This window comes from Pteropus medius, unplaced genomic scaffold (assembly GCF_902729225.1).
Source record: "Pteropus medius unplaced genomic scaffold, Ma_sr-lr_union100, whole genome shotgun sequence".
Taxonomy (NCBI): domain Eukaryota; kingdom Metazoa; phylum Chordata; class Mammalia; order Chiroptera; family Pteropodidae; genus Pteropus; species Pteropus medius.
The window spans coordinates 6140312-6428669 of record NW_024346667.1 but is presented as its reverse complement, the minus strand read 5'-3'; the positions used below and the strand labels follow the sequence as shown (position 1 = coordinate 6428669).

The 288358-nt window shown below is 36.9% G+C and overlaps 1 protein-coding gene, 2 long non-coding RNA genes and 2 pseudogenes across 17 annotated transcripts; 3 read left to right on the top strand and 2 right to left on the bottom strand.

Annotated features, from left to right (window-relative positions):
* Nucleotides 1-65911: 65911 nt before the first annotated feature.
* On the bottom strand, nt 65912-68935 carry LOC120613289 (uncharacterized). Its single transcript, XR_005655654.1, has 2 exons — nt 68239-68935; nt 65912-67188 (listed from the first exon to the last, which is right to left on the bottom strand). It is a non-coding gene; the product is annotated as an uncharacterized LOC120613289 (long non-coding RNA).
* Nucleotides 68936-76437: 7502 nt separating this feature from the next.
* Nucleotides 76438-250038, bottom strand: FBXW7 (F-box and WD repeat domain containing 7). Of its 11 annotated transcripts, XM_039875953.1 has the most exons (14): nt 249460-250038; nt 209399-209446; nt 160332-160381; nt 159129-159704; nt 101639-101721; nt 98485-98626; nt 90113-90247; nt 86807-86930; nt 84873-85009; nt 83797-83910; nt 82372-82553; nt 80179-80404; nt 78343-78553; nt 76875-77271 (listed from the first exon to the last, which is right to left on the bottom strand). In XM_039875953.1, the coding sequence occupies exons 4-14, from the start codon at nt 159633-159635 to the stop codon at nt 77003-77005; spliced, it is 2130 nt and encodes a 709-aa protein (XP_039731887.1). In that variant the 5' UTR covers nt 159636-159704; nt 160332-160381; nt 209399-209446; nt 249460-250038; the 3' UTR covers nt 76875-77002. The 11 variants fall into 11 exon arrangements, 10 of the variants coding, with proteins under 10 accessions (XP_039731893.1, XP_039731887.1, XP_039731888.1 ...); XM_039875954.1 differs by lacking the exon at nt 160332-160381; XM_039875951.1 differs by lacking the exons at nt 160332-160381; nt 209399-209446; nt 249460-250038 and adding exons at nt 168432-168585; nt 168890-169260.
* LOC120613590 (uncharacterized) lies at nt 162131-162248 on the top strand (annotated as a pseudogene).
* LOC120613513 (uncharacterized) lies at nt 198261-198379 on the top strand (annotated as a pseudogene).
* A 651-nt stretch (nt 250039-250689) lies between the features above and the next one.
* LOC120613288 (uncharacterized) lies at nt 250690-285187 on the top strand. 5 transcript variants are annotated; one of them, XR_005655653.1, is made up of 3 exons: nt 250690-251020; nt 251495-254360; nt 257325-259465. It is a non-coding gene; the product is annotated as an uncharacterized LOC120613288 (long non-coding RNA). The 5 variants fall into 5 exon arrangements; XR_005655652.1 differs by having other exon boundaries at nt 250701-253167; nt 254197-254360; XR_005655649.1 differs by having other exon boundaries at nt 250690-254360.
* The last annotated feature ends 3171 nt before the right edge of the window (nt 285188-288358 follow it).

Sequence of the window (288358 nt, the reverse complement as noted above, 5' to 3'; positions counted from 1 at the left end):
GTCCAAGCCAAGGGAACTGCAGGACTTGGTTCCCAGGTGGGAGGAAAGGAGTCTTTCTGGCCCTGACTGGTACGTTATGCAGACGTGAGGCCTGAGGCGGCAGCAGAATTTTTGCTGCTGTGAGGCGAGCTGGTCTGTGGATGAAGCCAGTGCATGGAGGAAGCAGAATCTGGAGAATCACAGAGATGCAAGAAACCCTGAAAGAACTGCCCCTGAAATCTGCTCCATCTTGGGATTGACTGAGTTACCTCAGCCAATAAATTTCTTTTCTTATTTAAAACAGTCTGAGCTTGATTTGCTATTAATTTGCAACCAAAGGTATTCTCATCTCTACAGACTAGCATGTTAATTAAGTTTTCCAACTTCAATTTCTTCTTTTGTAAAAACAAGAGTTTTAAAAATTACCTTGCTTCACAGGATTTTTTAAACTACCTACACCTCACAGGGTTACATGAAACACCATATGTAAAGTGCCTGGCGCTATGTCTAATGCAATAAATACATAAGCATTTAGTAAATGGTTTTCTTTTCCATTCACCTTCTCCCCTAAAGGGCTGGAAATTAGTAGCGAGATAAGAGCACGACACATGCATTTCAACAGGTAAAGGGGAAAAACAGTGCTGTTGCAAGCCCAACTCAACGGCAGGAATTTGGGCTCTACAAGTCACAGTGCAAGGACCTGACTGACCCTCTCGACCTCCGCCGCCTGCAGAGAGCCCTGGCTCCTCTCCTGACCCACCTACGGGGGCTATTGGGTCAGTGGGCAGCTGTCCCCACTTAGTGCTGATGTGACTGGAACAGAAAACACAAAAAGGCCACAGCTACCACACAGAACGGGCATGGGACCCTCTCTCAGAAAAGAGAACGCACTCACTCTTCTACGTGGGGGAAAAGGTAGAGAATTCTTAAGTCAAAAATATAAAAACGCTTTTTTTTTAAAGAAAAGCTTTGTGTTATGTAAAATTTCAAACATATGCAAAACAGACTCTAATATCCCGAGCTCCTCCCACGACCCAGGACTGTCTTCAAGAGTCAGCATCCGCAGGTCTTTATTTCACCCAGGTCTCTCCCCACTTATCCATGTTCCACGTTCTTTTATAAGCAAATCCGTAACATCGCATCGTTTTATCAGGAAGTATTTCAATACATCTCTAAAAGACAAAGACTCTTTTTTTTCAAAGCACGACTATATTACTATTATCACACCTAAAAACTAACAAAATAAGAACAAATTTTCTATACTTCAATGTCCACATCTGGTCACTTTATGCTTTCAAAATGTCTTATCGTCACTTAATAAAGAAACAATAAATAAAAGACTGACAAAGAATTTCATTAGAAGAGGCTAAGGAATTCATCAATGAAAAAATATATTTTAGCAAATTTAGTACTCTTAGAACAAAGCCTGTAAGAAAATCTCATTATCAAGTTATAAAACATGGAAAAGTAGTATGTTAAAAATTTATCTGATTTAGGGGTAACGACAACTGTTTGATAAACTCTCAGTGAAAGATAATATTTCTCTCTAACCAATACATTAGAATTTCCCTCTTAAGGTATCCATCTAATATTACGTTTTCGAGGATTTTATAAGAGGATAAGACAGCAGCGAAGATGTTCCATCACTTGCTTCCCCTACAGCTCCCATCTGGGCGTGAGAAACAGTTGAGCTATGGATGTTTCTGCACTCAGTCTAGTGCAGCTGACTGATGTGGCGGAGCGTAATGCATATTCCTTTCATTTCCCCCAGCCCTGGGCATCTGTGTTTAAAGAGACTTCATATCGTGGTTGCATTACCATTCTCCCACATGGATCTTTAGAGAGAGAGAAAAAAATCCTTGCTTTCTTGTACCTTTTTAAAACGTAAAGTTGAAGAGCTTCTCATCTTTATTTCCTATTCCCAGGAAGCCTGCTTTATAAACTTATGGGAGCGGGGGCGGGGAAGGTTCACATTCTTTCCTATTAAAAAGAGTATTACTTCGCCTTGAAATAATTTTCTGAAAAACCATTTGGGATTTTTCTATAGCTACGATGTACTTCTCATTTCTTAATTTCCTTCTTGAACATGTACCTGTTTTGATCTTTGATTTCCTTTAAACTTACAGTGAGGCAATGCAGTCTCTAACCACCACCTTTGATGCATCCCAAATTATACCCCTTGGAATTGCTTCAGTATTATTCATTTCAAAATGGTTTCTCAACATTTCTTGAATTTCATTTATACAGGTAAAGTCATTAAGCAAAAGGTTATTTTGGGGCCAGTGCTCACAGAATCCTGAGCTTACTCTGCCTCCTGAGATGATTTCCTTTGGAACTGGCCCAGGAAAGAATTCAGGTTGAGAGCTACAAAGCACAGCAAAAATGGGCAGAGAATTAAATACATATATACATATGAATGCATTTGCACTTAATGAAAACTAGAGTGGAATGTCTGATTTTTTTTTCAAAGACCTCTTAGACTGATGTTTGCTTATTTTATAATTTAATCTTTCAATTGCAGATTTAATATCCAATTAAATCTCCCTTTTAAAACAATGCTCGCTTTCAGAGAATAATTTGCATGTTAAGAAAAGAAGCTTGTTCATTATTGGAGGTCTGTACAGAGCTCAAGCAACAGCAGTAGACCTCACTAAGAAGATGGTTTTCAGTAGCCAAGCAGATGATTGGTGAAGTAATTATGTTATTTCAGGCCCTTCTCTAGTGCTGAAAGACAATCATATTTGCATAGGTGAAAACGAAGTCTCAAATTGGAGAAAATAAACTCAAGTTGTTTTGCAGAAACAAAGAAAAATAATGCTTCAGTGGTTTCTCTTTCTGAAATATTTTCCTGTTACTGCCAATCTATGCAGGCTGGCAACCAGATCCTCACTGGTGCATTGTGTGTGACCCCGGGAATGTCCCTGAGGCGCCAGGTCCCCAGAGCAGCTACAGCATCGCTGCAGTCCTGTGTGAAGGTTCATTCCATGATAAAAGAACCAAGTGTTAAGAGATGATAAATTATACACCCATGTTCACAGCAACATGATGCACAGGACCTAAAATGTGGAAACAACCCAAGTGTCCATCAGTGGATGAATGGTTAAAAAAAGGTGGTACATACATACAGTGGAATATTATTCAGCCTCAAGGAAGAGAATTTTGACACATGCTACAATATGAATAAACCTGGAGGACATTATACTAAGTGAAATAAGCTGGTCATAAAAAGACAAATACGGTTTGATTTCCCTTATATGAGATACGCAGAGTAGTCAAACTCATAGAGACAGAAAACAGAATGATGGTTGCCAGGGGCTGCGGGGAGAAGAGAGTGGGAAGTTATCGTCTCATGGTATAGAGTTTCAGATTCACGAGATGAGAAAGTTCTGGAAATGGAGGTGGTGATAGTTGCACCATGTGAATGTACATAACATCATTGAATTCTACACTTAAAAATGGTTACGATGGTAAATTTTATATTACGTATAAAAAAATAATTTTAAAAATGCGCGTTAAAAGAAAGAGACAAAAATGTGTAGGATTTAAGCAGTTAGACAACCTCTCTAAAGTGTCGCTAAGAGACAGCACACGTCTACAGGGCTCCTCAAAATATCTGTACCCCCACCATTCCCTTCAAGCAGTGCTGTTGGTAGACACTGCCAGCATCACCACCGCAACTGGTGTCACTGGTGTGCAAGCAGTGAAGCTGCAGAGGGACCTGAACTTGGGATTTCATGCTCTGTGGTCATGACTTGATATCCTCGGTCATTTTATGTTTGAATTTCTGTTTTGTACGTGAAATCTAATGGGACCACGGAGCATGTGTTGGGGGCATGGAGCCTCAGCTGACATAGGGTCGGGTCTTCTTCGGGCCGCCCCCCACCCCCAACCTTGCTAGGACAGGTTCTCAGCACCGAATCCCCTGCCCCTGCCCAGCAACCACTGTTCCCCGACACCCCAGCAGGCTGGCAGCTCTGGGCTATTTTCCCACATCGGTGCAACAGCTGATGAGCAAGGGAATCGGGCAGACATCAAGCCCCATGTGCCCTGAAGTGTTCCCTGGGCCTTCCTTGGGGGTCCGCGCGTGCTCCCCTGGGCTTACGCTATGCCTAAAGGACCTTCGGCTCTTCCTCCCAATCTTTTTGAGTTGGGCTTGTGCTTATCTTCTCAGGCCAACTGAAGGCACCCTCCAGGGACCAGCCAGGAAATATGAATTGTTGTAATTTCAGTCATTCTGCATACAAGTTAAAAGCTCCTATATTTTCATTTAAAAGAGGTACTGCACAATGTAAAGATGAAAGGGGAAATTCATGCTAATTTGAATTTTTAATTTTTCTTTACTTCCAATGACATTAAATAGTATATAAACACACACACACACACACACACACACACACAACATGACTAATCGAGAAACCACAGAAGAAAAAAGCTTTATATTTTAGTGCCGTTAGGAGCACCTTTTTCCCTGCTTTTTGAACAGGGGTCTGAATTTTCATTTTACACTGGACCTAGCAAATTATGTATCGGGTCCTGTTTGGGACTTAGTATTATCTCTAGAAGACTTATTAAGATGCCAACGTGTTATCATAAGGCAAGGGTGAATTTTTCTGTGAAGGGCCAAATATGATAGTACTCTCATATTTTCAGCTTTGCTGGTCATACAGTCTTAATCACAACGACTAACTCACCGTGGAGCATGAAAGCAGCTATAAGCAATATACGCAGACTTCAACAAAATTTTATTTACAAATAAATCTGGCCTGCAGGCCATAGTTTGCCGATTCCTGTCTTAAGGGGCCCATCCATGCCTTCCCTCGGTCCCATTTACCAAATCACGGGTGCCATCTTAGAAAGCAGGCATGAGACCTGATAGGAGAGATAAAGATAGTATCTCATCCAAAAGTTTTCTTTTAGCAAGAATAGCCTGGAAAACCCTGAAAACGAACAGTGTATTGCAGAGCTTCCATAATTGAAACAATGTAGTATTGGCGCATGAATAAACAGAAAGATCAATGAAACAGAAACAGACCTCAGCACATACGGAAATTTAATGTAGGATAAAGGTGGCATCTCATATAAAGAAGAAAAAGATGGGCTTTTAAATAAGTAAAGTTGGGTTCAATGAAAAGTCATATGGAAAAAGATTAAATTGTATCTTTTCTTCATCCAGAAGCAATAACATAAGTTCAAATAGATCAGAAATTTAAATGTACATAAAAACAAAACTATATATCTATTAGAAAAAAAAAAGTAAATGAATTCTATCACATGGGAGTAAAGCAAACTTTCCTAACTATGACTTAAAATTCAGGTGCAATATGGAAAAGACTGATAAATCTGACTATTTAACAATTTAAGATAAAATAAAACACTTTTGTCTGGCAAAAAGCACCATAAGCAAAATGAAAAAGAAAGAAGAAAGGAAATAGCAAACTGAAAAAAAATTTTGCGATATGTTCACCAATAAAAATATAAGATTGATTAAATAAAAATCCTATAGTCCTGAATTTTAACTGGAAGTATCAGTATGAAGTCAAAGTATATTTTAACTTTAAAAAATACATATTTATCCTGAAAAGGCCCAGAAACGAAAACCAATTCTGTACCAAGGAACATCTTAGAGCCCAGACTGTGGTCTTTAAATGCGTTTTCACTGAAAGGAACCAGGAGAAAAAGCTTTCTCCTGAAGGAAAAGCTGACTTCAGGTCTAAAGTAGAAAATATACAAGATGAACTGGAACATCCTGTTACATAGACAACAAGGAAGACATCAAAAACCACTGGAGCCAGGTCAAAACACTCTGGAGCCAACTTGAAGAAGTTCTCAGGAGCCAAAGGTAGAACATTATGATCATCAATAAGAATTATAACTGCAATAGACTGAAACATCTCAAATACATTTCAATCCATGAGCTCAGAATAACACTTGACAAAAAAAAAATCATGAGTCCCATTTCATGGATGCTAAGGAACAAACAAGTAATTTTGAATCAAACATGTATCCTGCCTTTCCTATATGAACTGTATCTCAGGGTAACCAAATAGTGGATGAGAAGTTAGTAGTCTTGTTAATATATGAAGGAAGAGTGACAGAATTAGGACATCATCATTTGGCAGTCCCTGATGACCTAAATGGATCTGAGCGATGATCATCAGCGACTGCTGACATCACAGAAAGGGAGACAAAAAGACATTATGTGCCTCTTGATGGACCCACACAATATAGCCTTTAAAGTATTACCTAAAAGTTAACCTGAATTTATTTGAGTGAGACTCTAGTTTAGATCTAAAATCCAATTTAGGAAAACAGAGTGGATAAAGGAACGTTTTAAATAACAACGCAAAAATGTGGTCAGCAAAATCCACACTGTGAAAAACTACGAGGGCACTGACCCTCTTTCTTCAACAAACAAATTGCAGGAAAAGAGAGAGGGAGGGAAGGAAAGAGAGAGGGAGGGAAGGAAAGAGGGAGTGAGGAAAAAAAAAAGGAGGAGGATGAGGAGGAGAAACCTATAAATTAAAAGAGTCTTAAGAGACATATCGACCATCATAAGGTGTTAAGCTTATCTGAAATATGATTCGCATAAAGGAACTATAAGACGTTGATAAGACAATTAGAAAAATCTGAACACTGACTGGATAATTGAAAATATGAAATAATTATTATTTTAAGTTAGCTGTGATGATGGTATTTTGGTTACAAACTTTTCTTTTACAAATACGCACAGAAATATCTATGAAGGAAATAATATAATATCTTAGATTTGCTTCAAAATCAGCCTGAGAAAAGAGGAGATGGGAGAATATGTGAATATAGAGACGAAGCACAACTGGTTCTGAGATGGATATATGGAAGTTCACTGTATGATTCTCTAGTTCTTTAAAGGTTTGGAATTTTTCATAATAAAATATTTTATTTATTTACTTTTAAGATTTTTGTTTCCTTATGTGAGGAAAGGACATTGAGGAGTTCTGGGTAGCTCAAGTGCAGCAGAAACGTCCCATAAAGCATTTGATGAGCACTTGCTGTATACATAGCATAGTGAGACCACCTAGGAAGATCCTGCAACAGTTTAGGTGAAAGGCAAAGTAGAATTATAGTGGTGGGGGTGGAAATATGAAAAAGGAAAAATAGCAAGTTGTTTCTTTATTAGGCAAAATGTTAGCCACTGCGAAATCTATGCATAGTCCAACAAAGGAACATTCATATGTGTTTTATTTAACGTCCTTGGAAGAACCGATGAATAAGCCAATTGTCTAAAAAGATAATAGATTTCTCTATTTGAATGGAAGCTGAAGTTCTTTGAATTTCATTAGAATTAAATACCTTGAGAATTTACATCTTTTTATTCATTGACGTTCCGAAACCAAACATTCTATTACAATTTACAAGGTCTGCACTGTTATCTATAAAAAAAAATAGATAACAAGATTCCTTGTGAATAATTAACAATGCTCCATATTGTCGCTGCTACTTATCAATCCTGACCTTTATTTTACCTATTTATTCCAACCTCTACTTTCTTCTAGCAGCCCCCAGTGGGCTTGAGGTGTTCTCTTATGAGTGCCTATGAAAGGTCTGTCCTCAAGTTGCCTCAAGGAATTGGGTGTCTGCTGACTGGGTAAAGACTGTGTCTGAAACTATAAAAGGACCTGGAAGCAGAGCAGCACCCAGAATGACCCAGACTCTGTCTCTCTCTCACACGGACCCTCCTTCCCCATGCAGAAGCTCTCTTCTCTACTCCTCACAGCCTCCTCTCCTTTCTCTTGGTTTCTGTACAGCTTTAACTTCAGTTTGTACAGGCCCATTAGAGCCCCAGCCTTTGCAGATTCCTTAGTTTTTTTAGTTTCAATTCCTGAATGACGAAGCATGACTGGCCTTGCCTAGCTTCCCCTGGTCATCGGGCAACCTAAGGAATGTCCCTGAGCCATGGACCGATGCTCCGCCAGTCGGTTGTGACCTCGGCAGAGGGTGGGCTGAGTCTCAGAGCATAAAACAAGGCTGCCTGTAATTGCTCCTGGGACAGAGCCTGTGGATAGGACAGAGTTCCTTAGAAGGGGCCTTGGGACGACTGGTACTATACAGATTTCTAATATAGTCTGCAAACCTGGGTCTCTTGCTGATAATTTTGATATGAGTCTCAAAACTAATCTGGACCTCCATTTACCACAACCCAGATCCTAACACATCTCAAATGAAAGAGGATTCATTTAGGGTTTGACAACCTACTCAATCAACCCATCAGGAAATGACTTTGGGTCCTAGGAACAAAACCATTATCAACCCCTGCCCCTTTCTCAGCTCCTTAGAAGATGCGAATGGAAAAGACTATCATCTTGGCCACTAAGGAAAATGCTTGGGGGCGGAGGGATGTGGGGAGATCAGTTTTGCTTCTTCTAATATTTATCAATGTTCAAGGCCAGAAATGATTATTTGACCAGCTGCAGTTTGTTGTACATTTGTTATATGCTGGGCAGTGCGCCCAGAGTGTCTGCATATGCCACCTCATTTAACTCTCTCAACGACAATAGGCATAGTCTCTATTTGACAGATAAGTAAACTGAGGCTTAGAGAGGCTAAGTAGTTTGTCTAAGGCCAAACAGCTAATAAGGGGCACATCCAGAATCTGAATCCAGAAATCCAGAACTGACTCCTTAATCCATGTTATTTTGTCTCCTGTGCCGGTTAAGTGACCATTGATCATGTCACTTAACCCATCGGGACTCATCATTCCTTCAATGAACAGGAACCATATTTTGATCACTGAATGTTTTTACCAACTTGTTTGGACATTGCTAGTCAATGTCCAAGCTTCAGTGTCAGAGACTGACTGTCAGAGAGTGACCTAGCTCATTTCAGGGACAAATGTCCCTGATTTAACAAATTCATTCAATGGCTACATCATTTCTGATAAGGGGGTCTTGGCCTGCACAGCATGCAAATGCGTTTTAAAATGAACTCATTTATGATCGCATTAAAGAAAAACTCCAACATAACAAGTTTCTGTGGCTTTGTTTATGAAAAGGGAACTTCCAGACTCCGCAATTACCCAAAGCAGTAAAGCAGCAAAGAAAGCCCGCCTGTTAAATAATAACTGCAAATGTTATATAAATGAGAGCGGTTTGATTGAATTTATTAGATATGTGTTGCTGGTATTTTAAGATATAAAGCATTTATCACAAAACGATGATTTCCTCACTTAAGCTCATTAGGAAATCACACATCAATTCACACATAATTACAGAGGAATTTCTGCTGCTCCCCACAAATCATTACCATGTTAGTTGAAGGTGAACTGGTTTTTACGTGATGTGGAAAGGTGGGTTTTCAACGAGCACCTATGGAGAGAGGAGTGCACCTCACGAGAGGCCCCATCTCTTTGAATCAATTAGAGGAAAGAGTGGCCCAAGAATTCTGAGACAGGAGACTGGGGCTGGTCCTGAAGCAAGACCCGAGGCTTTCCTTCTTCCCATCGTAATCTCACATGCAGATTGTCCTGCTCCAGGTACTTAATGAAGAGTTAAGAGTCTAGAGATAACTATTTGCACCAAATGATGATCATTATTTGAGAATAAATTGGAAGAACAAGGGAGCTATAAGAAAAACAAAAAAATAAGGGGGTGTATATATAAGTGTAAGAAGTTGGTTGAATTTATAGTCAATGAACAAGATACAAGGCTACTGAATGTCCATCAATCAGCCAAGAGGAAGAACAATCTTTTGATATTGATATGGACGTCAGGTAAAGGGCATTTCTGGCTTCAGATTTTCTTCATATACATCTTGTAAAATATATACTCACTGGATATTTAAAAGTATACTTTCTTGCAAGCCCGATTCTCATCCTTACTTCCTGTTCACATAAACAAGATAAAATAAATATACAAGAAACTAGTAGCAGAAAGAGAGTATGGAAAAGTGAGGAAGGTGATATATAAGAGCAGTGACTGTTAGAAGTAAAAAATAGTGGGGGCTTTAGAAGGCATGAAACATTGATTTATTTCCTCAATATATAAAGGGCTTTTATGAATCAATAGGAAAATGATCAACAATTCAACAGAAAAATGGGCAAAGATCATAAACAGGTAGCCACAGAAAAAGAAATACGAATGGCTTTCCAACACAGAGAAGATGCCCAATCTCATTTAAACTTAAATAACTGTTAATTAAAATAAAAATGAGATACAACTTTTAACCTATCAGGTTGACAGATCAAAAAGTTCGATGTGTTACTAACAATGTGTTAGTAAGAACGCCAAGAAACACTTACATAACTGGTGAAGTTTAATGTGCTACAACTTCTTTGGGAAGCAAAACTTGTCAATGTGTATCAAATTTAAAAATGTACACACTCTTTGACCCAGCAACTCCACTCCTACAAATTTATTCCATAACTATGCTTATACACATGTTACAATTTATATAGGAATATTCATTGTAGCATTACAATAGAAAGATACTGTCCAACCATTAGGAACTAAAGAATGCCGTAAAACAGTTAAAGAAGAATGAGACAGATTTCTTCTTATGTATTAATACATAAACTTTTATGTAGTGATACAAATCAAAGAAACATCGCAAAATATTAAAAAGAGATGCAAATTATGTAATATGCTAACATTTGTATAAAAACAAAAAGATATATGCGTATGTGTATAGGACATACTCATACAGAGAATATATAAAAACAGAAAAACCCTTTTCTCATTGAGAATGAGTAATGGAGTTTGTTACCACAGCTCACGCCAAAGCAGCATTAAAACTTATAGAATTTATTCAATATAATTATGAAGGCTTTTTTTTCTCTACAGGAAAAGCAATCTTTGAAATGTAAACTCTTGTGTGTGTGCACACACACTAACACCTATATGCTTACAAATAGGATATTTCTGGAAGGACACTAAAGAGAGTGTGGTAGCCTCTGGAAAAGGAGGGGTCTGAGGGACTTGGAGTATTTTTTTACAGTAAATTCGTTCATAGCATTATATTTAAAAAAAAAAAAAGTCAAGTTCCTACATTACATTTTTAATTAAAAAGCAGACTTATGGGCAAGCTCCTTGTGGTATAAATAAAAATGGCATCTGTAAGAATAATTTAAAGCAAGGAAAATCACGTTAGGGTCTTGGGAGCATACGGTCCTCATCTTGAGAAGACAGACAAGGTCAGACGGAGGGGGCCGCCCTCAAGCTGGACACTGCAGGTCATCGCTGGACATGCATGGGTTTCGATTTTCCTGCTTCTACAATGGGGAAAGTAATGGAGGAAGAATACGCTCTCAGTCCCACCTTCAGAGAACTATCCAAGGGTGAAGGAACTATTATGCGAAGTGCTTCCTAACGGCTTTTCCACAACACGTCTTCTCAGAAAAGATGGGGGACATAAATGACAGATGCCAGTATTAAAATTCTCCTTCAGAGAGCAAACTACCCTTTGAGGGAGAAACTGCTTTGGAAAGCGAAGGAACTTCTTCAGGGAATTAATGAAAGTAAAAACTCTTCAAAGAAACTCACTCCACTGAAACCTCAAGACCTTGTCCTGTGGGTGGTTTGGGAAGCCGGAATGTCTCTTCACCTTGCCTTGGGCCTCATAAGGCATTTGGTGCTCCTGATGCCACACCTTCAACTGCAGGGCAGATGAAGGTTAAAGGGCATGGCCATTTGTCCTCAGTCCTGCTGAGAAGTCACAGATAAAACATTCCAGGTGCCCCAAACCCTTCAGTGTTCTGAAAGCATGCGCTGAATCAGAACACCCACTTCTTGGACCTTACCTAATTCCTAGACACCAGAACTGGAGTCTCTCTCAGATGTCCGTGAAACACTCAAGGTTTTGAATGATCTTACCTCAATTCTAATGAGACCAGATGCGGTACAGAGAACGCCATTTCAGAGCTGCAGGAGGCCAGTTTAAAAAAAAAAAAAAACAGAACCAAAACTTAAAAACAAAAACAAAAACAAACAAAAAAACCTCTCTGTGCTGAGACCCAAGCAGTGTTAGACATTTTCTCCTGTGAGTGAGCTTTGCATAATGAGCTCAGCATGCTGCTAGCCTAGGATCTAAGATGCTCAAATCCAAAATTTACTAGCCTATTAGCCAATAAAAACAAACAAAAAGAGAGAAAATAATAAAACCCAAAGTCTTCTTGAAGAATGAGCTGAAGAATTACACTCTGCTTTTTTTTTTTTTTAATGTCCCAATTGCCAGAGAGTGAGAGTAGGAAAGAGATTCTCTCGTTAAGAATGAAAGGGGGGTGGGGGAAGATTTCACCTGTCTTTTCAGGTGTTAAAGGAGAAAAGCAATGAATAGAAAAGTGAAATGGTTTTCTCCTTTTTGGGAAAGAATAGTTTTAACCTTCAAGTAACTGCAGAGGTTGTTGGAGCTTATACAAGAAAACTCTGTCTTCAGAAAGACAGAGGCATGAATCATGGGTCGTTTTATCTCCACTTTAAAGCACTCAAACATTCAAATTCCCCAAAGAAAAGAGAGCTGGTGGTGCAAACGATCCAATCTAATGGATTTATTAACATCCCCAGCACCAGCCCAGGAGGGGCCTTCGTTTTTGTCTATGACACCAGCCGTGTTTTTTCCTGAGTTTGAGTCACCGTTTACCGAGTCGTGGGGTTGAGGTCACTGGAGAGGGAAAGTATGAGCCACGCTGGGTGTGCTTTTCATTTCTAATGTATTAGTGAGAGGTCAGCAGGACCTGGTTACAGGAAGTCATGTGCTGGAACAGGGCTGCTTGATGCCAGGAGTTTGATGAATGCCTAAAGAATGTTCTGTTAGCAACATGAAGGCTCCAGATGGCAGCTGGGAAAGAGTAATCCAACTAAGTGCATTCCGAAGGGCCGTGTGCAGGTTGCCCTGTGCAGTACCAGTCCCCCTACCCCCACCCCCCAGGTCAGCGAAGAAAGAGGGATGGATGAGAAGTAGCTGGCTGGCCTTCCCCAGTGACAGATGAAGGATTACAGGGCAGAAGTTTTATGATAGGAATTATGTTCTCTGGGAAAGGACTGATGCATTTCCTTTTCCAGCAATATACATCAGGGCCTGATGTTTATTTGACATTCTCTCATCAGGTTTTCATGAGCACACACCTGAGCTGAGCATTGTACTTGGAATGGCACGGCGAAAGTGATGGACGAGACCCCTTCCCTCGGGAAGCTTGCGGGCTCCCGGTCGGGGCCTGTGGGAAGGGGGCAACTACATAGTGTGTGGCAATGAAGGTAAGCACAGAGGCCTAGGACACACGGGAGGCACATTTGGGGGTCAGAAAAGGTGTCTTGGAAGAAGAAGCAATTGGGGAGCACGGCAGAAGGAATGCAGTTAGCATTAATACGATGGCTAGGTGGAGGGCTAGGGGAGGGAAGGAGCAATTGGGGGATCGTTTGATGAACTAAATAGATGTCTAACCAATGTACTGCATACTCGAAACTAATTTAAATAATTTTTTTTTTTAAAAAGCAATTGGCTCTAGCAAAATGTGAAATAATAGAAAATAAATATATTGGTCTCTGCCCACAGTTCCCGGCACAGAGCTCCTAAAACTTCTGCAATTTCCTAAGTGGTAAAAGCACTAGAAGCATCTTTCGTTCTAATATCTGGTCTTTGACTCTGATTCCTGACATCCGTGGAGTTTCCCGGGTGAGAATATCTTTTGATTGATCTAAGGAGGTGACTCCTGGATAGGCGCTGGTCACCAGAAACATCAAGCCAGGCTTAGAGGCTTGGAATTTTCAGCCCCTCCCCTTCTTCAGGATGGGGAGGGGGGGGTCTGGAAATTGAGTTAATGATCAATCAAGCCTATGTGATGGAGCCTCCATAAAAACCCCAATGGTGTTGGGTTCAGATAGCTAATGGGCTGGTGAACTCATCTGAATGCCGGGAGGCTGATGCATCCCAGCTGCACTGGGACGGAAGCCCCTGCACTTGGAACCCTTCCCGGGTCCTGTGCATCTCTTCATGTGGCTGCTCATCTGTATCCTTTACTACACGATAAACTGGCATACCTAAGTAAGTGCTTCCCCAAGCTGTGAGCTGTTCTAGCCAATAATCGAATCCAAGGGAAAGGACACGGGAACCTCTGATTTGCAGCCAAGTCAGACAGAAGTTGTGGGTAACCTGAGAACCTGGGAACCTACCACTTACAATTGGCATCTGAAGTGGGGGGCAGTCTCATGGGATTGAGCCCTTAAACTGTGGGGTCCCTGCTAACTCTAGTTAGTCTTAGAATTGGGCCAAGTTGTAGGACGCTGAGCTGGTATTACAGAGAACTGCGTAGTGTGGGGAGAAACCTCCCCATTTGGTGTCACCGGTCGTGAGTGTGGCAGGAGTGTGAGAGTAGTGAAGGAGGAACAGCAGGAGGAGCGCGGTTTCCCTGTGCACAGAACAAAGAAGGAGGCGAGAAAGCGAGAAGGTGGAGAAAGCGAGAAAGCAGGGTGCGCCACCACCGGCAGCGACGAAGAGCGAGGCCCCTTCGCTCTCTGGCCAAGTCTTTATCTTTCTTTCGCATCTCGCTCCTACATTTTGGCCCCTGTGCCCTTCAGAACCAATGTAGCCCTGCCCTCCTCTGCCCATAACTCACTCCGTTTACCCTGCACGGGACTCCTGATCCAGCAGTTCCAGCCCAGAGCTGACCTGCTGCCCCCTCCCCGCCCCCCACGCCCCTACCCCTATGCCAGGGCCAGTTCAGTCCCCGGATGTGGTGCCGGCTTGTTGATCTCCAGCCTCGGCTACTATTCAAAGCTTTCTCTCTCTCCCTCCCCTCCCTTTCCCTCTCCTTCTCCTTCTCCTTCTCCTGCTCAATGAAAAAGATGGAGAAGAATGTGAGGGACAAGTAAGTAGAAAGAGAGAGAAGGTAAAATGGAATCCATGAATAATTTATACCAGGAACAAAACCCAAAACGAACAACAACAACAAAAAAACCCTTCAATTAAAATGAGTCCGTCGCCCCCAGAAAAACTGGAATTCAATTCCATCTTGCCTTACCCCAACTAGTGAGTGAGACCATGGAGCTGACAGAAAAAGAGAAAATTCAATCTGACAACTAATTTTTCACAATACCGTCAAATGTCCCTTTTGAATGACTTTTCATTAGATTGTCCAAATATTTTCATTTTCCATTATAGATCCTTGGACACGTGATATTTTCAACAGAACCCTAGTAGACCTTCCTAATGGTTTTATACCTTTATATCTTTTAATTCCTATAATGCCTAACCTACTCAATAAATTAATTTTGAGCGAATGAATGACTTAAATTGTCCCTGGGTTAAGTTTGAAGTTGCCCAAAAGAAAAGCTCTCATCCAGGTTAAGGCTAATTTACTTTGTAGAAACCCCAAACGGTTCCCATTACTCAGGAGACAGAAGCAGGGCGATTCTTGACTTTTCTAACTTGCAGCTAATCAGATCCATACCCAGCTGCTCACTAAGGACAGAATGCATCCAAACAGTATGGGGAAAGCAAGCTCTGCCCAAAGACATTTCATCTGTTTAACTTTCCAAGGTCTTGTTCATATGTCAAAAACAGAACTGTGGGAGAAGAGGAGAGACATACTTTCCGGAGCAAATGTCGGAGCTAACAACGTAGAACCGCGCCGAAGCTCACTCCTGGGACCTCGCCCTCTCTCTGCCTCCTGTCTGACAAGCCCATCGCTTTGCACAGATTTGTAAATCAATCCACTGGATCCCTCCCCACAGCCCAATTTGCCATAATGTGTACTTAACAGAATATGGATCTGGAACCCCATCCAAAATTAGTACCAGGAGAACCAGAGCAATCTCGCTGGGACATTTACACCCATGGTTCAAGCCCATGACAAGTGCTCCAAGACTTCCAGCATTTTATATTCAAGAACTCAGGGTCCCTTTGGTTTTGGCTGGGGGTAGAGATATACTTGTTTGCTCGCTCATTTTATCCTTCCGCACTTTCTGCACAAACTGAGAGACAATAGAGTAAATTTGTATGTGATGAGACTCTTAGGAATCCTTAAACGCATAATCTTTCCTCAGACACCCAGTAAGTAGACAGCAGCAAAGCAGGCTTGCCACGTGGATGCCGGGTGACAGGGTAGGCTCCTCACTTGGCCACACCGGCACCTCAGTGACATCCAGTTTCATACCTCAGCAAAATGGCATACTCTACACACACAGAAGCGAGCACCACACAGAGAACTTTGAACTGGAAAACAAACAAACCCTGAAAGTGAGAATGTTAATCTTCAGGTACCGACACTCTGCCATAAAGTAACCTCAAAGACTTAGGTGCTTCACAGTTTAAAACAGCTTCACATCACTCTTCCTGATAATAATCGGATGAAACTGAAAAAAATACCCTAACAAGTCTGAAGGGAGCAAAGGTCTTTCACTGCATGAGCTGTTACAGAAAAAGACCAAACCATCAGGGAGGGTAGACCAGGTACACGCTATCCTTTTCTGAATTTTCTGGGGAAAAGTAAAGATGCCTGCAGAAGGGAAGAATGCACAACAGAAGCAGCACCCACAGGAAGTGCCTCTCACCTTTGCTGGGAACAGGGCTGGGCTGCTGGCTCACGGCGGCTGCTCGCTGGACGCTTGGCAAGGGCTCCTGTGAACAGGGGGCAGGTAGGAGGTGCTTCCTGGCCAGAGGCGACAGCCGGATACAGAAGGTGAAGAGAGTGGCACCGGGGAGCAACTCTCCCATTTCGCCCTCGCATTTCCTTTTTCTCCAGGGAATGCTCACTGCTGACGTCGCCAAGAACCATCGGATCCTGTGAAATAGATGAGAATTAGGGAGTGTGGGAGGGAGGAAGAAAGGTGGCTCCTTTTGAGCTGGTCATCAGCAGCCCACCACACATGAGCATCAAGAAGGTCGTTTCCTCCTGGGTCTCAGGCAGCCTCACTAACACGGCTAGTCGGCATCTCAGCCGACGCTGCCTGCCACGAAGGGGCCCTGCGTCCCACCCAGGACAGAGCTCAGGAGGCAACATAGTGCGTGTCGCCATGGGCCTACACTCCAGGCCCCTGGGCCAAGGTGACCAGTGCAGTCAGGCCGACTTCCGGCAGCGGGTCGCCTGGCCCTCCTCCTCTGAGCCAGAGCCACCAGGAGAGGGCCACAGACGTGTCCTCTGCACTGCTTCCTCCTTATTTCATCGAGTGGCCCGTCTCCCAAATATCACCTGCGGCAAAGGCAGTGTCGCCTCCGCTTAGAACACGGGAACAAGCCATTCATCTGCCACCAAGGACCCAGCCGGCCAGTTTGTGAGCAGAAGTTACTCAGCCTGGCAGCGTCTCCCCTCACCACCCCATGCCTGGAGCCCGAGCCTGTCTGCAGAGGCAGCAAATGCGCCCCCGGGGCCGCAGCTGACCTCGGCCTAGAATCCTGCTCCCTCCGCCTCCACCCGCCACTGTCCCAGTTTCTGGGAGACCACGTTCTCCCTTTCTTTCTGAATGAGATAGCGCAATCTAATGGGCCTGACCACGTGAAAGTGGGCTTCCCACAGGCTGTCACCCCTCGAATGTGTCCAGAGCTGCTGGGAGTGCTTCTGAGAGAGGATTTTCTCCTCGCCCTCACGTGCCCGTGTCTGGGAGCTGGCTGTGCACAGCTCACAGCACAGAGAGCTGTGATCTAGCATGAGGACCAGCGTGTTCACGGGAAGGAGGATCGAGAGATAGGGAGGTAAAAGAAAACCAAGTGAAGAAAAAAGAAAACACTTAAATACGGAACTACATGTAAATGTATGTATATATGTACGTACATAAATGAATCGCTAAATGCAAAGGCAGAAAAGCAAGTGGTCTGTTAGGCAGATCCATTTGTTTTTTTAATCAGCGATATTTTTTAAGGCTTATAATGTGCCAGACCCTGCTCTGATTATCCCCATCACAAAGGGTGTCAGACTGTGGGAACCAGTGCTTTGCGGGCATCCCTGAGATACTCCTGTGATGGCAGCTCACACAGCAGCCACCTCCCTCTGCCCAAATGCCATAGGGGGAGAAAGTCCACTGGGATCCCCGTGTGGAGGTTCAGTGTCTCCTGCAGAGGCCACGGTGGTCAAGATTAGATGGTAGAGGAACCTGTACCAGGCCAGAGGCTGGGGACAAGACATGAGAGCTTCCTCAGTCCCCCTCCGGCTCTAGGTCACCTGCTCAGTTCAGTTTCCTGCATGAAATTCATCAAATTCCCTTGGGTCAAGAGGGCCAGGGACAAAGACTATGTTCTGAGCTGGCGCCTGTCCATAGAGGGTAGCTCATAGCGGTTCTGTAAAGACAGCTGAGATGTGGGCGATCCTATGTGGATGAACAATGAAAGGAACCAGAATTCAATAACATTTTCTGATACAGCAGGTATTTTTATAGGGCTGTCTGTGCTGTTAACCGTGAATTTTTGAAGAGTAAGTATACAATAACCATTAATCATTTTCTTTTACTAACAAAAATAAGGTTATGTGTGTACAGTATATTTATATTCAGCTTTCACAGATGTACCTGCCTGCTTTGACTCCAGACCTTCCCGCTACACAGACAGACCTCAGAGGCTCTCCCTGTGTGTGGCCTGGGTCCGAAGAAGACACCCTTAACAAAGAGGGATGAGGACGAGGATGATGACGGGGGTAGCGGTGGCAACGGCAGTGACGGTGGCGATGGAAGTGATGGTCTAACAGAAACACGGAAGTAAGGTAGATCGGTTATAACAATTGGCTGTTTCCATATTTTTAAACAATATATTATAGTTATAAGCACTCAAGGAAAAATTCCACTGGCTGGCCTCAGGTCTTCCAAGTTCTTCTGTTACACCTTGCCTCTAAAGATAACCCATCTCTCAAAGGTCAAATCATTAAGGTAAATTAGTTTATACCTCTAGGCGCTGGGGTCATTTCAGGATTTAAACTAAGACTCACTCAGTTCTGGAAACGGGAGACCGCCCCTCCCTCTTTGAGGCTTCCCCAAGGACTTCTAACTTATTTATAAGCCTCCTACACACTTGTTAAAGACACTCTCCTACTGGTGTTGGCATTTCTGCTTTTCCTTCTGGCCCTTAAGATCGAAGCCACCAAGACCCAAAGCAAACCAAGTAAACGCAAAAGGGAGAGGGGTGAACAAGCTGGAAGGAGAGCCTAGGAATTAATTATGCCTTTGTTCCTTTGCACCCTTGGTAAGAGAGCTTCCATAACACTCATTCGTTCAACAAGTCTTTACTCCTAGCACTGTGGGTTAGGCCCTGGGGGAAAATGGAAAGGCAAAGAGTCACATCTTTCCATGAAGGCTCTTAGACTCCAGAGATAGGGCAAAAAGAATATTCCAGTTGAGAAGAACAGCCAGGGCAGGGAGGGTTCTACACACCCCAGCAATATGGGAAGGAACGATGAACAGTTTTTGAAATGTGACTTTCAGAATGACCCACGGCAATCCTAAGATCTCCCTTAAGGGCTACAGGACTTCATAACAACTAGAATGCTAGAAGGGTGTTTCTCACCTCGGTCCATGGACTACTGACATTATAATCACCAAGTGCTGGTTAAAAAGGCGGATTCTAGGATCCCACTACAGGCCTACTAAATTGGAATGGGGGGGAGGAGGGGTATGGGACCTGGAAACCCGCTTTATAAAAATGTCCCATAGTGAATCTGATGCACACAAAATCACTAGGCAAAATATGAGGGACTGAAAAATAGAGATTAGGATGCGTGTTTTATGACCAACGTATAAAAATTATATCTAGGAACAATTAAAGGGAGATTGTGTTTGAACAGCAGAACGTTTGAGAAACTCTTGAGAGTGGAAGCCAGGAGACCTGGCTCCAGTATTCGCGAGCTAAATAGTCTACACCATTTCACGTCTTTCCCTCAGACTCAGCCCCTTCCTCCATAAACCAAAGGGCCTAGTCTAGATCCGCACCATCCAACAGAGTAGCCACTAGCCGTATGAGAATATTGGGCCCATCTGAATTGGGATGTGCTTGCTGCAAGGGTGAAATCCACACGGGGTCTGAAAAACTTAGTGTTAAATAAGCGATGTAAGATGTTCTAATATGTCGAAATGATACTTTAGATATAAAATTAAGTTAAAATTAATTCTAATGTGGCTACTAAAAAATTTAAGTTATATATGTGACTTGTGTGTATGGCGTGTTGGATATTTCGACACGATATATGACGTGATGTTGGGCAGCACTGGTCTTATTCGGCATGGACATTCTGTGCAATTTTTAGATGCATTAATGGAGAACTGACAGGAAGTGCCACTTGAACCGGTCCTGGGTCAAGGTTTTGGTCACTGGCCAGAAGTCAGCCAAGTTCTAACACGAAGTTCTGCCCACTCAGAGCAGGAGGAAGCTGCAGAGTGAGGAGATAAACTCTGAAGAGCTGGCCACAGCACAACCTCAAACACTTTCCCTAACACATTTGGGCGTTGTTTAGCCGTTTTTTAATCTTCATTGTCATTTACCATCATCCCTGAGGCTTTTGTTAGATTTCCTCTGATCTCTGGCCAGCACACCCGAACTGAAGGTTCTCTGAGCAATTTGACATTCCTGGAATGATACTTTTGAAGTGCATTTTCTTTTTTTTCCTCTGCGCAAACTTTGTCTTGGAGATCGTATTTGACTATATTGAAAATTAGAGACCTTCTTTTGACTTGCCAATAAGGAAAATAAATTTTATTTTCCTCTCTTCCACAGTAATGAACAAAAACAGACTTTTTAAAAAAATTTCAACTCTATCCTTGCTAATTATACTGTGTTAAGTATGCCTAAAACAGATCAGCTCCCTAGAAAGTTCTCATACACTCCTAAGTCCCCATGAGTTTGCGTTTCATTTCCAATGCTTCTTGTCAGGCCCCCCTCATTCATCTTGGCATTTCTGCCCCTCCTTCGAGCTCCTCAGTCTCCTTTGCTGGTTCCTGTTTCCCAAATGTCCTGTTGGAATGCCCTAAGCCTCCAGACAGGCCTCTCCACTTCTGGGTCAATCTTTGATCCCGAGGTGGTCTCATGCAGTCTTACAGTACACCTGTGTATAAGCGACACCAAACTCCCATCTCCGGCTTGCACCTCTCCCCGCTCAGCTTCACGCTGGTATCTCCCATGGCCGACTCACCAGCATCACTTGCGTACCAAACGAACACCTCAAAGTGAACAGTCCAAGCTGAACTCCTGGGCTTCCTCACTGATCTGCTCACTTCATCCTTCCCGTTGTTCAGGCCAGAATGCCTGAACTGGAGTTACCTTTGAGTCTTTTCTCTCACATATCCTCTGGTCCTATGAATTAGCAAAGCCTATTGGCTGTCCCTCCAAATATATCAAGAATCTCACCGTTTTCCCCTGCCTCCACTGCTACACCCTGGTGCAAGACGCCATCATCTCTTATCTGGAGGCATAAGCCTCCTGACTGGTCTCCTGCTTCCATCCTTGCCCGTTACAAACACTACAGCCAGAGTGAGCCTTTTTTTTTTTTTATAATCCACTGGCTTTATTCAGATTTTACAAGTTTTACATGCACTCATTATGTAGAATGAGCCTTTTAAAATTTAAATGAGATCAAGCCACTCTTCTGCTCATTCAGTAACACCCTACAGTGCCTCAGATGCCCCACATCATCTGGCCTTTGGCCTTGCTCTTTTTCCCTTCCCAAAGCATGTAGCAAAATTTGACGCAGTAAATATTTCCTTAATTGCCTGTTTCTTTCCACTAGAATATAAGAGGCTTGAAGGCAGGGCCTTTGTTGTGTTTAGGCTGAATTCTCAACAGATATGACAGTGCAAATAGTTTTGAATAAATTAATGAATGAGTAGAAGGTGTTCCATAAGTCAAAAGATGAGTGAATGATGAAATTAATTGCTGCATGCATGCTTAGAGTTGCATTTACAGACCTGGGAACCCAGAACCCTCTTTGCTTGGGCTAACGTGGAGGAAAGGGGGCATTTATGGAAGTACCGCATGATGGCTCCCTGCTTCCTTTTCTCTCATCTAGATGGTACTCATTAAACTGGCATGCACCGATGTGGGCTTATGCTGTGCTACACGTGGGGCATATACTCATGTTCTTCCACGAGCTATTGTTTACCCAGAAGATATGCAAACATATGGCCTTAGAAGTGGGGTAGACAGAGCTGTGGAGCTCTGTCTGAGGAGCAGTGCGGTCCGCGCAGGAAAGCCCCTGGGAGGCTGGGAAAGGCTCCAGGGAAGGCGACTGAACTGAGTCTTGGAGGATAAGGAGGAATTCTTCATACGGACAAGGACAGAAGCATTCCAGAAAACAGCATTCTGAGAAACAGGAACAAAAGACAGGAGACAGTATGGCACTTAGAGGGACTTCAAGTTGTTGGGCGTGCCCACGGCCCGGACCAAATACCAGGGTTACGAGGCATAAAGCAAGACAGGTCAGCAAATATCGTGAAGGGCTTGTTGGCACATCGGCACTTCATTCTTCAAACAACGTGAAGGCTTGTTAAGCGGTAGGTTAACACGGTGAGGCAGGAAATCAGTAATACAAAAAAGCCCAGTGAGTGCAAAATTTGAGCTATGCATTGAGTGCTATGGACATACAGGGTGGTGGTAGCGGGGTGAGTAGGGCAAAGTCAACGATTTAGAAAATTGAGGCAGGAAGGAAGAAGGAAGTGACGAACTATCCCCTAGGAGGGGACACTAAGACAGCTCTTAAAGAACAAGGAGTTAGGCAGGCAGGCAGGAAGGGCAAGGACATTCCCGGGAAGGGAACAGGAAAGTTTCAAAGCCAGAGCGTGACAGAGTGTGGGGCACAGCTGAACGCCCACATTAATGCTCACTCCTTCTTTTAAAACCTAAAAGGGTTACCTAAATCCTTTTATAGTCCACATATCATTTAATCCTCCTTCTCCTTGATCTTCATCATAAAACTAAAGAACATAATACTAAAGGGCTGGAGGGCATCTTAGAGCGCATCTAATCCCATGCTTCTCAACATCCCCTATCGCCAGTACCCTGGACAATAAAAAAAGAATATGAACCAATTTTTTTGAAATGCCTATTATATCTTTTTTAAGTGTAAATTTTGCATTCTGAGACAAAATGTCTATTTGTTTTCATATAAAAATAACGACTTTTCCTCAAAAATCTCCTAGCAAGTTTGATGCTCCACGGGAAGTTGCATCATCTTTATTCACAGACACCTTCCTAAACACAACTCCAGATGTGTGGACACCCTTGGGAAATCCCTCATTTACAGATGAGGACACTGAGCCCAACAGACAGATTATGCCATCTGCCTAAGGTCACACAGGAGGTTAGGTGCAGAGTGAAGTCTGGCACCAGCACTAGAGCTCTCCTTGGACCCTCTTTTCTCACAGGTTCTGCATTTGACACTATGACCCCCTCTTCCTTCCCACTACCCTCCTTCCTCTTGCCCTGTTTCACCAACTGACTTCTCCTTTACTCCAGCTTGTTCTCCATCCGCTCCGGGCTCCTCCAGAGAAAGCCCCGCAAGGAGAGGAGGCCACAGAAGCCAGTGGACTGGGCAGCCCGGGCCTGCTCCTTAACTGCTACAGCTTCTCATCCCTCCAGGATTGAAGGTTTATGGGGCTTTTTTTGCCGGTCTTGATTAATTACACCTTTGCTTCCTGGAGGCGCTAAGAACATATTTTTGAGAGCTGGCTTAGAGCTCTGAGGGGAAACCGACAATTCCCATGCCTGTCCCAGAAAGCTCACGCCGAGCATTTTCAGTCGTGTTAAGGGTTTTATGAGCATCTCCGGCAGAATTCCCTGAGTGGACAGTGCCCAGGTTTCCCTCCCACAAAGGTAAAGAGTTGCCATTTTGAAAAAGCCAGAGTCACTCTGCAGTCCCCAGAGCCAGCCAGAGCACGAGAAAAAGCTAGGAAGCTTGTATGGTTTCCCTTCAAAACACGAATCTGATTTGGTCACTCCCTCTGCTTAAGTCATGTCGGCAGCTCTCATTGTTCCCTGGATAAGGACACCTCCCTGATGTGGCCTGTCAGGACCCGAGTCTGTCCCCTTCTTATTGTTCCAGGCTCCAGCTGCACCCCGCCCTTCCCTCCGCTCTCCCCTCTCCCTGCCACAGAGCTTTGTACCTGCCCTGTCCTCAGCCTGGAAAGCTCCTTCACGCACACACTCTGCCTAGTCTAGTCATCAACCTTCAGCTCTCAGCTCCAATCTTCCTCCCTCAGAGAAGCCTACTCTGACCTCCCAGCAGTCAAACCTCCCATTATGGGTTCTCAGAGCTCCAAGAGCCTTTTTTCACAGCACTTATCACAATCACAGATTTACATTTACAATTATATCAGCAAAGGTAAAATAAATCAAGAACAGCCAGATGTGACTGATTACTCGATTAGTATTAGTTCTCCCATAGACTGTATGATCCATGAGGGCAAAGTCCACGTAAGGATTTGCTCATTTTCATATCCTCATCTAACATTATGCCCATCACATAGAAGATACTTTAAAAATCTGTTTAAATGACAAATTAAATAACGAACAAATAAATAAATAGTAGATTTGTTAAGTTCGAAAAATGAACTGGAGAATGAATGAAAGCCTGGAACTGCTTATAAAGGCCTTGGGGACTCAGAATTGAATCCTTAGACCTCCATGTCTATTAAGGAGCATTGATTGTAGTTAGCAACGCTACCCCTCCTTGTTTCCCACTGGACCATATGTAAGTGTCTCTTACGTGCCTATTACAAGGAGTGCTCTGCTAAAAACTCTCTTGGCGACCCTCTTTCCCCCACGATCACCCTCTATTCTAGTCACCAGCAGATCCTGCCAACTCCACTCCAAGGTATATCGAATTCCATCAGATATACAAAAACTGAACAACTTTATTACCGATTAACTGTTATGAAAGAAACTTTAAATGATACAGTTTTAGAAGGAAGAAAATTATCTCAAAGGGAAAATCTAAGATGCAAGAAGAAATGTAAGCCAAGAATAGGCAAACATGCAAGTAAATCTAAATGAACGGTTACTGTATAGAGCTATAATAATAATGCACAATTTAGGAATGTTAAAAAAGCATTCGATAATAACGTGTAAGATGTGAGGGAGTGGTTAGACTTAAATATGCTAAAAGTTTAAGAGTAAGAGATACTAAGTAAATTTAGGCTTTGTTAAGTACAATTAAACTTTTAAGGGTAACCAACAAAATAATGAAAATAGAGCTTAAAATTTCCAAAAAGTAACGTGGAAAATGTTTCATAAAAAAAAATCCTCAGACGAATTAAAAAAAAAAAAAAGATACAGAGTAAAGAAAAATGTATTCAAAAAATTCAAATAAATAGCCCAGAATAGTAAAAATAAATTTAAATATATAAACAATTCAATAAATGTAAATGGGCTCAAGTTGCTAATTACAGACAGTCAAATTACTTTTTAATATCAGCTATATGCTCTTCACAAGAGACATACTAAAATATAAAGAACTGAAAGATTGAAAGTAATGAATTAAAAGAGATTATATAAATATTAACCAAAAGATATCATATGTAGTTATAATATAGATAAAAGAGACTGTAAGCTTTTTAAATATTAGGGAGCTACTTCATAATAATAAAATGTTATATTTGCTAGGAAAAAAACAAAAATAACAACTTTAATCTTGTATTAACTAATAATATAGCATCAAATATACAAATCATATGATAGGATTATAAGCAGTAATTGACAAAGCCACAAATACCGTGGGAGATTTTAACATACCTCTCTCTGAGAGTGATATATCAAGCAGACAATGAATTAATAAAAGAATAGAAGATTTGACAACACAATTAACAGCTTGATTTAATAGATATACAGAGATCTTTGGATTAAAAACCAGAAAACATACGCACAAAATTTATTTTAGAACATGTGTTAAATGGTACGTGTTTTATAAACTTGATCTTATAATAGAGATTAATAAACAAGTCGACATATTTCAAAGAATCTGCATATTTGCAGACCATATTTTATAGCGAAATGCAATTAGCTCAGAAATAAAATAACAAAAAGATAAACTTTAAAACATTCATTTTAAAATTAAAAACTTATCTCAATTATTAGTGTGTCAAAATGAAATAATCATGAAACCACAATAAAATCATTATGAACTGTGATAATACTACATGTTCAAACTTATAGAATGTGGATAGTGGTACTTAGAGGGAATTTTGTAGCCCAGGGCTCAGCGAAGCTTTCCTTCGTTTCTCCAATTACGCAGCTCATTGATTTATATATTCATTCCATAAATTCTTAATCTGGCACTGTGGAAGTCACACAGATGGAGGCTGCAGAGCCCTCAGCTCCTGTTAACAGGGGTAAGTTGCTAATAGCTCCAAAATGAAAATCCTGAGCTGCCTGGTCCGTTCTCCAACTGCTAATCTTCGAGAGCTGCCCCAAACTTAGATTCTCTCGCAATCATGACATCACAGGCTGTAAGTGTCTCATGACTATTCTGCTAATGGTCAGAGGCACTGACGATAGTCTCATGCTCAGACGGATGACAGGTTGTGGAATCCTTCAAACCGAAAAGTGATAGAGAGCATCCCTGGATAGTTTTGTCTTCTTGACTTTCTACCTCATATACTGTATTTACCATTCTCTCTTTTGACAGAAAAGGTTTCCTCCACATACTCTCCACCCCAAAGTGAAAAGCCTCATGGGACTAAAAGATAGATATTTCTTCTTGTCTAGAAACTATTTCAAAAGATCACGTAGGAGACATAAGAGAAAAGAAAACACATCTGTGGGTTTCCCAGGAGCAAATTTCAAATGGAAACGAAAGGACAATAGTCACCCAGGTTACCTCGCATTTGCGGTGACAGAACGAAGCAATACAATTAGCAATGGTAACGAAGTTGATTTTAACAAGCTAAACAGAGTATATTTGTTTTTGTTATAAATCATTATTTTTTAAAAAGCACTATCAGCTTCTAGAAGGATAAGGATCCATCTCTGGTCCATTTCTTTTTATCTTTCCAGGTCGTCCCAGGTTGCCAGTTCTTGTCCAGTCAATTGTGTTCTGTATTTCTCACCATCAGCTGTCTAAATCCCATGCTGGAAAAGTTGTCCCTAATCTTGTTTTCTCTGATATCAAAGGCTGTTACTCATTTCTCAATTGTGGGGACACGTTTTGAGGCTACACAGTAGTAGCTGAATTTTAAAGCAACCTAATCCCCAGCATTTGTTTGTTCTGAAACACAGTACTCGCTGTACTTTATTTATTAGAGTTCCCCATTATGCAGGACATTTTAATTACAGTGCTATCATAGATTACCTTAGACATGGCTCCTCTTCTTGGAGTTAAAAATAGTGTGCACGATGCAGCTGACTATAGATGCTGTATCTGGGTGGATAGCATCGAGTGTGTCACTGCAAATGCAAACTAGGAAAGATAAATACTGCTGCTGATCATTGAAGCCTGCTGTGTAGCTATTACAGTTTGACTGTTCAAGTTAAAACAGTGGCTATGAGTCAGACTGTTCCTCCCTCAGGCTTCAGAAAACTCACATCTTTAACCAAGATGGGTTTACTCATGAGGTTGTGCATGACGAGGTTGCTCCAAGTTCCAAGACAGCGCACTGGAAAGCAGGAGAATGTAAGTCAAAGCAGGGTGCACAGCTTTGGTCCTTGATAACCTCCTCTCCCCAAAGATTTTTCTGCTGTCTATTTAAAGCTGAGATTCCACAGGTTGATCTTCATTCCAGGACAAACTTGATAGATGTCTGGCCTCAAGCAATGTACAATTCACGGACATGGAAGATGCATACACTGCCTACCCATACTGCTTCTTTATAGATGGGCTCTAGACCAAGTTCAAGATGCTTGGATAATGTACAAATCAGAATTAACAGATCTCTGCAGAGAAGATGCCACCTACCTCTTCCATTTGAGATTAAATTAAAGGCAATCTTTTAAACGCCTACTTTAAAGACGATGACTGAACATGTTCCCTTTGGTGGTCTCTAATAGCATATGCCCTGAGCTAGTCTTTAATATAAACTTCAGATACAAAGCCCCAACTGGAAAAAACCAAAGGGACTATTCTTCAAAATAGCATTCACAGCATTTTCTACACTACAAAAGTAATAAATGTTCACTGTAGAAATATTGTTAAAAACAGAAAAGCAGAAAGAGAAAATAAAAGTCACCCATGATCTTCCCACTGAGAAATTACTCATTGTACCCTTTCGGTCTTTTTTTCCAGGCATAAATAGTGTTATAAGACTAGACCACAGACATGTGTATGTATGTGTATAATACAATCTTAATATATCATAACCACTTTCTCGTATTTCTATCTTGGAATATACTTTTTGATAGTATTACATCATATAAAGGAACCACAATTTTCTAGACAAGCCCTCTATCGTTGAACAAATAGATTATTTTCAAGTATTCACTATTAAAAGTCCTAAAATGGTGAACGTCTTTGTACATAAGAACCATCTTTGCATTCTTGGCTATGTGCATTAATTATCTAATATACTACTAAATTTCCCAGCTTTGCATTTTTTTTTTTAGAAGTTTTGCATCTATTAATGGGTTATTTCTAAAACCTGTGAGAAATGCATGCAAACAAAATCATATGCCCCGTGTTTCAGAGAGAGCTGTCTTGGGGAAGGGAGTTGAAATTGGGAACAGTCTTGGTCCCACAGCTATTTAACACTGTGTTTGCTACAGGTCCTCTGAAGAATGCAAAGCCAGAGTAATTCAATTGGCATTGGAATTAGAGCAACTGTTCTATTATTGTGTGCAAACTCCTGCTATAAATAACCTGGCAGTATCCATCTGCATGGGGATGCAGAAAAACAAGAAACATGCAAAGTAAAGACCAAAATAGACTTTGAGTCCATCTGGTGCACCCTTTCCATGGGGCCCCAAACAGATGGCACAAATTCCCAAGATATACCTGCCTAATGGCACTGTCCTATCTAGGGGAGGAGGGGGATTCCTTCCACCAACTGGTACAGCCAGAAAGGAAAGGGAAATGAGCCAGTGAGAGTCATCCTCTAATTTCACAAATAATGCTGTGAACACCTCACATGTTCCAGGCATTGTTCTAGACCCTAGGAATACAACAATGAATAAGAGAGACAAGTTCCCTCAGCTCATGGTCTTGCAGTGGTTACTATCCGCCAACCCCATTTTGCCAGCTTTTCCCCCTCTCTCTCCACCTGGTCTTCTGTTCTCCCAGTTGGATTACACAGGCTGAATTTTTTCTCTAGACCAGTTTGCAACAGCTGGTAAAAGTTCATTAATTTACAATGTTTTCAGCTTGATTCCTCATCCGTTAGACTTATTGGCCAGTTCTGGAGCTCAGAAGCAATGAACTGTCCATCTTTGAATGTCTAGCCTAGCACAGAAGCCAGCACCTAAAAAGTACTCAATAAATAATGAACTTAAGATATTAGACTTTCAAAAGGAGAGACCCACCATCTCTGAAGAAGCTCTCCAGAAACTGGCCTTGTCTTCTCTCTCTGATCTCTTCTCAGAGTACTAGAAAAGGTAATTATATTCTCTTGAGCAGGTGTGGGGGAGAAAACGATGTGTGTCATTTTAGGGATATACTGAGGTATATTGACTGGAAGGGCTCTTTCGTTATGGGTCTCACTAGCATTTGTCAACTCTGAGCATAGAGACAGAGGTATATATATAAAGAGAGAGACAGACAGGTAGATATATATAGATAGGCCGGTAGAGAGAGATAGATGGATGACAGAGGAAGTGGAAACTAGCAGGGAACACCACGTGTCTGCAGGCAGGAAAGGGGTGGAAGATGAAAAGTAAGACTGATTACAGCCCAAAGCACCAAAGCTCTGAGTGATCCACAAAGAGGTGAGAATTATCAGGAGACAGGAATTAGCACTTGCCAGCAGACAGTGGCAGGGCTTTAAAGGTTTTTTTTTTTTTTTTTTTAAAGCAAGGGCTCCTCACTTTTACTGTTTGCAGCTAGAGGGGAAAAAAGAAAAGAGGGCAGTCTGCGAATGCCTTCAGCAAAGGGAAATGGAGACACACACCCATATGCACAGGGATTCGAGTCATGTGTACTTAAAAGTAACGGGATGGCTTCAGGTCATCCATTTCCGACCAAATCCAAGCCCTGGATATGTCTCAGGATATGTTCCTTATAGCAAAGTTGCCTAAATTCCTGAGAGAGAAAGAGAACAGATCTGAGATCCTTGCAGAGGCTGAGTCCTGGAGTTCTTCAAGGACGGTATGAAGAATGATGACTCTGAAAACAGGGGACTCGGGCCTTCCTTATCCACTGCCTGGGCCCCACATGGTGTTTTCTCCTAAGGGCCCCGCAGTGAGGGGGTGCTGCCGGTAGAGATAAAGCTCCTACGTGGCCTCTGAAAAGGTAAGCTGATGAGAAAGAACGGCAGACCCAACGGTCCACGTGCTTGGCGCAGCATCTCTGAGCTTCCTGGCAAGCCATGACTCATGAGATAAGTTAGGCCAAGTAACTGAGAATGAACTCAAGTCTGGATGTGGTCTTTAATCCAATTCAACCATCTGGGCCAAGAGGGATAAAATCAAGTAGAAAAACTTCCCACTTGCCAGAAAAAAAAAGAACCAAACAAACCACTGCAAGAAATGTCTGGCTAAGTTCGCCCTCCTAAAGGGCGAACTTAGCCAGACATTTCTTGCAGTGGTTTGTTTGGTAAGACGGCTTGGTGTGGGCTCTCAGCTGGGCCAATGTCCTCCTTTGATAAAGTCCACTTCCGAATACTTGGTGCCACAGGCAGTGGGATTAAGAGTCATCGGGATGTGGAGTTGAATCTGTTTCAAATGCCCACCTAATAATTTTTCTTCTTAGGAAACTCTCTGGTCAACTACTGGATCCACGGACATCTCAAGGAAAGCCCCCCTTTTGGAGGCCAAGCTCCCTCTAAATCCCCCTTTCTTTCCCTGAGTTCAATAGGAGCCACGTCCTGAATTCAAGAGAAGGATAAACCACTAAACAAGCCCAGAGAGACGGGCACAAAATGGTTATTAAACGTGATCTATCATCACCACCTAGAGAAGCCGTCAGAACCCATTTCTGTTCGCCCCCTTCACGAACACTTATTTCTAGGGCCTTATTGTGGGGAATCGCCGCAAGTGTCAGTCCTGCTAGCTCACCTCCGAAATTAACAAGGCTTTGTGGAGGCTGCCTCCCTGACCCTTGTCCAAACCATAACTCCGCTGAGCACAGAACCCACAGGTGCTGTGGAGGACAAGCCCTTCACAGGTGAGAAAGCTAGGATGTAGACCCAGGCCCCTTCTCTCAACGAACTCTGGGATTTGCTGTGAGTCTAAATATATTCTTTTAAGAAAATGGCTTAGTCCTTTCCTTGGCAAGTACATGTTGGCCTATATTTTTAACCCATGTGGGGGTGTATATAGATCATATTTATGCAGTCGTTTTCTCGCTCAGGGATGAACCTGCTGGCAGTGTGACTCTGTGTGCACAAGTGTGAACGCAGAATCTGCTATATACCTTCATCTGTTCCATATGGGTATCTGAGTGGGCTCTCACGGATTATGAGGCCTCAGACTAGGCACTCTGAGATAGACTTTGTGGGTTTAAATCAATTTCCGCCTGCAAGTTGCTCATCTATTCAAAAGGAATGGGGAAGACAGAATACAGTCCCTACCCAGAGGGTTAAACCAGGATGACTTTTCTGGAGGGAATGATAAATTGTACTCTGTCCTACAAGATCCGTGAATGCAATTAAAGATTCATCGATCAAGCGCGAGGTGTATTCATGTACAGCATCTCATTTATTCCTCACACGGCAACCCCAGGAGGTAGGTATTACTAGTTCCATCTCAAGCTCAGAGAGGCTGCATGCCTTGCTCAAAGGCACCTGGAGAGCAGATGGCATGGCTGGATTCAAACCTGGTATTCTAGGGATCCTAATCCCATTCTTTCTTCTGCTGGTCATTGATTTACGCACAGCGCCAGCCAGGCAGTGTTCTGAGAGCGTCGGTGGGTGAGAAGGAAGCAAGCTGAGGTCCAGCATGGGGCTAGTGTGTGGCAATGGCTGGAGGAAACTGATAGGAGCCGCTGGTAAATCCCTTTTCCTCAGGCGGGAACCAGCAGAAGCCTACACTGAGAAGAGTTCAGGTCCCCATCGTGCCCCAGGCAGTTGGCACGGAGCCGCTGTGAGGACCTTCAGACAGGGTGGTTCTCCACAAACAGTGGGATCCTGGGTTGTCTGCAAAAAGGGTCTATTTAGGCTGAACATAAAGGAAAGCAGAGGTCAGGACAAGCTCTGGGGAAAGCAGTATGTAGGACAAGGTAAGGGGCCGGGGCGCACACTGGCTCAATGCCCCCAGGAGAAGGTGGAGGGAAAACAAGGTTCCATGAAATGAAGCCTTCCCAGGCCTTCCCCGAACCATGTGTGACCAGCACCCAAGGTAGCACCCGACGACAGCACCGGCTCCAGGCAATGGCTCCTGGCCGCTCCCCAGGCACTTCCCTGCATCTTCCTCCTCCATCCCACACTCCAGTGGCTTCCTTGGGCCCCTCTGACTCAGGACCCACTGCCCCTCCACTTCGGCTTCCTGGACCTTAGATCCCCCACCTGGATTCTTGCTCTTCTGTAAAAATGGGAGAGAGAAATTATTTTCCTGGACTGGTCCAAAAATATCAATAGAACTGCAGCCTGTGGGGTATCTGTGGTTGCACATCCAGTAGGAAATTCACTGGAATTGTCTGATAGAACTTTATAATACTTATGAGTTCTTCTAATGGGTTTAAATGCTTGAGAGGAAAAAGTTAGATACTGTAACGTATAATGTATATTCCAACTCCAGGGACAAAATAAAATGGCATGGTGGTTCTATCTGGGAGTTAAATCTAATTTGATTTAATAAAGTTTGAGGTGAGAGAGCATGGTGTTTAAATTGCTTGATTGTTGGATTCAAGAATGAGATATTTAAATGCTTGATTGACTAATATCTCACATTGTTCTTTGTGATTCTTTGTATTAAGTACTAAAGCTAAGTCAACAGAGCCAGATATATCAGTGGAAGATGGGGACATCCCCAACCAGAACAAGATGGTCTTGACTTACAGACACGCCTGGGTAAGAAGCCTACATGAGCTGCAGAAGTCAGCAAGTCTCCCGTGGAGACATCCCAGAGAACAAAGGCTCAGAATCTCCCTTTACCGGGAGATGCTGCGCGGGCATGTTCTGTAAGAAGGCAATGATCAGAGAAACAACAGGCAGAGGCAGGACAATAAGGGGACCGATACAGCCAAAGGAGCCAGTGGAAAGGGGCCTTTTCAGGGGAGGGCCACGGAAGGGTACGCAGTTGCTCGCACAGAACTTTATAAGCTCCAGTTGCATCCTGTCCAGGTCCTAGACTCTAAATGTCCTATCACGACAGCCGTGTAAGTGCCAAACTCTGAAAGAGCACTCACAAACCTACCTTGTCCCTGTCCACACTCAGCTGTCACTGCTTTCTGGAATGAAAGATTAGGCAGAGATTCATTTGCCCCAGGACTTCCGGCTTGGTCTTGCCGCTGTCTCTGAGGGCTTGCCCCCCACAACCGACCCAGAAGGCAGGGAAGGGGGGGTTTCTGCACCGTGCTGTGTTTAAGAGACCACATGGAGATAAAGGGGACAGATACAGGAAGCTACCCACAGGAAACTCATAGTTTTAGTTTTCCAGAATTTTCTTTTACGGTCTTTTCCTTCCAGAATCATTTTATAATATTTTCCCTAATAATCAGGAGAGGACTTTAGTCGACGTTACATTAAGTCTATACATTATTTGGGGCAGAAGGGACAACTGTACAATACCTAGTTGTCCCCTCTAAGACCACGCTGCATGCCCACTCCTTCTCAAGTTTTCTTTGATCTTTTATACCAAGTTCATCATTTTTCTTCAGATGGGGCACACACATTTTTCTAAAGATAGATTTTTCTAAGTAATGTTCTGTTTTGTTAATTCTTTAATTCACCCAACGATATTGTGCAAGGTACTAGGAATTAGCAGTAGGCAAGACGCCCGCTAGCCCACCTTCAGGATACAAACCAGGAGAGAAGCTTACAGTCTAGTAAGAAAGACAGAAATGTGAGCGATGACTGGTGATTCCAGTGAGCAAGATAAGCATGGGGTGCTCTGAAAACACAACAGGAGGAACCTCACCAGTCTAAGGGAGCTGAGGAGCCCTTTCCGAGGGCATAAGGTCTGCAGAGACATCTGACCAAGAGGCAGGAGGCAGCCCCATGGAGAAGGTAGGCAGTTCTAGGACAAACTCTTTTTTGTTCTCCTCTTGTAGTTTTCTGACTGGATATTTTAAGTATGTAGGAATATAACTGAATATTAATGATTTTTATGTCTTCTTCTTTTATATGAATTTGCTGTATTAGTTCTAATAGCTTTTTAGTTAATGTCTTTGGGTGTTCCTGGTAAACAATTATATTATATGCAAATGTAATCTTTTTAAAGCTGTTGAAAACTTTAATTTTTTTCTACCTCTTAGGGTGAGAAGTTTGAAGAGTCTATTTTCTGCTGGATAATACGGTATTTCTTTCTATTTTTCTAAATGTACAAACCTCACAAGTTGCCCACTAGTTTTGGTATTCCATAATGTGGTGGACAGGCATATGTTCACCCTACTTCTACCTTTCATAAAATAAACAATTCATTCGCAGACTAAAAGCAAAGATACATAGAGTGAAATAAATCAGAAACCCTCTCCCTTCTTCTTTCATCAAGAAAATCCAAAAGAACACAATGCAAGCAGGTGCCATCCCCCCTGGGTACCACAGAGAGCCACTTTATTGTCAATGTGTGGCTCTTGTAATGCAATACAATAGCAGATTCAAGAAAAAGCCAAATGCTTTTTAGTGTAATAATGGCAGGGACTAAGGTTATGGAAAGGGCAGGAACAAAGCTGTCCTGATAGGAGCAATACTATTTCTTTTATAAAAGTTAAGATTGTACAGTCTCCTGTACTATGCAAGTTAAACCTCGCATGGGTGACATGTGCCTGCACAGGTGAACCAGTGAGAACGCAGCCACTGCAGAATGAGCGAGTGACGCAGCCTCCACGAGTCTCACCTGCGCTGCTGGAATCTATTCTCTTTGCTGGTGCGGCCAGGAAGACATGAGAAGGGAACGCTGTGGGACCTCTTGCTCCTATGAGGAGGCATGGGGACTCTCCGGGGGAGAGGGTGAAGACGGAGGACCCAGAGACTTGAAAGCGAGAGAGGTTGGATGGGAAGGAATATGCACGGAGGAAAACCCTTTTCCAAGATTCAGGTCTGGAAGGACCTCCTCTCATGTTGGGCAAGGGTGTTGACAAAGGTTCCGCCTCTGGCCCCCCCACACTGTTTACTAATCTGAGAACTTCCTAACAGTTCAGGAAAGAACTTCTTTACCTCCCTGGTGTTCCTGCCTGTCTTGTCTGGGGAGATGATGAGGCAGGGTGGCTCCAAGATGACACAGGATCCACCTGCATCACTCTTCCTAAGGATCATAAGAGAGACTCAACACTGGAATCAGAAACGAGCCCAGACTGCACCATTCATTGGCTGGAGATACCCCTGGAGACAGGAAATAATTCCCACCATATCCCAGTTAATGAGTCATGAACATAATAGAAAAAGTAAAAAGCAAACCACAGGAGGCAAGCTACCAGGCCACCTGGAGGACTGGCCACGGCCAATCACATGTTTGGTGGGAGCACTCCAGCACAAAATTCCATCATTAGCAGAAGTCCGATTCTCTGGCTCTCCAGACTAAAAGGGAAGTATCTCCATGCCTACCAATCAGCCTCTTCTGAACAAGCTGGCCAACCCCAAATCAGCTCTCTTATCCTGCTAAAGCTGTGTCCATAACAGAAATAGTTAGATTCATCTCTTTGAATCCTCACAGCGGGATAATTAAGGTAGATATTTATGATCCCAGTTTTACAATGCTAAATAAACAGAATCAAAGAGCTTGTAGCAGATACTATCGGTTGCCAACCCAACAACAACCCACCCCTTGATCTCCTTTCTAATAGAAGCCTGTTTTACTTAGGTGTCCAGACTTCTCTGCATGGCCATGAACTTCAGGGGTCTCATCACAAGGAGGGAGGAGGAGGAAGCTGATTTATCTGGGCCAACCATGATCATTCTATTCCCTTCGCCAGTGATTGGTTAGGAGGTGGGCATAAGACATACTTCTGGCCAATAGGATATGATACTGTGTCTCCTAGAGAGCTTCCAGGAACTGCTTTCTTTCTGATAAAAGAGACAAGCCCTCTTCTGCTGCTGCACATGTCGAGTCTGTGTGGGGTTCCTGGAACTGAGGCAGCAGGCATCTTGCCATCACAGAGCTAAGGCCAGGAGCCAGGCCAGTCCACTGCGGATGGCAGAGGAAAACGTGAGAAAGAGTGTGGGCTTTTCAATTACACTGATGAGCTGCTGCATTCAACATCCCTTGAGTTGCCTTAAATCAGAACATCTTATTATGGGATAGAAAACATTTTCTTTAATAATTCAGTTACTCTGGGTTGAGATTTTTCTTATTTGTAGACAAAAGCACCTTGACAGATACAGAAGGTGAGCGACTTGCCTGAGGTCACACAGCTAGAAAGCCGTAGAGCTTAGACAGAATTCCAGGTCTGCGAGATTACAAATAGTATACACCTGCTACTCTGCTGGGGTGTACAACAAAGTGAAGAGTAATTTCACGGGATTCATTAGAATCCTTCCCCACACAAAGATCTCTCTCTGTTAGTCAGGCATCTGTTAACTCACCAGCACTAAAAAAAAAAAAAGACTGTGAAGATGATTTTTTTAAAATACAAAACAAATCTTCTCTCTCCTCAGTGTTTTTCTTCTCTGAAGCATCACGACTGCTTTTTATTCTGCCCATAGCGTCAAGATAACAGGATTTAATTACCAAATTTAAACACCACCAGCATGGCATAAATGCATTGGCCTGGACTAAAATGAATGCGGTTATTAAAAAAAAAAAGAAAAGAAATGCTGCATCGATACAGTGACAGCAGACACGGAGACGACAGTTTTATTTACTTTATCTCCTCTCAGGAAGCAGTTAAGCCATTTCAAAGAGATTATTGGGTTTTAACGACCCAGGACATTAAAAGACATTTCTCCCACCAACATTGACACTGTACCTCAGGTAAAGGAAGCGATAAATTCAAGAAGTAATGGCCTGTGTGTAGCAACCCCTCCCCACTCTCCCGTGATAGACCCTGCCACAGCCGTTCTCCAGTTAGTGTGGGCCGTTGGCTGGGGATGTCACTGAAGAATGCTGTTTAGTCTTCTCAGTAAGCCTAGAATATCTTTCCAGATTAAGACTTAGTAGTAGCTTTTAGGCTCCACAGTGGAAACCACAACTGGTGCTGCGTCCTGCCTGCAGGTACCACAAACTTCTATCAACGGTGCGCTCCAGCTGCCTCGCTCATCCAGGGCCAAGTCCGAGTTCTCTGGACTAAGTCCAAGTTCCAAGAATGGGAGTCTCCTTTGGTTCCCCTGGAGCTGATGGGCATCTAGAGGTCAAGTAGGGAGCGGTTCCCAAATAGACCTGTCGGCTCTCTTAAGGCTCTGAGAGAACCAGCCCCAGAGAACTCAGCCAAAGCAACTTCCTTTTCATCTGTTTTACACTTTGGACTTTCCCAAGAGATTTTTTTTTTTTTTTTTTTTTGAGGAAACCACAATTTTAAAAGTATGGAAACTGAGGATCTAGGCCAACCTCTTTATTTTGCAGAGACCAAGGACCAGAGAGGAGATGTTCAGGTCTAGAGGCAGTCGAAGAGAGAGGTGGAGCTACAGCCAGGTCTCCATCGCCCCAGGCTGCTCCTGGATGCTTCCGGATGGGACATGAGTGGCACCTGAAAGGGTGATTTTTGAACTTCTGACCTCCCCACCAGCAACCACACTAGCCGGTCTCTGTGCCCTGTCCAGGTAAATAAGAAAGTGGATAAGAGTTCTCCTCTTTCCAGGTGCCCTCTCTCGGACTTACAAAGATTTGGTCATTTACTGGGTATCACCAATACGGTCAGAACTGGCAGGGTTTCCTAGTACTTCACAGGCTCCTCAAGTTTCTACAAGAAACCTACTCTAGAGCTGTTTCCTTGGAGATGTGAAGACAATAACAACTTCGTTCGCTGTTCTCCTAGTGATATCCCTCCTCCCTAAGCATCCTGGTGCAGGGCTAAATTTTGCAGAGATTTCTCGACTTTTCTGCTGAGCTGAACAAGAATACAGCATTTAGATGCAGCTTCAATAAGGTCATGGTCATCAGAGGTGATCTTACTGGTTTAGGCGGCACCCTAGTTCTTTCTCCTGGGGGAGACTCTTGAACCACCTAGCCCAGAGAGCCCTCCAGAAATTGCATTTTTCTGGGAGGTCAGGGCCCCGGCATCTGGGCAGCTGAAGGCACTCAGCCCAGGTGGGCCTGAGGCGGAGCATCTGTGAGCAGGTTTCATGGTGATGATGTGGAGGGTGGAGGATAAGTGTGGGTTGGAGCTTGTGAGTGGGGAGAAATTGGTGCCCTTGTCAGAGAGGGACTGAGGTACCTAGGGGTGAGGGGCGTCAGGGGAATCTTCACAGAAAAGAGAGACCGACTTGGCATTCCTGTGGGTAAGGGAGCCCCAAGGACAATTCAAGCCTCGGATCTACATGGGAAGCCAAAAGAAATAAAGACCATTGCTGGCTACACACTCAAACAGTGCTTACAACACAGATAAGGAGACAGGCAGACTTTAGAAGGATTCATATGTTAAGCCACTCACCTCCTACAGAAGAAAAAGTAGAGAAAACCCAGTATGAGGAAAATACCTTTAGAGAGATGGTCCAGTAGCAGAGAATAGCCAGTGGCTGGAGCCAGCCTACTTGGGTCACATCTAGTCTCCCCAGCATAAAAACTGAGCCATTTTATAGCTTCTCTAAGCCTCAGTTCCCACGGCCGTGAAATGGGAATAATAATAACACTCACCTCTTAAGAGGGTTGGGAGGTAGAAAAGAGAGCACACATTTAAAGCACTTAGCAGGGTGCTTGGGGCACTTAACAATGATAGCTATTGTCAGCTTTAGGGGGCTGACTTCCCCCACTTCCCAGGGGGCCTCTATGAACCCAATCAAATTAGAAAACCCCAAAGGGCAATCCTTCCACCTCATCAGTGGCTGGCAGAGACCTACCTGGTGGCCTCACCATGTTTTGGGGCAAGAGCGAGGTGTTTGATCTAAGCAGCACAGAAAGAGGAGGTGCAGGAGGGGAGGACACCCCAAAATCTTTCGCGGGCTCTCAGGGAGAAGAGGAGTGACAGACCGCTCCACCCCAGAGGACAGACTGGAGTCCGCCTGTAGGGTGGAGCTGGGAGGCAGCCCACACAAGTCCTGTCTCCTAATGAGAGTCCACCAAGAACAGAAGATGCTGCCTGGAAAAGCACTCAGTGCCCTTCTTGAAAGCCCTGTAATGTGGTCTTAATGTGTGTGCCATAAACAACTCTCATGAGAGCAGAACGAGTGAGTCTTTGCCTCAAGAAATGTTTGAGCAGAAGCTGGATGATCCAAGGCTGGCAGTGGGTGCCCTGCACTGCACAAGGCTGGGACCAGGTGACCCACTCCTGGGATATAATAACCTAGAGCGAAATGATATGGAGCACAGTCTACATGCCTGGCAGGCCCAAGGCTAAGTGCTTACGCACAGTTACTGGCTTCATTCCCACAACATCAACATGAGGCAGGCACTATGGGTAACCCCGCTGTACAGAAGAGGACACTAAGGCACACAGGTGGTAAGTCACTTGCCCAAAGTTGCACCGTTACTAGAATGCAGAGCCAGGATCCAAATCCAAGCACATTCAGCTTCAGACCCTATGAGTTAATCAGCTTCAGAGCCAATGCACTGCTCTGACCAAGGCAGGGTTCACCAGCATTACCCTGTCTTTATGCTGCTTACGACCAGGGCCTCTGGTGACAAAGGATGGGAGCACGCAGATCTGGGAAGCAAGCAGGGGCCAGGGCAGGGGCCAAGGCAGGAGGCGGCAGGCCATTGCTGGCACTGACCCTCCGGCCTGGGCTGAGGCCCTGGACCACAGTTCTCTTTATCACCTGAGAGAGGTGACCCTGACTGGGGCCAGGAAGGTTTGAGGAAGTTTCTCCAGCCTCACAGGTGGAGTGGTTGCTTCACATGCCCATTGTTTCTGTATGTAATAGATATCCGATCCCCCACACCTGCCAACTCCCCATCTGTCTTCTCTTCCCTGTATAACCAGCCCCCGAAAGCCACCTCTCACCTGACAGAGGTTTGGCAATCCCCTTGCTTGAGACTGTTCTCCTTCCCCTCAAAGCTCCCACTCTCCTGACTTTGGTGCTCCCTTCCCTCGTCCCAACACTGAGAACACTGAGAGCGAAGTCATTGACAGCCGGTGGGTGAAAAGAAATGGAGAAAGTAGAATCATGAAATAAAAACCCTGAGGGCAGCAACAATTAATATTTAACTTGAAAATTGCCTGGGAACAGAAAGTGCAGGCTATTCATGTGCAAATCATATGCAAATCACATGCAAACAACTCCCTACCAGGCCCCTGTAATTATTCTGTAAACCTGCCTGGCCAGCTCTAAGGGGCAGTTTGAGGAACTCCCCCTTCCCTCCCACCTCCAACCCTGCTCCAGCTGCACAGCAATCCATGTCAGGACTGACTGAAGGACTCTGGGTGATAAGGCCCAGGTGACATCAGCTTGCCCCGGACCTCCTCAGATCAAAGCTCCTTCCAATTCTGAGGTCATGCTCCTCCTGCCAGGGCGAGTTCCTAGCCATGCAGCCTAGCTGCCCTCACCACTCCCCAGAAGTGCCTTCTTTAAGGTCGCCTCAGACGGACTGATACCAAATTCCTGATACTAACACCTCTGCTCCATCCTCCACGTCCAGACAAGGCCTGGCAATGCTGATGCCTGAGGTGCTCCTCGGTGACAATGCCCATCCCGGCTCCTCCTCCCTTCTCTGGCCCTGCTCAGACAGGGACTACTGGGATGAGTCTCTCCTGAGAATGTGGGTGGGGCCCTGCCTAAGCTTCTGAATTTTTCTGCAGGTAGCAGAAAACAGTTCCGTGCCCCAAATGGGGGTAACGGGAGCCCAGAGTTTACCTGCAGGGTTGGGTGAGGAGGCCTTCCAGGCCTGAGACCACAGGCTGAAGACAGACTTGGGGTGACATGCCTTTCCCTTTCTGCACGCAGTGGGGAGCTCCTCCAGCTAGAAAGAGCCCCTCAGGCCTGCTCCACCACTTACCTGAGCTCCTAATGGCTTCCTTCTCAAACTGCAGCCAAAATGGGTAAGAAGTCTCACGCCAAGGACAGGAAGCGGGTCCCTGCCCAGCCCAGCCGCGGCAGTTGAGCCTTCAACACAGGCACTTTGCTTTCACCTCTACCTGCGTCCCTGACTGACGTTTCAAATTCTAAGAAAGCAAGAACCAGGTCTTACTTATTCTGCATCCCCAGGATCCAGGATGGGAGCCTACTTCAAACACAGCTGACCCTTGAATAAGGCGCGTTTGAACTGCGCAAGTCCACCTGTTTCCGGGGGCCGGGGGGCGCGGTTTCCAACCAATGCTGTGCGTCTTTGCATCCTTGGGTTTCGCATCCTTGGGTTTCACATCCTTAGGTTTCGCATCCGCAGATTCAACCAACTTGCGTATCAATATTTTGCCATCCCCATTGGCGGGTTCCCAACCATGGATGGAAAACTATTTTCGCATCCCCAACCGCAGATTCCCATCCCGTAAATTCCTAACTGAAATAGAAAATAGTTTTTGAGCTGCAGTTGGTTGAATCTGCCGATGCAAGGAGCTGACTGCATACAGTTAAGTTTTGGGGAGTGAAAAGTTATAATGGTGCTTTCAACGGCGCCATGTCTGTGCGCCTAACTCGGCGATATTCAAAGGTCAGACACTGTAAGTGGAAAGAAGGGTTTGTAAAGAGGTCAGTATATTGGCAGTCCACGTTTGGCACCCAGTCAGTGGCAACTGTCCTTGACGATAAATGTGAAAGTGTTTTGTAGCAGTGCTTTGGGAGGCAGAGACCCTCTGGGCCAGCATCACCGCCATCACTATACCCAGAGCTGGATGCAAAAGATGGACAGTGAGGGAACGAGCCCGCGACCTGTGTGCCCTGCTGGACCACCAAGCAAAGTTCTCATGCTGCCGCCCCGCAAAGAAACTGATAGTTCTGTTGGTGAGTTACACAGTGACTGACCTTTCCTGGGGGGGATACGGTGACGGTGATGGCAGGGTGAGGGGACTGTGGCAGCGGTGATGTTAATGCATTGAAGGGTAGGTTTCTCTAAGAAAGCTCTGAGGAAAGGGAGCTGGGGCAGAGACTTAGAAGTTGGAGTGGGAGTTTAAAGTAAAGGAAGCGAGAAGAGAATGTGCTCAGGATTTGCAAACAGATTGAGCCATGCAAAGTGTGGGTTGAGTTCTGGAGGGGAATAAGCTGGGTCTTGGGAGTTGTTTCTGGGGCTGCTCCTTCTTTTTGCCCCTATATGATAATTGCTTGATTCGATGTACCCCGTGACTGACGACTGAGTCACTCATTCCGCTGAATATTTGGTGAGCATCTGTGTGCCCAGCCCCATCCTGACGCTAAATAAAGCCCTTCCCTTAGAGAGCTACCATATCAAGGAAGAAGGCGTTCCTAAGACAAAGCCCTGATGGACCAACACCTTTGAGAACGGAAAAAAAAAAAAAATTACCACATTAAACATAGATAATGAGGTAAAAAATGAGATAAAAGTGCATCTCATTTTCAGAAATATTAAATTGTGAGGGAAAATATACATGTGAGCTTTGAAGAACTACCATAATATAATTTATAGTAATGTAATAGTAGTAATATTGGCTGTTACTTTGGAGACCCCAAAATAACAGTTGGCTTAAATAAGAGAGTTTGTTTCTCCCTTGTGAAAGTCTGTGCTGCCGCAGCAGCTCTCCTCTGCACAGCTGTCCGAGACCTAGGCTGCTTCCATCTTGTTGCTGCCATTCCTAGAGTCACCAACCAAACCCACATCACAGGAGAATGGAGGGAAGACGTGGCCCTGAAGTGGCAAGCATCGCTTCCACTCCCATGGCCAGAACTTACCCTAGCTTTAGAGTTGCTTAAGAAATGGAGCACCTTTACTAGGCAGTCAACTGAGGGGCAACCAGCCATCTCTAGCACGTGCGGGTCAGTTAGTTGTAGTGGTGGAGGGAAGGAAGACCGAGAGGGGGCCACATGGTGGAAACATGGCAGCCCCTGCACATCCTGCAGCAGAATCCAGGAAAGGGAGCTGGGAACCAGCACTGAGAACGCCATATAAGTCCACCTGAGGCTGAATCCACACTCAGCCCGAAACCACCCGCTGTGCAAACAATAATGCCTCTGGACCTCTCACTTATAAAAGTATCAAGGGTAAACAAGAATGGACTAGGAGAGAGGACACTGTAGGAGGGTCTTGGGAGTTTCATCTCAGAGAAAACCACTTTATCTATTTGAGCCAAGGAAAATATGTTGGGTTTAAGGTTTGGGACAAAGAGCAGAGGAAACCACACAGGAGGACAGGGATGATTTACAGTTCACATTCGAGTATTCGTATGTGAATTTCTAGGAAACTCTTTCACTGTTTCCTCATTTAGATAAAAAGCTCCTAGGAGTGTGGTAGAAAAGATTATTTGAGATAATGGGTATAAAGCACCAGGGGTGTGCCTAGCACACAGTAGGCACTCAATAAATGGTAAAGTTTTTTTTAGATTTGAGGGCACAAAAGTGGAGTGCCCAGTTCAGTGAAGTGTCCCTCTGTATACTGCTTAGTCCAGATACTTAGACACTCTTTCTTCTCCTTTTACAGTTTTTAGGGAAAGTGGTTCTCCACCTCTAGGGTGCATAGAATTACCTCCCACTTCCAGAGACTCTGATCTTGGTAGGCCATTTTCTTGCCAGGAAATTTGGGGCTGGTGGTTAAAAGGCTGAACTTTGAGAAGTATTGCAGGAAGGGACCGTCCACCCCTCGTGTTGACTTTTCTCATCAACACAGCCATATTCTTACACAGTGGTCAGTATTATGCTCCGAGGAATACAGCTTCCCTCGTCACTTTTTATGGGTGTTCATGGGGCATGGGAGATGGCCTGGGAGTCGTGGGAGAGAGGGGGCGAGGAACGGTGGGGGCTCATTTGGTCATACAAGCTTATGTGGAGCAGCCACAACCCCAATAATGACTTCTCCCCTCCAGTGACAAGTTCACCGTGTGGGTGGTCTGTGTGGTCATCTCTGGGACCAGAATGTGCAGACCAGTCGGAGACACTGAAACACTATTAATAGTGGGGGTGGTGAGGCCAAGCTTAGAAAGTGCACATGCTCCTGCAGCGAGCTGACAAATCCTCTGAGAGCCCAGGTCATCTCAGACTTGAACTTAGTCATCTTGGCTGCCACTCCAAATGTGACCTCAGGTGCCCTGGCTGAGGCAAGGGCCTGGCCACAGTTGACCCGATTGCAGCCCTCCCTGCAGCCTTGCCTTCTCATGCACTAGACACAGAGTAGGCCCTCATTTCTCTGTGCATTTTATTTATTGGATTTTTTTTTCCTGATTACAGAAGAAAAATATTCAATCATAAAAAGTGGTTTTTTTTGAAGACATAGAAAGGCACACGAGAAAAATAAAGCCACCTGTAATGTTATCATCCAGAAATAACCATTCACATTTACAGTCACATGCTACTAGTTTTCCTATGCATGTATTTGTATAAACTTGGCATATATCAAATCTGGATTTTACCTACTCTTCTGCTACGTAATCTGCTTGCTCCAGTTAATATATATTTATTTCCCATATCATCAAATGGTCTACGTCCATCACATTTTTAATAACTCATCATATTCATGCATATGGATGCACAACAATTTAATTTGGACATCTAAGTTACTTCTATTTTTGTTTTTATTTATTTTATTTTGCTATTATACATCTTACTGCATGTCAGTTAGGGTTTGTTTTTTTAGGATTGATTATGAGAAGCTAAATTCTTAGATCAAAGCTTTTTTTTTTTTCCAGTTGTATATACATAGCACCAAATTGTAGGTATTTAAGTACCTTGGAGAAGGAGAGTGAAGGCCAGGCATCCACAGCAGGCCTCGGGGCATGGAGAAGGCGCTGTAAACTGAGGACCCTCTAGCCCTAGTTCAAGTTCTGATACCACAAAGGTGCATTTGGTCACTCTCAAATGTTAGGAGGGTCTCCTCCCCTGGTCCCCCCTGAAAAAAACCCTAAGGGTCTGTTAATGATCCCTGGAAGATTTCTCTTCTGATTATGCTCAACCCATTTTAGGGATTCTATGCAAATCTTTATCTGGCCCATAGCAGTTATTTCTGAAAACCAGACTTTTGGCAGAAGTTCGTTTAACTTTTTTAAAAATAGCATTTTTCGTGCATGCTTTTATCATTGTTACTTATTCAAATGTGTTGATGGGGGAGTAGGTGGAAGGGTGATATTTACATTGGCATGGCAACCAGTCACTAATTGAATTCCCCTCACAGCCCATGATGGCTTTTTTGACTCACATAGGGCCAGAAATGGATTTTTCTGCCTGTGTAAAAATTGGCTTATGGTAGAGAAAAGGTTCCCCACTCATGATCTAACCCTTCTCTATTTATATTTTCAGTTCGTGCCACTTTGGGGGCTGATCAGTTTAGTGCGTTTACTTCCCGCCCCACGATGTCGGCTTTCTTTTCATCTACGCTTACTTCTTTTTGGCTGCATGACATGCTCCCTGATTATTATAATGGCTAGTATTTATCGAATCCTTACTATGGTACCAGGCACTCTTCAAGGTGCTTTGTACGTTATCGCTTTTAATCCTTAAGGAAATCCTGTGATATGGGAACTATCATTGCCATCTTTTCGTAAACAAAGGAGGAAGCCGAGGCAGTGGTCAGATGGCTTAGTCAAGGATACTGAGTTCACAAGATGAGGATTTGAACCTCAGCTGAGGGTTTAACCACTGCCCCACCTCGGCCATCAAGGGCATACGGGGTCTGCTTCTGTTGCGGGGACCTGGAATTGGATTCATATCCTCTTGAATATACCCTCTTTCTAGGCTGGAAAGTGTGAGCACATCAGTCTGTCCTTGTGTAAAAGTTAATTCCTTTATTCACCTATTTGAACAAACCTTAGGAATTATTTAGAATTGTCTTCTTCTTTTTTTTAGTCACACAGATAGTACCTGAACTCTCAGTTCGTTCATCTCTATGAAATCTAAAAGCTAAAAGCTAGCTCACATAGGGATTGTGACGACGACACGGGAAGCATCCATAAAACCCCTTCGCATAGGGCCTGTTGCACAGCATGTGCTCAGTAAAGCTGACTTCCTTCCGTCTCTTTCAGGACTTCCCGACAGTAGTATGTCTCCATTGTTGGGCGACTAGACTACAGTTGCCTCTGGCATCTCCTCACTTCTCCTGAGGGCAGAAGGGAAATACAACACTCCTCTTTTGAAGGCTTCTACGCAGGCTCCGTCAGGACCCATGGGGGTTTGGATCCTGGCCTGGTTCTCTGGCGAGTCATGGTGCCAGAGGGTGTGTGTTTAGTTCTATGCAGTTTTATCACACAGCAAATATTGTTGAATAGTAATCCAGTCGACTACTCCAGGTAAAGGGCTAGGACAGTTTAACCGATGACCTCTCCTCTTAATAGGATTCCTGTGTTTGAAAAATCAGTTTATGGAGAATGGTGCGATTAAAGCAGAGAAAACGAGTTTTTAAATCTACCCGGAAGAGTCTGTAAATGTAGTGAACATTTGTATCCATACCTGCTTCTGGCGACAGAACTTGCATTTTGCTTTGGGAAACCATCCTTCCCCCGCTCTCAGACCACTTGTGCAGGTGGGTGGACCTCATCCTGAGGGTGAGCACCTGGCTCAGGCCTGGCCTTGCCACACGTTCTGTCCCCCTGGCTATAATCATTGGTCAGTGATGGACACACAGACCAAGCAGGTCCCAGGACTTTTTACTCAGTCTGTTGATAGAGGCATTCTATTTTCAGTGGCGTGGCTAAGCTGGTAAGTTATAAGCTTGGATCTTATGGGGGTTACCAGATAAAGAACGTCGGGCTGAGAAAGAAATCAACACTAAAAGATGGAGAAAGGAGACCAAGCCTCGGTGACGTTACATGAGCTCCTAGATCTAGCCAGGCCTGAAGTGTCACTACTTTTGGACTCTCCAGCCAAATGAACTAAAGAATTCTAACTTTTTCTTTTCATTGTTGTTTGAACTGGTTTGGACTGGGTTTCCCGACACTTGTTCCCAAGAGTCTTTGAGTCCTGATTTATCTTAGTTCTCGATGCTAGACAGGGTGACCAAAGGAGGATGGCGGTCGTTCTCCTCTTCCCAAAATTTAAATGAAAATAAGCACTTAGAGAGGGCCACAGCACACACATACCACACACATGCATGTGTGTGTGTGATATACACATATGCATCTTTTCTCATCTACTTAAGCCCTGTTCAGAAACTGTCTACTTAAAACAATTCAGGCAAAAAGCCCAAGAAAATGAAATAAATTATCTTCTTGCCCTTTCCTTTGGTCGGGTTTTCCCATACTTGTGAGAAAACTTTAAGATCTGAAAAAAAAATCGTTAAGAGGACTCTTCATTGCCGACAGCGTCTGACTGTAAGACTGTCTTACTGGGCAAATGGGGAGCCCAGTGCCTAGGAAGGCTGTAGAGAAAGCTGTAACGTGAACACAGTTCTCAGGCTTTCGCAATGTTATTTTGCCTCCCGGGGGTTTCCAAACTAGCCTCAGAGTTTACATGGTTATGCAGGTAAATGCCAGACAGATTGATGCATTTTCCTTCTTGAAAGGAAACCAGTGTGTGTGGGATCAATAAAATATGCAAATGAAACCTTATACTTCACAGCATCAAAATTCTTGTATCTTAATTTCCCTTGACACCAACAGATACAGCCCTGAGAAGTTTCTGTAAGGGTTTTGTCATCAGCCATTTATAGGGAGTGGGGAGTTAGGCGGCAGTTAGCCAAGTAGAGGGAAGCCATAAGGTACTGGAACGTGTTAGCTCCAGCCACCCCCAAAGTGCACGAAGACTCCTAGGAAGCTCCTTGAAAAACGTAAAAAGAGAGGCCTAAATTTCAAAATTACACTTTGTTCTTCTACTTGCTCTTAAGAGCAGCCACTCGGCTGCGATCGCGTTTTTAGACATTTACTATAAGGAACATTTATGCTGCGGGAAACTTAATTGCGGCCTGTTATGAAGACGTATCCGTTTGTGGGAAATTACAGTTGAGCTTTCCGAGCCCTGTTTTCCGTGGTCTGTCACCGGAGCAGGGTCTTTGCCTCATCAGTCACTGTCTTAGCGGCAGGGCAGGGCCCAAGGTCAGGACAGCTGTGCCCAGCACAAGCCCTGAAAGCTGTGTGATCGTGACATGTCACTTATCCTCTCTGAGCCTTGTTTTTCTTATGTGTAAAATATCATACTAATACCTATTTCATAGCTTTGTGGTAAAAATTAAAAATAGATAATAGATTCATGATGTCTTTGTAAACAAAAAAAAACACCATAAACACACAAGATATTATTTTGCAGACTCATAAGGTCATGTTCTAGAAGCCACACAGTAGGTATTCACACACACACACACACACACACACACACACACACACACACACACCTCACTCACTCCATAAGACCAGCCATATGTGAGAAGAATGTGATTTTCTATTGTAGAATAAGTTTAGTAAAAATGTAATGGATAGATAGACTTTTACACTTTGGAGCTTAGCCATTAAAAATAATCAGAAGGGATTCGATTTTGAAGTACGATAAGGATGCAAAAGGTTCGAGTCCCTCAAAATGCCTTAAAGGACAAGAAGAAGTCTCTGGAATTACCCTTAGGCTCCTTGGTATTGGACAGCTATAGACTAATAGTGAGTGCACAATTTTGGGAGCCAGAAAGCACAGTTTGGCCTTGTCTGTATGGCCTGCACACATGTCCTTCCCCACCGCCCCTGAGCAGTAATGTTGGAATTATAATATATACCAGAGAGGGTTAGTGTGAGGACTACATGAGATAATGCAGGGAAAGCATTTAGCCGAGTGCCCGGCAAGAAGTAAATGCCAAGAATGCTATTATTTGAGGAAATTTGGGATTCCAGGAGAGTTAAAGAAAAGTATTTTTTACAAGGCAACGGAGAAAATAGAGGCACGTAAAAACTACCCACGGTTCGTCAGCAGATTAGGCTATATCTTTTCTGCCTTCAAGTTACTATTTTCTCTCTCCCTCATTGTCACCTCGACTGCACGTTGCTCTGGTTTTCTATAAGCCCTGTGTCCCAACAAGGAAACCCTGTGGAAATGAAACACTTAATGATATTTCCAACCTACAGAAAGCTTTCAGTAAGGGCAGCTCTGCTCTGGCTGATGCTTTGCATTAATCCAATGGATGAAGAGTCTATTCCCAGCACTGAGACTGTTAGAGGAAAGCTCTGAGCAGAGGGGCAGGCTAGGGAGACTGGGTGGTTTCCCGGATCTAACCGTGTCAAGTCTTTCCAGCTCTTCTTTATCATGTTGTTAGAAATAAATTCCCAGAACGTAAGATTCTGCCATTTTCAAAAAAAGTTCCCAAGCCCCATAGAAATGTTATTTGGCTGATTAGCATCTTTAAGATGGTCAAAGCTGTTTTCCTCACCATCACTGCACATAAGCAAGAGTTGCCACTGGCTAAATGGTGAATATTTTAGAGATACCATCAACAGTATTTTTAGCATTTGATCATACTTCATCTTGGGATGGCCAAATGCCATCTCACTTGCTTTCTTTCTCCCTCCAAGTATGGCCTTCAAATCATATTTATATAATGAAATGATAAATCTTCTATTGGTTTGAGGAAGCAATGAGGACTGTATCTTACTCCACTCTACATGCTCAGTGAGTGCCTGGCACCGTTGCCGAAATGGATAATAATCTGTGTGAGCAGATACATGTAAGATTTCTCAGAACAGTTTTGCCTTCAACAAAAATGCTAATGAGTTAGGAAGAGTTGTACACTGGAAAGCAAATATAGAAGACTAAAGCACTAATCCCTATCTTTCATAAACATTTAGTGAGAACTTACTACATGCGACACATTGTGCTAAGTGCTAGAGATACAGACAAACATGGCATGGCTGCTGCCTTCGTGAGGTTTAGCCTGACAGGAAAGAGGCAGGTATTGGTCAGGGTTCTTGGTTGCAGACAATATGATCCACTCTGGCTGGTTTAAACTGAAAGAGATTTATTAAGACATAAATACCTCACAAAATCATTGGGAAGAAATAGGCTCTAGGCTGAGCTTCCAGAACTCTACTAAAATAGCTGGCCAAAAGACTGGCGGCCATGGCCACAGGCAGGAACCTCTGAATCAGGAAGCCGTCACCATCACCGTCGGCTCCACGCCCATACCACATCTGCCATTATCAAGCCGGCAGAAGGAATGGCCCATGTTCTGCTTCTTTTCCCATGAAACTTAGATCTGAATCCAAGTCTTCCATGAGAGAACTGCCCAACTAGCTGAATGTAAATCAATATCCACACTCCAGCACAAGGGGCTGAGAAAGGTAGGCATTTCCTTGATGGGAACTGGAGATTTACACCATGGGGAACGATCAGAATATGGAGGAGCTATTCAAAAGATTTGGAGCCACGATGAATAACAGTTGTTCACCCAATGATTAAATAATCAGCTACAGTATAAAGTGAGAATGATGTGACAGAGAAGGTTTAAATAACCTAGCATGGTGGAGGCATCATGGAAGCTAACTTCCTTCTTTGGGCCTTGACTGCGAAGATTTTGCCAGGCAAAGGAAACATTCCAGTGACATTCATTATTACAAAAAATATCCAAATAAATGTGAACCAACTGGCTTTGTGCTACATACTGAGCAGACAGTTGTGAGCAAAAAGACCCTGTCCCTTGCCCTGGTGGAACTCATGGTCCAGGGCAGCGGGAGAAAAGCCGCAGACATTTTGCTAGAAGGTTGTGCTTAGGGAGATGCCAAAGGTGGCCTTATTGTCTCCTATCCTCGCCGTAGCTGTTGAGTGGACACCAGCCTGAGGACAGCTAATCCATACGTCAGCCAGTGACCTCTGAGTTGGGATGGAACAATACTTTTCCCCCAAAGAGACAACGGTGGTTCAGCTGGTGAAATCTGATCCTTTTTCTAAGGATTAACTGGAGGGAGAGTGAGATAATTCATCAGCTGATGAATGGAACTGGAAGGAGAAAAGACTCATGTGCATTAAGATAGCAGGAGCTAAGAGGGGCCAAGGGAGAACTCGAGTTACGTGTAAACTGAAGACACAGAATCTACCAGGCACAGGAATGACGCCTTGGCCAGAGGATGTGGGAGTTCGTTAGAAAGGCGGGAATGGTGGAAGCCCAGGCAGCGTGCGGCTGAGTCTCAGCGATGGCAGGGGACCAATAACCTCCCGCTAAGGAGGGCAGTGAGAGAACCCAGCCCCAGGCGCTGTGCTGCATCCTCCCATTTCCTAGGCTCGGCTCCTGTCTCTGCAGGGCCTGGCCGTGCTCCTGGGGGTCCTGTCTTTTTAATTCTCACCTACCACCTTTCCTGGCCATCCCGGGAGTAGCTTCTTAGCATTACTGTTCCGTGCATCATCGAACACAGTGGATGTTGAAAGATCTGGAACTTGGCCCAACCAACATGGAAGGGTGAAAATATTTTTCTTAAAATGACAAGGTTATTTTAACCATTAATTGATAACAATTTAAAGTTAAGATTTAACTATATTTGATTTGTATCTATGCTTAGTTCTTACCAAAAGGCTATATTGTGCTTATCACAATATTGCTATAAAAACATTACTAACCATGAGTAAAATAACATGTGCCCTGATCACCCCCTCCCACTCCAATATCCTCTGACCCCCCGGCTCCCTTCCCGGAGATGAAGTTTGGTGCATGAAGGAGCTGGGGTCACCAGGACAGCAGAGAGCAGGGGCGCTTGTTTATTTGATAATTGTAAAGGAAACCAACCTACTTGACATTCAGGACGGTAGATCCCTTTCCTAGCCTCCGCATGTCGGAGAACACCAAACACATGTCTGGTGCTCTTAAATGCACATCGATAATATTTAAAATCAAAGGACATTCAAATAAAAGTTTTTTGCTTCTTTGTGTCGTTAGATTGGAGAAAGAAAAGCTCTAGATTGCTGTCCTAAATGGTGCAGCCTTATCCTATTACTGGAACTTTTTCCTTAGCAGAGGGAGTTTATCGACCCTCTGCCATCACTGAGCTTCGGCCCCAGCTGCCTTGGCTCCCCCTGTTCCTGAGAGGGTGGAAGGGTAAGACGTGCTGATGGGCAACCAGGAGAGGAGAGAGGAGGGGCCAGAGCCCCAGGGACAGGGGAGGCCCAGACCAAGTGGTGACCCAGAGGGAGCAGAGCAGATGTGGAGATACAGCTGGAGCTGGGGCGGGTCATTTTTGCATTCATTCATTCATTCGTCAAAGATTTACGAGAGTGAAGATATAGAAGACTTAGTCTCTGTTCTCAAGTTGTTCAAGTTCAGGAGTCTGGCCATCCAGGTGATCTGATGACACATGCACATGCTATAGCGGAAAAGCCTAGTCTTGTGAAGTGGTCCGGGAAAAGCGTGACAGGATGACTGTGTTTCGGTGTCATCACACAGGAGCAGGGTAGAAAGAGGTGACTGGAAAACAATAACAAAAAAATCAGTACCAAGGATAGCAGGCAGAATGCCAGTTAGCGAGTCTGCTCTCGCCATGGTAATTATTAGCTAAGAGCTATCTTTATTGAGCACTTACTATGTGCTTGACCCTGTACCGAGAACTCTCTTTGTTTTTCTCCTTTAATTCTCAAACCATCCTATGAGGTCGGGGTTTCCAGGGGAGGGACGCTGAACTGAGGGAGGTTAAGCTTCGAGTCACTGTCACACAGATAGCAAATGCTAGGGCAGGAATCCAATCCAGGTTGGCCCCCGACTACTGTTCTCGGAGACCCCTAGGGCTCGCTTCACACCTACGTACATGGGCATCTAGAAACAGCCGGTTCTCAACCCCACTTGCTCCGCTGGAAATGACTAGAACTTGAATGCTGTTTTCACAGAGCCTCAGAACCACAGCACCTTGGGCTGGGACGGGGGACTGGACAGTTCCTGCAGCTGTAGAATGCGAGGTGATTAGCTCTCTGAGGTCTCACCTCCAACCAACAGTCTGTGCAAGATATTTCAGATGCTCAACTAAGCTCAGTAGATCACAAGGCAGGGTGAGGCAGAGGCTAGAACAGTGACGGTGGTTCCAGATGCGAGAGATGCAGAGGTTGCCTTTCAGCAGTTACATTTCTGAAATGAAACATGAAATTGTCAGAGAAGCTGGGGAAATACGGATGAACCTTGCTGAGCAGAGCACGGTCAAGTGGGAGGAAATTGAGCTCATTGTTAATCGCACAAAGGAGCAACCCATACTGGGAGAAAAAAAAAAAAGGGATGAATGTCTCTGAGACGAGAAAAATAAGTCTTAAAAAGTTATTTTTTTTTTTTATGGATGGAATTGGTTTTACCTTTAGGATTCCAATCTTCATTGAGCCTTGTTCTTTTGTCCTAATATTCTGTTTCATAGGAGGATTTTATGGAGCAGCCGCTGTGAAGACATAGGCTCATTTACATAAAATTTAACATTAATACAGTAATCGATCTTTAAACTAGAAACTAGGGGGCCAATTTGTCTTGATCGATCATGCCACCATTTAGAGGCTGATGTATTTCCTTGGCTTTTCTGTCTCCTTCCCTCACAGTCCTCCCTAGTACATTTCACTGTCATTTCTTACTTACTGCTCCTGTATCCAGTCCCTCCTGAGCAGGCACAGCTGTGGGGGTGACAAAGGTGACTCCAGCCCAGATCTTGCTTTCCTTGTGCCCCGAGAGTTTCGGACCTGATTCGGACAGAATGCTGTGGTAATTCGACAAAGGGAGCGAGCTTTCCGGCTGAGGAGAATCAGGGCTGGCCTCTGGAGAGGGCATATCCAGGGGCAAGAAAAGGAAACGGAAGGGCAGGAAGCGAGGGATGGGAGCAAGGGCGAGCGCTGAGAGAGAGAGAGGGAGGGAGAGAGGGAGAGCCAGAGGATGGATGAGTTAGTTTTCCATAGTCGAACCTATTAAAGTTGCCACTTACGCTGGCCATCTGCCAGGAGGACGGAGGGACATTCCAAGATTCCCAGTGGATGTCAGAAACGGTGCACAGGACCCAACCCTATATATCCTATGTTTTGTCCTATATATACATAGCATGATAGCGTTTAATTTATAAATCAGGCACAGTAAGGGATTAATAACAATAATAATAAAACAACAATTATAACAACATATGTAATAAAAGTTATGTAAATGGCTTTGGGGCCACTATTAAGTAAAATAAGGGCGACTTGAACGCCAGCCCTGTGATACGGTGACAGCCGATCTGATAACCAAGACAGCTACTAAGTGACTCGCGGGCAGGGAATGTGCGGAAGGTGGAGACTCTGGACGAGGGGAAGACTCACATCCCAGGAGGGATGCAATGGGGCGGCTCGAGATTTCATCACACTACTCAGAACACCAGTCAGTTTAAAAGTGAGAAGTTGTTTATTTCTGGAATTTTCCATTTAATAGTGTCTGTCATACAGCAGTCGATGGAGGGTAACTGAAACCTCAGAAAGCGAAGCCAAGGCTAAGAGGGGGAACTGCCGTATTCCCATGGTGCCCCCGGGGGCGGAGGTGTTACTTAGCAGGGTCTTTCTCTCAGGTCTTCCCAAAATAAAGCTCCATAAGAATGCTTTTCGCTTCCGGAGTCACTCTCTGTCACATCCACATGTCTGTGTTTTCGGCAGTGGCTTTCGAACCTTAGCATACCTCCGAATCTCAGCCAGTTGGGCCCGCCCAGCATGTTCGGATTTTCAGACTCAGTAGGTCTAAGGAGAAGCCATAATTTGCGCTTCTGACAAGTTGATGCCACCAGTCTGGCACCACACTTTGAGATCCACTGCTCTAAAGCATTCTTAGGACTGAAGGACCAGTAAAGCACCTGAGTAAAAGCTACCTTTGTTTTTGTCAGGATAACAATTTTATTATCTCGATTAAAGAAATCCTATCAAAAAGATGAGCCAGCTGCAGCTCCAAGACTCTCCTCATACAATTCTTGGGCTTCAAACGACCAAGTTAGACCCAGAGCGTGTCCTACTAGGTAGGAAATAGCTGTTGGCAGGCTCTGAGCCACGAGGGGTCAGGAAGTGGGGTGCCCTGTCTGTAGTGGCTCTTTAGCAATTCCTAAACCTGGGACTCCCCCATCTGTCCTGAGGGGCGTTATCAGTAAACTTGCACTTAAGTACCTCCTGAGCCCAGGTGGCCAGGGCAGGTGGCACCAGAGAAGTTACCAAGAGCAAGTGGGATCCAAGGCTTTGCTGGGTCCTCAGAGAGAGGCCTTGTGAGCCTGTCTGGAAACCTCCCACAGAGGGGAGACCCACGTCTGGTCGCATCCTGTCTGCTCCTGTTTGCCTCTCGTTCTCCCAGCCATTGCTCAGCCTCTGGGACCACCCAGGTCGGATATTATTTTCCATTTGTGACTGTTAAATAAAAGAAAGGGAGAATGTCTTTCACAATAACCTCCCGGAAGGTTTGGAAGCAGGGGCCATCTGACAGGTCATTTTTGTACAAAAGGAAATCTTTGAAAGGTACGTTAAGGTAGTAATTTCCTTCATGTTGATCACGGAGAATTTCTAAAGCAGTAACGTCGCTGTCTCTTTCTCCAATAAGCTCATAACTCTGCGGCGCGCATTTTACTCGGAACAAGCGGATAAAGGGTGGGGAGGGAGAACCTGGGAAGAAGAAATCTTTACAAATCACATTTTGAAAAGGTTACATATTTGTTTATTCCAAGAAAAGCTACCAGATATGTAGAATATCATGTTAATAGTCATTATCTTTGCTGATAGAATTATGTGCAGTTTATATTTTGCTATTATAAGTATTTTGTAGTCAGGAAAAAAAAAGCATGGTTTTTTTTTTTTTTAAATCAACCTTAGGCTCCATTGCCTTTGGGGTGCAGTGTATGTGCAGGAGGCTAAACCCGCGGACAAATGGTGATGAGAGGAAGGTTCAAACAGGAAAAGGCTCTGCAGGTCAGGGCAGAGAAGTCCAGGCGAGGCCCTCAGCAGTCTCCTGTGGAATTTGTTCCTTAGACAAAAGATGAAAAAATACATGATTTTGTTTCTGAAATGAGAATGAGTGTTTAATCCAAGAGAGAAAACAAGAGGAAGACACAGAGTGTTATGTTTAGGAAGGGCGGGGGCGGCCGTGTTGAATTGGAGGCACGTTCTGTCGCCCAGGCCGCCCTGGCACCCTCAGTCCTGGGCCACCAGGCCTGCGCCTTCCTCGAGGAACACCTCCGATACGGAGCGAAGGGCCTCGACGACCGGCTTTTCATGGCTTTGCTGGACCGAGCCCGGACCGGCCTCTTCTCGGGAAAGGACCCGAGTTCTTCTCCTTCTCTTTCTCTCTCTTCCTTCCCTCTGTCTTCTCCAAGCCTCTCCGTAAGGAGGAATTATCCGTTGGTGGATCCCGTGCTGCTTCCCTTCCTTCGTGCCCTGCCCTTTTCACCTGAGCCGCTCAGCTGTCTCCCTTCACGGCCCCAGAGCTCTGGGAGACGAAACTTACCCGAGTCGCGCCCGCCTCAGCTCGCTGGGTACCTCGCGCTGCACTGCAGGCCTCACCGCTCGGGCTCGCCGTCCCCTTGTGTTTGTCGTCAGCGTGCTCCGTGGATCTTCCTTAGATTCTTGAACTAGGACTAACCTATACATGTCAATGGTAGACAATTCGCAATAAAACGAAGGCATATTAGAACAGCGAGAGCTCATTCCTACGTTCAGTCGTGGAAGATTTTTAAATGGTCGCGTGGAGTCGCAGCATACACTCTCTCACCTGAGGGTATCGGGGTACAAATTGATGGGTTGGTCCTAGAGGGCAGTTGGGTGACGAATGTACAAACCTTGAAGATCGTGTCCTGCCACTTGACCCAGCAATTCCACTTCTCGCAATTAGTCATAAGGAACTGATCAGAGCTGGCCATGAACAATTATGCACAAGATACTCATCGAAGGATTATTTATATTATTTTTGAAAGAAAGAAAAATAGGGATTAAGTAAATAGATAATAACTGCATACAACGGAATACAACACAGCGATGTTCGTGCTAAATGGCCGGATAGATACCGAATTACACACTCAGCCTGCCATCACCACAGCTCTCTCCCGAGTGGGCGTTCCTCAGTAGCCGCTTACATTTGTGACATGTGACGCCTCCTTCTGCTCCCACCGCCCTGGTCCAGAGGTCCGTGGTCTAGAAAATTAAGACAAAATCGGCTTTTTCCTAAGCAGTTTTTAAAATTGTAAGTGAAAGAGAACCCAGACCAAGCCAGTTTGGGAACAAAAGTTGCATAACTGGCTAATAACCCACGGCAGGGCGGCATGCAGCTGAGAAACGGTCCGGTAGTTCGACGGTGTCGCCGAGGACCTTGTTTCTTTCTGGGGAATTTATTTATCTCTACCCCCATTTTTTCTTATGAATTGCCTCTGAGTTGGTCATTGGTAGGGATAATTGCCAATTTTTAATCTCTGTAAGGAAGCTGCCGGAGCGGTCCCTCATTTTATCATCCCCTTAGATGGAGCGGGATGCAGAGGCTTTCTTCACTGCCCTCCAGGGAGCCGGTGGCATATTTAGGCTTGTTTTCACTTTATGACTGCAGTCATTTCATCTTGATCTTATTTATTCCGGAGGAGGAAAGAGAAAATGGTAGCTTTTGTGCAAGTTCTGGGATCAGTGCTCCCGTTTGCCCAGATTCTTTCATGTGACTCCTGACCCCGTCACTGAATTTGAGGGGCTGGGATGGGATGGGATGGGATGCCCTATTTGGCTGATCTTGAGAGGTGAAAACAGGAATGCATTCTGAAAAGGAACCCACCAAACACAAATTATGTAAAGAAAAGACAGCCAAATAAATATGGAAAATGTTAAATTAAGTGACTCCGATTTCTTCTTAGCCTTTAATATGCTAATGTGCACTATAAACCACCAGAAAAGAGGTGGGAAGAGGGAGGATGTAATATGTAGTGCTTCGCACAGAGCCCAATTTGGAAAATGCTAGAGCAAACTTGAGGCAGATCAGTGCTTATACGTAGGGCGAGCATACATCCGAGTCTTTCTGAGACGGTCTCAGTTTATGCCGGTTTCTCCAGGTATAAATGATGGTGTAATTATGATCAGCCCTCACGTTCACTCTCAAATGGATCCCAGTTTTAATGACAAATTACAGGGTCACCTCCAGTGACCTGTACTGGGGACTCTATGTTGAATTTCAAATCGCTGACCCAATCAGCTCTTCTCTTAAGAGTTGTCAATTTGAGACTTAGAAAAAGACACTAGGAAGAAATCCAAACGGAGAAGCAGAAGCAGCAGTGGCACAGACAGAGGGAGGCTGGATCCGGGGGCCGGCGGGTCACCAGAGCAGGAGCAGCTTGAACGTGCTACTCCAAGAATGGCAGCAGTGGGAGGGGCGGGGATGTGCGGGTGGGAGATCGGACACCCCATGTGCCCTGGTGCCCCTGACAGTCGGGCTGCTGGAATGTTGCCCTGCGTCAGCTTACTCCCCAGGATGCTGGCACAACCCTCATGCCCACAGCTCATTTGAGCACGTCTGCATGTCCCAAAGACGGCCTTTCTCAGTGTGGTTCTCAACTCTGGCTACATGCACATCAGAATCGCCCAGCAGCTTTTAGGATATACAGATCATCTCCACCCCTGGCTCCAGGTTTTTGATTTACGAGAAAAACTATTTCAAAAATGTCGTGAAACCAGGTTTTAAAAACTCAGTTTGCTCTAAATGATGAGATTACAGTATGTTTTAATATATCCTCTCTTGTTCTTTGTCATATTTCCCAAAACTTCTACAACGAACAAATATTTCTTTTGTAACAAGAATATAATAGTTATTTAAAAAGCAAGTAAGTAGAAATACACCCTTGCATTTGTGGTCAATTGATCAATAAGTGCGAAGAGATAGTTGAATAAGGGAAGGTAATAATCCTATCAACAAAGATGCTGGAGCAATTGTATATCCACATGCAAAAGAATGAAGTTGGACCCTTATCTAACACCATACACAAAAATTAAGACGGATCATAGACCCAAATGTAAGAACTAAAACTATAAAACTCTTAGTAGAACACATGCATAAATCTTTATGACCTTGGATTAAGCGATGGTTTCTTAGATACAATACAGATATCACAGAGAAGGAAAAAAAGATAAATTGGACCTCATCAAAATTTAAAACTTTTGTGCTTCAAAGGACACCATTCGAAAAGTAAAAATACAACCCATGGAACTGGAGAAAGTATTTGCAAATTGCGTATCTGTTAAAGGACTTGTATCCAGAATATAAAGAACTCTCATAACAATAAAGAGACAAATGGTACAATTTAAAAATGGCAAATGATTTCTATAAAGAAGATAGACAAATAGCCATAAGCGCAAGAAAAGGTGCTCAACATCTAGTAAAATGGATATGTTCATTAACTTGATTGTGGTGCTTATTTTGCAGTGTATACATATATCAAAATCTCAAGTCGTACACGTTAAGTATATGCAGTTTTTATTTGTCAATTAACCACAGTAAAGCTGGAAAAAAAGAAGAGAGAAAAGGTACACAAATTAATAGTCATTAAAGAAACCAAAATCACAACGATACCTCATTTATACCCATTAGCGTGGCTAAAATAAAAAGACAACAAGAGATGTTGCTGAGAAAAAATTGGAACTCTAATACATTCTTGGTGGGATTACAAAATGGTGCAGCCACTCTGGAAAAACAGTTTGGCAGTTCCTCAAAAAGTTCAATGGTTACCACATGACCCAAAAACTTCATTCCTAGATATATACCCAGAAGAAATGGAAATATATGCCCTTACAAAACTCATACATGAATGTATAAATGCTTGTAGTAGCTTTATTCATAATAGCCCCAAAGTGGGAACAACTCAAATGTCCATCACCTGATAAATGGATACACAAAATATGGTATATCCATCCGTACAGTGGGATATTATTCAGCTATTAAAAAAAAAGAAAAAAAAAGGAATGGAGTATTGATACATACTACAACACGAACAGAGCTTGAAATTTTTATGCTAAGTGAAAGAAGCCAGTCACAGAAGAGCACATATTCTATGGGTCCTTGTATAGGAAATGTTCAGAATCATCAAATCCGTAGGGGCGGAGGGGATGACCCCTAGTGGGCATGGTATGTCTTTTTGGAGCAATGAACATGTGGTGATAGTTGTGCAACTCTGCGTAACTCCGTGACTGCGGGAAAAGCAAACGGATCGTACATTTTAAAGGATGGACATTTCAGTGTGGAATTTCATCACAATAAAGCTGTTATCAGAAACCAGTACTCAGGGAAGTCGGTGGTAAAAGACGGTGGGAGTGAACTGCGGGCATTTTCAGAGGTGCCGAGGCTGGGAGTGGGTGTGGGGGCAGGGCTGAGATGAGGGGCGGGGCTCCCTGAGTTCCACCCCATCCCACTTCGTCTGGTCCACTGGTCTGAATTCTTTCCACCGTCACAGCGCTTGATTGAGGGGCCAAGTATATCTTTCTAATTCATCTGCTCCTGTTGTTTGAGATAAACTTTGTACTTCAGAACAGTTTTAGATTTACAGAAAAATTGTGAGGATAGTACAGAGTTCTCACGTACCCCACACTGTTTCCTCTACTGGTCACCTCTTACATCAGGAAGGTACGTTTGTCACAATTAATGAACCGACACTGATACGTGACTGTTAACTGAAGTCTATACTGTATTCTGTTTTCCTTTCTCTGTTCCAGGATCCATCCCATCCAGGATACCACCTTTCATTTAGTCGTCAAGTCCCCTAAGGCTCCTCTCAGCTGTGACGGTCGCTCAGACTTTCCTTGCCTTTGATGACTTTGGCAGTTTTGAAAAGTACTGGTCAGGTATTTTGTAGAACGTTCCTCCATGGGGATTTGTCTGGTGTTTTTCTTGTAATTAGCCTGGTTATAAGATTTTTGAGGAAGATCACTAAGGTAAAGAAAGTGCCATTTTCTATCAACATGACTTATCACTGTGGATGTTGACCTTGATCACCACCCGGCTGAGGTACTATTTGTTAAGTTTCTCCACTTGCAAAGTTACTTCTTTCCCCTCCTTTTCCGTACTCTTCCTTTGGGAAGAAGGTCATTCTGCACAGCCCCCACTAGGGAGTAATGCCCCACTTCCTTGAGGGCAGAGTACACAGAAACCTATAAATTATTTGGAATTCTTCTGCACAGATTTGTCTTTTCTCCCCCATTATTTATTCAATCATTTTTTGAATATCAATATGAACTTATTAATATTCACTTTATACTTTCGGTTATAGTCTAAAGTACTATTTTTTTATTTATTTGTTTTCTTTTTGCTCAACTTGTTCCAGCTTTGGCCATTGGGAGCTCTTTCAGTTGGCCTGCTCACCATAATTGTGGGTGTTTTGTTTTGTTTTGTTTTGTTTTGTTTTGTTTTCTATTGTTTTGTTGAGCCCTTCCTTACTTTCTGGCAGTATAAGATGAGATCCTACTTTTTTTTTTTTATTACAAAAAATCTTTAAACAGAAGAATAAATAGTACCAAGAAACCTCACATACTCATTTCTTAGGTTTAACAACTGTCAACATTTTTTGACATATCGACCTCACCTGTATCTGTTTTTATGTCTAACAGATAAAGATATATTTAAAACAGATAAAGATATATTTAAAAATACAACCATAGTATCACTATCATGCCCAACAAAATTAATATTAATCCCTGAATATCATCTATTACAAGTCATGCTTAATTTTCCCTGTTTTAAAAAAATAATAATTTTTACAGTTGGTTCATTCCAGTTGGGTTTACGATGGATTTGGCTAATTGTATAATCACGATGCTATTTAAGATGTTTGTCGATATTTAGTATTTCTCGTAGAGTTAGATCTAGGAGCTTGATTATATTTCCACCGAAATGAAAAACACTAAAAAGAAAGCCTTGACCCTGAATTCGACTTTTCATTTTGATGGAACTTACCTCTAGTAGAAGTGAAGGCCCTCCAGGACCCACACTTGGGAGGAGGAAGTGGGGTCTCCAGTGGGGGAGGAGGTGGGAGGTCGTCTCTGAGGTGTTGAAGAGTACACAGCGGGTGATGCCCAGTGCAAATGCCAGGGTAACCGGGCTCATATTCTGTTAGCGTTATGATTGTTATTGCTAGTGCTCTAGTTACCAAGTTCCACAGATTTTTTTTTAGGACTGCCCTAACTCCATTTTTCCCATAAGCCCTATTACTTTTTAGCATGCCATTTTGTAGAACTCAGGCTTCTTAGCAATGTACATAGGATGTTAGATCAGAAATGCTGGGATATCTTTATTGGAAAGAATCAGGGCAGTGCTGGAAATCTGAATGTTTGGTCTCTCCATGTCCAGGGCCCCTCCTATCCCATTTCCATCTCTGCAGCTCCTGACAGTTGTCTTGAGGTGACTCCTGCGTCAGTGGCTTCCCTGGCGGTCCCCCATAGGGGTCCAGGCTGGAGACTTACCTCGGGTCCTCAGCCTCCCTGCCAGGCAGGGCCCGGCCTATGTTTCTAGCCTCTCTTGAGTCTCCCGGTCGGCTTCGTTTACTCCTGCAGGCCCCCTCCCTCGCCCACTTTCTTCTACAAAACATCATGGATCAGCTGCCAGACTGAGCCCCGGGACAGTGATATGGGCGCCCTCATCTGCCGCACTAGAAGGGTCTTTCCGAAATGTTCGTTGATGACGATGAGGCCAGTACTGACAGACCGAGCCCAGGAAACAGTTCATGCGCGCTGGGTGCTGGGTGCTGGGTGCTGCCGTTCTCGGGCAAAACAGTGGACAGATGGCTGCCTGGGGAGGTTTTCTCATGATTCCCTTACAGTGCTAGGGGAAAGGACTTTTCTTTTAGTTTCCTCTATATCTCTGTTCTACTCCCTCCCCCCACATTCCCCATCAATGTTTCAACAAGTGATTCCAAAGTCTTGGTGCAAATATCTTAAGAGCCATTGAAAATATTAAATTTAAAATATATACTTTATAAAACAATCAAAAACCACTTTATGTTGCTTTTAAGAAGAGCATGGCTGGAGGACAGGCGTGAAATCAAACCACTATGCACCGACAGAGCTCCAGGAGTAATTGCTTTGTGTGGTCCGGCCCTGGCACCCCACTTTTCCACTGGGGGCCCCATGTCCTCCCTATTCCAAAGGCCAGGGTGGCACCACCAGCGGCCTCCTTTGACACATAGAGTCAAGTAACCAGACCGGTGTTGGGACTGCTCCCTACTGCTCTGGGAGAGTGTCCCCAGGGAGTGTCCTAGCTCCGCCCTGGGCAGGGGAAATACGGGAGAAGGAATCTCGGGCTCCAGCTGTGGTTTTGTCACCAGGTCAGGGGCCGCCCCGCCGCCCCACATTCCATGATGGAGGAATTTCCGGCGTGGTTGTGCCATGTGCCTCCAGATCTCATCCTGGCTTTGGTCTCCATACTCGAGGCTTCAGAAAGTCGCTGAGGGTCTTGACTCAGACAAGGTGGAGAGGAGAGGAGAGCCTCACTCCTCGCCGCCCAGGACCTGGGGCGATCACGTCCTTCCTCCCGCTCCCAGCGCCCCTCTCTCCTTCTCAGGATCCTTCTTTCTGGTAATTCCTTTCCTGCTTTCCTGAAACTCCATTTCCTCCATTTCCTCCATTTCTCCTGACATTCTACTCCTCCCCCCCCCTCAGAAATCACGTCTCAAGTTTCTCCTTCTGTCTGACACATTCCCAGCTTCCAGAACTTCCTGGGACTGGGCGGAGACGGGGAGCACTTTAGTTTCCTAAGTGGAAAATCTCCAGTCTCCACTACCTGAGGCAAACGGCAGACATGCACTTAGCTTCTGTTTGCTCATTGGTAAAACACATAAAACTCACCCGTTTCTCAAACTCACTGTAAAAATGGCCTCGCCAAGAGGTGGATGTTATCGCTGCCATTATTTTAGTTTAAGGGCTGTGTTCCCAGCCCGCTGAGCCGCAGTAGGACCTCTCCTGCAAAGTCAGACCTCAGGGCAGGTCCGCCAGAATGGGATGCGCCAGCCGAGCCCCAGCTTCTTAGCCGGCTTCCAGCCTCCTCTCTTGGCCCCTCCAGGAAGCCACCATGCTGCCGCTCCGCTTTCAAGGATCAGTTTGGCCGCTTTTGGCCTCCACACCTTTCCCTTTTAGTCCAGGCCCTTGCCTGCCCTGCAGACTTGGGGAACTGGCGTCCCATTCCGCAGCCCGCCCGCAGGTCCTTGCTGGTCTACCACCGTCTTCCAGCTCCTTTCAAGTTCACCCTAACTTTCAACTCACAGTGCCCAGGGGTGGGGAGAATCCTCAGAGGGGTGTAGAGCAAGGCACGCGGCAGTTCTAGACCCAGGCATGGCTCCCTCGGGATTCTAGTTCAGCTATTGGAAAATAAAGTTGTACGGGGCGGGCCGAGGGAGGAGTGGGCGTTTCATTCCTCGCCGAGCTCCTCCGGGAGCTGCCAGGTCGGCGGTGCCTCGGTTGGTCTGATGAGACTAATCTTCCTCTGGGAGTTCGATTTCTTTGTTTCCCAAAAGTTCTGCCTGGAACTCAGGCTGATGAGACAGGCCACAGGGTGTATCAGAAGCCACTGAGAACCACCTTACCTGAGGGTGGCCAGATTTTTCTGCAAACGTTTTTTCTGCAAATCGGTTTTCCCGAAGGGCAGCGTGCCTGTTCTCTGAACTCCCAGGAAGCTTCTGCTGTTCACAGCAGCAATTCAGCGTCCACTTGGTAAAAAAATGGCTTTTTTACTTATTGACTGGCAAAATACTCTATTTATCAAACCATTTCAGTTTCCTCTAAAGATAAAATAGAGGAAAAACCCAAAAGGAAAATTAAAGCTTGAACTCAGTCTTGCAGACTTCTGCTTCATTTCATTGTAAATCGCGTGTGATAACCCAGCACCGGCAGCTTGCATAAAGCGATAGTATAATTTTCTTTTGTGCGAGGAACTAATTATGAAGTATAAGACTTCTCACCTAAGTCTAACAATGGTGGATGGCTCCCATATGCTAATTACGTCTTCCTTCCTATCTTTGGCTTGAACTCTAATTTGCGTACAGTTTAATGAACACCGGTTCTCACTGCGAAATATCGAAGTACCTGGGAGATTGAACACTTAGACTGTCAAATGCTCTCACTCCCAACGCTCATCTTCAAACCCTCTAAATTCTAAACAGACTTCTACAGGAGAGTGGCTCTTTAAAGGCCTGTGAGTCACTTTCGAGCAGTAACTGTACACTTAAATTAAAAGCCACAATCTGGCAGTAGACTTGGGTCGTGGTGAAAAAATACTAATAATAATAAAAAGGCTTTCCTAGTTTAGGTATCAGTAATGACTTGCCAGCTTCTGTCACTGCCCGTTACAAAAGCTACCCGTTTTATGGCTGTTTGTTTCCCTGACTTCGGTTTTTCCAACAGTTTCCCCAGAAAGGCTCCTTCACTTTCTTCGGGTATTCTCGCTTCATCTCTGAGAATTTAGAAAATGAGCAACAGTGGAGGTGGGGGAGGGGCTTCCAGCCTGGGCCAAGCACCTCATTTTCAGGGTCTCTTCCCCTTTTAACACTTCATTCCCACAAAGGTGATGCTGAGTGTTAATGTAAAAATAAAAGGCCTTTCTAAGTGAGAGGCAACAAGCATTTCTTTGAGATAAATAAGAGTAGCCACTGGGGACGCACTGATTCAGGCAGAATCCCAGATAGTGTTCCCATTAGGAAACAAAGGCAGTGGGCCCTCATGAGAAAGGGAAGGGGAGCAAACATTAACAGAAGGAAGGCGTTTCTATTGGTGCATATAAACCAACAGTGATGGCGAATTCTAAACAATGATTTTAATTTATAAATCATAGTGATACTTTAGAGTGATAATTATTTAAGTTATAAATTATAGTGACAATTTATAACTACTTTCTTGCTGTCTTTGCAAACAATTTCATTGGGGCACGATGTTACTTCAGTCTCAGGCCAAAGAATATTTTGCCCTGTTTTAATACTGCAGAGATTTAAGGCGTAAGATGTATAGGCAGTTCCTCTGGGATGGCAGCTCCAGCTCCATTTTAAAGTGGCGCCGTTTAATTTTGACAGGAGGTTAGTTACTTAGATGGCAGATGACCTCTATATAATTACAGCTAATAGTGGTCATGCGTTTCACTTTACCATGACTTCTCGAAGTGCAGTATTTGATATGAACCATTCAGGTGAATGGCCTGGAGGACTAAATACAGATTCTGATGTGGCAGTTCTGAGGCGGGATCTGAGATTGTGCATTTCTGAGGAGCTCGTAGGTGAGGCTGCGGCTGCTGGTTCAAGAGGCCCACTTTGAATCCCTTTACCTGGATCATCCGATTTCATCTTCACTACAAGCCATCGACGAAGGGAGTAAGTAGCAGACCTGAGGCCACCTGGCTATAAGCAGCAGAGCCCGGACTTGATGATTTCTTGCAGTCTGGTCTACAGCCTGAACACACAGCTGTACTTGCCGCCTCTCATTCTCGGTAGGCGCTCTTGTGAAGAGGAAGGTATGGGTTGACTTGTACGTGGATCTTAATCCACAGGATCCTGTGGCGAGTCCTTGTTAAAGCCAAGAAACCATCTCTTCATTTATCCACGTTGCCACTCGAGGTGTGCGTCGGCCCAGGCACGGCCGTGTGGCCACAAGGAGAACCCAGCCTCGACAAGCACTCGCCGGGCGCCTCCTGGCCAGCCTGCACCTCCCAGCAAGGCAGCGGGGAGTCAGCCTGCCGAGATCTCTGGTCGCTTCTCTACAACACCTTCAGCAGCCGCCAAGGAAACCAGTGTTCTTTCTGTTACTTTGGGTCAGAATACTCGGAAATGATTGTAGGCAGAAGAGGTAACTTTTACAGCTGACTTGAAGATTACAAATGGCACAATATACCTTCTGGGTGTGCTTCTCCTATTGGTTGGAATAACCCACTGTGCACCAAAGCGGGGGCCCGAAGGGAGAAGCAGCAGCACCCAGCGGATAAGTGTGTAGCCTTTGGAGCAAGACTGCCTGGGTCCACATCCTGCCTTGACTAGTTGTCATGGTCGTGGGCAACTTGCACCATCTCTCTATGCCTCAGTTTCCTCACCTATAAAGGAAAGATGATGATAATGATGGTATCTCCCTCATGGGCTCGTTGTACATGAACTATTTCACATGAGGTATCTGCCATGAGGTCACCCCTCAAAAATGTAAGTTGCCCTTATTAACAGGGAGCTGGAACAGCCTTTCTGAGCATGCCCCCTGAGAATGTGGGTGATGCTTCTTTTTTCTTTACATGTAATTTAAGGCTAAGTGGCTAATTTTACTGATTTTCCCAATAGGGAATAATGGAAAAAGACCTGTCCCTTGGCAGTCTCCAGTTCACAGCATCTGAAAAGAACTGACCATCGTCGAAAGCAGAGAGAGAGATGCATAGGTGGGTGTTAGCACTTGTGCGAATTACGCATCTGTTTACACACCTAGTCTTGAAGCTATTTAAATTAAGACCCTCTCTTTTGATGATAGCTGTGTGTAAGGCAATATTTGCTGAGCCCGGTTCCTGCTATCAATGCAGGACCGAAATGCAAACATACTTGTAAAGTGGAAACACACTTTTATTTCCTAAGGGCCCTGTAATCAAGGCAAAAGCTATTCCTTGATCGCATAATTAACCTTAGGAATAGAAGTGTAAACAGCACAATTCATGAATTTGTTAATTGGTCTTCCCTGCTACTGATATTAGCCCAAGTTGATCTGTGGTTTGCCTCTGCTGATTATCTTAAGTTTTCTAATTTGGATTTCTTCAGGGTAAGCAAGGGAAAAGAGTGAAGGAAGAGCTTTTTAACAATTTGAGAATATACTGTGGGTGAGTATTTTCTCACCCTGCGCCACTCCCCACCCCAGGCCGGGCAGCAGAGACATAAAACAACCAGGAATGCTCAGCGGCGGTCATGCTTCCGGGACTCTGAATCTCAGTCTAATTTAGTTCTAATTTATTTTTCCCATTGCAATGGCTCCTTAGCTGAGTAGAAGTAAAGAGAAAACACTGGGCGTGTGTCGGCTCAGGCCCTGCAGTTGGAGGGGCTGTGTAGGGAGAGGCCTTGGTGAGCATAGAGCCAGAATCCCTCTCCTAGGACTTGTAAAGAATTATACTCACCGAAGCAGGAGACTTGGATTCTGAGAGAAGACACAGTTCACAGCATTTCGCTCCTTGGTGTTTCTCTTCCAACATGGCACACCTATGTGGGGCCTTGGGCTGATTTCCAGAACCAGCAAATCAATACTTAAGAGATTCTTTCATTAGAGCCCTTCTCATGAAGCAGAGTTGCTTCATTAAATTAGACACCGGGCCTCTGAATGCTGTTTAACAACAACAAAATTCTCTGAGGGTACTGATACTAGGGCCTGATCTATTCACACGTACTTTAAAGTTGAGGATACATCTTCTGAATAGTCACTGATAACCTCAGAAAACTAAGAAGTTACCCACTTCAACAAACAACTGATTTTAGTTGACAAATGATGGTTAAGTGGCTCTTAAAAAAAGAAAAAATTTGCTAGTGGTCCCTTTAGTTATTTTGAAACCTCCAGGAATCTTTCTGAGAAAGTCAAGGTCACCAACCAGAAAGCCACAGTGATACATACATGAATGAATAAATAGCCCGTGGCTACTGGGCCTACATACCACTCACCACCAAATGCAGAAATGAATGTCTGTGGTTTGGGGGCTTTGTGTTCAGAGGATCAGCCTTGTCTGTCCGTCATTTAGACCTTAGGACTCAGCCGAAGAGCTGAGCTGACAGCAGCAAGCCCCACCCCGGCCCCCCAAGCCTATGGGCCTCTGAGGCTTATGCTGGTTCTAGAACCTTTAGAGAGAGCAGCCAGGGCAGATGAAGACTCCACATGCAATGCCAATGACCGTTTTAGGCAGGTTTGGGAGGTCAGGAATGACACACACCCTGTCACAGCTGGGCTGGGTACCACATACTTCCCAGGTATGAAAAAAGCCTGGCATCAAGAGAATTATGCACTCAAACCTTCAGCAGACCTAATACAGGCACAAAGGAAGTTCTGCCAGCTCATTGCTTCTTCTACTGGCCCCACTTTGGCCTCTTTGAAATTTTGATCTAGAATTTAAAGGGAAAAATAGAATTTTCTAAAGAGATACCCCTTAACTTCACTTTATGAAAAGTTCAGTCATTTTCATAATCCTGAGAAGTTTTTCCAAGTGGAGAAAATGCATAAGATACCCGGTGGGAGAATTTGTTAGTAGAACCCATGCTAGTTAGAAAGAGATGATGGGAAAAGGTCGAGGAGGAAAGAGGGGCTATGTCCTTGGGCCTCAGAAGTGGATAGTCCTCTTGATATAAGATACATAGGGCTGCAACTCAGTTTGTCCACCAGCACATGCTCAGATCAGAACCTGAAGTCTAAAACTCTAGGTCCTACTAGTTCCAATCTTAAGTTAATTTTCACCTTGAGACTATATTAAGAGCTCATGAGCTAGAGACTGTGCTAAGCATCATCTATTCAGTCCTCCTGCAGCCTAATGAGAGGCGACTATTATTGGGGCCCCTTTTGCAGGGGGGAAAAAAAAACCACAGAGACAAAGAGAACCGAGGTAATTTGCCCCCACACGGCCCCATCCTAAGCTCTCCTTTGCTGTGGAACTCCTCCGGAAGGATCACTTGTTTTGTGCTGAGACTACGTGACTCATGGTGACTAGCTAGGGCAATGCCTTGTTATGGATGCTCACTAGCATGGGTAAAGAAATGTCATTATTTCTGAAAAATGCCATACTGATTTTTTTTTTTTGGCCTCGCTTTAAGAAATATATGTTTTTAGCCAAGTAATGCGAAAGAGTGAACCATATCAAAATAAAGCTCCCATCTCCTTCCCCCAACCACAAAGGCAAACAGTAGTAACCCTTTTAGGTAATTCTTCTAATGTGCATCCCTTATCCTTTTCTGCTTATCCTCTTATTTTTTAGTTTTTTTTTCATTTTAGACATTAATAGCTTCTTAGTAGATGAGCATTTAACTCTCCCTCTACTCCATTTCCCTCCTCTCCCCTACAGAAATTTTAGCAACATCGTTAATCAGTATTTACATTTTTATGGCTACATAAATATGGCTTGGTGCAGGGCTAAACAGTGCACTATGCTTGTGTTTTTTCACATACTATTTTGAATTAATAACTGCTTCATTTTTATCTGTCGCATAGCTTTTCATATATTGAAACTTAAAAAACGTTTTTTAAATGCATCATCAGGTATCCTGAATACTCAGAAGCCTTTTCTCTAAATGCTCTGTCATGATAGTAAGATGATTTATCATCTTGGGGCCTTTCTTCTAAGGCCCTCCTGCTCACACCCCACCTTGTAGCTCCTGAGCACAAATGCCTGCCTAAAGTAAAACTGCCTGCACCTCTGGTAAGAAATAGGTCATTCTACAACTCCACCCTTCCGGAAGTCTCACAGAGCTCCTCTTCCATATTAAGCTTGAAATGATTGCCTGCAAGACAGTCACCAATTCCTTTATTGCTAGTGGCAGTGATTATACTCAAGATGGCTCCCATTCACTGAGCACATCTTTAGCCAAGCACTGTGCCAGGTGCTGCACGTTATCTCATGTAATATTCACAACAGTCATTTTCTCTTTTACAGATGATGAAAGGGGTTCAGATTTGAATAATCTTCCAGAGTCACACAAGTGGTGTCAGAGATGGAATTTGAACACAACTGTCTTTTTCATTAATAATAGTAATAATGATGATGATGATGATGATGATGATGATGATAATGACTGCTAACATTTACCGAGGATGTGCTATGTACCAATCTAACCTCTCATGACTACAAGCATGCAAAAGCTTGCTCCTCATTTGCCTAGTGATCTCAGAAAAAAAGAGATCTGCATTACCAAGGTGTCAGTAATTTGCTGTAATCTTTATCATTTTATATACTCATTTTTCGATCTATTTTTTTTCCTTTTCTTTAAGAGGGTTCTTAAGTTTATAAGCTTCTGGTCCCCCAAACCCAGACCTATTTCTTACCAGAGGTGCAGGCAGTTTTACTTTTTAACCTCTGTACCTTCTTGTGTCCTTGCTGGATTTATTTACGCCACTCATACTCACTCTATAGGAATAGAGACCATCCTCAGACTGAAAGGCTCACGGTGGTAGGCAACTACGCTGTCTTGCTGATTGCATTTAGTAAGGCGTAAGGGTTTGGTAAAGTCTTAACAGGCTTCATTAGTGTAAGAGTAAAAAGTCTTGCAAGTAACTTTCCTCTCGTGGTGAGCTGTGGTTTGATGTCTCCTTTATATAATCTATGACCCCTCTAGAAAAAGGGTGTACTGGCAGCATATTTTGGTCTGTAATATTTGAACTTTTGATGTGCAAGAGTGATTTCAACGTAATTTTTCTTTTGTAGAGCATGACTGCTGAAGGAAAACAAAGCCCAAAGATAAACAGCTTACTTAGGTTTTGCCACAATAGATTTTCTAAAGCAAAGAATGAAACATCAAAATGTCCACTCAGTGGTTCCTTGTCCATAAAAATTCTGAGGAAAATCAGACCATCCAAAATAGAAACTGCTATTTTTATACCCAGTTGCAAATTGCAAAGTTGCCAGCCTCTCTTCTCAGCAATGAGTCTTCCTAGAAACTGGATCTAGAATTCATTTAGACTTTTTACACTGGGGAAAGGTGCATTCTGAGTCCTTTCAGCTTTTGGTGCTTTCTCTTTCCCCGAAGAACCTTTGAAATAGCTTTCTGATCTTTTTGGTCTCCTCCATCTGCAAAGAGAAAGTGGCAGAGGGATAAAGTTGGCAGGAACCTCACTCATTTGGGCATCACTAGTATTAATCGAATGGATAATGAGACATGTTGGCTAGTGAACAATGCCATACTGTTTGTTTGCAGTTCAAATCAATGACTAGGCACTCTCAGTAAAGGGAGCTGGGTACAGCCACGTTGGATCTAACTTAGTCTATCTCCCGGGAAATAGAAAATGCCAAAATCACAAACTGTGCATCGACTTTTCAGATGCCATACGGTTGCTTTATGTAGGACTCCAAGAACACTGTGTGAACACACACGTGCCATCCTCTTCAGACCCAGAGGCCACTGATCCATCGTGGAAGACTTCAGACATCTTCTCTCGGCCACCAATGCCTTCCCTTGATATGGCCCATTCCTTTTTGTTTGTTTGTTTTCATGAAGCGTGGAAAGGCTTAAGGGAAATGATGTCAGGACTCCCTGAGAACAAGAAGCTTGTTCCCAGGTTCCAGTATATTCTTGTATCTGTGTACACACACACACGCACACCCTTTGGAATGCCGTAGGCAGGGAGCATTAGAATCTGCGTCAGAAGCATTTATTGAAATTCATCCATTGGCAACACTAAACCCATTTTTACTATCAGTAGAATTACAAATGGTGCTACAAAACAGGAGGTTCTCCTAGAATTGCTGTAAGAGACAAGGCTGAATCCTTTATTGACTGAAGAACCAGATGGAGTATAGGTTACAGTCCTGATCTCTGGGGGTGGGGGATGACTAACAGGAAAATGAAAAAAGCTGTGTCTGAGGGAAGGAATCAAAAAATGTAACGGGAATCTCTTCCTGCTATGCAAAGCTGCTTGTTTCTGATTTCGATATGGAATGGAAGGAGTCACAGGAGTGAGAATGGAGTCGGGCAGGCTCCTTTGAGGTGTCTTCTCCCCTCCATCTCTGTGGCTTTGTTTCACGACGTGCAATGAGTGCATCAGGGAATGGTGTGTGGAAAGCAAGGCACTGCCTGGGTCTGGGGAGACTGCCCTGGATCCTCGTTTCACTTCATGGAAGAGAAAAGCACAGAGGTCTTTTTGTTGTTGTTTGATGGTAGCCTCTAATCAGTTCAGAGAAATAGGAGAATTTATAACAGACTAGCTCAAAAGGTCTAAAAATTGCTTAGAAGTTAATACAAATCATTATTTAAATTTCAGTTATTTCTTGAAATTAAATAGGTAGGTAGGTTGAAACATTTATGTACCCAATAGCTGTGATGAGAGAGGTGGGGAGGGAGGGAGGGAGAGAGAAGAGCAGAGCGCATGCTCCCAAAGCATTTGCTTCGGGCTTTTATGGGTTACTTCGGTGTCCTAATTTTAGCATTAGTTTCAGGCAGTGTTTGATCTTTGGGAACTTGTGACATCTAAATGTGGGGACTGCCTATATTCTGATATGAAAAGTTAAAAATTCGCTGTTATATAAGGTGAATTTCTTCATTAAGCAGGCTTCCCTTCATGACCTTTCTTACTTTAATGACAATATCTTTAGACGGAGGTTAACATTTTCCCTTTCAAGAACAGATCCACTGTAATAAAGATTATTCATTTATTCATAAAGTAATATTCAATGGACAGCTAAGTATATATACAAAACCACCATTAGGTGCTCAATACCAGTCTATCTCACAAGGGTTCTGTTAAGACTCAAATGAGAAATTTATGTGACTCCGCGTTAAAAAATGCAAATTGCTATAGATAGAGAAATGTTATTTTTATTATATACTTGAATGAGCCGTGAGCACACTCAATTGTTCCCAGATATAGAAAGTTACCTGGGTCTACTTTCTTAGTTTTGATAGTAGCTGCTATTTATTGAACTCTAAGTGCCATCGGTGTGCTGTCCGCTTTATAGCCCCTACAGCATCCTCAGGAGGTGGGTATTGTCTACACTCTAGATGGGGAAACATGAGGTCAAAAAAATCTGATGAAGGTCCCATCACTAGAAAGTATTGGAACTAGAACTTGAATTCAGGCCTACTTGTCTACAAAGCCTGTGAACTCATTCTATTCTATAAATGTAGGTTTGTTTTTAAAGATGATGTTTTTCTTCAGTTATAATACAGTTAAGCCACATTTATATTATGAAAACTCAAGACTACCAAACGGAGACACAGCTTTTTCTTAATCATTGAGAGCCGTCAACGCGAACAGCAGTCATGGCTCCAGGCCCTGCCCTGGTCCCCGCTCTGTACTTCATGGCCTAACAGACGTTTGCCTGTGTTTATGTGGTTTTTCTGACTTTTCGTTTAACCTGTCACTTCCCCCTGATGTTCTAGTGCCTGGAATGTGCTGTGGACTAATACACCGAAGAACCCAACATGCTGGAACAGTATCTAAGTAAGCAGTCTCAAAGCTGTGTCCATAACTCGCCTGGAAAGCTAGTTTAAATGAAGGTTCTTGGGTCCCCCTTCTAGATGTTCTGATTTAGTAGTTTGGGGAGAGCAAGGCCCAAGAATTGCTGCCCTATGAGTAAAGAACACATTTTGTGTGAAATGTAGTCATTAAGTAGCATCCATTTTTATCCATGGCTTGAGTAGTTGAGATGCTGGATATTATATATATATTACTAATACACACATACATCCATACCTATGCATGTATAGAGGGGAAGGAGAGAGACCCTACTATTTGAGAGGCTATTGCATTTGAATAACCGACTTCATTTTTTTCACTTACATTAGATGCATTAAATAAAACAGTGACAGAAGAGCCTGAAAGTACCCCAAAAATGACTTATTTTTTCTAAAACCTTGCTTTAGTTTGTCAAAATTCTAGGTTTCTTTCTTCTTAAACTCTGGTGCTTGCGAGTTAACTTCCAGCAAATCACCTAACCAGTCTGAGCCACAGTCATGCCCTCATCTTTAAAATGGAGATAATAATACAGCAGGTCCTTGAATAATGTCATTTTGTTCAGTGTCGTTTCATTTTAACGTTGATGAGGTACCATAGGAACTTGACTCTTGTTTCTATCCATTAACCTGTGATAAAACTGGTTTCATTGTGTCATTTTGCTTCAATTTGCAGAACCGGTCGACACTGTTAAGTGAGGACTTACTGTACCTACCTCATAGGGATGGTGAGAATGGATAATGCATAGAAAGTTCCTGGTTAAGTATGCAATATGTGGTTCAACTTTCAAAAATGAACTTTTTGTAGGAATTCTAGTTGTAACTATCACAGAAATGTTGTAACTCTATGAGGGACCCAGATTTCATATTTGCACATCCCGGTATAAGACAGAGAGAAGCACAGTGGAGTGTCCTCTCAGAGTCTAAGGAGAGAGAGGAAATCTGCATTCGCAGCACATTATTCTGACGTTAGCTGTGTAAAACAGGCCGGGAAGGACACACTACAGGGAACGCAGAGAAGCCAAGACTTTGCTGTTTTAAATATTAGACAAAACTTAAATATTTATAATGAAGCATCATTACCTCGGTGGAAGAAACAGGCATACTAACATGAAAAAACACATTTTATTGCACTTAAGTTATAAGAAAATAAAATTTCTAAGTGAATCAAACCATAGACACAATCCCTTTAAAGGTTGTTTTCCTCCATCATGTCAGGTTGTTACATAACTAAAATTAACCAACTTGAATCTGATTGTTTTAAATCAGACTATAAATAAAACAAACAAAAAAAAATAAACAGGAGGAGGAAAAAAAGATCGCCTAGGATACAGTGTTAAACCACTTTCACAGTTCAGCTTGAGTTGTGGCTCTTGGAGAATGAGGCAAACCATTTGACTTTTTCATTCATTTCATTTGTTTGCATGTGACGCCTTTACTACAAAAACTGAATCGTTTCTGCTTTGTCAGTTACTCAGAGCAATAAAACTGTAACAGTTGTTTTCCCAAATACTGCAAAACACTAAGACTGACCAGCAACTTTATTTTAATTTTGTATTTTATATATTTTTAAAATCTTGTCAGTTTTATTATGTACGTTCATCCATTCACCACAGCCCTCAAAAAGAAAAGTTTCTCCACAGAACAGGCAGCGATAGCTCTGTTCCAAGGAATGTGTTTTAATTTTTGCCCAGATAAAAGAAAATAAGCTTTGCACACACTCTCAATTCTTTACTTGCAGGCAAACTTCACTCTTTATTATCTGAAACTCTCCCATTCTCAGCCTCTTAGAGGCACAGATGGTTCAAGTTTCAGTGGCAAAAAGTCTTTTTTCCGTAACCAAACTAGAGCAAATTTGGAATTCAGTCTGGGACTAAAACGTCACAGCAGAAAAAAAATAAAAAAAAATAATTTGCTTTTTTCTTTCATTTAGCAGCATAAATAAGTTTGGCCACTGGGAGTACAGTACAGGGGTGGGACAACAATCCCATATTTGAAGACCTACTTCTAGCACCAGCATCAAGAATTAAATCCATCTCAGGACTCACAGAACCCAGGACAACTTGCCACCTTTCAGCAATATATGCACTGAAGAGTGTATGTGGAAGCGACAGTAAGTAGATTAACAGAGGCTAATACTGTGATTGATTGACATTGGCAATGGTGTGGCAAGCTCATGATAACTGTACAAAAACAATTCACAGTAATATATTTTTTTTTTTTTTAGCTTTTCCACTCCAGAAAAATGACTTTTGTTGCAGATGCTCTCTAATTAAAGTCAACCAGTACTTGTTTTGATGTTATTGCAGCTCCTTTCTAGGTCTCAGTGGTAAAAGAACAGACTCACAGAATCTGGAACGATGTTTTAGCATTAACACAGCCCAATGACCACTGGAGAAGAAAATAAAGAAATAATTGCACCTGGTTTGATTTAGAAAGTCTTTGCAAAGCTGCCCTCAGTCAAAAGTGAAGCCTTTTATGTAATGAGACAGCAGACGCCTCTCTTGTCAGTTACGGTTTGTCATCTCTTCCTCTTTTCCTTCTTAGTCTGTAGGTCTTTTCATTCTGTTGCCCCAAGCCAACATCCTGCACCACTGAGAACAAGGGATTTTTTTTCTTTTTCGTTTTTTTCCTTTTTTTCTTTTTGCTTTTCTTTTTTCTTTTTCTTTTTTTTTCTTTTTTTGCAGGGGGGAGGGCGGGGAGTATATCGTCTACACATTTGGACAAACTCATCTTTTCTGCTCTTCACTTCATGTCCACATCAAAGTCCAGCACCAGCAGCTTGGTTTCTTCCGTCCCGTTCCGGCTCCCGACCGCACACACCAGCTTTGTGTTCGAGGCTCTGATCCGCCACACGACTCCCCCGCTCCCCCCACTCTCCAATGTGACTAGGTTGCGAATAAATTCACCCGTTTTCAAGTCCCATAGTTTTACAGTTCCATCATCTGAGCTGGTAATTACAAAGTTCTTGTTGAACTGTAAACAGGTCACAGCACTCTGATGCTTGTTGGGACCTAGGCAAAACCAAACGAATTCAATTACTGGTTAGAAATCATGGCTTTGAGTTAGTTACACTGTAATTTGTAGACTTCTACATTAGAAGATAAAATAAATGAAATATTTTAAATGCCGCATATTTAGAAACTGTATTCTGAGTATTTTAGGATCAGTGGGAATGTAAGAAAATCTGGTAGCTATTTGTAACTGAAGCATTAATTTTCAAGAGTTCTGTCTTCCAAGAAGCTTGGTTAGCTACCAGGCACACACATTTTGTTTTCTGGCTGTAGGAATGAGAGCTTTTCTTAGGGATGATGTAGACAGCCCAGCTTCATGCATTCTGCTGATGGACAAACGAGCGTAAGAGATCACCCTACCACTTTGAACTGACCATTCAAGGGCAAAGGCTGAATGGACACTGTTCCAAAACTCTGAGGAAGGGACAAAACCAATGAGTAAAATGCTGCAATACAGCCCACCTGATAGCCTCACTGAAAAAAGAAAAAAAAAAACACTTTCTGAGGGCTATGACCAATGAAAACAGTTAATCATGACCTAGGAAGTTAACACTGTTGTGCCTCATTTAATGATAGTGGCGTTCACATTTTTCTTCCTCTATTTGAGTGGGCACCATCATTCCTTCTTATCCTAGTTAAGCAGATGGTTAAGGGTCTAAGTTGAAGCCAAAGCAATTTTCTATCAAAGATGCTTTTTGTTTTTTGTTTTAGCAAGACAGCTCTTTAATTTAAAATGGCACTAAAAATTCAAAATAAAAAGATCACTCAAAAAAATAAAATGAGTATGTTGCTTCTATGATATAGCCAACATCTCTTCCACATTGTTTTTTAAGGTTAGAGTTAACTGTACATGTAGGAAGTGATTAAACAATTTTATATTAAAAACACAATTTAAAATACTTTGTCAAGAGTAGCCTAGTTTTGTTAAGTCAGAGTGGAAATAAATGCTCATAAACTTATCCAAAATAAGCATATTCATTTTGTATAAGGTTAATTCTTTTTGTGACATAAAAGCTCCATATTTCTCTAATTTTTAACAAACACAACTAAAAGTGGGTAGCCAATACTTACCTTGCAATGTTTGTAAACACTGTCCTGTTTTAATATCCCAGATTTTAACTGTAGAGTCTGCATTCCCAGAGACAAGAATATTGTCTTTGAGTTCCATTCCACTTGTTAACGACTGGTGTCCTGTCAACGTGTGAATGCAGTTCCCTGTCTCCACATCCCAAACTCGGATTGATGTATCAAGAGATCCACTCACTACATGGATGCCATCAAACTACAACAGACACAGTTTATTAAACTAGAAGTATAGACATTCTTGATATTATTTATTGACCTTAAACCTAATTGGGGAGAGGGAGTAGAGCATGGGAAACAGGTAATGCCAGGAGCAAAATGAGGTACTAGGATAAATTGTATGTAATGAAGCAACCCTACAGTGCATGTTCTCGGCTCCTATCCCAAATGCTCATTTTATATGGCCAGTGGCTTCAAACTAGATGCAAAAACAACTAAAAAAAAAAAACACCTAAAATGTACATATTTTCAGATCTTCTGGTCACACATAACAGCTCCATACTATGGAAAATTCAGTAAAGATTGCCATTTGAGTTTTATTTCTCAATAGGAAGCTGAAACAAGTGACACAGCTTGTGATAAAGGGTGTTCTTATCAACGTCTAAGGCATGAAAAGGGCTAAACAACATTCACGACATTTTAAAGTTCTGCTACAAGTCATACATAAAATTAAAATTTCATTTACAATAACCTAATGCTAATTAGGAAATATGCCAACGGATAAATATATTTGGAATTAGAAGAGGTGGCATTTTGATAACAAAAGATAACTATATAGCAACCTCTTTTCCTGCTTCCCAAGCTATATTGAAAGCCAATAAATATCTATTAATTCCCAGGTCTATAATTCCCAGGTCTATAATAATGTTGCTACCTCTTTTCTCAATCTAATGGTTTATTTAAATGAGAAGATTATATTCTTTACAATTCTGAGCATATCACAAAACATAAAAACAAGTGCAGCCAATTACCTCTCCTCCAAATTCATGACTTTTTCTAAGTTAACAAACATCTTTATTATGTGTCAGTATTTCATGACATAGACAGTATTCTGTCAATTAAGAAACAAATACCCCAAGAATGGAACTGTCAGAGACTGAGAACAGAACTGATTATCCTAATTTGCTGATCACTAATGAGCAATAATACCTGGTAAATAAACTGGGTAAGTAATAGGACACGTTTTTGAATTGGAATGCTATCTTTCAGAAAATAAAATAAAATCTATTTTCTAAACTTGCTATTAATCTAATTATTGATCTCAAAATATGACAATCTATTCAAGGATACCAGGTTTAAATGTAAAAAAAAAATTCAGTTTAGTCCAATGTACTTCCCTACGACTACCCATCAGCAGCCCTGCGAGAGCACGCGCGGCCTTATGCAGCAAAGCGCCACTTCCACTTTGCATGGGGACGAAATCACAATTACATGGCCCATCAACTCCACTATCAAGGCAAAGGGGCGGCTTTTGGTCAAATTAATCCTCTACTAAGGAGTTTATTAAAATCCAGGTTATTCTCCTCTGAGACTATCTACCCATTAATTAATATAGGAAAACTTAGGGCTCTAAAGCCTCAGGTTCCAAGACAAATATTTGTATTTTAGAGGGAAAATGGATGATAGAAAACTGAAACAAATCATAAAAATAATGTCAGAATGTATGCTTTCTTCATGCCAATTTTAAAGTATGTATAAAGAGAAGGATAATTCATCTTTTGGGGGCTGTATTGAATCAACAATTTGACAGTGGTTATCTGAGTAAAACTATCTTATGATTCATCAGTAAAGCATCTGAGGGACATGAGAGCTATAATCTCTTACCTGTAATGAATAGACTCTATTAGTATGCCCTTGCAGCGTGTGTAGACAGGTCTCAGTCTCTGGATCCCATACCTTCACCATAAAATCATACGCTCCACTAACAACCCTCCTGCCATCATACTGAACACAGCGGACCGCTGCTACATGACCCATCAGCACATGTAAACACTGGCCTGTCTCAATATCCCAAACCCTAAGAGTGGCATCTCGAGAACCGCTAACAACTCTGTTGGGGGAAAACAGAAAAAAATATATATATATTAGAATGTTTAATAATATGAGAAAACATGAAATATTAAAGTCAGTGGTTATTAAAATTTTTTTCTTAAGCGGGAACACCTGTTTTCAAAGAAATCCTATCTAAAGTCTTAAAATATAAATATTACAAAGTTGAGTCACTCTGATTGGGATGAGAAGTTGGGAGCCTAGAATTCTGCCTGTTTGGCTCTGCCAGCCGTGAGGGATCGAGTAGCACGGGGTTCTGTGGAACACTCTGAAAGCTACGGTACTGTACTTAACAAAGAAGAAAAAGAAGCAGCAACAGCTGCCAGCTCTAAATATATACAATAAGATCTTAATATGTCAAAAATAAAATGCTAATGTACAAAATATCTATGAAATGTAAATGAGAGAAGTCTAGGTAGTAATATTTTGAAAATTTTTAATTTTCTTTTTTATCCTTTATGCCACTTACTAAGATTTTGCTTATGAACACCTATTCCCTTTGTGAGTAAGGAATAAAATTCGATAAACGTTATTCAACAAAACAAATCAGAATTTAGAATTTAATAGCTAAAGATGTGTGCTTTACGCCATATATTCTGGTAAAATTAACCAGTTTTAGACATGTCCTCAAAGGCTGCGTATGCTTATCTTTACAAATATTCAGGCTATGGGGGCATCAAGACATACAGATTTTAGAAGATACTTATGTACAGGCAACAGAAATCCCTTAAGAAGTTGACCCAATATTATTAAATTAAACTCTTCTGAAGACCAGAGTGATACAAGTACTGCAGTCACTTTCGGATTACAAAGGAGAGCTGAAAAACTCAGGTATCTTTATGTCATTCCTAAGAGATAAAGAAAGGCCATAGTTTCCACACTTGGAAGAGTATAAAAGGGAAGCATTGAGGGATTTAAGTCCAAGAACATAATGGAAACTGAAATGCAACGTCTCTTAATACTAATCCCCCAAATTTTAATGGTATATACCACATTGTTCAAAATACAAACGAAATGGTACTTTTCTTCACATATTACCAATCTACTGCGAAATCTGCTTAATGTAATTAATGGTTCTTAATAAAGAAGATGCTATGGACAGAATTAAAGGTAAAGACTGGAATAGATTTACTGTAAGGACACGTCACAAAAATCTTTTTTTGACGAATGAAGTAGAAATCACATTTAACGGGTACCACAAAGACATGCCAACAGAAGATAGAAAGGACTTTAATAGGAGGGCTTTGTAGGAGGAGATAAAACCAAGAGCAAAGACACTGAGAAGAAAAAAGCAAGCAGTCTGGTTTGGCCGAAACTATTCTGAAAACTGGATAGAGGATTTTCTCCTTAATTCAGTAAGCAACAGAAGACTCCCAAAGGGCAGTGATACTATCATAATTAGAGAAGAGTTCTTTGTCGGCTGTGTAAAAGGTGAGAAGACCAGGTCTGAAAGCCATTTCAATAGTTTAGGTGACAGGTAATGAGAGAATAAATTAAAAACCACAGGCCTCAGCTTTTGCCTAGGATATGATGAAGTGGTGTAGGATGGGTCTGTAATCGAAAAGACTTGGAGACCTGAAGCCTGAATAACTGAATTTGTCCCCCTGGCAGAAAATGGATAGCAAAATATATATATATATATTTTTTCAAGATGAGTCATCAAAGATGTAGAACAATAAAGTAAGGCGTCATTCAAGATTAGAGACCAGGGAGTTTCAAGGAGGAAGCCAACAACACTAATAATTGAGGAAGGAAATTTAAAGACAAGCCTCGATTTTACGCCAATACACTCCTGCTTTCCTAGTACAGAAACATCTGAAATCTAATAATTAAAGTCTAATTTAAAAGCACATTATCACTAACTATGAGACACAGTAAGTATTATACAATCTGAACTCTACACAAAAGGCCCAAAATTCATAAGTGACAGAGGAAGAATTCCCAATCACTATGGGATTTTTCCCTCACCTCTTTTCATGGAGATGCATACAACGAACAGTGGAAGTATGCCCGTACAACGTGTGTATACACTCTCCAGTCTCTGCATTCCACACTTTGAGAGTCCGATCTGTAGATCCACTAATGATGATATTGTCTCTCATCTGCGATGACCAGACTCCACCTGTGTGTCCCACTAATGTCCTCAGACACTGCAAAAACACTTAAGATGAGTACTTTTGCATAGGAAGAAAAACGATTTAAATAACATTTCAGTAGCTCATTAAAATTTGGAGTAAAGATATTCACCCAATTTGATTGTTTAGCATATCAGAAAATATTTTTTCACATCAATATAACATGACCACATCATTATTTATTGCTTTATTTATTCAGTAGCATTATATTATACAAGCACACACACAATTGAGGAAAAAGTATGTAGAAAGTAAATACTTCTCATTAAGTTATGAAACTCCAGCCTGGCCTGTTTGATGAAATAAGACTAAAACTGCAACTTGGTTTCTTCCCTGGGAATGGATTCAATGAGAGAATGCCAAGAGTGTTGGGTGTGGCTACATACCACAGTTCATCTGAACCTACAGCGAGGCAGTAGTTGGGAGCCAGGCAAGGTACTTCCAGGCAAGTAAAGACAGACGTTAAAGCCCTGAAGCCAATCCAAAACTAACGTTAAATTGTGGAAATATGAAGCTGCTTTAAAAATTTTTAGCATTTGACTTGGAATATTAGAAAATTCTTGCCCAAGAATCAACATGCTATAGGACATTTTAAAAGACACAGATTTTTTTCCCCCACACTTTCTTCTGTTATTTTTTAAATGGTCAATTACTTAATTCCTGAAAATATTCTCCATTGGACAGACAAAAGTATTCACTAGAAAACCAGTAAAGTACAATGTCATATGCAGTGAAGGTGATTGCTTGGACTATTTTTTTCTTTCAGCTCCTATTTAAATACCTAGTCTGCTTAATTTCCACCTTAGAGGGTTTGAGATGAGTCTAAATTAGCATGATTTACTTAACTTTTAAACTGTAAGCAGGTTATCATATCAACAAAGCAGTTTACAAGGAAAAACAAATATCCCTCAATGACATTTTTGGAAAAGATTAAAAAGGAAGGAGATATAATTTAGGTTAAAAAGGTAGACAAAATTAAGACAAGAAAAAGATAAAGCACATCTGTAAGATCTTAAAATAGCTAAATCACAGAGGTATTCACACAAACTATTTAAATGAAGAAGAAACTAATGACAACCCTATCATGATAAGCATCACCTTCTTGCCAAGGAAGAAGCTAAATTAGAAGCTCTGATATTTACTATCAAAATAAGCTAGGGTCAAAAACGAATCCTTGTTTTCTATTTTCACCGGTTGATCTTTGCAAAGATATAGACAAAATAGTGACTTTGTGAAGCACAGAAAGAAATAAACTCACTTTGCCTGTGACTGCTGACCAAACTTTTAAAGTGTTGTCATCAGAACCACTAACTATTCGGTTACCACAAAATTGTAAGCATGTAATCACATGATCATCATGTCCTTTCAGCACCTACGAGACAGATGTACAGATTAGAAATATGTTATTAAATTATGTTTTTTAAAATACTGGTGAAAAGAAAAACGAAACCATAAATAGGAACAGTAATCTGTAGTCTATGTCTAGAATTAAAATTCATATAAAATATGAAGCATCATCATTCCCAACTGATGAATCAAGTATTAAACATTTTGTTGTTTCCATATCCTATTATTTATACTTGAGACATCGATTATTAAAATTTTACTGAGTCAAGATTTCATAAAGGTGGTTCAAACACAAATGTATTTTATAATCTATTTTATCTGCTCAAACCAAAATAGGCATCTAATTTTTGCAATTTTGACACACAAAAACAAAAGCACCAATTAACTAGGAAGACAAGAGTAACAATAATTATCAACTCTTTAAACTTACAAGAAAAGCCTGTTATAATATACACACAGTAATAGAACAGTGTCTCCTAAAATTGCTTTCCATCCAGTTGCAAAAATAATTCTAAGAATTTCAAACATTTTCAACCATTCTTTATATACTTGGAATGTTATAAGACAAAAGTCAGAATAATACTTAAATTTATAATAATCAAACACCCAAAAGCCACCAAAAAAACCCTCGAAACATGGGCACTTCTCACAAATCATGTTTGGATCATGTGGTCAGAGAGGGAGCAAATTAGTTGGCAGAAGAATGTATGTGACAAAATTCAACCAGATACACAGAAATTTTCTTCTACATAAGATAGAGCTACATGAAATGTAACTCATCTTTTATTCAAATACAATTAGTTTTTAGACTAGAAAAATTCACAACAGAGGAAATACTGTCAGTTGTACTTGCAGTTATTTTAAAATATACTGTGTTCTTTCTACAGGAGATAGGTGTCAAGTTATACCGCTTGCCAAGAAGTGAAGAAACACACTAGGTGCCGACACTGATTGACGGTTTCCGTTACACTGCACCAGTTCAGTTACCTTAGGAGATTTGAGTTCTCCTCGCCTCCAGTTGGTATCAATTCTGTGCTGTCTGATGTACGCACTTTTCCATGGACTGTGTATGAAACCTGGTTTTATAACTTTTCTTCTCTTGATGTGCAAAGGTTCATCTATACCTAGTTCAAAGAGTTAAAGAGTGTAATTGCCTTCATCAAAAATTACACATTTTATAATGTATCTCATTTTCCCTATGCTGAAAACCACCAAAATGCAGGACACTGTCCAATTTCTAACACTTGGTACAAAACAATGTTTGCATTCTGTATGTCGATCTTTTATATTGAATATTTCGTTTCTTTCTCAAAATGATCCTATGGAACGCTGGTGAGGATGTGCAGAAATCGGGACCCTTGTGCGATGCTTTGGGGAATATAAAATGGTATAGCTGCTATGGAAAATAGTATGGTGACTCCTCAAATATTAAACACAGAACTATCATATGATCCAGCAATTCCACTTCTGGATATACACCCAAAAGAACTGAAAACAGGGACATGAATAGATATTTGTACACCCTCATTCATAGCAGTATTATTCGTAATAGCTAAAAAGTGGAAGCAACTTGAGCATCCATCAATGGATAAATGGATAAACGAAATGTGGTATATACATACAATCGAATATTATTCAACCTTAAAAAAAAATTCTGACATGTGCTACCATGGATGAACTTGAAGACATTATGCTAAGTAGAATAAGCCAGTCACAAAAAGACAAATACCGTATGATTCCACTTATACAAGGTACCTAGAGTTGTCAAACTTATAGAGACAGAAAGTAGAATGGTGGTTGCCAGCAGCTCTAGGGAGGAGGCATAGAGAGTAATCGTTAACCAGGTATGACGTTTCAGCTGGGGAAGATGAAAAAGTTCTCGAGATGGATGGCAGTAACAGTTATACAACAATATGAATGTACTTAATGCCACTGAACTATACGCTTAAACATGGTTAAAATGATAAATCTTAATGTATATGTTATTTTTTTAAGTCATTAATAATGATTCTGTGAGAGAAGGTAAAGCAGACATGATTAATCCCACTTTATAAGCACTTGAGAAAGGGTTTCACTGCTTAGTTCGAGCCACAGACAGGGCAGAGGCAGGACTGGAAACCAAGTATCCAGGATCTTCACTTCCAAGCGTCACGAACTATCAGTGATCCCCACTCGGCTATTTCTTCCATGAAGGGGAGGACAAGCCATGGAGTACCTATCTCATGCACCAAGAGTCTTTCTCAAAAATTTTGCTTGTCAGAGGCAAGTAATATTTTTACATATTTATTTTTCTAGATACCTGCTGGGGGGCGGGGCGGGAAGCCCTTTCTTTAATTAATATGGATGTACCTAGTCCTCTACTAAGAAAGGGAATTTTTTTTTAAGGTTTCAAGAACATAAACTCCATGATAAGATGAAAATGGGAGTTCACTACTACATTCTCAGGATTTAAGAATGTCTAGTTCATCGGAGGTATTCAAATACACTTGTCAAAGGAATGAATAGACTATAGAATATTTGAGTATTTAACTGCTAATATAACTTTGGGTTTCCTTTAAATCATCCTCATCTTGACTTTTTCATTGTTTATTAATTCTACTAGAGACTGAGAAGCAAATCAGATATACTTGCTATTAGTTATAGTGTTCATTAAAGGGATTAGCTGCAAGACTTAGCTCATTTGAATGTGTGGAATAACACGTGGACTTTATATAAGTAGGTGAATGCAAATGAAGACTCATTCCTGATTCTCTGATAGGCTGCCAAAGTCTCTCTTTTCATTTATCCACCACTTTATTCTACTTGCACATAAAACTTATTTTATTTTACATAAAACTTATTTTTATGTTTTCTATTTATTTTCAGACTCACTTTGCTTTTTCAAAGTAAAAACATTCTCTCTATGTGATTTTGAACCTTACCCTCTTCTTTGCATTTCTCTCTCCAGAGAAGGTTGTCCTCAGCCAAAATTCTCCAGTAGCGACACGTCTGAGCCGCTTGTAGCAGGTCTTTGGGTTCCAGGAATGAAAGCACATAAAGTGCCAGCTATGAAAAGAAAAAAGCATAGTATACACTTATTTTTACAAAAAAATAAAAGTATAAAAATAAGCTAATTATTCTCTACAGGATGGAGTACTTATAGATAAATGTAATATAATTCTACATTCTAATTTCTAAAATTATGAAAGTCAGTACCCTCTGATTAATATTCAGTCTTAACAAATATATACCAGATTTAAGAAACTCACTCTTATTGGTTTTTAGGAACTTCACTAACTCCTCACCTCTTCAAGGAACACTTATTAAATCTCTCAGCCTCTGCTATTGCCTTTGCTGTTGAGTGGCAACTCAAGAATTCTGTCTGTCCGTCCATCCGTCCATTGGTCCATCTGTCCGTCCGTCCAGTACAGTCCACCCACCTACCTATCTAAATATCTATTTTATTTTACTTGTTTAAATTTTATCTTTTTATCTCCCTAGTACAATGTAAATTTATTGAAGGGTAAATTTATTAAATTTATTGAAGGACTTAAGAAATGAGAATTCTTTATATTCTGTGTGATATGATTTCAGATCACTTCTGATAGTTAGATGTAATTAATAGTTCTTTATCACATCAAAGTGTTTATTGCCATAATGATAAACTTTTAAAACGTTTACACCCTTAACTGTAAATGACAAAAGGGGACAATTACAAAATTGCTCCATAGACAAATATAAGAGTAAATGGGTTCTAATTACTTTACATTGCTTAAGAGAATTTCTTGATAGGCCAGATAGAGTTGTATATTTGAGCTAGCTCTCTGGTATATCGTTGGTTTTAAAATTTTGTTGCCAATACTTGCAAACCAACAATTTTTTTCATTGTGTAAAGTCAATTCAAATAAACGAAATGAAAAAAGAAGAAAAAGAGGACTGATGGCTTCCGAATATGCTTATTCAATTAGCCTCACGAATCACAGAAATTTAAATTATACTTTTAGGACAAAAATGTTCTAAACAGAGCAATAAAACAAATAAAAATACACGGAAGCAATAAAGTTTAGTTTTTATATAAACTGAATTACAAGGATTAAAACAAACTATCATTTAAAGGGCCAAGGATCAAGAAGGGAGTACAAGCACAATTTGAATTATTTTTTAATGCGAAATAAAAATTACATGGTATAAATTATGCTTTCCCAATGATTTTCTAAATATCAAGTTCATTCTTAATCACAAATTCATTGAGTACATTCTATGTAGAAAATACTTCAATTATTCGGTATTCAATTTAATACTACTACTGACAAATGACAGTAGAATATTTTTTGTGGAATATTTTTGGTCTGTCAGAGAAGATCATTCAGTATCATATATAGAAATAGTCATTTAAAATAAAAGGCATATTCAACAATCTACATATATGTGTGTATATATACATACACATATACAAATATACATATATATTTCAACATTGTCATTTTTTAATGGATACTCCATAAGCCACTTAATTTTGCAATTATCAATCAGTCAAAGCCTGGGCAAGTTTTCTTAGTGGCAGTATAGATAATATGCTAAGCCAGGACTCAAGTTTCATTCTCTTACGTAGCCTCACTTCGTTTTCCTCAGGCAATCTTTAAAAGAACACTTAATCCAAAAAATCTTCGTTGCATTTACCCTGGTTATCAATAATTTGTGCTTAATTCTTAGACTCTTAAAAAACTCTCATAGTCTTCCATTTTAAATCATATTTTCTGTGTGTTAAAAAGTGGAAATCCAAATAAAGAAAAAACAAAACAAAAACTCACCACTCTTAGAGATAAGGAGACAAATCAGACTAAGAGAAAGTCTATCTTTTACCAAAATACTACCTTCTAAAATAAGGAGGATATCAAAGGAAACTATGAAGAATATATCAAAGGTGAATAAATTCACTTTCAGTCAAATATTTACAAAAGTGTTTCCTATTATTAACATCCTTCTGGAAGCTAAAGGAGCTTATGTCACTTTCATAAGCCAAATCTATTCAAAGAACTCGGTTTTAGAATGAGCCAGCAAGAATAAAAGTTTATTTCTGGGACAATATCATTTAAAAAAAAAAAAAAAAAAAAAAAATCACTTCAAAGAAGAAACATTTCAGGAAAAAAAAATGTTTTTCTCATTTTGTTTTTTTTTCCTGGAGTTATTCTTAGTTTCATATATTAAATATGATGAAATTATTTTAGTCACAGCCAATGCGAAATTAAAACTGGAACTATCTTTAATTATCTTAGGCTATTTAGAATGGTTTTCTGAAAAAAAAAAATTGACTCCTTTTCTCTTCAAATTTGAAGTTTCAGGATCATTCGCAATTATATATTAGTATTTTACATTGTCTTCTTAGCTGACATGTATTAGTGGCACACCTGTAATTTATGAAACTATGGTGACATGACATTGATTATTTAATGTTATATTATTTGTTTGCTAACAAAAATGAAACTATGAAGCCTATAACATCAATAGAAACTACATCTAAACTGTGCCTCATTTACACAGTCAAGAATGCCCGTATGATCATAATCTATGATTTAAAAAGTGTCAGTTTACGTGAAGATATAAAAATAAATGGGCATAAATAATTCCACGAGAAATGTCATAAGAATGCAATTGGTAAGGAAAATCTGTACTTATGTGTGTGTTTCTGTGTGATAGAGGTGAGAAGCAGGATGATTAAAAGAAAAAGATATACATGCGAAATTCCATATATTTTAAAATAATTATACAATATAAGTAACAGAGAACTACAATTCAATAGAATCATAAAACTATTAGTCCCGAAGGGACTTGGGATAAACAAACAACAAAATAAGAAATAATTTTCTGTTTTAATAAATCAGATTAAAAAAAGAAAAAATCTACTGCTATAATGAACATGCCAAGACAACTAAAGGTTGGGTTTCAAATAACCTGGGGGAAAATCCTGGTAAAGAAACAATCAAATTAGTGAAACTAAATAGCTTACTCCCATATATGACTTATTCCAGTGGTAGAAAGAAGTCACTTAGTCTATACACATACTTTAATCTGAAAATGATATTATTAAGTAATGGCAGGTTATTATTTACAGCCCTCTGTAACACTTCTTAAAGGGTTAAACTGGTAATACTGAATACCATAATTAGCATGACAGTGTTTAAAGGTGGCAGCTGTTGAATTATATTCTCAAATAGCACCCCATGAAGAACGGAAGTGATCTTCCTTACCTCTTTAGGGAGCAACGAAATGAAGTCTCGTTGAAACTGGGGTTCTATCACTTGCATCATATGTTTTACTTGTGTTGGTTCGCAACTATCAATAAGTTCATCTAAAGCAAGCAATTTCTCTGGTCCACTCCAGCTCTATCAAAGAGAAATCAGAAACTTTTATTATTTTAAAATAGATGTCTCAAATTATGAAATCATAAAAAAAACTCATATTTTTATGCAAAATAAAAAGGGCTCCTTATAGTGACCTTTTTCTCCAGAAGGCATTAAAGTGATAATCATTTAGTCTCATCAAATTTACCAGATACCTTTATTTTATAAAAGCTTTTTAAAAAGTCATAGTTTTGACAGAAAACTATTTTTATTACATTATTATAATTGTTATATAGTCATCTACCACCAAGATACTGGTTGAGAAAACCAAACTTTTATTCAGAAACATCAATTTGGGTATAGGGAGTTTTGACAGATTTTCTTTATGTTCTTTCAGGTGGGCACCATAAAACTTAAGGGCTTTAATGAAGCACTCATCTGAGGAGACTGGCAGCATCATTCAGAGAAAAATTAATAACCGGGTATACTGAACATCTGACAAGTGTCTTCCACAAATTAAAAGGGCTTTGATTTGTTGTGTGAAAATAGTTTCAGATAAAGAACGGCAAAGAGCAGAAAACAGTAGCTGATTTAGTAGTAATATTAGAATATGAACACAGACTAAAAGAGGGCAAAAAAATAAAAGTTCTACATTACGGAAAAACAAAAACATACTTATACTTCAAAAATATAAGCTCCTTTCAACTATTCTAGGGAATTATTTTTTTTTTTTAAGCTTTTTTCCAGTTAGGAACACCTAAACAGAAAAGCCATAATTCTTAAAAGGAAAAACTGAAAAGCCATGTGGATAATCGAAAATGTTAGAATTTCCCCTCACAATAATCACGTAAAACATTTAAATAACCTTGTAGTTCTTAAGTAAAAGAACATTATTCTGCTATCAAGAAACTTGATTTCTTGAATTATTTGAATTATTATGTCCATTTTGGAAGTGGGTGAAGAGGGAAAAAATAGGTGAAGTTTAGAGCTAGAAAGATCTAGATTTTTGACTCCATTTCTTGCTCAAATTAGAAAGTTGGATTTTATAACATGTGGAATAGAAAGTAACTGAAAACTGAGATATGCTGAGGATACCGGAAGCCTTATTTAGAACATTTTAAAGTATTTTTTAAAGTATTTACCCCTTTAGAATCTATAATAAACTTCATCTCCTCTTTCCTATCATAAAGTGTAGATTATGGTAATGCTACCGAACATTTCAGTAGCACTTCCGTCCATAGTACCTATCACAAACATTATCTCATTTAATCGTCATAAAAACTCTGGGGAACATCCCCCTTTCACCACCGAATATGAGAAACACAGGCTCTGATCCGTTGTGTCCTTTCCTTTTACTTCCATACATACACACACATGGAACATTCTCCTTGAGTACTCGCCTTGTATCTTTTTTGGTTAGGCTGGAGATTTACACATAGAAATTAAAAATACTCATACACATTCATATGCATACACATGACCTATCAAAAGCAGTTAGTTTGAAGTTTGATTTTTTTTTGTTCAGTTTCCCTCACATAGCTTTAAATCCTGATTCAAAACTTACCTCTTTGACAAAATTTAAACTGATCAAATTCCACTCATCTCTGGTCCATTAGTATCAATATTACAAACTCTGATTTATTGATTTACATTCCTCACAAGATTTCAGGTGGCTTTTTATAATATTTTGTTCCTCTCTATCTACATTCTAAGGTTCATGGACACTAGTATAAGGAGCATATCCATTTTGTGTAAAAGACAACCATGCTGACTTGATTGAATTATAGCTTAATTAAGTTTCTTGATAGCAGAATAATTTTAATGTAAACTTCTTAATCTCCTTTGCATATGTTAATACCTGATTTAAAAGTGTTTAGAAGTGTTTATGGTTAAACTTTGTTACAAAAATAAAGATACCCTACGCAACCCAGAGTAAAAACAGTGAAAAGGTTTCAATGTATTATTACTCCATATACTTTATATAGTAACTATATTAATCGCTACTATAAGTACATCTGATTTAAGGTAATATAAATGTTTAATGTTTTCTTTTTTCAGTTAACGTAATATTACTGTTTTTTAAAAAATAAATAGAAAAACAATATCAATACATAGTAAATAACAGAATAGGTGGAAAAATACTTATTAGCAGTTGTATGAAAAAAGCCAGAATAGAACATAAATAATTAATTTGGATCTTAGGTAAATGCTAGAAACTGTGGCAGAAACCTATATATGTATACTTAAGGCAAAGTCCATGGCAAAAATTATGCCTGCATAGCAAAATGTTTCTAAGACTTTAAACAATGTTTTTACTTTGTTTTAGTTAATATTTAATAAGTCAAATAACGTTAAAATTATTTCATTTAAATTTACATTTAGCAGATATTACTTTGTGACATTTTACTTAAGAATATACCACTGATAAAGTATAGTAACATAAGCTGTAAACTACATGGTAAATGAGACTGTTTCCGCTGACCAGACATCCTCTACAGTCTAATTACTTAAACTCACATCTCTTACATGGTTCCAGCAAAGGTCTGAACCATATAGGTGGCTTTCCTCTCTCCAGCCTAGATTTCCAACCTGAACTCTAGACTTGTATATAAAATTGTTTACTCAACATGTATTCTTAGATATGTAATAGAAACCTACCACCTCCCTATTTCAGTAAAATGTAACTCTATTCTGTTAGTCGTTCAGGCCCAAAACTCTGGAGTCATTCCTGACCCCCTCACGCTCACTAGCAGATAGTTCTGATCCATCAATGAAATCTAAGGCCTTAAACTTGAATCAAAATATATCTAGAATGTAATAGAACTTAATAGAACGTAAATTCTGCGAAAATAGAGTTTTGTTAACTACTGTATTCCAGATCCAAAGGAAGGCCTAGCACCTAACAGTTGCCCAATTAATATTTGTTGAATAAATGAATCCCCAAGGAGTCAAGAAGTACTGCACCAGCACTATCTCAAAACTCTCTCTAGAGAGTGTTTCTATCCTTTATATTTGATGGTATCACTAGAACTTGTTTGCTTAGTCAGGTTCCAAGTCTGGATACAAACTTTGTATACATACATGGTTTAGAAGAAAGGGATGTATGCAGTAACTTGAAAACCCTGCAGTTAATGACTATGTTAAAACAAATAACAACAATCCACACCAACTTTTAATGACGAATAGTGGAAAGAGCACTGAATTGGGGATCAGAAAATCCAACTTTTAGAAGAGATATTGTCATTAACTAAGTTACTATTTAACCTCTGTGGCCTAAGTTTCTTTATCTGCAAAAGTGATGGATAATTCTGACAATAATTATATTTCTGTTCTGAAAAGCAGCTGTCCTGAAAAAGAAAAAGGCATCTGCCTTTGGTCTTGTATGATAAAGCTAAGTGAGAACATATTAAAAGGGATAGGAAAAACATTCCAAATTCAGAAAGGATCAAAAGAAACAAAATTTAATTTGTGGACAAAACTGCAAATGCAAACTTGAAAATTCCCCATAAAAGTGATATCTTATTTTAGGTAATTAGAGAATACAGATAGTAGTGAAGAATAGAAGGAGCACTGAACTATAATCAGGCGCCTGGGTTTCACCAGTAAACTCACCGTGGAACCACATGGAAGTTCCTTAATTAGTCTGAGTCTCAGAAACCCCACCTGTATAATGAAGGGCTTGGTCCAGACCAGTGATTCCCAAATGCTGGTTGAGGAATGCAAGAATCTTGGAGTCCTACAACCCACCATCAGAGTCTGATTCAGTAGGCAAGGTGATGTTGAGGCCATTTTATGTTTTAAATAAACAACTCATCCAGGATTAATGGAAGTGATTCTCAAAGCAGGAGTGAAACTGACCAACAACTCCTGGATGATCGATCCTTACTTAGTATCCCAATAAGACGAATATTGTGACTTTGGTCAGTACTGTGCCTGAATTTCATGTGGTAAAGAACTCACTTCTGTAACACCTCCAACGGATGGTTATCCAGTCTGTTTCAACAGTTTCAGGCGTAGAAAGTACTTACTATCTCCCTTTCTATTGGGGGTATGTTCTAATTAAGTTCAACTTATATTAAAATCTGACTCAAAGAATACGATCCAGGTTTTGTTTTCTAAAAAAAAAAAAACAAGAATCGGCCTGACTGTATTTTTATATAAAAGTCTTCAAAATGTTAGACAGACTTGGCATTTCTCTTGGTCTTCTCTAGCTAAATGCATGACTTTCTTTAACTCTTCCTCACACAAGGTTTCTTGATCTTACTGTTTTGAATATAATTGCAAAGTAATACTGAATTCATTTTCTTTTGGCACTATCCTGTTTTAATGTTTTATCAACTGTCAAATAAAAAAGATGTAAATAAAGTAAGTTAGAAAACATGTACGACTTCTAGGGGTTACCGTGAAACTTGATTAAATCCTTCAATAGAATAATTTTTACTCTGTTTTTAATTTAAAAACATAGTATTTTCTACTTTATCAATTTAAACAATATTTTTAGTATAGCAGGGTTTTTCAAAGTACATTTATCATTTTAATGCAATGTGAATATGCTTTGATTACAATAATGCTAATAACGTCAAGCTAATGGCATTAGTATGAAGCTAATGGTAACAGCCCTTTTTTAGACCTGAAAAAACTGAGACTCACAAAGGCCCTTTCCTGACCCACAGACAAAACTAACATTTACTGAGTCTACACTGTCTTTACAAATATAGTTTATGTACATTACATGTTTTCTCCTTTTTGACAACTTTTTAGTGTCATATCTATTTTAGAGGAAGAAAATAAAGGCAAGAGTGGTTACATAATATCTACAAAACTGCACAGTTAAGAGGCAAGGCCAGAATCTGTACTAAGAGCTTTTCTCCTAAGTCATATTATGCTTCTCATATATCAAGATGCCTCTGAATATAAATTTCAACATAAGACAATGTTGATAGTATTGATTTCTTTACCTAGTCCAAATCTTTCAAGTAAAAAGAAATATTAACACCCAAATGACATAAACAACAACAAAAAAGAACAATCCTCTCCCCCCAAATTATTAATCTGAAGCATCAATCTGGCTGCAAAAAACAAGCAAACAAAAAAAAAGGCAGAACCAATGAGTACTGAAAATCCAAACAGTACAAAATTTCTGAGGTTTTTTGCTTTGTTTTTAATTTGCACTTCTACTTTGCAGTGGCATTCAGTTTCAGTTTCCCTTTATTCAAAATGGTGTGTCATTTGTCCTCATTCAATTTATAAATTGAGTACTTTGTCAAAATAGATGGAGCTGGACCAAAACAATGCTGTATCGCTGCCTTAGGAGCAATAGCAGAACAGTAAGGGGACAAACTCTCCCATTTTGCTTGTTATGCAACAGAAAAGTCATCATTAAATGCCCCCACAGCACATCTGTAGAAATCATGCCAGTTTAATTATCCTTCAACTATACCACATAGGTCAACTCATGATTCCCCCACCTGACAATGAGATTACATCTCTCTACAAGTTAGGCATTAAAGTACTGTAAGCCTTTAGGCAAGCGATTCATTTCTAGTTACTTTGGCATCAGCCCTGAAAATAAAGGGCAGTGCACGACAATGAGGCCCTGGGCACGTCAGGGACAGGCATGATACTCAAAAGATTAAGGTCCTTATCTACCTATCTAGTTGACCTTTTATTGTCAGTAGATTTCTTTGCTATGGAATATTTATCTGAAAAAAAAAAAAGTAGTACTATACACACAGGGATAATTCTACATGTTATTCCTATTAACGTCTTAGTTTTCTTCACTCTGTCCACTTCTCATATATATATATAAAAAAAAAACAATCAAATGGGCCTTTTCACAGAACAAAAGTTAGTAATGATCTTTAGTTTACTGAATCTCATTAATTTTAAGAAATAAGCTTTTTTTAAAAAAAAATGGACATTTTTGAAGTTGGGATGCATCTAATAACCTTGGTATCTCAGATTTGATGACATACATTATGGCAACGTGGGCACTTCATTAAGAAAAGCCTGAGCTAGCTAAATGAGCAAACATCATAGAGAGGGCTCCCTAAAACACCCTCACTGCAAAATAATGTACAAATGCCCCCTCCTAGATAGATCAGTATTTGAGAGAGTTCCACTAAAACTGGGAAAAAACTTAAATGGCTAGTAAAGAACATTATGGAATATTGGGAAAAAATGGGCCCATACTGATTTTCAAGCTCACTCTAGACTACCTTCTGGTAATAAATAAAGCTGTTCGTATAAAATAAGTATTTTGGAGGCTGTCTGCGATGACGAAACTATTACTAATAGTGTAGTTTTTGATCATGTTAGTACATTCTCATAAAAATGACATGAAATCAGCTTCTGCAGTACTCTCAAGTAGTGTGCTGCTCACATTGCATACATGTGCAAAGATGGCAACACACTCATCTTCCCATTTCCTCAGCTAAAAGAAATCAGTATTTCTTTAAAGTATTTCTGAAAGACTGTATAAATGTCTGAGTTCTATCTTCACCTCTTATTAATGGATGTTGCTTTTTTTAAGGATGCAACAAAAAATTTAGAATTCTGAAGGCATGCGTAGGAAAAAAAATATTTTCAATTAAAAAAAATCATGATGAACCTGGAGGAATGGAGGAAATAATCCTTGGGGCACGGTAAGTTTAATAAATAAATGACTATGAAAACAAAACAAAGCCAAACAAAACCCAATTCTTTGTAATTGCAGTGGTTCACAACGCTGTAATAATAATAGTAAAATAGTTTTTTTTATTCTTCTAACCATAGATTCTCAACCTCAGTGCTACTGACATTTTGGGCCCGATAACTTTGCTGTGGGAGGCTGTCCCTTACATTGCCTCTACTCAGTCGATGCCAGCGATGTCCTGCCCCTACAGTTGTAACAACCAAAAATGTTTCAACCAAGGGAGCAATCTGCCCCCTGTCAAGAACCACTGCTCCAACCTTTCCGTTATCAACCACAAAGAAAAGTTTATCCTAGTTTTTCTGAAATCACCTGAAGGGTAGAAAACAATTTTTAAAATCCATTTAAAAACGGCATTGCTTCCAGTGAGTTTTCTAGCTACAGAAAAAAAAAAATTGGGATTTATTTAGTTTTTGCCCAGGTATATAAAATATTAAGATTTACATAAATGGACATCTTAAAAATCTGAAATGTCACATAAAGTATCCTCTTTTTCAACCCTTATTCCCTTATGCAGCCAGAAAATATCACCAATCAAGCAGCCAGAGGTAAGGAAATAAATTCATTTTGCATTAGAATAGTGGCTAATATCACAGATACCTTCACTTTACATAATTTGTATCATTTATTATTTATAAAAAACAATTGAGTGTTTAATCCATGCCAACTATTTTGCTAAATACTTGATTTATATGCATTACTTCACTGGAAGAAGAGATAAGTCAATTTAATATCACTATCGTGAGTTATAAAATTCATAATTTTCAAGGTTTGGTTATAGCTAATCATCGTAGTAAACTTTCAAAGAATTCAAATGCTACTAAAATATAGTAATCAGAATTTGAGCACAATAAGCCATACAAAAACATGGCATAATGCAAAAAAAGCTGCATCAAGCCTTTGGAGGATACTAAGGCAACGGTGATGGGCAAGCTACCACCAGGGACTAATGAGTGGAGTTCTTAACATTACTCCTCAGTGCTCAGCTTCCAAGCAATGCAGTTTAGAGCACGAGTACATTTAACAAGCCCAGAAACCAAATCGTAAAGGGGAGAAGGAAGAAAGGTCTTACTATCTAAAAAGCAATAAAAGAAATGCAAATGCACACCTCTATAAAATAAGCATTGGACTCCCCTGAGTAATAGTTAAAAATTAAAATGAACTCCCTTATTTTTAATAGCATTTTTAATTGAGATATACTTCATATAACATAAAATTCAGCATTTTAAATGGACATTTCGGAGGTTCCCAGCACACCCATCCTGCTGCGCAGCCATCGCCACTCTCCAACTCCAGAACACTTCCGTCACACCCCCCAAACCCTGTACCTGTTAGCAGTTAGTCTCAGCCTCCCCTCCCATCATAGCCTAGCAACCACGCAATCTACTTTCTCTCTCGATGGATCTGCCTGTTCTCGTATGTAATCATACAGTATGTGGCCTTTTTTATCTGGCTTCTTTCATTTAGCATAATGTTTTCAAGGTTCATCCATGGTATAGCACGTAATGGTTCCTTTTCATGGCTGAATAATTCCTTATTTTGTAGAAATCAAGGGAAACATTTCAAGTACTGTGTTTAGATATGTCACCTGAAACATTTTCAGCCACTCCTGGAGGCCTGTAGGTGGTTGGACAGATGTAATTCGGCGACGTTGTTGCCCTTGGCCATTGGCTGCTCTCAGGTCTCCAAAAGTTGTTGGTGTTGCTGAACATGGTACAAGCCCAGTGGTACTACAAAAAACACAAGAGTGGAAGCAAAGATAGATATTTATTAAGAACAACGGGCTCTAATTTAATAAGAGTGATGATCTGGCATATTTCGAACATTAATCAAATTATTATTTTTATTTGCTTATTCCCAGAGTACAAGGATACACAAAACCAATTCTGCTATTCTTAGAGTAAGTTTCCTCCCTCCTACATAACACCTGTTATTATCCCAGCAATGCTAATTGCAATCAAATGACAGAATCTCTATGGCAAAAGTGCAAGTTGTTGATACATACAAATAATGTTAAAATACTTTCTTATAAGATATAGGTTCCACTTCTCTTATGACTGGTCTCCAGTAACATAATTAAACAAAAGTTTAAATATCCTTTATAAAAAGGGGTGTGAGACTTATAAATGCTTTAAAAAATCCATATGTAGAAATTCTATGTCCAAATGTTTTGGACATTTTACTAGTTACATTATTCCTTTAGTTTGCCCAGATGCCTTCTAAATTATTTATAATATTTGTCTATTTCTCTCCAATTTTCTATTGTTATTTATAAAGCTTAGTCTAGATAATACTTGACAGAAGCAAGTATTATCTAGAAATGTTGATTAGAAATGTGTTTACTCAAAACAGGTAAGTATTGAAAACACATTATATGTAAAATTAAATGAGGTCACCTAACCACTATTATCCAAAAATTTAAACTTTAAGACAGTTTTAAAAAAAAACTTGAAATTCAGTTCTGCCACTAGTAAGATGAAGGATTAAGACTAGATGATCTATCTTTAAAATTGCCTAACTCTCCTAAAAATGACTAATTAATAGAAAAAAGTATAGTTATAACTGCTATTAATATATTATGATTTACTTTCTAATTTCAATACTTAATTAAATTATTTAAACTCAAGGTAAATACTGAACATCTTTACTTTAGAGACAGTTAAAAAAAGGAGCAGAAAGATTCAGTTAACAATTACATTTGTAAAATAATCTTCAATTTATTGAAGCTACGATAATAAAGTGTTTTAAATCCAAAAAACATACAAATTGTATCCTAATAATTAAATATCAAACTCTGATAAATTACTAATGAAACAACTCCAATTCTTTTCTATACACTGTATCATTAATTTGTTTAAAAATATGTATCTCAGTCACCAGATTTTACAGAAAAATCTTCATATCTTTCACCTTTAAATCTTGACATTATACATCTATGACAATCTCTACCATTCAATAATTAAGACTATTTTTTCATCTACCAAATTTCAAAGGTAAGTTCTATTTTCTTCTCTGAAATAAAGCAATTTTTAAACTGATTATAACTTAAATTTTCTAATAAAAATGATGGAAAATTATAGTTTCATCTTATTAGAAAATCTATCAAATAAATTTAAAAACATCAACTATATACTGACAACGTATCTAAAAAGACAAGGAAATCAATATGCTGTTTGCTCTGCTTTAGTAATATAGTATTTATTATATGTTAAGAGGCTAAAAATAAAACTTTCACCTTTTCCAGTGCTTTCTCAATATAAAAAGGGAGCTATTAAAGACAAATTTTTACTAAACTGTGTTCTGTAGTAAAAATTCAGCTTTCGTTTATAAGCTGCCTTAAAAATAACTGAGCAATTCAATACCTTTATCCTGGTATCAGCCATATTAAAAGAAGACCAAGAATATGGTTAACTGGAATCTATACATTAAAAAATAGCACATTTTAAACATTAAACTCAACTTTCTTACCAAGAAATACTTTATCAAGACTAGAAGGAAAAAGCAAAAATGAAGTAAACAGTGTCACCTGTCTATCACTCCACACTTCCTGGTGGAAGTGCCAAAACACAGTGAAATTGTCAAAAGGCAAAAAGTAGGTAAGAAGGAAGGGACAGTTCATATGAGAAAATAACACAAACAGCATTTCCTGAATAACTAAGAGATAGCTTTTTCTCTTCTGTATCATCTCTGCATTTTTTGTATATAAAACTATTCTAATTATTATGATTTCTAAATTTCATAGGAGCGTTTGAAAGAAATATTTTCAACAACTGAATGAATATATAGGTTTCCATGAAAAAAAGGATGCAATCTGTAACAATGCTCAATCACAAAAACTTATGTCTAAGCAATGTTCATTTTACTCCATCTTACAGAATAAAAATAACTCTAAATGAAAATATTTAGGAAAAAAAAAGAAATGTCACCATCATAAAAGTTCTTATGGTTTCTATAGCTAACTTTCAACCAGTTAATTGAAGAAGTGACAATTATTCACAAAAGACCAAAAAAAAGTTCTTAAGATACTTTTGTCATTTAAATTTTAAAATACCACAGTCCAAGTGACATCTAAAGACATTTTTAATTGGCTGGGTAGTAGATATTGTGCTTAAGTTAGCTTAATTAGCGTGAGAGTGGGAAAAGTTTTATACTGATGCAAAATCCAAAAATGATGGAATGGTGCAGGAAACAAGACTACAATTGTATTTAGTTGTTATGGAAACTATTCTACTGGCATAGAAATGTATGTGTTAAAAACATGAGAACTACAAATAAAAGCAGATTTCTAACAGTAACTTCAGGAAATATGATTTAGTTAGTAATTGCGAGGTTTATTTCACTGCTAATAAATGTATCTTCAATTTTCCATATATAAATATCCACCCTGGAACATCTGTTGCTATAGTAACAAGACACATTTCTTCATATTCATATTTTCAGACTTACTTTTTAGAATTCCTTATGAATTGCGATTTAAAAATTTTGTTAATTAGAGAACTTCTGCTGTGTCTTACTTCAACGTATTAGTAACAAAATATAAAGCTATAGTGGTAGACATTTTCTCCTTATTTAAAATGATGTATTTCCCAATTTTTCAGTCATCTCAAAATGTGTTAAACAGTCAACAGTACTAGTGACATATAATTCTATGAGAATAAACCGAAAGAAATGCTTTTAGAATCATCAACCCTTTAAAGAAACATGAGAATCATGAGAGAATCAATTATTATACTTAATATTACCTTGTATATTCTGAGACTTTGCATGGTTTCTTTCCCAAAGAAAAAGAGCGGACCTCAGAACCATGGTCCAACTTTCTTTTCATCTATAAGGTAAAACAAATAAGATATGTTTTTTAAAAAAATCACCTGCCCAACTATCAAATTTTAACTTTACCATTGGTAATATTGAAAAAATCTTAATTTTCATATGCCTACAAGGTTAATTAGGCATAGTTAATTAATATAGAAAATAAATGTTTCATAGTTTCTTCTATTAGTTCTACTTTGTTTTATTCTTTACAAGACTGGAAAGGTGAACTTTCCCCCCAAATATTTTGTCCAGCTTATAAATGAACAGTGTATGGCGATTGAAAAATTGATATCCGTCATATATATTCCTTGAGAGTAATATCCCTTTCACGTTTTCCAGTTTAAGAACCAACATAGGGGAAAATATCATTTTAATCTACACAGAAAAGAACCATATTTAACATGCCTTTCTTACTGATCTTCATTTTCCTTTAAAAACATATTTTAAGAAAGATAAACAGGAAATTTCAAAATTTCAGAATGGAAGTAAGAATAACTAAATTTAAAACACACATATTATTATAAAGAGTAAAGAGAACAATGTAAATAAAATGATCTTGAAACATAATTATAATAAGGCATAAAGCAATGAATATGGGCAATGAGGTCAGTAAAAAAAGTAACTGTAAAAAATCTGGAGATGGCAAACTAAAGATAGAAAAAAATGCCATCAATTGATAGTTACACAGAACATAGCTCTACTGACAGATACTCAGGACAAACATTCTAACTTGAAAAGTAACGACAACAAAAAGATTTAAAAAACATGAGTTACGCATCTTTGTAAGGTATAGCCAACATTTACAGCTTTAAAGTATTTCATTATGCTATATATATGTAATACTCTAAATATATTCAGAATTGTATTTTGTCAACATCAATACTAAAGTATTTTTTTATATTTTACTATTGGTTATTGAACTATACATATATTAATTATAAAGTCAGAAAATAAGATATGATAAGATTCAATTCTTTTATTCCAACAACCCCTCTCAGCTTTGTCTGCTAATGAATTACTGTATTACTGAAAATTACAGGGGCAAAATCCCCAGAGTGATAGATAGCTATTCTCATTTTTATAATAAGGTTCAAAACCCTTGTTTTGCATCAGCCTTATTTTCTTACCGACTGCCTCACATGGGAACATCATAACACAGCATGCTATACTGTAAATACTAAAGAGGACCAACCAGACTGTAAAATCTTTTTGAACCACATTCTGGATAATATAGACTATGTTTTTATCATCTTGATGAAAGTCTTCCAAAATACAGGGACAATCTTACAATTGTAGGGGCTAGAGGTGAGGATACGACACGCTCATCCACAATTTATACCTTATTTCATGAAATACCCACTAGAAATAAATGGAACTAGTCTTATTTCAACCCTTCAGAACTTTCTGTACTCATTACATGTTTTAAAGTGATTCCTCTCAAAAACCATTCCTTTCTTTCTCCAAATAATTTTAATAAAAAGCAAAATATAAAAGATTTAATACATAGGTAGCCACGTGCTTGCATGTATATAAATTATAGATCCACATATACACATACACGCAAATGTATCCATTAAAAGGTCAGTCAGTACAGATTACCTTAAAAATCTGTTTTTTTAATAACTTCCACAGATTCTTATTTTCGAAATTATTATGAGAAACTTTGATATTTACTCTAATTAAGTTTGGAATACTGGCTTTCAGAACTTCCCTGGATTTTGTAAATACATTGGTGCAAATGCCATTTGCCACTAAAAGCAAACTTTATTTCCATCTTAGAAAACCTTCAATGAATAAAAATGTCCAAAATGCATACCAAGGGAACCACTGAGAAAGAATTTTTGTCTTTAGAATACTTTATAAAATACTTTCTGCATGACTATAGAAGTCTTTTAATATTATATTGTTTACTGAAAATACTGAGTTTAGAACCAAAAATTAATTCTGCAATTTTTTAAGAGGTGCAGAAAGTAAATATGATCTCTTGAAATATAAATCCCAACGATTCTAGCAGTTCTACACTTTAATAGAGTCAACTAAAGAAAAAAGAAATAATATATCTAAGGTATAGAAAAATTAAAGGCAAAAGGTTCACTGAAAGCCAACTAAGGGTAGAGTATTTCCAGGTCAGCATTTATTGAAGCCACATTTCCAAAGTCTGAATATATTTTTAGTGAAAAATTCTCAGATTCAAATATACATTTTCTTTAAAATTTAAAGCATTTTACAGCTCATGTCTTTCCCTTATTTGCTTACATCCACAATATAAAACAGAACACCAGACATCTAGCCACCCACCAAAATTAGAGGATACTGCAGCCATCTCTGATGATACAGATTTTCCTTCTCAGGCAGGCACACACACACAATCATACAACACAGGAAGAAAATAGATTACTTACTTTGTAAAAAATCATTTTTAGTGTGCCGTAGAAACCCATATTTTCTGTATTTTTCCCCTTCAGTGATTCTGTGCCCCCGTGTGTCCTGCTGCTTGGCAGTCTCTGACAATATAAACCTTTTTCAGGTAGGTATGTCACAGATTCTAATGTGGACATGCTCAGGCACGTCAGAAAAGGAAGATTAGGGAGCAGAACCGGCAACAAAACTCCACAGTAAAGGCAAAGGCAGCTCAGTATCAAACCGCTTCTCGGGACACACATACATACATGCAGCTTGACTGAGGAGAACTCGAGGGAATAATGAGAGAGAACAGAGAAGATTATTGGAGGAGACTATGCCCTGTCAAAGCCTTGACTGAACAGATTCCTCCCTCAGCAGCAGAGGGATCAGATTACATCTTCCCTTGAACACAGAATGGTGCAGTCCAGGATTCAGCAATGCAGACTGCACATCAATTATATGGTGATCCGCTCCAGGGAACCCGTAAGCACACAACGCACTGAACAGAGGGAGGATGTGGGCAGCAAATGAGACCGCCCCCACATGACAGCCCCCTCTCCCCGCTCAAACTTTCAGGAGATTATTTTTGTATTTTGTAAAACCTGCCTTTTTGAAGAGTTTTAAATGGCAAGCATCATTTCCACAAATAAGTCCTTTCAGAAACATTTTGAAAATGGAATATATTTGCATCTGGTCCTCCCAACAGAAGCAAAACAGGCTATTTTCACTAACTTGTCCTATTGCAGTCCTGGCACAGGCTGATTGCATTTTTCAAGTAGCCTGGATGGTACTAAATGGGCAATCCTTAAGGGAGAAATTAAATATTCTTTGGGGGATTTACAATAAAGTAAACCCGTTTGGAGCATATGGCATTTTCAGAAATTATGTACTAAGTTATTTTTCAACCTGTGTATTTCTTAAGTTAATGAAAGTATTCCCTATGCTTTTCCATTTCATTCGTTTAAAACATAGTTTTCAAGAAAATTACCACACACTTCATCGATCTTTAGTAATCATTAGAATATCTTTTTAAGATTAACTAACTAGTAGTAAGTATATAAAGTTTGGCTAAACGGTTCTGTTTCTACAAAGGGAGCAAAAACTGTGCTCATTGGAGAGTTTTATCCTTATTGTTAATTTAATCTTAAGTAAACAGGAGGCACTGGACCCCCAAAATTATTTTGACAATATGTATTGCTTATCATTAAATGGTATTTTCCATAATAATAAAGGTACAAAAGTTTGCCTGAAGGCAACCTTTTTCTAAGAATGATTACTACACAAATCTAGATATTTCATCTTGCAACTTGCTACACAACTAGCTTCAGAGGCAATTATAAGATTGCTTGGACTAGAAAGGCCCATTATTAAAGGTCTAGTTAATTAACTCCTACCCTCCCCATTAATGTTCTTTATTACAAGTAAACTCTGTGCCTGTAGTTATTTAAGTACTCAGAAATTCTTCAGAAAAAAAGAAATATTATTTAGACTTATCACATTTTAATACTCTCTCCTATGGTAATAAATAACTTACTTTAGGAAATGATTCTAAATACTGCATAAAGTAGTAACTTAAAAAATAAATATGTTTACCCTTACAACTAAGACATTAAGTCAGTGTAATGTCTTTTACTTAAAAACATAAATGAAATAAGATCATCTAAAATTTTATGAAGATGTACATCTTGGATCTTCTCCTGGAAATTATATTCTATAGTCTATTATCTTTTTAAAAATCTTCCACCTGGATCTTAAATTAACCCTTACCCTCACAAACAATACACATATGTATGCAGCAGAAGTTAGTTTTCTAAATATAAAATTAGCTTACTTCAAAAGAAAGTTCCTTTTAAAAAAGAAATCTCTTACTCTCAGCACCAAAAAAAAAAAAAAAAAAAGCCAACCAAACAAAATCCAACTATTAGGAATGGACCCATAAACTCTTTTATTAGAGGCTTCGGAGAACTCAGGATTTAAAAAAATAAATTAAATAAGGAGTGATTCCCCCTACCCCCTAATACGACACCATTCTGGGCTATCTGAAGAAACTAATTGTAAAATAAATCCCTGAAATCTCTTCCCAAATTTGTCAGTGGCTTGACAGATATAAATGGACTCCCCACCAGTCATATAATGGTATACATTGACTTCAATTAAAATCATGTCCTATCTCTAGTTGAACTAACCTTTTCAAATTAAGTCTACTCAGTTGAAGACACAGATCAACTTTAATAAACCAGAAACACTGTCTCAAAACCTAGGATATTTAAAGAAGAAAATATCTTAATTTGTATATTCAAAGAATGCTCTTGTGGTTACATGGCTCCTATGTATGGCTATGAAGTTACAGGAAAACCCAATCCCCACAAATATGTTTATATGTAAGTATGTATATTCATGTTTTATTTTTGAATAGGCAAAATATTTACATGACTCAAAAAGCAAAAAGATATATAAAAAAGTATACATTAAGACTTTCCGCCACCCCACAACCTACATCTACCACGGTTCCCACTTGGTAATGACTTTTTACTAGTTTGCTTATCCTTTAAGTGAGAATGTATATAAGTATTCATGAAGACTTTATTTTTCCAAGTATGTAAATAATTTTCCATAATATCTTGTTTACAATGTTAATTTGAGAACTGTGAAGAAAAAAATTTGCCAAGCAAAGCTAGTCAACCAAGTCTCTAACTAGATTTCAAATTAGAATAAAAATGAATGATTTTCAATATTCTCTGAAGTACTATTAATGAAAATTATGATCTATTATATTACTTTCATCATAATCCATGTGAACAAAACAAATGAAATCATTCTGACATTCCTATTTCTGGAAGTCTTGGCTAAAATACAGATGTTTAAAACTTTACTCAGAGATTTAAGTGTTTTAGTAGTACAATTGAAAGAGCCTTTGTCTGTCTTTCTATCTGCCTGCCTGCCTGCCTGCAGATCGATCGATCTATCTATCTATCTATCTATCTATCTATCTATCTATCTATCTATCTATCTATCTATCTATCATCTGTTATCCCTGTGGTAGACAGAAACATTTTAAAACTGAGATCAGCCTATAATCTATCTTAAATAAATTCACCAGAAAAAAAGTATTTTATGCTTTATGCTAGAATGTTAACAAGTTTACTGAAAAGATTAGCTAGACAATCTTTACAGCTAAGAGCATACTTGTGTTTGTTTTCCAAATTTTTAGAATATCTCAATGTATGAAATATATTTTCACTATAATATACTAAATCTTCATGTAATTTCGTCTAAGCAATAAATGTCTCATTTTATAAAAAATTATTTCTTGTGGTGACTGACAACTTTTAAGCCTTATTGGAAATCTATTCACAAGGAGAGTGACTAATAGTGAGTTCCAGGAATATAGTCTATCAGACCGAGTGCTCATCTCATCACAACTCCGTTGAGCTAGGGGTGTGAGAAGAATGGATGAGAGCAGTGACTTAAAAAAACAAAAAAACAAAACAAAACAAAAAAAACAGCACAAAGATATGAAAATGTACTGCCCCATAGTCTAAGCCTCTGGGAAATAATGGCAGGAGAATGATTAACCTGTGAGCTAGTACAAGAGAAAGTGCTTTCTGAGCAATTAGTTGGGATGACTTAAGTTTTTAGAAGAGCAAATTGTGGTATGGGCAGAAACAAAACTAATCTACATATAACAGTGAGAAAAATAAAAACAGCAAAACAGTCTTCTCTGAATTTTATATCTTCAGAGAAGTATCTTCATATATAGTGTCAAGAGAGGAAAGAGTAAAAAAAAAAAAAATAGGAGTAATTAATAGAGTTCTTTTCCTCAGGTTGACTCTCAGAGTTCATTATTTTCATTTGAAATAAATTCTTCCATTATTTCATTTATTATACCTCATTGTCATTCTTTTTATACATCTTTTCTCCCTACTATCTACTCCTTAAAGGCTCACATCTTACTCTAAGACAGTAGAAGATGATACATAGATATAATTAATATTTTTTAATAATTAGTCATATGAGCAAATAGCAACCATGGCATCATTTTTCTAATGTATAATATATTTGTTTAGTATTAAAAAGTCTACCTACTATATTATAATTAGTTGATACTATGAATGTTGTTAGTTATTTTCATTACCTTGCTAACATTTAAAAATTTACTTCCATTTTATAAGAGTAAGAAAATGTGTTTATGGTCTTATGTCAGTGATTTTCTTTATTATTATCATGAAAACATTCTTTACTCTGATATTTCATTAGGAAAACCACCTACCACAGTTAGCTGTCTTGCCCTGAGCACAAAATTTAGATTAGAGACAGTTCAAAATTTCAACATCAAAGAAAGGAATGCCAAGCATGTTGAGGCTGAAAAACGTTTTGAAATCTCACTAAGCCACTGTCATTAACTTTCTGGGATGCAAGTTCTCATGAAAAGGTTCACAACTAAGACTGACGAGTTAATAAACCTGTCCTATCACATGTATTATCAAATAAAATAGTATATATGCCCAGCATCTACATTTTCTCTGATGGAAATAGGTGGCAGTATTGATCAATAAACTATATTTAGTCATTAAACATTTATTTAGCACCTACTATGTGTCAGGCACAGGAAAGTATATAATTGAGAAAATTTTTCTTCCTCTACTGAATTTATGGTCACACATCTGACTCTTAGAACTTACACTGAAATTAGTTCTACAAAATTTTTGAGAATATGCAAAATGAAACAAGCTGAGCCAGATTTAGTTTGAAATTACCATCCAAGTAAACAAATATTGAAATATTACTGTATTAGAAAAAAATCCCAAACACTAAATATTGCAAATAAATAACTTAACTTTGTTTAAAATAAACTTGTTTGGGACTGTGGGATGCTTATAATAATACAAGCAAATAATAACAAAATCTTAACCTCAGTAAATCAAAATGCAAAGCAAAATATCAAAGCTTAAAGTGGTTTTAAAAATATTTTCTAAGTGTAATTGCAGAAGTGGTACAAATTTTAATTTTTTCTTTAGGCTTAAGGTATTTATAACTTTCTTCATAAAAATGCAGCCCCTCTGGATTTGATACAAATAAATTGCAATATTAATTCAAGCGGTTTTTTACATCACTTCAGATTGGGCCAAATTTGTGCTCTAATAAACACATGCACAAATGTATGTATCTACCAATATATATTCACATACACAAAGTATGACACAATAATGGAAGTTAAGAATACTATTTATCACAGCCACAGAAGAAAACAATGAAAATGGGAGTTTTCCTTGTTTGTAATTCTAACATTTATTTTGTTATAGAGCTGTCACAGAGACTTAATACATGTATCAAAACACTCCTTACAATACTTTACAGACAAGAACACTTGCAATCCTGCAATAATTTGATAAAGGTCAAAAGCCATTATGGAGTTTACCCTGATTTATCTAGAAAGCAATTAATCTTTACATCTCATGCTTCAAATCCAAAATAAACTACTAGTAAGCATCTTGAATTCATATCCAAAAGTTTCCTCTCAAAATGTTATTATAAATTTTTTATAGTAATACCTTCAATAAAGTACAAAAGTATCATGGAAAACTATGAAAACTAAGATTGATTTAAAAAATAAATAAATAAAATAATAAATATGAACTAGGAAAGAATTTAATTAACATGTAGAAAAAATGAAATCAATGTTCCCTCAATGTAAAGCCTAGAATCCGATTTACTCTTCTACTTTGTTTATCCAATTCCATATTTACTGCTGTTCTTTGTATATTTACCTGAGTTTAGAACAATTTCTAAAGGTATGGTGTATCAGTCTTGTATTTTAGTACTAAAATAACCTTTCATTTCAAGGACTGTTTAAAATATTGTTGTATCTACTGAATCCACAGAAAAAAACAACACCAGAGAGCCACAGAGTTTAGAATAGATCTTGAAAATCATCTAATTCCTCTCTGTGAAATGAACATGAGCTTCAGAATCGGAGAAACCTGGGTTGAAACATCAGATTTGCTGTTATAGTGTAACCTAGCAGGGGTTTTTTTGACCTTTATGAGTTCCAGTTTTCTCTTATTTGTAAAAATGTAATTGTCATACCATCTACCTTTGTAAGGACACAGTAGATGCCCAGCACATAAAAGGTATCCTATCCTATAAAAACCTTACAAAGTAATAACTGTTATTAACAGCTAAGAAAGGCGAGGTAGTGAATTAAGTGTCTTACTCAGAGTTATGCAACTATATTAGAACCTTAGACTCTGTCCAAGTTCACTACTTTTAACTAATTTCCACTAGGTATGTGACGGTAAAAGTTGAGCTAAAAAAATCAGACATTGCTAAAGAAGGAGAAAGGTGTTATATTTTGCAAATAGCAATTAAATATATAAACTACAACTAAATTTTGATTATTTAGTTTATGGAATGATTATCTAAGTCCATATAACTATGCTTCTGCTACATTTGGGAAATCTGAGGCAAAGACACAGTGATTGGGGAAAAGATGACAGAAACGGAGAAAGATTTAGGTTAAAAGAAATCAATCAAGAAATAATCACCTACGACATCCCAATATCTGAGGACAAATGGAAACATTGCAATAACTCTACCCCTCCAAGATTCTGAAAATCCAACTGGCAAGACAAGAAACTAATGGAGAACAACATTTGATGAGATATCAAGTGCCAAACTGGGTAGTGTAAGAGGTCGGAAAATGGAGAAATCATTTGAATAGTCTGAGAGGATTTCATAAAAGATATGGTTTTGTTTCTTAAAGACAGAAGTTTGGAAGATGTTAAGGAGAAAGAAGAAAATTATCATCTGTGGACCTATGATACATGTGGACATGCCACTACCATTACCTTGAAGGACTAACACTTATAAAACTTCTACTAGTCACTGGTCTTATAAGGTTCATGACAACAGTGGTCCCCAACCTTTTGGCACCAGGGACCAGTGCTCCTACGAGAATCTAAAGCCTGAAGATCTGAGGTGGAGCTGAGGCGGTGATGCTAGCGCTGGGGAGCCCCTGCAAATATAGATGAAGCTTCGCTTGCTGGCCTGCCACTCACCTCCTGCTGTGCGGCCCGGTTCTTAACAGGCCACGGACCAGTACCAGTCCACAGACCGGGGGTTGGGGACCCCTGCATCAGGGGATAACCTATTTAGTGCTTTATCTCTGAATTCAAACATTTAATACTACAGTTAGAATATTCTTTAACTTACATGTAATGGTTTCTTCAAAAGTACTTCCTGCTATGACTCATTCTTCCATTTTAGGGCTAATATGTATCTTTCTGTACAAGAAGAACTTTCTGTGTGGGTGTGAAGACTTTTTATTTTAGTTACAAACACTGACTAATAAGGTCCTTCTGTTTCAAGAGGCATTCACACTATAAATCATACATACAAGCAGGTGGTACCTTTGAATATAGGGGGGAATGGTGCAGAAAGAAGAGATTTATCTCTTAAGTAAATATTCATTCAAATTTTATACTACCAAAAAACTTGATGAAAAGACAAAAAAATATAACTCAGGGCAGTAGATACGTACATGATTCACTGATTCTCACCAACATGTAGCCAAAAGGACCTCTGTGATTCAAACTGTATGCCTTGCTTGGAAAATTAAACTTTGTCTTGTTCTACTCCTCCTCATGAGTCCTTTCTCCTCATGCCCTGCACCTCCAGCCGCCAGACTCAAAACCTTCTTTTAAGGAATAGACTTCACTCTACAGCATTTTGAAGTCATAGAAACTATTCATCATGTACAGAACTAGGAGAAGGGCTGCTATAAAGTAGAAAGTATGTGAGATTCAAACACATGATATAAAGTATGGTCCTTCTGAAAAAAAAAAAATTATATATATATATATATTTAAGTGTGTGTGTGTGTGTGTGTGTGTGTGTGTGTATGTTGTGGTGTGTATAGAGAAAAGCCTACATAAATATATAAAGATGTTCACGGTGGTCATCTAAGTGGCTTATTAATAAGAGACTTCTCTTTTTTCTTGTCCATAAACAAGTATTATCTGCATAAACTTTTGAGAACCTACTATGTGGTAGGTACTAAGTATAAAGTGCCAAAAATGTGGATGAGCTCTCTCACATAGTTTACATTCTGGGGGAGAGGGAAGACACGTAATAAGTAAGCTAATAAATAAATAAGATAATTTCATATAATGCTAAGTTCTAAGAGAGAAAACAGAGTGCAACAAAAGAAGTAAATAGTTAGGGTAGTAGAGAAGTGTGGCTAATTACTTTTAAGTCGAAATGATAGGATAGAGCCTGGGATCAGCAAGAATAGGCCAGTCTGGCTAAGGTGAAGTGACTGGCAGAAGATGTAGTTAGAAAGGTAACTAAGAACTAGATCATGTAGGATTTTGTAGGCCATGGTCAAGAGCTTGGATTTAATTCTAAATACACCATGAAGTCATTAGAGGATTTCTAGAATGGGAATAATTTAGCACAACTTCTATACATATCTTTCCTTATTTATTTTCAAAAATGTATAAAAAAATTGAAGACCGCTCACAAAGTAATTCTCACTTGCTGAAATCAGAGATATAGAGAAAAGAATACATAACTGTATTTGAACTCTTTTCAACTCTTTCATGTAGCAATTACTCTTCCATTTCCTTCATCATACTAAGACTCAAACTCAGCACCTATCCCAACAAATTCCTAAACCTGGAGAAGGAAGAGAATTGAAATAGCAGGTAATAGTTAGTCTGTACCATATGCCAAGCTCTACTCTAAACTGTTTTTATCTAGTTACTCAATTTTAAAATTAAGGGGTATTTACCATATCATATCTCTACTTCTTCACTCTTTAATTATGTTCTGATTTTATCTTTATATTTGATAATTTACTCTTTTTGAGAAAGAGAGATTGGGGTCAGATCTCTATAGATTGTCAGCGCATCTGTCAGGCTTATTCTAGAAAATGTCTGGTTACCCTTAGTTATTGGAGGTGAAAGGATTTTACCTATGGTATACTTTTTTTGAACTGCTTCTCTGTGATCATAAAGGAATCCAGAACATAATCACAGAAACTCAGGTTGGAAAAAGCTTTCAATTAAAGTGTAATACAGTCTCAGGTACAACACTTAGGTTCACCCTTATTAGCATGTAGTCTTACGTGCTTAATCTAAAATACACATGTTAGTCTCAACTGTGTCATCTTCTATTAGTTCGCTTACTGATTTTCATAATTATGTCCAATTATAAATATTTGACTAGCAGATTCAAACTCATTGCACTTTTTAAAATATAGCGTCTCTTCTCCATTCAAGCATCTTACGAATGTACTAGAATTCAAAATGAGAAGGGATAACTTTAACCAATCTTTTTAAATTCTAGTTATCAAAGTCTGTGTACTTGAACTTCTTTCACTTATTTGAAAACATCTGTTAGTATCTGTTAGTATGGAAAACATCTGTTCCATATTGGTGCTAGGCCAGTAAGAACCATAAATCATACCAGGTTCTTGCTCTAGAAAGTGTACATCACAGTGATCTTCCACAGATTCTTTGCTCACTTTAGAGTCGCGTGCCTGCTCTTTAAGTATTCAGTGTTTGATGTGACTGTCAGGCGAGTAGAAAAGAACCTAGTAATCATGCCCCCACTACATTAAAAAAGGAAGATTCTAAATATTCATTTTAGAAACATCAATTTACATTTTAAAGCAATTACTGCATATATAATTTAACAAACTGTATTTCTTGTTTTGAAAGAATCAAGAATTATATGACAAACATAATGCTTACACAGCTCCCTTACCTCTTCAGGACATTGTAAAAACCTGTGAAGATTTAGTACATAAAACCTGAGTACAAAGAAATATGGAAATAGATGGGTCATGAGTAGGGTTTGACATAATTTTGACTGTCATGGAAACATTTTCAAAACATCTATTAATTTGAAAAGGTATCTGATCTAGAGTTGCCTTTTATATGCAGTCAACTGTAATACTAATGGTTAGGAGTATGTTGATATCTTGGCAAAACTAATAAAAATATTTTATTTATAAGTTCATTTTCTTTATTAAGTTTTTTTTAATATCTTAGCACATTAAAAGAAAATTTACCTATAAATATTCAAGCTGCTAAGTGTTCAGAAATTAACTTTGAAAGTTTGTCACACTTACTACGTGACTCTAAAAAGTTCTTTCTGTAGAATGGATATCATGAGTTTCCCATCAGTTGCATGAAGGCATGATAAGCAATGATGTCAAGATGCCTACTAAAACAATGTACATTTTAACTTAATTAAGAACTGCTCTGTGCATACAGCTGGCCTGTTTTGAAGTACAACACGGTGATTTGAGATACTTTTAAAATCTAATTCTAAAATGTTTTCTATTGAGTCATGCATATTCAAACTTCTACACCAACAAAAAAGCTTGTAAGGAATAGTTGAAATCTACCAAAGAATATAAAGACAAAGCTAGCAAAAAGATGTTTAACTTTAGAATATTCTTAAATTTGTAATATTTTGTTAGCCCTTAGGATAAAGACAGACAGACACAGACACAGACACACACATACACCCCTCTTCATTTTAAGTCTTTCCTTTAAAGTTACACTATCAAAGGACAAAATAGCACATTAAGAACTTAAATATTTTTCAAGAGACGTTAAATGAAGATGTTATCATAATCACAATGTAAATCACAAAGATTAAAATTAAATGGTATTTTTACTAACTAGCTTTTATTAAACAGTTGCAATAAACAAATTTTGTCAGACCAAGATGTAATTTACTTCCCGTCAATTCATTTATTTAAAATACTTTAACTTTGTAAAATTCACTGTATATTTTATATATATAGGTAACATAGGAAAAGGAAATTACTGTGAGAAAAAATTATGGTGAGCCTTTAACCCCGAATTCCATTATAATATTATCAGTCTCATCCAAATGAATCCTGAATTATAGAATGGTTCTCTATTTTCTAAACAATAAAACAAGAAGGAAGAAAAAAAACTAAAGAGTGCTTCAAACATTTTATTTTTATAGATCTAGAGCTACCACATTGAAGAAATATTTAGTTAGGGTTACTGAAAACCAAACACTAAGCAAAAAGAATATAAAATTGAGCAAGATGAAGTCTCTATCCTAGAAGAACTTCCAATTTAGGGAGAAGGACAGACAAGTCAATAAAAAAAAATGACAAATCAATATAATTGATAAATGAAATTGCTCAATTTATATGACAATGCATAGAACTAAAAGAGGAAGAGATGTTTTCGGGAAATGCACATGGCGATTTTAAACCAAAAGGATAAGTGAAAAATAAACACTAAATTTAAATCTGACTTGAGTGTTCTTTTAGTACTTACTATCAATGATACTGTAAACGATTTAAGTTTGAATAAGCAACTCTTTTCAAAAAGATGCTCTCCTAAGAAGATGAAGTATACAGGGAAAGGAACTTGCTATATGCCAGGCACTCTTCTAGGTGCTTTACTTATATTAACTCATTGAAACTGTACAGCAACCCTGTGAAGTAGGTACTATTATTATCCCATTTTACAGATGAGGAAACAGGCACAGAGAGTTTAAGTCCCCAAGATCACATAACTATTAAATAAGGGAGCTGAGATTTGAACACAAGCAGATCTTGATCTCTAGTTTATAGAAAATGATATAGGGTTTTCTACATATATAGCAAGAAGTATTGGTAGTTAAGAAATCTCTAGGATGTTTCCTGAGCTATTTCAATATGCAAATGTGTCATGTATGGATGAAATCTATATTAGAGATACAGCAGACACAGATAAAGAAGAGATAAATTAGGTAGCCAATTGTGTGTTCTGATATACTTCTGGGAATCTACCAAGAGCAGCTTGACAAAGAGTCAATACACCGCCAATACTTCCTTGGAGAAGAACTGAACCCATTATCCTTGACATTATATTGAAGATAGGCAGCAATCGGTAGGCATAGTGGAAGAAAGTCTGATAAAATGTGCTCATAATACATGGGTTTTGCTTTCTTTTCCTAAACGCCCTAGGAACTTCTAAATACTACCCTTATTCCTTCATGGTCTATGCTTTATTTCCCTAAAATATAAAATAATGAAAAAAAAAAAAAGCTAAGAACAGCATATATCTAAGTATCTCCATTGGAAGATCCCTTCAAAGGGACTATTAGGTCCTTCACCCTTACCAAAAGGATCTGAACACGACAGAAAACCGGCAAAAGTTATACATCATAACACTCAAATGTTCTTTATTGGTTATTCCGACCCCAATACACTTAACAGGAAATTATGACTTCTATTTGATTCTGAATATTTTAATTTAGGAGATAGCCAAAGAATACTTGATTTACTTCTCAAGTCATATGTGTGCACGTGTGTGTGCATGTATTGGCCCTGTTCCTTAAGTTCACCACATCTGACCTTTTTCAAAAGCCAACTCATCTTTAATACCATGTCAATTTGATCTAAGTGCGGTCATCATTTCATAGCAGTAAACACCACTATTAATACATGCATATCTATGTGATTCTATCCTACAATTTATTGCTTCAACTATCTCTAATTATGTTTATTCTACCCAGGATAAATAATTACAACAAATGTAGGTTTATATAGTGACTTAATCTCCCACAGACATTCACTCAACAACATTTATTTGGGTGCCTATTATACATAAGTTAAATTAAGTATGGACTCAGTTTCATGGTGGCTGGAGTTTACAGTGTAGTAGAAAGATAATGAAACAATTAAAACAAAGCAAAACTCAAACTGTGGTAAATTCTACCAAGTGTTAGAAAAATACATAATGTTAAAGTTTTGACCTAGTCTGCAGGTTCAGAGGAGGCTTCCCTTCTCTAAAGGAATGGCTAACTGTGTTGTGGTGGGGGAAGGGGCACCCCTATGGCTGCAGTGCACAGAATAAAAGTACTGTGGCAGGTACAAGATGAGGCTAGAGAAATAGGCAAGGGCCAGATTACGCAAGACCTCATAAAGGATTTTGGTCTTTACCATAAGAATAATGAATAGCTAACAATGGGTGTTAGTCAAGGGGAAGACATGATAGATATAATAACTCTTGAAAAGCTCATTCTGAATGTAAGGTTAAAAACAGAATGGAAGTGAGAGTGGATATGGAAAAACTGTATGAAGGACTATTCCACTAGACCAGGGAGGAGATAATGTTGGCTTGGGCTAGCAAGATGCACCGGAGATGGATAGAAAAGTACAGTTAAGAGATATTTAGAACATAAAACTGATAGGATTAGATTGGTCATGGGAAGTAAAGGAAAGCGTGTTTATCAAAGATGACACAGGATACTGGACAAGAGTCAGTGTTTGTGCTTGTTTTCTAGGGTAAGAAGGATCACAAAGTCCATTTTTGGTCATCTTTGGGTTGAGGTGTCTTTGAGACATAAGGTGAGGACATAAGTTGGAGCGTAATATACGCTCCAACTGGCTCTGGAGCTCAGAATAAAGGTCTCAGCTAGAGATGAAAGCATGAGACCATCGCGTATAGGCCATCTCCAATTTCCTTCATAGAGCCACCTCCTCCGAATTCTTAAGGTGTTAATCACAGCTCTTGAACCCAACACCTTGTCGTAGTGTGGGCACATTAATTATTTGTTTTCCCCATTAGACTGTAAGTTCCTTGAAAGCAGTGACCATTTCTATTTTGATTTTCGTTATATCTCAGCTCCTCACATAGTTCCTGAACACATTGGGGTATCAATAAATAATATTTATATGAGATAATCAACAACATAAGATATATTCTAATCAACAATGACAGAAATACAGAAATAAGTGAAAAATATTAATTTTCAGCATAATTTGAAAAACTCATAATTTTCAGGATAAGAAAAGGTAATGTAGTAGAAAATGTAGAATATATTTTATATATTTGTTATTTATTTAGTATTAGTATATTATATACAGTATTATTTATAATATTTTACATATTTACAAACATTTTTCTCTCAGGGAAAAACTTTTCTACATATTTATCAGTTACACAATTCAAGTATAAATTAAATTGGAAGGAAATACACAATTTGATACGCAATCAAAATGCAATTATCTTCGTTATTAAAAGCCAATCTGGTTTAGGACTTCTTGTATCTTTAAAAATGCCCAATAGAATATAAACTTTTCCAATTAAAAAGAATATATAGTTTTAACAACACTTAATATACACTATTTCCCACAGATCTCACTTAAAGTAGTATTTTATTTATTCACAGGTTATTAACCTAACAGCATTTTTGTACCTCCATTTTACTGACAAGAAAAATTTTGAGAGTTACCAAAAGCATTATAACTAATTTTAGCTAAACAGAAACACCTTTGGCATTATATATTTTAATCTCTATGAACAGAATAACAGATTGAGTTCCATTTCCATTAAAATTAAATTGAATACTGCATATCTTACATATAATTGCCTAGCTTTATTTTGTTTTAGCTGCCTTTTATCACTATCTCCCATTGAGAAAGAATATATCAAGAAACACTACACTTAATGAAAAGGGTCAAAGGACTCAAGATCCCACTGAAATACCTTTCTGTAAAAAAAGTATTGTTATTTCAATTACTACATTCATTTTGGTGTTGTGAATATAAAAATATGCAAGAAATAATTTTAACAATAGACACATTTTGAGGCATACCATTCACTTCTAACTTTGAATGCAGGTAGAACATACTTCATCTTAATCCTCAATGTAGTCAACACTATACACATGGATTTCAAAATCTTCTTTGCCTTTCATATTCTAATAAATATTATATATCAAAATTGCAGAATGTTATTGCTCAAAACATATATCTTTTTGTATATAAACACAGTCTGAGAATTTTAAGTAAATATATTGATGATTACAAAATACAGTGCAAAATGATGAGAGGCACCAGCTAACAGTATCAATGCTTTTAAAATTATATTTAAAATAAACAAAAGTTGCTAAAAAAGGAAAGAATGATAAAATTTTGTAAGAAGTTGTGGTTGGCCATTTATTACTTTCCTGTATTAGTTAATTAATATTCTAAAAAGGTCTACAAAAGGCTGAACAACCTCTCAAGCACTGAATTCATGGCACTGACCTTAGACTTCCTTAGAATGATTTTTAATGCACTCTGTTATTAGTAAAACCTGTTCAAACACATGCCCCATCTGCCAGCACCCCATCTGCAGGAGAGCTTCTTATTCTTGTAGACAGTACAACTCCTGCTTGCTTCCTTCTCTTCTCTACATACCAGCTGTATGGTAATGAGCATGAGCAGCTGAAAATACTGCACGATAACAAAGCTAATATGAAAACAGCAAAACACTTCCCCTCAACGAAGCAGTTGGAGCATGAACATAGCAAATAAGTTATTAAACAGAGGTGGGGGGTGAGAATTGTATTTGTGTGTATTGGGGTGGGGGGTGCTTGTGTGTACGCATACATATGTGTTAAATATGGGGTTTCGACATAATTAAAACATAAAAGGAACCAAGAGCAGCACAGGGTACTAAAGAAAGATCTAAATTTCTAAGTACTTTAGTTAAGACTTGTAAATCAATTCTTTAAATGTCTTAAGTCTCAATTCTTATATAGTGATGGTATATCAAGTGTCATTTTGACAAGCTAGTTTTCAAAGATGTTAACAAGTATGTTCCATTTTCTAACTTATTTGGGGTCTTTAGGGAAAGAAATGGAGTCAGAACTTACAATCATAATAGAAACTATTTACTAGATATTTTAGCAGCTAACATGTGAATCAATAAGTTATATCTTTTTAATTCTTATACTGCAATTTAAATTTTTTGTTTTAATGCTAGTAGAAGCCAACGCACTTATTCTGAACATCTGAGAAACTCCAAACAAAACACTAAGCTGGCGCATGTTACCCTCTTAAATTAGGAAGACATAATGGGATTAATTATTACATATGTGATAGCTGCACTGAATGCATCTACATAATGTAAGTAGAATCAAATCGCATTAATTTTTTATGTGCAGTATCTTTCCATTTAGAGAGTAAAGTCACTCAGGAAATAGTTTAAGAAAAATGACTATTTAAAACTGATTCTGTGCATCTGCTTTCATAATTTGAAGAAACTAAAAATAAAAAATCTTCAAAATATTAACTATAAGCAAAAGAAATAAATATTATCATACCAGGAAAATGAATTATAATTTTTACCAACACATTTTTAAAAATCTTATGTGGACTTTATAACAGTTATTAAGTTCTTATTACATACTCATACTTTCCATAGGTTATTTCACTTTACCCTTACAACTACCCTATGAAGTAGGCACTATTATTATCTCCATTTTTACAGATGAGGCTCAGTCAGTGAGGGAGCTAAAAACTTAACCCCAGATCCAACTGTCTCTATCACCTATGCTCCTAAGCACTCTGCTTCTGATATAAACTCCGCGAGGGCAAGGATGTGGGTTTGTTTCCTTCACTGTCTACTCCAAATGCCTAAAGCAGTCCTTGGCTCAAAGGAGTTGTTGAATAGACTGAATAAATAGATGGAATAGATGGAAGAAATAACTACTCAGTTGCTTTCTTTTAAGTGTAAATCATTTCAAGTAAAAAAAAAAAAAAGCTACTATAAATTTTGTAATAACCCTAATTGTTTTGATACTGAGAAAAAAATATTTACCAATTAAAGAATATAAAAATTAGACTGTTTAGCAATCTAAGTTTTGTTCCCTTGTCATGTTGAAAAAGTAAGACTTTATTTTTTAAAATTCTCATAATCAAACATTCATTTTGAAAGGTTGGTACAGAATGAATACGAGCAAAATTGCACTAATTTTAGTATTTTGCATATTTTCGTGAATCCACTTGTCCTCATTTTACTGTTTAAATATAAAATGCATTTTTCCTGTTAACTACCTTAACATATTCCTTGACTTCAAATATAAATCAAGGCCATGAGCTTCCACAATATAAAAGCTTTCATACTATATGTATGCGTATACATAAATACATATATATGTATAAATAAAACAACCTGAATTAAAATAGTTCCAACTTAAAGAAACAATACCAATTATCCTTTAAAAAGATATAGTTGCCTTTTCTCAGAGAAGAGCAAACTTTTAACAACACTTACAGATTAAAAGTCCACAAATTCAGACAAGATTTACAAAAACAGTACTATACTGCCCCTACATGTTCAAACTAGTAGTAACAATGACATCTTAAAATCTAAAGTGATTATGCAGAGATTTCTGTGGATTATTTAAAAGCTGTTTAAGCTTAAATTATTCCCAAGTGAACTATAAGAAATCATCCACATATAAAAATGTAGTTAAATAAAGGAATCACCCATGACTTTTATATTATTTTTAATTTTTTTTCTCTAAACAGATTTCCACATCATTACGTGAAGATATCATAAAATAACCTCATACAAATAGCTAACTAACCATGCACTTTTGGGGTCAATATTAATGTATTAACGTTTGAGAAATACTTACTGTTGTTTCCTCTCTACACCTAAATCAATGTCAATAAAGTTTATAAACATATACATAGACACATATATGGACACTATCAAAGTCACAAGAGAAGCCTCTATTAATCTAATATCAGATTTACTTAAAAAAATCTTTATTTCACACTGACATTTTAGGAATAGATAGCACTATATGTGCAAATAAAGAGATGTGCTAGACCACTAGGTGCCTGTAAAAGGAAACAACTGAATTGTTGTTTCTAGCGTTTGAAATGTCATTGGCTTTAGCCCAAATGGTAGTCCTTTCAGCTATTACTTCTACAGTAAAATTTACATGCAAACATTTTTAAATTATATCTGCCATTATTTAACTGGTTTATATGTGAGCCACATTAATGTACAAAACTTTCTCCAACAAGTCAAGGATAAGGCCAAGAACACTAATTCTGACCCAGGAACAATCCAGAAAGAAATAAATCACAGTGGGCCTGAATGGATATTATGATTGAAGTTTCCTTGCAAGAACATGAAAAATGAATTAAGATGAAATAATATTTAATCTTTCAGAGCCTCAAAATAATATTCTGTACTGATTTACTACCTAACAGTATTTGAAAGCCAGTAGATTATACATTTCAACAGAGTCAACGACATAACCCTATCAAGTCAGGGAGAGTATGTCTGCGTGTATATGTAGGTATCCACATACATATGGAGAGACTATAATACAAATTATCACCAGTTTACTTAGAAATGAAAAGTGTATAACTGAGTAAAGGAGTCTGGTGACACACCGTACACGGGAGCAGACTAAACATGCTGTCCATGCCTGTGGTGAATTCTTGGAGTCATTAAAATGTTAAATTATATAAATGATAGAATTGCTTTCTGCTTTGTCCACTAATGTATTTCATGGATCTAGAACTGTGCCTGGCAATTAATAGATACTTATTTGTTAATGAATTAATTAATCCATGTTCCTCTGATTTTCATATGTGACCATAGAATGGGACAATGAGATAAGTCTCTCAGAGACAGCAAAGTCTCCACAGGCTCCTTAAGGGAAGGTCTCTGCCTTGTTCATCTTTGTTACATTAGCAACACATACCGGGAATATGCTGATTACATAACAGCAGAATTAAAATATATTTAGTGGTGTTAATTTTCCATGGAAATACTGAGAGAAGTAAAAAAGTGGCCAGGATTCTCATCCCTCATTTAAAGTAAAAGTCTGCTAGCATGAGTTGCATTTAATCACTGGAAAAAAATACATAAGCTCCAAACTACCCTTATATTACACAGAGCTTCCTATAACTAGGTAAATAAAATTTAGTTATTCATTTATATAATGTATGTTTTAAAGCATTTAAATATGCATGTACTCAGAGACTTAATATAAGGCTTAGAAGACTCTGACATTTCAAACTGTATGTCCTTTTTTATATGTGGGTGATAGCTGTAAAACTCAAAGTTCTGTGAAGTTATTTCTATAATTTTAGAGAAAGCTGTGTTTTTGACTTCAGAATTCTTTGGAGTTTAGAAAAGTAATATGGTATATATATATAGTGTATTATAGAACATTTCCAGTACATTACATTATTACAAAATATGTGAATATACAGATAATAATAAAAGTGACTTATGTTAGTTAGGGTTAAGTTTGGCTAACTTAAAAAACTTTTTTAGTTTTCAGGGCCTGTTGGAATTCTGATCTGCAGACAAGAAACCGTAACTATATTATTTCATACTTGTCTACTTTGCCAGGAGCTTAGCACTAAGTTTATTTTTAACATATTTTTCATCTGTGTCCCATACTACAAGTCTTAATATTAAGTTAGTTTCCATAAAACACGACCTACAAATTTAAATAGCCTTGCCCTGTGATGTTAAAATTACTAAACTATTTGTACAGATTGCTATCTACCAACAAAAGGGATAACAAGTCAAGGCAGTTATTTGTATGATGTAGCTATAGATTTATAAATCACGTTATCATTTGTTTTACATTCATATCTGACAACTGAGGCACAACCTAATAATTATCTGATGACGAAAACATCTAGAAAGCCATGTTATCAGTAATTAGATATTGAGGCCATTATCAATTACAGGAGCAAAGTGGGAATTACATATTTAAAAGCGCAGGATTACATGGCAAAAGTTAACCCTTAAAACATTTGGGAACTAAGGATTCATTCACTCTGTAAACGCTTACTCAGGTCAGTATACTACAGTGTTCATGATGCTGGAGGCAGATGTCCACATTAGAACCTCAGCTCCATCACTTACTAGCTTTGGGAAAGTTATTTAACCTTTCTAGGCCTCAGAGTCCTCATCTGTAAAATAGAGATACTATAACAGAACCTACTTCATAAGGTTAAAGATTAAATGAGCTTATATGTATCAAGTACTTAGAATAGTGCCTTTCCTGTATCCCAAGTTAGACTCTATACTCTTACTCTATTTTACTGTCAGCAAAACATCAGCATTAACAGTTACTTTTCTGTTTCCTTTAATTAGAACCTAAACTCCATGAAGGCCTTTTAGTTTTGTTATATCTACAGGTTCTGGAAAAGTTTCTAACTCTGTTCTAACTGCTTAATACATATTTTTGGGCCAATAATATTAGTAAGTTTCATGTCAAGATATAAGCGAATAATTTGCTGCAGTATAATGAATCTGAATAAAACAAGATGTGAGCCCAAGCAATAATACAAGTTCCTTCTGTTCATCACTTCTCTAATCATCTGCTTAGCAAACATCCTTCATGTTTTAATTCAAAGTTACTGTGAGGCCTTTTCTAAGCCATTCGCATTGAGGCCTGGAGTCAATATTGCCACCAATACTTTGTACATGGGCCTATTTAACCAATTATCCTCTTTTACTATAAGCCAGTGGTTCCCAACCTTTTGGGCCAGGGACTGGTGCTCCTATGAGAATCTAATGCCTGATGATCTGAGGTGGAGCTGAGGCAGTGATGCTAGCACTGGGGAGCAGATGCAAATACAGGTGAAGCTTCGCTCATTGGCCTGCCGCTCACCTCCTACTGTGCGGCCCGGTTCCTAACAGGCCACGGACCAGTACTACTCCACAGCCCAGTGGTTAGGGATCCTTGCTATAAGAGTTTATTTATGGTTTTACCACTAGACTATAGGATGCTTAAAGGATTGTGATTTTTCATTTTGCATATCCACAGGAAGAAGGGATGAAAAATCATCACCTTTTAATTTACAGCCAATGCTTTACACAGTACAGAGAATAAGACCACAGGAAAATTAAAATTTATGTTGTTTACTCATGTTTATGCATGACGCATGAAACACTCTTAAGAAGAAAAAGACTGATAGGATCTAAAGCAGAATGGTCTGATATGTGGTAACTAAATAATTCCATTATTGATAAAATAAGTAGTGACAATACAGGATAACAGATGATCTGAAAATGCCAATTATCCCTCAAGTTCTGAGGAATATATACATGTGGAAAAGAGCTTAGGAAGTCACATTTTAGTTTATTCACTTCAAAAATAAAATCAAGTATCCTACTGAACTTCGTCCTCAAACTTGCTCATACTACCACCCTACTCTTTCTACTTTCCAAAATATTGTAATAATTCTTTATTTCAGCACTTTCTGACATTTTGGGGCTACCATTGACACTCAAAAGTACCATCTAAATGACTATATCCTATGTTTGTTTCTCCTTCATTTTCAAAATGCGTGAGTAGTAATTACTTTTTAAATTAAATGTCAAACCGTATCTGAGTTTAGTTAAATTTAGAAAATGAAATATTCAAAATCACAGCTGCACAGTCATTTAAAAACATTTAGTAAACAAAAACATGCTATAGTCTTACAGTACGAAAACTCCTTAAACAATTTTCCAAGTTTAACACATACTTCAACAAATTGGTCACTCAAATATTTATACTAACTTTCTCCTTCATATCACTGGGAACATAAAAAAAAAAAACATTAAACTCTAAAAGTTTACTGCCTAATTGAGGAGACAAGGTAACTATATGAAGCTGTCAAATAACACCACTGAGCAGTACTTGTATACCTAAGAGCCAAAGATAATGGCAAGAATGACCGTATGTTCGACTGATGCATGAGGACAATGGTGGGTACAATCGGTGCCAGGAGGAAGGTTCCAACCAGAGAGGTAAGCTAGACTGTGAGGTTATGGAAAAAATCTGGAGAGATGGAGGCACAAATTTAACTGGTAGATACCAAATAGACTAGTATGAAGAAGGAGAGCATGATGCTGGCTTTGTAAAGGTTTCATATTTCTCTGTGTGAAGGAAATATCCATCTCTTTCTACTTGGCTAAGAGATCCATGAAACGGATGTTGAGTTTCACAAAATGCCTTTCAGGCACCCAGACGTTTTAGAAAAGCAGACTTGCTACAAGTACTTTAAATGAGAATTAATCATGGTTAAACCATTAAAAAAAAAAAAAAGGCGAACCTGGATTGGAGCTAAAGGCAAAGCTATGTCAGAAATGTAAGACTAAGCAGTAGTGCTATAAGAAACAGGCAAGTATTTCTGGCAGCTGAGAGCTAGCATGAGAGGTACTCTTGTAGTAGAGATTATTAATAGCAATATACTTTGGGAGAGGCTGTCATTTATACTGTGCAAATATCACAGTAAAATCCAGACATGTAAAAGTATAAACTAAGGTGACAAATAAAATTTGAGCTAACCATAAGACATGCAATAAAAATGTTTACTCAATGCTAAATCACGAAAGTATACATGTGGATCATTTCTTCAGATAAAAAAACAGATGACAGTTTTTAAACTATGGACGAGCAGGAGAAAATTAAAGCTGAAAATATGGGTGACAGGACTATGGCAAATAATATTTTCTAGAAAGAAAAAAAAATCACCATGAGCAACAAATTATTTCTTCACCTATTTACATATTTTCCTTATGAAGCTTTAAGTATAAACATATACTATTATTTTCTCAAAATGAAAAAAAAAATTCCTCTGATAAAAAACCTAGAATAATAAACACGGAAATACAATGATATAGTATCATCTAAGTAAAATCCACAAAATGTTACCATGGTAAGAATAAATTTGTTTAGAATATTATTTATTTCTATTTAAGCAACATTAGAAGTACTTCATGCTGGTTTTTCACTGGTACAATCTTTCTGGAAAATAATTTAACAGTTTTAGAAAAATAAAAATCTTTATACTCCTTGACCCAATAATTCTACTTCTAGAAATCTGTGTATAGAAGTATTAAAGATTTATGTATAAAAAAGTTCAAAGCAGGTCACTGTCTAATTCAAGAATAGTAGGAAAATTATGATATATTCACTTGGCAGATTTAACACTTTTGAGTAACTCCAGCCATGAAGAACTACCAGCAACATACTAAAAATGGATTAAAGTATCAATTTTGTTAAAATTATTTATTTAAAAATTGTTATTATGGTTATTTCTGAGAAGTGGAATTACTGATGATTTAGAAAAATATTTTTTCTAAATTTTATATATTAAGCATGTTTTTCTTATTTTTATCAGAGAAGTAAAAGATATTCATTATTGGAAGAAAATAAATATTCTCTATTATCACCATTCAACTCAGAGAATTTGGGGGATTATTAAATTCAGGAGGGTAATTATTCACAAATTTGCTTTACCAACAGTTTATGATGCTACATATTTTTGTGCTACTTACAAAATCTTCATACAAATGAAAATTTTATTGTAGAATAAACAGAGATTTTGTTTTCTCAAACAAAGGCAATGCAACTGATAAAACTGGCAGACCTTTCTTGAAAAGGTGCTAATGGACTCATCGACAGTTTATTAAGGAGCATTATAGGTTAAAATTATATACAGCTTGAACTAATTGAAGATTATTCATGAGAACAAATTAGATTATGCTTGAATGAGATTAAAATTTTGAATATAGGTTTGTCTATTATCATCACTAACTCAATAATGAAGAAAAAAACTTGAACTCAAAAGAATACTGAAGCTGAGAGACATAATGCTGTTTTTACTTTTTCTTTGTCATCACTGTCAAAGGTACTGAGAAAATTGATGAGAATGATACCTCATGGCAGTACGAGGATAATCTCTCAGACACTCTGTCCTCAGTTGTTGCCTGCCAAGCACAGACCCTGAAGTATGACAAAGATTCTGTCCTTGACCAAACTCTAGTAAGGCTCCTCTGATCTCTTTTTCAACTAGGCCCTATCTTTGGGTATGTTCTCAAGAGCCAAATTTTAGCAAGCATCCTACTAAGTCATAAGTCAGTTTAACCAGAATCCCCTACGCTTGATATCTGATCACCCTCAGCATCAGATTGTCCTCCGTATCTGTTGGGGTCCTCATCCTCCATCATCCCCCACGTGAGGTCTGACCACCTTGGTTAAGTTGGTTTAACCAGAATCTCTCCTTTACCCCTGCTGTTTCCTCTGAGTAATTTTCTATCCACTCACTTCCGCCCCCCTCCTTAGCTATAAATTCTCAATTTTCTTTGTTATATTCAGAGGTGAGCCTGATCTCTCTCCTCTACCGCCAAAACCACTTTTGTAGTAATCTCAATATCTACTGTGATAGTCCCCCTAAATAAAGTTTGTCTTAACCATTTTTACAAGTGTCATGAATAATTTTTTCTTTAACAGGTATCACCCCTCAGCTCACAAAAAGACAACAAACAAGCATATTGTTCAAATATTTCCAGTTTTTTTCCTATAATTATTGCATAATCTGTGGAGAAACTTTATAAGTGAAACACCTTAAAAAGATGACACAAAAAAATCCCAAATTTCTAATGGACTATGATACCAAAAGTTATTTGTAAGTTAATTGTTTAAATCTTTGAATGTATTTTCTCATAGAAACAATGTCAACAGTGAGAGGTTCCCAGGTTTATCCTCCAAAATACTAATATAATAGTAGTTAAAAAGTTAAGTTCACAAGAAAAATGTATAAAAGTCACAAAACATGGTAGAAAGAAAATAGCTACTACCTGCCATATCAGAGAATCCTGGGGTTAAAAACTAGTTTTACTATTTACCAAGAAAACTGGAGGTAGTTAACTTGTTTGAGTCTCAGTTTTCTAATCTACCGAAGACAAATATTACCTAACTTACAGTACTTAAACAGTTAAGGATTAAGTGAGTTAAAATATATGGCATAGCTATGACAGTGCCTAGAATACATAGTAGGTTCTTTTTAAATGATAGCAATTATTAATAGCATTATTATACTATACTGTACATTAAGAAGGGAAATAATAAGCAATATGTTAAAATACTAGTGATTAGACACAAAAAGATTTTTCTCTACTTAACTACAAAAGAACTTGGAAAAAAGATGAGAGTTTTAAAGGAAATGAAAGGTTTATGGCTTTAACAATCTCGGTCTAAAAATGTGCCATGAGCTGAAACTTATGCAAGCCAAAAGATATATCCACAAGAAGATTTACTATTGTATTATTGTAATCATAAAAACCTTTATGTCACGGTTTTGTAAATAAAGTTTTATTAAAACACGGTCATGTCCATTTGCCCATTTCCTGAAGTATTGTTTACAGTGGCTTTCATGCTACAATGGCAGAGCTCAGTAGCAGTTTTAACAGCAAATATATGGTTCACAAAGCCTAAAATATTAAATGGCCCTTTGCAGAAAAAGTTTGTGGACCCTGATTTAAGCTAATCCTCAATGACAATAGTACACAGGAGTGAGATTAACATTTTTTCAAAGGACACAAATATTTAATTTTATTTCTATTTTCACCTTAAAATATTTTTTTTAAATATGGTATTTTGAATAGAACTTGATATTGAATACAGTCATTACGAAATTATTTTCAACTATCAAAATCTCAGTCATGTATTTCATTATTGCCTGAACTCTTGGGTTTCAGGTGAACAAGTCCTTGTCCCATATTGCCCCTACCTCACCTTCCTGCCACTCTACCAGCAGCTCTAACCCATTCTCTTAGCCCATCGTGCTGCTGACGCTTATGCTACACACAATCAGTACATGGTTCAAACCCAAGAATATATAAGGCACTCTAAAAACAATATTTGACTATAAACCAGCACAGTCAACCAGATATATTAAAAAGCTCTGTATAAACCAACAATTGCACGTCATTTGGAAATTTCTACCAAAATAGTAACATTAAAGAATAACCTTACGAGAATATTCTAAATGCTTAAAAGTTAAGAAATGAAATTTAAGCATTTTCTTTCAACATATTATTTTTAATAGTAAGACATCATTATTTCTCTTATCACCAGAAAGAAAAAAATGTTGCCAGGAAAGCTATGAAATTCCGTCAAGCTGTATCCTTATTTTACATGTTTAAAATGTAGAAATATAATGTATCTTAGGATTTAAGAAATGTACTGTTATCATAATTAGGCATTCCAATTTCAAATAAAATAATTTCCCAGATTAAATAAGTTTTTCCTATAAAATTTCAGATTAAATAAGTTTTTCCTATAAAGTTTCTCTTCCTTAAAGGACAATTGGTTCTTTTAGAATAAAAGATTATGTACTCAACTACCATTCTGAAATTTTCCTGATACCAAGAATTACCTATAGGACTTCTAAAAAAAAAAAAAAAGATAGATCCCTGAGCCTCAATCCCTATCTGTTACATAAGACTATCCAAAAGAGGGGAACCCTCGATTCTATGTTTTTAACAAGTATTCTAGGTGATACTTATAATCAAGAATGTCTGAGCAAATATAAAAAATTACGAGGATCTTAATGCTAAAAACATTTAATTTCAGGTAACCGATTAATAGCTAGATTGCTAATTCTTTACTATTATTAAGTCCTAAAAATCTCTGATGAGAGACTAGAGTAATTCATACAAATATAAGTTAGACTACCAGTAATAATATTATACTTAATAGTGAGGTAAATAAATTTTCTGAAAACATTCAAGAGATATAAATTGAAGTTGTAGTTTAAACAACTATTTCAAAGAATTTTTCACAATTTTCAAAGTTATTTTATTATGCAAACATTAAGCGGATCGACATCTTCGATGAACGGTCAATATCATGTTTTGCAAATTTTAATAGGTCAAGACTGCATACGGTCTTATAAGAGATCACTGTACTTTACATTAGCTCACTACTTGGGAGAAAAAAAAATGCCTACAAAATACAGAACTCTATCTGCTTTGTGTACTTTCTGTATAACAATCTGTTTGAAAGAACCTAGACATACCTAGTGTAAAAGTTAAACTGAATGCTAGACACAAAATATGATTAATTATATTATCACACCAAAAGTCTTTTTAATATTTGATAAAGAAAAATATATCTTAATGTTTATCATTAAAATTACCAAGGGAATGTTAGTTAATTAAATAACAAAGAGCATGTGAATCAATTTAAAGCTATTTAAGCAGTTGCAAAAAGGAGAGAGGGAGGATAAAATTACGCTATATCCCTCTAATATTTCTAGTAGTGAAGAGTCAATGAGTTATGCAATAGTAAATTATTGGCAGGCAAGTAGTCTAAAACCAAATGCGTTAATTTTGCTTTTTAACAAACTTCCAAAAAAATTTTCTAGTATAAATTTTATGTTTCAAATTTAGTCGTTCTACTATTATTACAAACCCAAGGCTATAATTTAATATAACATAGGAACCTAGAAAAGTCAAATAGTGACCCTGGTAAGCCTTCAAGGAAAGCCTTATATTACTCTATTAATTTTCCTTACAGAATCTGCTCCCAAGCCTTTTAAATTCCATGTACATGTTAGAAGATAAAGGTAGAAAATATATATTGTGACATAATGAAGTAATCATCATATATTATACTTAAGCTTATTAAGTATAATAAGAAATATTCAGTCACAAAGAACAAAATTATCTTGACTGCTAATATCTTAATCCTTTACTTTAAGAAACCCATACTTCTTTCCCTCATTTCAAACATTTATTTATATTGGTATTTTCCTTTACAGAAGTATTAAAATAATAAGTTAGATTATTAATGACTTTAAATCTACTAGAGGTCTCTGTGTATGTAAATGCTTAAATCAGAGCAGTGACCTCATTCAGAAGTTACAAAAGTGACAAAGAAGACAAATAAAAGGTACACTTTCTGAAAACATAGTAGAGAAGAAAATAAGGAGATGGAGAAATGTGTATTCCATTTTCAATGTTTTAATTGTATTACATTTAAACCTCACTAAAATGTTTTTCAATATGGCTATCACTTGTTTGGAGTCGAAGTTGAAACTACTCAAAAGGAACTAAGATAATAGAAAACATATTTTACAAAGGTCATTTAAGTTCCAGCAAATAGAAAATTCTCTTTACTAAGGAGAAAACTATTTTTTAGGTTTTATGAGTTAATCTACTTGTTTAATAAAATGTTTTCCTTTTAAATTAAAAAAAAAAAAGGTAAAAAAGGGTATTAAAACACTAATAGCGCTGATACACACAAACATTCATTTAATCCAGATAGATTTTGGGGGCGTTTTATGTATTCAGAATAATAAACATATTTTAGATCTATAATATATCACTCTAGTTAATTCAAAATGACAATACCAAGTAACTCAAAGAATACAACAAAACTGAAAATACCAACAGGGTCAAAATTTGGCAGGGAAGAGAGCAATGTCATCTTGAAAATCACCCGACAGAACATAACTTGATTATACATTAGCACAAATAATACAAGATGTTTGTTAGTTCAAGATTGTCTATATATAAACTGTTATCGTAACTGCCACACAATAGTATGTCATATTTATTTTACGTAACAGCAAAAAGTAATGTCTCATGTTAAGTTTAAGAAACAGTAATTTAAAAATAATACAGCTTAAAGTGTCAGATAAACCTGGGTAACTTAGAATACTCTTTGAAAGAGCTAAATGCTGTAATCCCCGTGGTATAAGGAGAATATCATCAGCTTTTTGCTTTTCCTAAAAAATAAAAACTACAAATTTTGGATTTTAGTATTTGCCAATGTATATCAAAACATGCTTTTTTATGTTTACCAATTATAAATAAGTTTCAAGGATTCTAATATTCTAAAATGAGCGAGGGGGGAGGGGGAAGGTGGATTGGGTAACCTTGCCCTCTAGGCTCTCATTCATATTATTAAACTATAAGTCATATAAGTTTTTGCTGGCCACACAGTTCACTGGTAGTTTTAGTTATAAGTATCAATTGATATTTGAAGAATCTCCTTACTAAAGGAGGCAGAAGTACTTCATTTAAATAAATATTCCTATTTTTCAAATATGTAAGACTTACCCGTCTTCGACAAAATGGGAGGCCTTGGGCAATGATGCTAATGCTAAATATCTTCATCACAGTCTGATGTGGCAGAGGCTCTTTTGTATTTTTAAGATCAACAGGAACCAAGCCATGGTTTAGAGTAGCTTTTCCCAGTTTTGACATTTTAGAACTCCTCTTGGTAGATGAATACTCTCTACATGTAATACAGGCACATTACTAAAAACTTTAACCACCAAATTAAAACATAGTTTTCTAATTTAAAAAAAAAAAAAAAAAAAAGGGCTGAGAACCCAAGGCCTGCTGCTTTTGTCTTTCAACCTTCTCCTACCAAATGTCCTGACCTGTCTGAGGCTTGGTGAAGTGCAAACTATCCTAGAATAGCCAGGAATTAAAAACTACTGAAGTGAAAGCTCCTGCTCCTGCCAGTCAAACAGCTGGTGAACCTCCCATACAAAGTCAGTAATGTGACTACAGCCAAAGCAGGGCGATGGTGCAGGGTCCCTATTAAAACGTCTCCAACTACGAATGCAGGTCCTCCCTAGAAAGTAAGCTTTTCTTTACAAAATTTCAAAAAAATAAACACTGCATTTTTCCTTGAATAGCTAAGCTTTTCTTACCCAAATATCAGCATTCATGTTTTAGAAATGTTTTGCACTGTGCCTCAAATTTAAGGACAATGCTTCTGCGTGCTCAAAAAAACATATATGCATTTATTCTACCTTAAGTATATTCTGAACGAACACTATATTGAGTGTTCATCTTAAGCACGCTCTTTTCCTATTCCATACACGCTGTTCTTTATCTCATACTCACTAAGACGTTAAATTGACTCTAGCTCCCTATAGTTATTAATATGCACTTCAGGTTAATCTTAACAGGAGATATCTTAGTTGACTGCAAATTTCAGTTTAATTTCTATAATTCTGAAAAACTCAGTGATTCCATTTGAAAGTGTTGCAGTCATGTGATTCATCCAAGATATTAAAAAAAAAAACAAGTATCTATCAATGTAACTGTGATGAGAAGTAATCACAGTAAAATAAATAACTAACCAGTTCATTGCCAATGCTTAGCGCTTAATTTCTCCAGCATACCACAGTTAGATAAACAAACCTCCCTAAAACATAGAGAGGGAGCATGGTGTACAATCCACTCAAGAATTTTCAATGGTTCCCCAACATCTAAGTTAAAGTTTAGAGATGAAGATTCTCCTCAAAGCGTTTCCAATAATCTTTCCAGCATTATTTCAAATATCTCCCCAAATTAGCCACTTGTGCCAGTGTTAATTAATCTTTATACTATATTTCATATTCAAACCCATGAGCTAGATTGTTAACAAAGGAAGAAAAAAAGGCTCAGTGTGGGACTTCACAGATAATAGTATTAACTGATGGAGACGATAGATGTGAATGATTTGTTTATAGTTAACTAGTTTGTTCTCTCCTTCCATTCTATGTTCTTTCAATAATAGACCGTCATCTCATTTATATCTCCTTCCATCAGCTTTTATGGATCTTTATAGTAGGCATTTAGAATGTGATATGGAGAGAATTAGAAAGGAGAGTGTCAGAAATGGGTAATTTCTTTTCTGACTTTGAAGAAGTCTGTCGTACTAAATATAAAGTGCACTGCTGAGAAGTCAATCCATACCCAAGAATACTCCCAATCCTACCAAGATACTACTTTCTCAAAGTATACTTTTCTCTTATACCACAATTTGAAATGTAGTTAAAAAATGCAAAACCATTAGCAGAGGTGACATTTTTAGTTATATGAAAGTCGGCAACTGAATTTCTCCAAAGAAGTTATACAAATGACAATAAACACAGGTAAAGACTCTCAATGTCACTACTCATTAGGGAAATTTAAAAGCAAAACCAGAATGGACCACCACTGCATACCCATTAGGATAGCTATTTCTTAAAAACAAACAAACACAGAGGGAAAGAAAAAGAGAGAGGAGAGGAGAAAATAACAAGCATTGACAAGGATGTAGAAGAACTGGAACCATTGTGTATTGATGGTGGGAATATAAAATGCACATAGCTACTATGAAAAATAGTATAGCAGTTCCTCCAAAAATGACCACATAATCCAGCAATTCCACTTTTGTGTACATACTCAAAAGAATAAAACCAGGGATTCAAACAGCTATTTGCACACCCATGCCCATAGCAGCATTGTTCACAATAAGCAAGCAGTAGAAGCAACCCAAGTAAGCACTGATGAATAAATGGGTAAGCAAAATGTGGAGTATACACACAATGGCATATTATTATTCAGGCTTCTGACATATGCTACAATATGGATGAACCTTGAAAACATAATGAGTGAAGGACATGATTTTAAAAAGGGCAAATACTGTATGATTCCAGGTTATATGAGGTACCTACAGTAGTTAAATTTATAAGAACAAAAAGTAAAATGGTGGTCACCAGGGGTAAGGGGCAGGAAGGGATGGGGAGTTAGTGTTTAATGGGCACAGTTTCAGTTGGAAAAGATGAAAAAGTTCTGGAGATGGATAGTGGTGATGGTCGCACACCACTGTGAATGTACTTCATGTCACTGAATTGTATACTTAAACACAGTTAAAATGGGAAAATTCGTGTTATAGATATTTAACCGTAAAAAATTGTTTTAATTAAAAAGTAAACAACTAAGGATAGAACCACAATTACCAAAATATCCCAACAGAGACCTAGAGATAGAAGAGAGGGTGCTAGAAATCTGTAAGTTGAAATGGTAGGAAAAAGGTGAGATGGCTAACACATGCCTACAGCGCGCTAGATCACGTCCTACTTTGTAGAACAACTGTCTCTGGCCTCATTCTAGTCTCAGCATCTCTACTGAAGCTTACTTTATTTTTTAACACAACACTAACCTTTTTTTTACTATAACATAACCTTCAATCATAGTGTCTTTTTCTCCTTACTAGAAAAATTCCTTTGTCGAAGTAGCTCCCATGGAATGCCCCCTCTCTAAGCTACTATCCGTGTCTACTTTAATATTTCATATAGTTTTATGTAGACTGACATTCTTTATTCTCCAAAAAATTCTGTCTCAGTGACATCTTTGAAATCAATTAGCTAATTAACCCCTCACAATTCCTTTCTCTGAACCACACAGAAGATATAAAATTTAAACTGTTATTTTAATGCAGAAAAATCAGAAGAGCATACTACATTCCACAAGTTTAACATATTCATTCTGCATAGAAAAACACATCAGAAAGATCAACTCCAAATTTACCTTTCAATTAATCCATTGGTTAACAAAGATAACATACTGATAATAATTTTTTATATTTAAAAGCCCTCAAAGAACTTTATAGTCACATGTATCTACATGCAGATAGTTTAAAGATAAGGAAGATAATGAAGCCCTCTAATATTTTTGGACTCTGATCCTAAGAGGGTAAAAAAAAGATTTGAAATTCAAAAGAATTTGAACTGGGAAAACTAAAATCAACAGTGTTCATTCTCCTGCTTTTAATAGGGCAGAAATTATTACAAAGTAAAACTAGTTCTTCATTTTCAAGAAATTGCTTATGATGATCATAGGAGTAAAATCTAAGGCTGTTTGTATATCAAATGTTGTGTTTTACACTAGATGCCAAGTTTTGGTAAACACAAAGTGGTGACATTCTAATTCAACTCATTTCGTTAATCAGTAAATAGCTGCCCTCAGCTGGATAGCACAGAGCACTGCAATCCAGCAAATGAAACACTAAATCAAACTATATGTCTACAACAATATATTTTTGTGAAAAAGAGACATTATTAGTGATTGCGCAAAGGAGTATTTATTTACTACCACATTTTACCTTTTTGGGAGCATTCAAGTTGATGGTGCTTCTAAAGCAATGTTCCCAATCAGCATGGAAACATTCAAAACGCCAAATGTTCAAATACCCAAGAAAACCCTAATCAATGAGAAAAATCATAGAGAATAGATAAGAGAACCCTAAATGTTAATACTTTTAAAATGTAGCTAGTTCCATGTGTTCAAAAAAAAAATAAAAAGTAATACTTTCAATTATACTTTAAAAACACTCAAGATACTCTTAATTATTAACCCCTTTACCAAACTGAGACTTCTTAAAACAGACAAGCACTTTTTAAGATGATACCAACAAATACTGAGGAAGTATAATGTAGTAGATAGGAGCCTCATTCAACGCCAAGGCCAAATTCTTTGTCAAAATCCTGGCTCTACCACCTATTAATAGTATGACCTTAAATTAATGCCTCAGTGCCTCAATTTCACCTATACAGAACCTACCTCACAGGATTGTTATGAGGATTAAACTGGTTAATGTAAGTGAAATATCTAGATTAATGCTTTGTGCATAGTGCTTCATAGACATTTCAATTTACAAGTCACTAGGAAAGCAGAGATTCTAAAATCCACCTATAATAACTTTGGAGTAGAATATTTTAAAACGTGATCATCTGCAACTTTTAGAAAGACTTCCATAATCCTGTCAAAAATTTTATCTAAAAATGAAGCTGTGGTATCTTAGCTATACTGTCCTGTCATTTTAAGATTCCAGATATCACTTAACTATCTACCTAAGAGCTCAACATTGGGGAACTTGTGGTAAAGAGATCTCTATACAAGGTATTTTGCCTACTTATCACTTTCTGATTTTCCTTCTAGAAATCTGCGCTGGTCAAGTTAATTATATATAAATGCTACATGTAACAAAATATCACCAAAATGGTATTTCTGAAATGTATACAGTCCCATACACTCCAATTCTCTTACACCAACAAGATTTATGTAACAGTTTATTCTGTATTTTGACCTTTTCTTTCATTCATTATTATACAGAAAGCTAAGATTTAACTGCTCTTGACCAAAGGCCACAGCATATGATCAGCATGAAGATTTTCCATTTTTCATAAACTTTACTCTTCAATCAGCTAAAACAAATAACTTAGAAGATACAAGTTTACCTACCAGTATGAATGATTTTAAATAGTTTCCAAAGTCTCACAGCAAAAACTTTTGACAGGCAGACTATCAGAGTATATGCCATTTAAACTCAGTATTATTTATGATGTCTCTGAGTGTAAGCAACAAGTGACTTACTTTTTCACTTAAAAAAAAAAAAATTCCAGATGCTAAAAATTATACCACTACTAAAATGAAATAAATTAGATCAATATCCTTTTTGAGATAAGAATATGGTATTATAAAGCATACTCATTTATTCAGGGATAAAGGGTGAGACAGATTATTCTCTATACCTGTCATTGTTTTCAGTCTTTCCAAACACCTTGATTACCAGAGTGTTAAAGTATCTCCCTAGTCTAAGCAATAAAGATAGAGCAATTTAAACACAAAGGAAAACGATGATAAATCAAGAAATTAAGGTCTTTGCTTAATGATAAATGAGCTGTCAAGCTTGTATTAGTAACAACTGCAAAAAAAAATTCAAAACAACATACTGTTACTTCAACTACAGAAACAATAACACAATTAGATTTAGTATGAAAGAAAAATTTAAATATATGACATTCGTTTTAAAGTTTTATTATTCATAAAAGTAATGTCAAATGAATAGAAATATAAAAATTAAAGACATTCAAAATGATTCCTTAAAAAATTCTAAAAGACATTTAATTGGTTAAAGTGTTCACTAAGAAAGGTTACAACTGCCAATTATATTTGAGATATTATATTCATATAAATATTTAAGAGGTTACACCATATTATTGTATTTTCTTGCTAATTTTCTTTATCCAGGCATCAAGGGCAGCCCCTAAGCACTTAAGAGAAACCAACTTGGGCTCTGAAACAGCACATATAGTTTATACAAGTGGTATAAAAATATGATCTGATAATTGGACATTTGAAAAATAAAAGTATTTCACATATACATATATATGTAGCATTTTCGAAATAAAAATGTTACAATACCAGGTTGCATAAAGTATTGCAATTTCTGTGATTATATAATCAAGGTCTGATTACTGGACATCAAAGTTGTTTCTGAATTCTGCTGGAAATGTCTAGTTCTTTCTAATTGGCTAAAAGATAAAGTTATAAGTTAAAAAGTAAAATATAGAAAAACCAACCAAATAAGTTCTTAAAAATGATGACAAAAACACCCAGTGGTACACTAGAAATTCTATGATTCAAAAAACCCGACTATATATTTACAATTAAATTTATTGACAACTAAATTATTCTTGACTAAACTGTTGCCTCAATCAACTTTTATCCAAATTATCTGGAGTATCAACTTCCCAGTATTTACAAAAAATACTGGGTGAATTTTAAGTTCTGGTTTCAGCTCTTCCGCTAACCAGTAACCTTAGGTAAGTCTCTTGACTTGTCTCAGATTCCTAGAATAAGGAGGCTGGACCAGATGACAGAATGAAGTCCCTTGCAGCTTTAAGAGTATATTACAGTTCTAGTAGTACCAAGAATAGAGCCTTGTTGTAATGTGTTGGACTGTCAATTTGGTGAGCCTTCCTTTATTATAGTTAATAGCATAGTTGCAATTTTACAGACTAAATAAAATTCATTGCAAAATTTGTTTGTAGATAACTTCCAAAAATAGACATCTATCCCTGTGTTGTGAATGTGTATTGTATAATAAGAAAACATTTTCATTTGGAAACAAGTTACAGACATAAATGATCTTTAAAAAACATGATTTAAAAAGATGAAATTAAAAAAAAAATCTCAAGATTTTCCTGATTCCGTCCTATACCATAATAATTTACATATAGTTTTCTTTTCTTAACATAATGGCTTAACCAGTAGCATACAGAGCATATTTGTTTTTTATTAAACCTTGGATTTTATTGCCATATTTTTGTCTAAGAACTTCAGTGTTAACATTAAAATGACATTCTTCCTCATTCTTTTAATAAACATTTAAAGAAACAAAACAAAAAGCTAAAACAAAAACCCAACTATTGGATTGAATTTTTTAAGTATTTCAGAAATGCCCAGTATGAAGTCCTTAATGACGATAACATAAGTTTAACTCTTACAGTCTGTGCTGGGTTACCCTAGCTGTTAATTGATCTTACACAGCTTCTCACCAAGAATTTAGCTGATGATGATTATAGTTATACCTTTAAGTCAACTATGACAAAAATGACATAGTAATTACAGGAGTTTCAGTCATGTAAAAGCTTTGTGTGATGACGCAGTGATTTAAAGCAACTTAATTTTCCACAATTCTCAAAATTTAACTTAAGATAGAAGGCAAAAATTTCTTTAATACTAGTTTTTTAAGGTTCCTCATTTAAGTTATTTTTATGAGCAAGTTTAAGCATACAACATTCATTAACATTCAGTTAAACTAAATATTACTTATCAATTATTTCTACTATAAAAATTCTGAAGAGTGTTGCAAGCCAGGGAATCATAAATAAGGACATAATACTGATAATTCTTTTAAAGTACAGTAAGTAACACAGGTGATATCCTACACAGCTTTAAAAAAGTTAAACTAAGCAATAATGCAGGAAGTTCACCAAACTGATGGTTCAGCATCTTATAGGAATTTATCCTATGAAAAATAGAAAGCTGATGCTATGGAAATATAATTGATAGTGTTGACAATTTAAGAAAATAAAATAGGAGAAGGTATTTCCTACACTGTTGAGTTTTTGATGCAAGTATAAATAAAAATCAATTATTTTGAATGAAATGAACATAATTCTGCAACTTCATTTATATAATTCTCAGTAACATACGATAAAAGTATCAGATATTTATCAATAATCACTAAATATTGATAAATTATTCATTGATAACTATTTACCGATATTCATGTCAGCATCAAATTTAAGCATAGAATTACTTTAAGCACAAAAAATACTTTAAGTGTAGAAGTAAGCTACAGAAAATATGTCTTTAGGGTCTCATTCTTAAATAGGCTAGCAGTATCATTGGCCTTTTATATTGTTAGAATTATACATTCAATAAAATGCATTGTCTGATAAACATTAATATTAATTTATAACTGAAGTTTAAGTTAAATTGACAGTCTAGGTTTTCACTAGTCCCAATAAATAAAACATTAACTGGTTATCATGAAAGATTAAAAGCAAAGAAAAAACAAAACTCAATCTTTGTAACTCTTGATTATGCCTGAAACAGAGATCAATAGTTTATATAAAGGCAGTTTGCGGCTACAGGACTTCGAAACACAAATGTATTAATTTCAGATTGGTACAATGTTACTGAGGAAGAATTAAACACCGACAGAATTCCTAGTAGATCATACTTTATTTCACTTAAATTTGCCCAAGGTAACACAGCTGCCAGGCAGTGGAGCTGAGATTTTTACCCTAGCAGGCCTAATTCCTAAACTCATGCTTTGTAATAGAACATATATTCTGTTCTATAGAATATTAAGCCTAATCTATTTGTGTTATTTTCTAATCTAGTTGTTTGAAGATTTACTTGTTATTATATCTGTTTCAGATATGTAAGTTTACCAGATAACTAAGTTCTATATAACTGTAATATTATATAAGACACACATTATGCATGCAATCTGTTTTAAAGAGCCTGATTTTTATGAAGTCCAAATGAAAAATAAAAGTTATAAGAGCAAAGATATTATGACCTCCAATAACAAATTGTGTTTCTCAAAGATGATCACGGCAATGTCCCCCATCTTGCATGCTCCTCTTACAATGTACTCTGACCCACCTTCTATTGGGAGGTAAAGTAAGTCTGTTTCGAACAAGAGAGTATATGGTAGTTACATAATTTGATTTCCTAGGCAAAGTTATAAAAAGGAGATTCAGCTTTTACCTTGCTCACTGAAATACTCACACAGTAGACGGGTTTTAAACGATCTCATCACCCTGAGGCCACAATGCTATAAAGAAGCCCCAACCAGCCCAGGTAACAAAAAACAAATGTGAAGACATCCTTGGACTATATGAAGAGAAAAAGATTCTTGCCCCTTCTAGTCTTGGCTGTTTCACCCCAGCCACTGACTGCAGCCCTTAACCAGCAGTGACCCAAGTGACCCCACCCAGATTCATAACCTGCAAGGACAATGAAAAATAATTAAGTGATTGTTGTTTGTTACAATCTATAAGGTTTTGGGGTGATTGGGTAGGTGGCCATAAATAATTGAAATGTCACACAAAATAAGGAGCTCCAAGAACACTGGTTTACTGTTGTAATATGATAATGTTAACTTCAAAATTTAACAACAATGGAAAGGCTAACAATTGATCCAAAATAAAAAGTTGAGTGGATGTTTGAAGAGAGGCGAAAGTTTTGGTGACAAACTCTCATCTTAATAATACCCATTGGAAATGAGGTATTGAACAAGTCCCTGTCTATTTTAATAATAAACAACAAAAAGTTATATATTACATTGATTTGGATTTACATCCAAACTAGTTTGATATGTGATAAATAAAGAAAACAAATCAACTTACTTTTAGATTTCCTAAAATCATACTTTTGTCTTTTTTCCAAGCTAATTCAAATGACTAGAGGAGCAGGAGGTAAAATAAAGGAGAGAAGCGGGTCAGATCTAACGCCTGGAAAGTCCATTTAAAGAGGCAATTGATTGTTGTCATGGAAGCACATGGCCCAGTAAGGCCAGACAGTCCACATTTGCAAAAAAAGGTGAAAAATCAGTATTTTTATATAAACTCTCCAGATTTTTAAATGTTGGCTACAAATTTAAATGTATTTTAAAAAATACTATATGATACCAGTTTGTAATCCCTGCTCTATTCTTTTCTGTAGTAAAGAAGCATAAATAGTCAAAAGTAAATGTAAGATTACCGATATCTAAATTATATAGAATAATGATTCTATCTTCAAGTTTTAATCTTCTTTTCTATAGCAGTTAACAGAGTGAAATGGTAATAAGAAATAAATCCCAAAACTGAAACTGTAAGTGGTTAACATTATAGACGCATCTCAGCATATTTAAAATGTTCACTCATTAGACCTAAAACAGATGGCAGCATATTGGTAAAGTACAAACAATTCATTCTAGAAAATGACATTTATAATGTAGACATATAAAACCAACATCTGTAGCTAAGGAAATGAATAACTCTTGGCACTTTCCAAATTCACTAGTACTTTCTTCATACTTCCATTCCTCATTTGCATTTGATGTCAACAACCAGAAATTGCCATTTAAAACCAACCAGAAATGCAGAAAATTAAAGTATTTTCACTTTGAAAGTATAGCATCTTCATTTTTAAAGCAGAGAAGCTATCTTTAATAACAGCATCAGCAAAGACCAACTGAACAGAAGGACATAGTACCTCTGAACAAAGTAAGTCTTTTTCTGGAAAAAAAAATTTTTTTTAACATTATTTTTAGCCCTAATGAGCTATGAAAACAATTATCATTCTTTACATTTCACATAATTATAGGTTAAAGTTTACATGTAAGATGCTACCCTGACAATTCTATTAGGAAGAATTAAATTAATATTCTACAGATAGAGCTAGTAGGTATACCAATATTTTTCAAAATGTGTTCTCTAAAAGAAGTACACCCTAAATAGATGATTTAAACCTGACTGAAACTATTCTTCCATTCCTAATGACTACTTTCACTTGTTTATAATGATATCTTAATTGTGAAAATTTTAGGAATTTTCTATAGTATCAAGCGGTAATTCTAAAATTTCTACAGAAGTACCAAAGAGAATCTTCCCTTGCATTTATTCTAGTTCTGGCTATTCAGTTCAAGAATACCCAGGTATCATTATAGAACTAGTATTTCCATCTCTTCTGAACATTTTTATGGAAGGACTCAAAGTCCCAAGACTACCAAAATTTACTTTTAGACTCTCTTTCAAATTCCTTCTAGCTTTAGTATTAACAACCAATTGAGGTGGGGGAGGAGGGAGTGGGGGGACCCCTGTCAGAGAGTAAAAGTGCTTCATAGTTAGCAATAACAAAACTTATAACATCAGACAACTGGACTCTATGCTAAAACTCACAATAACTTAGGCCAAAATAATCAGTGAAATAGTTTCAACCTACTTAAGAGAACAGGTATCTCTGGAACTAAAAATGTTTCATAGCATGCTATCTAGATTGGACTAGTTAAGTTAGTTTTAGTATAGTCTTGCAACATTACAATAATAAATTTTGTGAAATATGTAGCACTTATTAAGGAGTTATTTATCGACCAGTCGCTTTTCTAAGTACTTCACATATATTACCTCATGGAATTCTCTCAACAACACTATATCAATGGAGATACTACCACCATCCTTAAGATGACTCTACAAGAGAGGTTAACAGTCTACCCAAGATCAAGTGACAGAGCTGCGAGAATTTGAAAACTTCACAGTCTGACTTCAGAGATCACATTCTCTATTTACCACTAATTATAAGGATTGATGCATTTGTTATACATATTATGCTACTGAGCACATTCTCCTTAATCACTCATGAAACCCCATGTGAGAAATTCCATTTATATAATCTTAGAAAAGGGGGTTGTGTGTGTGCATGTGTGTCTGTGTGACTGATGTTTTCTCTTTCTGAGACGACTCAGTACACTCTCCTCTCAATTTTATCACAAGGAAGCAGAGAGACAAACTAATAGGCCAATGTTTTGCAATCTTTAACCTACCATAGGATCATGGGAGCTTGATATAAAAATGCACATCTAAACCCTAGAGATTTGGTTAAGTGTATCCCTGCAACTTGTGTTTTTAATAAGCCCTCCAGATGTTTCTGATGCATCTAGGGTCGCACTTTGAAAAATACTGGTATAGGCCCGAATGAGTGGCCAACCTGTATCCTATTAACAACACACTCCAATTCATCATAACTCACCCCTGCCTCTTCCCATGGCCTTGTCTTCATAGTCTACTCTGGTATTTTCCCTGGTTCTGATTTTCATGTACATGTGTTTATTTTATTATATTTGTTTCTCCTACATATAGACCATCTCAGATTCTTTGTGGAACTTACAATACACATTTCTTTTAAATGAGGCCAATTCGTGTGGCAGTTCAACACCTAAAACCAGTATATTAAATTCATAAAGAAAAAAGTCCTTTAGTCACTGACTAAGGCACTCAATGTGCTATGTATGCTGCACTTACACTCCAAACAATTCAATGCCCTTAATGGAGCTTCGCTGCATGCAAACTATTTTAATTTTGCAATGAATGATGAACAGCACTCTTCTTCCATATATGATGGCTAGTGAAAATGGATGGTCCCTAAGTCAAACAAGCCCACAGAAATGCCTTTGAAAAATTTATATGCCATCATATTAAAAAATGAGATATTATCATCTAAAAATCTGGAATCTCAATGACTTTAGAAAAATGGAAAATATGGCAATAACAGGATCGCAATTTTCACAGTTACCCCACTTTAGAGATGCTTTGGCTCCCTGGGTCTTGTGTTTAGTCCATTTCATTCATTTAAATTACCTTTCTGGCTTCTGTTGCCTTTTTAGTTTGTGTCTCATATAAACTGTGATATCAGAAAGGTGAGGTTAAGAAGCTTTTCTGGTTGAAAATCATTTCAGTGCGGTCAAAGAATCACTGATGGAAATTAGTTACAATACAGGTGGTATTCTAGAAATATCTTTAGTACTCATACTAACCTGACTTTCCCAAACCTTCTGACTTTTGAGGGAACCAAAGAGATCTTTTACCTTTGTAAAATACCACATACCCTCAATTCTGCACTGGGAACTTCCCCATTAACCTTTTGAAATGAAATGCTCTTAGAGTGGATGTACATGTTTAGCATAATAATGTGCTCCCCACCTTCCTCCTACCACTCCCATAAAAGCTAGTATTAAATCATGGTACATCTTAGAAGAGAAATGGCCATTCTTTTAATGCTCAATAGTATCGTTAAACTGAATCAAATTTTAACTAATAAGCTAATGTTTTCTCCAAATGCATGTTTAAAAGACAATACTTCAATGTCCTCAGTCTATCAATGGCGTCTAATAAATATCTCTCCTTCTCTAGGAAGGCGCAGATCCTGTGTTTTTCACCATATCCAGAGAATGAACTCTTCTTTTACTTGTTTTACACTCGACCATTTAACATTCACCAAATAGATTATGCTAGTAACAGCTAATTTCATTACCTGAACAAGAAGATGGAAATTCAGGCTCAATGTTTAATCATTTCAACTCATGTTAATCAGTCAAAATACAGCAATAAATATGATTTTCACAAAGTAGTAGTGATACAAAAAAACAGCAAACACACACAAAATATAACTTTATCAGTTTGAGAATACCATTTTTCATAGCAATGACTTTAAATTGAAACAAAGTTCACCAATAATCCAGAGGACTAACTCCTAAGTAAAATTTAGAATTAAACATTGAAACTTTGTTAATTCATTATAGTAACTAATCTGAAGAAAAACTGTAAGATGTTAAAATTAAAAAATCGTTTCTCAGCCTTTCGGCTAAGATCAAGTGTAATAAAATTAACAAATTTAAGCAAGAAAAACTCAAAAGATAAGATTCTTTTAAGTCTTTAAATGTATTATTGTCCCTTTTCTCTGCTACATGATCCTCCTTCACACCCTCCTCTAGGTGTAAGCAGTGTTTCCCCAGAATTCGTCCTAATCTTTCTTCATAAAAAAAAAAGTGTAAATAGTAGCTAAAGAGAAAATGTCCTTATTTCCTCCCCGAAACATAATATAGAAATTAATAATGTGAAGTGCTCTCTAAAGTATATCTAAGGGAGAAATAAAACTTTAACTCAAGATGCTACTTAGGATGTTGAATTCCTCTTTACGAGGTTTTAAACTCAACAGTTATCCACAGGTCAAATGTAGCTCAAGGAAAGGTTTTTTGGAGCCCGCACAATGTTGTTTTTTTTAAATGGAACACTATCACCTTTTAGGAAAGGCATACTGCCCTGTTGTTCATAAGAGCCTGAGCAATCTTACTGGGTCAATTATGACCTTCTATACTCATCCACACTATTTGAGTCCTGTAGGTGATATTTCTCATTTCTTCATTCTAAGCAACCAAAAGAAACTGAGGAAGAAGAATCATCTGTTCAAACATTCTTTAGTTCAGGATGATCGGGTGATTACATTCTGCAATATTACCTTCTATGCTAACACAAGAAAAAATTTAGACAAGATTTGAGGATCGTGCTTTTCTCACATATATGCTTAGGAATCCCAGAACAACTAACAGTGACAGGACTTTTTGTTTTTAATGCATTTATGTGCAGATACTTGAGAAATCTTCAAAAAGCATTCTCGTATTGCCAAAGCGCAGTAAGTCTGTGTACATTTATTCAAAAGCTCACTCTTCACTTTTTGTGGTCACTGTTGCTTCAAAATAGCAAAATGAAGATATGTTACTTGCTGGTTAAAAAAGGGGCAATCCTAGGTATCTCACATATTATATGACAATGCACATAATTATTCCAATTATTAATTTCAAATTCCAAGCAAGAAATAGTGTACTAGAACACAAAGTAGAAGAGATAAGCACTTATGAAATATATTTAAATACATTAAAAGCAGCTCTGTCAATAGCAATGAGGTACTATATGGCCCTCTAGTGTTCAATGAAGAAAGAGATGAATTCTGTAGTAATTAATTCTTATATATATGATATTTCATAGTGAAAAATAATACTTTCTCTGATTTACTAAGTATGCTAACCAGGTTCATGTACGACTTCTACAAAAATCTAAATATATTGTTATCTTCTGTGGCTTTATTTCCTCGTGCCTTCTTTTGAACTAATATCCAAATTTAGAGTGTCTACTGAAAGAATTCTAAAATGTTTTTAAAGTTTTCTAATTAAAAAAAAAAACAATCCTAAATGGGGAAGAAACAGCATTTCTCAATTAAAACTAAACAGTATTAAATTTAAGGCAATTTCAAAAAGAAACAAAAAAAAATAATATCAACTTGTTTTTTCTCTTTATCATAATTTATAGATAATAGAGATTTGTTACAGCAACCAAAGCAATGAAATACATAAAAGTTATGTTCCCCAGAAGAAAGATCGAAGATGGAATTGAGACTTTAGGAGAAGAGTCAAAGTAAAAAGTATACTCACAAGCAGAAAAGAATCCTGTTAATAAGACTCTTAAGATTGTAATCACTGGTGAAAAGGTTTAAAATTGGTATTATTGTCTAAATTAAAGTTGGTAAAACACTGCTTTCAGAATGGATCTAAGTTTTTAAAGTATTTTTTATATTTATTGTTTACATATTGCAGATTTAGAAGAGGATGGGGGATGCTATATGAGCGAGATCTAAATTACGCCCCCACCTGTCATTCACTTCCTTAAGCAAATAATATTTCTAAGTTAAAACTTTAGAAACTACAAAAATGTTTTGTGAGGTTCCTGTAATTAGCATCAAGATTAATCTTCCAAATGTCAAGGAAAGGTAAGTTGCCTATGGCATGGAAATGCTGCAAACAACCCTCCAAAGTACCACTTAGCCATCAGTAGCCATTAAAAAACAGGATATAAACAGAAAATTTAAACAAATTTCCTGACATAAACCCCTACAGATAATTCAAATGTATTCAAACACTCACCTAGAGAGGCTCTACACTTATCTAAAATTTCTGCCACTGTTCAAAAAAGTTATGACTACTTATTTTCATTTCTTTACAGCTTCCCCAAAACGGTCTGCTTCTACCTATCTTTTAGGTCTCAACCTAGCTTTCATTTCCTCACTGGATATCACTGATTGAATTATTTGAGTATGGATACATACGAACTGAGAACTACAAAGCTGGGAGGGACAATGAAAATGCTAGAAGACAGAATCTTAATACAAACTAATCTTAGTAAGGAGGAACTTGGTAAGGAAGGAGCCAAAATGGAAGCTGGGTGAGGATGGAGGCACAATGTTAAATAACAATAGAAAATCTAATAGGGACAAATTTAAAGTCTGGTACTTAGGTTCAAAGACATTCACATTAAGTAGAATATACTTAAACCAGACTATGTTTGTTTTCTGGAAGTTCAATTTTTTTAAGCATTTTCTGAATGCAAAGTACAAGGTCCTATAAGACACAGAATCAGGTCTGTCAATGATCTAAATTTTAAAAGGAAAAAAAAAAAAAAAAGCTGACCATAAATACCACAGTTCTGCCTAATATTACCTGCCTAACCTATATACCGGGGTTATGATTCAACAGAGAAAAGCTATCCCACAATGACTTCCACAGGTTACCCTGGGAGAAAAAATGTTGTGTGGACACACACACACACACACACACACACACACACAAAATGGAACTAAATAAAGAGCCCACAGGCCTACGTGAATGGAATTTATTGATCTTTGACAAAGGAACAAAGAAGCAGAGGCAATGCAATAGGGCAAAGAAAGTCTGTCCATTCAATAAGTGATAATGGAAAAACTGGACATGCACATTAAAAAATTAACTCAAAATGGATCATATACCTAAATGTAAAACACAAAACTATACAACTCCTAGAAGATAACATAGAAGAAAAGTTAGAATATCCTGGGGTATGGCGGTGACTTTTTAGATACCAAAGGTACAATCTATGAAAGAAATAATTAATAACTTAAACATTAAAATTAAAACTTCTGCTCTGTGAAAGACAATGTCAAGAGAATAAGACAAGGCACTGACTAGGAGAAAATATTTGCAAGAGACAATATGATAGAGGCCTGTTATCCAAAACATATGAAGAACTCTTAAAATTCAACAATTAGAAAAGATATAACCGAATTCAAAAAACAAAAAAAAACTGTACAGATACCTCACCACCACCCCCCCCCCCCACAAAACCCCATACAGATGGCAAGCAAGCATATGAAAAGATATTGGACGTCATGCGTCATTAAAGAATTTCAAATGAAAAGAGTGGGATACCACTACACAAAAAAACCCAAAGCCAAAACACACTGACATCATCAAATGGTGGAAAAAGGAACTCTCGCTCATTGTTGGTGGGAATACAAAATGGTTTAGGCTCTCTGGGAGACAGTTTGCCAGTTTCTTACAAAATTAAACATACTCTTAGCAACAATCATGATCCAACAATTGCACTCGCTGGTACTCACCAAAAGGAGCTGAAAACTTATGCCTACACAAAAATCTACACATAGATGTTGCAAGAAGCCGGAATGCAAAATAGTGCATACACTGACCCTAGCTATGCAAAATACATATCCATGTAGTCAAGGACTGGCAAGTAACATGTAAAAATGTATTCACTAATTATCTATTGACAAATTATTAGGTATCAGGGTGCCTTATACATGAATTACATTATTAGGAATAGGAGGGAGGTAGAAAAACAATTTTAATACAATGCTATATGAGTCATAATAAATACACCATGGGAACAGAGATGAAGTTGTGACAAGTTTGGGGGACATGAAAACAGATGTTAAGGTGCTGGCTTCATGAGTTATTCCACAACCCACCTCCTTCTAAAATTATTAATACTCTTTCATTAAGTTTTCAAATTTTAACAAAAGTACAACCTAGACTCAAAATGAGATCTGGGTTCAAATCCTAGCTCCATTACTGAACTAGCTGACTGACCATTGACAAATGACTTAATCTCTCGTCACTTGTTTCTCCTCTTTGATGTAGGGATTAAAATTAGAACCTACATACACAAGATTTTTCAGATTAAATGAAATTTTATATATATACATATAAAGTATTTAACAGTGTCCTGGTACATAGTAAATAGTGTTCAATAAATGACTTATTATCATTGTTACTGATATCATCATTATCAATGCTGTCCTACATTGTAATTGTGAAGATCAGAATAACAACAGGTGAGTGCCTGGCTCTACTATACCTCACTAGCACTACGCTGACTACAGGACACAACACTTCAAAAGCAATTTGTCCAGAGAAGGACAACCAGGATGGTGATCATGGAATATGTGTTGATGGCATTTGATCTGGAGAAAAGATTATGGATAAATATGACAGCAATCTTCTCCTATAAGAAGAGCTATGCATTAGATGGAAGAACAAGGACCAAAGAAGAATAACAGATCAACAAAAAGAAATGTCTAAAAAATACAATGTTACTTCACACTGTAGTATACTCTAGTGATGACTTCATTTTCAAGCCCAACTCTATTGATAAAGTAGCTGGGCACAGGTTTGGAACTGGTGATCTCGAAGGTCCCCTCCAATTCGGATTCTATCTCAGGAAACTTAAAATTAGGATGGAAAACCTAAGCAGTTTAAATATATTAATTAATTTGAAGAAATGGGAGGTTGGGAATGGGAGAGGGGATGAAAACACTGGTGGCTTCCTAGTAAAGTGCTTTAGAATTGTACTTTAAAAGACAGACTGAAACTGCTCACAGAAAGATTTTAAAATTAAAGATAGTCATGTTTCATGGAAAGCCAAAAGTGCTATCAAGGCCACTTCAGGGAAGTCTAAAGAAACCACATGGTAAATAAATGTCTTAAAAATAAGGAAAGATACCACCATGCTAACAATTATTCTTCTAATAGTGTGGTAAGTGACCTTAGAGAATTGCCACGTGGCACCTAAGTCCTAAAGGTGTGAAGAATTGGTTATGCAAAGAACTCTTAAAGAGTTCACTGCTTTCTCCACTATATTCTGCTGCATTTTCATGAAGCGATCATTATACGATGCTCTTCCCTGTGAGAGATGTCTTTTTATCCAATCTTCCATTAGAGCATTATACATTATGGAAGCTATCAAAAAAAAAACAAAAACCACAGACTAAGTAGAGTAAGAATTTGTTTATAGCAGGTATAGTGTTTTCCCCTAATAATAGTTAGCTTGGGAAATTCTGAAGAGTATATTTAAAAAGTAGAAATAATGCCACCACATTCAGAGATAACATTTGGTTTAATTTTTTCTGAACTTTTCTCATGCATATATATAGATTAATGTATGTTTGCTTCGTATTACATACATAGTTTTGAGTTCTACATATTTTGTAAACATTATGTTTGTAATCCCTTTCCTATTATTAAATTTTCTTTAAAACTATGGTTTTCAATGTCTGTACGAGTTACTTTCAATTGATTTCTGCATCTTAGGAACATGGTTCTTAAATTGGGATTTTAACTTCTCCTCAGGGGAGTCTTACTCTAGAACTGCTAACTGGATTATACTATTCCTCAATATAACTATCTTTATATTGAATATTTGACTTTTAAATTAAATTTAAATGGCATATCTATTCATAATTTATAGCCTAGCTTGGGTACATCTTAAGAGCTGAATTGTTCACATTACAATTTGCAAATCTTCAATTCTCAACCTGAACCAGCACTAGAAACAAATATATCAAATTTCCTCTGTTCAAAAATATAAAAGAATTAAATATAAATTCAAGATAAAACTCACAAAAGTCACAAGGTAATACCAAATGAACTGTGCAATGTAGAGAATGAACAATGGGTTCAAAAAATTGAATTTTGTAATTCTAAGAAGGTGTAAATATAGACATGGAATTTGGCCTTGGTTTAAAAGGCTCTGGCTAGCTGGAGGGGAGCAAAGTCATTAAAATCAAGTAGAGCATGGAGATGAAATCAGATTGAAAGAAACTATGGTAAGATAATGAAAGACTTCAATGTCCACTTATGAATCTGGCCTCATCAGTGGGAAATGGGGCACCAGATATTTAGATTGAGGTTACAGATCTATACAGAAGTAAAGATTCATTTAAAAACTCATCCTGTCATTCATACTGACAACTCATTGTCAAGGACATGACATTATAGCCTAGTGCAAATAGAAATCTAAGCAAAGATGCTCCTAACATTTTAAAACATTGACTCTCCAATTTTTATCTTACACATATCTGGGGGTAAGAAAATGGAAGTCCAAATGTTCAAGTCTGTTAAACTTTCAGTAGACCAATAGGCTTAGATGAAAAGAAAAAGTCAAACCATTTTCCACCAAATGACCAGAGGACCAGGATATTAGCAAAGATTGCAAATATGGGGAGGAGAATAAAAAATTGGTATGAAGAAAGAAACAGTAGTTTTAAGTGAACCACTTAAAGGTGATGATGCCCAATAGACAAAAAGGCAGACGTGAGACTAGGGAAATGACGAGAGCTTGAGATAATTCTGGAGCTGTCTACCAAGGTTAAAACAGAATCTATCATGATGTATTCCTTTATTCTCTTCACACTATCATCCTTATCATCAACAAAAACAACATTGATACAGATTAGGTCATTGCAATTACATACTTATCAAACAATTTGCCTCAGGAACATTTTGGGGATAACTATTTGTGGTATTTGTGGATATATCAGAGAAGTTTATCATCTGCATAAAGCACAAACCAATGAAACACTTAAATTTTTTTTTAATTCTCTATTCTGAGGGAAGACCATTTTTTTGGTCTAAAATGAAAACTGATAAATCAAAATAATCTTTAATTGCTTGCACTGAACCAGATTTAAACATGACCAACATTTTGAGCTATTATGATTTAAAATAATGTTAACAAACATTTGTAAAACTACACTAATAAGAATTAATTCAAAATTGACCATAAAATAAAATTCACTTTGGCATTCTATTGTAAGATTCACAAAGCATTTAAATATACAAACGTCTTACAAGAAGAAAGTTTAGAGAAATTGACTTAAATTCTAAAAAAAGGAAATGGTACATATCTATCAACTAGGAAGATCTGTAAATAGCACCCCTTTGGAAATTTATGTCCCATTTTTGTTTTTATTAAAGATTGGCCTAGCTTATTATTGTATGCTCCTAATCCACCTGTGTACCCTTTAAAAGTATATGTATTTTTCTCTATTTATATCTTTTTCCACTAGAGGGTGATATGATGAATGAAGTCTAAAGCTCGTAAAAAAAAAAAAAAATACATAGATAAATTGATGTCTGCTATGGAGAATGAAGTGTTCTGTGAGTTCAAGGGTAAGGGCTAGGAAACAGAGAGACAAAATGAGGTTGCAGGCCTACATCTGCAAACTACCTGAGTGTCCCAGGCACTACACTACTTGCTTTACGTGTTATTTCACTTAATTCTTACAAAAACTCTGAGAAGTAGGTATTATATAGTCTTATTTTACAAATAAGAAACAGTTCACTGAGATTACTTATCTAAAGGCAAATCAGAATTCAAGCTCAAATCTGAAAAGCTCTTATCACTCTGTCATGTTAGGGGGAAATCTATCTTCTCCAGTGTGGCCCATTTCCTCCACTTCTAGTTTCCTCTCTACTTGTTCAAAATTGAGTTAAACTGAGCTGGGTGAATGTTTCCAGTTTGTCCTCCTTCATGAGGGTAAGAGACATGACTGTCCGTTGGGCTGTTTATTAGTGGATGTTATAAGATGACTGCCTTACATAGCACTTTCTATTCTCTGGACATGTCTACACCTAACAAAATTTGAACTTAAGTCTTTTGTCTTGTGAGAACCAGACAAGACCTGGGCCCTTCCTGGAGCAGTCAACACTGTCTCGGTCTCTACTCGATGTCAGATGTTAGCCATATTGTCCTACAAAGTTTCCCAGTCGCTCTGTTTCAAGAGAGTGGCTGGAGGATGGTGGACTAGAAACAATAAACATTTACTTCTTAAAAGATTTTTTAAAACTGTTTAGTTTTAGGATGGGAAAAAAAGACTAATTTGAGGTAGAAATTAAGTTACGTGAGAACAGATGGAAAGCACTTAGACATGAAGGAAGTAGAAATCAGTGCTCAAACATGTTTATGTTTCTCTTCAGGAAAAGCTGAAGAGGATACAAGACCTGGTGTAAGGGTAACCTCATTTGATTTTCATTTTAATAGAAAATGAGTTGTTACTCTGCATTAAACATATAAAATGAGTCTTAAATATGAGTTGGGCATCCGTTCAGAAAATAAGTTTTGTTTTGTTGTTTTGTTTTAAATATGACACAGGAAGTTAAAATCAAAGAATGGGCATTCCTATCTGGGGAAGCAAATTGACTTTAGAATTTGCAGGCAAACTAATCAAATTGACAGAAATAGCCAGCACACAATCCCTGTTAAGAAGCATATCTGATGGACTCTAGAGAGGGTACTGTCTGCTATCAAGTCTCAAATTTCACTGTCATATCTTCCTGTTAGAACTTTAGCCTTGAGTCCTCATATCTTCAATACTGTTTGTTAAATACACAGAGAAAAGCACTTAACTGAGCTCTCTGTGCTTTCCAAAGGGTAGCTCTGGTGATTTCAAATGTGGCATGGCATTAGAAAGCCACCACACTCCACGTAGTCTAGAACCTAAACAGACTTGTAGTTCTGCTGAAAATCTTTAGTAATGTTTGCCAAATTCTACCAGAGGGGGCAGCATAGCACACAGAAAGAAAAGGGTTCTTTTGAAATTAGGTAGATCTAGATTACAATCTCTTGTCACAGTGTGATGTGACAAGTGAGGTGAATCATTTGGTCTCTCTGTAATCTCTGCTTACTTACTGCCATAGGAACTTGTAAACAGTATGGGCTTAATAATCACCAATTCTTGACTGATACTACTCTTGACTTTAAACATTAAGACAGTTTGTGATTTCTAATGTATATTATTTCCATAGGCTCCCAGAAGAACATATCTTTGGTGACTAGAGAAAAAAGAAAAACATTGTTCTAAGAGTTTTGATAGTTTTCAACATACTTTCAAAGAAAAGACCAAAGTAAGGAAGGACCAAAAATGATTTTTTTCATTAATATCATTTTTGCATATAGAGCATGTTCAGGAATGACAATTAAGTAAGTCTAGCTGCCCACAGGGGATGCTTAAGAAACTGCCAAAAAATAACACTGAAAGGTATGTTGGGTAAAACATTTAAAAATGGAATTTTTTAAATAATTATTATACCTCTACTCTTCTCAAAAGTCACAGTTTAAGAGGACTTGAAACTGTGGCCTAGGGTAGTGTTTGCAGAAGTGTCTTATGTGTATAATGATCAAGAACTTAAAACAGCTCCAAAATAAAGTATTTGAAATAATGAGTTTTTCTCTATTTACTGAACTAAATACATTTATATACATGATTAACATTTTCTTTTTAGGTGACATTTTAAAAACGGTGTTGAAAAAGTAAAGTACTCTGGGAATGATCTTGAAGAAGAGTTTCAGGAATGGACAGAAACAATAACAGGCCAATTTCAGATTGAAATCCACCGTCATAGAGGGCATCGCTGTCTTGGGAATCAAATGGTTTTATATTCTTCTTGCCATATTTATGAAGGCAAATGACCTCAACTTAAGTATATTAAAAACATGTACACATGTATATACGTGTATATGTACGTATACACACAAACACATACGCACATCTACCCCTGATGCTATCAATACTCAGTCCACGCCTGGGGCCTTTATGTACAAAACTATAATTTGTATTCACAACTCAAGAGTCACCAAGGAAAAATGACTTAAATTCAGTATAGTTTGTTTTTAAGAAGGTAACTATATAACTATATATAAGACATATCTAAAAGTTCTATTTATGATTTCATTTTGAAGGGAAAAATAAAGCACCATCAAATCTTTATGCTGGAACTTTTCATACCAATCACTACAATGACTTCTTTTGGAAAAAGGTCTGTTCGCTTTCTTGTCTTTGAAATGTCGCAGAAGTTATCGTTTCAGCAAGGCTGTTTTAATTAACTTTCTTAAATAAGATAATGCAATTAAATACTAAACCCCCATTTGTCCAACTGAACCCTCAGAAAAAAAGAGGAGAGATATGAACTCCCTCTTCTCATCTAGTCCGAGGGAGATGGGGACAGAAGCTGGGCACTCTGCTCTGTGAGAGGTCTGCGCCCTACCAACAAAGCAGGGTCACAGGTGCCGGGAGTGTTAGAGCCATGTGGCTGAGATTCCAGATGCTCCATCAGCACCTGGAGAGGGGGTGATGAAATGGATGAAAACCGCAAAAGGAACCACTTTAAGCCAGTTCCTTCTTAGGTCAAACCAACTAAATAAAATATAAACGAAAGACAGGCTGGGGAAATTGAGGATAAACATGCTTTAGAAAGAGTTTATGTTTCACATGCTGAAGCAAAAATGACATAGCAATTCAGGTATTAAGCAAAGTGTCTAAGATATTTCATTCCAGGTCAAGTTAAGTTAAAGGAGAGAATGCTAAATTGGTTTGTATATTGTTTATGGGCTAAGTCAATGATTCACCACAAAATTTAAAAATAAATAAGAGGAGTCAAAAGGATAAATTACTACATTAAAATTTATTTTAATGCCTCTAAAATAAGTTATCATCCAAATTAAAATGTTCCTTTCAAAGAATTATTTAACTCGTAAGTCTATTCTACATAGATATTCACGATTTTTATCTAATTTTCAAATGATAAAGAACCAGAAAGCATACAAACAAAGATCTTTGGCCTAGAAACCTGAGTGGGGGCGGGGGGGGGAAGGATAGAAGCTGTTACATATCTCATTCATCTTAAGTATAATTCTTTTTACTTTCTCTCTTTGAATAGGCCATTACATAGCAATACTGCCTAAAACACTGATTAAAATAAATTCTAACTCAACAAAAAGGGCATGATGCTATATTAAATTTTCTGTAACAGCATCAAAATACAGAGAAAATAAAATTCAATGTAGAGGAGAAGTTAGCACTTACTTGACTTAGGAGCTAGTCAACAAGACCATGGTATGTAAAGAAAACTCCTATTTCCAACTTTGGTTATGATGGTGGGTGGGGGGTGCATATTCTTTACAACTTAAAATTTTATCATGGAAAACTTTAAACATACTTTGAAAAATATACAGAATAATATCTATGAACGCTCATGTCCCTGTAACCCAGTTTCAACAACTGGCAATTTATGGTCAATCTATAGCCTCCATTTTCTCCCCTGCTGAAGCAAAGCCCAGACACAATATCATTCCATTTTGACTATAATTTGATGGAGGGAGGCAGGGAGACGGGGGACAATACAATAGAAAGATTGGGTAGTAAGAGGAATAATGCTACTTCTTTCTTTCCATAATCTTTGCCCCTTGCCATGACCATAATTTTAAGTGATATGTATCCAAGAACGTTTTGAGGAAAGAAGCCCACATGCCACTTGAAAGAACAAAGTACTGGCAAATACAAATTTACAGCAGCAGCCCAATCACATCCTCGTTCCAGTCCAGATGGACTCTAACGTTTCGTCACCTCCCTTCCTATCCAGTAGCAAAGATAATAAATACTGGACTCAATGACAGTATGACTTGGCTTGTATATTCCAGGACCTAATCTCTGGCATAGCCTCTAGGAACTACATCCAATGGAACTGTTTTTCTCAGCACTAGATTAATCGCCAAGTCCTTGAGTTGGTAAGATTCCTCCAGTTCAGACAGGAATCTAACTGCCCACCTTTTAAAATACGTCTATGGCTAACTCCAAGGGCTACCATTAGCTAAATGAGATAAGGAGGCAGATACAACACAGTTATCCCCCAGGAATGAGAAGGGAAAGGAAAACTACAGGCAAGGGAAGTCGTGGCAGAAACTTGACAGAAAGTAGGAAATCTAAGTGCCTCTTTCACATCATCTCCTACTTTTCACAGTCAAATATCAACCAGAATGGTTTGGTTACCCTATAATAAATCTTCAAATCCCTTTGAGAAGTAAACGGAGTATTCTACTGAAATGAAGTCAAAGAAAAACCAATTATTCTGCTGTTCCTAAATATTTTAATTTTAATAAATTCTAGAAGAAAGCAAACAGTGAAGATAGCACCATGCATTCCTGTTGTTTTATAATATAGGAAAAATGTTTAATCTTAAACATGCCAGTGTCTAGTACTTCATAATTTTTAAAAATACCAACTCGGATTTCCCCAAAACACAAATATTAATATTCGGGCTGTAGTTTCACCTTCTTTAACTACTGAAGACTATTTACAAAGTATAAATTTTAATTATCATAGTCATAGTAAGCAAACCAATTTGGGGTAACTTCCAGTAACTTGTGCCTTGGTGTAACACAAATAAATAGCCCATCCCACCAGCTGCATTTTGTAAATTAGATTTTCACTACTTGATTTACACAAATCATGTTTCATCTCAACTTTCTCCACTGCACACAACCTTACTAATCTCTGTCTCAAGGACAAAATTTATAATAAAATTTTATATTAATGATTTTTTCATCATAATAAATGGGATCAATTACCTTCCCTCCATTTATAATAAAATTATCCCACTATCAGCATTTCTATTTCTAATATTTTCTAATACCTCTGTAAAACAAAAATTAGTTCACTTTATTATTACATATCTAATAATTTTGCAGTAATACAAAGACTGCGAGAAAAGTTTTATTACAATTAATATGGATATGTAAAATGTCTCAAGTGCACAGCAGACAAATATACTCACTTTTGTTGTCTTTGTATAGAATGGGGAGGAGAGTTGGTGAATAGGCAGGTCCACGATACTACTGGAGTTTGTGACACTGTTACTATGTGTATGTTCATCTTCCCTGCTACTGTCATCAGACTGATCAAAATCATCACTCTCCTGGTCCATTTCCTCTTCTTCTTCATCCTCCTCATCTTGTTCCCCAGCATGTTCTTCATCTTCCTCTGGTTCTTCTTGGTTTCCCGAGGAGTCCTCATCTACTGAAATAAATCGATTATTGTTTTCTTCCAGTTGTCCTTGCTGGGAATCATTTTGGTCTCTGGGTCTAGGTTCTGCTCCGACGACTTCACCATTCCTCGCGGTGTGTTCCTCCTCTTGTTGTCTTTGCTGCTGCTGTTGCTGCTCCTCCTCCTCTACCACACGATTCATCTGTTCCTCATCTGCCTGGCTTGAGGAAGGGTTACCTCTCAGAGAGCCTCCAGTTCGTCGTCTTTTGCTGCCCACAGAGAGCAGTTCCTGATTCATTTCCAAAAGCCAGCTTGCCACTTCTTGGACCTTGGCTAGACTATCAGAAGATGCAAAGGTTTTCACATTCTGTAGGGAAAAATGGAGGGGGACAAAAAAGGTTTGTACAATCTACATTATTTTCTACTTTCATGTTTTATGTCTATATTCCAAATTTCATTAAAGATTACAAAAAGTATTTGATGACATTGAGACATTAAGATGTTCTTTAGGAATCAACATAAAAGGTTTAAACTATAAAAGCTATAAGACTTTATAAAGACATACACAAAAATTACGTTATCAGCTTTATTTTAATCTCCTTTTAAAAATTAATTTTAGAATGAAGCTTAATTTAGTTGCTTTGACCAATAAAAACAATTTAAAATTTTAGATTAGCAGTTCATAAAACTATATTTTTTGTAAAATTTCCACCAAATGTTAAGCAGTGTATCACAAAAAAAAAACTTTCTAATGCTCAGTTAAGTTCAGGAAATGCTGAGGTAAACCAAGTTAAAAAGGCTTTTTTACTCTAGGAATTTCCCAAACTTCTCTAATCACAGAACCTTACCTTTAGATTCAGTTTTCTGACAAGTACCACATAGAATTACTATGAGTTTCACTTTAACAAGGAATACAAATCAACTAGACAGCAAATAAACAAAAAAAACAACAACAACACTTTTTTTAATGAGAAAAAAGTTCATAAGATCATACCCTCTGACCCAGTAACTCCACTTCTGGCAATCTATCCTAAGAAAGTAATCCTAAAACAAACAAAAAAAATTATGCAGAAGATGCTCACTGCAGCTTTATCCATGAAAACAAAAAATAAAAATAAATGTAAATAAAAATAATCAAAACCTAAATGTCCACGACAAAGAAATCCATGAGATAGGATATATACAATACAATCCCTAAACATGATTTTCCATTCAAAAAAATTGTAAAAACATGGATGTTTATATTATACTATGCTAAGAGCAAAATGCAGGAAATTATACGATCACAGCATGATTTTTAAACTGCATAAAGACTAAAAGACAATATACCAAAATATAAACTTCATTTAGGCAATGGCATTATAAGGTGTTTTAAATTTATTTTTTACATTATATCTCAAATTTTATATATCAAGCATAATTACTTCAATGTTTTTTAATGTAAGCTCTAAAATTTGATCTGACAGAATCTTTTCATAATGTTTATTCTTAAATTTCATTCTTTGCAGATATCTATATGGACATATTCAAGGTTATATTAAAATAATGTCAACACATTACACAAGTTCATCTTTTAAAAATATCTTTTAGATTTGCAGGATATAAGAAATACATATACATTTTCTATCATACCCTAAGAGTAACTACATTATATCACAATGGTTTTTAGATAAAACAGTCTTATCTACTTTTCCATCCCTGGCAACTAGATGATTAATTCCCTAGAGTCTACGGTTCTCACTGCAACCTTTGAAACGGGGTTTAAAAAGTCTGAAAAATAGTTTTAAAATAGCAATATTTCATTTTCTATAATGTATAGTAAGAAATAAGCTGTGGTGGGGGTAGGGTCTTTAATTCTAATTACATCAGAAATGTTAAGTGTAGAAAGAGAAGAGTTCCAAAAATTGAGCCCTGCGGCACTGCACCATTCTGAAAGAAGGACCAGCAAAGATGACTACGAAGAAATCCCAAGAATGAGTGGTTTTCTTGATGCCCACACAGAAAGCATCTCCAGTAGGACAAAGCAAATAATGATAACCATTGCTGATAGATAAAAGATGAAGATAAAGAACTGACCATTGGCTACAGCAACAGAAATGTCACTAGGAACAGGAGCAATTTTTTGTAGTTGAAGTCTGATTAAAGGAGATTTAAGAGACTGGGAAAAGAGAACAGAAATGATCAACATGGAAAGATTAGAAGTTGGCTGCAAAAGTGAACAAAAAAGTGGTATTGGTAGGAAAAATGAGGATGAGAAGTTTTTTGATTCTTTAAGATTGGAGAACTAGTGGCATATCTGTATAATCACAAGAATGATTTAATATAAAACAAAAGGTTGACAATGTAAGCAAGAAAGAGAAGAAATGATGACATGGTGTCCTTAAGAAGTTAAAAGGGGATGAGAAAGAATTCAAAAGTGGAAGAACTTCATTTATGTTAATAGATGGAAAAGTAGAGTGGTATTATAATATAGGTACTTTTAATTTATTTCATTTTACCATATTTCTTAATGTGGAAACAGCTGGAAGTAGGTGGGTTTTTATAGTTGTGGGAGTTTTGGGAAGTTCTCATTCCTTTTCTTTTTTTTTTTTTAAGTGGTTAAAGTAGGAAGCAAGGTCATCAGCTACGAGTAATTTGGGGAGAAGTATTAGAAATTTGAAGAGAGAGGTATGAAATAGTCCTCTAAGGAGAAAGAGAGTTTTCCTTGGTTAAAGTGGTTTTGATGATCATATGTAATCAATAAACTATGATGCAATATATTTATTAAATGTGGCTTTTAAAAGTCAAGTGGTTCTCTTCAGCCATGCCACCCTGAACAAGCCTGATCCGTCTGATCTCGGAAGCTAAGCAGGGTCGGGCCTGGTTAGTACTTGGATGGGAGACCACCTAGGAAGACTGGGTGCTGTGGGCGTAAAAAATTAAAAAGTAAGGGATTGTAAGCTGACAAGGTCCTTGCAATCTGTGAGGTCAACCAAGGGTTGCCTTGCCAAAAAAAAAAAAAGTCAGGTGGTTCTTCTTTAAATCTCAGGCAAGCACAATACAAAATTTCTGTTTGAAGTAGAATGAAACCATCAAATATAAATAACTGTAACAGTTTTGAATAAAGGTAGAGGGTCAAGTTCCTTAGAAAAAGCACATTAAATATATCCATTATTTTCAGAAGATAAACTCCAGAAAATAAAGGTCATCAAAATCTTACTAGGAAGTATATGTCAAAGACAAACTGAAAACATCACAGGAAAACAGGTTAAAATTAAGATCTTGAAAAACACTGACCTAAATCACAAATGAATATGTATATGTAGCATCTCAATGTATATAAAGGTAAATCTGTTACACATAGATTTTCTTCAAAGAAAGAATCAAAATCTTGCTTTAGTAACTGTATCTAAGGCTAGCTGTCCTAAGACTATACTAACAAGAACATGTTCCACTTGCATATTTATGCATAAAACAGCATGAAATCAGAGACACTGCCTGTGACAATGCAGACCCTAAGCAAATTGCCCTTTGTGTGTCCAACCTAAACAGGCATATTTTTACAAGATTAAAACATATTTTTACAAGATCAAAACAGGTTTAGCTTACAAAGTGAAAAGATGAGAGAACAAAGGTTATAAAACAAGTCATAAAGAATAGCAGCCCGCCTACCAAAAAAGAGAAAGTTTATGACTGGCATTTCTAAAATAGTAGTAGAACTGGGCATCAGCTGAATAGTAGTTACCAATTATGAATATTAAAAATTCAAATCATTGTGTAATTTTAGTGTTATATTGGGGGAAACAGAAAAAAAAGTGTCCTAATTTAAGCAAAGTTAACTGACTCATATTTACAGTGTGACATGTAAATAGCTTTCAAATAATACAGATTCTTATACATAGACCTGATTGAAATTGTAAATCCAAAGAGAAGAATCAGATTTAAAGCACAGCTAATATAAACAATAACAGAGAAAAGCCAATGACAGGAATTCCAGAATATTAGAAGAGTCTGAAAATATCTAATTGATAGACATATTAAACTGATTTCATGTAGATATATACTGGATTGGATTTTTCTGACCCATTTTGGGAATGGAAATGAGATTGAATATACAGGAACAAGGGGAAATTTTTCATTTTCTGTTGGTATTCATAAATTTAAAATTAAACAAAAAACAGCATTTCTTAAAAATTAGTTCTAATAATAACATATTAAGTAAGCTAATGACCTAATTAAAATAATAAATATTTATCCAATAATTAATAGAAAATCAGAATCAAATACTAAATACTTTTAAGGGAAGAAAATACTTTTTTAAAAATAGTTTACAAAACCCCACATTAAAAAAGAAAAATTAAGCACCCATGATCTAAAAATTGAAATCGCCATATAGAAAAATTAATAATGTATTATCAAAAGAATGCATATTTTTGCTTTTTAAAATTCTAATTCTAAACTTTTTAAGAGAAAAATTTTGTATAATTTCAGATACTGTGTCATATGAAATACAAATATCAATAAACAGAATCCTAAAAAGTAAAACCCAAGGTAAAATGCCAGGATGATCTTTTATTTCTTCTTACCAGTAAAAGTATATAATGTCAAGATACATCAAATATGTAACATGTTTTTATCAATAACTACTGAGATTGCACTGAGGTCAATAAAATAAAATCTGATGGCTAATATATTGACAAAAAATTGTACGATTTCTTTGAAAATTGGGCATAACGAGAATGGGAATGATTCAAACTCAGGAATAATATGATAAAAGAAAACCACAGAAATTTTAAATTGAAAAGTTCCTCACTTCACTGACAAGGCAATCGAGGCTCAAAGAGATTAAGTAAATTGTTCAAGATCCGCTAGCTTCAAGCAAAGCTAGGACCAGAAAAGGACACTCAACTGAGTTTTCTTATAGGTGCCTCAGTCTACATAACCACAGATGACAAAACCCTAAAAGAATATTATTCTCTAACATTGATATTGCCTTCTTTTCCAAAACCAGAAGCACTACAATGCTCAAAGATTATTATTCTAAAGCAAATATTTACTGAACATTCGGTATGTTTCAGACATATTAATTTTCTAAAGGATAATACTTTGAAATGTTTCTTTAAAAGTTAATCGATGGCTTTTAACTTGACCAGAACCCACGGTAAAATTAGATTTTACACTATAATTCTGCATGCATGTATTTAAACAGACCTAAAACAATGATTTCAGAGAGAGAGAATTATAAAATGTTTCAGATACCTAAAGTCTCTATAAATCAACACCCTTAATTAAACACAGTCTATTCTCATTATTTATGGTAACTGTGTTCTATAAAGTCGCCACAGATCCTGAACCACTGTTCCTAGAAGAATCACAGGGTTAAGGTCCTGTGAGCCTCTAGTCACAACATTCTTACCGATTGATCAATACATAATCTTTTCCTGTGTGGGTTTCTACTTCAAAGCATGCTGTTTGATACATATTTCTCATTCGGTAACACTGAACTCACGGTCAACAGCACCATATAACTCATGCCTGAACAAAGGTCAGGTTCTCCATAAGGCAATCACAACACTAGACAGCACCTCAGCCATTTTAAACAGTAAAATCACCAAAAAATAAAATCTTTCAGTGAAAAATGTTTCACTAAATAGACTAGGGAAAGGACACTTGTATATAGTATAAGAGGTGAAACAAGCAGGCATTGTTGCCTTGTTTGACCTCAGCTGGGAATATGAGTGTAAGGTAACTCAAATTTTCTTACCCTTTGTGTGTGTACATGTCCATAAATGACTGTAAAAGGATCACAAGTACTGATTTTGGTGTTAAAAATAAATTTTAGTGAGTCATGAATTCATAAATACAGAATCTGCAAATAATTAGGATGGACTATATCTACTTTATCTAAATCTTCTAGACAGAGCACTGTTTGCAATGCAGGAATCACACAGTACTTACTCTGAGATACCAATGCAGAAGCCACACCTATTGTTATGGTTCTGGTAACCTAACAAAGGATAAATGATTAGAGAAACTAAAAGCTCCGATACAAATATTCAACACTAAAATTTTAAAATAAATCAAAAATTCAGATGGCCCATATTAAATAAAATTGGACTTCGTATAAAGTTATCACTGGAGGAAGACAAGGGGGTAGAGTTTCACTTGTTCTTTTGTAAGTGAGGAGAACAGTGTTATTCTTGGTGGGTCTTTCACTGTGGTGTGAAGTCCAGAGAGGCCGTGAGCTAAGGGTACTTAAAGGAAGAGACGCCTACAGTCAGCTCCATCCCAAGGTGAAGAAATATAATAATTTTGCTCTTCAAAAAATTCAAAATTAAGATTATTTAAATAAAACAAAACTACTCCGTGACTTTCCCCCCAAGTCCCAGAAAATACAGGATAACTTTTTGGTCATTTTACCTGTTCATTCGGTGGACTTCAGATCTTATTTCAGTGCTTTATTTTTTTTTTTTTAACTAGTTCTTCACAAACCTTGCTTTTCAAAAGATTTTTGATTCTCTAAAACCATACAAACTGCTCGTTAGAATGCTTAAAGGAATCAAAGTGGGCACAGTACACATGTTAAAAGAACTGAGCTCTGAAAGCCTGTCTCAGAGTGAACTAGATTGTGAGACTCAAAGCTTACAATCACAGGAGACTGAGGAATTCTGGTTACACTAATAAAACAAGGGGTGACTTGCTTTATTGCTAAATTGCCAAAGCTTCCCAATGACTGCAGTATTAGCATTTTTGGAAGTTATATGACAGGCAAGATCCATTAGGCTTGAGGTACATAGTCATTTAAGCTTTAAGTTGTAGATGGCAAGGAAAAAAACCACACTGTACTTATCACTGGAAGGATAACTCAAAGCTTGCAATCATATTCTGCAAGCAGTTTAGGATTTTTACTAAGTCCTAAAAGAGCCTCCCTAATCACCAGGAGTCCTCTTCTGGCCACACTTCCTTACTAAATAATACTCTGACTTCATATTGTAGTTCTCTATGCTCCAAATTAACAATTTATTTGTTAATTACTATGGTCAAACTGATTAGTAGTAAGTATCTGGAATACATGATAAAGTAAGTCAAATCATCCTGCTACTCAAATTCCACCAAAAGCCTCCCATCTTCCTCAAAATAAAAGTTTTTTGTTCTTTTTATGGTTACCTGTTAGATCCTATATGACTTACACACATCCCATCATTCTGAGTTCACGTTCTACTGTTCTCTTTTTCACTATGCTCCACTCTTTCTGTTCTAGTTCTTTCTTAAAGAGGAAAATATGCTGCTACCTCAGAGCCTTTGCACTGGCTACTCCCTCTGCTAAATGCTCTACCCCAAATTATCTGCATGGTTCTTCCCACTACTTCCTTCAGGACTCTTTCAAATATCTCCTAATCATTGACATTAACCATCCTATTTAAAATAATAATTCCTTGCATCGCATTCTCTTTTCCCCACTGCACTGCACAAAAGCACTGGAATAGTGCCAGCTGTATAAATGTCTATCTATCTATCCATTTATTCATGTTTTGTCTGCCTGTTCCCATTAGGATTGATGCTCCATACGGGAAGAGACTTTCCTTTTCACACTGCTATCTTCGGCACCTACAAAAATGCTTCGCTCAGGCCCTCAAAATGTTTCAGGTCCTCAAAACATTTGTTTGGTGAGTAAATAATTATTAAATCTTTTTAAAGCCAGTCATGTGCTGAGCGGTCTTTCTTCACTAAAGAAGAACTTCAAGTCAGGCCACAAATACAACATCAATTGTTTTAAACACATTTTTTTTAAAGTTGGAGCCTGTACTAAATGAGTCACATGTAGTACTTCTGAAATTGATAGAGTATAAATATAAGACCAACATTTATTTATAAATCATCTTCTAAGTCATAAAAATCATTTTTATCTCTTTACTAAATTTCTTATTTTCAGCACAGGCTGTAAAAAAACAAATATATGACTAAAAAGACTAATGCTTCAAAAGCACTTAGTTTTTTGAATAATTCTAATTCCACAGCTCCTATACTGCTGCTCACCGGAAAATCATATATAACTCAAGGCGAAAATCCAGCAACTACAAAATTGGCTGAACAAATCCTTAGTAATGCAGATTAACAAAATCAACACCAAATGAATGATATGGGGAATATTATCATACAAACAGTAAGTATTCCTTAAGTTTTATGGTTCAGAATTGAAAATTTTAAATCCACATGCCCCACCAATCATACGCATCTTTAACTAGAAAGGACACAAAACATCATTCCTCAGTCCACATGGCAATACCTATTTTTTAAGTTATTTAACTTACAATACATATTTTTGTTTGGCCAAATTTCATTCCCATTCAACTCTACTACCTCTGCGATCTGTATTCACTCCATTATAACTAAACTTTAAACTGGTGTTAAACATCAGTGGATCTTCTACCATTTTTATAAGCTTTTTACAATATTGAACAAACACTTTGTCTTCTTTACAACTCTCTTGTCCCTTAGTTTCCCTTGACATCATCCTTTTCTTGGTATCTCCCCTCAGGCAACACTGCTGTTTTCCACTGCCCGCTCCTTCCTTCTCTGCAGTTTCTTTGAAACCTAGGGCTTCAAATATAGTGCAGAAGCTATGACAACCAATTCTATTATCTCCAGCCAACTCCTCTACTGAGCCTATTAGTCTTACCAAGATGTCCCACAGTCACCCCAATTCATTCTTTTTAAACCCAAACTCCTGTTTACATACACATATTCTTGAGACACAAATTTGTTCTTAGAACCTATTTTCTCTGCGTCACTGAATGAAACCATATTCTAGCCAGTTGCAGATTTAAGAAACCCAGATGGCTCTTCCTCTCTCTCTTATTGCCCCCTCCCCAACAATTTAGTCCTAAAACCATGATATGGAGCCAAGCAAATTAGATATATGTGTGGGAAGGAGGGCAGAGCAGAATGAGAACATCTGTTTGGGTAGGGGTGTCGAACATAAGCAGGGTAAGAATGGTGACAGCAGGATGATGTCAAAGTCCAAATGGTGACCATAGTGGAGCCCTGCTCAATATTCTTTCGACAGAACCTGCTGTGAGGAGCAGAGCTGCTTGACAGCCCCCAGCTACCTCACCTTGGAATCCACTGCAACATTCAGACCTGGCCATGCCTTCGCTAGTCTTCTCCCAGCAAACGACAGAACATGTTGAGAATGCTCCAACAGCCAACTCTGAATGGGGAACTCCCTGCACATCAAATCTTGTGTTGACATCTGTTTCTCTGAGAACCTGAATTGACACAGAAGGCAGAAGGCATCCATGTACTCTGGTGTCAAAAACTCTTGGGATGAAATTAAAAAGTTCTGGAAGACGCTACAAAATGGTTAACTTCATTAAACAAAGGTCATTTCACTCCAGAATGTTTACAGAATGTCTCCTATTACATAAAGAAATCCAGTGGCTTAGCAGAGGAAAAGTTCTCAACAGGGTATTTGAGCTGAAAGGGATCCTTTTACGACAAAATAAGACTAGATTTTGTTGAATACTTTGAAGGTGAAGAATGGCTGCAGAAACTAGCCAATGTAGCACTTACTCTTCAGTCCCTGTAAGGTATAAAGAAAATGTTTTTGACGTCAAGGAACAAGTTTCTTGGATTTAAAAGGAAAATGCGCTTTTGAAAAACATCACGTTACAAAAACAAATCTTGAATTGTGTCCTCTGCTGCTTGGGCTTGAGTGAAGAAGGATATCAGGAGTCTCAAGTCTTATTGGAAAGCATCAGGAGAAGCTGCAGAGCAAAACTGAGCAGATTTTCCTTCCCTTTCAACACAAGTGTATCACTGGTGAACTCTGCTTTTGAATCTTCTCATTGTGAGAATTTGACTTGAGAAAAAAGGAAGAAGAGCTGTGGTCTTATACATTCAAGATGAGTTTTACTGATCTGCCCCAGACAAGTTCTGGATTTCTGTGAAAAAAAGAATATCCTGCTATTTGTAGGAAAACAAACATTATGCTGCAGTTTTTAACTTCTCACACATTAAAACAATCTTTTTCTTATTCAATGAAAATCAAGAGTAAGCCAAGAAATGCTCTCATTTCAGTCGTAAAGGGAAATTTTATGTGTTCACTTAACTCATGTTTGACCCTGAATTGGTATTTGTGAAGCAAATAACAGCATAGGAGGTAAATACAATTTTTACATTAAAGAGATAAGTTAAAGAGGTAAATTCATAGTAAAGAGGTAAATATAACTTTTATTTTTAAGATTAAAAAAACATTTTTATGCATATATGAGCCTATAAAAAAAATGATCTTCTAATTGCTAGGCCTACATTTGAGCCTAATCATGTCACTGAGTTAAGGAAATGTTTTTCAAAGTCTTGTATAAAATTATATCTAGACAATATTTCTATTCACACTGCTTTGGCTAATGGTTTTAGAATTACTATTCAACATTGTCGATAAAATTTTCAGGTTGTAAATAACATTAAAATCAATTTACAACCCTTATTTAAATTAAATTTGCTGCGCTTACATTAAAAAAAATTAAGTCCTATTTTGGCTTAAACTAGTTCTGCAAAATTTATTACATTTCACATAAGTCTGTAAAATTTGTGAAAATATACAAAAGATTAATTTCAAGAAAGGTAAGCTAAGCTCAATTACCAGGAGGCTGTATTTTACCTCAAGATAAGTTGGCTAAAATGTTGTTTTTAGTTTTACAAATTGGGGAGAAACTACTCTTGATGTATTATATCATATTTGGATCTTATATAGTAGAAACTTGTGGTAAGACCTATTTGGGTAAGTTAAAAAGACAAAGTAGTAACGTAAGAAAAGAAAAAAAACAAGAGTTTCTGTTACCTGCTCTATTAACATATTATAGCTGATATTCTTTGTGGGAAGGGGAACAACACAAAAAAAAGAGGCTAATGAATTAGCCAATATAAATAGATCCACAGAAAAAGAACATTCTCTACTCAAAAGAGCACTGACAATTATCTACGAATTATTTTATCTACAACTTACTGACCAAGCTAAGGTACCATGAAGTATAGATATAATAATTTTTATGTAGGAGTTAAGATCAGAAAATTATGTTGTGTTCCTTCCCCCAGTATGAAAAGATTGAGAGAGGCTGAAAGTGAACGTCACTAATGGGACAAACTGAAATTATGTTTACCTAATAGGAAGCAATGAGAATAACGCAGATGTGATGCTATTTCTGCCAAAGACGAATTGCTGATGAGAAAACATTAGACAAACTCAAATTAAGGCTCCTTGTTCAAAATGACCAGCCTGTAATCTTCAAAAGTGTTAAAGGAATGAAAGTAAAGAACAGATCAAGGAACTGTTCCAGATACATGACAAGTAAATGCAACCCGTGGTTCTGAATGAAATCTTTTTGTTATACGAGATATTATTTGAACAATTGGTGAAACTTGAATGGGGTCTGAGGATTGACAATCTAATGCCAACATCTTGATTTTAATGGTTATGTTGAGATTATGCAGGAGAATGTCCTTGTTTACAAAAAATACAAACTCAAGTTTCTGGGGGAAATAGATGGTGCATCATCTTGGCAACTTATTATTAAATAGTTCTGGAGTAAAATAAATTCTTAGTACTATACTTGGAACTTTTCAAAAATCTGGAGTCATTCTGGTTCCCATCATCTGTTATAAACTACATTTTTGCTTTGTTCCCAACACTTTTGTCACTCATTCTTATCATCACTAAATCTTCCTAAGTCTGCATCTTAAGTAGCTCTACAATCAATCCCACTTCTCTGGTACTATTTAATAAACAGATACCATTGGTCTCTTGCCCAAACTATTTGAATAGCATCACTAGTAATCTCCTTATCTTTTGTCTATTACCCCTCTCATCTACTCTCTATGCTGCTGCCAGAACATCAAATGTCAACACCTCAGTGGCAGTTTCCAAACTTTTTACACGCTGAACCCTTCGCTCAATGAAGGCAAAATATTAAACAGGTAAAGAGAGAGCTTGTCAGAAGACGGGCGACAGGAGAAGAGGACAATGTGTACAGAGAGTTAGTAACCCCTGAGTGACTCAAAACTTTTGAAAACTACTATTTTATAGGATAAATCTAAATTCCTAGACACAGTACACAAAATATTCCTAATCTTCATCTCTATCCTTCTTCAATACACACTGGTTTGTCTTAAGCTGTACATTACCTAACAATACCGTATTCTCCCAATATGCTGTGTTCTCATATGTCTGTCTTTACCTTTGCAAATGACGTTTCCTTCTCTTTGACATATTTCTTTGCTCGCCATTTACCAACCCTATCTGGCAATGTAAGTCACCTTCCCTCACTCTTCTATTCTTCTGTGTCATAGAACTTGCTGTAATTGGCAAGCATAAATCTTGAATACAAGGACCTCCCATTTGTACTTATAAAAAGGGCAGAAAATATTGGTGGAATATTTTGAGAAAAGTTAGAGAATATACAAAAGAACGAAATGCAGTGACACTCAGGTGTTCAAAGGGGCAAGCTTAAGCATAGAGGACAGACTTGATTAACATACTGTGAATTATCTTTTTTATACATCTTATAGGAAGTAGTAGGCTCAAAAAGTGGACATGTTTGCTATTTCAAGTGTCTCACCTAATATCATGAAGAAAACAGGAACTACTTTTACTTTCTCCCTTTTATGTTAACTGATACCACATATCAAGTATATATTACAATTCTGGGCTTAAAATGCAGGGATACACCAATGCATATACATGCACAATAAATAGCTTTTTTCACATTCAGAAAGTGATAGTTAATTGTCCATATAACTCTATTATTGTCCATATACTCTATTACTTCCTATAATTTCTGAAAGTGTTAACCAACCAATACATATAAAATTCATAGGGTAGTTTTTCATTTCCTAGAATATATTCAAAAACTTTTCTCATAAATGGTAAACTAAAAAGTGTGGTAAATACAGATTTATCATGTGAAAATGTAAGTGTCCATCTTAAATTGTTAACAGATATTTCTATTTCTTTGTATTAGTTCAAGATAGAAGTCTATTTCTGGAAGAAAAAAAACCCTATGACTAAACAAATTGATTTAACATCATCTCCTTTAAACTGACTTGACCTGGAATGAAATATCTTAGATACTTGGTTTAATATCTGAATTGCTTTATCATTTTTGCTTCAGCATGTGAAATGTAAACTCTTTCTAAAATACGTTTATCCCTCATTGATCCCTCCTTTTAGGTGTTTTAGGTAGAATACTGATGTCATAATGACTTGGAGCAGAAGGGGCATCAGTTGAGTTTATACAAGGAAGCTGAAATCTATGTAAGAAAGGTCAACAATCACAGAAGTCATTCATGTACTAATTCCGTCATTCATCAGTCAAATATCAATTGAGTGAAAATAATGGGTGAAAGACTAACAAAAGACTAGAAGACATAAAAGGGTTGACACATGAAAAGGTGCTCAATAGCATTAGCTATCAAGAAAATGCAAAACAAAACCACAGTGCAATACAACTTCCCACCTGTAAGAACTGCTAAAAATTAAAAGAGACCAAACAACACCAAATGTTGGTGAAAATAGGAAGCAACTGAAAGAAACTCTTATACATGGTCAGTGGGAATTTAAAATGGTACCACCCCTGTAGAAAACAATTTGGCAGTTTCTTATAAAAACATACACACCCTTACATTCCTTACCCAAAAGAAATGTCCACAAATAGGTTGGCATAAGAATGCTTATAGAAGCTTTATTCAGAATAACCAAAACTGAAAACTCAAATGTTCATCAACAGAAGAATGAATATATAGAGATGTATTCAAATAATAGTACACAAAAATAAAAAATACATTTCTGATACATTCAAAAACATGGATGTCAGAAACAGTATGTTGAATGAAAATAGCCAGACAAAAAAAAAGCAACACTATATGATTCCATTTGTGTTTAAGAACACACAAAACTAATCTACAGTGATAGAAAGCAGAACAGTAGTTGCCTAAGTGTAGACCGAAATGAATGGAGCATGAGGGAAATTATGGAACTGACAGAAACATTCTATTTTGATTGAGGTGCTGGTAACATAGGTATATATGTCTGTCAAAATTCATATGTGCATTTTACTTTATATAAAAAGCACTTACATTAAAAATGTATATGTTAATTGAGGACAATATAAAAACTTCTCTACCTTCTTTGACTCTCCCACAGTGAGCCTGTTACACGCTGAAAAAAACTTTAGTTTTCTTTGCTCTGGTCCCGTTAGTTGGGTCTTCCCTACATCAATACCAGATACAATCACATCAGAGAGCCAGGATAAAAGCTCAGAATACTGCATTTTCCACTTCAACAGACAAGGTGGCGGTTTTCCCAGAGTCCACAACTCCTGGTATTGAGAAGTCATCACTGTTAAACATTTTGTGGCAGATAGAGGAAAGTTTGAAGGATGAATATGTTAGGGCCACATAAACAACTGTACCAGAAGAAACACTATTTGAAACCAATGAACATAGGACCAAAAGAAACCAGAATCTGCTAAATTTCAGAAATAACTCAGCATCTTTAAGGAAAGCCTCAACCCCATCACCAGGAGCAAATATTGACTCAAATCCTTTTGGCTTTGGCCTCTAATCTGCCTATCATTTTTCAAGAAGGTTCTGAACTTCAGAAAAGGCTTACTGTGCATAGAAAACAAGTGAGTCAATTTTTTTTAAATAGGGTTCTTATCTTAATAAGCATAATTTTAGCATGTGACTATTGTAGAGCATAAAAGGGAAAACTGCCTTCTTGCTATTTGCTTTTTAAATTTAGGAACCCTATTCTCATTTGCTCCTGCCTGACTCCCCCTTGTCTGAGTTTCTGGGAGGTTTCAGTTGGTGCGTGTGCTATTAGAATTCAGGTAACTCCTGCCTAGATTTCTTTTCTTGCTCTCTGAGGCAAAACAATTACCTCATTTAGATGAATATGCCAGAGAATCAATATTCACAGACTCCCAGAAACAATCATTCCATCTTCTTCAAATTCTTGGCAAGAAGGTTGAGTAGACATATTGAGAGAAGAAGATACTGCATGTCTGTACCTTACAGTGTGGTTTCAGAAAATATGTACTTGAATTGAAAAAGATAGATACTTAAACTCTATATGTGCCAAGCAGTAGGTATACAATGCTGACCAAAGACATAAGCCCAAAATATTATATATATATGTTATAAATTACAGTAGAAACCAGGTAAAAGAAATTTCATTATAGCCTAGCTCCATCACTGCCACCAATATCCATACCTGCCAATATTATGGTGACTGAAAAAGAAAAAACAAAAACAAAAACCATCAGCACTACCAAAAAAATTCCCCAAAAACAAAACATCTAAAACATAATTCTAATATCAAGAAACATTTATAATCCACTTAAAACTATTCCTTTTTCTTTCTTAGTAAAGACTGAGAGCTATTATTTTTTAAATGGAAGGAAGTATCATGATTTTCTTACAAAGATCTTCTCTATATATGTAGAAATAAAGCAACACTCTCATAATGAGTAAATCAGTAAACTAGATCCCTTTATATAATGATCTGTCATTTTTCGGACAAGAAATTTTTAAAATTTTTCAGGTTATAGAACAGTATTTCTGGACAAACCTAACAAGGCAGTAGTTGTAAAACACTCTCGAACTTCCAAACACCCTCAATTTCAGCACAAATGATGCTGTGTTGTACACTCAATCGAAAACTAAGAGGAAGCATTGTGGGTCGGTCACAACTCAAATTCTTTATCACAATGAGGACTGCCTAAGGATTTTACCACTAAACTCAGACATTCAAATAACTGTGAAGACAATAACGATGGCCACTGCTCTTCAAAACTACTAGTTTTCAGGTTTGTTAGATCTTCAAGTTTCTAGACAGGACTTCTTCACTGTGAAGTTATTGCTCTTGCTTAGACAAAACAGAGTGCTAACTTAAATAATAATAATTAACTGAAAGCCATACAAATATGCCTTCTTCTCCTGTAGGAATTCAGCTACTAGAGATACAGAAACCAAAATATTAACAAGGAATCTAATAGGTTAAGAAGTTTGTTTTATACTCAAATTAGTAAAGATGCTTCCACTGCACTCGTATAATCAGCAAACATTTACCTAGTGCCCACTGGCGTCCAACACACCTTAACTCCAGGATACTCACTTAATCTACAACACTGAGATCATTACTCCCATTTTATAAAACATGAAACAGGCTTGGATTAAGGTCACTTGTGCAAAAAGATTATAGTAAGTAAGATGTAGTAACAAGTTTGAAACTCAGATACGTGTGAGCCAAGGTTAATGTTCATTCCACTAGGCTGACCTATCATCCAACACAGCATAATAAGGATCCTGAAGCAGCAAGAGAAACAAAGGATACAGGTGACAATAACGTGATAACACTACAAGTATCTTTTTCATATAAAAGCCCCTTTTAAAGCCCCTAAAAATAGCCTTCCTTCCAATCAGGGCCACTGACAGTAGGTATGGGCTCTACAAAATTTAAAAAAAAAAATTTTTTTTTAAAGCTTTTAGGCTCTCCCTAGCAAAGTAAATGAAATTAAATGAGATGGTCCTAGGCGCCCCCTTCAAGACCAAACGGTCTCAGAAATTTTTACCAGCACCCCACATCTCCCTCGTACCCCAAAACTCATGCACATACTCTAATTGCTTTGGCTTACTAGTTATAAAGTTCTCTTAAAATTATATCTGAATCTGTAAATGTAGTTCTATACTTACATATGATTTTAAATATTTTGACAGTTTCAATTGATAACTGATTTTAGGCAAAATAATGAAATCGAATTCTGTGGGCTCTAACCCAAAGAAGCTAACCAACTTTATCATCTTGCTTCCTTATCAATTCTTAACATAACTGCAAAATAATAAGTGTTACCTATTTATTAAATCTCATTTTGTGCCAGGTCTCCCTAAATGTTTTACATAGGAAACCTGATTTCACTGTCAACACAAACTTATGAAGTAGATTCTATTTTACAGATGATGAAACCAGGTTCAGAAAATATGCTGTACTGCATCTCAAGCACTACCCAACTGAATGAAGTGATTTTCCCTCTGAACCTCTACCTTCCTGAATCTCACTCCCAGGGCAGTGGAAATGCCTGCCCATCATTGTGGTCAAAGATCAACCATTCCTGTCTGCAGCAAAGCAAATGGTCTTATAGCCAAGGAATAATATTAATGAAGAGCATTAAGAAATAGATTATTTCAGGACAATGTCGAAGCCAAACTAATAGTGAAACAGCTGCAAAAAATTGAGGTCATAAAACCCAGTGGTTAGGAGCCCGGGCTCAGTAGTTAGGTGACAGTACAAATTCTAATTCTACCACTACCTACCTATGTGACCTTGGGCAAATTATCCAGTGTCTTTAAATCTCAGTTACCTCAAAATGATATCTTTATCTCACAGGGTTACTGTGAGGATTAGAGGGGTAAACTTTGGGCTCCCACCTTTACATAGGGGTCTCAGATTCCCACCTTACTTGGCCTTGTAACTCAACTCTTTGTCTTCAGAACCTGAAGCAGCCCTTAAATTAGAAACCCAAGGTCTCCAGGTTTAAAAAAAAAAAAAAAAAATAAAGTTGGTTTTTCCCACTCTTAGCTTTCAGAGTCTCTTCTTGTTCTTAGTCATCGTGAATTTCTTTTCATGTCAGCATTATGGTTAATCAATCTGCCTTAGAGCTGGCTAGCTATTTATAACTTTATTTTAACTGGCATTTTAGCTATTTCATTTGAGAGGGGTTTTCACAGTATCTATTTGATATTCTGCCATACTACTAGGAACAAAAGTCATAAATAACTCTTTGCAGGGAGGCCTTGGATGATTTTACAAAGAATATAATATTTAAAATGAGTACTGAAGTACTGTTAGGTGGCAACCTGGGGTAGAGTAGGAAAGACACATTACAAAAGTGGCAATTAAAGAAAAAGAGTTAGGATACATGAGATGATTGGTTTATCTGGGCTTAAAATTAATCATAGGGTACATAATTGCTGGAAATGAGATGAAAAGATTAGGAGATCAGGGTCAAGACAGAGTCCAACTCTTGAAAACCTTTGTGTGTCATGATATGGAAGATAAACTTGAGACTGGAAGTCACCAAAGGGCTACGAGCAGAGCGATGACATTGTCACATTTAGGTATTTAAAAAATTATTCTGGCAGAAATGAAAAAAAGCAATTAGAAGAGACAAGATAGCAGAGCCTTGCTATTCAAAATGTGGTCACCCACCAGCAGTACTGGCATCGCCAGGAAGCATGCTAGAAATACAAAATCCCACTCCAGACCTACCTAATCAGAACCTGCATTTTTAACAAGAATCCCAGGTAAATCCCCTACATGGTCAATTGATGTCAAAATAATGGTCTACACAGCCAATGAACAACAGCTGTCATTTAAATTTCAAGAAAAAAATCTTAATTATTCTAGAATACATGTCATGTATTCTAGAATAATTAAGATTTTTTAACAAATAATAAAGTTGCTTTATTTCCCTAATAACAAGCTGACTATTGATCTTGTAGATCCCTAACATCATTAGATTTAATATTCGAGGTTTTGACACTACAGACTTATGATATGTAGAGATTTGTTATTTAGTTGTGACATAAATTTGAGTCCATTAATATGTTGCCGTCTAAGAGCAAACTGTTTAGCAGACCCAGGAGACTATTCAGAATCACAGATGGTTTTTAGTCCTCCACTGATTGTTGCATGTGTGGTAATTCTCCAAGTTAAAAGAAGAGGTAGGGAGAACCTTCCTGTTTAGTGATAGAAGTGAAAAGGTCTAAGAATCTGATGCTTTTTAAATAAAAACTATAATAAGAGATAAAGTTCTAAGCTTTGTATTTTGGATGTTTCATTTAATGTCTCTAGCTGTGTTCCTGTTTAATGCCAAGTGCACAATATATTTAAACCATTTTATTTATTAAATTTAATAAATTTCGATTGTCATTAGTCCAATTTCAGAATAATTGTGGACGGTGGGATGGTTGAGAGGTGTTAAATGCACAAAACCTGGCTGTAGCCTACCCTGGAGCCACTGAATCCCAATCTACATTTTTAAATAAGCAGCTTCCAAGTAATTATGTGAGCGCACAGGTTGTATTTTCTAAATCTGGAAATCAAAATTGTTCATTTTTTTACCTTTTTATTTTAATATAACATGCGCACAAAGAAAAGTGCCAGCACTCAGATCAAAAAATAAAACATTCTGATACTCTAGGACCACCAGCCCACCTCAATGACTCCCTCTAGAAACTAGCTCTCTATTTTAGCAATTAGAACACACAATGGAAAAAGGAAAGTCTCTTCACTAATTGGAAAACCACATGCAAAAGAATAAAACTGGACCATACACAAAAATCAACTTAAAATGTTTTAAAGACTTAAACATAAGACCTGAAACCATAAAAGTCCCAGAAGAAAATACTGGGGGTAAGCTCTTTGACAACTGTCTTGGCAATGATTTTTTGGATTTCACACCAAAAGGCAACAAAAGCAAAAACAAACAGGTGGGACAGTGTCACACTAAAAAGCTTCTGCACAGCAAAGAAACCATCAACAAAATGAAAAGGCAACCTATGGAATGGAATAAAATATTTACAAATCATATATCTGATAAAGAGTTAATATCCAAAATATATAAAGAACTCATACAACTCAAAAGCAAAAGAAGAATCCAATTAAAAAATGGGACCAGAAACTGAATAGACTTTTTCCAAAGAAGACGTACAAATGGCGAACAGGTACATGAAGAAGTGGGCAACATCACTAAACATCAGGAAAAACCACAATGAAATATCATAGGCACACCTGTTAGAATAACAATCACCAAGGATAAAAGATAATAAGTGTTGGGGAGGATATGGAGAAAAGGGAACCCTTGTGTACTGTTAGTGGGAATGTAAATTGGTACAGCCATTATGGAAACAGTATGGAGGTTCCTCAAAAAAGTTAAAAATTAAAAATAGAACTACCATATGACCCAGCATTCCCACTTTAGGGTATACATATATTTGATGGAAATAAAGACAAGATATCAAAGAGATATCTGCACAATAGCCAAGATGTGGAACAATGTAAGTGTCCATAATGGATAAATCGATAAAGATGATGTGGTATAAATATATACACAATGGAATATGCAGCCATGAGAAAGAAGGAAATCCTGCCATTTGTTGACACCATGAATGGACCTTGAGGGCATTATGCTAAATGAAATAAGTCAGACAGAGAAAGACAAATACTGTATGGTATCATTTATATGTGAAATTAAACACAAAAGTCTAATTCATAGAAATAGAGTAGAAAAGTGGTTGCCAGAGGCTAGAGGGGTGGAGGAATAGGGAGAGGTTAGTAAGAAGGTACAAACCTTCAGCTAGAAGATGAATAATGTCTGAAGATTTCATGTAAAAACACAGTGACTGTAGTTGACATAAATGTATTGTATAGCTGAAATTTGCTAAGAGAATTGAATGTTCTCACCATCCACCCCCCTCAAAAAAAAGATAAATATGTAAGGTGTTGGATATATTAATTAATTTGATGAGGGGACTCCTTTCACAATGTATACAAATCACTCACCATGTATATACTGTAAATACCTTACAATTTTATGTTAATTATACCCCAATAAAGCTGAGATTTAAAAAGAGAAAGAAAATACTCTGATACCTCAGAACTACCCCCATCAATGACTCCCAGAAACTAATCTTCTTCATCCACAAGGGTAACCACCATCATGCCTTTTAACACAATAGATTAATTTTGTCTGTTTTTGAACTCTATACAGTCAGGGCACATGGTGGAACTTCTGCAATAGTTAGCAACCTTCTAATTATTGAGCTGCATGGTTATAAGAACACATTATGTTAATACACTAAGGACTACATTTGTTTTTATAGTTTCTGTACCTATAATTTACTTTACAATGAAAAGAAAAAAATAGTTTTAAAAATTAAAAAATTATAGATAAGTTCTGCTGATCTAATAAGAACTCCCCTAAAGATTAAACGGCAATGAGCTGGTGTCATCTGGATTATTTTTAACAATCATTTTCATTCCAAACTGTCACACAGTATCATCTCAAAATAAAGCAGAAAGAGATACACAAGTTGAGAAGTATCTTAAAAGGCCTGATGCCTGTCTCGATGGTGCTAATTAAACTATTCAGTACAACAGTCATACTCATTGCTTCCACAACAGTTACAAAAGCCGCCAAATTTGGTAAGTTCAACAAATTTGGGAATACAACACGAAGCTTGAAGAAACCAGTTAATTTACTTTTAGACATATCTTCATTCCACTATTCCAAAGTTCCAGAGTTCAAAATAGTAATTCACTTGTGCAGCTGCAGAACAAACACGGTTTCCAAACCACTGGGCTTCTCTGGATTTCTTCTAAGGTCAAAGTCATCATAAGAATTCAAACTATAAGGTTCTAGGATGTCACTTTTACCACATAAACATAAGACTTGTGTTTCTCTTTAAAAATTAAGATATGTCTATACACATAAATAGTAGGCCATAATTTTTTTATTCCTTGCCAAGTTATCTAATTTCAATTAGCAATTTGAAGAACTCTTTGATGTCTCATTTCAGAATTACAAATTTCAATCATATTTTTCTGAAATTCAAAATTCCTGATTATGTTAAAACATAGTCATTTGGTGATCTTTTGAGGTATATGCTCACTTTTTCCTACCACTCTGAACAAATTTAATTAGTCTAGAAATTACAATGAATGGCCAACTATGTGTTAGACAATGAAGCAGATACATGACATGTAAAAACCAACAATCTTGCCCTTAAGATAGTTGAGATTTAGTTGGAGATATTAAGTATTTTGTACAATAACCTGGTGTGGTGTTATGGTCTAGATATATAATGAAGTCCCAAGAAGGAAGGAATCTTATGTGACCAGAAATAAGACATCTCTGCACATGAAAGACACTCAATAATTACTATCAGAAGGAATAAATGAATAAAAACAAAAAATATATATAGCACAGTTGCACATATGTATAGAAACGAGTTGGGTCCTCAACAACTAGCAACACAAAATTAGCTCCTTGTCAAAAAAAGAGCCTTAAAATCTGAATACACACTTGCAATATTTCACAGATTTTAAGAGGCACACATTTTTTTTTTTCATTTCAGCTTCTTAGAAACTGATGGCACCCAAGTAGCAGTAATTTTTTTCTTTTCTAGTAATTAAAATAACTGTGTACCTCAAGATTCTTAGATTTGATCAAACTATCATTTGATTCTAAAGAGAAATGTAGTATATAACATGATTTCAAAATTAATCACTACATGCAAATTTGGATATGTAATCTCCATTTTTATTAATAACAGTTCAAAAAATTAATAGGAGACAGACACCTTGCAATGTCAAATCCTGAGTACTGACTCTTAAAATTTCAAAACATAAAAGAACATAATTACACCTACTACAAATTCCTACAACACATCTTCTATAAAATCTATAGCATGCATGTTCTCTACCGTACTGCAAACGGTATTGTGAGGTAAATAACCATACATAATTTGAACAAATCTCAGTTATAGAAATACTGAAGATATTTCTTCCTTCTTACATAAAAGGTAACACTAGGGGGTAAATAATCTTTGTTGTTGTGTTTTTATTATAAGAAGAAGAAGGATAAAATAATGACTATCTTAGTAGAAATTTTACTAAAAAACAAAGAGAAAGGGCGTAATTTCATATTAACCAAATAAATTTCATATTCATTTATAAATTACCCTAAAGGAAAACTCATATTAACAATATAATGCAGTAGTATAAAGCAAACAACCTGGTATATTTTATTTTGACCAGGGGAGATGCCATATTTTTTTAAAAGTAAACATGACTTTACCAATACCGAAGTATTATCATTTAGCTAGGGAAATACAGTCTGCTGGAAAAGTGCAAGCAGGCATGAATTAAACTGCTGACACAATCACAAGTACAGCATACTTCACTCAAAAGCAGCACTAGTCTAATTAGAACAAGAACTTACATCAAGCTTCCTTACCAGTCTTTTATCATCATCATCATCATCGATATCCGAATAGAAAATATGAACAAGTGAAACATATTAATCAATTAAGGAAGGAATAAACAGTAAGGGAATCTGCATGTATATGTGCATCCACGAGTGTGTGCACATATCTTTATAGCTCCCTAAAGTTAGATTCTGTTTTGCTTCTGTTTTTCTCCATATCAAACTAAAGACAGGAATACGGGTAGTCAGTCAATCTGACTTTTGTTCGTGCGGGGGTAACCTTGGGCAAGTCCCTTCATCTTTGCAGTCTCAAATTTCATCATTAGAAAAGGAAATAATATTTGAGTATCTGCTATGTGCCAAACACTATGGTAGATGTTTTACATAAATTATCTCTTAATCTTCAAAAGAATGCTCCCAGATAATTAATATATCCTCACATAACCAAAACTCAGTCACCTAAATTTGATTCCATCACAAGTCTGCCTAACTCCAAAACTCCCCTTTTCTTTACTACATAGTAATGATAATGCCTAAATTAATACCTAAACTATTTGAATTATAGATAATCTAACAAAAAGATATCATAATCTACCTGGCCTATTTTAAAAGAAAGCTATCCAAGCACAAGAAACAAACGCTATTTTGCTGGTCCACCCATTCCGTCACTCTACTCCCCGCCCTGCATGGGAGATGCCTGGCAATTATTAATAGCAGGGGGGAAAATGTAAATATGAACATACACAAATACAGTTCAATGCATAAAGTATTAATGACAAAACAATGGGACAACTAGCGACAACAGTCTATTTTTCTACAAAATACCTTTCTGTAATGGAAATTAGTTCATTCGTTCATCATTAAGGGATGATGTCAGTATCGTATGAAAGTCACATTGGTCCACAAAGAATTTTCTTCACCTCAGTAACACTCTGAAGCTATCAGGAACAAGCTTTTTCACAGAGAGAGCCTCAGTAATACATGATGACCTCAAGGGAAAAAAACAGAAAATCCTGCAGAAGAGGGAAAGCAGTGGCTGGTCAATGGCTTTAAGAACTGCTAGGCTTTCCGCATTACTAACTATCTGGTCAAGCTGTTGAGTAAAGACAAAAAAGCCATAAAAATATTCCCTCCTCCCCCGCTTTTTTTTTAAAAGGAGAATTTGGGGTAGGGATGACTAATAAAGAAGGTTACATCCTGAGTCAAAATGTTTAATTTTGACAACTTATCTTACATAGAATTGAATACCCCCATGGACTCATATCTCAAAGGCATAAATCCTAGAAGTTAGAATTAGCTAACTGATGTTGGGTACAAATGTTTAGCTGTATTAATATTTTTTATTAGAATTGTTACTGGTTTTGTTAGATTACAAAGTTGCAGAGGTCTCTGAATGACTTGTCCCTTTACAGTCTGATTTTGCAGAACTTTAGGTTTTTTCCAGAGACACATAGATTGCTTTATAACAGAATTGCCTGTATTATGGCATTTAAAGAAATCCAGCCGCTTTATTTAGACCCAGCCTAACTTCTTCAGTAGTCACTGGTATGGGGTAAAACCAATCTACACTGAGAGGTTAAACTTTGTTGCTGATAAACACTTAAGAATTACTTTGTCAAACCAAACTATTGCCCATTTTTTGTATTTGCTTTAAGAAATACTAATAAAGAGAATTGGAATGAAATATTTAAAATGAATAAAAATTAAGTAATAACATTTAAAAATACAGATTGCAATAACAGGTAAAATATATGACCTCAAAATTCTCTCAAAATTATGCTAAGTTAAATTTAAATTCTAGAATATGCTTTGTATTTTAAAAAATATATTTTGAGTCTGTTTCTTTAATTTTATAATAATGCCACAGGAGGATGGCACTCATTAGAATGATACAGGTTTTTACCCCCTAGAAAAGATCTTTTTAGTTTACAGAATAGCACGCTTGAAATTACTTTCTTTATGAAAATGTCAAATTATTGAGAAAGAAATATTTACCTACCTGGTCACAGAGAATACATTTCTTTACTAAGTTGAAGAACAACAAAAATTTAAATCTGTCAGCAACACGTGTCTATGACATTTCTAACACTTTAAGAATGTCAAATCCTAATCAAATTTTGATTTTGGTAATACAAGTTATTAAAAATTGGAAGTTATCAAACTTTTTACCTGAAATGTCATTTTACATTAAGGAATTTTTAAAGCACTTTTACAATGCTCTGAAACAGATGCATCCTGAAATATCAACTCACTAATGTTAGAAATACCAATAGAGCATGCTTACCCCTTAAAAATGGGTAAGAAATATAGGAGCTGGCAGAAAGGGGAGAAAATGGCATTTTGAACAGAATAAGTACACCAATCTGATTAACAAATGTAATCTAAGCGACCTCCACCACCCCAAATCACATCTTATCTACTTTATATCAAAAGTCATTTGGATCTTGACAGTTCATACCACCATCTACTCTTTCTGCCAATTCATGCTTATTACTATAATATTCTGAATCAAATTCTGGCTCAGGGATTATCAAAAGGTCAGTAACAGCTCTGAAAGTCTGTTTTTCTTTCTTTTGTCTGTTTAGATGATTCATTTTCCAAAACTTTCACTATGGAACATGTCTCCTGTATACAAAATTTTCAATATGAAAGTGACAGATTTATCTTTCTTATTACAATAAAATAAAAATACTAATCAAGAACAATTTCCACTATAATAAGAGAGAAAATCGGTATCAAAACTACACAGCCCTACATAAAATAGTGTTTATTAAACAACTAGAATTTAACTTGCTAAATGAGTACTTTACTCTCCCTAGGGAGATTGACGCTTTCAGAACTGTGCTCTTGTCAATTTCCGACATCTCAATCTCAGAGGTTTGGTTTCTTTATTTCTCCTTCCTTTTCTCCTGTCACTTAAGAAAAAAGTGAGCCCTATCATTTCCAAAACTAATCCCACCAGTCCTTTTTGACTGTCTATTCCTGCACCTCCTTCAGAAACCTGATGCATTACTCAGTGCCCCCTCAATACTCAAGGTTCAATTTCTCTAATCTTACTTTTGACTCTCTGTGAACATATTCACAAGTATATGACATTGATTGGTGGATACAAAACAGTGTAAATGAGTGAGGCCTAGAAAGGGAGTCTCCTCAATCTATACAGATTTTTAAAATAATAAAATTCTGTATTGTTTTCAAGTCACTCTTCAATGAGACTCTAGGCAGAGAATGAAAATAAAGGAGGAAGCAAAAGCCTATATCATAAAATATATAATAAGCAAAGGCTATATGACGATGACTTCTAATCTTTATTTTTTATCAACCAAGGACTTCTTTGTCATGTCAAAATATACCTAAAATTTATCACAGATATGATTCTAAGACATGAACTTTAAAAGGTACTCTTTAGAGGATGAACTACTATGACTTTCAACAACCAGTCAATTCCAAAATTTAAGAATGAATTTCCCAAATTAAACCAAACTGTTTCTTAAACATTTTCTTTAAAAGGTTAACACTGTGATTTTTATTTACTATTAATCACAGGTTTGGGGGTAAAGAATAATATTTTTTCCTTAAATACTGTAATCTCAATCAGAATTCTAAGACTTTTCCTTCAAAGTTTGTGATTTTATAGGTTTATAATTTAAACATACATATTGGTGGAAAAAATTATAAAGAAACTTATAAATGTGGAAGTATGAGAAATATAAAAAAGATATACCTGTAACTTCTAACTTCCCATCACTGCCCTTCTCTTACTCCAGCTTCAATTAACTTCTTCTTCAATAACTTTCTCAATTCTTTTCAATTTACACAAAATCTAATCATATCCGATCCTATTCCTAGGCACTAAAAGATATAATTTTTTTTATTATTTACAAATTATAACTGTCACATTAATCTAACCTCATGGCATCTTGATCCAATGACAAAGCTGCATTATAGTAGGCTATTTTCTATAAACCCCAATAGGGGCCAGACCACAATTACTCATGTCAGTTTCTACATGATATACAAGTAGTTTTGACTTAAAGGGACAGAACACAAATTACTGTAAAGCCCAAAGTAATGATCTCACTTGGCAAAGGGCACAGGGCTAACTTCTAGTAAATCCAAGAATAAAATTGTTGACCCAATTAACTATTACGACCTGTTTCTCCTTAGATGTATTCCCTATCAAACTCTTACTTTCTTTTCTAGGATCTCCCATTGCCTAACTCATGTTGTGGTTTAGTAACAATGAAACTCTCCTTCTCTCAGCCTTTCTCATCTCTTTGCTAAAATACTGCTTTTAGGTTTCTGACTTCTTTCTCACTCACTCTATATACTCTCTTCAGGCTATTACATCCACTCTCATAGGTTCGTCTACCACCTCCAGTGATGGTTCTCAAACTTCAATGGAGTTTAAGATCACTTCAGGGGAAGGGGTTCTTGTTAAAAATGCAGATCCACAGGACCTATGGCAAGAATATAATCTATGGCTCCTTCTAAATTCACCTCTTCTAAGATGGCTTCCCAAGTAACTCTCACCACTGCTCCCAAAAGAATTAACAACTTTATGCTCCAACAGCTTCTACTCCATACTTATGTGTCTGAAATACATTATGAACTTTTTTGTTGTCTGCCTTTCCCATTAGGACTGTAAAATTAGGGCTCCAAAGGCAACTTTTGGCTTCCTCATTTTAGGATTTCTAGTGGTTTGCACAAGAAGTTAGCTATTAGCAGGCTATCGATAAATGCTAAAAATGACATATGTAATGTCCAGATTAGAAGAGCTAACAAATGACTGAATAAACAAGAAATAATTAGAATTTATGTGCTTTGCTCCGCTCTTTGATAGTCTGAATTAGGAAGGCTTATATTTAAGTTTTCTCAAATTATGAATACATAGATAGATTTCAGATGGACGAGGATAACACCAAGGACAAGAACACGGACCTTGAAGTTAGACATTACTGAAGTAAAAATACAGATCTACCACTTAATATGATCTCAGGTAAACTTGCAATAGAGTCAATTCTAAAATGAAGCTTATACATAATGAATAGGTTTTAGATGAAGAATAAAGAAATAACATATATAAAGCATCCAATATCTGGCATTTGGTGATAATCAGAACACGGTAGATATTATTCTTATTAAGCCATAATTTTAAAAGTAAAACATTAAAGCATATGAGGGTAGGGATAACTCCTTTCAGATAAACGTGGTAACTTTTTAAGGAAAAGATAATATGTAGATTATTAACTTTTAAAAATCTTTAGTTTTATATATTAATTACATCATATTAATTTATAATTAATTACATAAATTTAATTGTTTTTAATTAATTTAAAATTTTAAACAACCTAAAACAGACCTTTTTTGCTTAAGTGGCTATCCAGCCAACTCTTGCATATAGTTGGTGGTCTTTAGGGGCCCAGTAATAAAGAAAAACTTGTAAAATTGATGTTTTCCTTTTAAAGCATATTGTCCATTTCAAATTTAATCAAAATTTGTTAAGTGGGTACAGATATATATGCTCATTTGTGTAAATATGAGACAAATATATTAAATGACAAACAAGAGGTAAGAGAATTGGTACAGAGGAGGTCCTTAAGCTTGCTTAAAAGATTTACAGAAATTTTACTTGGTGGTTTCCACAGAAGCTTTGCAATTGCTCCCAATAATTGATTTCGTTGGCAATTTACTGTGACATAATACAAAGGTAAAATTTAAGACTTAGAAATTTTGAAAAATATAGACATGTAGAGAAAAAATATTTTAAATTATCTTAACCTCATCACCCAGAAATAATCACTTTGTAAATCTGCTGTATTTCCTTTCAGTTTCCTTCTCTACAATGTGTAAATACATATTTTCAAAACTCATATCATTGTAGGTCAACTTAATACCATTTGTACTATATGTATGTGGACCTCTAAGGACAATTTTACATTCTTCTTTTGAGGCTTTATATTAAATCATGAGCATTTTCCTTTGTCTTCAATATTCTTCCCAAAATGACATTTTAAAACTGGACGGTGGTTCAAACAAATGGATATAATAAACTCGTTTAACCATTCCCCCGATGTTTGAAACTGAGTTTTTCCAGTTTTTCACCATTAAAAATGATGCTGACAAGAACATCCTTGTGCCTAAATCTCTGATTTATTTCCTTAGGATAAATTCCTAGAAGTAGGCTTACTAATTCAAAGGCTATGAACATTTTAAATACTACTAAAACATGTTCCTAAAATGCTTACCATAAAAGAATTTACATTACCAATTTACATTTCACATTAGTATATGAGATTGCTCATTCTATCTCAAAACTAACAGTCAGAAAGATGATTTTACAAACCATCTATGTTTGCAAACTAATTCTTAGAGGAAGGAAAGCTGACAAACAACATACACAGAAAACTAAAATAGAAGCACATTCTCAATATCACTGGTTCTCAAAATTAGGTATGCATAAGAACTGTCTGAGAGGCTTATTTAAAACTGAAAATCCCTATATCCCATTTCGGTGATTCTGTCAATGGGATATGACAGAGATTTGTACTTTTAACTACCACCCTGAATGACTCAGATGAAAGTGATCTCTACACCACACCTTGAGAAACATTACTGCAAACAATACAAATACTTTATATGAATATTTACTGAAACAATGAAAAGTATATTCCAAATAGCTGAGTAAAAGGTGAATGTATCAACTGCTTCTTATTCAAGACACAAAAATTAGGTAATCATATCAGGTCTTCAGATCAAAACTTGGTTTCATCTCTGCAGTCACTGCTTAATTAAAAGTGCAAGTACTTTAAAAGTATATTAAAGTACAGTATTTTACCACAATTTTTAAATATATATATTTTAAGTATGAGTTTTAAAATTGGTTCTGCTATTTCCTAGCTGTGTGATTTAAGGTAAGTTATATAACCTCTCTGAGCCTCAGTTCCTTCAACTTTAAAAATGACAATAAGAATACCTATCGCATAAATAACATAATATAGAAGTGCTTAGTATAATATCTGGTCCAAATTAAGGGTTCCATAATGCTTGTAATAATTAGTATGACATGATCATCTTTTCGAAAATACCTAATTCAATCAACCCACAAAACCATTTTGCCTAAGCAACAAAGAGGAATGTATACAGCTTATATGATTGGCCACATATGGAGAGAGCACTAGTAACATGAAGGCTCCCTTTAAGAAAAATGATTACTAAAAAATATGCTAGGTACTGAAATAAAATCTTTAACAACATTATCTTCGTTAGAGAGCAAAGGAAAAATTGACAGTACCAGAATTTAATTCCAAATTTGCTTTTTTAAGAACTAGAACAATTATCTAGAATAACTATTCTATTTAGAGAATATTTGATATCAAAAAGATAAAACAGTGCTCTTAGCAAAAATATGTCCCCTCCCCCCAAAAAAAGATATAAAAAGTGAAAGAAAACATTTGATTATCACCTAGAAACTGATTCTTTTAAGAAATTTCATCTTTCCTCCTAACTCCAATTTCCATAGCTTCCAGGTCGGCTATTTTAACACCTCATACTGGTATGAGCAAATTAATTTAGTGGACAATTTAGGAGTATGCTTAAGGAACTCAAAATGTTCATACATAAATTGATCAAAGTCATCTAGTAGATTGGTAGCAGAGCCTGATTCAATCATGTGCAAGTAGGCTTTTAGAAAAGAACAGGCAGTTCCACTGGGGCCAGAACTTCACAAAGTATAATGCCTATTTATTTTATATAAAATACTGTCTAAATACAGAACAATCATGATATCTTCTATCTTTTATAACCACTCTTTTTTAAAAAGTATTCAACACTCTGGTATTCACTTCTTTTCCTCCTATTTGCTCAACCCTTTGCAAAAAAGCTTTAATGTACGCCACTCTACTGAAACTTGTATCAATAATTAATTTGTTGGTAATCTACCATTTAACTTCCAATATATATGTAATTTAGACACATCTTTGACCAAATCTCAAATGACATTAACAAACTTATGTTAATATTATCGATGTTCTCAGACGTTTTTTGGGGGTGGAAGAAGCATATAAACTTGTTACTCATTAAACAATAAAAGATTGCAAACACTAGTTTTTAAATCATATTACAGTCTTCCATAATTAATGTTTTAAGTATCTGAATTCAGGATAAAATACACAATGATATTGGTATATTTGTATCTTTTAACAAACACTAAGGCCTCAAACACTAAGGGCAAGTATTTAAGTACATTGCAAAGAACAGCTTTCTTCACATAGTTTGAATAGCATGTATAATGGTATCTTGGGTTCAATTTCTTTCATAGCAAATTATTAATATATTTAATTAATATAAATGTTTTTAGAAGTGGTTGGAAGAAATTTTGTCTCTATCATGGCAAGAACACAAACATAGTTAAAGAACATAAATTAGGGAAGGGTAGAACTATTTCTACATAAAGACAGAACTATTACATGTCAGATTCTGTACAAAACACTTTACATACTAAATAATTAGAGAGGAAGAGGAGCTGGTGAGGAGGGAAGAGAAGGGGGATAATTTTCTTTCCTAATGCAAAGCGCTCAGCAAAACTTTAATGTAGACTAAGTCTTGGGTGCCTAGGTCTCATTTTTCTTTCTGTAACACTAGTTCTATTCTACTTTAAGCTTTAGTCCTATACTTCTGTATTTATAACCGATTATTTGCTTAAAAGGCATAGAATAAAGATGAAAACAAAGATCATCAAAATATAATCGCTGAAAATTCATAATCTTGTATTTAAGATTTTAGTTTGCTATATTCTTGAATATTACTTTAAAATGGCTACTATATGTTTTCACCAATATTCCTTAGAATTGGTCCAACTCAGATTTCCTAAATCTTGTTATAGCCATGAAACCATCAAAGCAAAAGGCTAAAAAGATACGAAACTCTAACACAACTTACTAGTATAAGAATTTACCATAATTCCATTATTATAATTAGAGCTAGCGTTTGACACTGATGAAATTTGCAAATGGTAAGACTATTCTGTTTCATTTAGATAACACAGGATAGTTAAACAAATTCTCATCTTTTCAAGATATGCTGTGATCAATATCAGAGTATGATACATATGTCGATGCCGAGCAAGGAACAGAGAACACAGAGATATTTCATTATATTCAAGGCTAATAGTACCAATGAACTTTTTATGAATTGATGAGTGAAATAATATATAATCTCTAAAATTTCACAAGGGCACTCAAGTTAACTAAAATTACCAAGGCTACCCAAAACTTAAAGCAAGAAAACAAAAAAGAAAAAACTTAATATTCTAATTTTAAAAATAAGTGCTGCTGCTTTAAGTGGCTAGCAGTCTCATTTCAACTCCAGGCTGCAATCACAACATCCATTAGAGTGCTCCACAGCTCAGAGCAAGCAAGCAAGCAAGTGGTTGTCAGTGCAGCCAGTAAATCACCTGATTCTATTACAAAATCAATTACTGCAGTGCATTTCCATTGCTACACAATCTGATGATGACAAAATGATATTGGATAGCTACTGCAAGGTCAAGAAAACTGCTAAGAACATCTTTAATTGGTCTTTTATTTTTAATCATTTGGTCCTCGTCATAATGCATCCATCTTAATCGTATATTTTTATTTGAAGTAAATCTATGTAGTTACCTTTGGTTGCCTGGGACATTCGATGGATAATCTCTGCAACTGGTCTGATGTATGGCTACAAGAGAACAGATCGGAGCAGCAGGTCGAACGGCTCAACCTCTTCATTAAAGAAGAAATAATGCTGCAGCCACAGCCACACATTGACTTGCTCATTAGATGAGAATTTAACTTAAAAAATCAGAACTGAAAATGTCCCATATATACTCAAAACTGGCTAAGTGCCTCATTCTGCAGCTTTCTGGCTGAAAGACACACTGTTAAAAAAGAATAAAACAAGAGCTTCCCTACAGAAGATACCAGCCACAAACTCATCGCCAAGAAAAACTCGGTATTAGAAACAGAAGTCTCCCGGCTACTCTTTAAGAGAAGGTAAGGTGCTTTACTATTTTAAACTGTTTTATATTAAAACCCAAGGACTTAAAAAAAAAAAAAGGCACAAACTCAAGAAAATACTCCCCAAAATTATACTAACCACTCTTTCTGTCCTCCATCAGTTTAGATCTGTTTGCCTACTCCTTCAGCTCAGCCTATCCAACCTGTTCCCTCTGTAAATGCACACTATTTCAACAACCAACAGGAATGAGCCCCACCCCTCCCTGTCCTCAGACACACTGTTCAAGAACCGCTCAATATCTGGAAAAGAACTGCTGCTGCATTGCTTTGAGAAACAACAGGGAGCAAATTACTGGACGGATTCTTTAACTTACCAATCAGAACTGCTGACCTTTTATGACTCTGCGATTCAAGAAGCCTGCCAAACACTCACAGTAAGAATAATCAACTGATTTTTTACTTGTATATTATAGATTAATTTATTGAATCATTGTTCAATCTTATTAGTTAACCTAAAATACAGAAACATAGGCATAAGAATTTTTTCAAAAGAAAATTTAGACAGTAGCTATTAAAAATCTTTGAGTATTTCTGGGAGGGGGCAGGACGGTGGTTGATAGGCAAAGTGAAAAATTCTCTCTGAATATTGTACTTAAACTTGAGAAATATGAAGTAATAAAACTCTACAGAAAATAAAATGGTGTAGATAATGATGGAATAAATAAGCAAGATAATCCAAGGAGGCGCCTGGTGTCATAAATGTTAGAAGAGTTTTAATGAGGAAAAAAAGGCATGCAGCTATATAGATAGGTATTGACAGTAAGTGAAAAGCCATCGAAAACCTGGTTGTTTTGATACTGAATATTCTCCCACTTGGTTATTTGCATCTCATTAAAAAGATTCAAAAAACACAAACCACCCTAAAAATATAAGCAATAGCATTAAGTATGTTAGCCCTACTCTAATATCTTTTATACTTAAGCATCCTCTTTTGCCAATAATGTATAAAGATATTTATTTGTATCACACACGATTATAATCTACATTACAATTTCCAGGATAAAAGAGGGTCACATTAATACAAATACTTTATGGTCTTCCCAAATAATTACCGTTCAAATAACTGTAACTTAAAGAACATTCATAGACCAATGATTATCCACCCTTTTTAACAGCATCCTTTTTTAAGGAAGATAGTCTAAAAACTAAATGTAATAAGAAATCTCAAATTAAAATGTATATTTTTAAAACTTCCTGTTTTCTGTGGCATTGAAAGATTCTTTATTTGTGTATGCCTCGTGCTCAATTTCTTCCTTGGTTTAACGCTATAAAGAGCCAGTATTGCCTCTTCCTTCACCTTGCACTGCCCTTTCGATATTCATGTTATACATAAATCAATTTCTAGAATATCTAAAAACAGGCATGCACTTCACATTGAATTTTTTTAAAAAAACATTTTGTATATAAAGGCTATGGACACAAACAAGCAAAATAATGCAGTAACCTTTTACTCGCCTGCTGGAGGTACTGTCTGCTGCATGGAATTTTAAATCCTCATCTGCAGATGCAATTGAGCTGGTATTGCCAAGAACTCTGCTTTTTCTGTGTACTGTTACACAGCTATTCATCGAAAGAGCACATTATGTGGAAAATGTGAAGTACTATCAGTTTAGGTTTCTTATATGATTTAACAAAAGAACTTCTAAAATCTAGCTATAGCTCTGCTTTGTCACATTTTCTGATGCATGTCAGACACGTTGGGGAAAAAAGATCTTATTGCTGCTGATGCACTCCTCCTAGCAAATGTGCAAGATTGCGAAGCCAAGAGAGGTAATGAAAAAATTAATACAACAACCTAACATAAGGACAGTGTACCGAGCTGTAACGCCTCGCATGATTTATATTATCAACAAACGTATAACATGCCCATAATAATTTGAGATTTTTATTACCTTTATAATTAACAAAAAGCCTATAAATAAATCATTGTGTCTACTATTACAGACAAGCATCAATAAAATCCCCACCACATGCATTTGCTATTAATGAAAATAAGTTATTTTACTACTCAGCATCAATGTTGTTTTTAAATAAAATCATGAAATAAAAGATCCAAAGTATAGATTACTTGTGAAATAACTTGACATGTAATGCTTTATCCCCCTTACCCCCTCACCAATACCCTCTGGATCTTATATTAGTTATAAATAAAACAGAATGTAAGCAATAAGGTCTATTTTCATTATTTACTATTTTTCTTTCCATGTCAGCTAATTTAATGTACTATTGATTCTTCAGTTACATACAAATGGAGGCAAATCAACAAAGATAAAGCTTTCAAAACTATCAGAAAAGGAAACATAATATTGTTTAAAAAAAACACAATATTTATATTTAATTATCTAGTTATAGATGTTTAAAAAGAGACAACATTAATATTTGCTCACTAATGACAAACATGATTGTTTTTTAAATGAATTGCATTTTAAAGTTATGCTTTCCTCCTTAATTGCAAGTAACTCTAATATCAAAAACTTGTTTTAAAAACTTTATTTCTATTGAATTAATTTCTACTTCTCTAATAAGATAACCATTCTATTACAAGGTAGTCTTAAACATGTATAATTTACAAACACAACTCTGTACATCAAGACATTCTCCTCAGTGCCCAAATTTATACGTATGAGTAAGCACGAGCTAACTTCAAGAGTTTCCCTAAAGTAAAATGTATCAAATAGAAACTTATCCAATTGACACTATTATATTTTTAAAAACTATTCTTTCATTTAAAAACATATATTGCCATACATAATATCCCAGTGAGAAGTAATTCCAGCAGTTCTCAAAATATGAACCTTAGGGGTCCATGAAACCTTTACATGGAATCTCTGAGAACAAAATTATTTTCATAATACTTATAGATGTTACTGTGTTTTTCACTTTCAATCTCTTGAGTATACAGTAAGTTTTCCTTAGACTACCTGTCATGTAATATCTTAGCAGACTGAATGCATAAGCAGATATAAGAATCCAACTTTCTTCTGTTAAACCAGACTTTAAATATATTTGCAAAAATGTAAAACGATGTCATCTTTCTCATTAACTTTTGGAAAATATGGGTATTTCTCATAAAAATATATTAATTGTGCTAATGTGTAATTAGCTGTTACTTTTAAGTGAATTTAATAAATGAATACTTTTAAAACCTAGTTTTACTTTCAGATAGGGTAACTATTGAGAGATACCACCTAAATAAATCAGAGTTCTTTGGGGTCTTCAATAATTTTCAAGAATGCAAAGGGGTTCCAAAAGCAACGATATTGAGACTCACTAGATATTCTGCTCATATTTTTCCTTAAAACAAGGCTTATAGTTTTGGGTTATAAAAACAACTTCAGTAATTTTTAAAGCAGTGATTCTAAAAACATTCAATATAGAATATAAAATGCTACTGAATGTTTGCTGATGTCATTTTTAATACTCAACTTTCGGGCATCTTACTAAGTATAATTATTATCAGTTGTGTTTAACAGTACTGTTAAAGACTATCATGTATAGTCTTTCTATATCTAAAGTTGTAGATAACTGATGATAATGATGTTCATGCAGCAAGATATTAAACTATGGTTGATAAACAGGTACAGATTGAAAAACAAGTCAGTCGTTAGAAAAAGGAAAAATGTGAGATTATGTATTTTTAATATAAAAAGAAACCATAAGAAGAGTTTCTAAAATTCATCTTGCCTATATAAAATCACTAGTTTAAATTTTTTTTTCCTGAGTAGAAATACATAAACTTTAAATAAAATACATCTTAAGAAGGCACTGCCTTTCAGTAGTAAACATGATTAGGGATAAAAAACTTTTAAGACTATATGAAAGATACAGAAATCACAGTATAATTTAATTACTTTATAGCCATTCCTATTACTGAGAATATGTTGAATATTTAATATTTTAAGGCTTTATAGCCAAACAGGAGAGAGATGTCTTCTTACCCCCTAAATTTTTATGTACTAGCTGACAGTTCCCCCGATAAGTCCCACAGGGTTAATTTTCAAAAGAGTTCTTCTTGATTCTGTCCTTGGCCAAGCCCCATGTTCTCAGTTTCCAAGAGCTCTAGTTCTCATTCATTCATTTATTCAGTCATTCAACTATTTACTAAGTACTTATCATGTGCTATTATAGGTAACGAAGATACAGCAACACACAAAACAGATAAAAATCTTCCCTGCCTTCACTGAATTTATATTTCAAGGAGAGAAGACACACAACAAATAAAACAAATATTTACTGTAGTAGATGGTGATAACTGATAAGAAAAAAAAAAAGAAGATGGATAAAATGGCCAGAAAAAGACTCATTTTCTTATTAGAAATATAAATAATATTTTTAAAGATTTAAGAATATTTTTTAAATGTTGGAAGAGGAACAATGACAGCAAAACCTGGTGGTAAGTGGACAAAAAACTGAATTTTTTAAATGAAAAACTTCAATTACATGTAAAAATAGAAAGAAGTTAGTATAATGAATTCTTATATACCTACTCATCATCCATAGTCAATAATTATTCAAGATAGTAGCAATACTGCTGTATTTGTCCTTTACTCTTTGGTTTGAGGTATTTTAAAGTAAATTCTAGACATCATGTCACTCCCTTCCCCACCAACACACAACATGTATCTTTAAATAATTTTGCCATTGCCTTACATAATCACAGGCATTAATAATATCAGTCAATATTTGAATTTCCAAGGTTGTCTTGAAAATGTCTTTTCTTGGTAATCTGATATAAACAGAATCCAAACAAGAACCACTCTTTGTATCTGGTTGTTATGTTTCTTACATCTCTTTTACTTGAGAGCAAATCCCCACGCTCTTCTTTTTTATACCACTGACTTGCAGAAACCTTGTTAGCTGTCCTATATTCTGAACTATCTGTATGCTTCTTCACTGTGTCATTCACTTTGTACTCCAATCTCTCATATTTCCTACAGATAACTTTTGATAATGACTATTCCAAATTCCAACCTAAAAAGAAATATTAGAGATATAGGTAGCCTACATAAAAGTCCTTCAAACTCCAGGGAATCAAACATGAATTTAAGACTTATTGGTAATTTTTGAACACTTGTTGAAATTAATTTGAAAATTTAACATGGTGCAATAACTCTGGAAAGACAGAAGAGGGAACTATAATATTTAGGAATTCCACACCTGAATAGCACTACATTTCATTTTAAACACTGATTTTCAACTATAATTATAAGTTCTATCACACTGGTAAATAATAGTCATTGACAAAAGCTACCATTTAAAATTGCAGTTGACCCTTGAACAATGCAGGGATTGGGGTACCAACCCTTAAGAAGTCATAAATCTACCTGTAACTTTTGAGTCCCCTCAAAGTTAAGTTGTCCCTCAGTACCCACAGGGGACTGGTTCCAAGATCCCCAATGGATACCAAAATCCGAGGATGTTCAAGTCCCCAAATAAAAGGTGTTGATCACTGCATACAATCGGCCTTCCACATCCAGACTCCCAACTGCAGACTAAAAAGGTATTTACTGAAAAAATATCCATACATAAGTGGACCCAGAGAGTTCAAACCCATGTTATTCAGGGGCCAACTGGATTCTAACATCAATGCACTTCCATTTTCTAAATAATTTTCTTCAATAATAAATATCTAAATAAAACCAATGTATATATATTTTTGAATAACCATTTTAGTTCAAAATAAGTTCAAAGTAGTTTTTTAAAGTCATTTTTGTTTTTTAAAGTCATCAGAAAAATCCACAAATTAAAAGGTTTTATAGCAAATTACTTTTACATACCCATTTATTCAAAGAGAAACTGAAAAAAGACTTTAGTAATAATGACATCTCAAGAATAACTGTACAAGTCTATGGCCATGCTACCCTGAACAAGCCCAATCCTGTCTGATCTCGGAAGCTAAGCAGGGTCGGGCCTGGTTAGTACTTGGATGGAAGACCACCTAGGAAGACCAGGTGCTGTAGGCGTAAAAAATAAAAAACTAAGGGATTGTAAACTGACAAGGTCCTTGCAATCTGTGAGGTTAACCAAGGGCTGCCTTGCCTAAAAAAAAAAAGAAAAAAAAGAATAACTATACATAGTCTACTAAGATGTTTGTTTGGGAGAATACTGATTTTTTAATGTATAAATTTAACATATAAAAATACAAATCTGTCACTTTACTTAAAACTAAAATACTTTAAGTACGTAAGAGAAATTTACAGTACGCAAATGACTGCTGCTATTCCAAGGCAAGACGGAACTTAGTTCTGCTGCCATCTAACGAGGGTCCTCTGTATCCCAGTTTCCCATCACATGCTATTCGTTTTCTCTGGAATCCTTATTAGCAGCACCTTTAATATTCCTATTCCCACCAAAATTCTGCTTATGACAATTCAGGTATTTCTCTAAGAAGATACAAGTTTTCTTTATCATGCTCCTTACTTTCTTCTGAGTCCTCATCTTCAGCATCTTTAACATCCGTATTTCTACCAAGTCTATTTATGATGATTTAAGTATTCTCTAAGATGATGTTTTCCCTACTATGCTCTCCACCTACTTCTGTGGCCTCATCAACAGTCTTTAACATCTATATTTCTACTAACAGTACATTTAAGGCAAAATCTAAAGTTTTCTATCAAGTTCCTCAAAATTCTACCCATTACATAATTTCAAACCCCCTTCTAAATTAGGTATTTGTTCCAGCAGCACCCCCATTTCTAGGTACTGAAATCTGTATTATCTTCCCATGGGTGCTGTAACAAATTACTGCAAACTTGGCGGCTTACAACAAAACGAATGTACCACCTTACAGTTCTTGGGGTCAAAAGTCTGAAATCAGTTTAACTAGGCTAAAATCAAAGTGTTGCTAGGCCATTGTTCTTTCTACAGGCTCTCAAAGAGAATCTGCTTCCTTGTTTTCTCTAACTTTTAAAAAGCTGCCTGAATTCCTTAGCTCATGGGCCTTTCCTTAACCTTCAAAGTGCATCACTCTAACCTCCAATCCATTTCAGTCTCCTATCTTTCTTCTGCCTTGACCTTCTTACCTCCCTCTTCAAAGTCTGTGATTACACTGGGCCCACTTGGATAATCCAGATAATCTCCCCATCTCAAAATCTTTAATTTAATTGTCTATGCAAAGTTTCTTTAGCCTCTTAGGATAACGTAGTCACAGGTTTTGAAAACTAGGATGTGAACATCTTTGAGGGGTAGGGATATTATTCAACCTACCACAATACAAAATGCAAAAAGCATGAAATATAAAAGAAAAAAATATATAAGCTGGGCTTCCTCAAAATAAAAAACTTTTAAACTTCAAAAGACACTGGTGAAAAATGAAAAGGCAAGCCACAAACTGGGAAACACTTACATTTAGTTATCCAAAGAACTTGTATCTTGTTTCTTATAAGGGTAAACATACACATATTACATGATTCCACTATTCCACACAGAGGAAAAATGAAAGCACATGCCCACACAAAAATCTGCCATATACGTGTTTGTAGCTGCTTTATTTTTAATAGCCAAAAACTGTTAACCCACTGCAGCAACAGGTAAATGGAAAACAAATTGTGCTATATCCCCCAAATGTAATACTATCCCATAATAAAAGGGAACAAGTATTCAAAGTTCACTCGACAATATAGATGTATCTCAAATTTACTGAGCTGGGGAAAGAAGACAGTAAAAAGAGGAGACATACTGTATTCTACTTAAATAACATTCAAGAAAATACAAATCAACCTTAATAAAAGTAAAATTAGTGGTCCCTGGAAAGGGGTTGGAGGAGAGGAAGGAACTAGTTACAAGCAGGCTTCTAGGGGTGATGTATATATATATTCATTATGTTGAATGTGGTGGTGTCATGAGTATATAAGTATGTTAAAACTCATCAAATTATGCATAAATTTATTTCAATAAAAGTAAATTTTTTTAAATTTAAAAATTAGAATATGAAAATGAAGCAGAGAAATTAAAATCTGAAACCTATTTCTCTGGTAGAATCCTAATAAACAGTCTGAGACCAAAGAATCCCAAAGACAACGCAAAAGATAAAAGAATCAAAGATGTTACATTGATACTGTAGTATAATTGAATATATATATTGGCCCCAGTTCCTAGCACAGAGTTTCAGAAACCCTTGGAGTATCTGTTATTACTCATCCTCTGACACCAACTAGGTGTCCTACAATTCAATTCAATTCTGACACTAACCAGAGTAACTGTCAGAATGTACAAGTTAAAGGAAGAATCCTTCAATTCCGACACTCTTTTTCAGAGCTCCTATCAGCCATACCTGAATTTATGCTGATGAGGTAACTCATGGTGATATCTAGATAGCTTCAGGATGGGGATGGTCACCAGAAAAACTTTCAACCCCACCTCTCAAACTCCAGAGAGGGGAGAGGGGCTAGAGACTGAGTTTAATCACAAAGTCTATGATTTAGTCAATCATCCCCATATATTGAAAGCTCGATAAAAACACTGAACATGAAGGCTCAAAGAGATCTTCCCGGTTGGTGGCCACACCCGGATGGTGGAGGGAGGTATGCATGGACCTCACGAGGAGGGGCAATGAAACTTGTGTGCTGCACCACCCCCAGCCCACCTCTTGCCCTGTTCCTCTCTTTGATTTGGCTGTATCTGAATTGTATCCTTTAAAATAAAAGTATAATCCTAAGCATAGGGTTTTCAATGAGTTCTGTGAATCATTCTAGCAAATTATCCAACATGAAAGGTACTAGAAACATCTGAATTTGCAGCCAGTTCAGATAGAAGTGCAGGTTGCCAGGGACGCCTCTTGTGGCTGGCATCTGAAATAAAGGCAGTCTTGCTGGGAACTTTGTCCTTTACCTTGAGGAATATGATACTTACTATGGATAGTTCGTGTCCGAACTGAATTGATTTTATAGGGCACCCAGCAGCTGTCAGAATTAGTAGGAACATAGACATTAACTGTGGAATTTAAAAAAGACTTCTGGTTAGAAGGGTGAGGAAAAAGAGTGCTGGTACTCAGTTTCCAATAGGTTTCTCCACCACCCATCTTCCCCAAGCCCACAAAAAAGAGAAAGTTCAGGAAACTTTTGTAATTTGATGTTTAAAGTAAATTTTCTAAGGAGATTGACACAGTAGTCAAAAATAAACTATATTAGTGATGAGGCAGATTTACTTTCACCTAAGAGAGTTTCTAATAAATTTTTAATGAGCCTTTTGACATTTTTAACTCTCAAAAGGTAAAAGATATGTATCAACTCATTCCACTAAAAAGAACCACCCAGATGTGCAGGATCCAGCATAGCACAGAGATACTGTTAGAAAATCAACACATCTGGGCTCCAGGTCAGACAATTCTCGGTCGGTAAGCTATCATTTCATAAAGATTCATTTGCTTATTTTAAAATGACAGCATAATAATTTCATGCTAGATTGCTATCATCATCCCATTTCTTTGTAAACCAGCTCCATTAAGATTGAACTTATTTCTAACTGGGAAGAACTACCTACGGTATGAATTTGACAAGAAACTAGGGCAACAGAGACAGACAGACAGACAGAGACAGAGAAAGAGAGAGAGAGGACGGGTGGGTGCTTGTAACTGGGGAACCACCCAGCCTATGCTCAGTCACTTCTATGGGTCACAGGAAAGTTTTAGGATGTGATGGGAGACAGATAAACAATTCAATCTTTTCCACTTTGTAACCAATACAGCCCCAACACAGCCAGACAACCACAAGTAAAATGTTACCCAACTGGTGTGATCTAACTTATGGAAATTAGGACCTAGTTACTTCCTCTCTGCATATTCACTCCAAGGTGCAATGAACTGGACACAAAAGAAAGGTAAGTGGTATTCTCAACTAAGTTACTAGTCAAAATGGTACACCAGTTCAGACTACAACATGACTTTATTACATAAAACAGCATTCGATCTATCACTAGTGCTAACAGAAAAATAGTCAAGCCAGAGAAATGATGTCAGTATCATATTATTTTCAAAACTATCAGCACTTCCATTTTTTCCAATTGAGCTGACTCTATAGGGAAACAAAGCCCATTTTTTTATACTAGTTCCTGCCTAGTAATCAAGATGGTATCATTACTTTATCTCCTTAGGGCAAATAAGGTACTATAGTACCATAGCCAAATTAACTATAAGAGTAGCTAAAACAAGCAAAGAGCAAACCTAACAGTCATTCCCAAGATTCCTTTTGTAGAAAGATTAATTCAAATCAATGGGGCATCATATCAGGCAGAATGTGCTCAATATTCATACAGCAGTGGTTCCAAACCAGGGGCAGGGCAGGAAGTATAGTACAGTCGATACACTAATTTTCTTTGTACTACAAACTACAGGAAGTAATGCTTTACAAATCCCCAATAACACCTGCTGCCTGCCTGTGGATAATAATAGGTATGGGTAGGGGGTGGGTGAAAACTTCTTCTATATCTATAAAAGGAGAATAATGGTTTTAATGGGCTTTAGAGGAGGGGAAAGAAGGGAATCTGGAGGGTGGAGGAAATCTGGGGCACTAACATGTCTACTTCCAAAAGTCAGGGATGCGTTAAACTGTAAACTCTCTCCAATGGCATCACTGTATAATAACTGAGGTTCAAACTGGAAATTCGAAGTTATCAAAAAATAAAACCATGGTCATGATATGCTTTTAAAAAAGCAAGGTGTATAATATATTATTAAAATTGTTTCCAAAAAAATTGTAATTGTTTTACTATCCACAAGATATTCTATAGAATTTATATTTCATCATAAGATTTTTAAACATATAGGAGCTAGAATTGCTATTTTCCATAACAAACAGATTCAGACACATCAGAAATCCTCAAAAGCAAGGTCTGGGGATCTACTATATATAAGTATATATTATTTATAAATAAAAGTATACTATACTTACTCTGAGTTAAAGAAGTAGCCAGTCACTCATGGCAAGTAACAATACTAAACAAACAGAAAATTTTTAGTTTATACCATTAACAGTGTAAGATAGTGATATTCAACCATTTTCCCCCAATAGAACCCTTTCCAAGTGAATCCTCAATTCCTTTAGAATTGCTTATAATAGCAGTGGCCGACGAAAAAGTCTGTTTGTTTATCTCTTCGATGGTTCTCTTGCTTCCAGGATTTCCCTCAGCAAATTTCCGGCTGCTTGGCTAGCCCTACCTTCTGCCCTATGCCACTGGAACTACAGGAGGCTGAGGCACATCCAAAGACAAGAAAGTCACGGACATACAATTTTTACACACTCAAGTTGCAGGCGTTAAAGGGTGACATCTCAGCTAGCCCTTGCCTCTTTTTGGTCATTTTCCACTGCTTTTAAATAGTTGGAGTTTTTCTTTCAATATTTTAACCAGATTTTATAATTGTTATCTGATGTATGTTCACTCAACGACTTTACTGGCATCACTGCATCATTACCAGATGTCAGAATCTCAAAACTCTGTTAATGTTGATCGAAAACTTTTCACACCCTTGATTTCCATTCCTTCCACCAAATCAGGCCCTTCATCTCATCACACAAGAATGTAAAGTACTATCACCGTTCAGTCTTCTCTCACATAACTCACAGTACCCTAAGAGTAACTTCTTGCGTGATGCTGCTTTTGTCATTAGAAAGCATTTTTGTATGAAAACCAGGAAAGATGTAATCAGAATTCTAATTTTAGCTTTCAATTCCACCACCACCTGTGAAACTATAAGCAAATCGCAATCTCTGTGATTCTTACTTCTACCATCTGCAGATAAGAACATCATCTGCCTCATTAGTTAAGCTTAGGACTAAAATATGATAACTAACAAGTGTAGGTAAGAGTTCATCACAGATGTTACAGGGCTCATGACATAAGAACAGGTGAATGGTTAACATCAATACCTAAAAAAAGAACTGAACGTATTGGGAGACTCAGATAACGAGTTCATTTATTGATTCAAAAACCATTTATTGCGTTCCAATGATATATCAAGCATCATACAAGGCAAAATTTTCAGCTTGAGAAATAACAGGGTGCTGAGGGCATAATGACTGAGATAAAGCAGGTAATGAAGGAAAATGTGGCATTTGTGTTAATTTACATAATGAATATAGAGACCATCTCCTAGAAATATAATGAGGAGGAACAAAGAGCAAAGCTTCAATCCAGTCTCTACTTAAGGGAAAAGCAATGAAGGAAAAAGCAATAACAGACGAGATCGGGCGCGTTCAGGGTGGTACGGCCATAGACAGGAAAAAGCAATAACAAAGAAAATAAACATTTAGTTGGAGAGACAGTAGAAAAGCCATTAAAGTACAGTGTTACAGAAGACAAGGAAGTAATGTTAAGCAGCAGCAAAATACCGAAGGCTTAAAAAGGTAGGGCAGGATAAGAAATGAAAAGACACAGATTTAGCAACTGAAACTCAGTCTTATCTTGGAGGTGATACAGAGCATTTTAACATCAGCCTAACCAATGCCTGTCTCCCTGGTTTTGTGAGGAAAGTGGTTTACTTTCACTTGAGGAAGCAGAACACTAGGAGAAACAATAGTCAAACTGCAGAAGGTGGTTGAGTAAGATTTAAGATTTAAGAAATTGGACACTTAGAGTCCACTATAAATCAAATGAGCTTGGTGATAATGGGAAGGATAGGAAGAATAGAAGTAAGGCATTTTTCAAGATTAAGTGTGATAAAGCGGAGAACCCAGCTTAGAACATAGGCGAGAGAAGAATACAGAAAACAGCAAGGTTCCAGTGAAGGAAAAAAGGGATACGATTAAGAATATAGATGTTAGTTTTCTAAAGTAATAAAAACATCTTATTCTTTGATTAAAGACAGACTGAGGAAAGAAAATATATGATACATGAAGTGAAAAAGGAGTAAGAAAAATAGGGATAGGACTGATTATTTGAAGACAGTGGAAAGATTCTAAGTAACTAAAATGCGGAATGATATAAATTTTTTTAAAAAGATAAGGACTACAAAGAAGCGCTGAGGTTAAACTAGCGGGGTGGGGAATGTGAATATATACTAGGAACCTCTCAAGACAGTAAACTGACATAACTCTAGCAAAGCTAGGCAGTCTATAAACAGCGAACAAAACAGAAGAAATGAACAGTTGTAATTATTTAGATTAACAGACTGAGAAATTTGTGAAGAAAGATCAGGAGAACGGAAATCTTGAGTATTAATAAGAATAAAATTGAGATGGCTACTAGACCGAATGTGGGAGTTAATCTGAATTACGTTTTTCATTTTAAAAGTGAGTTCTGATGGAAAAAGCTTTTAGGAAAACTTCCCTGCATGATGTGGTTACAAGAGTAGCAGCATTGGCAGCAAAGAGAGCCAATACTACTGTGCAATGGTTTTCAGACATTTGTGCAAAAAGAGTGTGAGATTTAGAATACTCCAAGTCCAGCGGAGCTTTCCTGAGTAAGATTAGTAAATAGTGAAAGACCATTCTGAGGAAGAACAGAGTAATCGTTCTGTCCATACAACCCTGACCAATATCTCCACGGTGTTTTACAGATCAGCAGAGTAGCAAACTCTAGGACGTGTGCTGAGAAGCTGCTACCTATAGTATAAGGCAGCTCCTATTGAAAAGTTAGTGACAAATTAGTGGTTTAACTAAAGGGTAATCCTTCTTACCCATGTGAGAAAAAGGAGTCTCTACTATTAAACCCCCATTTCAAATATAAATACTCAGAGAATTAATATATACTCAATTATTAAACATTAAGCACACAGAACAAGAGAAGGAAAAGGGGAAAGAATAATGCACAAAAGCCATTTTGCTTTAATTCAGCCATAAACAGCATCAAAATCCTCTTAATCACATTTGACTTATACCATAGGAGGACGTAACTCACTCAACTAAATCTTTTCCTTACTTTTTATCACAATGGAAAATTTAACACCATCGTGAATGACATAACGTCAGTTTTTATTTCCTTTTTCGCTGCAAAATGTCCATGGATAGTATAACACCCACCACAGAAACACTGATGTGAAGAACAACAGCACCCTTCAGATGGGCACTTAAATGATCGTTAACCAATAAATACTACGATCTAAATTCAACTAACAAAAAGAGTATCAATAATTTCAGCTCTATTAAATTTAATTAAAATAGACTTTTGGTTATTTGAAGTTAACATAGTATATTGTTAGAAAATATAAAAGGTACAAACAAAAGTAAATTTCCCTAATAAAAATACTTTAATTACACTATATTACAGCCCCTTTGCCCTTACATAGAAAACCAATGCTACTAAGCGTGGTGCCATTCCACTGTTACATGTCATTTCTCTAATAAATTAAATTAGACATTATAGGTCACTATATTCTGAAATATGCCTTCAATAGATAAAAGAAGCCACATAATGATTTAAAAAAAGATAGGGAACTAAAATGGTCCCATGAAAATTAAAAGACATATGCTCAATAAAGCAGAGAAAAATATACATAGTCCATATATATATTTTGTAGGTTTACGAAAACATTGAAATATTATTGCCTACAAATAACGTGCACAAGATTAAAATCATTAAGATAACAAGAACTGTTAATACTCTTAGCCTAAAAAGCAATGATTTTATTAAGGCATAAAATCAAATATGCAGTAAGTGCCGTAGAAACTAAAGTATTAAGTTCTTCTCCAATCCGAAACACTAAACATGAATTCAGAAGACTAATATCAATAAACATGTCACACATAGCTAACATTTTCATGGTAACACATGGGATCAGAACACAATGTTTTGCTTAAAACAATTAGCTGAGGAATCCAAGCACAAATACAAGGATAATTGCTTCCTTTGGGCTTTAGCTGTCAAACACAGGAAATACCAATGCTTTATAGTCCTGTGATAATTAAAATCTTGTCACAGACCTAGACTATCAATGAATATTTAAAAGTAAATTTGTAATCTGACACCAAAGGCATAACAATAAAAGAAAAAACAGATAATTTGGACTTCATTGAAATTAAAATTCTTGTGTTTCATAAACACCAGAAAGAAACTGAAAAGATAATCCACAGAATGGAAGAAAGTATTGACAAATCATATATCTCATAAGGGACTAGTTACCAGAATATATAAAGAATGCTTACAATTCAACAATAAAAAGACAACCCAATTAAAAAATGGGCAAAAGGTTTGAACATTTCTCCAAAGAACATATATAAATGGTCAATAAGCACATGAAATAACACTCATCATTAGTCATTATAGGAATGAAAATCAAAACCACAATGAAATACCACTTCACATCTATACAGATGGTGAAAACCCACAAAAGAGAGACAATAACGAGGGTCAATGAAGGTGTGGAGTAACTGGAACCCTCGTACGCTACTGGCGGAACTGTAAAACAGCAGCCATTTTGACAGTTCTTCAGAGTTAAACAGTTACCATATTACCCTGCAATTCCACCCCTATAAGAATATACCCAAAAGTGAAAACATATATCCACACAAAAGCTTATACAAAAATATTCATTGCAGAATCATTACTAATAGCCAAAAAGTAGATACAACCCATCATCTGATGAATGGATAAACAAAATATGATATAGAAAGGAATATTTCTATATCATTCATAAAAATGAATGATACATGCTACAATATGGGTAAACCTTGAAAATATTGTGTTAAGTGAAAGAAGTCAAATACAAAAGAACAAATATTGTATGATTCCGTTTTAAATAAAATGTCTAGAACAGACAAATCCATAGAAGCTAAGAGTCATATTAGCGATTGCCTAGGGCGTGAGGGGTGGGAAGATTGAAGAAAAATGGGTAGTTATTGCTAATAGATAAAGAGGGTTTTTTTAAGGGGTACAGGGGCAGGGGGAGTGAAAGTGTCTTAAAATTAGATAGTGATTAGTGTAAAACTTCAAATATACTAAAAATCATTAAATTGTACACTTAGGGATGACTTTTCTGGTATGTGAACTATCAAGAAAGCAGTCACTAAACATAAATAAATTTGCACAAATGAAATATATGTCATATACATATACAATGCAAAGATGATTACTTCCCTCAAACTAACTTAAATATATGTATAATTGGGGGAATGACAGTAAGTTACTCTTTTCTACTTAATATATCTCCAAAATCGCTTATCACACTTTAAAGGAATAAAACTTTAAGAAATTTTTGTAATATCATTTGCTTCTAAAAATGTTACTTGATAAATATATAGTAAGCAGACTAATATAATTGTTGAATATTTAAGCATCAACTATGATTATAAGAAACATCACTTGGTTGAATATTTATTGTCTAAAACACATTAAAAGTATAATAAAAGAAATCAACATTTATTGTTAAACTTTTCGTGAATCTAGTTAATTTCCCTTAACTAATAAATGTATTTATTCTTAAAATAAATACTATATAGTTCAAGTAAAACACATTGAGATTAACTCTCCTACTTTTACTCAAAAATAAAAAAGTAACAGCCTTATCTAGTGAAGTCATAAGGTATGAAATTCTTAACTACAGACACCTATCAAATTTATACTATAAAGTTATTACAAAGAAACTGGAATAGCCTAGATAGAAAACAGCACAGGGCCTGACCAGTTGCTGGTCTTCATGTTGATTTATTGTGGTGAACAGGACCTAATGCAAGGAGAAGTGAAGTAATGAACGGCTAAAAAGAAATTAGTACTAGTTATCGACAGCTAATATAGAAAAGTATTACCAAAATCTTACTTGGGGAAAATCCTGTTTCATTCACAAAGTATTAGCATTCCTGCTAATAAGACTATTTATTTCCCTGAACTCTTATAAGACTTAGGCTGCACACTGAAAGAATTTTCTGGACACAATATGTAGAAAGAATCAGAAGATCAGAATAAGTATAAAGAGAAGAAATTCCCGTGCCAGGTAAAAATTAAAAGAAATATAAATTATAACTGTAATTTGCAGAGTACTGCAAATGGCATTAATGTAACATACACGTAAACTTAAGTAACAAGCAAAGTATTTAACATGAAGAGTATGTACTTACCAAATATTTAGATAGCCTTTTAAAAATTCTGCTGATGGTTGAGACTCCCTAAATAAAAAATAAAAAAAATAAGAAGAAAAATTTTCAACTTCAGAAGTTAACTCTACTCTGTAAAATCTACCCAAGAACCTCATTTACATGAGAGCAATTTGTTTTTTCTTTATTAACACTTTAAAACCCAAATCACATGCTGAAACTCTGGCATGATAAATACAAAACAATTTTTTTCCTAATCTTATAAATAATTGAAATTTTATAAGTAATACATGGAAAGCTAATGAATTATTAGGATATTGGCAACATTTACTAGACTACAAAAGAGTTAGCTCTATATTAAATCAGATTTTTAAAATTACAGACCAACACGACAGCATACTAACAATGTCTTAGAGAAGCATTCATATGTTAAATTCTTGGCCACCAACATACAAAGTCAGACTCTGCATTCTGGTATCTAGTTATCATCGCTGAAGTGGCACCTAACTATAGTGTCTACAAAGTTAAAGTAGAGCCAATGAAGTAGAAAGATATTTTACAAAGTATTTATTCTATTTTTATTTGAAAATTAACATAAAGAAGCATTTTAAAATCCACTCTGTGTACTACAATTTAAAAATATTTTAACCACAATAAAAAATGTATAAAGTAAAATTAATTTTACTTTTCACTTAGTTATAAATATTATAATAAACATAGTATATATCCTTTCAGTCAAGTCTCGTCAAAATAACCTTCAAAATAAAGTTCGAAAATTCTAGAATAAAGCACTAAATATTATAGAGCTCTTACTGTTTGTCAAGCAAACTGCTCAGGACTTGAAAAAAGTTATACACACTTTTTCTTAATCACCTCATTTACTCCCCTACTTTATAGATAAAACAGACAAGGCTTATAGAGATCAAGTCACATACTTAATATAGTAGCTGCCTTTCACTGCACAATCCAATGCTTTATGTCACCATAATCTGACTCCTCAAAAACAAAATAAGACAGAACATGACATAACATAAAAAGTAAAATTGATTGCCTCTTTTAAAGTCAGAAAAAAAGATATTCTTAAATTATCCTTTTAAGGAATCATGAAAATAAAAAATCATCCATCTTAACTAGCAGAAAATGTTGCCATACTCACAATTACAATACTGTATATTAAAATAAAATTAAAATGTTTTCTTATGAAAAGCCATACTAATAGATTTTCTATTGCTACTACTGTTAAAACAAAATCAATCAAATGAATTACATTCATCTGAAAGCCATGGAAAAAAGAGGAAGAAAAAAGTATATTAGAGACTTAAACAACAGTTTCAAACTATAAAGCTTCTACAAGATGACAGGAAAATATCATCATGACTTTGAGGTAAGCAAAGACTTTTTAAGACACAAAAATCAACGCAACAAATTGGACTTCATCAGCATTAAACAGTTGTGTTCTTTAAAAAGTGAAAATGAAAGCTACAGAATAGGAGAAAATATTTTCGATGCCCATATCCAACAAAGAAATCATACATAAAATATTTTTTAAAAAAACAACCTGAAATTACCAAGAAAAAGCAAAGCCAATTTTAAAGATAAGCCAAACAAAACCTCACAAAAGATCATTTCAAAAGCAATAAGCATTGAAAAGTTACTCAGTAGTCATAAGGAAAACACAGATAGCACAATTAGATACTATACCCACCAAACTGCCTAGTTTTTACCTAAAAACCAGACAGTACCAAGCATACGCAAGAAGGTGCAACAACTGGCCTTCTCATACACTGCAGGTCAACATGTAAACTGGTATAACCAGTATGGAAAACTACTTCTAAGTATCTACTCAAGGTGAGAATATACAAAACCAATGACTAAGTAATATCACTCCTGGGTACAATCAATAGAAATGTGTATATATGTGCACAAAAAGCTATGTATAAGATTTATCATAACAGCATTATTTAAAGAGCCCCAAACTGTACATAACCCAAATGTCTGTCAGCAGCAGAAGAGAGAAATAGGCTAGTATATTCCTACAATGAGATCCTAAAGCACAGTGAAAAAGAGTAAACTAATGCCACACACAAATTAGGATACATCCCACAACCACAATGCTGTGTGAATAAAGCCAGGAGTCGGAGGAAGGAATATATATATACACACATGCATACATATATATATACACATACACATATATACATATGTGTATGTATATGTATTTTTAATGGGTTCTGCAAACTTTAATGAGCTTTGCAAGCAATACTAGGCTCTGCAAATCCCAAGAAACTTTACAAGTAGAAGCAAGCTTTGAGGTTAGTGATGAGTTCTGCATTCATGCCAGGTTCTATTTTTATTAAATACGAAAACAAGCCACACTACTTTCTGATCACAAAGTCAGAACAGTAGTTACCTTTGGAATAAAGGGGTTATTTGACTGGGACAAGACATAGAGAGGAACTGACATCTTGATCTAGGTTATAGCTACAAAAGTGTGTTCACTTTTTAAAAGTTCATTAACATAGAAAAGTTCATCAATACTTTCTGTACATAAATTATACTGCAATTATTTTTTTTTTTTAAAGATGAAAAATTGTGTTATGTGCCGTTGAGTCAGCTCTGGCTCGTGGCAATGAATGAGTGATGTCCAATGTCCTGTCCTCAACAGCCCTGCTCAGCTCCTACAGACTCATGCCTATGACTTCTTTCACGGAGTCAATTCAGATGAAAAATTAGTTTTCAGTAAAATAACGTCAGGTCATCATACTAATGATACACATAACTCACTAATTTGAAAATCTGAATTTCTTAGCCATGTATTTCAATTTATTTCTATTGAAGCAATAAAGGTAAATTATATATGTCTGGTCATTTGTATTAATAAATTTTAAGAATAGTTTCAATGTCAATATAAATTTTTCTAGAAAGAGATTCCTTACAATTTTCTATTAATAGCAGAGAAAGTTTTAAATAAAATCTTGCTAATGCCTGTTCTACACAGTTTCAAGTTAGGTTTACAAATGTGTAATTTTACACACATGTTAAAATTATTAATAGCTAACTCAGAAACTGATTTCAAAACTAATCAGATGGCCAATCCAGGCATTCATAAAAACTTTAGGGCAAATTATTTGGCCCTCTTACTTAGAAAAATCTTAGGACTTTTTAAAACCAATATCCTCCTTTTGAAGAAACACCTTACAAATAAATACTCTTACATATCTAAAAAATTAGGTCAATATTTACAATGGCACCTTCTTTATTCAAAATATAAAGTTCTATCTGTATTTCCTGTTATTCATTTTTCCATTATATTTACCTAATAACTATGTTTTCCTAAATCTAACCAACTTCGTTTGCTCTCTCTAAATTAAATAACATCATTATTTAATCAGATTTGAAAACTTTTATCCCAATGGAAAACTGCATTGTTACTCACAACAACCTATTATCTAGAGCTGCGGGACTTTTTTATGTTGTATAAGTCTCTAAGGCAACGGTCAGAGGCACAGGATGGCACAGGCCCCAATAGGTCAGTTCCCTGAACAATTCCCAGAAGTCAAGCATCCTTTGAATCAAATTGACTTTAAACAACTCATCAAAATCTTACAATAACTTTCCTCAGTCTTGTATTGTTTTATACTTAAGAGTCTGGCCTGGTAGAGATCTCTCCAAACCTCCGATCAGCCAGGAACTATCATCAGGGTTCTACTTGAAGGTAGCCAACCATTTGGTTGTGGTTCTGAGATAAGACAGACAAGCAACAATTTCACAAAACCAATTTTTAAATCAGTCTAACCACCCCAACTCCACACCCAGTCCCCAAGCCAGACAGGCTACTAACTTCTTCTAATTCAGGTATCTATCTGTCTTTCTAAATGGCATATTTTCATCAAGAATAACTTAAAATTTACAGTTCCTACTTTGGACAACTTTTATATGAACAAAATTTTCAATTTGACAGGCACCTTATAACAAAAAGGGGAAAAAATCCTCCCTCATGAGAAGTTTGTCTTATCTTCCTAAAAGAGAAAGAGCAACTTCCTGAATTTAAGGGAGACCTCTCAAGAGGTCGCATATCTCAGCAAAATAAGACAAATACTAGGAGAAGGACTAGGATCATAGTTTAGGGTCCACTATGAAGCTGAGAGCTCACAGACCCCATCTCAAATCTGTAGGCTTATTTTCTAATAAGCCTACAGAACTAGACGTAGACTTATTAGAAAAATTACCTAACTTTATGATTTCTAGTAATACGAAAGATCCCAGAGAGAACGATAAGGATGAACAGTCTTCCCCCAAAACAAAAGATATACAATGAAGTCAGTGACTGCACACTGTTCATTCAGCAATAAGTGTAATAAAGATTGCTCACGAATTATAACCATGAAAATATTGATATTTGAAAATCTATCATCTTTAAATAGTGTTAATGATATGTTTTCCTAGGATACTCTTATTTTGTTGTTTTCTAATTTTGGAGATGGAAAAGTTAAATCTAGACTGGTGAAGAATATAAAAAATGCCAGGTCTCAGCCAGCTAGTCAAGAGTTCTAAGTAGTTACACAGATAATCAGATCTTGAATTATCTGGAACAAAGCATTACAGATCATTTCTCAGATTACGCATCACTCATTCAATTTGGCCTAATTACAATATTTCACAAATTAACCCAGTGCAAAACAACAGATTATCCCCACCTTATACAGAACTAAATCCTATTATTTTATCTTTCAAATGTCTTCGAATATCTTTACATCATCATAATTTTTTAAAAGATGTAAATTGTTTACTTTAAAAATCTCATGCTGCATTTCTCTTTCCTTAACAAAGAAGGTACAGCATTCAGTATTCATCCTCTTAGGCATCTTACCTGATTGCTATACAACTGCAAAGGAATGCTTACACAATGCCTCAAATGGTTTGAAAGGAATCCCTCAAAGTTCCCGATGACATTCTCAGACACCACCACCAAGTTTGAAAAGCAAATTCACGGTACTTTCAAAATATCTGATTGTCCCAGGTGTTAAAACACAGCAAAATGTAAATTTCAATACAACTAACTGCACTTTTATAATCCTTTTCACTACACAATTATACCTTTCTAAAGTTATGCCTTCACCTTTTTCTTCAACATTTCCACAATCCTTAAAAATATTTCTAAATTCCTCACAGTTCTTGTCAATTGCCAATTTTACAACATACTTATTATGATGCCTGGGCCTTATATTATCTTCGCTACCATCTTTATACTCCTGAAATCAACACAAGGCCCAATTAATTATTTTACCGCAGAGACATACTACCACTGTGAGAATTATAATCTCCTTCCATAAAAATAAACTTTATCTAGAAACATAAACTGCTACCCAGCTTGGTATCTGCAACTGGCAGATTCTGAAAGAAATTGAAACTTTATATAGAGTCCTAACATTTCACATAATCCCTAAGACTGCACTATTCAAACTGAATTTTTTAAAAAAATAAGGAAAATAATGTTATAATAATTAAGAAAAGAGTAAACATATTTATTCTTAAAGAAAAGAAAGGTTCTACAAAATCAAATCCATCAATACTATTTAACGAATGGGAAAAAACAAAGCCCAAAAGGATTTATTTGAAATAATATAGTTCCTAAAAGGCAGGACCGACCTATCTAGAACCGAGTATTCAGAATCACAACATCCTTTCCTATTATCCCACTGGCTACAAAGTAATTAGGATTTAAAATCTAATAAAAAGGTTAAAATATTTTCCCTTTTCACTCAAAAACAAATTATTCCAACCAATCACAGAAGAATATACATTCAAGTGTCCGCGAACCATTTACCAAAATAAAACAAGCCTCAACAGTACATTTAAATAACCTATGGATCAATGAAGGCTCAAAGGAAATTAGAAAATACTTTGAACTAAATGCAAATAAAAATATAACATGTCAAAATTAGCAGGATGCAAAGTAGTTCCTGGAGGGAAATTTTACAGCATTAAATGCCTCTATTAAAAATGGAAAAGAAGGGAGTAAGATTTTTGAGAATGCCTTTTTAAATAGTTTTGACTTTTAACCATGTTACTGTTTTACTATACTCAAAAAATAAATTAAATGAAATTAATAATGGGGATGAATAAAATCAAATATAAAAACAAATGAATTTAACCGTTTATCAAATTGGTGACATAAAAATATAATTAATTAAAATAACTTATGAGCATAGTACTCTGACTATATACCTTGAGATACACTGTGTGAGCAAAACCCTGCATGGAAATCTTCAACTTTCATTATCACACCTACGGTTGGCAGTGGTATTGGCGTGGCAATTGCAATATTATGCCATATATACTGTAGGACAGAACAAAGGAATAGATGTATACTGATGTTACTGATAACCAGGATCCTCCCCATAGGAGAGAAGAGCCCTGGGATACTGGATTAAAATTCCAAATATTAGGGATTTTTTTTTTTTTTAAGTATATTTTCTTGCTCTATCCAATGAAAAGGGCCCCTGTAGAAGTAATGATGCCCGGAAATAAAGAACACATCCAGTGCCCATGATGTAGCTTATAAATACACACCCAAGAGGAATATGGAGAAATTGTCATTTTCTGGTATAACGTAAGGAAAATGTAAGGCAAGAGTGGAACATTTATTGTGCCAGAAAGCAAATTACTACTCTAAATACAATGGAACATATCAAAGAGACATATAAACCAGACTGAATGAGTTCCCACTGGCTAAATTTTAACAATTTGATCTTCAATGGATTTAACAATAATGGATCTTAGCCCAGTGAATAAATGGAGAACCCATGAACCCATAGTAATAATGAAAACAGAAGGGTAGAAACTCTTCCTTACAGAAGAATGCCAACTAATAAATGTGGGAAGAATAACAGAACTAGAAAGTCATTTTGCAAGCATCAATGTAACCAATGGTCCAGGCAAAAATCAATAATGGGTGTTAAAATCATTGGGTGAAAGGCTGTAGAGAAACTATTTCTTCAGCCTCAAGGCATGGATTACCTACCAAAGGGAAAAAGATACCTTTACAACAGAGATATTTGGCAGCACCAGCTAAACCAAATAATCTACTTTAACATCATAAATAATGGAACTAATAAAACAGAAGTTAAAAATAAGAAAATATTAAGTACAGACATATATCGACATAGATAGATCTTGAACACTGAATGAAAAAAACAACATACAAAGGTATGTAAACATATATACTATTTATTTACATTTTAAAACTAATCAATACTCTATCTTTTTTACAAATGTGTGCATAAAAGTTTAAAAAACTTAAAGGGTACTTTCAGATTAGAAATTTCCTCTCAGAAGGGAAGCAAAAAAATGAGATTAGTAATCTTCATATACATTTTTATTTTAAAAGTTCTGAAACAATTACAGCAAAATGTTAATATCTGTTCATTTGGGCAGTATGGATACAAGAGCATCTTATAAATATTTTTAAATATTCCATCATTTAGAAATTTAAATTTTTAAATGAATTGCTGCTATACAAATCTTAGTTCTGTAATTCCCGGTGTTTAAAACTATTGTTTTGAAGAACTCTGATGCGGAAGCAAGCCCCCAGTGACTCCTTCTACTTTAATCTCTGATGTAAATTAACAGAAGCAAAAAAGCAGTTTCAAAATAATTCTAATTAACAAAATGCATTTCATTTTCTTAAATAAAAAATAACTTGGAAAGTATGCCATCTGCGTGGCATTACACCTTCTCTCAAGTTTAATACTTCCTGCATCTCATACTGCTCTTAATATGTATCACCATTTGGAGAACTGAAAGTTTATCCAGTCTAATAATTCACTTTTTTCAATCATTTCGACCTAACTATACAAAGCCATTCTATTAAAGTTATTATTTAACTTTATTTAACCAATTAATATTTTTAAAATCTACTGATGTAAAATCAGTATAAAGATTTTTTAAACCCAAATTGTTTAAGTGATTTGATAAGTTAGGTCTTCATCACATTCCTTTTAATCTATTTGTAAAAACTTTCTATTTTCTGCTTAAGAGAAGGTCAGCGGCTTTCACTTCACTACTCTAACATAATCATGAATTGAAATAAGAACTCTTAGCTCTTCGGACCGACAAAGCTACCAGTATGCCTAAGCCAATAAAGCGATTCGTTCATTAATGCTGCTAATAAAGCAACCTTTTGTTAGTCTATGAGACATCAGAAACCTCAGAAACTCTAACTTTGTAATTTTCCCATTTTTGCCATATGAACTTAAAAGTTCTCTTATAAGCCAAGTTACTTTACCAACTAAAACATAATCATTCTAGAAATTTGACCTTCTACTCTAGGTAATTTAATAATATATTAGTTACAACTTCAAAAAATTGTTCTTAGATGAGGCTACTTATATTTTATTTATTCTCTTCTGTTTTCCCATAGAGCCAATCTGTGTAAAAATCTGTACTATTTTCTAATAAACAACTAAAGAACCACTCCTATTCTCAAAATATTCTCAAAATGAAAAACAAAAATGTTCATTTACTCAATCAGCATTAATCGATCAACTACAGTTAAGCAAGGCATGAAGATAATGCAAAGACTAATACACAGTCCCTGTCCTCAAGCAACTCAATTTAAGAAATAAGTCAGGCATCTAGAAAAATAACTGTAAAGTAGTTTATAATAGTGTCACCTACTAAATATAATAGACAACATGAAGGACATAATTAATTGAATTGAGACAACATAAAAAATCTTTAATGAGGAGACTTTTGAACCTAAATAAAAGAAAGTATATTTTAGGCCTAGTGAATAGCTTGTATACAAAAAGAGATACATAAAACACCACAGTAAGCTCAGAAATTTGTAATTAATTTAGTAAGGCTAGAATGTATCATGGGCGTAAGGAATTAGTAAAAAATGTCTATCAGTTCTTATAGAGCCACGTTTGCATTGCTCAAGAGTTTGGACTTTATTCCATGCAATGGGCAGTCATTAAAAAGTTAAAACAAAAGATATATGGTGTTCAGGTGTGTTTTTTTACAAAGTCACTCCTGAGGTACCTGAATGCCCAAAAGCTTTTATTTTCAATAACTTCAGAATACACAAAGCAGTTAAGTCACGTGGTGAGTCACACAGCTAGGAAATAGCAAAACTGGGACTCAAACGCTTCCACATTCTTAACCAATATAATATGCTGTCTTCCAAGAAGCTATAAAAGTTAAAAACAATCATAGTAGAAATTTAACTACTTGTTAAACCGCCCAAGCATTCATCCATGGAAATACGAAATAGCAAAAATCAAAACACAATCCCTCCTCTTCAATACTTTTAATGTGTATTTGCCTTAAAGAGAATATGTTTAATGATACAATTATAAGCAAAACATTTTTATCAATCTATATTATTTGTTAGTTCATACCTTCATTTGTAAGTGAGGCATACCGAAGTTTAGAATATACAGATATCAGTACAAAAAATAAGAAATCAACAAGCCCGTAAAGATGGTCATTCCTTATAACACCAAAACTAATAGGTAAACGAGGAAGCTCATTAGAGGAAGAGGGGTGGGGAGAGGTATTTAGAATAATCTCTGTAAATAGGAAAAGGATCTTTTATTCACAAGGCTACTAATTAAGAAAATAGAAAAACAACATAATAAAGTTCAAGGGCATTTGGGGACCAAGTGTCAGACCTTTTGGACATGGTCCCAGATCTAAGGACAAAGTATCAGTGCTCCTTTCTACCAAACATCAATAAAATCAAAAAGAATTACCATGTATCAATCATTCTCTCACATTCATAACTCTTTATAACATACTGACCCAACAAAGTATGCAATAAAGCAGCTCTTCAATTTCTATATCACATAAAAAAAAAAAAGGAAAAAACTGCACCTACACAATCATCCAATACATTTATTATGCTAGGCATTAAGACAGGAAGACTAAATATACCCTGCCCTCTGAAAACTTAGTCAACTGAAGAGATTGATATGAACTTATCAAAGAAATAAATCACAACTGTGATAAAAGCCAGGAAAGCCCATAACAGGGGTATTTAACCTAGTGAGTGTTTTCAGTGAGGAAAGGCTTTCTTACAAGGAAGTGACCTTTAGATGGATATTTGGATAATGTTTAAAAGTAAAGAGGGATTCAGGAAAGTGGTTGGTGGAGGAAGGGGTAGTAGAATCAAGGTGTGGTTCACAAGGGAAGAGAATTACATTGGTAAGGTTTTATTTATTGGGCTGATAGTGAGACCATAGGTGCTGTTTATGTGTCTTCAAATTTTTCGCATTCAAAACAACCTATGTTGAAAACTTCAAACACACACAAAATAAACAGACTAGTATAATAAATTGTATGTATCCATTACTGAACTTTAGCAATCATCAACATCCTACCATTCTTGTTTCATCTAAACTCTCCATTCCCTGCTACCCAACTCGATTGTTATTTGTTTCTCAGGTAAAATTTACATACACTGACAAATATACTCCTTAACTACACTACTCTGACAAATAGATAAACTCGTGTAAGCCACATTTCTGTAAGACACTGAACATTTTCACCACTTCAGGAAACTCCCTTAGGCCTCTTCCCAGTTGAGTACCAGCACTCCTCACAACCAAAGAGCTGAACCACTGTTCAACTTTTTTTTTTTTTCATCATAGATTAGCTTTGCCTGTTCTAGAACTTAATATAAATAGAATCATACCATATTGTGTCCAGCATCTTTCGCTGGAAATGTTTATGAGTCATCCATGTGATTTTGCATGAGTTTCTTCCTTTTCATTACCAAGTAGTATTCCATTATACAAATATACCAAAACTTTTTAACCCATTATCCTACTGATTGACATCTGGGTTGTTTCCAGTTGTTCGCTGTTATGAATAAACCTACTCTAAAAATTATTGAAAGTCTTTTTGTGGACATATGTTTTTATTTCTCTTGAGAAAAGACCCAGGAGCTGAAATTCTGGATCCAAACATAGGTGTAATGCTTAAATTTATAAGAAACTGCCATATGGTTCTCCAAAGTGGCTCTACCATTTTAAACTCACACCAGTAATTTATGGGAGTGTCAGGTGTCTTACTGGAAAATTTGTCAATGCAATCTTTTTAATTTTAGCCCTTCTAGTTGGTTTTAGTGGTTAGCTCATAATTTCAATTTGCATTTCCCTAATGACTAATGTTCATATCTTTGATATATATTTAAAAATAGGTACTTTTTAAAATAAAATGAGAGGAGCATATTGACACAGGAAATAAGAGCAAAGGCTCTGGACGAAAATATGTATAACATTTAGACCAAGAGGCCAGAGTGGCTATCGCAAGGAGTAAAAAAGAAAGTTGCATGTTGGACAAGGCTAAGAAGGTAGACTAGGGTCAAATCACATGGATGGAAATTATTATGAGGTCACATTTAGATTCATTTCTGAGATCGCTAAGCAGAGTTAGAAAATAGGTCTGGAACTTAGATAAGTAAGGGCTGGAGCAACAGATATGTAATTCTCTTCATAACTGAAATCGAAGTGGTGAGGGTGCCTGGGGAGGAAGAACATAGAAGCAAGAGAAAGCAGCCTACGACTAAGACCGGAGAAATTATCATTTATAATGACCAAGCAAAAGAAGAGAAGCCTATAAAAGAGGTTACAAAGGATAGTTGCATGTATATTTCCAAAAACATTAATATTCAGATTATAAAAAGAATTGCCACATATCAATATAACAGCCAAAACCCAACAGGGAAAAAAAAAAGGAAAGGACCCAAAGAAAAGATTCACAGAAAACCAGAATGACCAAAACCCATGCAAAGATGTTTGACTTTACCAGAAATCAAAGTAATGAAAATAAAAACTATGAAACTCCATTTTTTATCTTTCAGAGAGGCAAAAATTAGTAGCTAGATAAAATAAATGTTGTTAAGTAGGTGAGGAAACATGCTTGTGGGTATAAGATGGAACCTTTACTTTGAACTTGACAATGCTTGGTAAGATGAAGTGGCACCTACACCTTGTGACCCTGCAATTCTACTCTTAGGTGTCTATCCTAGGTAAAGTTACACGATGACCAGGTACTTCTGTACAAGGCTATTAATTGCAATACTATTTTCTAAAGGTAGAATCTAGTTATTTCAGAGGATGAACATGGGTTTTATTTAACCAAATGACAGTTAAAAAGAATGAACTAAACCTACATGTGTCAATATGAATGCATCTAGAAAACAATGTTGTCTGAAATTTGTTCAGGTCATCTTTTATGTAAATGTTTCATATGTAGAAAAGAACAGAGGAATTACACACAAGGACTTCAGGAAAAATGGTACCTCTGAAAGAGGAAGAATCGAGAGGGGAGAACTTTAGAAGAAGAGAAAAGGCAAACAGGCAAAGAGTTAACATCTGTGTGGCCTTCAGGCTAGGTACACAGGTGTTCATTATATTTATATAAGTTTTTGTATGTTTGAATTATTTCATAGTTTACACAAAATCTTAAAATAGATAGAAAATAGTAAGCTTGCTGATTATGAACAGCAATTCCAGGGGGTACAATGGAAGTAAATAGGGAAGTAGGGGAGAAATAGAAGGCTTTTGTCACAGTAAAAAAATTACAAAACATTATGAAGATGGTAATTCAGAAGATATGGTCACCTACTGATGAAAATCAGATGAGAGGCAAATCTCAGACTCCTTAAGGAAGATAGAAATTGGGCCACATGGCCATACTATTTTGTCTCACTAAGACCAAGAAAATGTAAGTCTAACTAGTTTATTATCTCAGCTCACTTGGCCTACCATCATTGTGATTCTCAGCACCTCTAATCACTACATATCATGAAAGTAACTGAACCTTGAGTCTAAATAGATGCAAGGCATTCTGCTGGATAATGCAAGGGACAGAAAGAGGTATGCTTCCAGTTCTTGGGAAGCTTATCACTTAGTGGGAGAGTTATGATGTATGCAGAAAGAAAACAAACTAGCATTTAATGCCTAAAACAAGTGCTACTGGAATTCAGAGGAAGAAAAGAATCTATCGGGTTGCCGAGATGTATAAGACAGGTTCCACCAAAGCCGTGGAGCTCAAGCTGAGCTGTGTAGGACAGGAAGCAATTCAAAAGGTACAAAAGTGTCATTCTAGGTAGGAAAAAAAATGGTGGCAATGAAATGTAGACTTCCGAGGAAGAAACGTAAGTGCTTAGCAATTTTGGGATCTTAATTAGAAAAATTAAATACTTTGACAATAAATAAAATCTTTAAAATTAGTAGATCAATCAGAGTTCTCAGCTACAAACAACAGAACCTATTTAAGGTGGCATCGACAGAAAAGAAATTTATTAAAACATATCTGGTGATTGAGCGAATCCCCCCCCCACCGCCCCCGCCCAATAAAAAAGCTAAAGAATCGGCTTGGGGGTATGCAGTCAAAAAAAATATCTGTCTCTCCACCAAATTGTTCCCTTCCTTTGAGCCCTGGTACCATGAAAGTAGAGCCTCAGACAATAAGGCTCACTGGGACATCTGCCACTGCTACCTGTAAAAGCTCATGTCTCACAACCCATCATCCACATTAGGAAGCAATTCCAAGCAAGAGCTATTATTACATTGCAATTCTCTCTTCTGAATTCATGTCTTACACAGATGCATCTGACCAAAAAAATCAAGGTCACATGTCACGTGCCCGTGGCCTAGCTGCAAGGGGTGCTAGGAAAGAGAGTTCTCCCTTCTACAGGACTCCCAGCATACAGTTTTCTCCAACATTGAGAGGTTATTTGAAATGAGACCAAATACAAACCAAGTCTTGGCTATAGAACAACATACACATTTATTCCAAACTTCAAGTGCCAAACAAAATTCTCAAATCTGACAGATTATAACTAAGCCTTGTAGGAACAAAACTCTGTTCCTCAAAGAGAGATGAGAACCAGAGTCTTGTCAGTTATTGCACATAGCTCCAATATCAGAATCTCTGGTTGATGTCCCCTTCCCCTCTGGTTTCTTTTATAACCTATGGACTAAACTACAAAGAGGCATGGGAATAGAAAAATAAGTTAAAATCTTTTTTAAATGCATAAACCCATAAAGGAGGAAAACTTAACAGTCTATCGGCCTGACTCAGGTCTAGGAACTGTGTGAAGAACTATAACTCACTCTTAAGATAATTCAAGTCAGACCTTCACTTGCGAGGCCTAAATTTGGGGTTATATAGATCAAATAGGACCTTAAGGAGCTGCTCATCTACTTTAGATCTAGGGATCCCATGATCATATAGCCACAGCCAAAAGAAGCATTCAGGTCAGTGCATCTTTGATCACTAGGTCTGTCATGCTGCCTTATAGAAATGATGCCCACCTAGCCTATGAAAGTTAGAGCTACCCTAGAATCCCACCATCTGAAATCAGAAAGACAATTTCAATAGAAGTATCTCCTCCCACCTACAGACAACAGCAATTACAGGAGTCCCTCCTTATCCACAGGGGATCCATTCCAAGACCCCCGGTGGATGCCTGAAACTGCAGGTAGTAATGAAGCCCAGATACGCTGCTTTTTCCGATACATACACATCTATGGTAAAGTTTAATTGATAAGTAAGACACAATAAGAGATTAACAACAATAAATAATAAAACAGAACAATTATAACAAGTCACTGTAATAAAGTTATGTGAATGTGGTCTCTCAAAATACCTAAGCACTTATCAGACATTGTGGCCATATCTTTTGCAGTTTGAGGTGCAACAGCAAAACTAGCATGAATTTCTTTTTCCTTCTTGGCAGTTTCACAGATAGAAGATTCCTTCTTACCTCAAATCTTAACAATCTCAGCACATGATTTTTTTTCCTTTCCTTAAGTCAAGAACTTTCACCTTTCCAATTAAAGGAAGCAGTTGGCTGCTTCTCTTTGGCAAATCCAAATTGCCAACATCACTAGGGGTCATTATTAAGTAAAATAAGGATTATATGAACACAAGCACTGCAATGCCACAAGTTGATTGGATAACTTAGACAGCTACTAAGTGCCTAACAGGCTGGTAGCGTGTACAGAGTGAATACACTGGGTAAAGGGATGATTTACACCCTGAACGAGAGAGAATAGGATGGCACATGATTTCATCATGCTACTCAGAATGGCACACAATTCAAAACTTACAAATTCTTTATTTCTGGAACTTTCAATTTAATATTTTCGGACCATGGGTGACTGAAACTGTGCAAAGTGAAACTGCAGATAAAGCGGGACTACTGTGACTGTTTTTCATAGATGCTGAAACTGTCATCAAAGTAGTTTTCATTACTTTGGTGAATGAAGTGTCTCCTGGATCTCTTTGTAGGTAATGATGGATAGGGGAATAGGGAAGGAGGGAATGGTCTCAATGAAAAATCCACTCCATCAGGCCTATTTCCCTTAGTCTTTTGAATTCTTCCTCTGAAATTCATGAGTTCATAGACATTAAACTTCATTTAGTACAGGCCAATGCTGAGACCAATCAAAGGAGCAAACAATTATAATTTCTCCTAGCGGCCTGATCTAGAATACTGAATCAAGAATCTAGCCATTTCACCGTGCCAATACACTGAGCCAAGTGCAAAAGCATGTTTCCCTCTTATTATGAGAACCCATTTCTCCACCTATTGCTAAAGTTTTTGATGGTATGTTAGCAAAAATATTTTTTCAAATGTTCATATATAATGCTTTTCTTCCCATTTTGACTATGAAAGAGTACAGCATGCTACAATCTGACACCAGTTACAGATCTGGAAACAATGAGGATTGTGGGAAGGCTATAAGGAACCTAGCTTCTCCTTGAATGGTAACTGTTACAAGCAAGATTGTTACAGGTCTTCAAAGAAGACAAGAAAATATGTCTTCTGCCAGCAAGAGACTTCATGGAGTTTGGAGACTTTAAGTACTGCGTGTCCATAATTCCCTCCATAAAGAAAATTTATTAATAAGATTATTAGCAGTCATATATATGGCATATGTCCAATAAAAGGGGGGGGGGGCATTTATTACATTGCCATTCCATTTCCCCAAATTTTCTTAAAATTAGACAATATAAGAGTTTTCTATTTTCTTATTTTATTATGTAATTAGCATTAATCGTTACAACTTTTACACACTAAAATGAGGCAGGATTATGGTTTTCAAATGAAAGAGTAATTGAATTTAGGCCTCTAGAGGGCAGCATTTCTCACAGGACAGACAGGTTTGATTTTAATAAAAAAAGAATTCCATTGTCTAAGAAGTTTAAGAAGCACAGGATAAACAAGCTTTAGAAAGTGTCTTTCTTGTAACATGTCTCAGTCTTTAACGTATTATTGTGCATTGTGAATGTTCAATATGCACAACAGATTATTGTTCAATGTGAATCTTTAGTATTCACAATATGCCATTATTATGGTATAGTGTTCCTTAAAACTTAATTACCCACAGAACTCTTCCTTCAAAGATCATCTCTAGTGACTACTTCTACACAATGCATTTTGGAAAAACCTAGTGGAATAGTCTCTCAAGACAAGTTTCACATCCTTCTTTGTTCATAGACTTACTCTTCTGATTTTTCAAACTCTCCCTGTATTCACAGATCATGACTGTGAATGGAACACTGGCAAGAGCATTTGTTAATTTTGTGGAAGTCAGAAACATAGAGAAGTAACTTATTAGCTCTTGGCTTCCTCAAAGGGCAACAGCAAGCAAGCAAGCACGCAAGCAAACAAACAAACCAGTAAATAAAAGGTTGGTGCTATAACTAGTTGAGATATGGCCCCTTCTAACTTTAAAAATCACAAAAGATTTGAAGTATACTTAATAAAACATTTCCATATTTATCCAAACTCAGAATATTAAATATTTGAGCTCCATTAACAATTTTTCCACAATCCATGTCAACTGAAATTCAGTTGGCTAATCCAAAGGTCTGCTGTAAACCTGATGAGACCTCCACAGATCTCTATAGATGAAACATGCTTCATTTTTTATTTGCAAGAGAGCATTTAACAAATTATACACTCCATCCTTTTTTTTTCTGATCTTTTACCAAAATGATGAACGTTCTTATAGACATTTTCCACTGTCCAAGTATTCTAATAACAGGGAGTTGAGCCGTGATTTCAAATAAAATATGTATGCCCAAATGTTTTTTTGATTACTAAGTATCCTTTTATCCATAAACAATGTTTGAAATGTTTTCTTTACTTTCTTCGATGCTTCATGACTATGAGACATGCCACAAAGAAAATGCAAGTAATTCTAAGTGTTCTTAATTCAGAAGTCCTCTTGAGACTGTTCCTGTGACAACAGTATTATCAAAAAAGACTATAATCCCTAGTCTCAAGTCACCAAAATACTTTAAGCAAGCATATAACCAACTCTCAAAGTTTTAATTTCCAGATGTGGAAGTACAGTATATGTAACCAAAAATCAAAAGTTTAGTTTCTAATACATCAGCCATTAGCTGTATGAGACCAGTGAATATTTGGAATGTGAGTAGTGTTAATAAGGAATTGAATTTTCATTTAATCATAATTAATTTTATCTAAATTTAAAAGCTGAAGCAGTGTAAAATTTCCTTCTACTAAAGATAATTTTATTGTTTTGGTAGTACTACATTTCATTTCAACCACTGTATTGCACATTATACTGTGCATGTAGGTTTGTAGTTGAGTCATTTCTAGTATTACGCATAAAAGTAAAACTAACCTAATCAATATCAATTAACTATTCAGTCAAAATGATTTTTTTACACACCATGTGATATGGTATAATTCATTTACTTTTTTTTTTTTTTGGAAAAAAGCACAAGTTGCAGTGATGCCTATGTAAATCATAACTGGCAACTAAATAGAGATGGGGCGAACAAAATTTTTAAATTAAAATAAAGGATTTCTATCCACACAAAATCAATCAAGTGGAGATACAGAAGCTGGTCCTGTCTACCACCAGAACAGTTAAGTGAGACTGAAAGAAGATATTCCACAATTTTTCTTTGAATGACAAATACAATTAGTGTAGCAGAGCAAAATAAAAAAGCTGTTTCTTAGGTAAAAAAATCTTTTCTAATAAAAATGTGGAGAATATTTAGAGAAATTTTTAGCAAATACATAGTGAATTTTATAAGGATATTTACAAAAAGTGGAAGCTCTTCAATTAAGCTACCAAGCAATTGCCCATCATATAACTTTTCTAACAATATCAAAAATCAATAGATTCAAAATTTGAGAAATTACTTTCTTTCAGCTTAAATGAGCCATGTGATACAAGAGACACTGCCAAATTAAAATTTTAGGCATAATTCATTTAAAAGAACTTCCAAATTTAAGAAATGTTGATATGTAGCTTTAAAAAATCAGCATCATGACATATTTTTTCATCTTTTACATCTGTCAAAAAATTTCAGCTGTATATAAAATAATATTTTTATCACAATAGGGATCTCCATCTATGTTAGATCAAAAAATCCACTTACTGAAATTTTTAAAAGAAAAAATGTTTCTTTTGCTGTTTTGTTCCACTCCATGATGCACATTTAAAATATTCTTTAATATTTTAAAAAGTCAGCTTTCTTAAGTCAACTACAAAAAAATGTCATGAATTAAGCTGTTTAAATTAAGTATGTACAGCAAATAATGTGAATCCTGGGCACTTTATGACACTGTTGGGAAAGAAAACAGAAGATAACACATATCGTAATTTATGGTTTTTGCTCATTGGTTAAATAGTGCAAGAATTTCACAAAGATTTACTTCATTGTTAATTCTGATTCAACGAAGAACTGCTTTTCAATATCCAGTAATCAAAGACAAAAATAACAGTATTCTTTACGTTTCTCACTGCTTTTTCACTACATGTAAACAAGCTTAATCTGAAGCATCAAAGAAAGGAAAAGTTTATTTATGACCTAGCAATTCAGGTATGGAAAGTTATGGTGCAATTGAAACTTTTGATAATATAAATCAATAATATAGATTTTACACTTTTCCCTAATGCGAATCAGTATTTAGAAGATTTTAATTATAATGGACACTGTTAAGCAAACTGGCTGCAAAAATGACAAAAAATTGTTGAAGAACACTTCGTTGAAAAAATTTAGTTGCTTTTTAACTTACGCAGTATTCTTTGGAATTTGATGTTAATAATACTGAGTTGACACAGAGTTGGTAAATTTGCTTAATTTGAGGAGTAGTTTTGAAATTGATAAGCTTTTGCTTCAAACTCTAATGAATTCTACAAAAAATTCATGAACTAGTTTTATCAATTTGGATGCTAGTATTAAAAGAAAATTATTTTTTGGTACTAAATACAAATATTGAAAACATAAGTATGTTTGGAACACCTTAGGTATATGAACCTACTTTTTTGAGCATAAATTCATGAACTCTAAATAAAGATCAAGCATTTCTGATGAAAATTTAGTGACCAAATTGAGAAATTAAATATCTACCAGGTTTTTAGTACAAAAATATATAAATTATCTCTATATTTTATATGGACTATCCCATTAGAATAATATTTTGGATACGTCAGGTTAAGTAAAATATATTTAAATTAATTTAGCCTTTGTTTGCTTTTTTTAAAGAGTGTACTAGAAATTTTTATATTACATACATGGCTCATATTATATTTCTATCACACAAGGCTGTTCTAGGCAAGATTAACTAAGGATGAACATACTTAAATTTTTAAAAGATCACATTCATTAGAACATTGCTATCAACGACTAAAAACTCATCCTGGAAGCTCCACATTACAATTGCCCGTCAAATTATATACGCAACACACAGTGAACAACTCTCAACATCACAATGTAAATTTGCCCAAGGAAGATTCAGTGATACATGTTTTGCAGCATTTGCAGCTTCAGTGTTATAATAGCTTAAATTGTCTTTTATAAAAACTAAAACAGGGGAGAATCATTTCTAGGAAACTAGTTGCAGAATATAACAGCAGCAAATTATATAAAGATAAGAAAAGTAGTAAAATTGTGTGCTTATTAAGAGTAAAGACACAAACTATAAGAAAGCAAAAAAAAAAAAAGCAGTATTATAATAGCTAAACTTTCCAATTTTGCTGCAATAGGGATAGGCATCTCATATCCTATACTTACTTCCTAATAAGAACATCATAATGTTGTACTCACACAAAAATGGCAACGCAAAAGTACAGTATCTTCTAAGTTAGTGAATTGAATTGTAAGTTGTTAGAAAACAGACACAAGTCTTGTGCATCCTCATGCTTTCCGCAGAAGCCCAGAAGAGTATCATCACATGATACTAAATATATTTCTTTAGAATTTACTAAGTGTAGTGTTTTAAATGCTTAAAGTAACTTGTAATTTTGATTTCATTAAGAACAAAGAGTAAAAATAGCACTTAAAGTGCCTAGAGATTTTTTACAGTAAATAAACAGTAAGAGAAATTTATATTTTAAGCACCATGATACATAAGGATAGACATATACACCAATGGAACAGTATTTACAGTCCAGACACTAAACCATGTATCTATATGGCCAACTGACTCTCATCAAGGGTGCCAAGTCCATACAATGGAGAAAGAATAGTTCCTCAACAAATAGTTCTGGGTAACAAGATTTCCATATACAAACTAATGAAGTTGACTGCTGCCTCACACCGTATATAAAAGTTAACTCAAAGTGGATCAACGATCTAAATATAAGAGCTAAACTCACAAAACTTTTACACAAAAACATAGGAGTAAACCTTCATGATCTTGAATTGTGATGATTATGGCAATGGATTCTTAGCTATGACACCAAAGTATGAGCAACCAAAAAAAAAGAGGCAAATTGGACTTTATCAAAATTAAAAGCTTTGTGCATCAAAAGACATGACCAAGAACATAAAAAGACAACTCACCAAATGGGTAAAAATATTTCTAAACTAAATAATGATAAGGGCTTAATATTCAGAATACATAAATAAGTCCTATAACGCAAGAACAAAAAGATAAACAACCCAGTTTAAAAATGGGCAATGGCTAACTATGGGTGATGAACACACAAAGCAACATATATATATATACACACACATATATATATGTAAATATATATATGCCTTACTGTTAAACTATACACCTGAAACTTACTAGATTTTGTTAACCAACGTCACCATAATAAAAATTTTTTTTAAAAAAAGGCAATGGACTTGAATAGACATTTCTTCAAAGATATATAGTGAATAAGCGCATGAAAAACTGCTTAACATCATTAATCATTAGAAAAATACAAAGCTTCTTAAAGAACTGATGCAGAAAATAAAGTCTGAAATTCTATTATTTCTCTCCAAAAAAAAGTTGACATGACTTCTCTTTCCTTTAGCTCGTCAAACACAATATGTATATAACAGAAATTACAGGAATTTATTTAAGATCAGAAATACCTGGATTAGAATCCTGACCCCTATATTGGTGGCATGAACATGGGCAATTATTCAAAAGTTCTGATCCTCCATTTTTTTTAATCTATACATAAAGTCCAAAAAAATCCATAATCTCCTATTTCCCATTTATATTTCCTTATCTTTTTTTTTTTATGTTTAGAAGTATAGGTAGTCAAATTTCAAGTGGATATACCTTTTGATCTAGTAATTTCACTTTGGAAAATTATCCTGCAGGAAAATAAATGAGAAAGTTTTCTGCATGTAATAAGGAAAAGATTTCTAAGATATAGTGTGAAATTTTTAAAAAGTCTATATATCATGCTTTCTTTTCTGTAAAATGGGGGAGAATATCACTATGTATATGTGTGTGTGTGTATGCGTAAGCGCGTGCAAAAACATCCTGGAAATATTTTTTTAAGTGATGTATATATTAAAGTATTTCATTTTTAATATTTTAGACATGTCAAAAGGAGAAAATGACTCTATCTGGATAAAGGGGAAAAAACTGAAGCCCAGATAAAACAAACTGCAATCGTGTTGAACAGAGGATGAATGATTTGAATGAATTCCATGTATCAAAGCCTGATTCAAATGAGGTATGTTTTCACATTATATAAAAATGAATAGGTCTCTGTCTGACATAATGAACAAATCCAGAAAAAAAAATTCTTTCTTTGTTCTACTATAATGTTTGTCTTTACTCTGTTCTAATACCTGCCTTTTTAGAAGTCTCCAGAATACATACATACATACACATATATTATATACATTCATTCATTCACTCCTTAGTTTGTCAATGTAGATCTTCATTCTTAAAAATTTAGATCATTTTTACATGAACTCAATTGACAAATTTATCTATATTGTCTACATAAACTATTATTCATATATAGCACATATTTTAAAATCAGTAAAGGACAACATAATGGAAAAGAAGAGTGGAAAGCAAAGTAGCTTGAGGCCACATTTTGTAAGACACAATGCAAACTAAGTATTTTTCTACTACTATGTTGTATAAGCAATAGGAAGCCAATGAAAATTTGAACAAGAATGAGAGATGAAAGTAATGTTCTCCGAGAATGAGTGTGATCTCAAAGGCTGGATTATTCATACTAACCAAAAATTGGAAACAACCCAAATGTCCATCAACTGATGAACAGATAAACAAAATGTGGTATCTCTATACAATGGAATACTACTCAGCCATAAAAAGAATGCAGTGCTGATACATGGTACAATATGGAAGAACCTTGAAAATATGCTAAGTGAAATAAGCCAAACACAAAAGGCCATTATTGCATGATTCCATTTATCTGAAATGTCCAAAATAGGCAAATCCATAAAGATGGAAAGTAGTTTGGTGGTTGCCAGGGCACTGCGGGAAGGGGAAACGGAAAGTTTCCCCTAACGGGCATGGGGTTTCTTCTCAGGGTGATGAAATGCTATAGAATTAGATATTAGTGATGGTTGCAAAACTTTGTGAATATACTAAAACCCACTATACTGTATACTTCAAAAGGGTAAATTTTCAGGTATGTAAATTACATCTCAATAACAAAAAAAGCTGGAAGTGTGTGTAAAAGATTGCAAGCAGTAAAAATAGAAAGCAACTATATTGGTTTAGCAATGAGCACATAAAAGCCATTGGGGCTTCTATTGTTATCCTTAATCCAGGGAGCACCATTCAGATTATTGCGCTTCCGAGAGCACCACTCAGACCTTATAGTAGAATACAGTCTGGGAAGTGGAATAAATTTAAGCAAGGAGGCAAAAGGACCGTCAATAATACTTAATAAGTGCCTGAATTTAAAGAAGGATGAAGACCAAAAAAATCTATTTTCTCTTTGACTTAAGATAAAACATTCATGAAGAAGAAATTCAATAAAAGTTAACATTTGTTATCTTTGGATTGAGGAAATAAGGTTAATTTGTAGTTTATTATCCAGACTTTTCCAAACTTCCAACAATGACATATATAAGGAGGGAAATGTATAAAAATCTGTTTACTTTTATAAACAAAAAACTCTGTATCTCAACCATGAAAACCAATCTGAAACATTAAAGCCCTAACCAATCAGAGAGCCAAACATTGTTAAAGCCAGTTTCTCATGGAGTTCACATACTATTGTCTCTAATGGAAAAAAAGTTCACAATCTACTTCTGTGCTGTCTAATACAGTAGCTGCTATCTGGTAAGCACTTGAAATATGGCGAAGTCCACATAGAGATGTGCTGGTAAGTATAAAATATACACCAGATTTCAAAGTTAGTACTAAAGTAAGAATCTAAAATATCTCATTAAGTTTTCAGTTTTCATATTGATTACATTTTTGAAATTATAATACTTTTTATATACTGTGTTAAATAAAATATACTATGAAAATTACAGTCACCTGTTTCTTTTTAGTTTTTAATGTAGATACTGGATCACTTAAATTTAGGTATCTGGCTTGTATTACATTTCTGTTGGACAAGGCTATGTTTTAAGGCAACTAAGTGAACTTTTCCAGAGTTTCACTAGAGTCCTCCCACGGTTCCCTTTTTCTTGTGCTCCAGGAAGTCAGACTTTTCCCAGAGTGTTTCCTGTACTAGAAAACACTGTACAAACCAAGCAACATGAAACAAGCAATAACCATAAGAAATGGCTAAGAGGGAAATCTTTCATGTTCCCTAAAATTCAAACTGTACTATGAATTTTCACAAGAAAACCCGAGATGAGTACATTTTGAGATTGTCTTGAGGATTATGACTATCTTAAGTAACAGGTAAAAAGCCTCAGGTTATAACAATGTGAAATATTTTAGGAGCTTGAGTTTTCTAGTTGAAAATTGCTTCTGTTTATGGCCCTACAAGGACAGTAAGCAGAAAAGTGGACAAGGAAACTGCAAGCACATGTAGTTTAGGAGAGCCACTTCTTGAATATGTTGGAAAAAAATATCTAGGTAAAGTAGAGGTCAAGAAAATCTCAGAACTGTGTTCAGAAAACTTCAGGGAGAATCATTTCACCCAACCCCCCACTGAAGGAATAAACTTAAGGCCTAATAAATTCATATTTTATAGATATAATTAAAATCTCTAATCAGTTGGCTTTAAATTAGGGAGATTATTGTGGACAGGCCTCACCTAAAGAGATCAGTTCTATAAAAGAAGGCAGAGATTATCACGTGATTTCATTTATATGCGGAATCTATGGAACAAAAAGAACAAACTAATCAAAAACAGACTCACAAATATAGGGTGACTGCCAGAGGGGAGGAGAGTTGAGGGACTGGGAGAAAGGGGTGAAGGGTTAAAAAAGTACAAATTGGTAGTCGATAGACGGTCACGGGGATGGGGAGCACGGCATAGGGAATGCTGTTAGCATTCATGTAATGGCTAAGTGGAGAGCCAGAAAGAGCTATCAGGGGTATTGTTTCATAAACTATATAAATGTTTAACAAATGTACTATATACTTGAAACTAATAACAAAACTAAATTTTTAAAAAAAAGGCAGGGAGATTCTCCTGCTGTCCTGTAAGTAGCAAAAAATCACATCAAATGCCTATAGAGAAGAAACGTGGCAAGAACCTAAGACAAAATCTCAGCTCATGGATGACACCTTGATTTCAGCCTGGTAAGACCCTGAGGATAAGATCAGCTAAACCATGCGCGGACTCCTGACCAACAGAAACTGTGTGATAAGCTGCTACAATTGCGGTAATTTGCAATGCAGTCATGGAAAACTAATACAGATGGCTTCTTAGATTTGAGGAAATAAGGTTTATATTATTTCTTTAAAAGGCTGTTAATCTTTGCTCTATCATCAAAACAATTTCTAATACTTCACATTGCAATGAGTGATATGATTCAATTTCACAAGTCAGCAGGATAAGGTAATACTACTCTCTAAACTTTACAGGTAAAAAAACTTCATAGGGTCTAAGAATTTATTTCTTCCATAAACTGGGCATGCGAACATCACCATAATCTTAGTATATTTGTTTCTGCCTATCTAAACCAATAACGTACCCACCCATCCCCACCAAAATCACAATCTTTATCCCTTTCTAAAGGAATGAAAATAAAATTGAATGTGTGGTAAGAAAAGCTAATTTTGAAATCTAGCATTGTCATATAAACTTAGGCAACCATCTAGTTTCTAAGAACCTCAGGGAACTCAGCTATTTAAAAAAAGAAATAACAGAAACTGCAATAAAATCTGGAGTTAATAATAAAAAAATACATACATACATGCATATATACATACATAAATGGAAAATAACATGTGCTCTGCCAACCTGAGAGTAAGTATATAATAAATGCCACTGAAAATAGCCTGCACTTCTATAGAGCTTACCACATGCCAGGCACTGTTCTACAAATAATACATAAGAAATAAATTTACAGATAAATATAGAATAGTGATTAGGGTCCCAGGCTTTAGAACCAGACTGCCCAGATACAATCCCAGTTCCGCCAGTAACTAAAAGTGAGACCTTGAGCATTTTTAACTTCTCTTTGTCAAATTTTCAACTGTAAATTAGGAGCATTCACATACTTCAGAGGGCTAGCATGAAGACTGAATGAATTAATACACACAGAGGACACAGAAGAGTGCCTAGCACATATTAAGCACTCAAATGTTGATATCAATATTATTTTTATAATAGTGTCATATTAACATTCACTTCTAGAAAAGGAAATCTGTGGCAGATAATGTAAAAGAACACTAATGACCCTAAGACTTAGAATCCTGTACGCTTGGCAGGATTATCTAATTCCCTGCACCCCAAAACCCCAACTCCTAAATTGTTACCAGAATTCAATTTAATGTAGGCAATTTTAATCTTTAATAGAATATCATGCAGCACTCTGCTCTTAGTGTTTGCATGTAACTTTCAATAAAATTTTTAAAGAGCACAGAATTAAAATTCTAAAAGGGCAAAGTTCAAATATATATAGATAGTTACAAATACAGTTTTTAAAATGCAGCCAAGAGGAAAGAGAAAATCTTTTAGAAAACATTTTAAAGGCCAATGTCCAGGTTTAGCTCTTTTTAAGGTAACAAAATAAAATTATGAAAACTATTTGTCTCATAATAAACAAATAAGACCCATAGTGCACAGATATCAAAACTATATTCTCACTATATTTATGAAATATAAAACACTTATAAATAAACTAACTGGATAAGGAATAGACCTATATGAAGTAAGGGAAGGAAGAGAAAGGAATTTTTTTTAATGACAAATATCATCTCAGCAAACAAAAATAGTTTAAGAAAGTACATAAAAGAAACACTCCACGGATACTCACTGACTTATAAAAATTATACTTTAGAGACTAACAAGTGTTAATTCTCAAATTTTCTGGTATACCTTGCAAGCATACCAAATCTTAGGTTTACAAATTCTAAATAATATATTTTGGAGGTTTATCCCCTAAACAAAGATCTCTTTCAAAAGAGTTAACTCAAACTACAAAACACATTTTACACATAGAAAAAAATTATTTATAAATATCGCTTCGCTCCTCAATCTTTTAGACAGGTTTTACCTAGACAGATTTCTTCTACTGCTAAAGATTTATCTGGGACACTTGTCCTGATGGTGATATCAAGAGCAAGACTAAATTTAAAAAAAAATGCAGGTTAGTACAAGTCAGTTAAAATTACAGGCTTAAATTTCACAATTATTTCGTAGAAGGACACATACCTGGGAATTGCTGCTCTGTGAGTCTGTTAATCTTTTTCCTTCTAATATCTGTATAAGATGTAATCCTGTCATTTTCCCCTCCTCCTATCTCAATACAACTGATAACTTCCTATTTTCAATACAAAACTCTTCCACTGAAACTTAAGAGGCAGCATGCATGGTGATTAAAAGCACAGAACACAGAGTCACATGGACCTGGCTTTGGATCTTAGTTCTGTGAGTTCAAATTCCTATATGTTCTCTAGATCTGTTTCTTCTGCCATGAAAAAGACTCATAGTACCTATTTCATAGGGGCTGCTTTGAGGAATAAAATAATGCATGCAAAAATCCTTAGCACAGTGCCTGACATATACTAAACATTCAGTAGGTGGAAATAATGATCAAAACAATGATTATCAAATTATTAATTTATCAAATTATCAAATCTATATTCTTATCCTCTAGATTCACACCCCTCTCCCTCCTAGCTAATTCTTTATAAATAAATGGGGACAGCTCTGAGGTAAAAATCAATCACCATCAAAAGAAAAAGAAACCTAACCTAGTAAGCAACTTCCTCACTTTCAATTGCTCTTTCTCTCCCCCATGCTTCAATAGCCTCAGTTACTGTCCACTCTAGAGAGTAAATACATATTCACTCTGTTTGGGCTCAAATGTACAGACACCTTACTTAACACTCATCCATGATGTAAGACTAATACTGGACATTCCAACAAACTCAACACTAGAATGGACCCATAGGTGCAAAAGAAATAAACCAAAAGCATCTTTAAAAAGTATTTGTTAGAGCAAAAGTTTCATTACCAACTAAAGAAAAGGCAGGTCGACCTAATGCACCAGATGTACCAAATATCTGGGCTGTTTTACTTCTAGGAATGCAGAAGAAAAAAGTCCACATGGAATCTCTATCAGCTACTGGAACTGGCTTCAAATTCATTCAATAAATAATTGCTGAACACCTATGGAGAGGCTGTACATTAAGCACCTGGAAACAAAGGTAACAAAATAATATCCTCCTCTTACAGAGCTTATTTAAAAATTTTCCAGTTATTTTTCTCTTCCATTCATTTATTAACATACTATATGCCTACTATGTAGTAGGAAATGTTAGACATTTGGTGGGGAGAAGATATTAACTGAAAAGATGAATAAGACATAACTCTTGTCCTTAAAGAACTTACAGACCAGTAGAAGAGAAAAATACAAATAACTACGTTAAGAGCTATAAAAGATACATAGATTCTGGGGGTAACCAGAAGAAAAAAATAACTCTACTAATCTTAATCAGGACAGGCTTCCTAGAGGAGATGATATTTAAGTAGAGTCTTAAGAGATGTGCCAAAAATGAAAACAAAATATTCCAGACAGAGGAAATAACAAGGTGCAGAGACAAATATACATGAAGGTTTATACATGAACACACACACACAAATACCCTTTAAAGTATATACATGCTGTATATAAATGGCTATATAATCAGTGTTTATATAAAAGTGAAGGAGGTCATCTGAACTACAAAATACAGAAAATGATATGATTGACTACTTTCCCAAATCTCCCCAAGATGGTACACAATTAATACTATGCATAGGAGAAAAACTAGTTCATTCCAATTCCAGCCTTAAGACATTAGCACTTAATTCTCTCTTGGAGATAAAGGGATAGTGCAGGGAGATTCAAGTGATAGATTGAACCTAGACTAGAAAGGTTCTCCCTTAAGCAAAATGTCAATTCAGATAGAAATATAAAGGACAGTAGCTAAGAAATCAATTTAGAAGGTCCTGAAATGGACAGGGAATGGTGAGGGTTCAATTTTAAATGGGGGAAAGGGGGTGGGGAAGATAAAAAGAAGAGGTCCTAAGTTAAAGAATGCAACTTGGTGAGTAATAAAGCATGAAGGGAATGAGGGAAACCAGACCTGATCCAAGGTTTCTCCCAACAGATCATTCCATTAATCTTGATATTTACTTTTTCTATTAGTGTATATTTGACTTTATGAATATTTACACACGTCACTCACATCTCTTAAGCCCCCTACACTTGATATACTTTCACATGAGTAGTTTGCCACTGTAAAAAGTAAATTAGGAAAAACCACCTGGAAACCTTTCCTAGTTTCTGCGTAATAAGTATAATAAACACTCTTAGATTACTTTTCGAGTAACTGTGTTATAACCTTAAAAAAAATCTATTAATTTACCTTTATGTCTCTTTTAAAATGAATGTTAAATGAGGCCTATCCATGTCTATGACTTATCCTTACCAATAATCAGTATTTATACAAACTCTAACTGGCAAAGTTCCTTACACAAAGAAAATAGACAAATAGAAAACAGAGAGGTTTTCCTAACTTGGCACTATTGAGATTTTGGACGAGACAACCCTTCATTGTGTGGTGCTGTGTGGTGCTGTGTGGTGCTGTGTGGTGCTGTGTGGTGTTGGAAGTTGAGCTGTGTAGGTTGTGTGTAGGAAAGCACATCTCCCCAGCCCACGAGAACCCGGGCCCTACCTTACTAGTAAGCCACCCCAGACAGTAACCCCTTCTCTTACACTCTACATTTGAAGTCTCCCACTGAGTTCTGACCATCAAAACATCTCCAGATACTGCCAAATGTTCTCTGAGGCCATTATTATGTGCCAGGCGTTGTTCTGTGCTCCTCATTTATTATCTCATTTAATCTAACAATATATTATCCATGAAATAAAGAAACAAGGCCAAGTGCGTTAAACAACTTGCCAAAAGTCACACAACCAATAAGTGTGGTACTCTGTATTTGAACCCACACAATGGTGGCTCCTAGTCGCTGTTATACCACCTCTCATTAATGCCCAGCCTTTATCATCTGATAATTGGAAAGTAATATTCTGAATCTTATCTAGAAATAAAAACTAAAATTATCCACACAAGCAGAAGTTGAAAGGCTCCCAATCTCAATTCAGGATAAACAAGAATTACCTTTTTCATACATTATCTCTCTAAAATCTCACAGCATCCCTGTGTAAGGTAGGTATTATCTTTTTTTTCAAGTGAGGAAGCTAAAGCTTGGAATCGAAAAGTGGTCCCTAACCTAAAAAGGCTCACAATTTAATTGAAAAGACCAAAAAACAATTTAAAAAAAAAAAAAAGAAACAGAGAATAACCAAGTTAAATACATTTAATACACGGAAAGTACGAAATAAAAAATAAGTGATGGAAAAGCATAGTCAGGAAATACTTCTTAAAAGAGGTTTCTAGTATCTCCTTCTCTTAAGAAATGCCATGGATGAGCTGGGGAGGAGAAACACTTCTGTAAACAATGTGAAACAGAAGTCTGGGGACCGAAAGTAGAGTTTTGTGAATGCCAATTTAAGTAGTAAGTCAAGGAAATGGTGAGTGTAAGGCTGCCTTAAAATTAGGATCTAGCTGTAGCTGGAGACAATGAAACTGGTTCTATGCTTTTGGGGTGCTCCTGCCACCCAACACTCTCCAGCACAGCCAACAGGAACAAATAAAGATCTAAAGGCGAAGACTATTAGGGATGGTTAACAGAGGCTTACACACATGAAGTCAAACACCAAATTTCATAAGATGAGTGATGGGTCACCTATTTTGCTTCGTGTAGTTTGTCTCCCACAACTAGACTAAGTTTCAAGAGGGCAGGGATTTTTATGTTTTGTTCACTTAGATCAGTGCCTGGCACAGTAGGTGTTCAGTTAATATGTGCTGCTGAACAAAGACAGTATTCTACTGACATATTCTGAAGCAAAGATCACAAATGCCCTCAGCATTCAAATAAACCAGCAACCTCGGAGAAATAACAACATTATAAAGTTTATTAATATTATTGCAACAGCTAACATTTATTGAGCATTAACTCTCAGCCAGACTCTATGATGCATTATCTCATCCAGTCCTCTTAACGAGGTAGGTACTATTATTATCATCCCAGTTTTACAGGAAACACACATAGAATAAATAACTTGCCCAAGGTCACAAGCAGCACAGCTGGAACCCGGTCTATCAACCCCGAAGCTTTCCTCTCAACAATTATGTCACATATATAGAATTACAAGCATCCCTTTTAGGCAAAGCTAGGGAAATGTGGCCAACAAGGAAAAAAGACAACAAAACAAAAAGAGAAACTCCAGTGTAGTCAAAAAACCCCCCTTGGTCCCTTCTCCTACCAGGTACTGCGGAAATTTTTCCACCCAGGATATACTGATTATCCCATACAGATTAAAACTTCAATGGTTTAAAGAATCCAGATGTTGAAAAGCTAAGAACTAGAGTCAATCATCTAATCAACATTTCAAAGGGTGGTAGATAACAAGTGGTAACACCCCACGTCCACAACCCAAAGAAATAACAGGGTGTGACCTCTGACTAAGACTGACCTCAAAACTTCCGGAGCTGCTCTCCTTGGTGTCTGCCTCTTCCCTCCCTGCTTGGCTGTGTCTCTCCCCTCCTCAGTACATCCCATCTCTCTCCTCTCCTACTAAATGGTCCTTAGAAAAAATCTGAAATTATGTGTTTTCTGCTCTAAATATCTAATCTAGCAAGTTAAAATTTGAATGTTTCTCTAATGAAAAAATCCTACCTTTGTAATACTCAGTAGAAAAAGGTTCCCCCTTCATTACAGCGGCATTCCAAAGTTTCTATTACCAAATTCACACAGCAGTCAATTTAGAATCCCCAAATATGCAAAAGAAAACTGATGACCCACATATTTATTTATCTAACCTTTTATTACATACATAATAAATAAGCAAGAAAAAATTAAACTCACTAGAGAGACTACACTCTTCTCCTATCTATCTATCCAGTAACCTATTCATAATTACAAAATTCTTTTTTGAAGACCTCTGACATGAAAGAAGCATAATTTCAGAAGTATAACTCCAACTGCTACCAACAACAAAAAAATATTTAAAATACTGATTTTTTCAGTATTCATTAATATTCATTAAATTAACTACTTAACCAGAGATCAACTAATATTTAGACCAATCTAATTTCTGCATTTATACCAAAACCTAAAAGCAAACTTGCCTTAAAAGAAGTTAGAGTGAGGACAAGAGTTGGCATGAAAATCAGTGCTAAAAAATATATCTCAATCTCTCCTTTCTGCCTTTGAATTTTTTCATATATTTATCTTAAATACACAGTTCTATTAAATAAACAGACTATGAAGGCATAGCCAAATTGTTCCCAAAATAGAAACACTTTCCAAATACAAAAATGATCCAGAAGCATTTATTTCTTGTATTGGCCAACAGAACACTGATTACGCCAAGCCTGAAGGAAAAGTTATTTCTGAAACTGATCTTGTATTTAATAAATACTAAGCATGGAAAGGAACTATCAAACACACACGTGACTAACACACACTCTCTAATCATTTTAGGAAAAAGGAAAAAACTAAAATTTAATTAAAATAGAATCACCTAAATAAAATTCCTTCCATCTTAATTTGAGATGTAATAATACAGTTATAACTTATTAAATATTGTGGTTTTTTAAAGCTTTTTATTTCCAACAGTTAAAAAGATAGGCAGTTAAAAGACTTGATTTAAAAACAAAAAACAAAAAGAAGACTTGATAGCTGAATTACATCCTTATATTTCTAACTGGACAATTTAAAGCACAGTCACTCTATTTAAGAGTCCCTTCTGATCTAAGCATATTTAGGTCTTTGGAGCTGAATTCAAATTCTAATTATGTTCAAATCAGTCTTTCTTTTCTATAAATAATAAGCACAGTAGTTCTGCCATTTCTCTAGTTTTTAATTTTTTTAAAATAAAATGTTAATGAATAATACACTGCTTTTGAAAATACTGCAGAATTACTTCAATATTATTGGTCGAACTCAAGGGCTGAATTTAAATGTAGGCCAATATAAAGGCTGACGTTAGCCTTCTGTCTGTCCCATTTTAAAAGAGCTTTAACTTAATAAGTTAACAGTGATGGGTCACATTACTATTTACCGGGCACTGGACTAAGAGCTTTGCACGTTTTATATCATCTCATTTAATCCTAACAACAATCCTGTGAAATACATGGTTTTTCCTATCAACAGGTGATGAAGCCAATATTAAAAGGATAAATAGCTTGTCCAAGGCCACGTGCTAAGAAATGAACTGCCTAACAAATGAGGTTTCTTTCTCCATAGTATGATTATATTTTATTAGATAAATGAAAATGAATTAGCAGCATATTGCTGGCTCCAGGTACACATATTTTCAACCATTAGACGGTTATAAGCTACTATTATCAGTGAAGCAACTCCTTGTCAGAAGATGTCACACAAAGGTCTATTATTTATTACTCCTTATACTGCCCTAAAAAATATACCATCCTAAAAGTTTGATAAGATACATACATTGTTCCAAATACAAACCAGCAATTTGCCTTGAGACTTTACATCTGGCACTAACATACAGATGCACATTGCCTTATGGTTCCAATAAACCCAACATTAGTCAAAAGTGTATTTACTATACCTAACCCACCGAATATCTTACTTGGCCTAGCCTACCTTAAACGTTCTCAGAACACTTACATTAGCCTAAAGTGAGGCAAAATCATCTCGCTGCCGCTGTCCAGCACCATGAGAGAATATCATACTGCTTATCGCTAGCCTGGAAAAAGATCAAAATTCAAAATTCGAAGTATAGTTTCTATTGAATGCATATCGCTTTCACACCACCATAAAGTCGAAAAGTCTAAGTCGAACCATCGTTTAAGTCAGGGACTGTCTGTAATTGATGGGTGCATTCACGATTCTGTGGAATTAATAAGTCCAAAGAAAACACAGTATCTTATCCAATGGTGAGCCTCTCAGAGGAAAGGCTAAGTGACATTAAAAATATTTTGCACTACATATTTTAATATTTCCTAAATTCCAAAGCAGTCATGCAGAAAGGAGCATTTTGCATAATATACTAGGTACACAGACACACAGACACACACTCACAACATGCTAGCTGCCTCCCAAAGCCACCCAGATTTCCAGTAGCTATCTTTCAGCTGGAAAGAAAGGGCAGAGTGACAGCATAGCAACAGAAACTGCACAATATCTGACTGATCCACAAGCTATCCCTTAGGTGATGGGGAAAGAGCAAAAGATAAGATACTCAAGCAGTAAGGTCTCTTGTGCATTCCTGTTTATTACCTTTCAGCTACCTGCATTGCAGCTACAACACAAATGCAGGTTCTCAACTTTTTCTTGTATTAGCTTGCTGTTTTAGAGAAATCAAGTGTTACTCAAAAATTTTAAAGGAACATTTTAGAAAAAGTGTTATATGTTAGTCTGTTGTTCAATATCCAACTCAAGTACAGATGTTCCATCAAATATTTCACAATTCTGAAGGGGAAATACAAGAAAATTTTAAATACGCTTGTGCATAAAAATATAATTAGAAAATATGTATCCCATAGTGTCCAGGAAATGTCATATACGCTTAGGAAATATACTCTAAACACACTGTGGAAGGTATCATGAAAAAGTATCAATGAGTTAGCATGAGTAAAGTAGCAAAAATTTAAATGCACATTGAAAGACTGGTTTTACACTTAGTGGAAAAAAAGTCTCGAAGTAGAAAGGTTTAACATCAAGAGTTCAGAATTTGAAAGCAACTTTTTTTACTCATCTGTTTGTAAGAACAATTCGCTACACTTAAAAACAAACAGACAGACAAACAAACAAACAAATATATCACTCTTTTCCCTGGTCCACAGAAAGTGTCATCATATAGATATTCCTATTTGGAATATTTGCAGATATAAGATGAACACTTTATATCTTTTAATTGCCACCCATTTTTCAGCTTGAAAAAATGATAAAATTACTTGAAAAGGCAAAAGTTAAAAGGAAGATTTTTAAAAGAATAAGGAAAAAACATCATCTCCAAATGAATAGGGAAGCAACTTTACAGTGTCTCTCTAAAAGATATGCTAAAATTGTCAGATTATATGAACTCTCCCTTTTTTATGGATGAAGAACAGAAGTACCAATTACATGCATAGAAATACTACATAAAGTAAAAAGCTGGCTTGAAACTAACTAAAAAGTGATCGCTATTGCAAGATTAACCACCTCCCCTGCCATAAACAGGAGAATTCTGAGATAAATAAGATTTATGAAACCAGGGCAAAAAAACACCATCATCCAATGCAGGTATTTGTTGACATATGAAACAAATGTTTTGATAATAGCTACAATTGCACAGAGTAAATTATCCTTTCTAAACAACATTAGAGACAGATTCACCTAAGAAATTAACTCTGCAACATTTACTCTTAAGAATACAGCATAGCTTTTTAAAGTATACATTTAAATAATTTAAGTGATTTAAAATATCATACTTGAAATTAACAAAACAAAAATTGTGGAGTCAATAATTCTACATACTGAACTGGTCACTATAAGAGATTAAGGCTTTTAAGAGACAGAAGTATCAAACCTTAATGTTCTTATAATTTGGCTAATATTTTCACCTGATTCAAGCCAACCACAAACACTTCTAATTTTTACATCTGAATTAACTGCTTTACAATTTATTTTCAGAACTTCCAAAATCATACCCATACCCTTTCTTCAAAGATACTTTTGGCCATGATACGCAGTCAGAATACCACTGTATGCCAATTATGGTATCTAGGAACAAGAAATGCAAGTAGTCCCTACTTTTTGCTGCACTCCTTTATAGATGGCATTGCCACTGCCCCTCAACCCACAGTTTTCATCACTATCTTGAATGGCAGACTCTGCTTTATGCTGAAGCATATTAAGACTGCTCCCAAGGAACATATCTGATTTAGAAAACAGAGACCACCTAAAGAAGCCAGTCCCAGCTTTGTAAGGAATGAAGCTCATACTGTACTGTTGGTGAACTTGGCAGTTGCCTACGCCAGGGGTCCATAAACTACACGCCAAACTCAACCTACCTCCTGCTTTATACATAAGGTTTTATTGGAAGAGTCACACTCATTCACTTACGTATTGCCTATGGCTGCTTTCACACTGCAAGAGCAAAACTGAATCGCTGCGACAGAGACCATGTGGTCTACAAAAGCTAAAGTATTTACTTACTGACTCTTAATGACAACAAAAAAGCTTGCCAACTCCCCCTCCACACAATGAGATATCGGAAGCAACACAACACTTTTCCAAGAACCATCTCCAAAATATATGAATTCAGCTTCTGCTAGCCTAGGTATGGACTTTGGAAGTCATCTGGTGCTAAAACACACAAACACAAACGCACACCCTCAAGGCTCTTTAATCATCCCACATCAACTCCAACGTTGTCAAGCAAAGCACATGAGGTTACCACTCCCTACTACCAGAGTCCCACCTTACCCACTGTCTGTACTAGTAAATCATGTTAACCCAAAAAGGCCCTTTGCATTCATCTAAACATGGTTTCACCTGTATAAAAAACGTGGCAAGTAGGGGAGAAGAGAGCAGGCACTCATGTGGCATACATTCCAGTCCCTGTACCCTCATCCTGGATTCACCTTAGATCTAGCTCCCTGTCTAAATATCTCTTCCCCAGAGGGTTCTGCCATTAGAATAACCACTGGTAAAAAAAAGAGGCCAAATAAGGTACTAGGAAGATGGAGAATTTAAACTAAGGAAGACAAAAATGTGGTTATATATATAATCCCTACCTCACGATCCTCAATTCTTTGTAGAGTCAACACTAAATGCTAGCCACACTAGCAGCAGGTTTTACCACCAAAAAAAGTCTTTCAGTGTCTTATGCTTCAAAGATATCTGAATTTTTTTAAGCGCCAAGTTGTTTTGTATTCGTTTTCTAATAAAAAGGGTTTTTAAAAAAAAAAAAATTTTTTTTTCAACACTGCTGTGCCAACACAGGGATATCCCCTCCATTGTATGAGACACAAAGACACACACCAACTTCGAACAGGGGAAGCAGCCTTCTCTCCCAGCTATTTTTAGCCCCATTTCATCATGTTAAAGACCAAACTTAGGATAATAATGTTGGGCAAACTTTAAAAACATGAATATGGTGAAAGAAATCTGTCCTTTTATCCATAGGTTCCATAACAGTGAAATCCTATATATTCTTCTGAACTTAACCCCAAGGGATTGGTAAGTTTATTATGGCTGTTTCAAAAATATAGAATTATATTCCCTAAGACTGAACTGCTAACCATGTTTAAAGGTTGTTCCTCCCTTTTCAAGGTCAACTTTTATCCACTCTTAAAACATCTATTTTAGGGAGAGTCTCATCCATTCTCTGTTCTTACTATATCTTTGCTAACTTTAATAGATTTCCTCCCCCAAGTAAAAATACCCATATTTTCCTTTTTTTTTTTTAAATTCTACATCAGCACTCTCGAGAAACCTTAATACTTTGAAAATGACTCCCAGCTCTACATTTTCAGCCAGAAACCACTAGCATCATACTAAAATACTGGAAGCATCTTCTTCACTCCTCTATCTGTATAGCTAGCTCTTCAATGACCACAGTGTAAAACTGTTGGTTTCCTAGAAAAAGAAAATTCCGATACAGGTATAATGTCTCTTGGCCTAAAATACTGTTTCTCCTCAATCATCTAAAACTACTGTCTCAGAAACATTCAGGTATAATGTCTCTTGGCCTAAAATACTGTTTCTCCTCAATCATCTAAAACTACTGTCTCAGAAACATTCTTCTTAACTGCTTCTCTGAGCTGTAAACATGTATCTACACAAACACAGACTGACCCTAAGCCTACCAACTTCCCTGTCTTCCCATCACACTAACTTCCTAATTACATTTGTTCCTCACACCCTCCAATTCCAAAAATCTTAAACACTTTTCTTCCTAAAAACGACCTTCTTAGATTTGGCTCAGACATTCCAATTAGTTCTGCATAGTTCAACATCAACATTTCCCTAGTGAAAAATATACGAATACATTTACATCTATAAGGTACCAAACACAGTATCTGACATATAGTGATAATAAATTCGGTCCTTACCTCCTTTCCTACAATTTTGTGCAATTTGTGATTCATTGCCTTTGCCTTCCCCCTCCATAAGTAAAAGCATCTCAAAGGCAGGGACCCCAAATACTTTGTTGTTTCTTTGGTACCCAAATAAGCAATAAAACATTACCATGATTTAAAAATCATGGTATCGTCAAAGCAATACAAAGTAATTCTTAAAGTTAGTAAGCAAGTTGATGGATTTCAATCTACACTCAAAGTACAGTCTGTCTGGTGGTGTGTCCCCATTTCCTCGTCAAAAACACAGCCTATGCGAGACTAAACTTTTTTCTGCTATCTGTAAAACATGGAATACATGACTTCCTCAAGGTCACAAAATAAGATAACAGATCCAGAGACATTAGGTTTGATTCCATGTCTAACATTACATCCACTAATCAATATTTTCATGTCAGTAACCATTTAAAATAGAATTTAAGGTGCCCTATAAAAGCATAACAAGAACAAGGCATATAATGAAAAACAAAACACATGGAGTTCTGGAGAAGAGCAGAGTGATTAAAGGGATCGAAGAAATCAGTCTAAGACAAAAAGAATCAAGAAAGATGAAGGTAAAGAGAATCAAAATCTGTAAAACCAGAAAAAGATGAACTCCCGCTTGTTCTAACATTTCTCAAAACATAAACTCTAGATGTGTCCTAAAACTTTAAAGAGACAGGATTGGGATAAATAAACGAATTGCTACATAACTCAGGAGCTAATAAGCTTGTGGAACTCATTACCTCAAAAGAGAAAAAAACAAGATGAAAACATTCTTTTAGAAAGCTTTAAATCAATTTAATCAAGATCCTGAATGGAGAAGTTAGCACAGATAACCCCAGGCTTACATTCATTCCCACAAAGCTTCTCTCAGCAGTGGCTTCAGAGAGAGCAAACCCACACAGTTCTCTGGAGGGCCCATAATTCTCAGCACAGTACTTATTGCCTATGTTCAAAATTTCACTATATGCTAAAGCCTTAAGGTCCATACAAACATATGAAATGTTAATTACTTTCTTGCACCTTAATTTGGCACTGAAAGGATACCTAAAATCCAAATCAAAGATTTTACAGACTTCACCTCTAAAGTAATGGGAAAAATCATTTTTCAAAATCTTAAATATCAAAAGTTTCTCATTTGATAGAGAAGTAAAGACAACTCAAATATGTAAAGCCTCAAGTCATTCTGCCAGATAAAAAAGTGCTAGCAATTAGGACACACGCTACTCAAAAAAAAAAAAAAGCATTTGGGTAAGGAAACAAATGTAACAACTAGAAAACAAATGTAACAACTAGAAAACAAATGTAACAACTTTTATAACTGGTTAAAGTATCAATGCTCTCCTACAAATAAGTTGTGATTCATAAGAACGCAGAATTTCCTGAGTAATTTAAATCTGCTACAATGTATTCCTGACATACAGGAATCGGACCCAGGAAACAAGAAGGTAAACTTCTGCTCCAATAAGTACTGAAATGAACTTATTTATCTTTTCAGACAAGAAAGAAAAGAAGGAAGGAGGGAGAGAGAGAGAGAGGAGAGAGGAGAGAGAGAGGAGAGAGAAAGAAAGAGAAAGAAAAAGAAAGAAAGAAAAAAGGAAAGAAAGATTGATTTTACTTTCAGGGGTTCACAGGGTAACCCCAAATAAGGGTTACCCAGAAACAAAAACTACAGAGCTGTTTCACACCCGGTGTACCAGGGAAAGGTACATTACAGAGATGTCCTTTGTGTGCACATATGCTCCGGCTTCCTCAATTTCCTTTTGTCAATTACTGGCCAGAAAGGTGCAAGTGTCCACTTTGGAGAAAGACAGAACTCCTCTAAGAGAAGCCTGTAAGTTTTCGTATTGTACATACAAAGAGCTAAAAGGTTAAACACAGGACTACCTAATAACTTCTCCCACTGTGAGGAATCAAGGTACCCCACTTCTCACCTATGCACTCCCAACACTCCTGGAAAACATCAGCAAAACTCCAGGAGGACGCACCGGCATCCATCCACTTCCCACCCCTCAATACCTCTCCCGGGGACACTCACTCTTTAGAGAGGAGCCGTGGCGCTGAGAAAGTGGGCTGGTTCCCTTCCTCCTCCGGACTGAGGCTGTAGCTGCGGAAGGCTCCGACTCGCGTGTTACTGAGGAAGAAGCGGGGCTCGTGTCGCTCAACCAGGCGGCCACCCGGGTCTCTTCCGTGCTGCCGAAGCTCAGGCGGCGGCGGCCCCGCTTACCTCCTCTTTTCCTCTTCCTGGGTCTCTCCGAACTGTGTCTTCTGCCCGTCTTGGGCCACTTTTCCCGGGACAGTCACGTTTGGGAGGCTCCGAATTTTGTCTTTATAAAGTTTCCTCTGGGTGGAGGCAGCGGCCGGCCCCCCGGGTCCCCCCGGCCCCGCCGCCCTCGGGGCTGGGGCGGGGGAGGGGGCTCTAAGAACTCCTCCCGGAGTCCTGCCAAGGAGCCGGGGGGCCGGCGACTGGCCACGGGAGAAGACCCCCGAGGGGGTTAAGGGGCGGGGGAAGGTAAGGAAAGGACGGCGGCGCCGGTCCTGCTCTCCCCGCCGCCCTGGCCGCCTCTTCACATGAGGGTCCCTGCCCCCCCGGCCGGGGGTGGTTGCCGAGCTTGGGGCCCCGGCTCATACACTCCGGGGCGAGATGCTACGGCCCCGGGTGGGTGGCCGAGGCGGCAGCGAGGTGGGGGACCCGGCCGGCTCCGCTCGGCGCCGCCCCCGCTCCCGGCTCCCGCATGTGTCGCTGCGGCTGGGACCCCCACCCTACACCTTGGGGGTCCCTCGCCCTGCGCCCCGGGACCAGACAGAAGCTCCGGCTCCTCTTCGGCGTCCTCTCACCGCGGAGCAGCTGACTAGTCCCGGCCCGAGGTAGCCGCCTCCCTGCCCCCCAGCCGCCGGCTCCGGCTCGGGCTCGGGCTCCGGCGTGTGCAGCCGCCGCTGCCGGCCGGGAAGGTGAGGGGGGGAGAAGAGCGGTGGCCGCGGCTCCCGCTGCCCCAGGTTAGGGCGGAGGTCTCGGCGGCGGCCAGGGCACGGGGGCGGGGTCTCTCGGGCGATCCCAGGCTCTCACGCTCTCGGCGGCGGTGGCAGCAGCACCCGGAGCTCAGCTCGCTGTCTCGATCGCTCTGTGCGGGGCTCTCGCCTCACTCCAGAGAGAGGGGCGGGAGGAAAGCGGCGCGGACGGATGACGCAAGTCACCTAGCAACCGCTCTCCTCCCCCATCCCTTCTCTTTCCGCTCCGCGGCTTCCTCCGCTGGCCTCTTTTTCCCTTTCCAATCACCCCGCCCTGGGCGACTCTGGCGCGCGCTGATGACGCCCGAAAGGAAGAGGAAGTAGGGGCTCGGCGAGCGGGTGGGTGCGCCCCGGGCCGCGGGACTCGCCGCCGCTGCTGCCGCCGCCTCTACGGCCGCGTCAGAACAGAAGAGAGGAAGGGGAGGAGCCGAGTGGAGCCCAAGCTGCCGCCTGATCTTATCCCCGACCCGAGGGCGGCGGAGAGGGCTTGCTCTTTAGCGGTTTCCTTCAGGGCAGGTGGTGACTGCTCCTTTGGGAGCAAAGAGGAGGCCCAGGCCGCGCGGCCATACTCGGGCGCGCACCACCCGAAGGTGAGGTATTTGGCCCCAAAAGGCCCTTGGAAAAGCTGTTCTGAGCGAAAAGTTGTCCTACATTCTGATCCTCTGCACCTGTTCCCGGGAGCGAGCGTCGCACCCTTCCTGTGGTGTGGGGCGAGACCCAGCGCCCGATCACGTGTGGTCGAGCCGAGCAAATGTTTGGTAAATGAATGAATGAATGAATGAATGAATGAATGAGTACTCGCGGAGCTCAGAAGAGTGGATGAAGTGCAAGCTCTTTGTAAAACTGCATAGCATTGTAAAGATGAGAGTTGTAATGCATCCCCCACTCCCACCGAAAGGAAATAACGGTGCGGCCTGAGTAAAGAATCACAGTCTGAGTCTTTAATGCAAAAGGAAGTAAATTGCCCGGGCAAGGGAAAGGGAGCCATCCTCCCGGAGATTGTAAAAAGAGTGTTTGACAATTTTGCCTTGCTTTTCGTGATCATTTGTGCTTGTGGTTTGCAGCTTTGGAGAGCTGGTCTTGATTGTTAATCGGTATCCGTTCCCGTCATCAAGAAAGTGTGGCCCGTGTTTCAGGTCTGACTCAGGCTATTTCCTTTCTAAAATAAATATTATTACTGTCGTGCAGCTTTTCCTACAGATGTTATCTTGGGAAGTAAATTTAAGTAAAAAAAAACCATGAAGTTAAATGTGTAGTTCTCTAGGAAGTGAAATTTTAAAAAGGCCAGAATCCTCAGAAGTCTGTCTTGAACCTGTCCTGGTGAAGAGTGAGTGAGAATGGGATACAGCAGCAGCGTTGATGAAAGGAAGCAGATGCCACAGTTCTGTCGCTGGGCCCTGGCAGGCCCTACCTCCTCTGGAAGGGGCAGTAATGGATATTACAAGTCTTTCCACCTTCCAAGGATAAGTTTTTAGAGGCAGATTTTGGAAACTCAGGATTTCTGCCACTACTACCACCACCAAATGCAAAGAACAGACCGAACAAACTTCTAACTGGGTAAATCCAAGTGCTCATTTTTATTTAAATGCTGCAGAAAAAGTGATGGGCTGGGGGAGGGAGATGTTACAGAAGCTAGAAGAGACTCACAAAGTAGCACCTACCCAACTGTCCAACTGCCCTTGATCCTAAATTCCAAGAGTCAGGTTAACTATCTTGCTTAAGCTACCCTGGATTTGACTATCTTTTCATGACCTGTCCTGTCCATATTCTTCCAAATAAAATTCGGTATCAGACCACCAAGAGATGGCCGTACACGGCTACAAAACAAATCTTTTTTTTTCCCACCAATTCCCTGGTGGAAATTGAAGGAGTAAAATGCACAAATTTAGGGGAAGGATTTTGTGATGCTGAGCACCTCAGATTTTTAGTTCTGTGGGTTTTGGGGAAAAAAAGAGTAAAAACGTCCGAGCTCTGCAACCAGAAGGATGCCTTCAGGAAAGCATGTACCACGTGGGGTTTTTCAGCAGCCTGACCTATGGCTCCACCTTAGAATCTTTGTGCTGAGACACAGATTGGCCCTCAGGAGAGCCGGGAGCCACCTACTTAGGAAGTAACAGCTGCAGTGAACTTACTGGGCAAGATCCACCCACCTCACCACCCAGCATGATAACTGGAGGAAACAGCTGGAACTGTCGACTGGAGGGGAGGAAGTTCATATATTCACAGCTAGATCTGCAGTTCTTTAGTTCTTTTATTTATTATTAATCCAGAGGAGAAAACAGCTAGTTCATTCAAAATTCTCCTAAAATCTGAAGTTGTAGGTAACAGTTCTTCGCTGATTCATCAATTTGTTTGTGATAAAGATCTACATACTATGTTAAAATATAACAAAGGGATATTTGTAAAGGGGTCTTTTCTCCTACACTTGAAAATGAGCTCTTCTAAGACATTAATCAGTGTTTTATTATCCCGCATCAGTGGTTTTTACTGTCAGATTTCATAAGCTAAATGATCTGGCAAAATTTCTTTCTACAAATGCCATCTACAGTATTTAATTACTTTTAGCATTTTCATTGTGAAATATACATTAAAATGCATAAAGCAGTAATTCAGTATAATGAGTAATCACAAAAGCAACCTCCATGTGACCAACCAGGTCAAGAAATAGAGCATTGCCAGCACTGCAGAAGTCCCCTGCTGACCTTCCTCAACACAACTCTTGCCCTCTTTTTCAGAGGTAACCATTATTCTAACTTTTGTGATAGTCATTTCCTTGCTTTCCTCTATTGTTTTATCACAAGCATGCATCCCTAAACAATATGTTGTTAATTTTTCCCTTTTTTTTGAATTTATTAAGTGGAACAACATAATATGTAATCGGTTGTACTAACTGCTTTTGCTCAACATTGTTTATAATCCGTGTCCTTTTCAGGTTGTTCATATGGCTATAGTTTGTTCATTTTAATTGCCGCATATTACAGTATTCCACTGTACAATATGCCATATTTTATTTAGCCATTCTATTGTTGATGGATATCTGGGTTATTACAGTTTGAGACTGTTATAAATGCTGCTGTGTCTTCATATATGTATTCTATCACGACTGAATCAGTTTCTGTATGGTATATACCTGGGAGTGGTAGGTGTTTCATAAACTTGAATAAATCATGCCCAACTGTTTTCTAAAGTGTTATAATCACACCAACCATGTTTGAGTTGCATTGCTCTACATCCTTAACCACACTTTGTATTGCCAGTCCTTTTTGCCAGTCTGGTGGGTGTGTAGTACTATGTCATTCTGGTTTTAACTTGCATTTTGCATTTCCCTGATTACTGATGTTGAAGACCTGTTCACATATCAGCTAGGCATTTGCATTTCCTCTGAAGTGTGGTACTATCTTTTTCATACCTAATCTCTGAGGTGCCCAGTGAGCTGGTGTCATTTGTTGTGATTTAGTTTCCGTCAAGTATGTAAAGGCAATTTTTATTCTCTGTGTAACTAAATTCTATTCTTTGTTGCTTTGTATTTTATAGGCAACTATGTTTGTTTCCCCAGCACTTTTCATTTCCCATTTCCATTCATTTTATAAAAGTCACAATGACTCTTTTCTCCTAAAGTTTATGCTAAAATACATGTGTTTTTTTTTTTTTCAATTTAACTAATTAATATCAATACATACCACCCATGTTACCACCTGGAGAATTTTCCCAACATATTCTGTTCGATTGTTTTTATCATTCTCTTACCTGTCAATTCTTTGTTTAGAGTCAGTGATATTTCAAAGCTGGAAGAAGATGAGACCCAGAGAAATTAAGTGACTTACCAGGTCAAAAGAGCAATTAACTAGGAAGCCTGGACTTCACCCCAAGTCTTCAAATAGTATATGCCATTATACCATACCTACGCTCTCCATCTTCTGGAACAATAAGGTAAATTAATTCCCATGGTCTGTAGAATATTGTTCACTTCCACATGGCAAACCTCTTTTTCTACCATTCAATAAGGATATTTTAAGCCCAACAGCTTTAGGATCTGAATGAGATTGATACAAATAAAAATATAAGTATAAACTTTAAAGGTTAATATAAATGATAATGCTAAAAGGGATTAAATGGAAACTTGCTTTAAAAAAAATAAGGTTTCTCCACTCCCAATCTGTCATTAGGCCCCATTGCCTCTTCAAAGAATTATCATACTTCTTCAATATCTGAGAAAAGAATTACAAAAAAGAAAACAGTAGTTAGAAGTATCAGATGATGTGAGAGAGGCCCTTGGATTTGATGATCAGGTCCCTAATAATTTCATAATTCTGTTAAAAATGTTGGAGGATATCAGAAGTTAACATTTTTTAGATACAAGAAGAAATCAACCTAGAAAACTTGACAACCATGTGACAAGATTGCCTGTGTTGCTTTCATAATTATCCGGGTTTGCAAAAAGAGTGTTCTGAAAATGAATGATAGATAATTTCTAGCTTTAGTAGAAAATAAATAACTTTGAATCACTTGAAATCTTTGACAATCTAACCTTAATGTTTCAGAAGAATTCTTTATTTGGTTTTGTAATTAATAGTCACAAAGTATTTTGATCTAATAAAATCTATTATTTTTTAAATTAAATATTGAGTGAAAACAGCCTTAAAGAAATAAATTCATAAAAATGTTAAGGTAGGCTTAGATGTAACTTAATTCTGAACAGCAAAGGCTTTAAAATGTTTTGGCTTGAAATTCAAAGTCGAATAATTAAATTAACAATAAGGAGTTGTCAAAGGTACAAAATACATAAATATTATTCATATATTTTTGTGTTAACTTCAAAAAAGCAGTGATATATAGAAAACATAAAAGTGTTAGAATATTTATCATAAGCATAGAGTTTTCACATTTACTTTACCATTCAGTGAGCAAAAACTGACTTGTCACCTACTGTTTCCTAGCAGTGGACTAAGTGCTTGCTGAACTTAAAATGATGTAAAGAAAACAGACCTTGTCCCTAGCTTCATGGAGTTTACAGTCTAGTGCCTAATATGTGCCAGGCTTGAGACTTCAGTCGCTATCATCTAAAACTACTTGACCTATATTATCATTGATGATATATTCAATGAATAAATGAGTGACTGCTTTTATTCTCTTGGTAAGCAAATAAATGATCGTGTGCTAGAAACCTTCAATCATTGTCATATGTCAGATTTTCATTTTGAAAAATACAGAAACATTGAAAGAATAGTATAATGTGTGTTGGTACAACTTTCACCTGGATTCGGTCCTTGTTAACCTTTTGCTATATTTGCATTATTTACTTTTTCCAAACCATTTGAAGGTAGGTTACAAGCATGATGCTTCACTCCAATACTTCAGCAAGTATAACCTAAGAAAAAGGATATACCTAACTCCAACCTTTAATCAGAATTAAGAAAATTAACAAATTTTCCTAGTTGTCCCAATAATATTTCATTCCAGCATTATTGGATATAAGCGACAGATAACACTGTACAAGTTTTAAGGTGTACAACATGATGATTTGATATACCTACATAGTATGAAATGATTACCACAATTAGGTTAGTTAACATATCTGTCACTTCACGTAGTTACCTTTTTTTTTGGAGTGATGACAGCATTTAAGATCTGCTCTCTTAGCAAATTTCAAGTATAACATGCCAACAATATCTTTGATAGCTTGTGCCCTACCCCCAACTTAGATCCAATCAAGGTTCACACATTGCATTCTTCAATCGTATTTAAATGTATATATTTTAAGAGAAACTAAAAACTGGACTCTCCAATATTTGGAAGTAATTGCTTTACATTGTATCATTTCTCTCTTTTTTAAAATGTTATATTTTAACATTTTAAACTTTTAACATTTTAAACATTTAACACAACTAAGAGTGCGATATATTTTTAGTAAACAATGATCTTCCTTTCTTCAGTAGCTTTTCACTCACCTTTGACATCACTTACTGCAGCATTAGTAGTTGGGGAGCCACTCTGAGATACTGAGTATTCCACTGTTTTCCAGAAGTAAATGGTACTGCTTCCTTCCATCTTTGCCCCACCATGCCTTCCCTGGAAGGCCCTGACCTTTCTCCCAGCCAAAACCCTTATTACCTCTTTCTGCTCTCCTTGTATTTGTCCTAACTTCCCAGGAACCCTTTCAAGAGCGTCCAACTTTACAGTTGCTATCCTCTACCCGCAGCCTCTGCTTAGCTCTACCAGAATCTGCACCTAATTTCCTTTACTAAAACCCTTTCACTAGGAGTCTTTTGCACCAAAACCAACCACCACCACTACGTGCCACCACTAATGTATACTTAGCTGATTCCAAAGGGAAGAGAGGACCTAACATTTGTCAGGAACCTAGACCATGGCAATTATTTCGTTTGATCTTCACAAATCGCTGCAGAGTAGGTGCAAGATACCTATATTCCTTTTTCTTCTTCCTGTCCACATAGGAAAACTGTATTTCCCAGCCTTCCTTGCAATGAGGCTAGGGCCATATGATTAGTCTGGCTAGTAGGATGTAAGCAGAAATAATGTATGTCACTCCCAGGCTTGATCCTTAGTCTCCCATGAGATAAACAGCTTGTGATTTCTAACCTTTCTACAATGCTTAGAAGCAAAAGATGTTAAGATATTGGATCACATGCTAGGAGTCCAGATTCCTTAGTTGATGCTTGAAGGAATGCTGTCTGGCCTCAGTCGGGCAGTAAACTGAGCAAAATATAAAATTGTATTGTGTTATAGTGCTGATTTTAATACCAAGTTTGCATTTAGAAACTTAAAGAATAGCAAGTCATTCTGTTAGTATTCTAATCTAGTGAGGTTGGGTTATATAAGCTTTTGTAACCAGACATGAGAATACAACCCCCTTTTGTTATACTGTTTTTATAGAAACATGAGTTCTGAGTTCCAATCCAAACTATAAAAGAACTTCTAGAGAAGAGAAAACAAAAACCTGAGGGATTGACTCTTCTGTGAAGGTCCCACCACAGATTAGAAGATGAGCACCCTGCAGGTTTTAAAGGCTTCTTTTTCAACAAATAGGCTTCCATTTCAAAGATGAAGATACCTTTTATTCCAGGGTTGACTTTTTTTAATAACCAAACCAACTGTCCTGACCTACCATCTTATATGCTATGACAAGTTCAGAGCCAGCTCTGTCCACTGTTGCTGGCATCCTCTTATTATTTCAATGCCTTGCCCCCAATGGACACTATTATTTCATCAACATAAGACTATTCTATGTAGTGGACTTTAGGTTGAGGGGTAACAAATTGTTATAGCATAGAACTAACTTATGAAACAACTTCAAAATCGATGTCAGATATAACTGTTTCTAAAATGGTTGGCCAATTGCCACCTTGGAGAATTTTTACTGATTATGTCTTTCCTGAAGTCTCTTCCAATTGCTCTATATTTGCTACTCAACATCCTCCTCACATATCTCCAGAGCAATCTCCTTAAACACATTCCTTTTACTTTATTGAGCAAGCAATTCAACTCTTGGGTCTCCACCTTTTACAACAATTTCATGAAACTCATTGTTAATAATGTATACAGTTGCCAATAACAGAAACCCAACTGGCATAAACATGTAGAGGGTTCACTGTTTTTTAATAAAAACTCCACTAATAGGGAGCCCGAGGTTGGCACAGTGGCTCAGTTATGCCATCAAGTACTCACGCTTTGTTTCTGTCTTTGCCATCCTTATTGCCGTTCATGTCATGTGGACCTTTATCACCAAGCTTGTTGCCTAATGACTCACAAATAGGCTGCTGTTCTCAGGAGTCACATCCACATTGCAGACCGGAAAGAAGAAGAAAGGGTGGTGCCTGTGCAAGGAAAAGGTGATTCTTTTCTCAATGTTTCCGGCACACTGCTGTGTAGGTCTCATCAACAGAGCGGTGCCTTCGAGACACACTGAGATCTAAAGAAGGCTGAAAAGAACTTTAGCTGGAAATTGCGGCCAAAGAGAAGTTGCAATTCTGTTAATAAAGTGGGAAAAATAAAGAGTAAGAAATTAGCAGTGTCAGACACATTTTGTCTTAGTCTGTCCTGACTGCTATAAGAAAATACCATAGACCGTGTGGCTTATAAACAACAGAAATTAATTTCTCACCGTTCTGGAGGCTGGAAGTCTGAGATCAGGGTGCCAGATTGGTCAAGTTCTTCTATGAGCCCTGCGGGGTCACAGACTGCCGACATCTCGTATCCTCACATGATGGAGAGCAAAAAGCAGCAACTGCTCTCCTAACTCTCATAAGGGCACTAATCCCTCATGACCTCATCTAATCCTAATTACCTCCCAAAGGATTCACCTCTTAGTACCATCACATGGGATGGGGAGGAAATAGGATTTTAACATGTGAACATTCGGTCCCTAACACCCTTAATGATGTTTCTCTTAAAAGGACCATCTACCGCAGAGATGAAATGCCACTGTCTAAACCCCAGAAATAGTTAGCTACCATCGGTTTTTGTTTTAAATAGCAATTCTCCCCCATTGCTTTGCATGCAAATATCAGTAATATGTAGAAGCCTCTTTTTTGCTTTTTGTAATTTAAATTTTTCTAGCAGTTTAATTTCAGGAACATTTTTTAATAAATTTGTAATCTCCAGATGGTTGGTTTTAGTCTCTTACGTCATCATTGCAAAACATATTAGTGGTATTTTAAGCTCTTTTTTTAGATCCATGTGTAAGAATGATTAAATATTCATTTCCCTTTTAAAATCAAACCAATCATTATTTTTATTTTTAAAACAATCTGAAACTTGTAGAAAATTTGCAATCACAGTATAAAGAACTATTTTTGTCTTGAGCCATTTGGGATTTAGTTGCCAACCTGATGCCACATCACCCCCAAATACCTAAGCGGGTATATGTTGGACATTTTCCCACGTAATCACAATACAACCATCAAAATAAGGAAATTAACACTGGTAATTGATACTACCTAATCCTGAGCCCTGTTACGTTTTATCATTTGTTTTAGTAATAACTTTTGTAGCAAAATAAAGGATACACTTCAGAATGTTTGTTGCATTGAATTGTTACATTTCTTTCTCCTCTAGTCTGAAATGTTTCCTCAGTCTTTGACTTTCATGACCTTGATACTATTTTTTAGCATTTTATTTTATTAGTTTCAAGTATACAGTATATTGGTTAGACATTTATATAGTTTAGGAAATGATCTCCCTGATTGCCTTGATACTTTCGAAGATCACAGCTAGTTATCTTGTGGAATGTCCCTCAGTTTGGGTATGTTTGTGTTTAGCAAGAATGTCACCAAAGTGTCGCTACGTTCTTATCATCTCATCAGGTGATGTTTAATTTCAATTTGTCCTGTTACTGATGATGTTCACTTTTATCACTTGGTTAAAACGATGTCTGCCAGTCTTCTCCACAATGAAATAACTTCAAAATGAAGTTACTATTTTTCCTATTTGGAATTAATAAGTATTTTGTGCGGAGATACGTTAAATTAATATTCTATTCCTCACCAAACTCTAATTTTACTATTTTATTTATATCATCGTGGGCTCATGGTTTCATATTTCTGTTAACTATTGTTATTTACTTTGATTCTTCAATTGTCCCATATGTTGCCAGTGGGAACCCCTTCAAAATGGCTTCGAGGTCATTTTGCCTCATCATTCTTTGAGTATTTCTTTTTTCTAGCACAACAAAATGCTCTAGGCTCATGTGGTACTTTCCTTGCCTTAGTGTTGGAATTGGCCATTTCTCCAAGGAATAGTGTTACCAAATAAAATATAGGTTAATCAGTTAAATTTGAACTTTAGATAAATAATAGCGTGTAGCTCTATTATGTTCCGAGCAATTTTCTTATTTGCTAAATATTTGCTGTATTTTTATATGTCTGGCACTCTGCCAAGGTGCCTTGGTTCCTTTAAGTAGCGAATGGTATGTAGAAGCCACAATCTGGGTAGGTCTGTTGGTTACAATTCGAGTTAACAGCTTTCGCCTCTCTTGATGGACAGAGCTAGGAAACATTTGTACACACACACATTTATATCTATATATATCTGTATCGATGTTATATAGATATAGACACATCGCAATCCATGAGTTCACACTGATAACTTCTAATTCCAATTCAACACCTGAGGGTTTTCTCCCTTTCCATATTATAACTTCTTTCTCCTAGGGTAACAAACCTGACTCACATTATCCATAATACATGTACTTAATTGATCAATCCTTTGGTATAAAACCAAACTCTCATTGCTGCCACTGCCTGCTCGCCCATGAGGAGGCCCTCCTCAGCCTACTTGTGTCCAGATCCCTGTGCCAGGCCATCCCCACAGGTACACGCCCTCTTCACCCAACTAGGGCTCTGATACCTCACCATTGGCCACCCCACAGCATGGATCCTTCATCCTTCATGGGGTCTGACCCGCCATGATGTGCCACCCCCCATGGATCCACTCCCCTCTCTGCTCGGGCTCACACACCAGGCTATCCTCCTTGTGAAGGCCTCCCCAGACTGCTCAGAACCTGACTCAATACCCATCCTTCCTCCCTGTCTGTACACCCTCCTCATCTTGCTCTAAGCACGAAAATCTTCAGATATAAGTGATACTTAAGTATGAAATATATTACTGTTATTACTCAGAACACAAGCTGAGATTTTCAATGTAAAAGAGGCTTTGATAGAAGCAGCTGGAAAAATAGTCACTAGGGGATATTTTTAATCATTGGCGTTGAACTGGTACTAAGCATTACTTATTGGCTAATAAAAATCCAAGAAATGCTGAAATTAGAAATGTAGACTACTGTTTAAAAACCTGTGTTTCTCTAATTCCTCTTAAAACCCCCTAAAATAACAGTCAAGAAACAAGAAGGCATAAAAAGTACAAAGAGTACAGGAGATGAAATGACAGCAGAAAAGAGATGTCCAAGAAGTTCCTAGAAGGTAGAAAGTAAACAGGGAATAACTAAGAGAAGAAGCAGCTAAAACTTAAGTTCCTGCAATAGAATGTTCAGCAATAGCCAGCCAATTTCTGATGTTGAAGCCTAAAAAATGTCAAAAATTGAAATCAGTTGCCTCTGAAGGCACAGGTGCAGGCAGGGTAAAATAGAAAACAGGCTTTTTCTTAAATATGAATGGACAGCCAAGAATCACCAGACATTTGAGGAAAGTCTAATGTAAAAAGAAAATTAACCTGGAGAAAACAGACAATATAGAAGAAAAGTATCAAAGATTATGATAAAGCTTTAAGATGAAAGACATGAGAGAGTGGCGTGTGTGTGTGTGTGTGTGTGTGTGTGGATTATTAAAGACTCTAATAATAAAAACTTAATAGATGATGTCTTAGTTTGAAAAATCATGACATATCTGGATCTGTATGTTATTTACATGCAAATATGAAGGGGGAAAACCATGAAAACAGTTGAAAGTGGTTGTCTCCAAGAATGCCACGCTAGATGAGGGAAAAGGCAGGCGACTTATTTTCTTCCTTCTTTTTAAACAAGTCTGTATGTTTCTTTGATTAAAAACAAGAATTTAATTTAAAAGTTAAGTTTGTACATATTGAAATATGTGAATATAGCAATTTGAAAAGAAGCAAGCCATGATGGAAAGAACTAGAATTTGACATCGAGATTCAATTCAATGGGCAGTTGGCCCTTTTACTGCTTACTAAAGTCTGTACAAATCTCAACGCTTGAGATTCAGCATACACATTTATAATTTAAGGATACTGATACTTACCCTGCTGTTTCAGTTTGCCAGGACTATTATAACATAACGATGCCACAGACCAAGTGGCTTAAACAATAGAAACTTATTTTCGAACAGTTCTGTAGGCCGAAAGTCCAAGATCAGGCATCGGCAGGGCTGGCTTTCCTTGAAGCCTCTCTTTGGCTCGTAGGTGGCCACCTTCTCACTGCGTCCTCACGTAGCCTTTCCGGTCTGGGAGTTCATCCCTGGGTTTCTTCCTCTTATAAATATACCAGTCATATCGGATTAGGGCCCTACACTAACAGCCTGATTTTAACTTTAACACCTCTTTAAAGATCTTATCTCCAGGTCAGTTACATTCTGAGGTACTAGAGATTGGGATTTCAATATATGAATTCTGGGGAACACAATTCAGCTCATTATACCTACCTACTACATTCATTCATTTGCTAAGATTAATGGGCCTCCTTTAATGTTCCAACCTGTGCTAGACACTGAGGACTGAAAAAGGATCAAATGAGGTAATGGTATTTTGGGAAACTAACTTAAAATATAAGAAACATTAAGGCATAGCTCACCCAACCTAATGGCTTTGCGTGCAATAAGTAATTAAGTTGAACAAAATTAAATGAGAACAATGGAAAATTTCTAAAAGGGAAAAATATTAGGAAGTGTGGGCAAAGTTATTGAATAGCAACTATTATTTCTTAAGCACCTGATAAGTGCCAGGCGATGACTATAAGATTTATGTCTGTCTCATTTAATCATCACTACTACCCTGCTGGATCAATATTATCAAAATCATTTTACTATTAAGAAACTTATCCCTCACAGACTCAGTAATTTCCCTACAGTTGTATAGCCAATAAGTGGCTTCAATTTGGAATGATCTGAAACCAATGTCCAGTACCCATCCTTCCATTACTCTCTACTGTGAGTCACAACCAGCAAGGAATTATGGCTAGCTCTATTTAAATTATTTTTGTTAAATATCGACTACATTGAAAAAGTATAATTTATTTATAGAGAGAATAGCAACAAAATGAACAGCTGTGTACTCACCACCTGGCTTTAGAAAGAGAATATTATCAATACCTTAGAAGCCCTGTTATATACCTCCCTCCAAACCTCTTTTCTTCACTCTTCCTCCCAAAACCATTATCCTAGTTTTGTTTTTAGTAACCTGTCGTACAAGCATACATACACGCATACATACACACACACACACTCTCACATTTTCATTTTGCATGTTTTTAAAATATAAATAAGTCATGTTCTTCTGGGACTCACTATTCTCTTCATTAACATTAGTCCCTAAGATTTATTAAGGTTGATGTAGGTGGCCATAGGTGGCCATAATTACATCCCATTGCCTCTGATGGTCTAGTGCTGCCAGTCTGCCCTCTAGAATCCTGTTATTCTCATTGACTCTGGGGTATCTCTGACTATCAATCTTGATCTAGAGGACAAGCAATTCGGAGCTTCTCAGATGTACTAGCACATTCCTTATCACTTTAGTGAAGGGAGTGTTCTCTGAGCCTGCCCAGGGAACATGTTTAGCTGGTAGGTTCTCTGGTATTACATAATAAATGCATTCTTGATTCTAACCTGTTTAAATCATCTCATTGTTTTAAGTTTCAAGAAGCCATTCCTACAATGTACTAGGTACAGTTCTAGGCATTTGACAAGGAAATTATTATTGAGTCACTAGATATTGCACCCATATCAATAAACTTTCCCTTCTCCAGCCTTCTAGTCTGTCTTCCCTGACCCAGTACATTTAAGATCCAGGCAAATTTTCCCAGTATCTGCTGGTACATATTCGCCAGGTTCTGTGGTGCTTTGGGTGAATAATCCCTTTCTTCATATAGCAGTATGTTTCTGCTTGGCTCATGATTAGACTTCTAATTATTGGTCTAGAAGCAATAGAGAGAGGCAGGAAAATATCTTACAGACAAGCATCATCTTGCAAGGCATCTGCCCTAGGTAAGGCCTTCACACAATCTCCAGACAATTGGATACTGGTTACCTCCAGCAAGAGGAAGAGCTCCAGAGAATTCTGGCTCAGAATAGTCAGCGGAATCTGGACAGTCAAATCTTCAATCCCACCCACCCAAACATCTCCATCAGAGGTCTCAGGGCTCCTTCCCTTTCAGATCTCTGGCTTTAGCATAAGAAACTTTCTGGGCTGTGAATTCGATCTCCTTTTAGCTCTGCTGTACTTAAGATCTAACTTGAGGTCTTATTTTTCAACACAGTCTATACTCTGTCTACAGGAGATGAGATTCCCTGTAAAAGATGCCATGGAAGATTTCTGGCTTTCTTTCAACCCATGTTCTAAATTAATGGCTACCCGACCTGAGCCTGTTATTTTCTTCCTCATGGCTCCTCTAGCAGTTAACAACAAACTCCAAAATTCTAGTAATTACCATCGTCTCCCCCCGAATATCTTTCAGTTCAAGAGCTATGCTAAGCCAATGCGTTATTGTATACCTGCACACCATCTCAGTTTGTCACAGGTACAGCTCTTAGTAATAGCGATACTACAGCATGCCAGAGATTATCATGGCCTCACTGACCAACAGTAATGGGGTATTTGCCCAGTAAGTGGTCCAATTCTAGAATCTCAGTCTGTGGGTCTCCTTCCTTAAATTACTTCTAGGACCTACTGACTTAGGCTGGGTTCCTCCATAAGAGGATTTGAGTGCAAGTGGTATGTTTGAAATGTAAAATGTGATACCAGGAAGTACTGTTAGAGGAGCTGAGACGTGAAACAGCAAATGGAAGGAGACGATACAGAACACTTTAACGAGCAGGGTGCCTCTGAGGACAGCTGGGGCTCAATCCCACAGGGAGCATCTGGAAAACACAGAACGCACCTCAAATTTGGGGGTTGAGGAGAAGGAAGCAGGGATGTTCCTCCTTCAACTCCCATTTGCAATTGGCTGAGGGCTGTTCCCCAGGTGTGGGCCTCTCTGCTTACAGATAGAGAAGCCCTCAGGCTATAGGCCTGGAGTCACGAGTGATTCCAGTAAGGTTGGCTTGTGCCAGATCATTCCAGAGCATTTAGGGGATGTGAGCTGGACACTGATGGCCACCAGGTATATCTTCCTTGACTTCTTGTCTAAAATAATACATACCCCATTATCTCCCTTTCCTGCATGTGAAGATAGACCACAAGGGTAAAATTCTCTTCTTTTATAGCAATAATAATCATCCTGAATAATTGAAATCATCATGCCCCCTTTTTATCCTTTGTGTAGAACTTTTTTGTCATAAACACCACATTTCTGATATAAAATTAATATATAAAGCCCCTTTCCAGATTTTCTTGTATTTCAGTTATAGATTTCTTTCTTGCAGTAGGGATGAAAAGAATTATCTTTAGGCAATTCACGTTCTTCGTGATTTAATAACCATTTTGACAGTCCTCTTTTGTAGACCGAAAACTTTAAAATAAAATCTATGAAAGTATTCAGTGACAGATAGGATATTCAGTAATACCATTGTGTTACTGTATTAATCAGAGTTTAATTATTTAATTCATTTCTTCAGGCATCATGATATCATATGTAGTCTAGTTTCTAATCTGGTTAAACCCGGTTTGGTTCTCATGACTCTGTAACTAAATATTATAAACAAAAAACCGCGAGGCTTAGAGAGACAAAAAAAAACTAACATACCTTACTGATTGCTGTACATTTTCGGTTCATAGGAGTATTGTTTCTTATTGTATATATAATACTGCTTTGTTTGGTAATATAGTCTGTTTTTAACATTATCTGGTCTTATCAGAAAACAAATACAAGCGAAGTTTAAATGGCTTAAGAAAGTACTCCCTGTATAAAAGGATAAATTCTTGCTCCTTAAGTTAGGGTAAATTATGCTCCACATTCACTGAAAACTTAAAACTGTTATTAATTATGATGGAGATCCATCTCTTTAGAGTGAACAATAATAAACAAAAAAAACCCTTAAAATGTGAAACATTTTTTAATGAACTAGAGCTGCTTTGAGTCTGAGACTAGATTTCCTCATTTTGTTAATCCTGTTAAATCTATCACATACGAAATGCATCTTGCCTATCTCAGGGGAAGAAACCAGCTAATGGCTTGGAAGATGCCTTATATTTTCATTTGCATCAATATTACTGGTGATTCATAAATTATCTTTTGAATGTTTAACTATAATTTTAGATTTTATTACTGACTATAGGCAGAAATGAATTTCCATGTGTTAGTCATTTGGTAGGCAGGAAGATCCCAATACGCTCCAGGCTCAAAAAAATGGGTGGAGACCACCTTTAAGAGAAGCTGTCTTTCTCTGGCTTCATCACATTTTGTAATCAAGAATTAGAACAGGATCTGCACTGTAAATCGGAAGGGCTCATTCCTGTTACACTAAGGAGAAGGAACTGGTTAGTCAGGAACATGGTAAATCACTTGTGGGTACATTGATCTCATAGTCAACAATGCAAGCAACTGATTTCCTCAGGGAAGAAAGAGAAGACCTTCAACACAGGCACAGTACTTGCTGCCTGGAGAAGTCTGTTGTTGCTGGGTACAGAATAGCTGACAGCTTCAAAGTTTTGATCAAAAACAGTGACTTTGCTTATCTTCTGCAGTATGCTCAGAATCTATCACTCTGCCTGGCACATAGTAGGTGTTTAATACATATTGTTGATTAATTTTCTGAAGTCTATAGCCTTAAAAATACATGGAGGAATCTTAAATAAATATTGCTAAGTGAAAGAACCCAGTTTGAAAGGGGTATATACTATATAGATTCTAAAGAATATTACCTCAAACATCTCATTCATTCATTCACCTAGTTTCTAGTAGCTCCTTTTAGATTACCCTAAAGTGGAAGTCAGGGGTAAAATAAAACTTTATAGACTTTTTTTAATTAATAGATTTTATTTTTTAGAGCAGTTTTAGATTTACAGAAAAATGAGCAGACAGTACAAAGAGTTCCCATGCTTCCCTTCTCTCTCTCTAGTTTCCCTTATTATTAAAATCTCATATTAATATGACACATATGTTATAATTGAGCCAATATCGATGCATTATTATCAACTAAAATCCATAGTTTACATTAGGATTCAATCTTTGTATTGTACGTCCTGTGGGTTTTGGCAAGTATATAATGACATATATCTACTATTGTAATATCATACAGAATAGTTCCTCTCTAGGGTAATCTAAAAGGAGCTACTAGAAACTAGGTGAATGAATGAATGAGATATTTGAGGTAATATTCTTTAGAATCTATTTTGAGTATGTAAATATTGAGTGCTGACTAAAGCACTATTAAGCAGTGTACAATATAGAATGGATACTGCTGCTTATTTGGAGAACTACAAAGAAGAGCTTTTTTATTCTCTTGACCACAAGATTCTTCAGGAGAGAAAGTGTTTACCTGCCAAAGAGGAAGGAAAAAAAACACCTAAGTTTGAAAGACTAGATAAATGAATGAAGCATCTCAATAAAAATGCAATAAAGGTAAAAGAGCCCAAGCTGCAAATAAGTAGATGCAAGAATTACTATCTCTTGAAGCAGTCAGAAAGTTTGTGTGTGATTTTGTAAGTCATCTGACATATGCTACAATCGATTCACCTTCAGTTCCTCTCTGTCTTTCTCTCTCTCTCTCTCTCTCTCTCTCTCTCTCTCTCTCTCTCTCTCTCTCTCACACACACACACACACACACACACACACACACACTAGCTGTACTCTTTTTAAGGACCTCCAAGTTATAGACGGTTGAATGCATTCATGGAAGGTAGGGGAGAAGGTGTCTCATTTGATGCTTAAAACAACACAAAGCAAAACATAGGCTTTTACAATTAGGATGACTTTCTCGTCACCGAAAAGGCAGAGAAGTGGTGCTGCCCGTTCTTGCTTCCACACCCACTCCTTTATTCTTTAAATTGGGCTGGGGCGTATATTTTAAGCTGGTTTTATCTGTACACCAATCACAATGCAAGTGGTAAAGAGAGATGACAAAAGGAAAGCAATATGATTTCCCCTAAATCCTACCCCACACAAGGAGAGCCCAAACTTGAGTACAGCCTTCGAGAGCTATGACCTGCTCAAGATAGATTACAAAAAAAACAAACAAATAAAAACATGATTGGGGCCATTCCTTGAATGTCCCCAAGGAGGAGGTAACGTGCAGGTAGGGTGTTACGATCAGAAGGCTCGATTCTACTACTGACCATCCTGGAAGGGCACAGAGTCTATCACTGTCATTATTCCTTCCATCACTGGAAAAGTACCGGTTGTCCAAAAGGTACCTGGGAAAGTGCTTACATGTTTTTAGGGTATAATTCAACCATTGCTATGACCCCGAAAGACTAGAAATATATACACTTGCTTTCAAGTTCATCAGACCATTATCACCAGGGCTGTACCATATAGCCATGTGAGTTACGCACTGCACAACTCCCAAGGGCACCATTTATATAATTTGGGACCTGCAGCTGAGAACTAAAGCTTAGTAGGTAAAGATTTCAGATCCCACTGACTATAATACACTCACAAATGATTGAGCAAACAAGATAGCTATCTATCCAAGTGAGTGGCACATGGACCTCATATTTGCAAATAAATTTGAGAAGTACAATTAATTTGATGAATGAAAAGGATTCTCATCCTGAACCTGTACTTTTTTAAGTGATAAAAAGACATACAAATAATAAAACTAAAAAAGGACAACAAAAAGTATCCCTTTAGTCCAGCCCCAAATCCCACTCATTTAAGTTCTACCTTCAATTCTGAGATCAGCCACAACAGAAATGTCTCTTAAAGTACAAATTTTAAATAGCTTTATGAGAACAGAAAGTTTCTTTCTCGTGCAAATGAATTTGCTCTCAAAAGAGAGAGAATGAATTGGACAGAGAACAGGTACCAGAACCCTGATCTACCTAATGGAAGAGAAAACTGATCCTAGCCTTTGGATATTTTCCAGAAATTTTCTCTCTTAACATGTATGTAGTTCCAGTCAACAGCTTAATAAGATTTTTTTTTTTAACTCAGAAGTTATTTTAACCTTCATCTGAAAGAATGAACAAATGAAAACAACATGGCTATTCTAAAGAAAAATGAAGTAGGGAGCTAACCTTACCAGATACTAAAACATAAAGCAACAAGAATTTAAATATTTGTGGTATTGGTTTGAGGTGTGAGGGTTTGAGGATTGAATTGACAAATCTCTCAATGATACACCAGCCTGTAAATGGATTCTAGGATGTATATAAAACATGTTAGAAGTTGTATCACAAATATATTGGGAAGGAAGAATCATTCCATAAATTATAATGAGCTGAAGAGGTAGCAATTGGGAGGAAAATCAACTCATATCTTTACCTTACATCATAAATAAAAAGAAATTTTAGAATATATAAAGAGATGAAAAAGAACAACCAAGCTTTAGACAAGCTAAAGAATTAAATATTTTTTGAGCCTCTGGAAAAGTATGAATTTCTAAGCTTGAAAACAATAGAAGAATTAAAAATGTAACAACATAAGAACAACCATAATTTTGAAAGTTAAAATAAAAAGGAAAACAGTAAACTAGGAAATATAATCATTTATAGGAAGGGACTAATAACTCTAAAGAGTTCAGATAAATAAATATAAAAAGTACTAAGACCCTGATAGATAAATCAGCAAAGGGCATGTCCAGAACATTTACAGAAGAGCTACTACAAGTAGTTTTAAACAAAAAATTTTCACCTGCAGTTGTGATTTTAAAAAGCAACAAAAAAGCTGAGATATCATTTCACCTATGATATTGGCAAAATTAAAGAGTTATGGTTTCATTAAAGGGGACAGAAAAATGAATATGCTATGCATTTCTAGTGACACAACATTTTATAAAGTAATCAATTTGACAAAATATATCAAGAAGAAAAGATCTTAAGCCCTTTTATCCAAGGTGCCAATTCTGGAGATGAAGAAAATACAAGGTACTGAAAAAGCCGTATACACTAGTCCAGACATAGAATATTATTTATGATTATAGAAGGTTGGAAGGAACCAAATTATATAGCAATCAGGAATTGGTTCAGTAAAGTCTAGAACTTACCAGAAAGAATGGTAACTTGAACCAAAAACAATGAATGAATGAAACACATATGGTGGAATATTATTCAGCAAAAAATAAGATCACTACATAAATCAAATGACCATGCAGTGCGGCTCTTGTTTTGAGCTTTTCCCCCTCCTCTGTCTAGCGTGCTTACCAATCACCTCTGAGAACAGCATCCCTTTCCTTTAAAGAATCTTTCCCAATCTCATATGATCCTGGTGGGAATGGACATCATGATGGCCCAACCTCATCTCTGTTAACTAGTGAGCATATGACCCAGATTTGACCAGTGACAGTTACATCCCCCTGTACACGGCAATTCTTCCTTGGCCAAAGGAAGAATATATTATTCTTGCCTGAGGAGTTTGAGCCCTTTCCCAGATTTTTCCAAAGTGAAAGTAGATAGAGGCTCTCTCTTCCTTTAGGATGACCTTGAGCTATTGGCAGCTGTACCCCCTGCTGGCTGGGTTGAGAAACGCAGAAGGAGGGGATGGAGACGACATATAAAGACAAACAGAATTGAGAGAAAAGAGAGATCTGAGGACATCCTCTGGACCTCTGGATACAGCCCTATCTAAAACCCCGGGATCCCCCACTTACATGAGCATTCCTGACACACAGTTTGGAATGGTTAAGCTGGTATGGGTTGGGGTTCAGTCCTTAGCTTTTGTGCCCTCACTCATGGAGAAATAATACCGGGACAGTATCTTTGGTGACCAGCGTACTCTTAAAAATCTAGATCAGAATCTCACTGCCTTTTTTTAAATCTTACAAAACTTCATATTGTTCTTAGACCCAGAAATGTTCTCCTTACCATGTCCTATGAGGTCTCACAGGGTCCCCCACCTTCTTTAACACACACACACACACACACACACACACTCACTCACTCACTCACTCACTCACTCACTCTCCTTCCTTCAACTCATCTCCCTGCATGCTCCATTTGCTCCTTTACCCTACCATACTGGCCACCTTTCTGTTCCTCAAACAAGGGTCATTCTTGCCCTGATTCCTTGAATTTGCTGTCTCATGTGCGAGGAATGCTTTGGCCCAGACCTTCAAGAGGCTGATTTTTTCTTGTCAATCAGGTCTCATCTCAAATGACATTTTTGTGAGATCTTCCCTTGCTACTCACTCTACATTACTCTCCTTTATTTACTTCACATTATCTATGTGTATCTTAAATTATTTATTTGCCTTTTGTTTTAGAATTTAAAAACTTAGGATAAAAACTTGTATGTACACTGAGATTACAACTAGAAAACAGTAAGCGTATGAGAAAATATATCAGATTTATAACATTGGGGTAATGGGGATTGATTATGTCTGATTTCTTTCATCTTTTTTGATTTTTTACAAATTTTCTGTAATGTGTTTACATGTTTCATTAATTAAGACATAGATAGAAAAAAGTCATGTGCCTTTCAGAAGCCACTAGCTTCCTGACTTTTTTATGAAGAATTTCAATTACCCCAGTCTTAAATTTCAGAAACTATAACAAGTTTTGCCAACAACTAGCCTCAGAAAATCTCTTGGTTAAAAAAGAAGAAAAAATTAAAAGAAGTATTTGGAATGATAGTGCTCCTTATGTTAAAGGACAAACTTGTACTGAGTCATTGTGTAAAGTGCCAAAGCACAAAATACAACTGTGATGGATTTTTTATACATACAGATAAGCTTCTATCAAGACATATAAAGATCAGATACATTAATGAAAGTTCTTAGAATTATTTGTCATAATTCCATAGCCAAGTGCATAATGAAAAGGATTCATTATTTATTATCTGCAACATGGGAGTAGTTAATTCTGACTAAAAAGGCTAAGGCCTAGGAATCCTACAATTTTTATTTTTAAAATGGTATTTACAATTTAAAAAATTTTAACACTATGTAAAATTATCCCCAAAGCCTAAGGTGATCATATCTGTTTCTTGAACTCCACAGTGACCTTCTTCCTCCTTGAAATCACATTTCTCTTGATCCCAATCCTCTCCTGGCTCTTTCACACACATGGACCGTGGCACTTCTGCCCTTCCAGAGATCCCACAATCACCTTGCCTGGTTTATTCAAGAGTTTCACCTGTTTTTCAACCACCTAGTCTCAACTTGATGGATAACTTCATTCATTTTTTCCACAAATAGTTATGAAGTGCCCACATGTGGTAGATCTAGGGCAGAAACAAGGCATTCTCCCCTTCTTGAGACTTACAGTTTACTGGGAGAAACAAACAAAAACAAAACAAGTGAACAAACAAAATAAATACAAAATTTGGTAGGTTCTAGGGAGAACACAAATAGGATTTCCTGCTAAGCTGGACAGGGAAGGTCCTTCTAAAAAGGTAAAATGAGATCTGAAGCATGAGGAGGAGTCAGCCTAGGATAGGAAAAAAGCAGTTTATTTGAAGGTTTATATGGCTGGAACATCACAAGCTAGGCGCTAAGTGGCATGAAATAAGGTGAGTGTGGTTAGAATCAAGCAGGATCTTGCAAGTTGACGTTCATTTAAAGTGCAATTTGAAACGGTTGAAAGGTTTAACTCTGAAAAGTGACATATCGATTTACTTTCATTTTGGCTTTATTCTTTTCCTTTATTTACTTATGTTCAAAACAATTAATGAATTCCTTAGCATCGGAAAGATAAAATCATTTTGTCGATATTCACAAAATAACTGGCTTAAGATTTTTATTGGGATTGTGCTGAATCTATAAGTTAAATTGGGATGAATTGACATCTTGACAATATTGAGTTTTCCTATCCATTTATTTAGATATTTGATTTTTTTTCCTCAGAGTTTTGTAGATTTTCCTTATATAGATCTTAAACATATTTTGTTAGATTTATACCTAAGTATTTCTTTTGGTGTTAATGTAGATAGTATTGTTTTAATTTCAAATTCATTGTTGGTATATAAGAAATCAATTGACTTTTGTATATTAACCTTGTATCCTACAACTTTGCTATAATTGCTGATTAGTTCTACACATATTTTAAATGATTCTTTGGCATTTTCTACATAGATAATAATTTAGTATCCTTCAAAGTTTTATAAAAATAAATCATTATGAATTTATGGACTTAAACACTTTAATTTCTTATAATTATTTTTATCAATACATAAGTATCCTATTTGGGGCCAGTGGGAGTCTCTTCAAATTGATTCTTGAGTCCTTTTGACATGACCTTTGTAGTCTTGGATTTCTTCACTGCTATGTGGTATGGCAAGACATTGCAGGCAAGTCTTCTACATTTTTTACCCCAGACCTGTAACCAGCTTATTCACCAAGGAATTTTGATCCTTTTATTTGTAGTCCAGGTGGACTACCACACCATCTCCCAACCAGTGTCTCTGATTCCACTTTGCTTTTATTCCATTCTCTAGATAAAGCAAAGGTGATTTTAAAATCACACTCCGAACTATGATTTTTAAAAACCATTTCCCAATAAAATGCTCTTTGGAGAAAAGACAGACTCAAAACAGCTTACACCTTTAAAGTGAAGAATGATGGGGAATATCAACAACAAAATAATGAATATTTTGGGAAAGATTTGGAGTGGGATATTAAATCACTATTTCAAAATGCCAGTAGTCTAAATTTTAAAGCTATTGTATAAACAATGTTTCCAAAAATCCCATACACTTAGTAAACTGTTTACATTACTTTGTATACTCTTCCAGTCCTTTTTGACTAATTCTATGATTTAAAAGTTACAAGCAATATGTTCATTCTGCTTTATTACCTTCATTTTTCCATGTAGACAAATTGAGACCTCATCACTTCAAAAGATACTCAATCATACTAATATCTAATAGTTTATTTAATCATCTTATTTTGAGTTTAATTGCTCTGGTTTTTTATTCTTGCATCTCAGTTAAGGCTCTCATTATAAGCAATGAAAAGTGATTCAAGTTCCTCTAAGTTGAAAGGATAATTTATTATGAAAATACAGGGGTATATCATGAAGTCAAAGGGCAGAAATACAGTTCGAGCATCTGGAAGGAGCCAGAAAGTTGTCAGTCTATTCTTTGTTTATTTCTATTTTTCTTGGTGAATCTGCTTCATTCTTCTTTTCCTGGTAGTCTCTCCTTGCAGGGGAATAGAGTTACTCCATAGCCCTAGTTTATTTTACCACCCTGGTCATATACAAAGACTAACCTGCAATTCTCCGTCTTAGCTGGCATTAGATCCATCTCTGGTTGAGTTGTAGTTCGGGAAGTGAGATTATCCCATATAAATATGGCTGCCAGCCCCCCACCCGTGTGCGTGGGGGGGCGTGGTGGGAGGAGTTCCTAGAGAAGAGGGGATGGCCCTTGGGCTGGGCTGACCCCTAGCAGAGGTCACTGCAATTTAAATAATGCTGCTATGAAGAAGTTTATGGAAGCTCCTTTTTTTCTTTGTCCTTGGAGTATGTTCTTCGAAGTGGAATTACTTGGTCTCAGTGTAGAAGAAACACTTCATGACTTATCCTGAGATAATGTGAGCTGGGCCATGCCGATGGCAGAAGAGGAAATAAGAGTGTTGGGAAATACTGGTCTGGCAACTCTGAAGAAATCCTCCCTTATCTCCGTGATATGCCTTTTAAGTCATTGTCTGTTTCCACCCTCAGAAAGCACTAGAATGAATATACTCTCTTCACATATCTTTTTATCTTTTTAAAATTTTTGTCCTTTCAGTAGTATTTATTGAACACGGCAAATGAGAGGACAGTACAATCCAATGCTCATGTAGTAACGTCATATTTTTAAAGAGCATTATGAAGCTGTAAATTAATGTCTTCTCACCACAAAATAGCCCACATTCTCTCATCTCTCTTATTGGTCCTATTTCCCAACTCTTCTCACAGGTTTCTGGCCTTTGCTGCTCTCTCTACTTTCTCCCCTCAGACTGCAGATCTGAACACTTTCCCTCCAGAGTACAATACTAAGAAATACTCATCAGCTTAAACTATTAATTCCTTTGAGTAAATGATAACTTTCAGGGATATCGATTACTTAAGTACTTGAAATTTCCCACATTTTTAACAAAATTACATTGTTCTTTTTCACTTGGGGCCAGAATTTTAATCTACCTTTGGATTCCTCAATTCATGAAAATGGAAATTGTACAGAATTCAGTACTGGATCACAAGAAGTGGAGAGAAGGATGGGCTAGAGAGAACCAGGACCAAGGTGTTCCAGAGCAGCTCCATCCTGGCTGACCTGGCTTAGTAGACCATGAAAGAGGACATGTGCCAGGAGAAGGAGAGTGAGGACTCGGCCAATATAAGATGGGTGGCATCTGACTGGCCTGGAGAAAATGACCAGTGTGGCCTCTGAGCTGACAAACTAGCTACTGAAACTAAGGGTCCTGACTGGGCAAGAAGGCAAAGGTAGGCTCAGAGTGCAAGTGTCCAGATTAGGGTCCAAGGAGTGGATGAAAAACATGTCCATCTCAAGGGACCAGAAGGATAACCAGAGAGATTTGATTCTGTACATCAGCAATGAGGGCAGTATTTGCCATATGCTTTCAATACATTATAATTCCCCAAAACTGACTTTTTCTTCATTGTATTGCATAATGTTCTCATGCTGATTATTTAAAATTGAATAACTCAGAAAGGCAGTGTAAGAGCATGACTCTTATCTCTAAGTCAGAGTCTCGTCCTCTGTCTTATCTTTAAATGCAAGTGATGAGGGCTGGCATGGCTTGGCAGGTGCGTTCCCAAGATGGGACTGTGTAGGTGCTGCAGCCCAGAGGGGGAAGTGTCCCTTGGAAGGTCCCTCAGTTCCTAAAACAGTTCTTTCAAGGTGCAATGGGGAGGAAAGGGGCCCTTTTCTTATATCATGCACTGTTTTATACACTCCCACCTAATTTTTAGGGTACAAAGGGAATGGCAACTAGTTTCTGAGTTTGTAGGAAAAGTGCTAAAAGCAAATAAGTAATCAGGAAATTGTCCTGAAGTCCATAGAATAAACAAGGCATTAATGTGCAATAGAGGGACTTGTAACTGTTCTGGGAACACTCTATCAGTGTGTTAGAGCGACAGGTGGCCATTTGTTTTAAAGAATTCAAAGAATACTGAGAGCCACTCTGGTAGTTTTTGGGGAAAGCTGTGGGCAAAAATTGCAGAAGAGGTGGGGGAGGAAGAGTGCATGAGGGCCGTTAAGCAGCCATCCGATAGGGAACATTTAATTTAAAGTAAGATAAATAGCCTTTGTACTGTAAAACAAATATTTTTGCAACATTTCCATCCTTGCCTCCTTACGTTGCTGTTCTCAGACTTTCTTGGAATGTAGGATCAAAAAACAATGTGACGCTCAGATAGAGTGTGCCTTGATCCTTTAATCAGTATTGAGAGTAGTATTTAGCATGTTTTTTCAATACATTATAATTTCCCCGTATTACCTCTTTTCTTCATTCTATTGTAATTTCCTCCCATGTTGCTTTATTTAAAGTTGTATAGTTCATACAAGATTAAGACTTGCTCCAATGAATATGCTCAAATTTCTCATTTGACATAGAATTGTATATGCTTCTGTCTTTGTTGATGATTAACCCCCTCTGAGAACTTAATAAATATAAAGTGATGTATTTCTTTTTATATTCTTAGCTAGAAATTACATGACTGGGCATACTCTCAAATTTTACACCTGTTTGGATAATGTGCTTTTTGTAATAGTGAATCAAAATAGATTTATATTCAAATGGTTCCTTGAATTCAAAATAGAAAGAAAGGGAGTCTAGAAACTTCAAAACACTAGGGAAATGTGACTTTGCAATGGAATTGTGTCAAAGAAAACTGCCAGGATAAATTGAGGCGTGTTCTTCTCACCATAAACTCTGGAAGTGGAATGAGAATTTTTTTTTAAAAGAAAGATGTCTCAAATGAGATATTACTAATAATTATAACAACAATTTCAGGCTATGTATGATAAACTGAGAATATCAAAATGAATATAATGGGCTCTGATTTAACTAGATGGAACTATAATTTTTCAAAGCAGTGAACTCCAGCTTGTATTTAGTAAGATTTTTTTTTTTTTTACTATGCTACTGACCTAGTTTCAGATGTGCACTCACAAATTGCAGGTCCCTAGGAGAGTAGGAAGAAAAGTTACTTGCTTATATTCTGCAATTTATTACACTAATTTATGGTCCTTCAAGTCTGGGCAGGGGATGGGCTGTTCTTGTTTTATAGAAGAACCTTTTTGTCCTTTGTCGGGGACGTTTCCAGCAATTTAACAATCGACTCTAATAGAATCTTATGAATAAAACTAATGAAAACATGAAGAAATGAACTCTAGAGACGAAACATACAGTAGCTTATTGTTCACTCTCTGGAGAATAGAAATACCTTCTCTAACAAGGTACAATGGCGCAAACAGGAACTAACACTTGGGTTTCAATGAACAAGGCATTCGGGGTCAGGAGAAGGCCAATATTGTCGACCTTAATCTGGTCAGTAGGAGTAAACTCCATAAAAGGGTATAAGCAAAAAGGTAAATAAATGTGTTTCAGCTTTCGGACGTGTTCAGATGACTGTTAAAATTGTCTTGAGAGAGCAACAAATTACAGAATCTAGTTTCTTGTCCTTCGATCCATCTCGATGTTTTTCTTGAAGGGGCTACATATAAGCCGTGTTCCATCTTTCACTAAGGCCAATCCTTATTTTGCCTATTTTCTTGGATCTTAGGAAGTATATGGGAAACATGGTAAGGGGGAGTTGGTACAACTGAAATACCTAAATGATTTTTAATAAACCAAATAATTCAATATATGAAGCCTTTTATTGGAGTTGCAATCACAGAAAGACTCAGACAGGACAAATTACTTCCTTGGGTCTCAGTGTCCTCCTCTATGAAATGAAGGGTGTATGTGATTAGTGTTTACCTAAGTGTGCCACCCATGCCACTAGTGGTACATGAAATAATTTTAGGTGGTATGTGGACAACTGTTTTAAATTATGCATTTATTTTACTAGCTTAGCAAACCTGTAATGTTTATGAAAATTACTGCTTAGAAGTAAAGTGGGCATTAGGGTTTTTTTTAAAAAGCTATAACATTAAGTATTAAGTAAACGATATCAGGATATGACATAATAGTGTCATGTTATGTTCGAATGAGTAACATTTGGAAAATACTAGACCGGATAATCTCTAAAGTATGTTATAGCTCTAAGTCTAAACTGTCTATAATTTTGAAGCCTTTGCTACAAACCTTGCTCACATTAACCGTAATAGAGAAGCCAAAATTAAATAAAACAGACAAAGGTGAAACAGCAGAAGTGGAAAGAAAGAAAGTGCTTGGAAAATTCTTAGACTTGATGATCACTCAAGAATTAAAACGATACATTGCCTTTAATTTTGACATAGAATTTTCACATAACTGTGTAAGCAGCCTCATGCAACACTTTCACTAAAGCCTTTCGAAAAACCCCATCTTGAATTGTGAATTCTGCAACAGTGCCCCCAACGTTTACGTTGTGGTCGACACCGGCGTTCTGAGAGCTGCGAGTTCTGTGCTGGCTGCCCTTTCGCTGCTTGTTGGGATGGAAAGACGATAACACGTGCTGACTTCATTTACTGAGTGCCCAGCAATGGTCTTGCACTTTACAAACTTTATCTTATGTAATCCGCACAACCACCTACAAAAGAGGTATTATTTCCCCTGTTTTCAGATTAAGCAACTGCAGCCCTTGGAGTTTCCTAACTTGTTATCTTACCCAAGAGCTCACAGTAGTCTGTGGTGAGTATTTAAAAAAGTGTAACCCAGGTCTGCCTCATTTCTAAGAACACACTATTTCTACAACATGAAAGTTTTATGTTAGAGTTTTAAAGTGTGTGTGTGTGTGTGTGTGTGTATGTGTGAGAGAGAGAAAGAGAGAGAGGGAAAGAGGCCTTTGGATTTAACCAAGAAAAGCTTTTGGAAGAACACAAAGTCTTGAAGAGTAGATCAGAGACTTAGGCTGAGGTAGTAACTACAGGGTGGGTCATTTCAAAGAAACAAGTGGTTATCCTGAAGATCATCATCTCTGTCTTGACAGTTTATGCTGCATTCTGGGAGATCCCTGGATTGCAACGCCTCCTCTGCCTCTACAGATAACCACCGCTGCCCCACCACTCATGCCCAGGGTGACAGCTGGCATCTTTCATTACCGTAGTAGTTTTCTTCCCCTGAAGCTTATCTGTCCATAACCCCGGCTAAGAGCCCATTCTCTCACTGCCTCCTCCACCAGCTCTTAACTCTCAGCAAAAAGTGACCACGCTGTTTGCCAAACTTGCCAAACAATCACTCGTTGACCTTTCCTCCCCTTTTATCATCCAGGAGTCTTCCTTGGAATGCTCTAATCCTTTAAGGATGACCAAATAGCCATTCCCCTTTCCTTGAGAATTCTCCGTCATCCAAAAATAATGTGGGAAGTTAGAATATGTAAAATTAGAAATTATATCTACTGATAAAATTATCACCCCTTGATCCTCATGAAAAGAGAAAAGTTCTCATATAAATTAACTTCATTTGTTTTCTTAAGTATCAAGCGGGGAAATAAAGCTGAAAACATTATAGTATTTGCAATGCAGTCTTTGTCATAAAGGTGCTAAGGAGAGAAGGAAGCTATCTCTAAGCATACCTTGTTTAAAACACAATGGCTTCAGTTTCAGACAGCTGAAAGGTGCTCAAGGGAAAGGAGACCAGCAAAGAAAATCTGGATGTAAACTCTTGATTTAATCCCTCTCCCAATTGTCTCCGATCAGTGCCATACCCACTCGCAGTGAAGTCCTGAAGGAGGTGCGTTCTCAGGAGAGTCTCCAAGGTTGGGCCAACCCACCTTTTAGTTTCAATACAAGAGACTGCCGTTTTTGCAAGTCAAAAATGGCCAAATATCAGCAATTCCAACCTATACATTTCCTTCCCATCATAGGAGACCTTGAACTTGGTCTCCACCTCATCCACATTTAAAAGACATCTCTTCTGGACTGCCCTTTTGTAGCACCAGCCTCCACATCCAGATGTGATCTAGCTCAGACTGATCCCTGAACTTCGGCCTGGGTAGGAGCTCTGCTCTGAGGTCCCTGTTTCTGTGCAACTTGCTTCGGGACGGGGTTTTACTTTAGAAGGACCATATCCTGACAAACATAGGGGACAGGATGTACCTCAGAGAATTACCACGGCTGAAAAGGCTCTGGGCCCCAGATGGTCGCTTGGTATACCATACCCTCCAAAACATAGATGATGTCTTCTATTTTGATTTTTTCTTTCATTAAAAAATGCCGTTAAGTACCCACTAAATTTATTTGAAGACCCACAAACAGATCATGACCTACTGTTTGAAAAATATTTCTCAGAGAAGACCTCCTGGATAAATTTTTTAGTATAAATGAAACAAAAATGAAGCCCACCCCCCACACCCCCCGCCCCGAAGGTTTGCTTTCTTGGGTGCCGTGACCTAGTTTTTCTGGCCCGGCCTCAATCCTTTTGTTACTCTGACCCAGACTTTACAGATCAAGGACCTTGACAGCTGCTTTGGGAACCTCATTCTGCTTTCCTTAGGGCCAGGCCACCCCAGGCTTCCTGCCTAGAATTTCCTTTCCCTTGAAAATATGTGCATGACCATGATGTGAAATTGTAGCTTCAGAGATTCATCGGTTTTCTATTTTAATAATGCTAAGTTTTAATCCAATTTCGAACATGTAAGATGTATTTGGTACAGTTGATCTTAACAAATATATAGCACCATACACAAACAACTGAGCCCAAGTACCAATATCCTAACTATATATTATGAAAGAGAATGAGATTGAAAAATGGCAAAATTGTACTTCCCAAGTATATTTTCAAAGTCTGTTGTATTTTCTAAGATTAAAAAAAAAAGTCAGAATTTTTCTTCATAGCTTTTATTTTAGATTGTATTATTTATTCGTGGTTATTTGATTAGTCACAATCTCCTCCATTAGATCCAAGTTCAATGAGATCAGAAACTGCAATGCTCGTTATACAGTAGGTTTTGGTAAACATTTGCTGAGTGAGAAAATGAATGTTTCCTTTAAGAAGACTTCGGTAAGATTTCTTTTTCCACAAAGACTTTGAACTTTCTCTCATGTCTTATAAAGTAGAATACTGAATGTGAATTTGTCACCGAATCAAAAAACAGATGTACAGCCCTACAGGTCTGAGTTATTTTTAGAATTCCAATTGGGGTTTAATCCCCCCAATATATAGCAGCATCTAGCCCCAAATGTAGCTAACACAAGAGCTGCTATCTATTGCATGCCTCACAATAACTCTAGGAAGTGGGTACTGCTGTTATCCCCCATTATATAGAAGAGGAAACTGAGGCTCAGCTGGACTTAAGCTAAGTCTCTAGAATCCATGCCATTTTGCCTTTATGCTGCCTTTTTGTGAAACATCTTATCTTTTTAAAAAAAAATGTGTTTTCTCTTAATCCTTCTGAGAATCTTTTGTACAAAAGGATCATTAAGAAATGTCATGGAAGAGGAATGAGCTTTAAAATCAGGTTATTCCCCCCCACCCCACCCCCAAAATGTGTAATGTCATAATGGAGTGGCTCCTTAAAGATGTTTACTCATATTCTGAACAAGGCATTTAAAAAAAATTTGTCTTTTCTCAATGAAAGTAAATAGCCAACCTTTCAAATAACATCACTCCTGCCTGATCTTAGATTGTATTCTTTCAAATACAGATAGATGTCCCAGTAACTGAGAGAAGTAGCTGTTTCTAAAATAAAATAAATTTTAAGATGAGGAACAGGAAATAATAATTTGACTATAGTTTTTAAAAGGTGTTCTAAACAGTTTTTAAAGTCAAAAGAGGGAGATTTTGTTCATCTATAATTCTATGAATAATTTCTGCTTTGGAGCCTGGAAAGTCTTCTTGAGATTTATTTTAATCTGAAAGCTCTATGCCTCTCATCTTGTCACTTCCCTCTACTTGAGTGCAAAAGGTGTTAGATGGGGCTCTGAGGAGCATGGTCTGAGTTCTCTGAATTTTACAAAAGCAGTGGCAATTTTTGTTACTTTTCTCAGAGTTATTTGCATTTCAAAAGGACACATTTTGATTTTTTTTTTTTCTTGGTCTCTCATAATCAATGATCAAAGTGAGCTCCTTTAAGAACCTGGCTAACGACAAATACTGTGACCACCCGAAGCACTCAATAAATGCTTAGTCAGTAAAATCTGACGTTAAGACCGACCTCAGCAAGCTCCTTGCCAACCTCAAGGTCGGTGAAGATTGACTGTTGCCTCTTCCGTGTTCCTTCTGCCCCTTTTCTTCTCTTGCCTAGTCTCACCTTTGACCTCAGAAACTAGACTGAGATCCTTTCTGCGGGCTCATGGTAGGAGGGTGCCAATAATTAGGTAACAATCTATTAGCTGATGACATTAGGTAACTGCCCCTTTGATTTCTATCTGTAGCCAGGACAACTGGGGCTTGGACAGCTGCCAGGGAAGCCATGGTGATCCAGCCACCCAGAGAAACAAACCCACGGAATCGTGTTTAGGTATAAAAATCAAAGTGGGAAATCATGCAGATAAATAATGCTGCTTTGACAAGCCATCTCTGATCCTCTCACAAAGAAGTTTGAGAATAAGATGAGAAATGGATTTTAGAGTTACAGGGCTTGATTTTTTTGTAATATTAAAGAAACAATGGGAAAAGAACTATACACACTGATGAGAAAGACCTGTTACTGGCCCTCCCACACTGCCTCACATTGTAGTCTGAGATTGTTACATACCTATCTGGTCTGGGGAGTCCTCGCGTGCCAAAAAATGTATACCTATTGAGCAGAAACCACAAAAATCTGAGTTTCTTTCCTTCCATGTCACATGAAATAATTTTTCTTTGTTTAGAAAAAGGTAATATAGTAGCGATGTAAACATTATAACTTTTTAAACCACATAAGTATCATAACTCTAACAAAACTTCATTTTTGCATGTTACTTCCCACACGCATGGTTCGAATATAATCGCGCTCACAATGTACATACACATTTTATGCCAAAATATTTAACAGTAAATAAATCCACCCACTTGAACAAAAACCTGTTCTTTGATCTGTTTACTGAATTCACTATATACATTGCCAAATCTTTTATGTTGCAAGTTCCGTCTAAATTCTTTCCTTCCTCTCTCCTTCCAGGAACGAAGGATTCTGCAGGACATTAGACATTTTGCTTGACTTTGGACTTCTACTGCCAGTGGGATTTTTACTTGTAAACTAAACTTTATACACAGTTGGACTAAGCAGAGTATTTAAAACCACTGTGACCTTTGGGTTCTCCCAAGTTTCCATATGGCTTCAAGCTTCCACCACTCCATTAAAATCCCTACTCCTGAAATGAGCGACCATCTTTATCTTCTCTCTTAACACAATCTTTAAATGCTGGAGTTTTCCAGGGTTCAATCTGGAGCCCTAATTTCTGCTCTCACAGTATCCTCTCTGTTGGACAGTTCATCTAGTCCCACGGTTTTAAATACTTCCCCAAGCCTCTCCTCTAAGCTCACATACCCCATATGTTCACCTTACTTCTCAGACTGCCTCCTCGCTATTTCCCCCACTTAACTGAAGATTGAAGATGCTGGTAGAAGTAATCACGGAAGAGTCATAGAATGTGACCATCCTTAAGAATTCAGAACTTTCCTCACAGGCACCGCAAACCCAGTCTCTCCAGAATAAAACTAGATCCAACCCAATCCCGCCCCGGGACTTTCCCTCTGCTAGCTCTCCTGCATCTCAGTGAATGGTGCCATCCTCCATCTAGCTGCTAAATCTAATGGGCCCTGTTGTGCTTAATTCCTCCCTTCCTTCTCTCACTTTCAGTGAATCCGACCATTTCAACTTGAATATTTCTCATCTTCAACAGTTTCTTTCCAGCTGTAAGCCATTTTCTATTCTTTCCCGAATCACTGCAGTAGTGGCCTGACTTGCCTGTTCCCACTCTTCCTTCTCACCAAAAATTAGCCAATATAATTTTTTTTTAAATAAAAATTGAATCACAATACACCACTTTTTGACCACCTTAAATGGATTGTACTTTCAATAGAGTCTGAACTTCTTTCATGGCCCACGTGATCTGGTCTCTTCCCCTTTTCCTATCTTCTCCCACCTCTTCTCTTGCTCTGGACATCTCAGCGACACTCAGCTCCTTTCTCTAACTGAATATGCCAACCCATTTTCTACTGCAAGGTCTTGTACTTACTGTTCCTTCTGCTTGGGACCCTGCTGCCTACTGTTTGCTTGCACCCCTTCTGTTCATTCTTTAGGCCTCAGCTTCAGTGTGACCTCCTCCAAGGGGCCTCTCTCTGTCTAACTACACACACACACATGCACACACACACGCACACACACACACTGCACCTGTTCATTGATAGCATTTGTCGAATATTTTATTATGCATTTTTATTGACCATCAACTGCTTCTGCCATTTATCTTTTTTCTGTCTTCAGTGGATTTTTCTTTTTTTCTGCCACTTATCTTTTCACTAGTTAATAGTATATTAATATTTGTTGAATAAGTAATTTATAAACTGTGAACACAAGGTAATTGGCTTTCAAAGGGGGGGATTATTTAAATTAAAAAAAAAAAACATTCCATTGCTTGGAAATCTTGAGGTTTATAATCATTTGAGAATATAAGCCATTAAAATAATTTTAAGCAACAGTGTTCTCCGCATATTGGCCTACAAGGAAGCAGAGGCGTTAATTTGTATATTTGTTGGGAACATTTAACTGAAGATTGAAGATGCTGGTGGAAATAATCACAGGGCATGACCATTCTTAAGAATTTAAAACTTTCCTCTCCTGGTGTTTATGGGAAGAGATAATGTCAACAGTGGAGTCAGCCAAGAGTGTTCTTATTCAGTTATCAGTCGCAATAGAGAAGTCATTTGATCTGACAAAATGAGTGACAAGACGGTTTTATCATCATGGAACTGGTTCAGATAAAACGTTCAGACATCTGGAATTCCTTCAGAGTTTGGATCCTTTCTTGGTTTATGAAGAATGCATTTTAAAAAACATCTGGTTTGAATTCCTTCCATTTGTTAATTTGGTAAGCAAATATCACATAGTGTGAATTAGCCAGTGCATTCAAATATTTTGAAGGAAAACAATCTTCAATGAGTGACATTATGGAACTAAAAAGCAAGTTAATTTTATTAATTTTATCTTTTGTTTATTTTACCTATAAAAATAAAGGCGTAAGTTTTTGATTATCCACCATGACAGTAGAGATGAACAGGAATATTTATTGTCTGATTTAATTCTATATCTTTGGTTATAGCATTATATTAGCATGTATCAGTTGATCAAGGAAGAAAATGGCTCAGATGCAAAATCAGGGCTAAGGAGAGCTGGACTGAGAGGCCAAGCTGGCCTTTCCAGAGCCTCTCAACTTCTCCTTTAAATGGAATAATCTCCACAGCAGAAGTGGTGTGTGTGCCGGCATGTGTGTGTATGCAAGGTTGCCAGCCCAGAAAACAAAGATGACCATACTAAGAACAGAAGCTGAGCAGGGTCTACACAGAGAAAGTTGAACAGCTGAACCAGAGTGTTTATATCAGCCAATGACTTCTGAGCAGGATAGGGGAATTTTTTTAAGGTAGTACTAAAACTAGAAGTTATAAACATCCTCTCTACTTCTCTGAGAGCTTACAGGACCAGCTCAACACAGGATAAGGAATCAATTGAGAGAGAGGTGGGTGGAGGGAGAATTTTCTGGATAACAGGTGGCCACTGCAGGCCTTCGCAGCATGTATATTGATGGAAGAAACACTGGCCTTCTGCTCCACACACATACATATTTGGCCCTCAACAGAAATACAGTTAATGAAGATTCTGTTTTTAAAAGGAGCACTTTGGGCAACTGCAGATGGAAAAAGAAAATTAATGAAAAGCCTTCATGCACGGAGATAACCATTTTAAGGGCGACAAGCATGGGTGAGAAACAGCGTAAAGCCAAGCGGGGGATTATTTAATGAAAATATCCAGGGAAGGAAAGGAGAAGATCTTGACAGGCTAACACAGACGCAGTGACCTCGGTGAAATCTGATTAAGAATCCCTTTAAATGTTCAGTGATGAGAGATTAAAAGTTAACACCAGAACTGTTCTGTATATTTTTTTATATGTTTAATAACTATAAACTTCAACGGAGTCAACTTTTTGGTTAACTCCTTATTGTTAGTTGCCAGAGTATGGATTCAGTCAATCTCAACTTATTTCAGGGGTCTTTATAAAGATCTGAATTGTCAGAAAAAGAAATCTAAAGGCTTTGTTAAAGAAAGAAGGCTGTCCTCCACAAATCCAGCTGTTAATTGCAATCAAGATTCCAGAGTGGGCAGAACAGGTAAGCAGCATACCTTAGAGAACATGGAGTATGAGGGAGTTTCTTTCTGCCAAGGTGGATTTTACTCTACACTTTCAAGAATGGATGTTAATGGAATATGAGACCCTCTGATCCTAAGGTGAGAGGTTGAAGAAGTAAGGAAAAAGACTAATAGCGAGTTCTTACTTTACCATCTCTTTGATTTTCTTTTTTTTTTTTTTTTTTTTTTTGTCTTGCCCCTTCCAAAGCCTGTATTTGCCCAGTAGGCTGCAATCTCCCAAGACAGCTGCTGGCCATTGCTGGGGATGGCACAGAGTGTGTTATGCCACTCATTCTGGAGGAGTGATGACTGAGCTGAGTCAGGAACGCTGGGTTTGCATTCAAACCCAGTGGACCCTGCCCAAATCTTCTGGTCCTTTCACATCTCATGATCTAGTCCTGCTGATAACATCCTCCCCCTCAGACCCAGAACCTTCTCTTGCTTGTTTCCACCTGCCCTCCCTCTCCATGGCTCATCGATTCATAAACTCTGCCTGGAGAAGCTCTTGGTGGTTTGGACCCATAAACTCACCAGGACTGGGGCTTCTTTCCAAGAAGGCCCCTCTCAGCTTGTAAAGGATCTGAGACATTCTCTACTCCATTTACTTCCCCTCTCCCATCCACCCAAACCTACTTAGCAAAGTCCAATGCCTTCGAGGCCAAGTCAAATCCTACATTCACCAAGAAACATCCTCAAAGCCTCTCAAAATATTTCCTCTGTTCTCCAAAGTTATTTATGTATATGTCTCTCTCTCCTCCTCGATCATGGAGTCCTCAACTCTTCCTTGCCTCAGACCCCAGCTTTTGTTCTGCTGAGTCTGTTGAATTGCTTTGAACAAAATAATTCTAAGTTCTTATTACATAAACATCACTAGGATAAGTATAAAAGAACTTCTGTTTAGGTTATTTAGTACATACGACACGTTCTGGTAAGTGTGTGTGTTTTTTTAACTCCTTTGTTGACATAGAATTCATATGCCATACAATTCACTCATTTAAACAGTCACTCCCAATTCAATATTTTTAGTATATTCACAGAGTTGAATTCACAACCACCACCACAATCTAATTTTACAACCATATTTCTCTCCAGAAGGAGATCTCGTACCCATTAACAGTCACTCCCTTCCGCCAGCCCCCCATGGTCCCTGGGTACTACTAATCTTCTCTGTCTCTTTAGATTTGCCTATTCTGGACATTTTATGTGAATAGAATCATACAATATGTGGTATTTTGTGATCTAAGCTTTACACTACTAAGACATTCAGAGATTTTTTTTTTTGAAAGTTTGGCTCCTTTAAGTAAACCTCTTGCAAAATCCACTCTAGAAGGGAGAAATCACTAATCAGGCAAGAGGAACACTGGGTGACCTTTTTAAGGGTATTTGTATTTTAACAGTGCCTAACAATGCTATCACACAAATAAATGACTCTTATTTAAGGGGAGGACACTTGGGGCGAATGTAAAACAAATCATGAAGCAGCAGTGGTCCTCTTCCAAGGCTGGCTCTCCCCACTGGAATCTGCTGGAGGCAGCATACCCTGACAGGAGGAATTACCAAGTTCAAGTTCTTGGTAAAGGCCAAAAAATTGCTCTCTACCTCCTCACTAATAGGATGAAGTGCAGTGTTTCAACAATCTTTGAAAAGTCTCCAGAGAATTAAACCGATCCTCTTAAAGAAACAAGTGTATACCTTTACTACCAATTTCATAGGTTCTAAAATGCATATTTTTTTTCACATTTAAATGTTACATCAATTGGGATCCATCTTA

Coding starts and splice junctions, on each gene's coding strand:
- FBXW7 (XM_039875950.1), bottom strand. CDS start 168,617: ATGGATGCCTTCTGCCTTCTGTGTCAATTCAGGTTCTCAGAGAAACAG. Junction 98,627..101,638: donor AAAGTCTCAGAATATACAAG/GTAATATTAAGT, acceptor TGTTTTTTGTAG/TACCACTGGGCTTGTACCAT. Junction 90,248..98,484: donor AGTGGCTGAAAATGTTTCAG/GTGACATATCTA, acceptor TCTCTTTGATAG/AGCTGGAGTGGACCAGAGAA.